Here is a 272,996-nt window from a genome sequence, read left to right as displayed (position 1 = left end):
CAGTCTGGGGCACGGAGGACTCAGAGGTGAATCAGCCCGTTCTCTGCGGGCCAGCTGATAGGAGACTCACATCAACAGGCAGGCAAGGCTGTCATCAGGGCGGGTGCTAGGAATGGGTGACATGGAATGACCCTGAAAGGGCAGCTCTCGGGAGCAGGAGACCTGTACCTGAGCAAAGGCCCCGAGGCCTGGGGGTGGAGAGGTCAGCTCTGAAATGAAGGCTAAGTGTTACCTGCCTGGGTAGGGGGTCTCCGGCTTGAAGGGCCTCTCTCTGAGGGTTTGGTCTTTCCAGGAGGTAAGTTTAGGACACAAGAAGATCAAAGGTTAGGGTCGACGCTCCCGGTGGCACTTATCTGTAATCCCACTGAGGCAGGAGGTCCAGGAGTTCAAGGCCAACCCGTGTAGAATCGTTAAGGTATTAAAAAACAAGACAGAAGGGTAGTGGTGGCCTGAGGCGGGAGGCCCTGTGGAGCAAGGCTCTCCCGGACTGCAGAGTCAAGCCCTGAGGGCCTCCCCCCCCCCCCCCCCCCCCGCGCCTGAGGGACAGATCTGGAGGGCTGTGGGAGGTGAGGGTCTGGAAAAGAGACGCAGGGGCCTGGGTTGGGTCACAAGAAGAAAGGAGGGGTGGGGGAAGCCAGTGTCCTGAACGAGGTTCAGCGCAGCTGGTAGGTCCCTAGGTCATTGCGGATCTCTAAGCCACACCCACGGACACACCGAGGGGTAGGACAGCTGCCCTTTTCCCTTCCCCCTCCGGTGCTTTCTGGGATGGGGGTGTGTGCGCGAGAACCAGCGTCGCTATGGCAACCAGGCCGGGGTGGTCGGGCCCTGGAGCCCTGGGGAGCCAGCGATGGCAAGAGGCGGGGCGGCGGGAGGTGCCAGGGCTGCGCGGCGGGGCGGGGGCCTGGGTCTCCCGGGAGGAGCTGGGGAACACCGGGCGCCTCTCGCGGAGGTGCACGGCAAGTTCTCGGGTGAGTGTGCGCGCGTGTGAGCCGGGGCCCCAGCCGCACGGGCGGGCGTGAGCGCGAGCACACGTGTCGAGTGTGCACTTGCGTGCGCTCCGGGGCCCGGGCTTGGCCCTCTGCGCCCCGCGCCCCTCCCTGCCGCCCGCAGCGGCTCCCGCCGCGCTCGGTCCTCGCCCGCCGCGCCGCAGTCGCCGCCGCCGCCGCCCAGCCCGCCGGCCGCCCGTGCCGGGCACCTGTTGGAGGCCCAGGGACAGGTGCGGGGGCTGGACCGGGCAGGGGACAGGGGCGGGTGCGGGTGAGAGGCGGAGAAAACCGAGCCGGGGGGTCCCCGCCTTGGGAGAGCGGATCGCCCGGGTTGAGGACGAGGCGGGCAGCCAGGCAGAAGCCTGGGCTGAGTGAAGAGACGCTTGGAGGGGTGGGTGACAGCCTGGCCGGCCCCGCGCCTGGTGCAGAAGATGGCCAGAGCCCCAGAGCAGCAGAGGAGTGGAGCGGTGGGGTCCCCGGAGGATTTGAGGGGATGGGGACGGAGGGGGAACCCCGGATGAGGGGATAGCCCCGGAAAGGTGACGGAGGGACAAGGAGCAGGTAGTGGGCAGGGTTCAGGGGGAGTCACGACCCGTCTGCCAGGACTGATCTGGCGGCGCAGCCAGCCCCTGTGAAAGCCAGGCCTCCTGCTTGCCCACCAGCTAGATCATCCTCTGCCTGACACCCAGGAAGGGAGGCAGCGAGGCTCCTGCGGACCCCAGCCAGCCTCTCCAGCGCTACGCCGGTCTCCCAGCCAGAGGTGCTGCATGAGGGGCCGCAGGGGCGATCGCATGGCCATCAACATCCAGGAGCACATGGCCATCAACGTGTGCCCCGGCCCCATCAGGCCCATCCGCCAGATCTCCGACTACTTCCCTCGCAGGGGGCCGGGACCGGAGGGCGGCGGCGGTGGCGGCAGGGGCTGCGGGGAAGCCCCGGCTCATCTGGCCCCTCTGGCTCTGGCCCCCCCCTGCGGCTCTCCTTGGGGCCACCACACCCGACGATGGGGCTGAGGTAGACAGCTACGACTCGGATGATACCAGTGAGTCTGGGGGCTCGGCGAGCGTGTGGGAGGGGCGCGGCCTCCCGAGTGTGCGTGCGCCGAGGGTGGGGAGGAGGGAGGGCAGTCCCGCCGCCACAGCTGCAGTCTGGGTGCAGATTACAGCTTCAGCAAGGCTCAATATTCAATATTTCTGCTGAGACACTCCACCACCCACACAGTCAGTTGCGGCCGAGCCAGGGCCCTAGACGCAGGCATGCACATGGCTGTTCAGCCTCTTGCAACACATACACACGCGCACACACACACACTCACACGCACGCTGGCAGGCCAGCAGAGATGTGGGCACATACATTTAGCCACTAGGTCTCACACAGTTGACTCGGACCGAAGGCTCACGCTGCCTTCTCCCTCTTCTCTCCCCTTTTCGGCAGCCGCCCTGGGCACGCTGGAATTTGACCTTCTCTACGACCAGGCCGCCTGCATGCTGCACTGTCGAATCCTCAGGGCCAAGGTGCGCATCCCTCCTTCCCAGGCCGCCGCCCTGGAGCGGGGGCTCCAGTCTCCCCCCACCAGAGCAGGACCTTGCTCCCCCTGCGTCTCTGGCACTGTGCGCTGGGGATCTAGTCCTGCAGGAGGAGGGAGAGGGGCTTGGGAGTCTCAGGCGCCCTTTGTGCCCTCTCCTCCAGGGCCTCAAGCCCATGGACTTCAATGGCCTGGCTGACCCCTACGTAAAGCTGCACCTCCTGCCGGGAGCCTGCAAGGTATGCCTCCTTCCAGGATTGGCTTGGCTCATGGGTCCCTCCGCGCCCCCACCTTAAGCCTCTGGGGCCCCAGGGTCCATGCATCAGAACCCTTTGTCCCCGTGCTCCAGGCCAATAAGCTAAAAACTAAGACTCAGAGGAACACGCTGAACCCTGTGTGGAACGAGGAGCTGACGTACAGCGGAATCACGGATGACGACATCACCCACAAGGTGCTCAGGTGAGGGCTTCTCCTCCAGCCCAGCACCTCTGGGATGGCTGTCATGGTAACCTTCGGTTGGCCCCGTCTCCTCTGTCCCGCTTAAGACCCTGTCTCGCTGACAGGACAATCGGTGGCTCCTCAGCAGCAGGTCCAAATGTTCCCACTGGTTTCCCAGCAGAGGACGAGGCTTGGCGTCTGAGGGCCTTCAGTTGGGCCACACTATGTTCTTGGCTTCCTCTGGCAACCCTGGCCTTTCATCTGAGACTCGGCCCCAAACCTGCCTCCTCTGAGAGGTTTCTCTGCTCTCCAGGTCCCCTTCTCAGAGCCCTTGGCTTCGGTCAGACCACACACCTCAGGCTCCCTGCTCTGTTCTTTACCCGCCTATAATCTGAAGAGGAAAGTCTTCCTGTTAGAGAACTTGCTGTCACCCCTTGTGGCAAGTAGCCCCCAAGGGAAATGCAGCAGCTGAGTCCAGTCAGGAGAGACCTCTTCTCTTCCTTCACTCTTGGGCAATGAGGAGCCACCTTGTTTCTTAATCACGGAAGAGGCGAGGTCATCAGGGCTATTCTACAGAAAGCTGACCTTAGTGTCAGGGGTGGGAGAGACAAAGGCTGAAGCAGCGAAATTGGCTTCATGGTCTTCGTGGCTGATGACGAAGCTTCAAGGTCACAGAAGGTGATCAGGTCTGCCCAGGCTAACCTTGAATTCAGGTCCTTCTGCCTCAGCCTTCCAAGTGCTAGGATCATAGTGTGCCACCATACCCAGTTACTAGAGAGCAATTTTTTTCTTTTTTCTCTAACCCCCATAACAGCTTAGGGGGTCTTGCTCAAGGTCAAACAGGCAGTAAGCAGGGCTGGGATTCCACACGCCTTCACGGTCAACACCTCTCTGCCCTGTACTGCTGCACCTGGGCCTGGCTGCCTCCCTGCTCAAGCAGGGAAGAGCAGGGCACCCAAGCCAATCAGGAGTCCTTGGCGGGTTACTCCCACGGTGTCTGTGGCCACCTGTGGGGGTCAGCTGGCACATGTCCCCCAGGTGTGGAATGGAGCAGTTCCAGAAGCTGTGAGGGCTTTCTATGCAGCTAGGTAATTCCTGGTGGATACAGGCTAGCCCTGGGCAGAGGCCAGGGTAGATCCCAATGGCCCTTCTGAATCTCCCGCCCATTTTACACATGAGGTGGTGAACTTAGGGCAGAGCTAGGACTGGTCTGAGGACCTTTCTCCTTCCGGAGCGGGGGGCTCAGATACCCAGGGGCCCTGACCATATAGTTCCCTGGCAGGATCTCTGTCTGTGACGAGGACAAGCTGAGCCACAATGAGTTTATTGGGGAGATCCGAGTGCCTCTCCGGAGACTCAAGCCTTCACAGAAGAAGCATTTTAACATCTGCCTCGAGCGCCAGGTCCCGGTCCGTGTGGGGCTAGCAGGTATGGGGGAGGGGATCTGGAGAGGTCAGCTTGCCATAATCTTTTCTTTGCCCCTTCAGCTTCCTTCGCCCTCTTCAATGTCTGCGGCGCTGAGGGGCATTTCCTGTTACCTGAAGGAGGTGAGGCACATTCTGAGAACCTTGGGTGGGAGGTGTGGGGAGGCCGAGGACTGACCCCTGACCCACGCCTCCTTCTCTGGCAGCTAGAGCAGGCAGAGCAGGGACCTGGGCTGCTGGAAGAGCGTGGGCGCATCCTGCTGAGCCTCAGCTACAGCTCTCAGCGGCGTGGGCTGCTGGTGGGCATTGTTCGCTGTGCTCACCTGGCTGCCATGGATGTTAATGGCTACTCCGACCCTTATGTGAAGACGTGAGCCCTTGCCCAAGCCTGACCCCAGCCTAACTGCTCTGGGACTTCGCCTGTCCCTAACTAACTTCTCAGTTCCCCTTCATCCCCTAGGTACTTGAGACCAGATGCGGACAAGAAATCCAAGCATAAAACGTGTGTAAAGAAGAAGACGCTAAACCCAGAATTTAATGAGGTAAAGATGGCAGGGAGCAGAATAAAGATGGGCTGGGGACAGTGATGTGCCCGGAAGGCTTCCCAGAAAGCACAGCCTGCCTTGTCCTCAGGAGTTCTTCTATGAGATGGAACTCTCCACTCTGGCCACCAAGACCCTGGAAGTCACAGTCTGGGACTACGACATTGGCAAATCCAATGACTTCATAGGTGAGCAGAGGTGCCCACCAGGTGCCCAGGTAAGTGGGGCAGGAGGATGGGCACTGACTGGGTCCGCCTGCCTTGGCTGTTCTTCAGGTGGTGTGTCTCTGGGGCCAGGAGCCCGGGGAGAGGCGCAGAAGCACTGGAGCGACTGCCTACACCAGCCGGACACGGCCCTGGAGCGCTGGCACACCCTGACCAGCGAGCTGCCCCCGGCAGCAGGGGCTCTCCCTTCGGCCTGAGCAGACAGCAGCTGCCCAGCACAGGCCCTCCGGGCCGGGTCCAGTACCCAACCTTCGCACGAGTGTGTTGCACGTTTACATGGGGCGGGGTGCCCCTGCCCCACACTACCTGTCTTATTTTTGTGAGTCTCTGTGACCGTGGGTCTGTCTTCTTGTGAGGGGCTGTGGAGAGCTATGTTCACATATGCAAACTTTCTCCTGCCTGACTTGCTGTTACCTGCAAATATGCAACCACCCCATGCACAGGGCTACGTGGGAGTCTCCTGCCAGTGCCCCGACCACACCCTGCTGCTCCTCTCTTGGCCTCTCCAGGCTGCCTGGCCCCCTGCCCCACAGGGAGGAGGTCGGATTAGGGGAGATAAGAGGAGGACATTTCCAAAAGAGGAAAGGACAAGAAAGAGCCAACCCTTTATTACAGAGCCTTCACTCAGAAGTCCCAGCCCTGCTCAGCTGCTCTTCTAAAGGGGTGGCCGCCCCACGGTCTTTGCCTCCCTAAGATGTGGCAGAGCCTCTTGGCCACTCATTTCTATAATGTCCCCTGGATGCCGCTGGGATGTGAGGGCAGGCCCCCTGCCACCTCCCTCGGGGACAATTGTGCATGTTTACGCCTTTTCTGATTGTGTCAGTGGCCGAAGCATGGCAACTGAGCATCAATAAACATCTCTTGAGGAAGTGGGCTGGAGTGTGCTGGCTGGCCTGGGAGGGCTGTGTGGGGCCTGGCAGGCGGCACTGGGCGGCTACTCTGGGATGTCGATTACCAGGTCGTCATCTCCGTCCAGGGCGTCATCCCCGCTGCCCGCATCGCTGAACATCTGCTGAGGGACGGTGCTCAGGATCGTGTGTGGGGGCATCTTGGGAGGAGGCAGGGGGGTCAGGGCTGCCCCAACACTGGCCCCAGAACCCCTGGCAGGGAAAGCCAGCGGCCCGCCCACAGGGCAGTCAGGGGGTCCGACCGCCATCTGCAGCAGGGGGAGAAACACAAGGAGGGCTCGTCAGAGGCACTGGACTAGGAAGCTGCACAGTGCCCACCGAAAGCTCAAGGTGTGGGGGAGCGACCCCACCGCAGCCCCTCAATCTCAAGCCATGAAGTGCCTGGGGTGAGGGGCAGTGATGGAGGCATGATGGGGATAGGGTGAGGGGAGTCTGACAGGTAGCCTGACAGAAAAGCCGGGCTCTTCCCTCTCTAGCAAGGCACCTGGTTGCTCTGTGCCAGCAGTTACAGCCAGATTCAGGACTAGCTCAGAGTGCCTTCCTCCTGCCTCTGGGCACCTTGGGTGCCACCTGCCACCACTGCTCAGCTCTCCCTCCTCCTGTGGGATCTGCTGTTTCATGGCAGGCATCACAGGCCACCTGAGCCAGAAGCCTAAGCAGCAGCTTTGTTCCCCAGCTTCTGTGACATTGGGGATGAGCCCCTCCTTGGGACCCCAGCAGCCACCAGCCTGGGCCAGGCCCTCCTCTCAGCTCACCTGGTCTAGGTACCAGCCTCCTAACTGGACTCCCTGCCTTCAGACTCTCCCAGATCCAGCTCCTCCTCCACACTGCAGCCAGAGTGATCACTCTAGAACACAAACCTGAGCATGTCACTCCTCTGCCTGAGGGCCTTGGCCTTGGTTGCCCTCAGGATGGGCAGTGAAGTATGCCTAACAGGCTGGCCCTGCTCCATTTGGCAAAGTCAAGCTTTGTCCTCTGAGTGTGAGAGGGCTCTGCTTGCCCCACCCTGCCAAGTCCTCGCACATCCTCCCTCAAGAAAGCTCTCTGGGTGTTTGTGACAGGTCATGTGCCGTGGGCACAAACTGAACACCAACTATGGCTCGGTGGCTTCTAGCAATACTTTCTACTTTACAGAACCATCCTGGAAGAGGAAGGTGGTCCTGGAAGAGGATGTTAGTGCTCAGTGCACAGTACCCGAGGTGCCCGAGGGCTGGGGTAGCAGGCAACACACATGTGTGGGTCCCACGAGGGCCTCCTGGCTGTGGCCCTGTGGCCTGCTCTGCTTGTCAAGGAGCCCCACCCTTACCTCTGCTTGTGGGGTGATGTGAGGGTGCTAGTGTAGGCAAGGCCTCAGGAGACATGGATGGCAGACAGGAGGGCCAGCTCTGGAAAGAACCAGGACCCTGAGGGGTCTGAATGAGAATGGCCTGCCCCCCATAGGCTCCTATATTTGAATATTTGGTCCCCAGCTGGTGAAACTGTAGAAATAAGAAGTTGGCCTTGTTGGAGGAGGTGTGTCACTGGCGGTGAGCTTTGACTCTCTGAAAGCCTTCACTCTTCTCAGCTAGCTCAGATGCTCTCCCTCTCTCCCTTCTGCCCTCCACAGAGGGAGGAATTGCAGACTCTAGTCCTCTGAAACCGTAAGCCCCAAACAAACACTACAGGTGCCTTGGTCATGGTGTCATAGGAATAGAAAAGTAACCAAGACAACTCCCAAGTGCACAGAGAAGCAGAAGCACGCACGTGACTGCAGAGGACAGCTTCACTCTGCATCATCCCCCTGCTCCCCGGGACCTCTCCTAACCAGGACTTCCTCAGCATGACCAAGAGCAGCCAGTGTGGCTCTATAAGGCTGGTAGGCCCCAGGCACTGGCTAGGCTAAGTTTCCATCCTTTAGCTTCTCATGCCCTCCATGACTGAAATAGAGTTCAGTGACATGTCCAAGGTTACAAGGTGAGTATGTGAAAGAGCTAGGATTCAAACGCAGCTAAGGCTCAAACTCCAGAATTTTGCATCTCACCTCTGCTTACATTTGCAATGTCCTGTGTCTCCCACCTAGAAACTTCTAGAACACAAGCCTTTTAGTGTCAGGTGTTTTCTGATCTAGAAGTCTAGGCCTTCCTCTGTTCCCTTCCGTCATGCTGCAGCTTACCTCCCAGCAGTCCTCTTTCCCTTCCCACTCCCTCCACTAGAACCGTCCTTGATCTTACCGACCCTGTGCTCCAACATTAGCCCCTCCCTGATCCTCCCCATGCCCTGACCCAAAAGCAGTTGACTCCAGCCTTTCCCTGCCAACACAGTTACCACACCGAAACATATCAAACCTCTCACCTGCCCTAGGGGGCTGTGCCTTGTTTTCTCCCACCTGTCCTGAATGCTACAAGTAAAATCTTTCAGGAAAGGCCAATATTATTGTCCCAACTGTTCCCCCAGTGCCAGAGATCAACCTCAAGGCCTTGAAACTGCCAGGCAAGAACTACTACTGAGCCACATGCCTAGTCCCAAGAATCCATAGGAGCTGGAGGTACAGGCAGTTGTGGGCTGCTTTATATGAGCTTTTGAACTTGGGTCCCTTGGAGGAGCAGCAAATGATCTTAACCACTCAGTCCTTTTTCTAATCCCAAGAATTCATTCTTTCTTTTTTTCTATCTCTCTCTCTCCCTATCCCTTTCCCCTGAGACAGAGATACGTCCTGAGGCCTGGATAGCCACAGGCTCATAGAGCGTCCCCTGCCTCTGCCTTCCAAGTGTTGGGATTAAAGGCGTGTACCACTACTCCACACACGGGATTCACAATCTTAGCCACTAGAAATGTAACCCTGATTCTGCTGCTGTCAGATCTTCGAGGTGGTTAGCTGCTCCCTACTCAACTCTGCTTTTTCCGTCTCCATCCACATAGCCCTATAAAGCCCAGCTCACACAGGCCACTGTCTAGTCAGTATTTCCGGATGCCCTCTCAACAGGTCCAAGGCCAATTTTCATCTCTCTTCTAGAATCAGCTTCTCTCACAATCCTCACCTCAGAAAAACTGCCACTCTACTTCTTCACTGCTTAGGTAAGAGCACGGAAATCCTTCTGGGATTCCTCTCCTGCTCACAGTCAAACTGAGTCTGTTAGGAAACGCCACAGCCTTCTCTGACATGGATCCATGGTGCACTCTGCTAGGTATCTTGCTGTCATTTCCTTTCCACCGTTCTGACTGTACCCGGGCCTGTCTCCATGCAGCCATGTTGCGCATGTATCTAAAACGCAAGGTGAACTAGACCCTTCCCTGCTCACATTGCCCAAGTGACTCTCACTCTATTCCCATATAAGCCCTAGTCTCTAGCACCTTAAGACCCTGTGAGCTTCAGAACCTCGGCACTTATTGTCTCTGATCACCTGCCCAGCTTCTTCCTCCCCACCCCTGCCTGCCCCCTTGTTTGTTTTGAGACACATCCTCACTGTGCAGTCTAGGTTGGCCTGGAACTCACTAGATCAGACTGGCCTTGAGCTCAGAGAAATTCACCTACCTCTGCCTTCCTAGAGCTGGGATTAAGGGCGTGAGCCACCATGCCTGGCGGCCTCCTTGTCTTCCAACAAGCATGTTCAACAGCCTGAAACCCTTTTCCAGACAGCTCATGGCTTGCTTCTTGTATCCAGTCAATAGCACTCTAGATTCTCCGCCTTAAAAGTCCCATCCATTCTGTCCATTACCTCCACTTGGGCCAATCTATCTTATTTATCTTTTGCCAATTTTGCCAGAACAGGAGCTCTGGACAAGGGTTCAGCCCGTTTGTTCTTACAGCTGCAGTACTCCAGATAGGGTCTTCAACATAGGAGGTACTCCATGGACGTTTGTAAATTCTGCCTGGATTGTTCTCTGTGTCACACTGTTCTGAACTGTGGGAGCCTGGCCACTCTTCACACCACAATCCTGCCCCAGCTCCACCGTGGCACGCTGTATTCATGACCTGTGTAACTGCTACGCTCTCCTCTGTCATGCTGCAGGTCCCGGTCAGACAGCCAGACCTCAAGCACCCTAACTTGGGAGTCTTCCAAGACTGACTGTGACACTGCCAGCAATCCAGGACATCTCTGCTCTGCTCTTCAGTGTTGAGCCTTGAGCTAAGACTAAGCATCTCAAAATAACCTTTCAAAATTCCTGGACATTGGGCTAGAGTATAGCCCAGTCAGCAGGGTGCTTGCCTGCCTAGAATTCATGAAGCTCAATCCTCAGCACTACACAACCAGGTGTGGTGGCCTATGCCTATAATCCTAGCACTTGGAAAGCAGAGGCAGGAGACCCAAGAGTTCAAGGTCATCCTACTAGCTAATGCTACAGGAGACCCTCTCTCAAACAAAAGCGAAACACCCGAAGTTTCTGTACATGCCCCCCAGGCTTAAGCCTCCTTTAGATGGATGTCCTGCCTTTGTGGCCCCTCCCTATAGTCCCCACATCAGGGTACCTTGAGTTTCCGGGGTAGGCGGGGCCGTTTCTCCAGCTTGGGCCTCAGGGGGCTGGGCTCAGGCAGCTGCAGGGCCAGGTAGTCAGAAGGGAATGGGGGGTAAGGGGGAGAAGCCAGCTGCAGGTGGGAGTAGGAAGATGGAGATGGGAAATGGAGCAGGTGAAGGGAAGAAATGTACACAGGAGAATGGAAAACAAAAGAGATGCTGATGAGTGTGGCTCCCAGGGCTCCTGAGAACAGAAGGGGAAGGGATAGCGGCAGGACTATGTCCTGGGTCTGCCCCCTAGTCCTACACAAGAGAGAAGTAGACAGCCCTGAATCACACCCTCCAGAGGTTACCTGCTGGCCACATGTGGACACATTCTGAGTTGGTAAGCCTCAAGCTGGAAGGACCTAGCCCCTTTGCCCAACTGATGCCCACTGTATTCCCAGGCATAGTAACACACTACTTCCTAGCCTTGATCCCAACTCACCGAGCTCAGGTATGGGGAGGGGGCCCCAGAGGTCTGCAGGGGAAATCCTGTTGAAGGAGGCAAGGAGAGGCTGGAAGGAGATGGGGCACTCCCCATCGGAGGGCTTCTCTTCCTGGAGAAGAGGGAAAAGGATCAGAGGCAGCTGGAAGGCCCAGGTCCCCAACCCCGCCCTGGAAAATTCTGGGTCCTGCTTACCTCTTAGGGGCTGGTGTGTCAGACAACTTGGGCGTCCCCTCTGTCTCACTGTTATCTGAAGATGCAGTGGCATCTGAATCTGTGGGGGAGGGCTGGTAAGCGGTGTTCTAGAGGGTTTCCCGATCTACCTCAGAGGACCGTATCCTCAAAACTACAGAAAGCATACGATTGTGGGGAGTCCCTCAGCTCTCAGACCTATTTCCTACTTAGGCACCTCTATGGCACACTTGCCAGCACACACAGTGTGCAAGGCTCCTTTCCACTCTCTCGTCTTCCTAAGCACAGAAGCAGAAAGGTGAGCATCTTTCCAGATGAGTTCACTGAGCTCAGAAGGTATGTATGGAGCCCGAACTAAGGTCTGTGGTTCTCTGACCATCCTGAGCCACTCTTTCATGTGCCTCTAAGTAACCTTCGGCTTCTGCTCTATTTTTCTTATCCAGGGATCCATTAAAACACTCCTCAAAACCATTAAAACTTGCTCTGCTCCACACTCCAGCTGCTATCAGCTCTGCCACCAACATGTTAAATCACCTCCCACCTCGGCACTCTGCCACTTACTGTCCAACTCAGGGTCGTGACAGTGTCCACTTGCTTTAGCAGTGCTGATCTTTATCAGTCTGCCTTAGCAGAGTTCCAAGAACTTGACCCAAAGCCTCCTGCACTCTGGTTCATTGTTTTACTTCCGAACTCCAAGCCCGGCCTCCAAGAGCATTCTTCACATTAGCTTCCTTTCTTCCACAGTGACACCTATTTCCTAGCTCGCTGTTCTTAGGAGGCTTGTCATTCACTTGGCAATCACTGCTCATGATGAATGTTACCTTCTCCTCAGATCCCTTGTTTATAATCGCTGGCAGGCTTTGAACTCGGGGAGATCTGCCTGCTATTGCCTCCCTACCGTATTTTTACATTTATGTGTGTCATGTTCATGTGCAAGCCTGCGGGAGTTAGGAGGAGGCATTCAGCCCCTGAAATAAAGTGAGGTGGTTGTGAGCTGCCGCGGAGGTGCTGGAAACTGAACCCAGGTCCTTTCCAAGAGCAGAAGGTGCTCTTAGCGCAGAGCCACCTCTTCAGTTCTTTGGTTGCCATTTAAAGTTAATTGTAAAAACAAAAAACAAAAACAAAAACCACCAAACCAACCAAACAACAAAACTTAGGTTGGAAAAAGAGCAATCCATGTATCTGCTCCTGTTGGACACACCAGCTTGGCATACTCTAGAGAGCTCCAGCCTGTCTTCACAGGTGACCTGCTGCTTCACTTCTTAAAATGGATTTTTTTTTTTCCTCCTTCAAACACAATCCAGATACTAGACGCTTTTGTGTGAGCTACAAGCCCAGGTAACTTTAACATTCGGTTGGGTTTTTTTCTTAGACACGTCTCTGTAACCCTGGTTGGCGTGGTGGAATTCAATGTGTAGACTACGCTGGCTTCCAAAGGGCTGATTCTTTCGTCTCAGCTTCCTAACTGCTAAAATTACAGGCACGTTCCATCATGCCTGACTGCTTTTCATTTATTTATTTTCTGAGAAAGGGTCTTACTTGGTAGCTAAAGCTGACTTGGAACTTAAGAGCTATTCTCCTGCCTCAGCCTCATGGTGCTGGGATTACAGGTATAAGGTATCATGCCCTGGTGGCCTCTGCATTTGTAGCTTCTCACTTTTATTTATTTGAGATATTATGTAGCTGAAGTCGGCCTTGAATTTCTGGTCCTGCTGCCTCTGTCTTTCAGGAGGGCTGGGATTAAAGGCCTGTGCCACCACGTCTTGCTTTACACTCCCTGACCCCTTGTCTTTCAAACAGTCTCGTTTAGCTAGGTTGGAACTCATTTAATTTTAAAAAATCACTTTTACTTAAAAGTAATAAGGGGTACCAGACCTTTATTTATGCGCACATGGGCACGGGCACGCGAGGGTCAGACTACAGCTAAAGGGAGCCACTCTCCCCTACACTGTGTGTCCCGGGGGCTAACCTCAGGCGGTCAGGTTCAGCAGCAAATGTCTCTGTCCATCTAGAAAGGAGCTGGCAAGGGGCTGGAGAGATGGCCAGCTAGTTAAGAGTACTGGCTGCTCCTCCAGAGGACCTCGGTTCAATTCCTAGTAGTCACCTCACTGCTCACAATCATGTACATAATTCATTCTAGGGGAGATCTGATGCTCTCTTCTGGCTTCCATAGAAACTGCGTACACACGGCACACAGACATACATGTAGGCAAAACATCCACACATAAAAATAAATATCTTAAAAAAAACCCAAACAAACAAAACCAATTAGGCAGGTGGGTGGGTGTGGTGGCACAAGCATGAAATCTCAGCACTGGGGAGGCTGAGGCTGGAGGATTATTAGTCTAGGACCAACTAGGGTTTCAAATGAAGAACAAACCTCAATACCTCAAACAACAACAAAACATAAACAACTGTAAAGATTATGAAACTATATAAAATTCAAAATTTAATGTTCACAAATAAAGTTCTAATAAAACACAGCCATTCTGCTTATACATATGCTGGCTATGGCTGCTTTCATATGAGCTACGCAGTTTACTTCAAAGACAGTATTTATAAACCAAACACATTTTCTGATTCTCTGCAAAGGAAACTTATCAACTCCTGTTATACTATAATTACTACCATTTAAGCTGATTTTAATTTTCATCAAGCTCTTACCATCACTTAAAATTCTAGTTTGTTTCTTTTGATTTTTTTTCCCCCCTGAGATAGGTGTGTCTATGTAGCTCTGAAACTTACTCTAAAGACCAGGCTGTCCTGGAACTTACTCTGTAGACCAGGCTGGCCTTGAACTCTAGAGATCCACCTGTTTCTGCCTCTTAAGTACTGGAATTAAAGGTGTGTACCACTACTGCCCAGATCTTTAAAATTTTTATAGTGATTTTATTATGATTGCTATTAGTGTGTTTGTGTAGATGGCGACTTTCAGGAGTTGTTATTCTACTTTGTAGGCTCTAGGAACCAGGCTCCTGTTTGTTTTATAGGCAGGGTCTGCATGCTTCTGCCTCCTGAGTGGTTGGATTACAGGCATGGGGTACCAGACCTTTCTGTTCATTTTTTCATGTATTGCACATAATAGGGATATAAATGACAAGAGGTCAGAGGCTTCATTCATTTTGCCAGCCTGTACCAAGCACAATGCCTGGAACACAGTGGGTAAGTAAGTACTTAAGAACTGCCAGGCTTAGCCGGCATGGAGGCATATGCCCTTGATCCCAGCACTCAGGGAGGCAGAGGCAGGCACATCACCTCGTCTACAAAGTGAATCCAGGACAGCTAAGGCCACACAGGGAAACCCTGTCTGGAAAACAAAACAAAACAAAAAAAGGCTTGCCAGGCATGGTTTGTGAGCCTTTAACCCCAGCACTTGGGAGGGGGAGACAGGTGGACTTCTGAGAGTGAGTTCTACGGAGTGAGTTCCAGGCCAGCCGGGGATAGGGGGAGAAAAGGCAGCAGAAGGCAAACAACTAGGCTTAAGAACTATTGGAGGAGCTGCATCAGCTCCCGCACCCCAGGAGGACGGAAGCAGGAACACTTGTTTAAAGTGTTTAAAGTGCCAGTATCTCATGTCTTCCTGCAAATGTTCATGACTTCGCTCACCCGAAGACTCTTCATCCACGTTTTCATACTGCAGAAGTCGATCTAGAAGGAAACTGGAAGAAGCGGAAAGGAGAATGATTATTCCCATTTTAGCAATGTTCCTGGGCTCTATCCAGCTGCTCCTAAGAAGGCCTACTGACTCCTCCTAAGAGCGCATGCATTTGGGGCCCCATTCCGTAAGGGGGGATTCCCTCGGAGCAACATCGCCCCTGTGCCCAAAACAAGCCTTACCTCTTGTCCCGGGAAACCTTCAGCAATTTCCTTTGCGCTTTTCTGAGCTCCTCCTGGAAGCACTCGTGTTCCTGTATGTGACAGGGCCGGTGCTGAGCCAGAGCATCCGTAAAGGGCCAGAACCCAGAGACTTGTCTCCCTACCTACCCCCTTTACCACATGGGTAAACTGAGGTCCTCTCAGGGCTAGGCCTCACACTCCACAACCTCCTCACCCCGGCACTCACGTAAATGAGAAATTTGAGCTTCCGCTTCAGATTCCTGTATTTCTTTTTGTAGTCCACTTCGCCGTCCGCTGGTCCGTTCATGACCCGCCTGGGAGTAGCGCCCCAGAGTGGAGTCCCGCTACCTGGAGCCAAGTCGGCCCGGCCTCCCACGCCTCCACTTCCGGGGACTTTGCAACGCCGTACGAGGCGGACTACAACTCCCAGCGTACTCCGCGCGCAGGGAGCGTAATCACAGCGCCCGGTCCTCCTGCGGAAGACTTGACAGGAAACGCACTTTCCAGCGGCTTCGCGGTGCGCTGAGGTCACGGAGGAGCCGGACCCTGGAGGGCACAGTGATGGATTCTAAGCTGATGAGAGATTTGAAAGTATGTGGGCGAGGGTATCCTTTCCCTTCTGGCTTTCGAAACAACAGAGACCTAACTTGTTGACCCTGACTACAGAGCAGCGTGGAGAGTTGATTACGCCTCACACTCAAGAGAGTGCCGGCGCCAAACCGGCTTCTAAAGAGAATTTTACTAAGTAATTTTTTAACAACGAGCAGAAACCTCGAGACTCCCCAACTGCTCGGGGAAAGCAAGAGCTGGCAAAGTCTGCGGCCCCGATGCCTCCACGTCCGGAGCCCAACGGCTCCGCCCCTCAGGAAGCCGCCGCACTGCGCGTGCGCAAACTACTGTCAACCGCACTCCAGGCGGCCCGGAAGGAAAAAGGCGGGAGCCGCCAATCCCCGGTGACGCAAAAATGGCGCTGAGAGACGAGATGAGGGAATTCACGCGCAGCTTCTTCCGAGGTTCCCCTGACCTCAGGTGCATAGCGTATTAGCCTAGTTGGGAAAGGGCAGGAGTTGGACTGGGACTCTTATCTGGACTCGTGTCTTTGTAGCACGGTTACGCATTCCATCGTGCGACAGAAATTTTTGACTCACGTGGGTCGGCATCATCTTGAACCTGAGGAGAAGCGAGCGTTGAAGCGGCTGGTGGAGGAGGAGCTGCTAAAGATGCAGGTGTGGGCGTGAGCCTGGGCCAGGAGAGACAGGGTTTGTTGCTGAGGGGTTGGGGCAGGACACAACCTTGGTTCGGTTTGCCCTCATGCTGCACCCACAGGCGGATGCTGGTAGTACCAGGGAAGGAAAGCTAGAATTTATCAAAGTGAAGAGGTCTCCTGCTCCCAGCAGTGACCCAGAGAGTAAAAGGTTCCGCTTCAATTCAGAATCAGGTTAGTACCGTCTCCCTTGCTTATCTGTGTGTGACTCCAGCATCATTGGTTTATTCAAAAAGGCAATGTGCATGGTTAATTGTAAGGCAGTAAATGGGTGTGGGGGGGAGGTAGTGAGTTAGGACCCAGGTGGACCTATAGCTGTGGTGCTTCCTGCTGTCTGTCACGCTTAATTAGAGTAGACCTAGAAGCATCCTTTACTAAATGGAAGGGACAGGAGGAACCCATCCCAGTCCTGTCCTCGTGTTCCAGAATCCAGCTCTCCACCATCCAGTCCAGACTGCTCAGGACCTCCAACAAAGAGCAGCAAAACTAAGAAGGCATGTCCAAGGAGAGCCTTAAAGAAAGCAGTTGAAAGTACAGATGAAGAACAGCAAACAGACCTGGCTGCAAAGATGGGATCAGAAAAGAGCAGTGAAGAGGAAGGGGAGGACTCTGTCAGATCAGGTGAGGTCTGGAAGGAAGAGAACACTAAGGAAGGCGGTGTAAAAAAAGAACAAAAGAGCAGGGCTAAAAAGAAAGCCAAAAACAAGCAAGCGTCCTCAGCAAATAAGAAGCAGGCTAGGGAAGAGAGTGGAAGCAGTGAGGAAGTTGACCTGCGTAGAGCAAAGGTGGAGGGAAACACAGGTGCCAAACCCCACATGGAAAGTGAAGACAGTGAAGAGGAGATCCTAGCCAAGAAGAAAGAACACAGGGAGCCCAGAAGTAGCAACAAAGGAGAGAGAACAGCCCGGGAGAGAATGAGCTCTAATAAGCAGAAAAGCAAGACTGTGAGGCTAACTGGAGGCTTGGGAGACAGTGAGGAAGAGAGGGAAAGGGAGGCAGTAACAAGTGGGGACAGCAGTGGGGAGGAAGAGAACTCAGCAGAGAGAAAGAGCGAGGACAGGACCCAGACTGAGAGTGGGAGAAGGCAGAGTACAAGCAGTGAGGAGGCTGAGAACAGCACACAGGGGCAAGCGGCTGCCCAAGGCACTACAGAGACAGGCACAGTAGGCAGCACGAGCAGTGACAGTGACGAGGAGAGGGGAGTGAGCGACTCCCGGGCAGGAGAGGGCACCAAAGAGAGGAAGCCCCGATCTTCCAAGAAGAGCTCCAACAAAGGCAAAGCACGAAGCTCCTCTTCCTCATCGGATGCAAGTCCAGAACCCACAGGTCAGAAGGTGAGAGGACATACCAGGTGGGTGGCCTCCACTAGGGAGAAGGCCGGCCTTTAGCTGTAAATTCCTTACTAGGCTGGCTCTCATCGCCGTGGAGAGGACCACCCAGCCGTGGCGAGACTGAAGCGTTATATTCGAGCTTGTGGTGCCCATCGAAACTACAAGAAGCTGCTGGGTTCCTGCCGTTCCCATAAGGAGCGCCTAAGTGTCCTCAGGGCTGAGCTGGAAGCACTGGGCATGAAGGGTGAGACAGGATGTGCCTGAGAGCAGCAGGAGGGCCTGGGCACCGGGGAGGAGAGGCTCAAGGCTGCTTCTACTCCAGGCAATCCTTCCTTGGAGAAGTGTCGGGCCCTAAAGGAGCAGCGGGAAGAGGCAGCTGAAGTGGCTTCCTTGGATGTTGCCAACATCATCAGCAGTTCAGGTAAGGAATTTCCTCTTCGGGAAAGGACGAGGCTGGGGTTAGATAACTAATTTCTTCTCCCTGCCTCCCAGGCCGACCACGAAGACGAAATGCCTGGAACCCCTCGGGGGAAGGAATCCCCTCAGGAGAGCTTTATCGCCGAACCTTGGATTCGGAAGAAGAGAGGCCACGCCAGGCACCTCCGGACTGGTCCCATATGCGTGGCATTATCAGCAGTGATGGTGAGAGTAGCTGAACTCCATGCCCCAAGATGGATCTTACCCTGTTATACAAGAGCCTGTACCACTGAAGCCATTTTCAAAGACAGACTGTAGGCACAGGGATCTAAGTTGCTGGCACACTACTCAGTTTCATGTTCTCTAAGGTGTTCTGGGGGCTTGGGGTTGTTGTTTTGTTCTTAAACACCCAATAAAGAAATGTTTGTAATTACTTCATCTGAACTTGTTCCCAATTCTCATTCCCTGTCTGTCCTGTGGGACCAAGAAATTGGGAAGTAGCACTTGCTACTAGGCAGTAGTCTCGTTCTTTCTTACAGACTCCCCAGTTGTTCCAGCGCCTCACCTGTGTCATCCAGGCTGTACTAGAGAATATGGCTCTTCCTCCCCCAGTATGACGAGTTGGTTTCTCTGAGCACATTGGCCTTAACAATGTGAAGTTTCCTGGAAGATTCCATGCCTAGCATGAACAGGGCCCTGGGTCTCAACACCAGCAACACACAATTTCAGGCTCAGTTCATCTCTGCCCACACTGCCAGGGACTCAGCCTCAAAGAGATAGGTAGAGAAGGCCTGACTGGCCAGAGCCTGACAAACCTCTGTAGAAACTCAAGTATCCAGGCAGGCATCTAGTAAGAGACATGGGGCTGCTGAAGAGTTTATACACCAAACAGCTTTCTGAGAATCTTCAAACGCAAAGAGATGTAGAAGGGTTCAGCAAGCTGATGACCTCCCAAGCATATGCGCAGTCACTAAAATCACTAGAATTTCAGTCACACGACCCAACTAAGTACAAGTAATACTATCATTTGCTGCTGAGCCATCCTTCACACACACCTTAGACAGAAAGGGAGAAGTCCTGGGGTCTGTTAGAATAACCAACAGTTTATTAAAAGCTTGCCCTAGGGCTCTGTGCCAGCCCCATAGCTGACAGGGGCTCCCATGGCTGCTCCCAGGCTTGGCAACAGCCCTCTCCAAGGTCCTTCCCTTGTCCCCCGCCCCAGCCCTGACCCCAATTAAAAAAAAAAAAAAAAAAAGACAAGACGGCACAGGACTTCAGACAGCAAAAGGAGAATGGTGAGACCCAGGCACCCTGACCTTAAGACCCCTGCTCCTTCTGGAGGAAGGCCTCCTCCCATTCTCCTTGCCTTGGCACCAGACCTGCTCTGCCATATCCAGGTCTGGGGGTCCTGTTGTCCCCAGTTCATGGCCCCATCACAAGGGTTGTATAATTCTCTGAATATAATATATCTAGACCCACCCTTCCCCTCCCCCAGGGGACCAGATGAATATTTGACACTCACAGTTCCCACCTTTTGTAGGTGGTGATGGAGGGAGACCCTGGCACCATGGTGGGGAGGCAGGGCTCCTGGTCAGCCTTGGGGCACCAATGCCCAAGCTGGACTGGGGTCACTGGCCAGCCCCAAGAGGCTCATGAGATGAGGAGGTCTGATGGGGGAGCTGGAGCCAACACCCGGTCCCCACCACCACTGGGTAGGCTTCAAGCACACTGCCTGTAGGATCAGGCACCGCCCACTCCCACCTTGCCCTGTTCCTCTGCTCACCACCCTGTACTTCAGGAGTAGAAGTGGGAGGAGCCGTTGAGGATGTGGGAAGCAACACTGGTGCTCCGGCTCAGTGGCCCCGGCACGGCAGCAGGCGGGCCCACGTTCTCACCGCTGCTGCCCCCTGACGCTGCCCGCCTCAGGGGTTGAGGGCTGTTTCTTAGCAGCAGCAGAGCCCCTCCACGGGGTGTTCCACTCTGTGTTGGCGGACCTAGCCAGTTTGGAGGCCCTGGGGGAGCCAGCAGAGCTGGCTGACGCCAAGCTGGTGGGGGCATGCCTGGTGGAGGAGGGCCATGGCTCCAATGGGCCCCTGAACGGGGAACTGGACGGGAGGGCCAGGCAGGGGCTGGGGGTGGAGCAGGATAGCCCTGGGCAGCAGCTTCAGCTGGAATACCCCCCAGAGCCATGCTGGAGAAGCCCAGCCTCATGCTCTCAGCATCAAAGGCCTCGATCTCACGGGCCTGCCGCTCAAGCAAACTCCGGATCCGCTCAGAACGCCCTGTTTGCAGGGCCAGCAGCTCTTCTTCCACCTGGGACACCCAAAACAGGCGTGAGAGTCCTGGAATGGAGAGCCTGCCCTCCCTTTCCCATCTTGGGAGACAAGCCTCTTACCCGTTGCTCTAGCAGCGCCCGCCTGAGTGCAACTCTCTGCTCCAGCTCCCTCAGCTCCCGCTCGTGCTGACTCTCTGTGCGGATCTTTATCTTGCTCTGGTAAGCATTGAGGAGCTCCAGCTCCTGCTGGAGCTGTTGGCGCAGGGCCTGGAACTCTGCCTCTTGGGTCTCATCAAGCCGGAGCTGGAGGATAGGGAGCACAGGTGTTAGGAAGCTCCTCCTCTGTCCCCACCATCCTCCCCTGCCCCAGTAGGCCTGGGCCCTAAGGTGGCAAGGAGCGGCAGTCTCAACCTCTATCAGAATGGAAGATGGTCATACCCTGTGGTACAGCAATTACACTTGCAGGAATCTATCCCCCAGGTATACTTGCACATGTGCTCGAAGTGGTCACGGAAGCGTTGTGATAGCAAAATGCTGGAAACAACCTAAATATCCACCAATAAGGGATGGGTTAAATAAATTATGGTACATCCATTCCATGGAAAATTCTACACTGTAAAAAATTAGAAATGTGGTGTGTGTACTGACATGGAATGAGTCCAAGAAATACTGGGTGGAAAAAGAAAGTCCAGAAAACTACGGAAAGTCTGGTTCTGTTGTGTTTGAAAATTTCTATATAATTTTCCAAATATGCACTGGAGACTCTACACAGGTTGATTACTACAAAATCACCTCTGAGAGGTGGGCCTGAGTGAGAATGGGGTCCTCGAGCTCTTTGGACTCAATGTGCATTTGTGCATTGGCCCACTCCAGTGCTGTGTATACTTTTCCTAAGAGATTCTTTTCAGATTCCTGAAGTCTGAGTCAAAGGGCCTGAGAGCCACACTCACTGCAATCTCTGTTCCCCTGCTCCCTGTTCACACACGTAAACTCAGGTCCAGAAAGAAAAAAAATAAAAAAATAAAAAAAAATTACAGGGGTGGTTCCCTTGGTGGTTCTCGACAGAGCTGACAAGGGGGCTTCACGAAGATATTAGGAAAATAGTAAGAGAAATAACAAGAGCACTTAGGAGACTATGAGAGAAAACCACTATGGAAAACGTCAGTAGTGAAGGAGCACCTGAGTTTCCTAAATCCAAAAGTTCTGTCCACACCTCCCACCTTCCTTTGCCACAACCATATTTTAAGGCAAAGGCCCATTTCCACCATCTCCCTCCCAGACCCCAGGCCTCACCGCCTGCGAGCTGAGCATCTCGGAAATGGACTGGTCATACTGTTCAGCCAGGATCGCCAGCTTTCGGGTCTGCTCCTCCTTGAGCCGCTTAAGAAGGCTCTTGTGCTGAGCTTTGGGCGTGGTCTCCAGCAGGTGTGCCCGAAGAGCCTTGTACTGCCGTGTCTGGATCTTACACGTCTCCTGGAACTGCTTCTTGATCTGCAGCTCCTTCGACTGTGCAGTGAGTGGATCAAGGGGAAACGGGGCAGGGGAGAAGGAGAGGAGGAGGAGGAGGAAGAAGAGGAACAACGAGGGGAAAGGAAGAAGAGGAGGAAGGAGACAGAAGCAGAGACAGGGAGAGGGAGAGAAACAGAAAACATGTTAGACAGAGGGGGCGGGGGGAGCTGTACACAGACAGACACGAAGAGATGGAATTGTTGAGATCAAGAAAGTCTCCATGGGCAAGAGCGCCCCAGAGGAACAAGAGGAGTTCTGAGCACATCCAGAGCTGCATGGGATGTCACAAGAAGGAACGGAAGATCTCACAGACAGGGAGCTGAGAAGCTTTAGAGGACTGAGGACACAAAAGAAGCTCTGGTCATGCAAAGAGGGAGGGAGAAAATATCGCCCTGGGATAGAAGCATGTAATCAAATGTTTAGGAACGTAAAGACTGAGTGCAGTGAGAGACCAAGGCACGCAACATCCACGAAAGGGCAATACAACTAAGGACAGGCAGAGGAAGGCCCCGACCAGCACCTCAGCAGGAAGAAGCACTGGGCTGAGGAAGGGGTAAGAGTCACCCCACATCGGGCCACACAAGGGAAAGGGCAGCAGAGGGTGGCCAGAAAACATCTGAGAAGTTCCGATGGGAGCAGCTGGCCCCTGGCCCCCTGACCAGGTCCACACTTTAGCCCAGCCCAACAGACTCAGAACCCACAGCAATCCCAGGCCTCTAGTTTGCACATTCTGTCTGGTCCCAACTCACCACCCTTGCCTGGAGAGGTTCTTCGGTCCCAGCCCTCAACCCTGTAGACTAATGGCTGACCCAGGTGAGAGGCGCATCTCCCAATCATGTAGGCAACAGGTTCACAAAAAGATCAAAAGCCTTTAACCCTAAGAACTAAGGGCCCCTCCCACAAACGGGGATTTGTGAGATTAGGAAGTTCTCTGGAAGCTCTACAGGGGCTCACAGCCTACAGCTGGCTGTGGTCATGGTGCAATGAAGCCATGAAGGCAAAGAGGATGAGGCTGAGGTGTGAAAGGAGTGAAGACAACGGAGATGGCGTGAAAAAGTCATGGAGCTGAGGGCCAAGGGTCCAGACTCAGGGCAAACCAGGGAGGCTAATCGGCAAGACAAAGCAGACAGAGGCAGCCTGGGCCAAAGGTATAGTTCCGCTCAGATATTTTATTTGTGTTTTTCTTTTTCTTTTCTTTTCTTTTTTGGTGAAGGGGGAAGGGGACAGGTTGGAAGGGAGACAGAAAAACAAAATCAAAGAGGGAAAAACCCCCATGACTTCCCTCCCTGCCACCCCTGGCCCCAGGCCTGAGCCGATGAGGTGAGGATGAGCACACACAGCAGGGGAACAGCAATAACTTAGGGGGTTGGGAAAAACACAGAGTGTCATTTCTGGATTCCACAGTAGAGGAGGCTGCCTGTCTAGAGATCTCTGGGGCCAGAATTGGACCTGGGGAAAACATACTGAGGAAGAAAGGTCAGGAGGAGAGGCTGGGGATTGGAGAAACTTCACTGAGTCCTGGGAGATAAAGTGCACGATGCCCTAAATTTGGGTGGAGGGTTAGAATTGGTTACCTCCAGGGAGGCAGGGCCCTGCGGGTCTGAGATCTCCGCCCAGCTACAGTCCCTGGTGGTAGCTGTCGGGAAGCAGAGAGCCCAAGACGACGCTGGCTGCGTGGTAGCAGCCGCGGGATCCGACTTGGCCGTTCACCCTTAAGCAGGCCCCAGCTGGCTAGTGTGTGAATAGCCCAGGGGGGCAAGCAAGAGGCTAATCTGTGGCTAGCCCGTGCCAGGCGCCAGTTCCAGCCCTTGCACAGAGCCCAAACTCTTGCCAACAGAGCCAGTGGATGTTGAGTAGTGCGAGGATTTCCCTGACGGGGCCAAGGGACAGGTAGTCGGCTTCGGAAACCATTCTTATTGGTTTTAGGATACAGCGCAAATAGCCCCCGGTCTCCCACAGCCCCACAGCCCTGTAGGGCCCGAAAGGCCATGGGTGACAGGCGCAGCAGAACCCGCAACCAGAGTCGAGAGATGCCACGACGCAACTGGGGGCCTTGCTGCCGCACCCATTTGCCCCCAGCTGCCATAGCTGCCAGAGGTAGAGCCAGGCTGGGCCAAGCTAGGAGCCAGGCAGCCCCAAGGCCCAGAGGCACACCCAGAAGGCCTCGGCGCCAGCTCAAGCTAAGGACAGCCCCCAGTGCAGTGCCCTGAGCCAGGAGTAGGAACATACTGGGGGGCAGGTGTAGAGCTGTACAAAGGAACAGGTAGGAGGCCCCTAGGCCCACTAGTCCTACCTCAAGGGCCAGCAGTGCTGCCTGCAAGCCACCCCCACCCTGGGCTGCCAGCAGTGGGAGTAGCAGCAGCAGGAGTAAGGGCAGGAGGCCTGAGGAGGACCCCACTGCAAAGGAGAGGCCAGCCAGGAGGCCATGAGACAGGAGCCCAGGGAGCTGGCTAGCAGGGTACTGTCTCAGATGTGATGGAGGTGGCTCTGGGGGGATATCTGGGGAAGGACAGCCATCTCCAGGGTCCCTGGGGGTTCCAACTGGAGCCCCTCCATCCTCTTCCTCCTCCTCCTCCTCAGGGACTGGAGTCAGAACAGGACCCTGGACCCAGCCAAGCTTAAACTCCACATCCACAAGGTTCTCACCCTCCTTCCCCCACAGACTCCATGCCCCAGCCTCTTCCTGGCCAATAATACTTCTCTCCTGGGATGCGGGTGATGGAACTCTACTCTCCTTCATCTCCTCAGACATATCCCAATCTTCCTCATTAACCAGACTCCTATGTTTTTGTAGGCTGGAACTAAAGGTCCCCATTTCTTCCCCCAGAATCCTCTGCTCCTCTGGCTCCAAGGTGGTCCCTTCCTTTCCCAGAATCCTTCTCTCTGGCACTGCTTCCTCCTCCTCTCCCAGCATCCTTTGGTCCAGGATTGTCTCCTGGCCAGATGAGCAGGGCTGCTCTTCACTAGGGGTGCCTGCGCTGAGTGGTCCCAGAGCCCCAGTAGCAGGTAGGCCCATGGGTAGCTGGCCTGCACGTACTTTGAGGCTCTTGGGCTGCTGGCGAACCTGGGCCGCATGCTTCTGCCGCAACTCTTGCTCCCGTCGCTTGTTGTACTCCAGCTGGTTGCCTAGCTCTGTCTGGTGCTGAAGGCGGGTAAGTTCAGCACGTGTGCGCTGCACAGCCTGCAGCTGTCGTAGCTCCAGCTCTCGGGTAGCTTCATGCTGCCGCAACAGCAGAGCACACTCCAAGTCCTTCTGTGTCTGTTTCTTGTTCAAGTCCTAAGACAGAAAAGACACAGCACTCAGGGCCCAGAGACAGAGCCTTCTTGGTACTGAAGAATTTAGGGCACAAGATTCTCAGCAGAGAGGAGATGAAGAATGGGACACCTGAGGACATCCTATCAGGGTCCAGTAGGGATAGAAAGCAAGAAGAATGCGAAAAGGAGCCAAACCAAAACAGTAGGAGGGCAGAGGAGAAAGAAGACATTCAGGAAACAAATAAGAGAAGAGAGACGCCAGGACCCTTGACTGTGTGGAGAGCAAGGGCAGGTGGGCATGTCTACCTCTCGAAGCAGGTCCTGGTCTAGGCTGTGTCGAGCCAGTAGCATCTTGCGCTTGTACTGGCGACACTGCAGCTCGAAGTACTGGCGTTGTCTCCGCAGCAGCCCCGCCTCCTCTTCTGCCTGGCACTGCTGTAACTGCTCCTTCTGCCTCAACAGCCACTCAGCCTTCTCCCGTTTGGGTGTGCTAGGGTTCTCCTGGAGTTCCTGGCAGGGAGGTGAGGGAGTGGGTCAGGGCCTGCTTCTGTCTTGCCTACCTGCTAGCCCTTGGCTCACCCAGGGCAGTTCTGGCCAAACCTCCTTCAACTGCTCCTTCCGAAGCTTATAGGTTCGCTTCTGTGCCTCCAACAGGGCAGCCAGCTCCTTCTTCTGCTGCCCCAGGATGTGCTGTTGGAACTTCCGCTCCTCAGCCTGAGCAGCTCGTGCTTCCTTTTCCCCAATGGCCTGGTGCCTCCGGGCCAGCTTCTCAGCCTCAGTACCAAAGCCAGCCCGCTGTGCCTCAAGCTCCCGCTGCAGGCGCCCGCTGTGCTCCTCACGTTCGCCCCGCAGACGGGACTCTAAAGCCAGCAGCTGCTTCTGGTGCTGACGCCGCATCCGCTTGTAGCCACTTAGCTGCTCCCGCAGGGCCGAGTCCTGCTCATGCTCCTGGATCTGACGGCTGACCTAAGGTAGAAGAAAAGATAAACAGTGGGACTCAGCCCTAGCCCTCTTTTACACACACAGACATGGTAAAGATCAAGGTTCTTAGACTCATGATTTCTTTGTTACTAAGTTTCTTCCTCATACTGAAGCTCTCTGAATCTATTTGCTCAACCGAATAATTAATTATCTATCTCATGGTTGGTGTAGCTGACCAAGATGATAAAAAGCGGTATGCACAGGTCTTGGCATAAAAGTAAGAACAATTCATATTAGTGCAAAAGAATGAAACTGGATCCTCCTAGACTCATATCCCAGCTCTGCTCATTATTATCACTCATCTCAAGCAAGTCAACTTTTCAAACCACCAATTCTCTCATCTGTTACACACATCAGCAACACCTCTGCATAGCCAAGTGAGTGCTGGAGTCAGTGAGTGCTGGCTAGCAGTCCCTCCCCCGCTTCAGCAGACACTACTGAGGGTCCATCATGCTCCAGGTACTGAGCTTGATTCCTTAGATCAAGACTCTGCTGACCTCTAGTCTTATCTCAACGTTACATCAGTGACTCTTAAGCTAGCCTAAATTGCCAAGGCCCAAGAAAATCAGATCTCTCTGCACAGTATGACAAGGCAGCAATAGCAACTCAAGAGTGGTCCCAGCAACCCAACTCCCAGTCACAAGCAAAAGCTTTAAAACCACATCAGACTTGCCCAGCGGCCTCCAAGGGGATTGCTGGTACTCAAATGAAGCCAAAACTGAAATGTCACCTAAAGGCTTATCAAGAGCATGAACAGAAAGCTATGTTTTATGAGAAGCCTGAACTTGCTGGTAGCACACCCTACAAATCCTACAAATCCAGGAGTCTAATACAGAAGGATCACAAGTTCAAGGCTGAGCAACTTAACAAGAACCCATCTCAGTAAGCATATAACCCCTTTCTCCATCAATTGGGAAAAATGAATTTTAGAAGAAGACTAAGATACTATTTATAGGAACAGAACCTCACCCAAGGGTGCCTGGGCAAGGATGTTGGCCAACAGCCTCCTTAAGCCATAGCAGCACCAGCTCTTAAATGGGATCCTATGCTTGCCCTCCCAGGAGAGTTGGAAAGATGAAACATAAGCATGTGTGGGGGTCTGACATCAAGCCACTGACATGAGGAGGAAACCTGAGCCCCACCCCTGGCCTCTGCAGCACCGAATCTAGCAAACCTAGATTCACACTGCCACCAGGAGCACCTTAGCAGGGCAGATGTGCCTGTCCAGGCATGTAAAGCGCCTGGCCAGCCAGAGGAACCCGGGAAGGTCTCCACAAACTGTTATCTCAACAAAAGCCTTGAAAACTAAGCAACAGTTTGCCAGGCTGGGAATACCCAGACTAGGCAATGTGACTAAAACAGTCTCCTGGGAAAAGGGAGCAGGCAAAGACAACAGCAAAATGAAGGTAGAATGGACTTAAATCATGTGTTATAAAGAAAGTAACTTCTTCTGTCTGATGTATCCAGGTAGAAGAAAAAGAAAGAAAAGAAGAAAAGAGCGTAAGGAGGCGCATGAAGATGCCACGCTTACCAGGGAGGCAGTGCGGATGGTGGCAAAGTGGTCCCGGTTGCGGCAGTAAGCTCGGCGGCGAGCGGAAGAGGTGGTGGAGCTGGGAGGGGCTGCAGGTGGTTGGAGTGGACTTGGGGTCATCTCTGGCTGATAGGGATCATCATATAGGTTGTCTGAGCCCTAGAAAAAGGAAAGAGATGCCCAAGGCTCAGATGCCAATGGACCCCAAGGGAGTTATCTAAGGGTCATTCATACTGAAAGGGATTGGAGGAGAGCAGGGACCTAGGCAGGTCCTGAGCAAATCAGCTCAGGCGTGGCCTCCTGTCCACTAAGCTGCTCAAGGTGAGCTGCATACCGGCAGCCGGTGGATGATGGAACTGTGGGAAGTGACTGTATGTTCTCCCTCCTGCATCATGGCCATCTCTCGGGCTTCAGGGCCTTCCTCTTCCTCTTCTTCCTCCTCTTCCTCTTCTTCTTCCTCTTCCTCCTCATTATCTGAGGCATCTGCTAGGCTGTTGACTGAGCTGCTTTGGCTGGAGGCGCTGATGGACATGCTGGGCACTGAATGACTACTTTCTAGACTGGTCAGTGTCCCCGCTCGGTGCATGTAGGGTTCTGCTTCCTGTGAACAGGGTGTGAGCTGTTGGGCAGGGAAAGGGAAGGACAAGAATATGGAACAGCACAAGGAAAGAAAGTGAAGACAGTTGGGAAGGAAGGGCCAAGCCCAGTATGGGTGACAAGGTGTGAGGTTAAGCTAGGTCACCTCCTCTTCCTCTGGGGCCTCAGCACCAGGGCCATTGGGTGCCTCTTGGAACAGTATCTTCTTCATCTTTCGGTATTGCAGGTTATCCAGTTCCCGTACAGCATCCTTGGTCCTCTGGATGAGGTCCATGATAACTGTGGGTGGCCGCTCCCGGAGCACAAAGCGGTGCTAGGGAAAGAGAACACCTGAGCTCTGCTCTCAGTTCTACTTCATCCCCTCTAGATCCCCTGCCTTTCAGTACCTCATAGACTGCGGCCCCTGGCCACCACAGCTGGATGCTCAACTTCATCTTATCCCTTTTCTCACAGCAACTGTCTTTAATACCCAGACAGTATCATTTCTGTAGGCATCACTGATAGCTGAGGTATTCAGGAGAGCTATAAGGCAATCTAGCTCTGCTTACCAAAGGCTAGGTGCCTTTGGATGAATCACAAGACCTCTTCAGGCCTTCAAACGTTACTTTAAAAACCTAGCAGGCCAATCTAGCAGTCTGTTCATCCCAACTAGGGTTTCTTAGGACATGTTGGGTCTGTGAAGGAAAGGAGGCTCCCCCATCTTGGAAAACTTAAAAACATCTAAGGAAGATCATACGTTTATTTATTCATGATCTTTAACTAAGAGAAATGTGAAAACAAATTATTACTTAAACTAAGACAGTTTGGCAGATAAAATCCAGCAAGACACAGGGAAGTAAAACATCAGGGCCTAGGGCAAAGCTTATAAATGAAGCTTCCTTCATATATAAATGAAGAACTAGGAATCACTGATATAAGTTTTCTGTGGCTCTACCAGCTACAGTTCTAGAACACTCAGTGCTCACCTTCAGAAGAACCTCTGAGGTTGGTCTGTCTTGAGGGATTTTCTGAAGACAGGAGTCAACAAAATTCCGGAAGTACTCAGACCTGACATCCCGGGAAGTATGAGACAGGAGAAGAGGGCATGAGCCAGGCAGCCAGACCCCATGATGTAACCCCTTGGCCCAGCAATCCCAGTCCTCACCAGTGTCCTGACTGGAGAGCAGGGGACTCATTCTGTGCAATGTGGTATAAGGCACTCATTGCATTCATGTTAAACAGTGGTGGCTTCCGCTCCGCTATAGGACATAGGAAGGCGAAAAGAGATAGATATAGATGATCATAAACTAGAAGGGAACTCAAAACTTGGGTTCAAATCCCATCTCCCTGACTTCCTTTTTGCTTGACCTTGAGTAATTCCTGATCCTGCTGCATCTTAATTTCCTCTCAGTAAAATGTAATAGTCATTCTATCTGCTGTACATGGGCAGAGCAGGGACTAAAGGAAACAGCACAAAAAGGCATAAAGAAGCTCACTCAATCATCAGCCCAGCTAGTACTTATGAGGGCCAAAAAGAGCAACGCCTGCCGCTGTGGGAAGGAAAACAAGAAACATGTTCTGTGTTCAAGAAACTCCCAATCTAAAATTAACTAAACTAAACAAGTACCATTAGATAGTTTGATGTGAAAAACTTAATTGACAACAACAATTACAAGAATGTAAATTTCCAGTTTTTCTTTAAGACTCTGATATGGTAGAAGTTGGAATTATAGCAACAGAGGCCTCTGGCTTGCCCTGCCTTCTTTCAACGTTGTTCCACTGACAGCACTGGCTGCCATTTCTAATTGGGCTTTCCAATAACGGAGAACTATTTCTGTGTATCTACTTCTCTACAAAATTTAGGAATACAACAGACAGCTCTTGTCTGTGACCTGTTTCATATATTTCACTGTCTGGCCATGGCCTCAAATGGTAAATGCAGCATATGTGGAAACGGGCCAAGAGTACAAACTAACTCTCTGGTGAGGGCAGGCACAGGACACAATACAAAACAAGGCAAAAAGTGGGTGAACTGCTGACATGCTCCACCTGGGTAGCGCCAATGAAGGAAAGAGGAAGCAAGGGCTCTAGCTGCATAAGGAAGCTGGGGATAGCATGGGTGAGGAGGCAACAGGAAGCCACTGAGGGCTCTGAGCAAGGGTACAATGACTGCACTAAGCTTAGGCAGACCTTTCCCACATCAGCATATCAGAGACTACAAAGAAGAGACTGGTTGCCAGGTGGTGTTGGTGGTGCATGCCTTTAATCCCAGTACCCCCGAGGCAGAGGCAGGTGGATCTCTGAGTTCAAGGCCAGCCTGGTCTACAGAGCTCCAGGATAGCCAGAGCTCTCACACAGAGAAACCATGTCGAGGAAGTTGTGGAAAAGACTGGCAGAGGGAAGATCTCTGTATGAAGCACTTAGTAAAAACTTTTTTCCTGGACAATTATTTCATGCCTGGTATGTACTAGAGGTCTTACAAGCATTACCCGATTAGACAACTGCTTCAGTAGTATAGACTGGCAGAGAGAATACCGACATAGTTCCTAGACTTCAGGGACTCACTTGGGCCTAGCTTTTGGGACCTGTCAACTCACTCCTCTGCATTGTACGTATGGCTCCAAAAGCTAGTCTCAGGTCCCTCAGGATTGCTCTCACCTCTAAACTTCTGCAATGCTATTTCTTGTCTAGAATGCTCTAACCTGCATCTTTCTAGCAGTTCTTTGTCTTGCAGGGTTGTTTAAACATTTCTACTACACACAAGGCTTCCTCAGGCCCTAAACTAGATAAAGTTTTGTCTCTGTACACTCCGACCTCAGTGATAGAAAACTTGACTAGCTTCCCCTACTTGAATGCAATTTAAATGAGGGCAGGAATTTTACCACTGTACCACTGGGCACTTAAAACAGATCTAGAACCCAGGCAGTAGACAAAAAGCAAGAGCTCCTATAAAATCTTTAGGTATGGGAATGGGCGGAGGGAGACAGGCAAGGTGGTGCGCGCCTATAATCCCAGCACTCTGGGAGGCAGGGGCAGGCGGATCTCTGTGAGTTCAAGCGAAGTTTGGTCTACAAAGTGAGTCCAGGACAGCCAAGGCTACACAGATAAACCCTGTCCTGAAAAACCAAAAAAGAACTGGCATGTTGGCTGGACATGGTGGCACACACCTTTATTCTCAGAACTCAGAGGCAGAAGCAGCTAGATCTCTGAGTTTGAGGCCAGCCTGGTCTACAGAGCAAGTTCCAGGACAGACAGAGAAACCCTTTCTGGAAAACAAAACTAAAAGCAGGGTTTGACAGTTCCTTGTATAAAAGCTTTAGAGTAGTCAAAATGGACAGGAACCTAGAGGCCCGGGGTCCATGCATGGGATGGGGAAAGGAATAGACAGAGGTAGAGGGTAATCCGAGATGGCAGAGGACATCCTTACCCAGCTCAATACAGGTTATCCCCAAGGACCAGACATCCACTTTGCCATCGTACTGCCCCTCATCCATGGCTAGGATCACCTCTGGAGCCATCCTGGGAGGACAGTAGGAAAGAAAGGCTAACCACCGACCCCAGATCCTACACTTCTTATTTCCAACACTTAGCGGAATATCTCTATCTACCACCTCTGCTCTTCCACTCACCAGTATGGAGTGCCCACAAAGGAGTTGGCAGGTGCCATGATAGATGCGGAGCCAAAGTCCCCCAATTTTACTAAGCCTGGTTCTGATAGCAAGATGTTTCCAGCCTTCACATCCCTAAGAGGCAAATGTAAAAATGAGAAATGAATCTCAGAAAAAATGTGTAGGGGCTTTAGCAGTGCCCAAATCAGAGCTCAGCAAAATGAGGACTGGTATAAAAAGTACCGACGCTCAGCCACAATTGATACCATCATACCTATGGATCATGTTGTGCGAGTGTAGATATGCCAGGCCCTGAAGCGCCCCATGGGTCACGGCTGCAATCTCTACCTCCTGAAGGGGCTTCTTGTGCACTGTAGAAGGAAGCAAAATAACAAACTGAGGGAGCCACAGGAGATGGAGGCAGCTACTTTCTCCTATAGCTTTCTTTCTTTTCTCCCTTACCCCCACTTTCTGATTTACTTACCTTCTAGGAGATCAGAGGCTGAGCCCAGGCAGTACTCCATCACCAGCTAAGGAAGGGTCAAGTGTTAGAGATCAGCAGATTCTGGCCACCCCTGGCCCAGCTCCCTTGAGCAGAAACTCAAAACAACTTTCTTGTTTATCTTCCACTCAGGCAATGCCAAAAGGGTAATGACAGAGAGGAAGGGCAGCTAGAGAAAACAAGAGGTGGTAGGAGAGTCTCTGGATTCAAGGCCTCCCCTAGAAAGATTCCAAAACACCTACCATGGCTCCCACCTGGATACCTTTACAGTCTCCTTCTAACATTACCTTCTAAAGAACACATGTCCCTCTTGTAACCCTGGGTCAGCCTCTCCTGCACCTACACAGGTGCTTACTTATTTATTTGTTTTTCTTTTTGATGTAGGGTCTCATTGTATAGCCCTAGCTGGCCCAGAACTCACTATGTAGACCAGGCTGGCCTTGAACTCACAGAAATCCACCTGTGTCTGCCTCCTCAGTGCTGGGATTAGAGGTGTATGTCACCAGGCCTGGCTCATGTGTTTTTCTGAGAATTAACATGGTCAAGAGAGACTGCCCACTTAGGAGGCTGGACTACGAAGAGATGGACCTGAGTAAAACTGTTGTGGCAGTTGTGGGACAGCTCACCCAAGCTGTGTGCTCCCTCAGGTAACAGCCCCGGTACTGAATGGTATTAGGATGTCGTAGCTTCTGTAAGAATCGCACCTCCTTGATGATATCCTGCCATTTCTAGAAGGTCAAGAGAGAAGGGGGTTACCTAGCCTGCACATTGAGACTTGGGCCCTCTGCCCTCCACAACCTGCTCTCAATGAACCTGACTTACCTCATTTGATTGTTTCCCACTATAGGACATCTTCTTGATGGCCACCACCTCACTGTTCCGGACATCCCGGGCCTAGAGGACCAGATTGGAGGGTGGGAAAGACCACCTTGGGCATGGGTGGAAGAGGACCTGCTGAGCTAGTAGGAGAGGGTGGGAAGGGCTGTTGTGGTGTAGGGGCCTCAATGGAAACCAGCAGGACTAAAGACTCCACCCCCGTTTTACCCTCTTCAAGACCCAACTCACAAAGTACACAGCTCCAAAGCTGCCATGGCCAATTTCCCGGAGGTCAGAGAAAAGCTTCTCAGGGTCATCTTTGAAGAAGAGCTCAGCTACATCAGGGTCCTTCAGGCTCCCGGCCCGGCCCCCAGCTGGCATGATGGCCCCTGGGGGCCCTGAGATTGGGACCTTGCCTAGAAAAAGTAGATAGGACCCTTAGAGTAAGAACAGTGCCCTGAGGGAAAGAAAGGGCCTCCCTCAATTTTCTGCCTTTTCTTCCTTCCCTCATTTACTGATGAGGGGAGAGGTACTGCTGATGAAAAGTAGGGGGGCTGTTAGGAACAACATCAAAGCTCAAAAAAATGTGCTGGCAACCAGACTGAGGTGTGTATGTGTGGGTGGGGGGCTGGGTCTCTAGAGTCCCTAAAATCGCCAGGAAGACAATTCTGGGAAGCCTGGCATCCTCATCAACCCCCTCAGGCCTCAGTAACTCCCTAGTTCTCTATACACAGCCATTCCCCTCAAACATACAAGTCTCTGCCTGGCTTCACCTCCTCACATGTCCTGTCCCAAGTTCTCATAGTCCAGTGATTTCCAGGCACCTTCCTGTCCCCTTTGGTGCTGAGGCTACCTCCTCCTTCAAGCTCTCACACACTGGATGAGAACAGGAAATGGTCAGGCCGGATGTGGTGGAAATCCGGCCATTGTTACAAGTGGGTACTGGCCTGAAGGGACCAGGAGACTCATGTTCAAAAAAATGTAGGACCACCGTGGCAGGGAGGCATCTAGAATAGCAACAGCAGGGACTGGCACTTGACTCTTACAGCTTATGTGTTCTGGGCGGTCTTACTTGTCCAGTTCAACTGCCTGAGCAGCATACATGAGAATGGGATGTTGTGGGCCACAAATAACATTTACTAAGGAGAGTAAGCATCTCCCATGTATCACCTTTCACTGAGCTCCTACAACCTTAAGGATAAATGCTATTGTTAACTTTATTCTTTATAGATAAGTAAACAGACTCTGAAAGGGCAAGTGACTGCCACCACCTGGCATTCGGAACAGTCACATGAAACCAGTAAGGCAGGCTCAGGACCCCCATTTTCCAGATAAACACTAAGGAATGGGAGAAAGAGGGGCTTTTCCAAGGTCACAGAACAGGACCTTTCCCTCTCTGGTTCAGTACAACATTCTGTTAGGGGGGCAACTAAGCCCAGTCTCCCTGTTTTAGAAAAGCCGCCCACATCATTCCAGCCCTTGGGGGGCGGGCGCTCCAAGCCAAACTCAGAGAAAGTTGCCGCAGGATACTAGAACAAGAACACTCAGGGACTCCAGGATAGGCTGTTTTAAGGACTAGTGAGAATTTCGACACAAAAAGCACTCAACAGAGTTGGACTCCTGAGGCAGAGTTCTAGCTATGTAAAAGTACCTAACAATTTCAGCATATAATTATATTCTGTGGAGCATTGTTTCCTGTTCATGTTGTTAATTTTGTCTCCTCAGCTCAACTGGAAGCTGGAGGGTAGGAAGGGAGCCTGAGTCTTTGGTGGGCCCCCAGGGTGTGAAAGGCTCAGAATAGCCTGAGAGACTGATTGATTGCCCTCAGCAGCTCAAGGCAGACCCCTTTCTCCTGGAGCAATAGTGGCAACCACCCCTCACCACATGCCCACACAAAATGCAGGTGCCAAGGGAACCCTCATGATTTCTTAACCAGTAACAAGCCCAAGACTGCCAACCCAGAACCTCAGGCCACATGAAGGGTGCCAGCCATTGGAAAAGCATCATACAGGTCCCCTTCCTTACAATAACATTTGGCAATCACAATGGTCTGGGCTAAATCATAATCACCTTTTAAAATCCATGTTGCAAAAGTGTCCCTAAATTGTCTTACCAGTTTATATCCATCTGCAATGTATAGCAAGAGCTTCAGGTAAGTTCCTTACACTTCTCTTTGGTTAAGTGGATTACAGAATGCGACCATACAATATTTCATACTCAGAACACTTTGTAGACAAATGGCTTTTTCTTCCCTGATTCCAGGGTTGCCACAAGGCTTTAATCCTGGGAGGGAGGGCAGAGAGGGGCTCATTGTAACTCAACAGCTAAGAAAAGCCACTAAAGCTATCATTTGTTAGAGGGGAGAACAGTCTCTGGCGTGCAGGCCAAAGTGTGAGACCAGGGTAAAAATGAAGGTCACATCAGAAAAAAATATCCATGAGGCAGAAGAAGACAAACTAGAGCTTCCTCTCAGGAAAAGTTCCTCAGTACAGACCTTCTGGAAAGGAAGATCGTTACACCCCATTTTAAAACCCTGATATATTCTCCTGTGGGTCCCTGATCAAGCCCAGGCTCACAAGAAAAGGGATGGCAAGAAATGGGTATCAGTCAGGGACAAGACTTGGGTTAAAATCCTGAATCTACCACCAGATGACCTTGAACAACCTCTCTAGGCATCAATGTTCTCAACTGTAAGATGGGAAGACAATAATAAAAGTTCCTACAGGTTGAGTAGGTATGAGTGTGCCATGAGAAAAAATGTATGCAAAAGTACTTTGTAAAGGATACATCTGTCACTTGACAAATGTATAAGATTATTTGCACCATCACAGCAAGAGACAGGTAAATGCAGCTGAAGGAAAATATTACCAAATACACATACATACACACACAGAGAGAGAGAGAGAGAGAGAGAGAGAGAGAGCGCTTTGCAAGGACACAAACTCCAAGAGATGCAGAGAATAATGTCAGGAGCCTGTGGTGCCTTGCACCTGTAGTCAGAACAGTAGACAGGTTAAGGTGGGGCTGCCGCCAGTTTTAGGCCAGATCAACCAGTAGGGGCTACAGAAAGGCTGCCTCAACCAAGGTAAATAAAGAGATAAGCCCACCTACATGGGAATCAACATCCTAGGGCAGTCTGGAAAAAAAAATAAATAAAAGAGTATAATACAATCATGGAGAAGAGGTGGTTGTGAGAATACAATTAAAAAGGGAGAAGACCAGAAAGGTAGAAATCCATTTGATTAGCTAAGCATCATAGGGCGTGACCCTTGGTGACATGACAAGCCCTGTCACCTGAGGTACCCCTTCAACCAGACACAATGAAGGGAAGAGGAAGGGAGAGAGAGAAGGCAACAGAAGGCAAGGCTGGCCAGAGACTGACCATGGGCCCAGCAGGGCTTCCCCATGCTGAGGAGAGGGCCTACCCAGTCCCAGCTTCTCAGAAAGGAGCTGGTCACAGGGATTCATGCCCAGGCACCCGTGTCTCACCTGGTAGGGGTCACTATGGTGCCCCAGCGCCTCCGCTTCCGCCTGGGGTACTCCAGTTGCTCTGACAAGCAGGGAGAGGGGCAAGGAGACCTTCCCCCTCGCCACCTCTTCCTCAGCTTTCGCCCTTCCTGAGGGGCGGGCCCGGGAAGCCTCCCCTTGAGGGGAGGGGGTGACAACCTGATCTGACCTCGCGGTCCAGTCCTCCCCCAACTCGAGGGCGACAGTTGCTGAATCCCGGATTTCCGATTGTGGGGTCTGAGCCCCGTATACTTGCAAGAGCTAAAAATGAATCCGATATTTGGACGCCTGGAGAATGAACCCCGGATACTGGTGCACGCAGGGTCCTGAGTCCCAGGTATTTTAAATTCTATAAAACAGAGCCCCAGGTTTGTAAAGGTTGGGACTCGAGTCCCAGATAGCTGCTAGATGAGGGCTTGGTACCTGGGTATCTGGGAAACGAGGGACCAAGCCCCAAAATTTGGGACCCAGGGGCCTGAGCCCCAGGTCTTCGGCCACGACAAGGGGCCCACACCGAGGACGCCCTGCTGCACAGCCCCTCTAACGCTGGGGTCTGAGAGTGACAGCCCCACTCCAGCCCTAGCCTCCTCCCTTTCCCGTCCTCTCTCTCCGGAACAGCTGAAGGACTGTAGCTGAGGCGCTGCTGATCCTCCCTGCGCTCTCGCTCCCTTTCCTCTTCGTCTCAGCCTCTCACCGCACCACAGCCCTGCTCTCGTCCCGGCCTCCCTCTCTCTCTCTCTCTCCCTCTCTCTCGCTCTCTCTCTCTCTCTCAATCCCTGTCCCTCTCTCTCTCTCTCTTCCTCCCAATTCCAAGATGGCGACCGGGCGGGAGCGCGCAGGCGCGGTACGGACGCCGGGCCAAAGTGGGTGGGGCCCCAGAGGAAGTAGCCCCGCCCCCCGCCTCCTCCAGCTGAAGAGGCCGAGACCAGAAGCTGGCCTCGCGCTCCAGTGCGCGCGCGCCCCGCCACGCGGATCCTGGGTGGGAAGAGGAGAGGAGAAAGGCTTGGCTTGCTTGGGGAGGAGCCCAAGCGAGCTGTCGGTGGAGGGGACTGCCGGTGGAGAGAGCTGCGGCGCATGCGTCCGCCCCGCTTTCGTGCTGCGACTGAGCTTGTTGCTAGGGGAAGCTCCAAGGGGGCGCGCGAGAAGGGAAAGCTGTGGTTTGCGCGTGCGTGCAGAGTAAAGGCTGAAAGGAGTAAAGCAAGGGTGCTAACAGCTGGGCGCAGAAAAGGCGGGAAACCGGACCATTCTGATGTTCCTAAGTATCTAAACTAGATGAGCTCCCAAGTGCGAGGATGAAAGTGTCAACGTTGGAGAAACCCAACGGGTCAAATCCCTACAAGGAAACCCGAGATCCAATAGGGTTGTATAACTTGCCCAAAGTCATGAACCGTTTATGTCAAAGCATTTCCACTATCTGAAAGTCCCTACCTAAACAGAACCATCATGGAAGAAAACAAGTGACCAGATGGCACAGTTGGGGGTCACAGTTTGTCTAAAAGGTATAGTGGTGGCTTAATTTTCTCTATCCCAGCACTCAGCAAGTCCAGTCTGAGGCAGGAGGATATAAGTTCCACTGTAAGGTCAACAAGGATAATAGGCGCTAGTCATCTGGATACTCGTGGGGGTCACATCCAAAGGTTTTGAGTTCCAGGCCATGGACTACATATATGAGCTTATCTCAAAAAAGAGAAAATAAAGGGGGAGCAGGGCGTGACTCAGGCCTTTCATCTCAGCACTTGAGAGGTAGAGGCAGGCAGATCTGAGTCTGCGGCCAGCCTGGTCTACAGAGTGAGTTCCAGGCCAGTCAGCAATGCATAGTGAGACCCCGTCACAAAAAAACAAAACAAAAAACCAACCAACCAACCAAGGCTGGGGATATTGTATTGTTCAGTGGTAGTGCTTGCTTAGCATGTGTGAGGCCTGATGTTCAGTTCAATCCATGGCTTCACAAAAGGGAGCGGACCAAAACAGCTAAGGAGGTTTTGCCATGAAACTCTGGCAACCTGAGTTCAATGCCCTGAACCCACGTAAAGGCTGGAGAACAGTTGTTCTGTGACACACACCCCCACCCCGTACATACAGCATGAGCATGTGTGCAAACAGTAAGAAAAGAAAAATCACCAGGAGGTGGTAGCACATGCTTTTCACCCTGGCAGAGGCAGGCAGATCTCTGAGTTCGAGGCCAGCCTGGTCTACAGAGTAAGCTCCAGGACAGCCAGGGCTAGACAGAGAAACCCTATCTGAAAAAATAAAATAAAAAAAAAAAGAAAAAGAAAGAAAATCCTTTAAATCAACAAGGAAAAGTACCCCCAATGCTTACTTTAAGCCAATTCCCAATAAGTACCTTACACAATAGTAGTCAAAAAGCCATTTATTTTCCCACATTCCACTTCTTCATTTTTTGTAATAGGTCTTCTAAACTCAGAAGTAGGCCCAAGAATTTGATCTGCACCTGGAAAAAACAAAGGAAACAGAACAAGTAAGAAAGCCCTTGGAGGAAGCTCCGCATGAATGCAGAAATCACAGAGGAAGGGACAGCTAGAGACAGGTTCTGGCACTAAATCCCAGCCTCACAATCCCCTAGGATCAACCAGGGACCAAAAAGCTAGAAGCCTTTTCCCGGTCCTGACTGGATGGGCTCCACTGTTTCCCAATGTAGGAAGATGGGTGGTGAGGCCTAGCAATGAGGAAAACTAACAAAGCTATCCCGAGCTTCCAGCTCCTCTGGGCTGGAGCCGGTCCACAGTCGAGACTGTCTGCTCTTCTCCCAGAGAGACGTCCTAGCATACAGCTAGGACAGCGGGACCTGGGGAGAGCTTACGAGCCTTCAGCTTTCAGCATGCAGCTTTCAAACAGGTGAAACCCTCCCATCCCAGCCTGGTAAGATCTTTTTTGGGTTGATTTTTTTTTTTTTTTTTAACTCCATGAGAGGGCGTGAATTGGTAGATGTCTGTGAGGACATCTTTGCTACATTTGTCAAGCTCATTCCCTCCAAAGATCTAGTTATCAGAGAAAAATACTTTCTAAGTGCAATCACGATTAAACGAAGAAAACGTGTATAAAGTGCTTGGCTGGAGTCTAGGCCCCCAGTAACAGGGGCCACCATTCATTAGATTCTTCTGAGCTGTTTGCCTGGAATTCCAGGAGGGCCAACAAGACCGCTCTGTCACCAGGCTGACAACCTGTATCTGAGTCCCAAGACTCACAAGATGAGAACCAAGACCCGTGACCCCTGACCGCCACATGCACACTGCTGCATGCACACATATCCGTGGATCCCTCTCAAGTAAAATAAGTGAAATAATTTTAAAAGTCATAATTGTGCCGGGGTGGTGGTGCATGCCTTTAATCCTAGCACTCAGGAGGCAGACGCAGGCATGGCTTTGGGGCCGGGCTGGCTTTCATAGCAAGCTTCAGGCCAGCCAGGGCTACCCAGTGAGATCCTGTCTCAAAATGAATAAACAAATATTAAATAAGTTTCAGGAAAAAAAAAAGATCAAGGCTACGTATTTCAGGCAGATCGTCAAACCTGAACCCCCTTAACTCATCGTTGCTGACATGAGGCTATGTGTGAAGGGCAGGCCAGTGCATCTCACAACAGAAGACTATCCGGAAGACTTCAGTCACACAGGATATGTATGAGGGCATCTCAGGTTAGAAAATAAGGCTCGGGGTGTTGGTAAGTGTCTTTAATCTCCCTCTGGGAGACAGAGGCAGGTGGATCTCTGTGAATTTGTGGCCAGCCTGGTCTACCTATTATGTGTCGGGTCACTGGGGCTACAAATGAGACCCTATCTCAAAAACAAACAAACAAACAAAAAAAGGTAAAATAAGGCGCTGGTGGTTTGGTGGCTAAGAGCAGTTACTGTCCGGCTTAGGGGAGGCATCTGAATTGCTGATAACAAACAAGTCTTTTTCTCCCTGGGTGGTATCTACATGTGTCCACTTTGCAAGGTAAAGGTTCCTGGCATGAAAGCAATTGTGGTGACCTGAGTGCAGGTCTCCTGACCCTACACAAACGTGGAGGAAGAGAATCAACTCCATCAAGTGGTTCTCTGACCTCCATATACAAACCATGGCACACGTGTGGCCATACACACAGAGACAAAGGAAAAAGAAAAAAAAAATCATAAAAATACTCCATGTCTATGGAGAAAGCTAGTCCCAGTTCCCGTGAGGAGATAGCTGAATACAGAGGGCTCTCAGGGACATAGGGGAAGCAGTATTTGAGGATGGATTCTAAGGAGCTGCTTTACCAGTCACAACTGCCATCCCTTCCCAACCCTAATGCCCACAGAACCTCACCTGAGAACAAAGCATGGAGCAGGCCGGCACCCTCAGAGCCGCGTTGTTCTAGACCAGTAGAACTCTGGGCGTGGATGGAAGCACAAAGCAGAGACACAGCAGAGAAGGCCACACAACAGAAGCAGGAAAAAGCCCAGGGCCAGCAGTCTGGTGCCGCACAGAGCTAGCTCCTCCTAGTGGTAGGGGACATGATAGAGGGTTGGGGAATCTTCCAGTAGGAAGATATCTTGCCCCACACCATGAAAAACAGAGACAAGCCTCCAGGAGGCAGGGTCCTCCTGACACCTAGGAGCAGCTGTGGGGCAGGCGAAAGATAACCTTTGTCCCAATGGTTTCCAAACGGCTCGTGGACTGAACTCCCTGAATGATTCCCCAGGAGTCACTCTTCTCCACATTCCACCTGTCTTCCTTCCTTCCCTTCTCTATTAAACAAGGTCTTGTTATGTAGCTCATGCTGGTCTCAAATCCTCATGTTCCTCCTGCCTTGGCCCTTTGGGGTGTTGGGTTAACAGACGTTTACCATGACACCCAAGCATAGTCCTTTTCAAAATATTTTTTAAATCTGTATTTGTATTCAGCTGTTTTGTCTGCGCATATACCTGTGCGTCACCTGCATGCAGTGCCTGCAGAGTCCAGACGTGGCCATCAGATCTCCTAGGAGCTGAGGTCACAAGTTGCTATGGGGTTGCTGGGAATGTGAACCCAGGTCCTCTGGTGGGCCAGCTTGTGTTCTTAACCACTGAGCCATCTCTCCAACCATAAAACTCTGGTTGCCAACAAAGGCCTTTACATGCCTATGCCATCTTGCCAGGCCTTCCCATGTTAAAAACTGCAATTGGAGCCAAATTCTGCCTCCCCAATTTTTGTTTTACTGTTTTGTTTTTTGAGACAGGGTTTCTCCGTAGCCCTGGTTGTCCTGGAACTTAAGTCTGTAGATCAGGCTGGCCTCAGACTCAGAGATCTACCTGCCCCTGCCTCCTGAACACTGAGATTAAAGGCGTCCACCGCTGCCACGCTTGGCCCAAATGACCTCTTTTGACACGGGGAGAAGCATGGATCCCCCGCTCGGTCCAGCTCCCCTGCCCTGCTGAGTGAGAGCTTCTTTCTCTTCCGTAAGCTATAGACGGCTCCTACTGCAGTGTCAAACTGTACCATCTAGCCTAACACTCAAAGAAGTTCTGAAATGGCTCTGAGATTCAGACTTCTCCAGCTTCCTTCCATGTCGTGCCGTGCCAAACAACCTTTTTGAATCCCAAAAGGCTGAATTGCACTTACTTCCTCCTTGAAGGATCATCTTACCAGGGAAAAGAGGCTGGACTTGCTGCCTTAGCTTTGCCATTTAACCAGCTGTGTGCCTTTAGGCAATTCACTCCCTCTCTAAACACGTTTCCTCATCTGCAAAACTGGAAAATAGCACCTGTCTCAAGATTACCTTAAGATTGAATGAGATAAAGAACACACGTGCCTCGTTTACTATAAACTACTGTATACAACTCTTTCTTCCTAGCCCCCTTCCAGGAAGGCTCTCTACAAAAGTTCAGCTTAGGGTTAACTGCTCCTTGCTTTATGTCTGTGTAACACTCTGCTCATATCTCTATGACAACAACCAGCTCATTCTGCCCCCTGTTACACTTCTGTTTTGTCTGTTGTCGTTTCGATTTTTAGACATGAGCATATAGCCCTGGCTGTCCTGGAACTCCGTGCATACAGCAGGCTGGTCTCCAAGTCAGCAAACAGCAACTGGCTGTCTCTGATCAAACCTGTTTTGCATCAGGTACTGTGCTGAGTGCCTTACGGTTACTGGAATTTGTAGATTAGATCATGTTTGTCCTTTGCAGATGAGGAAGCCAAGAGTCTTAGAGATGTTTCACTGCTTGCTCTAGACCACACTGCCTCTAACCTACGGCAGGGTTATGTTCTTTTTTTAATACACTCTCATAAAGCCCAGGCTGGCCTAGAACTTTCAATCCTCCAGCCTCAGACTCTGTGGAGTAGCAGAATTGTAAGGGAGCCCAGCAGTACATCAGACCCAGCCCATCCTTTCTCCACTGAATGACTCTGCCTCCTCAACCCTTTCCGACAGTGCTCCACATGAAACCATGAGGATCAGCCTGGCGCACTTACCGAAGTAAGCAGCTTGGTGAGCACAAGGCGTTCATGGCTCCAGACCCTGACACACTCCTCACCCACCACTGGGCTAAGGGTGGCATTTCCAGCTCCCTCTTCTGAGCAGGATATAGGTGGCTGGCTAGAGGGCAGGATTCCTGGAACAGCACTGAAATAGAGGCAGGTCCCTGGAGTCCTTCCTGAGGCCACCCTGGCTGTGACCAGGACAGACTCTCCTGCAAAAGACCCTGCAAGAGGCATAAAACACAAGATTAAAAAACGGAGTAGGAAGCCACAGAGATGGCCAGCAACAAGGAGCACTGACTGTTCTTCCAGAGGACCTGACTTCGGTTCCCAGCACCCACATCTGGAGGTTTTTAACTGCCTGAAACTTCAAGGGATCTGATCCCCTCTTCAGGCCTCTTCTGGTAAACACACACACACAGCATTCATAGACGTATGCATATCCACAAAGGCATGTGGTGGCACACACCTTTAATCCCAGCACTAAGGAAGAAGAGGCAGGTTGATCTCTGAGTTTGAGGCCAGCCTGGTCTACAGAGTGAGTTCCAGGACAGCCAGGACTATATCCAGAAACCCTGTCTCAGATAAACAAAACAAAACAAGACAAAGAAAGAAAGGAAAAAGGAAGGAAGGAAGGAAAAAAGAAAGAATGAAATTAACTTGTCCTTTTGAAAATAGACTGTCATATCACTTTATAAGTAACCCAGATGTATTAAGAACATACAAACCAAGGAAAGCTTTCTGAAAAGATTAAATAAAGTACAGGTTTTATTGCAACTTTAAAGTGTTAAGGGCATTTCTATGAAAGACACAAGCCAAATTTTTTGTTTGTTTGTTTGGAGCCTAGGGTAGCCTAGAAACCAGTATGCCAACGCTGACCTAGAACTCATGGTAATCCTCCTACCTCAACCTCCCATCTGTTGGGGTTATAGACATGAACCAGCATATCCAACTTCTACCATCAGTTTAAATGAGCAAACAGGATGCTCACCAAACTGTAGGTGAACCTACTCTGGCTTTGCTCACTGCTGAATGGTCTGAATTTCTACATGGCCGGGGATGCAGCTCAGTTGACAGAATGCCTGTGGACCACCAACCAGCATAAATTAGGAGTGAGTGGTACCACACACCTGTAATCCCAACACAGGGAAGGGGGAGGCAGGCAGGTAGACAGCTCAGAAGTCAGCATCATTTTCGGTAACACAGTGAGTCTAAGGCCAACTATGGCTAAATGAGACCCTTTCACAAACTAAGAAACACCAAAGCAAAAGTGCAGCTTTGTTTTGTTTTTTTTCCAAGACAGGGCTTCTCTGTGTAGCCTTGTCTGTCCTGGACTTGCTCTGTAGGCCACGCTGGCCTTGAACTCACAGAGATCCGCCTGCCTCTGCCTCTCGAGCACTGGGATTAAAGGTGTGCACCACCACTGTCCAGGGAAAATGTACAGTATGAAAAACAGAAGAAACGGAACAAGGAAGATGGGTCATCCAGGAAAAGTCCTTGCCACACAAGCCTGAGGACTGACATTGGTACCCAGAAGCCAGGTAAGAGCAGAAGGAGAGAACTAACGACACAAAGTTGTCCTCTCCCCCCTATACCAATAATAAAGATTTAAAACTGCAGGTGTTAAGAGCTAGGCGTGTGGCTCAATGGCAGAGTACTAGCCTAGCATATATGAGGCCCTTGGGCTCATTCTTAAGTACCAGCAAGAGAAAAAAACAAAACAAAACAACATACACTAAGATGTTTGCTCTCATTTTATCAACTGCAAAAATAAATAAATAAATAAATAAATAAAAAATCAGGAAACAACAGTGTTATTTACCGCAGAAAACATTAAAAAAAAAAAAAAAGATGGCCTAACCACTTAAGGGATCCATTAAAATAATAGATCAGGTAGTGCTATGGAAAGCTATATATGTCTAAATGAAAAAGAAAGAAATACAACTTGGCATATACATTATAACCACATCTGAAGAATGCGCATGTACAATTTCATAGATAATTTCCCCCCCCACTCCACTGCCCAGGGATTGTATTGTTAATCTCAGACAGTGAATGCCCCTCTTAGTTCATAAAGTTTTATCGACCTTTTTTCATCATTTCTTTCTATTTGTTTTCTTTCTTTTTGTTTTTGTTTTGAGGCAGGGTCTCACACGTAGCCCTGGCTACCCTGGAACTCACTCTGTTGACCAGGCTGGCCTCAGACTCTGAGAGCCACCTGCCTCTGACTCCTCGGATCCACGCCTGTGTGAGTGCTGCTGGGATTAAAAGCACAAGCACAAAAAAAAAAAAAAAAAAAAAAAAGCACAAGCAGGTGCCACCACTGCCCAGCTGACACCAAATCTCTTTATAGGACGCCAGCAGCAGCAGCTCCTACGTGGGAGTAAACCAACGCCTGCAAGTTATCCTCAGACCTCCACAAGCATGCTATGGCACATACATATGCTTGCTCACACACACATGAACAGAGACAAGCAGCTAAATAATTGCAATTAATTAATTAGAAGACTGTCCGTGAATTTCTCCTTCCTGCTTTGGATCTATTTCCCGTCTCGGCATTCCTTCCCTGCGCCATCCAAACTGACCCTGGGAGGCTCCTAACCATGCCCTCGTGGTTCCTTCCCATCTACATGCCTGTGTCTGCTGCTCCCTTTGCCTGGAACTGCACATGGCTAAGCATTCTAAGAGCTTACGCTTAGACGCTGTAACTTTGGGAGGTCTTCCTTCACCCACCCACTGTATCCTCACACACTGACAGGTCTGTTATGTCTGCGTTCTCAGTAGGCACACTAAGCAACTTAAGAAGAAGGCCGAGAAACCTGAAAAATCACTACCAGACCGCAGGGAAACAGGGCTTCGCCGTGATTACGGTGGGTACTGTGAAGAGGAGAGAGAAAGTGCCGGTGAGCGGAGAGCGGTGCTTCACACCTTTAATCTCAGCGCACGGGAGGTAGAGGCAGATCTCTGTGAGTTCAGGGCCAGCCTGATCTACACAGTGAGTTCTAGAATAATCAGAATTATACAGAGAGACCCTGTTTCAAAACAGAAACGAGCCAGGTGCAGTGGCGCATGCCTTGTAATCCAGTACTCTGGGAGGCAGAAGCAGACGGATCTCTGGGAGTTCGAGGCCAGCCTGGTCTATAGAGTGAGTCTAGGACAGCCAGGACTACACAGAGAAACCGTGTCTCAAAAAACCAAAACCAAAAGCAAGCAAACAAAACAAAGTGTGGAAGGAAACACACAGCTCCAGCTGTAAGACTATAGAATGGTACATCAGCTCGGAGGTTTAATTGATGGAATTAAAGATATGCAGCACCAGGCCACGCTGAAACGGCATCATTTCTTATGATGTTATGGAAACAAGCTAAATGTCAATCAAATCATAAACAGATACCTAAAAACATGGAATATTCATACAAGAATATCATTCAACAATAAAAAGAAATGAAGTAACGCTGCAACATGATGAACCTTAAACATCTTATTTCAAGTCAAAGAAGCTGGCCACAAAGGAATGCATATTGTAGCAGTGTCCGGAAAAGGCAGAGTGCCAGAGACAGAAAGCAGACTTGTGGAGGAGGCCTGGGGACCTGGGGTATAGAGGTGCAGAAAAGCTACAGTGCAGATGTACTCAGATGATCGAAAGAAATATCCATTTTAAAATAGACTTCAGGCGTGGCTCCACAGTTACATAAACAGACTGAAAGTAACTTAATTGTATACTTTGTTTTTTGTTTGTTTGTTTGTTTTTTTCCTGAGACAGGGTTTCTCTGAATAGTCTTGGCTGTCCTGGCACTCAGTTTATAGACCAGGCTGTCCTGGAACTCAAGAGATCTGTCTGCCTCTACCTCCTAAGTCTTGGGATTAAAGTTGTGCACCACCACTGCCTGGTTTAACTGTATACTTATACCTAAAATGGGTGAAAAATACAGTGACATGTGACTCATACGTTAATGTTGTCATATGCACTTCAGAGGGGGTTTCAGACCTTGCTATGTAATCCTAGATGACCTGGAACTCACTTATAGCCCAGGCAGTACTGGCATGCCTGAAATCTCTCTCCATATCTATTTCTCTACACATAGTGGGGCAGGCCATTTGGTTTTAAACTTAAGGCCTCTGGGTGCATGCAAGAAACTTGGAACTGGAACAGCAAAGGCAAAACACAGAACCATTACTGTGGAAACATTCCCTGCAAGCATCCTATCTAATCTGTGTTATAGCAGAAGTGACTGGTATATGGATGTACCTTATACAGACTGGTATAAGGTCACCATTCTGGTGAAGCCAGAGGAAGGGCCCAACCCTAAGTGTTCTGAAGCTGGACTCCCATGGTCCCCAGATCTCACCTTTCAATCCTATCTGACTACCATGGATCTTGGCTTGGAATGTTTGGGTTTTGTTCCTGTCTGGACCATCTCCGAAGTTCAAAGTAGTCAGCAGGCCTACGGCTTGAGGCCCTCGCCACTTCCCTGTGACTGTCCCATTCATGGGGCAGAGACTTAGCTGGCCAAAAGATCTCAAGAAGGAAACCCAATCCTGTGTGAAAAAGATCCGAAAGAGAAGTGAGATTAGCAGCAGGGGCAGGTTATACCAGAAGGGTGAGCACCCCACCCCCATACTTACCTGGGGAATATCAGGGCTACGTAGGCCAGTTGTGTGAGTGAGGAGGAAGCCACCAAGGCCCAGGCCGGAGAGGCCAAGGAGCAGCAGGATCAAAGTGGCACAGACCAAAGGTGGGTGGTGAGCCAGACAGAGATGCAAGTTGTGCCCTGCCTGGCAGCTGCCCATGAGGAGCAGAGGGGTCTGGGCTTCCGTGCAGTGCCTGCTGGAGGACAGCGAGGGAGAACTGGACAAGAGCCTGCTGGTCAGAAGGCACTCACCCATGTTAAGCAAAGACAAGCTAAAGCGAGAAGACAGTGAATCTGCTCAAGGACACAGGTACGTGGCAGAGCCAGGATCAAAATCCAAGGTTCTGTACTCCAAAAGTTCACCTCCTTACAGCGCTTAAGGAATGCCTGCTTCTGAAATAACCAGAGAAGCAGGGAAGCGCAGTCTGCACTAGTGAAAGGGACATGAAAAGAATCCTCAGCTGGAGAAAGAGGAAGCAGTTGGCCTAGGGTTAGGGTTTGGCAGTGGTACAGTTCAGCCAGAGCCCAGCAGACAGGAAGTGTCTGGGTTCAGAGTTCCTACTTTGGACTTGAAAGCTAACCAGCTAGGGAGGAAAGAACGGTGCTCGCTAAATGCCACCAAGCCAGCTAATGTCTGTGAGGTTAAGATGTTGTGAAACGAGTTCTAAGAACAAGTAATGAGGATTCGATGGGGCAGCAGTTTGCTCGGTACTCGGCCATGCAGGAATTCGACAGACGTCCATCTCCTTCCTTTTTATTGGTGTCACAGTGATCCTTAAGACCAGAACAAACAGTATGGCTCAAGGGGCTCTAACACAGGGGTGGTCTAAAATCGGTCTCCAACATCCGAGTACCCTACTCCAGGCAAGAAGCGACAGACTGACGAAAACAAACATCTGGAAGGCAGGAGATCAGCGTGAGGCGTGGGAGGAGAGCGTGGGAGAGTGTGGAGGCCACCGGGAACCGCAGGTGTCACATAGGCTCGGCCCCGGTGCGGCCCCACGACATGGCATTTCTGCAAGGGGGAGGGCAGGAGGAGGGAGGGCAGAGGCTGAGGGGCAGCAGCGGTCGGTGCATCTGGGCCTCCCGTCCTCCCCCAACCCCCCTCCAGAAGGATCTCGACCACCGCATCCCTCTCCCCGACCAAGCGGCTTCAGCTCCGTCCGCCGCCAGCTCTCACCGCTCGCAGCCGGGCGGAGGCCGGCGCCCCGTGACGTCACGGGAGGAGAGGCGGGGCCCGTGCTCGCGCCCGTCCACTCCCGCCCCGCCCCGCCCCGAGGCGCATGCGCGGTTGCCAGGGCGCGCGCGGGGGTTGGGGAGCGTCCGCTGCTAGCTACTCCCCGGCCTAGGTCAGACCGAACCAAGAGGAGATTCACGCCGGGGGCCGCGTGGACGGAGGGACTCGCCGGGAGGTGAGGAGCCCGCGCCAGCCGCTGCGAAGACCCCGGTCTCCCTCCGGACAGAGCGCAGGAGGGTCTCGGCGGAACCTCACCCAAGTCACTCTTCGGTGGCTCGCCCCGCGGCCTGTGCCATTCGCACCGCCCAGCCGCGCCCAGCGGGAAGGCCTCGGGGTCCTCTGGGGAGGACGGAGCTCCACTGCTCCGCTCCGAGCGCGGTGCGTGGGTTCTGCTCTGCTCCGCTCTGTCGGAGGCGTCAGGTCTACACAGCCTGCGCTCGACGGTCGGCTCGCTCTTCGTGGCTCCCAGGTTCCCAGGACCCTAGGATCGCAAGGCTTTCAGGCGGGAGCGTCTCCCCTCCTCCCGGTCGCCTTTGAGAGGGGAGATCATCTTACCTGCCACAGCCTCAGACGCGGAGCCAGTTCATATGTTCACTCTGGCCCAGCGTGGCATTGCAGTCCTGGAACCCCAGCGTTCACGAGGTGGAGGCCTGAGCATCAGGAGTTCCAGGCCAGCCTAGGACACCCCCCCCCCCCAAAACCAACAACAACCAAGTGGATAAATCTAAGTCTGCATAGTCCGTATTTAACTATGTTGTCTTTGGGATAAGATTGCCCCTTTTAAAGGAGAACGTTTTGTTTTGTCTTTTTGAGACAGGGTCTCACTGTGTAAGACCAAAGTGTCTTTGAACTCAGAGATCCACCGGCCTCTGCCTCCTGTGTGCTGGGGTTAAAGGTGCGGAATAGTTCTCTAAAGGAGAACATTTGTACTGACCACTTTAGTTCAGAACAGTTCTCCAAAGACATAATACGTGTCGACATGTTTGAACAAAAAAATGTTCAAACTCACTGTACATCATAGAAAAGTGAATTAAAACCACATTGAGATTTTTTCCTTGCCGGGCATAGTGGCACATATCTATAAACCCTGTACTTGGGGAGGCAGGCACATTTCTGTGAGTTGGAGGCCAGGCTGCTCTACAGATCGAATTCCAGGACAGCTAAAACCACACAGAAACCCTGTCTCGGGGACAAAAAAGGAGATTCTGTCTTAACCTCAATCGGAATAATAATAATAATAATAAAAATTCTGGTGAGGATGTGGACAAAAAAGAATGGAATCCTTATATACATAGAGCTAGTGGGAGTATAAACTAGTACAGCTACTATGGCTGTCAATAAATATGTTCCACAAAAAGCTAAACACAAACCTGTCTTGGCCTGGCTACATCAGTCCTGAGTATTTATCAAAACTGCTACAGGAAAACATCAGAAATGCACACACATCGGTGTTTATGACAGCACTGTTCATAACCCAGAAGCCCATCCCAGAGAAGTGGATAAAATATGCATATGATATATACACGGTGGAATTTTTTCCAGCCATAAAGAACAGTTACTCCAGTCGACTATGTTGGCACAGACCTTTAACCCCAACAATTGGGAGGCAGAGGCAGGCAAATCTCTGTGTTCAAAACCAGCCTAGTCCACATAGTGGGCGCCAAGCCAGTCAGAGCTCCACGGAGAGACTCTCCCTTTCCTTTTTCTTTCCTTTTTTATTTTATTTTGAGACAGGGTTTGTCAGTGTAGCCTTGGCTGTCCTGGAACTCCTTTAGTAGATCAGGCTGGCCTTGAACTCACATAGATCAGCCTGCCTCTGCCTCCTGAGTGCTGGGACGAGAGGCGTGTGCCACCACATTCCAGCTCATAACTATCTACAATTTCAACTCCAGGGTCTCTGATGTCCTCTTTTGACCTCTGCAGGCACCGAGCATGCATGTGGTACACATATACATGCAGCCAAAATACTGACATACAAAATTAAAAAATAAATAAATCTGCGGCTGGAGAGATGTGGTTAACAGCAGTGGCTGCTCTTCCAGAAGACCCGAGTTCAATTCCCAGCACCCACATGGCAGCTCACAACTGTCTGTAACTCCAGCTCCAGCAGATATGACACCCTCATACAGATATACATGCAGACAAAACACGGATGCTCCTAAAATAAAAATATTTACAAATAATAAATAAACCTTTAAAAATAGTTATCCCTTCGTAGCACATACCTGTAATCCCAGCACTCAGGGGGCAGGGGCAGGGAGATCGGGAGCCCAAGGCCAGCCTCCCAAGTAATTTGAAGTCAACCTGGACTACACAAGACCTTGTCTCAATGCCCATAAAAACAGAACAAAAATTGCTGATTAGATGACTCAGCAGAAAAAAAGCACCGGCTTGATGACCTGAGTGCTATCCCCAGAACTCATGCTGGAAGGAGAGAACAGGCTTCGGAAAGTTGTCCTGTGACCACTTCTCTCTCTCCTCCCTTTCTCTCTCTCACACACACACTAAAGATTTAAAAATAAATAAAGTTACGAAATTTGCAGGAAAATAAGTATGGCTAGTGATAATCATCTTTAGTGAATTAAATCATCCTTAGAAACAGAAATATGTGTTTTCTCCCATTTGTGGTTCCAGGACTTTATACAGATACAGGACCAGGATTTTATATAGATACAGGAAGTGTGTGTGTGTGTGGTATGTAATGGGTGTATGTGTGGTATGTGTATAGGTGTGTCGTTGTGGTTGTGTGTGTATGTTTGTGTGATTGTGTGTTTTATATATATATATAAAACAAAAGTAGAAGTAGAACTGACCCACCCAACATAGTGAAATTCAGGTCCTGGCGGGAAGGGTGAGAGGAAGGAAGGAAGGAGAGGAGAGCCGGCATGGTGGCCTGTAATCCCAGCATTCCGGGGCAGAGGCGGGGGGACCTCTCAGTTCAAGGCCAGCCTGGTCTACAGAGTGAGCTCCAGGACAGCCAGAGCTACAAAGAGAACCCCTGTCTCCACAAACAAACAAACAAAAAAGGTGGGGAGGGGGGAAAGGAGGTCAGGAGGGAATGATTATTTAGACATTTGCTAACAGGACCGTCTACATTGACTACAATGAAAACAATTAAAATGCGGAAGGACCTGGAAGACAGTCATAGAGGAGAAATGGCTGTGACCCTCAGACGTGTGAAAAAGCTGTTCAGCATCACTAATCATTACAGAAATAACTCAGCAAAAGCCAGACGAGCCAGGAAGATGCCCTGGTGGGTAAAAGTGCCTTTTCCATACCTCACAAGATGAGTTTAATCCCTAGAACCAGTTCATGAAAGTTGTCCCCAATCTCAACACATTTACACACACACACACACACCACACATACAAATAGTTAAATAAAAAAATCATCAAAATGAGGTATCGTTTCATATCCCTTAGTATGGCTACCAACAAGAAATCAGAACATAGTGGGCAGGAGAGGTGGCTCAGAGGTTAGGAACACTGGCTATTCTTCCAAAGGTTCTGAGTTCAATACCCAGCAACCACATGGTGGCTCACAACCATTTAGAATGAGATCTGGCGCCCTCTTCTGGCATGCAGGCACACATGCAAGCAGGACATTGTATAAATAATACATTCTTTAAAAAAAAAAAAAAAAAAGGAAATCAGAAAATAGCAAGTGCCGGTAAATAATTGTAATACTTCAGCTGAACATTGCTGGTGGGAATAGAAAGTGGTGTGACTTTTCTAAGAAGGGAAAAAAAGCATTATCATACGGCTATAATTCCACTTCTGGACACAAAATTATTCCCCAAATTTGAAACGATGTCTCCACCAGAGTTTGTATACCCATAATTATAGGAAGATTACTCACGAGAGTCGAAAGTGGAAACATCCCAAGAATGGATGAATGGCTAATCAAAACGTAGGCCACACAACACATGAGGAAACATTCAACTTTAAAGAGGAAGGGAAGCTGTGGAGGACGCTGCATGCACTTGTGAGGTGGAGGTGGCGGGACAAGGAATTTAGAGGACACCTTTGGCTACATAGTGAATGGGAATTCCTTAAACATTTATAGTGAATTCCTTAAACATATTTATGTTTAAGGAACACAAAGACGTGCCAAAAACTTTAAAAAAGGAAAAAAAAAGAAGGAAATCCCTACTCACACCGCAATGAAGATACACCTTGGGCACTTTATGCGAAGTGAAATACATGAGTCACACAAAGACAACAGCAATGGTTCCGGGTATACGCGATGAACAAGGCAATAGTGAGATTCCACGTGTAGGAGATGGGCATATGCTTCCTCCAGCATGACATGGACAGGGACAAGAGCAATGACGCTGCCCGTGTGAGATGCATAAAGTAAACGGCAGAATGCTTCTACCTACATAATTCGAAAGACAAGACGAGAGTGTTCGAGTCCAGCTGCGGGCGCCGCGTGACACGACGCTGTGTGATGCCAACAGCCTGAGGCACAGAAGGCAATGGCGTGTGTTTCCTCGTGCAGGAGATGCTCAGGACAGTAGCAAGTGGTTCTGACCAGATGATATGGACAAGGCAATAGCAAATACCTAGATGAGAAGCTTAGGATGATAGCATATGATTCCAACTATACGGGACGCACAAGACAACAGCATGCAATTCCGCCACGATGTTCCGGAATCTGGGCATGTAATTCCACCTATACGTGATAAATAACAGGATAATAAAAGGTTCCACCCAAGGAGCTGGCCCAGATAATAGCATATGATTCCACCAATATGTGATGTGCAGGAAAATTGCTTGTGGTTACACCAACCCGAGAAACACATGGGACAAATGACAAACGGTTTCATATATATATTATACATGAAATTATAGCATATGCTTCCAAATCTGTGAGCTGCACACGACAATGGTATAGAGTCTTCTGTGATGCCTGGGACAGTGGCATATGAATGCACCTATACGAGATGAATAAGATACTCACAAATGATCCCAACAGGATATGTGTGATGCAAAAGCCAAAATCAAAAGCTATACGAGGCACACAAGACAATTGTGAACGATTCTACTGATGTGTGATGCACAGGACAATATCTTACGGTTCCCCTGCACGAGAGGAACCAAAAATAGCAAATTATTCTACCTATAGGCGATGCGGAAGACAGCACCGTGCGATTCTACCTACTTGAGTTACACAAGACGATAGTGTGGGATTCTCCCAACACGGGATGCACAGGACCACAAGCGAATGACTCCACCCGTACCTACAAGATATACAAGACAGTAAGAGGATTCCACCAGATAGCGTGCACGAGGAAACAGACAAGGATTCCAGCTACATGAGGTGTACACGGTGACTGTGGACCACCACGGGGCAGAGGAGAGTCGAGAGCATATGATTCTAGCAACATGAGATGCACAAGACAATAATAAACGATTTCTTCTGCATTGGAGACACAAGACGGTAATATACGATGCTGTGTGCATGAGGCGCATAAGACGTGAATGATCCCACATATACGAGATGCGCAAGAAACTAGTGTCTGAGTCCCCTGACAGGAGACGCACAAGACAGTGTGTGACCCCGCCTGTAGCAATGACCAGCCCTGCGGTGAACGACTCTTGCTTTTTGAGTTGCACAAAATAGCAGTTGATGTTAGATGCCCAAGACAAGAGCGTAAGATGCCATCTACGTAAAATCCCAAAACCAGGCCTGGTGGTGTTGATGCACGCCTTTAATCCCAGCACTCAGGAGGCAGAGGTCGGCAGACCTCTCAGTGTGAGGCCAGCCTGGTCTACAGAGTGAGTTCCGGGACTGCAAAGAGGAACCCTGCCTTGAAAAACAAACCAAATAAACAAACCAACCAAAAGACAATAGCAGATGATTCCAACTCTACAAGATTCATAAGACTACAGCAAATGATTCAATTTATTTTATATACACAGGACAGAGATGTATAATTTCATTGACTGAGCTGCACGAGACCGTGGTGCGTCATTTCGCCTGTGTGAGATAAAGAAGACTAAATGGAACACGATTCCGCCTGTGTGAGATGCACTGGACCGCAGGAGTAGAACCCCCTGTATGAGACCGGAAGACGATAGCAGTTGATGCCACCTCTATGAGATGAAGAACACAATAGCATTCGAATCTACAGGACTGCCTTAAACAAACTGTCAGGGATGACTCAGGACATGAACGACGCAACGTCCTATGACTTGACCTATGACAGGGCAACAGCACAGGATTTAAACTTTGTGAGATGCACAAAACAACAGAGATGCATGTGATTCCACCGAGGTGAGGGCACAGGACAGTGCATCTTAGATGAGATTAAAACAACAACAACAACACAAAATCAAATGATTCTACCTATCTGTGGTGCACAGGAGAATAGTATATAATTCTACAGTATAAGATGCACAAGACAACAGCAAATGATTCTATATTAGATGCAATAGATAATCAGGCACAATTCCACTAAAACGATATGCATAAGAAAAGTGTTCGGGGCCAGATGTCCTACAGTTCTTTTTTTGGGCCACAAACCCTAACCCATATGCAACCCTGTGACTGAGGAAAACTTCAGTCATGAGACAGAGCCTAAGAGGAATGTCCTCTGGGTCAAAACAAGGCAAAAAAAAAAAAAAAAAAAAAAAAAAAAAAAAAGGACAGGGAAGTACAGGGAAGTATAGAAGGAAGAACTCAGATAAGGGTTCAAAGACACTGTCTGATCAGGCTCTGCTTGCAATGCTCTGTCCAGTAGCTAGCTACACAATGTGTGAACAGCAATCTGAAAAACAAATTGTTAATTCCTTTTAATGTGTCTGAGGCTTGTATCTCTGTCTACCATCACCCTCTTTTCTAAGTACCTGTGATGCCCACAGCTGCACTGGCTCTGGCAGAAAATAGTTAATGATTCCATATTTTTGAGATGTACAAGATGATAGCACCTGAGCCCAAGGACATGAAATGCGGAAAACGATAGCATGGGACCCCAGCGACATTAGATGCACAAGACAACAGCAAACGGTTCAACGCTTGCGAGATGAACAAAGCATTAGCGAATGATTACCAGAGGATGAAATGCACAAGACTTAGGCATACGGACTTCACCAACTCTAGATGCGCCAGGAAATAGTGTCAGACGCCTCCAACGTGCAATGGGCCAGATAAGAGCGTGTACTTCCATCTATGTGAGATGAACAGGACAGCAGCAAATGACCCCATCTGCATGAGCTGCACAAGACAGGAGCCTATGGTTCCGCCAACACGTGGCGCACAAAACCAGAGGGAATGATTTCACCCAGAGGAGACACGCAGGAGGAGAGTGAGTGATTTCCACTACACTAGATTCACAACACGCTAGTATGATCCCGCTGACACGAGATGCACAGAGCAACATTCTATGATACCATCTCTATAAAGTGTACAAGAGAATAAGGCCTGGGCCCAGTGACATAAGATGTAGAAGACAATACTTTACTATTTTCCATCTATTAGATGGACAAAACAATCGTATCTGATTCTACCTCTATGAGAGCCGATGGATGATCCTGCCTGTACCCGATGCACAGAACAGGATCCTCTGAGTCCACCTATAAGCAACGGAGAAGACACTAGCAGATGGTTCCAGTGACCTACAGTGCACAGAACAACAGTGAGTGGTTCCTACCATACGGGACACAGAGGAAAAGTGACTGCACCAAATGAGGTGCACTAGACAACAGCATATAACTCCACAGACATGACACGCACAATACAGAAGCGTATTCGTTCACGACTGCGAGACGCACGCTCGGCTCAGAGACGGGAAGTGATCGCTGCCAGGCTGGAGAGAGCTGATGACTGGGAGTTAGGGTTTAATGGATGCAAAGTTGTATGTTTGCTGGGCAGAGGCGGGTGAAGTTCTGTGTTTAATTTGTTTTTTTGTTTTTTTTTTTTTTTTTTGAGGCCAAGTTGGCCTAAATGGCAAGTTCCGGGCCAGCCAAAGCAATCTGTCAAAGCCTTGTGTCAAAATAAAGAACGAAAGTTTTAGTTTTGTACAGCGAAACATCTTAGACATGGATGGTGGGAAATGACTGTCTGTGATCACCAGCGAGTGACTATCCTTGATGCCACCGAGTGGTATAGTTAAAATGGTGAAAACAATGCTGGGTGAGTTGTTGTACGCCTTTAGTTTACAGAGTGGGTTGCTGTGTGCCGTTAGTCTTGATGTGCTGGTTGAGGCAGGAGAGTTGCTCGAGTTCAGAGCCAAGCCTGACCTGCAGAGCAAGCTCCTGGTCTTTCCACTGCGGGGACCACCAGTCTTGGCAGCAGCTCCTATACTCACCAAGCCATCTTGCAGTCCCTTGAGCTGGCTTTTAGAGACAAGGTCTCACTGTGTAGCATGCCTGAAATCCCAGCACTCAGGGAGGCAGAGGCAGGTGGATCTCTATGAGTTTGAGGCCAGCCTGGCCTACAGAGCAAGTCCAGGACAGCCAAGGCTAAGGCTACACTGTCTCATCTCAAAAAAAAATTAAAACAAACAAACAAGCGAGCACAGTTAGGAGGCAGTGGTGGGTACACTTGGGAAGCAGAGGCAGGCAGTTTCCGTGAGCATGAGGCTAGCCTGGTCTATGGTACAGACCCTGCCTCAAACAAGGGGCTGGGGAGTTGGGTTAGTGGGTAAAGTGCTTGCTGTGAGAACTTGTGCAGAATCCCTGGAACCCACACACACACTGGGAGAGGCAGCCCCTGCCTCTAAGCCCAGCGCTTTCATGTCAAGGGAGAGACAGGGACACAAATCCTTGGAAGCTCACGGCCCAGCTACCTGGCAGCTGCCACAGAGAACAGAGAGGCCCTGAAGGCATGGGCTGCTTGGACTGCTTTGTGACTTCCACAAGTATGTCCGGATGTGGCTGCATATATACACATCAGACGTGCACACACATGTACACACACACACAATTTTGTGTGGTTTTTGCTGTTATTGCTTATTTGGAGTTTTCCTTGTTTGTTTGTTTTTTTCAGTCAGGGTTTCATTCTGTAGAGCAGGCTAGCATGGAACTCACTATGACATTTTTTTAATTAATTTATTTATACTTTATACAGTGTTCTGCCTGCATCTATGCCTGCATGCCAGAGAGGGCACCAGACTCATTATAGATGGTTATGGGGCACCATGTGGTTGCTGGGAATTGAACTCAGGACCTTTTGGAAGAACAGCCAGTGCTCTTTGGCCTCTGAGCAGTCTCTCCAGCCCCTGAACTATTTTTTTAAAGGAAGGTAAGTGTTGACAGGTTTGTGGAGAATTGAAAGCTCTTGCCCGCAGTTGCACGTGCTGCGGAAAAGAGCATGGCGGCTCCTTGATAAATTAGCCATAGAATCACCAGATGATCCAGTAATTCCGTTGCTAAACATACAACGTCAAATTTGAAAACAGGTGGTCAAAAGAGCGTGCTAGCACAGGAGTTCTGCTTGCGACGGTGAAAAGGAGGAAGCAACCTGGCACCTGGCGGTAGATGAAGGACAAATAAGGTGCGAGATAAGCCTGTGGGGATGGGGAGTTAAGAGCCGGGGCTGCTCTTCCAAAGGACCCCAGCACCTATATGGGGTGTTAAAGCCTCCTGTAACTCCAGCTCCAGGAGATGAGGCATCTTCTGGACTCGGAAGGCACCCCCTCCTGCCCACACACATGTGGTGTAAATTTACACAGACACACACATAAATACATAACAAACACATTTTTTTTTTTTTTTTAAATAAAGGGAGCTGAGCAGCAGGCCGGAGCCTGAAGGGGCTTTGTGGACGTGATTTTAAGTGAATACCTGTTTCCCTCATCCTGAATTTGTTCTTCGTCTCAGAGATGACATATATCACAGCCACTTGACACCTCCATCTGGGTATCAGACAGAACTCTGAAGCTTAACGGATCATGAGGTGTTTTTTTTTTTTAATGATTTATTTGGTTTTATTTTATATGCATTAGTGTGAAGGAGTCAGAGCGCTTGGAATCAGCATTAACAAACAGTTGTGAGCTGCCATGTGGGTGCTGGGAATTGAACCTGGGTCCTCTGGAAGAGCAGCCAGTGCTCTTAGTCTCCCAGCCATCTCACAGCGCTACACTGATATTTCTTACCCTCTGTCTGATACATAATAAATCTGGGGTGGGACCATGTAGCCCCTGGCTGGCCCGGAACTCACGGAGATCCACCTGCCTCTGCTGGGATTAAAGGTGGTCACTACCATTCTTAGCTGATACATTACAGATGTATGACTATTTTGATGGAAAAAAAAAATACAGGCTGGAGAGAGGTTAGGAGGTTAGGAGCACTGTCTGCTCTTCCGGAGGTCCTGAGATCTGGTGCCCTCTTCTGGCAGGCAGAACAATGTACGAAAGAAAGAAAAGAAAGGAAGGAAGGAGGGAGGGAGGGAGGGAGGGAAAAGAAAGAAAGAAAGAAAGAAAGAAAGAAAGAAAGAAAGAAAGAAAGAAAGGAAGGAAGGAAGGAAGGAAGGAAGGAAGGAAGGAAGGAAGGAAAGAAGGAAGGAAGGAAGGAAGAGAAAGAAGAGGAGGAAGAAAACGAGGAAGAGGAGGAGGAGGAAGAAGATTGAGACCAAAACCCTGGAAATTTCTGTTGGTGAGGACAGGGTGTGGATGTGGATGTGGACAAGCCTACCCATGGTGTGGACTCGGGTGGGACAGTCCCGCTCACGACCTTGACATGAGCTTAAGATGACTCATGCTTTCTTAAGAACAGGTTGAGGGTCACCGGAGCTAAATGCGACCTTTAATTCAGCAGCTCCACTTTTAGGAGTTTATGTTTCCTTTTTAGCTGGGGATGGACGTCGTCGAGGCCTGGGCAAAAAGACAAGTGTCGTACCCACCCCTCCTGAGGCATCCCCCACAGTTAGGAGTTTCTTTGGCAAACCCGCTCCTGTGTTCTGAGAAGTCTGACAGAGATGCTTATCGCATTGGTGTCCTTGCTCCTGACTGGGACCTGATACACAAGGTCTCTCTCCTCGGGAAAAGCAAGCCCTAAAGCACTCTCCCTACATGCCTGGCCCAAATCCCAGGCCCTCTCACCCCACACCGTAAGAAGCCCATACCTGAGATAGCTCCACTTTCTCCTCCTCCAGAGGCAGTTTAAAGCCAGGGAGCAGCATAATTCTGCCAGGCCTGGAGAGCCCCCCAGATTCCTCTGTGGTCAGGCCAGCTATATTAAAATGAACTTTGTTCCCTGAGGATTTGTTCATGGAGGTGTTATTGTGTACTTGACTGCAGTTCCCATGGCTACAGGCTCACAGTGAGAAGGGACTGGGTATACACCAGCGGTTTCTGTAAAATAAGAATTTGGCCTCATTTGTAGTCAAACACGCAGCAGGAACTCTAGCTTGACTAGAGTTCAGAGGGTTCTGAGTGAGAGAAAGGACATTAAATAAGATACACATGTTTGGAAGGATGGATTCATCCCTGGATCACTGTGGTGCATGATAGCTTTGAATTGGTCATCAAGAAATTAGCCTCCAAATATAGATGGTGGACCATTGAACTGAAAGTCCCTGGATTGACAGCCCACAGGCCAGATCTAACTCATTTTGGTCATAGCGATTAAAATTCTGTTTTGGAAGCCAGGTATGGTGGCCCACATCTTCAATCCCAGCACTTGGGAGGCAGGTGAATAATTATGAGTTCTTGGTCTACATCATGTTTTCCAAGCTTGCCAGGGCTATACAGTGAGACCCTGACTAAAAACAAACAAACAAAAAAAGTTGTTTTGGACTAAATTAAAAAAAAAATCTGAAGCCAGGTGGTAGTGGTACACACCTTTAATCCCAGCACTCAGGAGGCAGAGGCAGGCGATCATTGTGAGTTCAAGGCCAGCCTGGTTTACAGAATGAGTTCCAGGACAGCGAAGGCTACACAGAGAAACCCTGTCTTGAACAACCAAATTAAATAAATATATATCTTTTTAAATCTGTATTTTGGATCAGTGAGATGCATCAGTAGAGAAAGGCCCTTGCTGTCAAGCTGATGCTTCCATCCCTGTAACTCTTGTGGTGACAGGAAAGAACTCACACCCAAAAGTTGTTCTTGCAATCCTCAGACAGACAGACAGACAGACAGACAGACAGACAGAGATTAGAAGTTCAAGGTCATCCTCAGTACATGGTGAGTTTGAGGCTAGCCTAGGCTATATGAGACTTGTCAATAAACAACAAAACAAACAAACAAAATTCAGTGTCATTCACAAAAAACCCAAAGTTGTCTTGTAGAGGGTCACCAGGAATGCACTAAACATTGGATAAAGGAGGTAGGGGTTTTAACTCCTAGACAATAGGGGGCTGGAGGGTTGGTTCAGAGGTTAAGAGCCCTGGCTGCTCTTCCAGAGGTCCTGAGTTCAGTTCCCACATGGTGGCTCACAACCATCTGTGATGAGATCTGGTGCCCTCTTCTGGCCTGCAGGTGTACACGCAGGCAGAACACTGCATACATAATAAATAAATCTTAAAAAACAAACAAGCAGAAACGGACAACACAGCATGTCAGGGGCTGTGAGGCGGCAGTGGAGACATAGAAACGACTCACGATGGGACTTACTTGCACTGGTGTTTTGGACAGGGGCTTTGTTCTGCCTAGGGTACTGTCAGGGAGCAGGAAGCACTGTGTGCTCAGGTAGCTGAACACTCTCTTCCTGAAAGAACAGCGAGTAACCGGCCATGTCAGGCTCCAGGTCAGGCAGACGGAGCCAGGACGTCCTCACTCAGCCCGCCTCTTCTCCAGGATTTTGCTACTCAGAAGACTGTGGAGCAAACATTTGCAGCTGGACTAAGATTAATGCCTCATCCTTTTGTTGCAGGGTGCTCTCTGGCATGACAGAGGATGTTCTGTAGCATGAGGCACTGGCCAGAGAACACCGAGCAATGACGGCATCATGCACAGTCTCAAGAAACAAAGATAGTTGCGAATCCTAAAGACAGAGTCCCAAAGAGAGTTCTGTCTGTTTGTTGCTTTTTTGTTTGTTTGTTTGTTTTGTTTCTCTAGACAGGGTTTCTCTGGCTGGCCTGGAATGCTCTCTGTAGATCAGGCTGGCCTTGAACTCACAGAGATCCAACTGCCTTTGCTTCCCAAGTGCTGAGTTTGAAGGCATGTGCAACCATGCCCAGCCTTTCCTTCCTTTCTTTTCTTTCTCTCTCTCTCTCTCTTTCTGCCTTCCTTCCTTCCTTCCTTCCTTTCTTTCATTTATTATTTTTGCATATGTACTTGCATATGTATTATTTTTGCATATGTATTTGGATGCCCTTGGAAGTCAGAGGGGGATTTTGGAACCTCTGGAGTCAGGTGGTTGAGAGCCATTGGACTTGGGTCCCAGGCACTGAGCTGGAGTCCTCTGCAACCGCAGTGAGTGCCCTTATCCGCTGAGCCAGCTCCCCGGCCCCGTGTTCTCTGTCAGCACAGCACAGCACAGCAGGTGCTGCCTGAGCCGCACCATGGATGCGGGCACAGTGGGGAGCTTCTCCTCTGCTGAAGGGATGGAAGTGGAGCCTGGGTTTGGGCCTCTGAATAAAAAGCGTAAAAAGTGTGTTCTTTGTGTTGCCTGCTGGGCTGGGGATCACCTTTTCCAGTAGCGTCATCCCTAGTCAGAGACGTTTAGTCCACATGGTGTGTCTGAGAAATTACCCCCTCTGGAAGCCAGCATAAGAAGCCTCTTGCCTCATTTTAGAGATTTCTGGGTATCATTTTCATGAAAACGTGACCCACTGGAGAAGAGGTCACTTAAAATGCCTGACGACTCTAAAAACCTCCTGAGGCATCTGTGTCCATATGTAGCAGGAAAGAAAAAAGCCAACAAGTAGGACTAGGCAGGCACATGCCACAATGGGTGGCATCACACATCACCAAAGGCACTGGAAATTGTTCATCTCTTGCAGGGGACCTTAGAAGGTCAAGCTTGGTGTCACATCCCAGGAATCCTAGCTTTGAAGAGGCTTAAAGGAGGCATGGAGGCACCTGCTTTCAGTCCCTGTGCTTGGGAGGCAGAGGCAAGCAGATCTCTGTGAGTGCCAGGCCAGGCTGGTCTACACAGTAAGACCCTGGCTTAAACAGCGTGTGCGCGCGCGCGCGCGTGTGTGTGTGTGTGTGTGTGTGTGTGTGTGTGTGTGTATGTGTGTTCTGGAGAAGGGGACTGGAAAACAGACTCCTGTACCAAGAACAGCTCAGGTATTACATGAGTTTCCATTACTGACAGGCTGGGTCTTATTTGTTTGCTTGCTTGCTTACTTATTTATTTTTCTGAGACAGGGTCCCTTGGTGTAGTCCTGGCTGTCCTGAAAGTTGCTCTGGCCTTGGACTCAGAGATCCCAAGCGCTGGTTTTAAAAGTGTGTGCACCACAACAAGCTCAGGAGAGATATTATAAGTAGGGTTGCAACTATCTCAGAGGAAATATTTTTGCTCAGGACCAATTTTTACAAGAGCAAAGCTTGGAATTAATTGTATAAAAGAGAGAGAGAAACACTTAAGAATGAACCTATGGGTCAAGCATGATGACACACACCTGTAATCCCAACACTCAGGAGGCAGAGGCAGGTGGATCTTTAAGTTTGAGGCCAGCCTCGTCTACAAAGTGAGTCCCAGGACAGCCAGGGCTACACAGAGAAACCCTGTCTCAAAATATAAAAAGCCTACAGAAAGGCTCGACCTTCTGAAGTGTTTAAAGCTATTAAATTGCTGTCAGCAGGATTAGGTGCTAGGGGAAGGGCAAGATAGGCAGCATTTTATTAAATTCAGAGAAGCAGCTGAGTTCTAGAAAATTCTACACCAGTGTATTTTTTTTTTTTTGTCTTGAGCTGCTAAAGAGTGCAAGAAGTGAAAAGCAGAGACTAGAAAAATAGCTCAGAGATTAAGAGCACTGGCTGCTTCTTCAAAGTATTGGGGTTCGATTCCCAGCACCCATATGGCAGCTCACACCTGTCTGTAACTCCTGTTCTAGGAAATCTGACACCTTCACACAGACATATATGCACGCAAAACACCAATATACATAAACTAAAAATAAATTATTAAGAAAAAAAAAAAAAGCAGGACAGAGGCAGACATATTTCTGTGAGTTCCAGGCCAGCCTGGTCTACAGATCGAGATGCAGGACAGCCATGGCTATGCAGAGAAACCCTGTCTTGGAAAAACAAAAACAAACCAAAGAAAGCAAGAAAAGAAGAAGAAGAAGAAGAAGAAGAAGAAGAAGAAGAAGAAGAAGAAGAAGAACTGAAAAGCAGCCAGGTGGTGATAGCACACTCCTTTAATCCCAGCACATGGAAGGCAGATCCAGGCAGCTCTCTGAGTTCTAGGCCATCCTGGTCTCCAGAACAGGGCTACACAAAGAAACCTGAAGAAAAGAAAGAAAGAAAGAAAGAAAGAAAGAAAGAAAGAAAGAAAGAAAGAAAGGAAGGAAGGAAGGAAGGAAGGAAGGAAGGAAGAAAGGAAGAAAGAAAGGAAGAAAGAAAGGAAGAAAGAAAGGAAGGAAGGAAGAAAGAAAGAAAGGAAGGAAGGAAGAAAGAAAGGAAGAAAGAAAGGAAGAAAGAAAGGAAGAAAGAAAGGAAGAAAGAAAGGAAGAAAGAAAGGAAGAAAGAAAGGAAGGAAAAGAAAGGAAAAGAAAGGAAAAGAAAGGAAAAGAAAGGAAAAGAAAAGAAAAGAAAAGAAAAGAAAAGAAAAGAAAAGAAAAGAAAAGAAAAGAAAGGGGGTTGCTGGAAGGATGGCTCAGTTAATAGCACTGGCTGTTCTTCTAGAAGTTTCTGAGTTCAATTCCCAGCACCCACATGGTGGCTCATGACCATCTGTAACTGTAGTCTCATGGGATCTGATGTCCTCTTCTGGTGTACAAACAAAACACCCACATACATAAAAAATCAAATCTTTTTATTTTTTAAGTACAAGGCAACACAAATGCAGGTTGGGGCACAGCTCTGTTGGTAGAGTGTTGCCTCTCATGAACCCTGGATAAGATCCCCATAGTCAGCTAGGATGTGGTAACACACGTGTAACCCCTGCACCTGTTAGGTGAAATGGAGGCAGAAGGATCAGATCATTTTTAACTACACGGAAGCTGGCCTGGCATACAGAAGACCCTATCTTGAGAGCTGGAGTGATGGTGCAGCAGTTAAGAACTCTGACTGCTCTTCCTGAGGACCCAGGATCTAGGTCTAGTATCTACATGGCAGCGAACAATGGGCTGTAATGTCCCAGAGAACCAAACATCCTCCTCTGGCCTCTCTTGGCACCAGGAATGCATTTGGTACACAGACATGCATGTGTGCCACAAAAACTCATACACATATAATTTTTTGTTTTGTTTGTTTGTTTGTTTGTTTTGAGACAGGGTTTCTCTGTGTAGCCTTGGCTGTCTCAGACTAACTTTTGTAGACCAGGCTTGCCTTGATCTCACAGAGATCTGCCTGCCTCTGCCTCCAAGAGCGCTGGGATCATAGGGGGGCGCCACCATGCCCCAGCTACATAATTTTTTAAAATAAAAATTAAAATGAAAATACTGGGCAACAGAAGGAAGAAGGGTGTGAAAAGGTATACTGAAGAACAATGCTGTTTTTTTGTCCTCAGGAGGACAGAGTTACGTGTCTTCTTTATTTGGGAAACACAAACTCATAGATCAGCTTGAAGTTTTTACAGTGCTAGGAATTGAAGCCAGGGCCTTCCATGAAACAAGCCCTTTGCAACTGAGCTACAGCCCCGACTGCTGTTTTTTTAAGTTTTACTTATTGTGTGTGGGTGTTTTGCCTTCATGTAAGTCTGTGCACCCTGTTCGTGCAATGCCCTAGAGGCCGGAGGAGGGCATGAGATCTCCCGGGGTGGGAGTGTCAGGCTAAGTTAGTTGTGAGCTACCTGACTTAGGTGCTTGGAACCAAACAGGTCCCGGAGCTGAGCACAGGGGTCTCAACAGCTGAGCAACCTCTTCAGCCCCAGCCTTTTTCTTTTTAATTTTATTTTATGTACGTTGGCCTTCTGCCTGCTTGTATGTGTGTGACAGTATAAGATCCCCTGGAATTGGAGTTAGAGAGATTTGTGAGCCACTGTGTGGGTGCTGGGAATTGAACTCAGGACCTCTGAAGGAGCAGCCAGTGCTACTTAACTGCTGAGCCATCTCTCCAAGTCCTCAGTTTCCCCTCAAGCTCTCCCACCACAGTCATTTTCTTTCTTTATAATTTGGATGCCTCTTAGCTCCTTTTTTTTCTCTTGCATAATTGCTCTCATTAGAATTTTCGGTTCTGTTTCGAACAGCAGAGATGAGCGTAAGAATTCTGGTCTTAATTTTAATTCTAAAGGAAAACCTCCTAATCTTTCACCAGGGGTGTTTATGTTTACTGTGGGGTTCTCATCCCGGGCTTTTAAACTGAAATGGTTTTGCTAGTTTGTTTAGTGTCCTTATGAAGCAAAGATTCTAAATTTTGCCAAGTGCTTTTCTCTATCAACTGGGGTAGTCGTGAATTTTTTCCTTCTTCGTTATAATCACGCACTGTGCTACTATGATTGCTCTCTGAATGTGGAAACATCCTTGCATTCCAGTAGTTCACTCTGCTTAGTCCTGGCTATAAACCTTCTAATATGTGCTGTTGAATTTGGTTTGCTAATACACCTTGGATGCCATAAGAGATATTGGCCTGTGTTTTTCTTTATTTGCAGTATATTTTGACTATGCTATCAGAGTGATGCTGGACTTGCAGAATGAATTAAAAAGTTCATATTACAAATTTTTGCTATCTTTTTTGGGGGGTGTAGTTTTTCAAGATAGGCTTTCTCCGTATAGTTTTGGTTGTCCTGGAACTCACTCTGCAGAACAGGCTGGCCTAGAACTCAAGAGATCCTTTTGCCTCTGCCTCCTGAGTGCTAGGATTAAAAGCGTCCACCACCTTTGCCTGTCAGTCTTTTTACTCTTGGCTGGCATATAACTCATTAGGTATGGCTGGCTTCAGACTCACAGTGACCCTCCTCAGCATGGAGAATACAATCACATGCCACCATGGCTGCCCAAGGCTTTTGTTTTGTTTTGTTTTGTGTGGTGCTGAAGAGTAAACCCTGGATCTCATGAACATTTGACAAGGCTGCCACTAAATCCCCCCACCTCCTTACACGGTGGTTGTGGTGGTCAGAGCCTTTAATCCCAGCAGGCAGAAGAGAGTTTTAAAGTAACACTCCCCCACTCCTCTCTCTCACCCACATAGAGTGTCTGTCACCTCTCACCTCTATTGCTTTGGAGATTTACCTTTGTTTGTTTTAACGTTTGAGTGCTCTGTCTGCATGTTCACCTGCACACCAGAAGAGGGCATCAGACCCCATTATAAATGCTTGCGAGCCACCAGGTGGTGGCTGGGAAGTGAACTCAGGACCTCGGGAAGAGCGAGGCCCCGGGAACTAAGTTTCTTACACATGAACTCTGAGGGATACACTGATAGTTTACTTAACAAATAAGGTAAATACAAAAATTGAGAAGGTTTGAAGGATGAAGAATTCATTTGATATTATATAAATAAAGCTATTATATTGACATTATTTTTGTATGCTACTTAAAATTTAAAAAAAAATCAGGCTGGAAAGATGGCTCAGTGGTTAAGAGCACTGTTTGCTCTTCCTAAGAAACCGAGTTCAAACCCCAGCACCCACATGACAGCTCACAACTGTCTGTAACTCCAGGCCTGACACCAATGCACATAAAATAAAATAAAAAATTAAAAATCTATTCCCAGGCATAGCAGTATACATTTTCAATCCCCAGCACATGATAAACAAAGACAGAGGACTGCTTCAAGTTTAAGGCCAGCCTGGTCTACAGAACAAGTTCCAGGCCAGCTGGCCTCAAAAACTAAAAAAAAAAAAAACCTGAAAGAACTAGATATTGTCAAGAACTATTTTTCCTCCTCAAAACAGGCTAGGCCTTTCTTACCTTGTAGCTAGACTAACAAAAGCTCTGACAGAACCCACAAAGAACACATCTACATTTTATTTTCTGTAGACATTTTTGACTGTCTAATTGGACTAGATTTCCCTAGAATAGTCACATACCATTGAACTATTTTTTTCATTAGTTTATTTTGAAAGCTTTCAAAAAGAGGACGGGAGAATGCAGGGCAGCAGGACAGAGCGAGAGAGAGATACCTCAGAAATGATGAGGTTGTCACCCCCGGAGCCTAGAACCATCTTCCTTCTTCAAGGAGAAGAAACCAACCTGAATACCAAGAAAGAAACTTTAGTACATGGAGTCACACTGTATTATTATTACAATATATAATAATATGATGATGACTTGTTTACTTGCTCTTGTGAGGCAGGGGCTGGAACCTAGGGCCTTGCCCATACTGAGCAAGGACCTGCCCACTGAGGGAGCTCAGGGTTAGGGCAGCTGCTTAGCACGTGCAAGACCCTGGCTTCCATCCCCAGCACCACAAAACCAAACTGAGCAGTAACTCAGATGCTTGAAGTTTAATGAAGGCACAGAATAAAAAGGCATAGTCAAGCCAGGCACAGTGCCGCAGGCCTGCAACCCCAGCCGTTGCCAAGCAGAAGCAGATGTATCCGGAAACGAAAGCTAGTGTTGGCTGCACGCTGGGTTCGAAGCCAGCCTGGCTTACATGAAACCCTGTCTCAAAAACCAAAATGCACAAGAGAAAAAAAACAAAAACAAAAACCCAGCATTTACTAATATTCAAATGAAGAACTGAGCGTGTTAAACAAAGTGTCTCTGCTTTTGACAATCAAAATAATCTCCTTTCAATTATCTCCTTCTTATCAAAAGTTCCCCCAAGCGGCCACTGAAATTCAAAATCATCTCTGGTGAAAATTTGCAGTTAGGGGCTGAAGAGATGGCTCAGCAGTTAAGAGCACTGTCTGCTCTTCCAGAGGTACCGAGTTCAGTTCCCGGCAACCACATGTTGGCTCCCAACCATCTATAGTGAGATCCGGCGCCCTCTTCTGGGTGCAGGTGTACATGCAGATAGAGCTTTCATACATTAAATAAAATTTGCAGTTAGAGAGATTAGGATACAAGTTAATATAATCATGAGAATCATGTAGGAAATTTGGGCTTGGTGCACAGGCCTGAAATCCCAGCTACTTTAGAGGATAAGGTAGGAGGATCAAATATTCAAGGCCTGTGTAGAGTGAATTCAAGAACAAGCTGAGCAGTTTAGTGAGAGCCTGTCTCAACATGAAAAGAAGAGGTTATGTGGATTTAACCCAAAGATAGAGCACTTGGCTAACATACATGAAGCATTAGAATGAAGAAGAGCATGAGAGATCAGGTCTTGGCCCACTGTTACGTGAGATAAAGACTCATAAATATGGTGTACCTGCAATCTTAAATTTCCAGGCTAAAGACTCGGTGTCACTCATCAGGGAAAAACAAAACAGAATAAAATAAAAAGCCAAAAACCAAACCAAACCAAACCAAAACCTGATTCTGAAGAGATAAAATGACTAGTGGCCTGAGGAAAGTTAGCAAAAACGAAACAGAACAACAATAACAAATTTGGCCCAAGAATATATTCTCAATTATACAGCCTCTGGAGAAGATTATAGGGCTTACCAACCCTTGCGTGATGGAGAGATGTGTTTGAGAAAAGACAAAATGAAATAAGGGGCAGGAGAGATGGCTCAGTGGTGCCTCAAAGAAAAACTCAAAAGGTTTCAGCTGTGTCCACCATGACTGGAACGGAGGCTCCCCATCGGAGGGAGGGCGGGCCTCGGCCAGATCTCTGCGGAGCCTTCACTTCAGGCAAGACCCTGTAACCAAGACCATTAAGAACAAACCATGGGCTTTATGAATATGTAGTAAGAGATTTCAAAACAAGAAAGAAAGAAAGATAGTAGCACGGGCACTGGTATCTTGGTTTCTCACAGGCTCTGGAGAACGTATTACAAAATGTGGGGCTTGTTATTTTATCTCATAGTTTTCAAGAAAGTATTTACTCCAGTTGTACTGTCAGAAAGTGGTTTTGTTGTTTGCTTTTTTGTTTGTTTGTTTTTTCCCGAGACAGGGTTTTTCTGTGAAGCCCTAGCTGTCCTAGAATGAAACTGCTTTTTCTTGTTCACTGTCACACTTGAGGGGGAAAGGACAGGACTAATGGGTCCACTTTGCGCCTTCACACCGCTACTGTCCTCAGCGAACACTTAGGTTTGCGTCCCCCCACCCCCCCACACTAAGCAGTAAGAGAACCACCCAGCCCCGGAAAGAGTAGCTGGTTTTTAAATGTTTATTTATTTTATGTGCATCGGTGTGAGCGTGTCGTATCCCCTGGAACTGAAGTTACAGTTGTAAGCTGCCACGGCGCTGGGAATTGAACCTGGCTCACTCTGGAAGAGCAGCCCGTGCTCTCAACCTCTGAGCCATCTCTCCAGCCACCAGCACGCGTAGCTTTGCCCAGATCATCCAGTTAGCTGATGACAGGGTTGAAACTAGAATGCTGATTTTGGTTCTTCCTTTTTTCCTTCCTTCCTTCTTTTCGAATAGGGTTTCTCTGTGTAGCCCTGGCTGTCCTGGAACTCCCAATGTAGACCAGGCTGGCCTCAACCTCCGCGTCCTGAGTGCCGGGATGAAAAGTGTGCCCGACCACGACCCGGCTTCACTTTGGTTTTCAACCACGCGAAACCTCTTGTTAACATCTGAGGTATCAGCCTCTAAACTGACTGTAAAACCAAAGACCTCTCGTGCACAGTAGCTCTATCTTCGTTCTCCGCACAGCTCCTCCTTCACCATCGTCTCCTCCGTAGGGTCTTCCAACTTGGGCGTCCTAGTTGCACTGCCTCTTCCCCTGGGAGGCCTAAGGCATCACTGGAGAACTTGCTTTGTTTTTTGTTGACTGTTCTTCCCACAGTCGGCCAAATGCACTGGGCTAGGGTAGGAAACCCACGCCCAACTGCCCTCTGCGCCTGTTTCCTCTCACGCCAACGACGAGCTCCGCGAACTGATACCGTCTCGGTCCACACGAACAAGGGGCAAAGGGACACTGGGCGCTTCCTCCGCCTGGGATCCAGACTCCCGCAGAAGCCACGGCGGCCGCCGCCCGCCGGCAGGCCAAACCGCAAGGGCACCCGCCGACCGCGCATGCTCCAGCGCTGGGCCCCGCCCCCCCGCCCCCCAGACCCCGCCCCGGCCTCGCCGCGCCTGCGCAGCTGCCGGCGCCGGCTTCCGGGTAGAGAGAGCTCGCAATGGGGCGGAGGGTGGACGTCGCGGAGTAGCGGCGGCGAGTGGGCGTGTGCGCCTAGCGGTCGGGCCCCCGCGCTGGAGTCGCGGGGTCTCCGGGAGCCGGGCCGGGGCGCGGAGAGAGCCTTCCACTGCCACCGGCGTCGCTCCCTGGCATGTCGGCCGAGGCCTCTGGCCCGGCGGCGGCCGCGGCCGAGTGCCTGGAGTCCCCTAAGCCCTCGGGTGTGGAGCCCGGCTCCCCCTCGTACACTCTGAAGCCCCTGACCCCGAACAGCAAGTATGTGAAGCTGAACGTGGGCGGCTCGCTGCACTACACCACGCTGCGCACCCTCACGGGCCAGGACACCATGCTCAAGGCCATGTTCAGCGGCCGCGTGGAGGTGCTCACGGACGCCGGAGGTATGCGTGCCGCCGGCACTCGTGCTGCCCTCCAGCCCCCGGTTCATCCCCGTTCCCCCGTCCCATCTTTGCTATCGCTCGTCCAAAGTCTCCCTCCTTCCCCAATCCCGTGCTTCCAGCGCTAACCTCTCTTCTCCCCTTAGTTCAGAAAGCCTAGGAACCAGCCTTGCTCCAGGTAGCTAGCTAGCACCTCTCAGACAGCCTTTAGCACTTAACTTCCCACTGCCCAGCCTTTTGTTTGCCCCTCTGCCTTAGAGCCGCCAACCGTCTGGGGAACTGAAAGGTCTGTGTGTCTGTCTCTAACCCAAGTTCCTGCAGATCCATAGGAGAAGGCTGCTTTGGGTTTACCAGGGACCTGAGTGAAGGGTGCAGCTCTCTTTAGCAGGTGAACCTTGCTGAACCTTCTCGGAGTGCTGCCTTTAAATTTGGGACCCACCTGCTGTAGTATAGCCTTAAAGGGAAAGGAGTAACAAAGCTTATGAAAGCAAACACTTAGGAGGTGAAGTTCAGCTTTCAAAAACGGAAGATGAGAAAGTCTCGGATTTGACAGTATTTGTGAAGCCCCAATTAGTACTAGAGAATGTTTGGTAAAGGGAACTGATGAGATAATTCCCTTCCCACGGGCGTGGGGATGTGAGGGCATTGTCACAGAGAGCCAGTTCTTTGAATAATGTTATTACTCTAGTGTGGTGAACTGGAGGGTTGAAGTGGGCATTTTCATCAAATGAGAGGCTTAATACAAGGGGTTAAATTTACTGCTAAGATTCACCTGCCAAGGAGAGCTTACCATAGGGAAAGTTCTCCATAATAAGCTGGGCTTGGTGGCACGTGCCTGTAATGCTAGCATGTAGCGTGGGCTACATGGTGAGATCCTGCCTTACAAACAACTTTCTCTTGGTGAGAGCCTTCTGACTGACCAGTAGATTTGGGAGGAAGTGATTCTATGACAGCTGTGTGTATGACTCACTGGAGATGTTTGAAAGTTTTTGGACCTCAGGCAGAGGTTTGAAACAGATAAGTATTTAGGCTTTCTTTTCTTTTTTCTTTTTCCTTTTTTTCCCCCCTCAAGACAGGGTTTCTCTGTGTAGCTGTGGCTCTCCTAGAACTCACTCTGTAGACCAGGCTGGCCTTGAACTCACAGAGATCCACCTGCCTCTGCCTCCCCGGCACCACCCCCCCCCAGCATATTTCGGTTTTCTTATGGCTTTGGAATCTGTTCCCTAAAAATGTATTAGCTTCATTCCCTGCCCCCACCAAGCCATTTCCCTTTTTCCTTTTCCCACTCCACCAGGTTGGGTACTGATTGACCGGAGTGGCCGGCATTTTGGCACAATCCTCAACTACCTGCGGGATGGGTCGGTGCCACTGCCCGAGAGTACCAGAGAACTCGGGGAGCTGCTAGGCGAAGCCCGGTACTACCTGGTACAGGGCCTGATTGAAGACTGTCAGCTGGCCCTGCAGGTGAGACCCTTCCCCCATCTTCTGAGTCCCTGTGCTTCTGTTCTGTCCAGGAGTACAACAGAAGAGAGATACAGCCTAGAGAACCTGGCTTAGACCAGACGTAACCCTCACAGCATCCCTGCCGCTTGAGTCAGGACCCCCCTAGCAACTGGCGTCAGGATTGTTGTTATTAGAAATACCTGCTCTGAGCGACCGTGGTGGTGCGCACCTTTAACCCCAGCAGTCAGGGAGGCGGAGGCAGGCACATCTCTGTGAGTTCAAGGCCAGCCTGGTCTGCAGGGTGAGTTCAGGACAGCTGAGGCTACACAGAGAAACCCTGTCTCAAAAAACAAAACAGTAGCAACAACAACAGAAGCAAGCAAGAAAGAAAAATACCTGCTCTCTGCTTGCAGCTGTTCCTACTTGACTTGTACACAACCCCAGTCCATTCTGTCCTTTGCTCAGAGTCTTGAGTAGCTCTCTGGGCCAGTAGGAGGGTGTCAATTTATATAAACTAAAATTTTTTATTTCCTCTTACGTGCGCGTGTGTGCGCGTGTGCACGCGTGCCACAGTGGAGCACTAGTGGTGGGCAGCCACAGGACAGCTTTCTACCAGCTTGCTCCATGTGCCTTCTTGGATGGAGTACCGGCCATCAGTTCCGGCCACTGAGTCACCTAAGCAACCTGCTCTCAATGCGTCACAGTGAGGTTGGACTGTCATAACCTCTGGAATCTTTTCTCTTTCAGTTTTGTGTCCCCTCCTCCCTTGTCAGTTTCCCCGGACTCCTTCCCTTGTCTGCTCCTAATGTGCTGATGGGTATGCTTGGATTATCTCTCTCCCTCGATAACCTAAAGCATTCTCTGTGTATGCATGTGGTGTGTGTTTCGATCAGCTGGGGCTCTTAGCGGTAGTTTTCGCTCACGGCTTCTTGCAGGATCTAGTTACACCGTGTGGGCTGCTGGGCTGGATTACGAGCTAGTTTCTCACCACACTTTATTGGTACATTCTCCTGAGTTTGGAGTTTGCTTTTTCCTTCCTGCTCCCACAAACAGTGCTACTGTGGGCATTGTGATTGTGTCCCCTTCTGGTCCTGTGCAAATTTCCTACAATTATAGCTTGAGAATTACTAGGCTGTGGGATCCATGCAAGCCAGATTTCAGCAAATATGGTCAGATTGTTTTCTCAAGTGGTTTCATTGCTTGTCCTCCTGGAGCGTGTAAGAAACCGCATTAATCTTTGCCCTCCTCCATGTTTCTAATTTTACCATGTGGATAGGTGTGGAGTGATCTCATTTGACTTCATGTACTTGTCATTACTAATGAGACTGAGCATCTTTCTCATACCTACTCATTCTTCAGGAGCCCATTCTGCGACAACTTTATGTATTTGCCAGATGTTCTCCTGAGTTTCTTGTGTTCTTGTTGCTTGAAATCCTTGTTTAGTTCCTAGGAGAATTAAGCCATGTTACATAAGAGCACATGTATTAATATTAAAAAAAAATGGCTTTTCTCTTAAGCATCAGTGATACTGTGTACCTACCATGCTTGGGAGTTCAGAAGATACTTAGCCAGTCATGCAGCACACATGAAATCTCAGCAGTCAGTGGACAGAGGCAGCAGAATTGTAAATTCAAAGCCAGCAAGAGTTACGTAGAAACTGGGCATAGTGGTGCACACCTTTAATCTCAACAGTGGGGAATCAGAAGCAGGCAGATCTCTGAATTTCAGGACATCTGGTCTGCAGTGTGAATTCCAGGATAGCCAGAGCTATACAGAGAAAGCCTTCATCCTTCCTTCCTTCCTGTTACATAGGGAAATCTTATGTCAAAAAATTGAGGTGTGTGTGTGCATATACATTTATGTATATACACACACGTACTTTTTTTTAGGCATATGGGTGCATGTACAACATAAGTGCTCTGACTGCATGTACGCCTGCATGCCAGAAGAGGGCATCAGATCCCAGTATAGATGGTTGTGAGCTGCCATGTGGTTGCTGGGAATAGAACTCATGACCTCTGGAAGAGCAGACAGTGCTCTTAACCGCTGAGCCATCTCTGCAGCCTCCTCAGGTTTATACATCATCAGTATTTTCTCTTAGGATGTCAGCCGTCTGTGGAATAGAGATGTATGTTTGATGTTTAGGTATGCTACAGTGGAAGGTCAGAGTATAACTGGTGGGTGTCAGTTCTCTCCTTCAAAATCTGTGCCCTTGGGACCAGACTCAGCTTGTCAGGTTTGGTGACATGCATCTTCATGTGCTGGCCCCAGATCTTTGAATTTTTAAATTACAAATAGCCATTTAATTGTGTGTGTGTGTGTGTGTGTGTGTATTTTATGTGCACATGTGTGCATATGTGTATGGAGGCCAGAAGTTAGCGGCAAGCATCTACCTCAGTCACTCTCCACACTATTGTTTTTGTTTTTATTTATCCTTTTTTTTTTTTTCAATTTGAGATAGGGTCTTTCTTTATTGCTCTACCTGCCCTGGAACTTGCTGTGTAGGCCAGACTGACCTCAAACCCACAGAGACCTGCCTCTGCCTTCCGAGTGCCAGGATTAAAGACTATGCCCAGCTTCCAGCTTACTTTTGAGACAGGGTCTCACTGAGACTGACTCGGCTCAGCTTTTTGGCCAGTGAGGAGGCCTTGCCTGCCTCCCACTTCCTCAGCGATGGATTACGGTACATGTCATGGGCTTTGTACGTGGATGCTGGGAGTCTGAACTCAGGTCCTCATGACTGTATGACGGGTACTTTACTGACAGAACCATCTCTCCAGCCCCACCGTTTATTATCTTTATAGCAGTATTGTCAACTGTGGAAATTTAGGAATTGGATCAACAAAAACAAATAAATAAAGCACCAATTTTTCCAGGTTTTCATGTGTATGTGTGCATGTGCATGTCTATTCACTGAACTGCATGTCATATGTACTGTTTTGTATACTGATTTTATTTCTTGACATGTTAATAACTGATGTCTCTCTACGTCAATAAACTTTACTCTAACATCGAGGGCACATGCTCCAGTGTCTCCAGTTCTGCCTGAGCTGTGCTGAGCAAGCTCGTTGATAGTTTCGCATTGTGTCTGGCTGTGTGCTGTAAGTCTCTTCCAAGCTGGAACAGCTTGGTTTTTTTGTTTCTTGTTTTTCTTATAAAGCTGAGTTGTTAAAGATACTGCCTGTACAGTGGTCTGCTTCGCAAACCTGCCTAATTGCTCAGTCCTGCTCTCATTTGGCACAAACCCTGATACCTCCCAAATTTCCTGTAAATTAGGCCATACATTTAAAGATTTGAGGTTAGCCAGTTACAGTGGCGCACGCCTGTGATCCCAGAACTCCGGAAGGCAGAGGCAGCTGGATCTCTATGAGTTCGAGGCCAGCCTGGTCTACAAAGTGGGTCTAGGACAGCCAAGGCTACACAAAAAAACCCCGTCTTGGAAAAAAAAAAAAGTAAATAAATAAATAAAGATTTGATGTTGAGCATTTTCTAGGAGGTGTAGTATATCATACCATATTATATACAGCTGATTCTGAATTCCTGATCCTTCTACCTCTACCTCCTGAATTCGAAGATTTCAGGTGTGCACCACCACGCTCAGCTCTCGTGTGATTTTTGAAGCTAGGTCATAAAAGGTATAGCTTCTGCTCTTGGACCATTCACTCTGGTAAGCAAACCAGTATATGAGGAACTCACAGCCTTTTTGCAGACATCCCTGGTGTTGCTAATATGACTAGTGAGCTCAGAATTGGTCCCTGACTTCAGATGGTAGACTGAGTCCTTCAGTGTGGTTACATTTCCTTGTTGCCAACTATAAATTCACGTGTGGTATTAACTGGGCATTGTGCAAACAGCAGTTGCCTGTCAACAACACAGCAATTGATATTCCTTGCCTGAATCAGTAATTTCGTTAGGGTTATGGGATAATTATAGGTTTAGCATCTCTTCAGTGTTGTTCCATGGGGTCATTTGTAAAGTCATGCTTTGCACTGTCAACTGAGTAATTCTCGTAATTAATATAGTCAAGCGGTGTTGGAGGAATGGTGGGGGGAGGAGGGTTACTTAGGTTTTTTTTCCTGTACTGCTTTTTTATTAGCTTTATAATTTTACATACAGAGCTTCTTATATATGGACTGTTTAAAGGATTTTCTGTGTGTGTGTTTCGCCTGCATTGTGTGTTTGTGGACCACATGCATGCCTGGTATATCAGATCCCATGGAACTGGAGTTATGGATGGTTCTAATTGCCATGTGCGTGATGGAAACTGAACCTAGATCCTCTTTAAGAGCAGCAAGTGCTCTTAACCCTGAGCCATCTCCCCAGCTCCTCATATATGGACATTTTAATCTTTTTTTTTTTGACATTTTAATCTTAATGAAACTCACTTTTGTAAATGTAAATTATGAAGGGGTTTAATTCTTTTTTTGTTCTACATAGAGTAAGCCATTTTTTTAGGTACCATCTGTTAAGTTTTGATAGCTAGTATCCAAAATCGCCATCAATGATTCTTGCCTCCCTGGAATTCAGGCTCTTTTTAATCTCCTCCCACACTGAACAGGACTGACATGCAGCCATGTTGTAGAGATACACTGTGTAACTGGAAAGACAGGGTCTCGAGTATTTACAGCTGATTCTGAATTCCTGATCCTTCTACCTCTACCTCCTGAATTCGAAGATTTCAGGTGTGCACCACCACGCTCAGCTCTCGTGTGATTTTTGAAGCTAGGTCATAAAAGGTATAGCTTCTGCTCTTGGACCATTCACTCTGGTAAGCAAGCCAGTATATGAGGAACTCACAGCCTTTTTGCAGTCTCCCTGGTGAGGAACTGGAGCCTTCTGTCAACAGACTCCCAACTGCGTGGGCCAACTTTATGGGACACAGATCCTCTGAGCCTGGCTAAGTATTCAGATGGTGCGCTCCTGGCCATCGTCTTGTTCTGTATTGTTTGTAGTTTTGAGACGAGGTCCCCTTCTGTATCCCAGGCTAGCCTTGAACTCAAGATCTTTTTTCCCCGTCTCTCATAGGCTGGGATTAGAGCATGCGCCACTGTGGTTAACTGTGGCCATCATCTAGACTAGTTCATGAGAGATCACGGGCCAGGCTGAAGTTCAGACCCTCAGAAATCTGAGAAGGCAGTAACAAATGGTTATTATTGTGTAGGCTGCTATGTCTGTAGCAATTTGTTAACAAGAGGTAACAGACTATGTCAAGTACAGGTCCAAACCAGCAAAATCCAGGCACTGAGAAGGGGAAGTGGACACAGATGTACCCCTAACCGAGAACCTGTTGTAATGGATACTTTCTGGGAATGGGAAAAATACGGAGGGTCACTCGCTATAACCACACTCCAGGGTAACCACACTCCAGGGCCGTGTTCAGGGAGAGAAGACCAACACAAAACAGACTCCATGCTTTTTGCTTTGTTTTGTTATTTGCTGTCCTACTGGCTTTCTCTTTTCTCTTTTTTCTTTTTTGTTTTGTTTTTGTTTCAACACGGGATCTGACTGTGTAGCCCTGGCTATCCTGGAATGCCCTCTGTAAATCTCAAACTCACAGATCCACCTGCCTCTGTCTCCCAAAGTAATTAAAGGGATGTGGCAACACCACCCAGCTTTTTTTTTTTTTTTACCATGCTTTATAAATTTTATTTACCCTTATTTTATGTACTTGGGAGTTTTGCCTGCTTGTATGTCTGTGTGAGAGTGTCAGACAGTTGTGAGTTACCATATTGGTGCTGGGATTTGTGGTCCTCTGGAAGAGCAGTCAGTGCCTCTTCACGGCTGAGCCATCTCTTCACATATACATTCTTTATTTTTGAGAGGGGGGAAAAACATGAAGTTGGGTAGGTAGGGAGGTGGAGAGGATCTGGGAGGAGTTTAGGGAGGAAAAAGAATATGGTTTAAAAAAAAAAAAAGATTTAATAAGGCAGGCAGTGGTGGCGCATGCCTTCAGAGGCAGAGGTGGATATCTGTGAGTTTGAGGCTAGCCTGGTCTAAAGGGTGAGGTCCAGGACAGCCAGGGCTTTCCAAAGAAACTGTCTCTTGGAAAACCAAAAAATTAAAAAATTTAAATAAATTGAAAAGAAATAGATAACAGATTATGCATTCTGGTGTGTGGACTTTTCTGTGCGAATGGTATGCCTTTAATCCCTTCAAGGACTCCAGATAGATGTCTCTGTGCTCCATGCTAGCCGGATCTACAGAGGAAGTTCCAAGACAGCCAGAGCCACACCATTTCTTATTGCTCATGCTAGTAGAGGAGTATGTAAGCCAAATAATCGAACAGTGGAATAAAAAAGCCAGGAACTGTTTGCACATTCTCAAGCTTTCCAGATAACACATGCAATTAACAAATGGCTTCCATGCAAAGATTAAATACAGGACATTCCCGGGAAAATGCAGTCGAAAGATAAATTCAAGCATGTGATGGTAAAGTTCTTTGTCCGGACCCCAGAAGTCCCCAGAGAGATGCCCGGAGGATCATTGAGTCACACACTAGCTTTTTTGTTTTTTAGGCAGGACCTTCCTTTGTAGCACAAGCTGAACTCAGGGTCCTCCTGCCTCAGCCTCTTATATACTTGATAAAAGAACGTGCTATCACGCTCACCCAGATAATAGCTCTTCTAAGAAGCCTGAGATTGCTAGGTGAGGTTACCCACACCTGTCATCCCAATACTGTGAGTTCAAGGCCTGATCTACGAAGTGAGTCCAGGACAGCCAAACTACACAGAGAAACCCTGTCTTGAAAAACAAAAAGCCAAACCAAAAGCAAAAATAAGCCTACGATTACACTTTCCTGATGGGCACACTTTTAATCCCAGCACTCAACGGCAGAGGCCTCACAGTGAAATCCAGTCTAAAATAAATTTAAAGGCAACTTAAAATGTGGCTTCTCAGCAGCATTTGCAAGCCCAAAGTAGTCAAAAGCTCTCTTCAAAGAGCCTGTCGGTGTGTGTGTTTTCTCTGATGACATGAATCCTAAGCTTAGAAGACAATAAGCGTCTAAGGCCTTGGCAACATCACCCACCTGGTCTTAAAGGGGCAGCCACAGCTGAAGCAGAAGAGGGCTTTGGACAGGGAGCCTTATGCATGTGGGAAGCAGGCTGAGGAAACAGGGCTATGAACATCTCTTGGGAGAAGGGTGGTGGCCTGGGCACTGGAACCATGTGAATCGTGACTGGCCAGGCGTGAGCAAAAAGGGTTCCCTAGGTACCAGCGAGATGCTATTGCATGTGAATAGATGGAGGTGGCAGTGGAGCCAATCTTGAGACAGCGCCCAGTAACTGAAGGCACATAAAGCTAGTTATAAAAGAGTGGGCCGTCCATCTACTCTTTTGCCTTATTTTCTTCAGAGAAATCAGCCGTTAGGCTATAAAGACATTCGAACAGTCCTACAGAGAGGTCTAGGTGGCAAAGGTTAGATCCTTCGTGCAACAGCCATGTACATATAAGTAGCAGCTATATTTCTCAGAAAGTGACCTCAAGAGGCAGTCATGCCCTCAGATGCCTGCAGCTCCTGCTGTGTATGCCCCCATGGGAAAACCTGTGCCAGAGGCCAGGAGCCACACCCAGGTTAATTCCTGAGCCGAGGGAAAGGGAAATCAGAGATCCGTTTTGTGAATGTAAGCTGTGGAGTCTAGGGCCAGTCATCACGCAGCCACAGATTGCGTGTGTGCACTGTGCCCCCGGCACTTTCAGTCCTCAGATGTACACACCCATCTGTTTCCGGGTCTGTTGTGCTTTCTTGTGTTTCGTCTTGCACCAAAGCTACAGTTTTCATCCTTTTGCTGTCAGAGCGTATCTTTATGTCTTACACAATCAGTCCTTCTAAATTGCTGTAGTAACTGCAGACTCTGATGCAGCCACTGCTTGTTTTTGTGTTTGGAGGTAGTCTTATTAAGTAGCTCAAGGTTTCAAATCTGATAACCACCTGCCTCCCAAATGCTGTCAGTACAGGTGTACGCATTCCTGGCTTTTTGTTGTGTTGTTTTGGGACAATCTTGATGCGAAGTCCTGGCTAGCCTCAAATTCTGTGTAGTTCAAGCTACCCTTGCATTTGTGGCTGTCCTCTACATCTGCCTCCTGGGATTATGGATAGATTTGTACTTTCCCAAATTTTAAGTGGCCCTCCCACCTCACCCTCTAGTAGCTGGGCCGTAGGTACCTGCTGCTGTGCCTGGCTTCCAGGTTAACTTTAGAAACACACACAGACACACACACCCTCTTAGCTGTGCATTGTGGCACATGCCTTTAATCCCAGCTCTTGGGAGGCAGAAGCCAGAGCTGGTCTACAGAGTGAGTTCCAGGACAGCCAGGGCTACATAGTAAAACCCTGTCTGGAAAACAAAAACAAGGCTGAGTACAGTGATGCACCCCTATAATCCCAGCACTCAGAGAGGCAGAGGCAGAGGCAGGTAGATCTCTGTGAGTTTGAGAACAGCCTGGTCTACAAAGTGAGTCTAGAACAGCCAAGGCTACACAGAGAAACCCTGTCTCGAAAAAACAAAACAAAAAAATAATCTCTCAAAAAACAGTTTCTGGAATTTGTCTCAGTACCTTTGGAGACAGGCATGGTTTTGGCACATTCCAACATTTGGGAAGCTGAGGCAGGAGGATTTTTTTATTTTTTATTTTTGGCAGACTGAGATAAGAGATTGTAAATTCAACGCCAGCCTGAGCAATTAAGCAAGGCTGTCTCAATGTTTAAAAATTACATTTTAATTTTTTAAAAGGGTAAAGAGTATAAATCAGTACAGAGTACTTGCTTGGTGTACTCTGCCAGGCTCTCCATTCGGCACGTGTGTCCTGGTCTTCACCCGTGCAGACTCAGGAAGACCATAAATATCAGAAGCACACACAGACTTAGGTGCTTGAAGAAAAGAGGAAGCTATGGTAGCAAGGCTCTGAGCGGGGCTGGCTCTGTGGGGTCAGCGTGCTGCGCTGAGCACTGAAAGGTCCAGGCAGTTTTGCAGGTGGCCTGGTGAAGCACACCCCAGGCAGGCGACCCGGGCAGAGTCAGGGAGGGCCCAGCTGGGCGTCTCAGGTTGGCAGGGTAAGGGTGGAGCTGTGCGGAGGGTCCTGAAGCCCAGCCAGGGTTTGTGGAGCTAAAGGTGTCACATTCTACTGAGCCTCTACTGAGACACTGGAGTGCTTTTCAAGCCCGAGCAGCTTCCTGAGGCCTTCATTTAAGCGAGGTGAGGGAGCACTGGTTGTGCTGCTAATCAGCCTCCACTTCCTCCGCAGCAAAAAAGGGAGAACCTGCCCCCGCTGTGCCTCATCCCCACAGTGACGTCACCCCGGGAGGAGCAGCAGCTCCTGGCCAGCACCTCCAAGGTAAGGCCTGGAGCCCTGTGGGCAGGAGGGGGGCTCAGCAGTGCTTGCTCTCCTGACTCCATTCTTGCCTCCCCTCCAGCCCGTGGTGAAGCTCCTGCACAACCGCAGTAACAACAAGTACTCCTATACCAGGTGAGCGCTGCGGGGCGAGGGCGCGTCTGTGTCCACACGGCAGAGGCCTAGCGCACAGCTCTGCTGCCCAGGCGGGACTGTGGCCAGATGGAGAGACCACAGAATGCCTGCCTGGTGAATGCCCTGTCCTACCTGTACCTCCTGTCATCACTAAGTAAGGTTTAAGTCAAGACTCGATAGTGGCTAGCATCAGCTAGTTCCTCATTTCCCAACAGGACTGGTCTCAGCGTTAGCTTCCCCTCACTCCCAGTGGTGTGGGAAGTGTTAGTCTCCATCTAGAGATAGGGTGGCACAGGAGCTAAAGTAGGCACTAAGCCTAATGTTGCTCAGTTAAAATGTGGCAGAGCTGGGGTGCCTGGTGATAGCCTGAGGGCCTGCAGCAGGTGCCTCTGCTGTGCAGGGGTTTGCCCAGCAGAGGCTTCCCCGCTGAGGCCTACACAGTTGGAAATGCCCTGCCGGGCAGGGCTGGAGTGCTGGGAACCTGGGCCCTGCTGAGGGATCACCTAAGGCCTGCTGGCCCCCGGTCCTCAGCACTTCAGATGACAACTTACTGAAGAACATCGAGCTGTTTGACAAACTAGCCCTGCGCTTCCATGGGCGGCTGCTCTTCCTCAAGGATGTCCTGGGTGACGAGATTTGCTGCTGGTCTTTCTACGGGCAGGGCCGAAAAATCGCCGAAGTGTGCTGCACCTCCATAGTCTATGCTACAGAGAAGAAGCAGACCAAGGTCAGAGGGGGTCAGGGAGGCCTGGGAGGTGGGGCTGGGGCCCTGGACAGAGGCGGGTCAGCAGGTCGCGCGAGGGAAAGATCTTTTTGGTGGGCATCAGGGACTAGAGTTCTAGGTCACGGCTTTGTAGCTTGGGAAGGTCACCTCACTCGAGTGATCTCAATTTCTCTATGAAAGGAAGCTATTAGATTAGCGCCAGGTTCTGTTTTGCATGACCATGGTTTTGGGGCTGGGGATTGAACTCGAGGCTTTTTTTTAGAGCACGGTTTATTTTTTTGCTTGGCTTTGCCGTCCCCCCGTTTTTTAAGGATTTATTTATGTGCCTGAATGTTTTACCTGCATGTATATAAGTTCACCATATATGTGCCTGGAACTTGTGGAGGGCAGAAGAGAGCATTAAGTTAATGGAATTAAAGTTACGTATGGTTGTGAGCAACCATGTGGTGCTGGGAAATGAACCTGAATCCCCTGCGAGAGCAGCAAGTGCTGTTAACCACAGAACCATCTGGCCAGCTTTGTAAAGCAGGACTCAATGTGAACAGTGGAGTGGGTTCAAAGTTATATAGCATGCAGGTTTGGAAGCATGTATGCTTTTTCTGTATGGAAAATTCACAGAGCTGGGTCCATTATGCATGTAATCCCAGCATGCAAGAGATTGAGGAAGGAGGAGTATGACTTAAAGGCTATCTTGGGCTGCATAGTAAGACCCTATCTCAAAACCTGTCCCCCTCAAAAAAAAAAAAATCCATGCTTCTCTTTGGAATCTCAGAAGGTCCATTACAAAGAGCAGGTATTTGTTTTTACAGTATTTCAGGACCTCACGCAACCAAGCTAGTGCTGTACCACTGAGCCACTTCCCCAAACCTTTTGTTTTTTCACTTTGTTTTAAGACAGTCCTGCTAAGCTGCACAGGCTGGCCTTGAACTTGCAATCCTTCTGCCTCAGCTTTGTCAGTAACTAGAATTATAAAGTTAGGTTCTTAAACATCTCAGGATAGGACAGGCATGGTAGTGCACACCTTCAGCTCAACACCCTGACGCAGAGACAGACAGAGCTCTGTAATTTCAAGGCGCTGCACGGTAAAATCTTGTCATTAAAGAAAAAACTAAACCAGAACCCTCAAGCTCATGCTTCTGAGCTTGTGCTGTGGTATGTGAATGTGGTAGCCACTGGGGGCTATTTCCAGTGCCCAGAGCTGGAGAGATGGCTCTGGTTAAGAGCACTGGCTGCTCTTCCGGGGGGCTCAGGTTTGCTTCCCAGCACACACCCAGAGGCTCACAATCCAGTCCCAGGGGATCCAGCACCCTCTTCTGGCCTCCAGTGGCACACAAACACCCATACATATAAAAATTAATTAGTTCAAATTTCAAACGTCTCAGTCCCTATCTGTGTTAGGCACTGCCACAGACTCCAAGCCACAGACACAGCGCATTGAGCAGAGTAAAGTCCCTCCTCAGTATCGTGGGATGAGGAATCTTGCCCTTTTCCCTGTCAGCTAATGAACTTATGCTTTCGGATCCAAACCACATGCCTTTTCTCTTTGGATACCTTTGCTCACGAAATTGCAATGTAACTGCCCTAGACAAAATTGGTCAGACTCCCTTTTTAGCTGCACAAAGGCAGCTCATAGAACACTGGATGCAGAGCAATGCTGTACCCCTCCCCCAACGTCCCCTAGCTGATATTAGCCTGGTGCTTGTCCCTTAGTGGAGGTACTGAGAAACATTGATCAAAGGCACGGGATATACCTCAGCTTCCAGGAGTGTTTTCCCCCTGCAATTAGGAAGCTAGGACGACAGAAATGATTAGGATGCAGCTTCAAGAAGAGGGTGTGGTAGTGTATGCCTGTAATCCCTCCTGACTAGGAGGCCATCTAACTTAGTTGTACTGGCTGGCCTTGTGCAGGATTATTGCAAGCTTAAGGCCATCTTGGGCAACCCATTGAGACTTGTCTAAAAGTGGTTAATTCAGTAATAAACATAAAAGGGTCTGGGTGTTGCCCAGCAGAACTAGTCCAGGGTACGTGAGACTCCAGGTTCAGTCCGCAGCACTGCAGGAAAGCCCTACCGTTCCCCTCCGTTTTTTGTTGTTGTTTTTTTTTTTAAGATTTATTTATTTAGTGTTCTGCCTGCATGTACACCTGTACACCAGAAGAGGGCACCAGATCTCATTACAGATGGTTGTGAGCCACCATGTGGTTGCTGGGAATTGAACTCAGGACCTTTGGAAGAGCAGCCAGTGCCCTTATCCTCTGAGCCATCTCTCCAGCCCCTCCCTCTGTGTTTCTTCATCACTGTCTTGGTATTTGAGACAGTCTTGTCTTTCTGCTGCTCTTCACTCTGCTTTCTCTAGCTATCTGCCTCCCTCTCTCAAGCTGGTAAAATACCGTATTCCCAGCAAGGCCTCGCCTGAACTCCCTCCTGGAAGATGAGCGCTCCAGGAAAGGCCATTCTTGTCCCCCTTTCCTTCCGACTTTCTGCATAAAATGTCAACATCTGGTTTAGTGTCTGTTTAGGAAGAGGGAACCTGGGCCCTGCTCTAGACGTCCAGCACGCTGAGGGCAAGCTTTAGTTACTGCTGCTATATTCCGCATGCGTAGAACCTGCCCGGGAGAGTGGCAGGCTCTCGGGGCTTATTAAACGAAAGAGCATCCCGAGAGACTGGGCACTGGGGAAGAAAAGCAGCCTAACTGCCTCCAGGGCCTGGAGGGGAGCCCACAGGAGCCCTGGGAAAGCGCTGTGGGTTGCTGGCCTTTTGCAGGTGGAATTTCCTGAGGCTCGGATCTTCGAGGAGACACTGAACATCTTGATCTATGAAACTCCCCGTGGCCCAGATCTGGCTCTCCTGGAGGCCACAGGGGGTGCCGCTGGAGGTGGCGGGGCAGGCCGAGGGGACGATGAAGAGAACCGAGAGCACCGTGTCCGGAGGATCCATGTCCGCCGCCACATCACCCACGATGAGCGTCCTCATGGCCAACAGATTGTCTTCAAGGACTGACCTTTGATCGCTCGCCGGCCTTCCTCTTGCTTCTGGGACCCAGTCCCTCTCTTTGCCCCGGCTCTGCTGGCCAAGTCGTGGGTCTGTTCTCTGTCCCTTCGTTGCATGCTGTGTTCGGTGAGGCCCTTTCCAGTCATTGCTACTCACTGCTAACAACATGGTACATTCCAGCATTCCACTGCTGGGCTCTTCAGAAGCCGGTGCCCGCCCTCTCCCACACCCGTGCTCTGGCACCTTTCTCTCACCCTCTGGTTTAGGATGGTGCAGAACCCCCTTTCCCTTCTGTTAACACATTGACCACACATGTAGAGAAACCTCAGTACACCAACCACATTCCAAGCTGCCTTTGCCGTCGCTCCCCGCCTGCCTCACCCGCCTGCCTCACCCTACCTCCTTAACTTTGTACTAGGCTGGCCTGGACCTGGACCAGCTCGGCTGTGTTGATCTGTTTCATATTATTTATTATTTTGATTTTCTATTAAATTATTGGAATAAAGTTGAGCTGAGGGTCTACTGCTGTCGGGTGAGGGGTGCGAAGATGGCTTGTGTGACGGGAATGCCTGGCTGTTAGCATGGGAGGAACATGAGCCCCTGCCCCAAGCCCTAGCCTGGGACTGGGAAGGAAGGAGTCGGGTTAGGAGAGGGTTCAGAAGTTGTATTTCAGTGCTGGCTGAGCGAGCCACACCCTCCTGCCCCTCCCGTTGGAGAGGAGGTCCTGACCATCACTCAAACTGTCCTTGAGTGCAGCGTCACTCCAGCCTGGACCTGGAAGGGGACAACTTCTTTCAGGGGTCCGGTGCGAAGACGAAGTCAAGAGCTTGGCGTTCTGCCCCGGCCACATTGGGGTGCCAGAGGTCCACAATGAAGACCACTCGAGGTCCATCTTCAGGGGATCCTAGGACACACAGGGGTGGAGACAGCAGCTGGTACAAGCGCTTCTGTGCCAGGGCATTCACATCAGGTACAGAAGAGAGCAAACAGTGGCAGGCCCTAGCCGGTGTTGTTCTTGTGAGGCAGGGTGTCATCATGCAGCCCAGCTCTTGATGCACTCCCCAGCCTCCTGCGCACAGGTGCTGAGTTCACAGGTGAGTGGCACCACATCTGGCATTGTTCTAACCCTTTATTTTGATAACCACTAGGGAGCGCAGACAGTCTAGCTCATAGGCCTGTGCTGACAGCCACATCTCATGCAGTCACCTGGCAAGGAAGGCAAGTGCCCCTTAGGTGATGGGAAGAGCTGTGATTGGCCCAAGGCCGTGCAGCCCCAGAATGGTGCCTCTGAGACAACATGGCTGGAGCTCCTCAGCTCTGTGGTTCCCGGCCCAGCAGAATGGGGGAGCCCTCTTACCGTTATGAGCCACCGTGTGCAGGAAGGAGTCGTCCACCAGGAGGCAGTGCCCTTCAGCCCAGCACTGGGGCTCACCACCAACCACCAGCTCGCAGCCAGGGGGGATCTTCAGGCCTGTGAGGAGAGGATGGACATTGGGCCTCACGGGCCAAACTGTGTGGTCTTCTCAAAGGTGAGGGAGTATATTCACAATCGTCCTGTCTGAAGGACACGGACAGGCTGGAGAGTGCCACTAAGGGAAGTACATCTGTCGTTTGGAGAAAAGCTCCCCTGGGCAGTCTCCTTCCGGACTTTCTGTCAGTTCAGCCCGAGAGCCTTCTATGTTCTGGGCACTTCCAGCCTGACCCCAAAACCTCGGTCCAATGTGCTGAGAAAACTGTTGGCTCAGTTTTCTCAACATGACTAAGGCTGAAAGGCCAGCATGTGCATGCTGTCTGCAGGGAACAGCCAGAGAGTTCTAATGAGTCAGCGCGGGGGTTTGGACTTGATTCTGAGGCCCGTGGGCCCCAAAGCACAAGTCGCACCCAGCTGACAGCACACAGATTTGGGGTGAGCCAAAGTCATGGCATAGAAAAACAACCACGGCATTTGCTTCTTTCCCAATTTTCTTTCGATATTTAAAACATTAGAAAGAAAATGTCAATCCGGGTGCAGAGGTGCACGGCTGTAATCCTAGCACTTAGGGAGGCAGAGGCAGGCTGATCTCTCTGGTCCGAGGTCAGCCTGGTCTCCAAGGCAGGTCCAGGACAGCCAAGGATACACAGAGAAACCCCGTCTCCATAAACCAGTTACTTTCGGTGAGGGAGCCTAAATAAAGCAGGCCAAATGGGATGGCCCACACCTTCAATCCCAGCACTCAGGAGGCAGGAGGAGGCAGGTCTCTGAGTTTGAGGCCAGCCTGGTCTATATTTAGAGTTCCAGGCCAGGACTGTATAGTGAGACACCCTGTCTCAATAAACGGGGGGGTGGGGGGTGGGCACAGAGGGGCTAGAGTATTTCACTATACTTCCTGAGACTAAATTAAAAATAATAATAATATCAAGACCCAGGCTTCTCTCAAACTTGGGGGTCCTTGCCTCAGCCTCCCAGGTGTCGATTTTACACAGGCAAAGCACGCTGTGCCTTCCTCAAGGGGAAGATTCTGAGAAGAGAGGCATGATGGGAACCATAGTGCAGAAAGACCCAATGGCAGAGAAGAGGTGGGGCAGGAGGAAATGTGAAGGCAAAGGTTTGTGGACAGGTTGTACTCACCCAGATGGCATCTAACCCGAGCATTGGTGGGTCCACAGCGGCCCTCCAGCCGGGCCCCAGGCAGGAGAACCGAAAAGCCAGCATTGCCGAAGGTGTTGGCGCTCATGAAGCTGCGCAGGCCCCTCAGAGCCCGATAGGCCCCTGGGCACCGCCGGCAGTTGCTGGGTTGGCACTTGCCCGCTTGGTAGAGCAGGAGCTGGTAGCACCCAGGGGCCAGGGGTGGGGACCAGCCCCGAGGCAGAGGAGTCGTCCCTGAGAAGTCCCAGCTCACAGCCCCGAAGTCCCGCAAAATGGCCGGGAAGCTGCTCTGTAGGAGCTCCACGTCATGCCTCTGGGCGTCACGTGGCACAAAGGGGGACGAAGGCAGGTCTGGCAGGAAAAGTAGGCCTGGGCGCTGAATGCCTAGGACCCCTGTCCCTCCTGCGAGGCCGGAGCCCCCCTGAGCTGCCCGCCTCACTCTGCCCATCCCAGCCCAGGAGTAGCGCCTGGCGTAGGCCCGAAGCCGCCGGCTCACTAGACCTTCTGCCCTGGGTCCTTCTCCAGGGTCCCCAGAGCCCCTCGGGCCGGCCTGGGAACACACATCAGGCATCCCGCCAACGCCCCCAGGTCGGCTCCCAGACCCCAGGGCCTGCAGGTCCTGGGATCCCAGGCGGTAGCAGTACCAAAGGAACAGAGAAGTGAGAGCTCCGAGGAGCACAGTGAGCGCTGAGGAGCCTAGGGGCAGCGGCCATGGCAACATGATGGGTAGAGAGGCCCTGGCCAGGAGGCCTCCTGCGTCTTCCAGACCCCAGCTCCCGGGGCCCCCCAGGTCTCCACCTGTCCCCTCCATGGCTGCTTCCTGGTTCCCCCCCTTCCACATGCCCACTCCTGTTCCCTCTCTTCTCCTGCAGGCTCCCCAGCAGACCTTTCCCCCTTCCCCCCAGCCCTCTCTCCTCTCCCTTTTCCTTCTCTGTTTTGACTGTCTCCACTCTCAGATCAGCTCTAGTTCTCTCTCTTCCTTCTTCTCGCAGTCTCCTCTCCCTCTCCTCCCTCTCCACTCTCTCTCCACCTTCAGGCTCCCACTGTCCCCTCGTCTCTCCTCCCTCCACTCCGCTCCTGCCTCCCTTTCCCTATCTGCCCGGTCTTTGGGTCTCTTTCTTCCAGCTCCCCCTGACAGCAGGGGTCCCTCCTCCACCTGGCCCTCCTTTCTCCTTCCTCTTCCCTCTCTCCTTGTCCTGTCTTCTCCCTCGACCGGGTCGGATCCGTCCTCTCTGGTTCCCGGATCTCCCACACACCCCTTCCTGGGCTCCCACTCACCCTGACGTCACTCCTTCCCGCAGCCCTCTCTGCTTAGCTACCCGCGACCCTTCCCCGAGACAGCCGCAGCCCAGCCCCGGGGGTAGGGGGGCGCTGGGGGAGGGGAGACCTCTCCCTAGAGTCGCCTCCCTGGACTCCCACCCCCAACCGAGCGCCACGTGGGGTACAGGGGCACGGGGCCAACCTCCAGCCGCCCCGCAATGCGAAAAGAAGGGCGGGGCGGACCCGGGGGCGGGGCGATGAGGCCGGTGCTCTCGGGACTGCGAGTCGGGCCGTGGGCCTGCGGGTCCCTGGAGGGGTCGGCCTGGGACTCTCCGCTCCCCCGAAGCCAGCCCCGGGCTGGACGCGGGATGGCGAACGCGGCCCCAGCCAATCACGGGCCCCGAGGCCCGCCCGCGCGGGCGGAGCCGGGGAGCTGTCCGCGCGCCGTGGTGCTGAAAGGGCGCCCGCTCTCGGCGCGGCGCCGGCCCAGCTGGGAGGTCGCCGGTGGCCGCCGCGGGGCCGCAGGCCGCCCGCAGACCGTGTGCAGGAACGGGGGGCGGGGGGGTCCCAGCTCGCACCCCTCAGCCTCCTTACAAACGTGGACACGCCCCTTCCTCCTGGGGGAGGGTCGAGCCCATCCCACCTGAGCGTCGGTAAAGGGCACAGGGAAGGCCCTCGGGGAGGTCCGGGTGTGAACAGAGGACATACTGGACAGGCCAGGAGGGCTCGAACCAGGCTGTGCCACCCCCCACACACACCCGGCACCCTGGGAAGACCAGGTGCAGATTCCAGATGTGCTGGAATGGCGCCGGGAGGGAGCCTAATGACTGCTGGGACCAGAGTTTCCTCTCGCTCCCCTAGGGGCCTCGGAGTGCAGACTACGGTCCTGGCTCGGGATCCCTCCTTCCTCCGTCCGCACTTCCTCCTCCTCCTCCTCCTCCCGCAGCGGAGAATAAATCCCAGGCCCCTCCCTTCGCCCGTCCCCAGGATCTGACGTGGGCTTGACACCTTTCTCAGCTTCTCCCTCCCGCAGCTCCAGTGGTCCAGCTTCGGCCTCCCTGGTTCCGCAACCCTTTCCCTCTTCCTCTCCGCGATAAGCCCCGGTAGAACGCCGTTAGGGCCGTCTGGATCCTCAAGCCCACCCTGCGCCCCCGGAAGCTGCCTTCTTCCTCCCACTTCCCCCGGAGGGCTGTCCATCCATCCCGATGGACCCAAGCACCCGAACAAGGGGCTAACCTTCGGCCCTCTCGGCCCCACCCCCCCGCAGCGGGAGCCGCGCCCCCCTTTGCCGTAGATCGGAGAGCAAAGGATAAAGATTGAGCAAAAGGGGGCGGACTCCAAGCAACCCCTAGGCCAATTCCGCTCCTCCATCCCAAAGGGAGAAAAATTGTCTTCCTTTGCTGACCCTTAGCAGGAAAACAAAATTAGAGGAAAAGATAAAAGGACGCGGAGGGAAAAGTGACAACTAGATTCTTGAGAAGAGCCACAGAGGAGAGAAATTAGGGTGAGTCGCCATGGGGACTCCCAAGGCCCAGCACCCGCCGCCTTCCCAGCTGCTGCTCCTAATTCTGCTGAGCTGTGCCTGGATTGAGGGTAAGGACACGTGAGGGTGGGCCCTGGGAAGGCCCTCGGGCTCTTTCACCTTCTTTCTCTGAGCAGATTGAGTCTTCCGAGCTTGTGGGGGAGGGGAGGGGCACAGTTGACTGCGAAGGGGCAAGCCAGGGCTTCTGCCTGGTACACCGGAGCCCTTGAACTCCTAATATTAAGGAGATGGGGAAATGAAGAAGGGGAGCTTTCCGTTGTGTCTTGGGGGTTAAATCCAGGAAGAGGAGCTGGAGGAAGTTGGGTGGGTGTCTGCAGAGGCGGTAGAAGCAGTCAGGGTACCTGGGTGGGAGACGGAGGTGCTGGGAGAGACGCCAGGCGCTGCACACACAAATGTTCTCGGACATATGGACAAAGACAGATGAACACAAGTGGGGATATTCAATCCCTGACTCTACTGATCCCCAACCCGGCTCTAGAGTAGACAGCAGAGACTGCAAAGACTGCAGAGAGAGAGAGAGAGAGAGAGAGAGAGAGAGAGAGAGAGAGTCTGCAGAGGCAGAAGCCCCAGAGAAAGCTGGCACTGCGGAAGCAAGGTCTGGGGTGCTGTTAGACTCTTCTCAGAGTCCTGGGATTGGGGGAGCACTTCAGTGGGGAGGAAGGGAAAGCAGTCCCAAAGCTCCGGTTCTGCACATCCTGCTAGAGCTGTCCAGGGTTAGTACCAGCTGAGGCTCTCACCGGAGGCCCAGAGACCGGGAGCAGGGACTGATGAGTGAGAGGGCATTCCTCTAGTCTTGGCTCTCAGCCCAGCCTGGGACCCTCTGAGTGTCTGCTAGGAAGTGCTCTGGGAAAGATCTCTCCAGATAAGGAGGGCATGGAAGGAAATGATTCACAGGCCTTCCCCCCCTAGGTCTGCCCCTGAAGGAAGATGAGATGATGCCAGAGCCTGGAAGTGAGACTCCTACAGTATCCTCTGAGGACCTGGCTGAGCTGCTCCATGGGGCTTTGCTGCGGAAGGGCCCAGAGATTGGCTTCTTGCCGGGTGAGGCTCCCAAAGTGGCATAAAAGTAGAAGGAGAAGCCAGGTCTCTGTGACATGGAGTGAGTGTCTGGCCCTGGGGAAGGCAGGTTGAGAGAGTTCAGGCAAATCAAGACCCGCAGGAAGCCAATGAAATTCAGAGGGGACAAGTGAAAAGAGTCAAAGCTGGCTATAGACAGAGCTAGAGATAAGAACAGGATGAACAGTCAAGAGAAGGTCATATGTATATGTATATATACATGTAGAGAGAGACGTGAATTCAGAGAACCAGAGTCACAAAAATGGTGGAGAAAAAAAAAAGATATACAACTAGCAGCCGATGCAGGATCATAAAACCAGACAGCAATAAGAATACTGAGCAGAGAAAAGCTCCGGAGAGAGCTAGACAGAGAAGAGAGAGGGGTAGGCAGGAGTGAGTGCCAGATTTGGGGGTGGGGAGAGGCTCAAGAGGGCTGTCAAGGCTGTGGTGGAAAAACAAAGGGAGCTTTGGCTGCAGAATCTTGAGAGAATGTGGGGGGCCTGTGTGAGTAAGGGGGAAATGGGAGCCGTGCCCTGTGAGGATGCTTGCGGTCTTGTTTCATTCTAAGCTGTTCCCTGCCCCTATGGGCCAATTTGTTGCTCCTGTGCCCTGACTCCCCTCAAACTATCTCAGGATCTGACCCAGACCCCACACTAGCCACCCCTCCAGCCGGCCAGACTCTTGCAGCGCCCTCCCTGCCACGTGCCACTGAGCCAGGGACAGGGCCTCTGACAACAGCTGTCACCCCTAAGGGGGTCAGGGGGGCAGGCCCCACCGCACCAGAGCTGCTGACCCCGCCCCCTGGAACTACAGCCCCACCCCCACCTGGCCCCGCCTCCCCGGTCCCACCCCTCAGGCCCGAGGGAGGAGAGGAGGAAACCACCACCACCATCATCACCACAACAACCGTCACCACTACTGTCACCAGCCCAGGTGAGGTGGTAGTTAAGGGGATGGACGAGCCCACGTGGGGGTGGATGGGCGGGGGGAGCCGCTTGGCTCGCGTGGAAGCAGGAGCTTTGGGTACAGGTCACAGAGGGGCTTCTGCGGACTCCCATCCATACTGCAGTTGGGGAAGGAAAGCCTCAGGAGAGGCAGAAAGGGGGCACTGGCTAAGGAGCGTGAGAGGTGCCGGGGAATCTAGGTGATCCCAGAAGGTGCTTGGCTGGTTGGGCAAGCACACAGGACCTCTCGGTCCCAGGCACTTCTGTCTCTTTAGTTCTGTGCAATAACAACATCTCGGAGGGGGAGGGGTTCGTGGAGTCTCCGGATTTGGGGAGTGCCGCCAGCCACTCTGTGGAGCTCCTAGATTGCACCTACAGCATCCACGTCTACCCTGGCTATGGCATCGAGATTCAGGTAACTTTCTCTGGTACTCGTCGAGGGCGCCCAAGACTGGCCTGGGAATCGGTGAACCCGTTTTCTGACTGGGATGGTCCCGAGACTTCTAGAGTTCTGCAGTGTGGGTGGTTTCCCGGAGGCTGTCTCCCTGCTGACTTGGCCTGGCCTGCCTGTATCTGGCTTCCCTAGGTGCAGACACTCAACCTGTCTCAGGAGGAGGAGCTCCTGGTGCTGGCCGGTGGGGGGTCCCCAGGCCTGGCCCCCAGACTCCTGGCCAATTCCTCCATGCTGGGAGAAGGACAGGTCCTTCGGAGTCCGACAAACCGGCTGCTCCTGCACTTCCAGAGTCCTCGAGTCCCGAGGGGCAACGGCTTCAGGATTCACTATCAGGGTGAGGAGTCTGGAAGGCCACTGGAGGGACAAGAGCCACGCGGGCTAGAGAAGACATCTCCAGAGCCCTTCTAACTCTGGGCACTGAGAGGATATTCCTCCTGCGTGGGACCCCATGAGGGCAGGACCCTCAAAAGGCACACATGTATATTTTTCTCTCATATTCTTGGATCTGCAAATGGGGATGAGTGAACCCAAGTAGAGATCCATTTATTCGGCTCGGTGAATTTTTACTGAGTGCGTACTTCATACCAGGCTCTGTGTTTGCCTTGGGGCGGGGGATGAATAAGCTTGCTGCAAGTCTGTCTTTAAGGAGCTGAGGATCTGATTAGAAACAGATAGGTAATCAGAATGGTGATGTCCGTGCGGTAAGGACGCCGATGGAGGGTGTTCAGGCGAGGGGAGCAAGCATCAAAAGGGACCAAATGTTTTCTAAGGAATCTAGGAACAGCTTCTTGGAGGAGGTGATGACTAAGGGGAGACCTACAGGGGGAGGGGAGAGGAAGAAAGGGAAATAAGCAACTGTCTGATGGGTTGATGCCGAGTTCTGGAGAGGAGAGAAAATGTGACCCTCAGAAAGGTGAAGCGCCTCAGCAGGGAAGGCAGAATGGTCCGCGCTGTGTCACCTGGGGTAGCATATTTTACCTTTCTGTGCCTCGTGGCTCCATCTGAAAACCGGAAGTTAGAATACTTTGCGGGGAGTGTTGCTAGGACGATCTGGTGAGGTGGTGCCTGAGGACGGGGTCTGGGACACAGGGAGGCCTCAGAAATGTCAGTCAGCACCACCACAGCCAAGGCAGAGAAGGAAAGGCTACCGGGAAGCCTCCTGTGGGGAATTTGGGGGACTTTAATCTGTAGGTGAGAGGCAGACAGTCGAAACAGCACCAGCGGGAAAGTGACACTCTTGGGTTTGCCCTTTTGGCAATTCTTTCTGACTTCTAGGGCAGGACTGGGGGGAGGGTTTCATGCACCCACACATGGACAGGCCACACATGTAAGCACCCGTGCTTTCCTGCGTGTGTTGGGGGAACCTTCTCACACTGCACACACATTCTCTGGCACACGTACATGTATGTAAGCTAAGGGGCTCAGCCAGTGTCCCCAGTCCAGACATGGCTGTCCTCTCCGAGGTCTCTCCATGTGCCCTTAGAGACGGGAGATACCATCTCCTGGCTCCATGTATTCCCCTTCTTCCTGGAGACCTTGCGCACCTTATTGAGGGCCCTCATCCCCTGAGGGTCAGTTGTGCGAGGCAGATGCTGCCCCCACCAGGCCTGTTGCAGAGACCTGGGGCTTGTATTTGATGCCAGGGACCTGAGTGTTGGAGACAAAGCGTGCATGCCTTGGGAGCCAAGGGCTATGCCTCATTTGGGAAAAAAAAGTAAAAAACTAGCCACTGGCTCCTTTAAGCAGCCATTTCCCTGGGGCATCGAAACTGGGGCTCCCGGGCTAAGTGGCACTGAGGGGAGCGGGGCTGCTGTACAAAGGGGACTTGCTTACCCGCCTTGGTCCTTCCTTATTTGCAGCTCCTGCAGGTATCTTTAGGACAGAGGCGCCGCCTCAGCCCCTGTTAACCTGCTCTAACTGTGGCCTCGTGTCCAAAGCGCCAGCCCAAGTCCAGCAAATGTGCCCACGGGCACAGTCCTTCCCCTCACAAAGAGAGGACCCAGTCAGCTCCATCTCTCAGAGGAGGGAAGAGGTTTGAGACACCAGTTCCCAGTGTGAGATCAACTTGCTCAGGCGCTGTTTCAGTCTCATAGTGATAACAGATAACGGGCAACGTGATGAGAGGAAATTACATAGGTAGAATCGAACGCAGACAAGACCTCATGGGAGCAGGGAAAGTCAGGGAGGCTTCCTGGAAGAAGTGGTACTTAAGTTACTCTCTGAAGCGTCAGAAAGAGACCAGAAAGCCTTGCATGCAGGGACCCAGGCGTGAGCAGAAATACGGAGGTGGTCTGTCTGTGGTGGTGCATGCCATATCACTCAAGCTCGCTGGACGCTGAGGCAGGAGGTCCAAGAATTCAATGCTGGCCTGGGCTGCGCCGTGAGATCTTGTCTCGAAAACTCAAAGGTTAGCCGCGTGTCAGTGGTGCACACCTTTAATCTTTGCCCTCGGGAGACAGAGGCAGCTGAGTCTCTGTGAGTTCAAGATCAGTCTGGTCTACAGAGAGAGTTCCAGGCTAGCTGAGGCTACATATTCAGCCCCTGTCTCAAAAACAAGACAGAAACCCCAAGGGCTGGGGGTTTAGTTTATGGTGAAGCATGTGCCTAACATGCACAATGTCCTGGATTTAATCCCATCACCAGAAAAAAGGTGGGGGACAAAACAGCAAAGGGTCACAGGATGTGTTGTGTAGGACATCTGGGCCTTGGGAGCTGAGTATTAACTCAAGGACTGGGCTGGACCTGGCTGGGGAAGGGGCCAGAACATCAAGCTAAAGCGTTCAGACTTGGCTCTGTTGGCCGCAGGCATTTACCAAACCGGCTGGTTTTAGAGGACTGTTTTTATGTCTGCTTGCCTTAGTAGTCTGGAGACTCTGGAAAGGCAAGGTATGGTTTGTTTTGTTTTCTTCCTGTCTGCTCCCATAGGCCAGCTAGGTAAATGCTTGATGAGTTTTGAGATGTGAAAGGGATAGGCCTCTGACAGAATCGCGGAAGGCCCCAGAGTCAGCAAAGACAGAGCCTTCTGCTGACTAGAGCCGGCCTGGGCCTCCTACAAGGCACAGCCTTGGAAACTGAGCTTGGTGGTGAGGTTTTCTAGAGGCTGGGGCAGGAGGATTGAGAGATCGAGGCCAGCCTGGGATACATAACAAGACCTTGATTCAAAACCAACCCGGCCCCACCTCCCTCCCTCCCAGATAATTTCAAGAGGCTTTGGGAAAGAATGCAAGCAACACAGCTGTTCAGAATGCATGCAGGGACACCCACAGCCAACAGCAGGCAGTGATCACTACAGGACAAAATGGCTTGAATGTGGACTAGCAGGTCACTGTTGCTGGGGGAAAGCCCAAATCTGAGGTCCAAGGAAGTTGGTGCAAAAAAACGAGGTTACACAGTTCTCAGTGCGAGAGAATTCAGTGCAAACCAACTTAAGGAAAACAGAGTTCCTACGGAGCCCTCCATTTCCACTAGGGGATTTGCTCAGTGGCGCTGGATATCAAGATTTTAAGTCAAACATTACTAAAGCTGTTTCTTGTGGCTAGCCTGGCTGAAAGCCCCGTGCCCCTCCATACAAGAAAGTCCATGAAAGAAAACACCACGAAACATTTCACATGCGGGAGCCTCAGCGTCTCCCTCTAGACAGGGGCGCACGCACTCTTTCTCTGCCTACCCCTAAAACTGCGCAAACCGAGCGGGAAGCTGAGCCATCAGTGCTGAGGCTATTTGTTCTTAGTGCTGGCGAGAGCTCAGGGCGGTCCATCGATTTGCCTGACGGTCTCACGACCGATAAGGCTGGGCTCTAAAATAACTCTTACCTATAAACGAGGACCAAAGCGGGTAAACAACAAAAGACCAGAGAAATGCGCTTGTTGATGTTGCTCTTCAACTGAGCAGCGAATAAGCGAAAGGAGTTTGCTTTCCTGCAGCATATACTACAGAGCGGAGTTCCCTGGGAGTAGGGGATGGGGAGGGGGTGGGGCTTGCGTGAGAATTTGCTGTGGGTCAGCAGCCCCTCTCCCTCTTCCTTGACCTGTCCAGCATACCTCCTGAGCTGTGGCTTCCCACCCCGGCCAGCTCACGGGGATGTGAGCGTGACAGACCTGCATCCCGGAGGCACTGCCACCTTCCACTGTGACTCGGGGGTACCAGCTGCAGGGCGAGGAGACCCTCATCTGCCTCAATGGCACCCGGCCAGCCTGGACTGGTGAGCCCCCCAGCTGCACAGGTGAGGCTCTCATTGAAGGACTTCTGTCTCGGGGGGGGGGGGGCGGCTGGGCTGGGAAGTCGCCATCTTTGGGGAGAATCCGTCTTGAAGAAGTTTGTAGCTGCAGGGTCTCCCCGGAGCTCTCTCCAGGGAGGGTCTCCATTCTCGGGGAATCTCCATCCTTGTCTGGGTACCTTGGGATGCCCCGGTTGGTGCTTGCTGTCTGGTTACTGCTCTAGGCGCCCTTTCTTTGGAGAGCCCTCCATTTCAGTGAACCATGTTTGGGGTCCCAGGCCGGTAGATCTTGGTCCTAAGAGCTTCATCCTGCAATCCTTCCACCAAGCTTTAAATGCTTAAAGCTCGGGCTTCTAGCCTCCCGGCTTCTCGTCTGAGAGTTTCGATTTTGAGGCTCCTTGCCTCAAGGTGCCCGCCTCTCCAGAGGCTTCATTTTAGCAGTAGCTCTGTGCGGACGGTTCTATTTCAGACTAGGCAGCAGTCTGGAGAAGGTCCTGTCCCTCTGCTAAATGTGTGGGGCGGAGGCCATGCTGGCTGGTACCCACCAAGCTCTAGAGTTGGGCCTGAGAAAGAGCTGAAGCCTTCCTGGCCTTTCTCTGCCCACAGCATCTTGTGGTGGCACCATCCATAATGCTACACTGGGCCGCATCGTGTCCCCTGAGCCCGGGGGAGCTGCGGGCCCCAACCTTACCTGCCGCTGGGTCATTGAAGCAGCTGAGGGGCGCCGGCTACACCTGCACTTTGAGAGAGTCTCGCTGGATGAGGACAATGACCGGTGAGGGTCTGGGCTTTGGGTCAGAGGTCCCTACCCTGGGAAAGCTGGGAGGCCGCATCAGAGAGTTAAATGACACTAGATGTGGATCCTTGTGTCAAACCAAGTTTTGTCCTAACCTCCTGAGAGAGTGCAGCTATGCAAGCTTAGATGCAGCAATCTAAGGTCTCGCTGCCCCTCCGTCCTCTCTCACAGAGAGATAACAGCACCCTTCCACACACTTAATTAATAAGTGCATTAAGATATATAAAGCCGTTGAAGTGGTGTCTCGGACATGATCTGCATGATAAGAGTGTGTGCTGTTGCTTCCCCCCCCCCCCCCGTTCTCTGCAGTGAGTGCTCGGGCCGAGCCCCCAGTCTTCCTGTGTCTCTACAGCCTCCTCTCTAAAATGAGGGATAGTCGTAGCGTCTACCTCTATAGTGACGCAAGAGTCCTTGTAGAGATCAAACAAGATCAAGTGTGTCGGGGCTTAAAAGAGTGCATGATTGGGTTAGTGTCGGGTAATAGCAGCTGTAAAGACAAGCCGGGAGAGCAGGCAGAAAGGCAGCTTCCAAGGGGAAAATGCATCTGCCGCCCTTCTGTCCACCCCAGGCTGATGGTGCGCTCAGGGGGAAGCCCCCTGTCGCCTGTGATTTATGACTCCGACATGGATGATGTCCCTGAACGAGGTCTCATCAGCGACGCCCAATCCCTCTACGTAGAGCTGCTTTCAGAGACACCAGCCAACCCCCTGCTGCTCAGCCTCCGATTTGAAGGTAGCGGTCTCACTTCCTGACCATGCCCAACCCCCACCCCATTTCCTCTTCCTCACGCTAGGAACCGCTGCAAGCTCGTCCCCCCTCCGTGCTCATCTCTGTGGTTGGTCCCTGACCCCTGACAGCTATCCCTTCACAGAGACACCTTTTCCTTCCAAGTAGTCTCTTACGATTAAATTTCAGATACGGCTGGGTCCAGTATACAGCCAGGCTGACACGTATCTGTCTTGGCTCTTGACTGTGCCGTGGCTTCGTACACACACGGGCTTATGGACTGTCAACCTCCCTAACGACATCAGGGAAGAAAACAAAACGGCAGCAAGAAAGGAAAGGTTCAGGAGAGCTGTGGGCCACCATTTCAGAAAAGGTCCCCATCGACTTGATTAAGTTCAGTTCGGCCAGGCCATATTAAGACTGGCAGGTTTGTTTCTGATTGGTCCCAAACAAGCCTCGTGGACTAAAAGTAGGGAAGGCACTAAAAATAGAGAATAGGGGGGCAATTACCAGGAGGAGGAGGAATGGATGTTAGAAGGTCAGGAGGAATCAGCGGTCGTGGGAGAAGAGGCAGTTAGGTGTGGCCTTCCAGGATGGAGGGCAATTAGGTCAAAGGTGGGGGCAGCGCAGGGGAAGGGGCAATGGCACATTTGGGAAACAGCATGGCTGAGCATTTGTAGGAACAGAAGCAAAAGGCCGTGGAAAAGTTGAGTGGCGGCAGCAGCAGCACACGCCTTTAGTCCCAGGGGAGGCAGAGGCAGGCGGATCTCTTGAGTTCAAGGTCAGCGTGGTCTACAGTCAGGACAGCCAGGGCTACACAGAGAAACCCTGTCTCGAAAACAAAAACAAACAAACAAACAAATAAAAGAGGCAAGGGAAGGGACCTGCTCAGAGATTAGAAGGTTTTGGATGGGTCACAGATAAGTGGATTTGGCGCTGGGTCCTGAGAGATGCACAGGATTTGCACTTGATACCTTGCCGGGTCAAGTAATACAAAAGACAACAGAAGCCCAGCTTTTCGGTGAGAACCCCAGTCTGCCCGTTCGGGGGGCCACTGCTGGCTGTGCTGTTGGCTTCAGAGTCCTCGGCTGCATGAGAGGTGGTTTTGTAGATAAGATACAATCAGATGAACAGAAGGAAAAAAAAATGCTCTAGAGATGTTCATTTTGGCTGACTTGTCCTCAGTGCGAGCTGAGCAGCCTCTTCGCTCGCTGCAGTTTTGGATTCCAGTGACAGTGTGGATGATCAGAATCCAACTGTTATTTCTGAGGCTAGAACACACCCACGGAAGCCAGCTCTCCAGAGGCGCCCCTCCCCGGGCCCCTTGCTGTTTCCAAAGCCGAATGTCTGTGGATGAGAACTAACCCTTCAGGACTGTAGCTCCGGCTCTGTCCTTGCCACCTGGATAACCTCGGGCAGGTGGCTTTTTGTTTGAAGGTGCCCTTGTCCGTAGAATGGCGGTTAGTGCTATTGGCACAGGTACATGGTCCCGGCTGCTTGGAAGGCTGAGAGGAAGGAAGATCTCAAGTTCAAGGTCAGCCTGAGCTAAATAGTGAGACGTCCATCTCAACATGCCACAGCAAACGAACAACCCATGAGGGGCCAAGCAACACCCCAAATCAGCCTAAGTGCCCAAAATGATATCCCCGAGGCCTGTCCTAACGCTTACTGTCTGTGACCAACTCCTCTCTAGCCTTTGAAGAGGACCGCTGCTTCCCCCCTTTCCTGGCACACGGCAACGTGACCACCACAGACCCTGAGTACCGCCCAGGGGCACTGGCCACCTTCTCGTGCCTCCCGGGGTATGCCCTGGAGCCCCCAGGGCCCCCCAATGCCATCGAATGCGTGGACCCCACAGAACCCCACTGGAATGACACAGAGCCAGCTTGCAAGGGTGAGCCCTCTCCATTCCACAGAGTCCTTCCAGCCTACAGAGTAAGCCCCAAAGCCGGGACCCCAGGAAGGCAACTGGGCAAGAGAGCTGGATGAATACTGAAACATACTAACCCAAAGCCTGGGGAAAGCCCTGCCTCTTCGGAGGCTGCTTTCTTAAGGGAGTAACTGCTGGGCTGGTTATGAATTCAGGCTCAGACCTGAAAGGCTTCTAAAGCTAGACAGAACTGGAGCTGGGCAGAATGTGGATCCGGTGAGGAAGCTGGGAAGCAGGCGTGGGCGGGGTTAACTAAGGGCAAGGCCGGGGAAACAATTGTAGTAGAACGAAGATGTGGCAAGATTGGGATGGCTGGTGCACACCACCAAGAGCAATGGGGGCTGGAAAAGGGGGAACCCAGGCCCACGTGGGTCCTGACCCTCCCACCTTTCCCCAGCCATGTGTGGAGGAGAGCTGTCTGAGCCGGCTGGCGTGGTCCTCTCTCCCGACTGGCCCCAGAGCTATAGCCCTGGCCAGGACTGCGTGTGGGGCCTGCACGTCCAGGAAGAGAAGCGCATCTTGCTCCAAGTCGAAATGTATGTTTGGCTCGTGGAGCGTGTGTAACGGGTAACGGGTTCGGGTTCTATCCGGTGTGTGTGTGTGAGAGTGCATTCTGAGCCCAGCTGGCCCTTCTGAGCTCACACAGAAGTCTGTGGGTATGTGGCGTTCCAAAAGAAGCCATCAAGAGGGTGCAGGACAGAGGTGGGAGACCTGGGTTCAAGTCACTTGGAGAATAAGGCCAAGCGAAAGGGTAGCACAAACCTCTTCAAGGGCCACTGCAGGTCTGGAGGGGTTCTGCTGTCAAATGCTCTACCGTTGAACTATACCCCCTCAGTGTGTGTGTGTGTGTGTGTGTGAGAGAGAGAGAGAGAGAGAGAGAGAGAGAGAGAGAGAGAGAGAGACTGCTTCTGGAGCAAGGGGACCCAGGCCCCAAAATGGGGCCTCAATTGCTAGTACCAAGTCAGCGGGTGCAAGTCGGTGAGCTGATTTGGCGCGAGGTGGTCACGGGAGTGGAGAAATGGAGAGTGGGCATGGACCCAAAGCAGACACTCACGAAGAGCCCAGGATCAGAGAGTAGAGGGACTATGGTGTTTGATTGAGCAAAGCTATTTTGGGGGGCATACTGTGGGGAATGGAAGACAGGCTGGAGAGTGGACGGAGCTTGTCGTGTGCGGGGTTGAAGATTAGGATGCGGGAGGGGGGAGGGGACCTACCCATCTCCAGGACCCGAAAGAACCCTAGACGGGTCAAAACTGAGAGTGAAGATTCCGGCGGGGAGGGGCTGGTTACGAAAGAGCAGAACGGGTTGAGACTGGGCTAGACTGGGCTAGACTGGGCTAGTCGTAGTTCGCCTAACCTTCCGTCGCCTTCCCCGCAGCCTGAATGTTCGCGAAGGGGACATGCTGACCCTGTTCGACGGTGACGGGCCGAGCGCTCGGGTCCTGGCCCAGCTGCGGGGACCTCAGCCACGCCGCCGCCTCCTCTCCTCTGGACCCGATCTCACTCTGCAGTTTCAGGCACCCCCCGGGCCCCCCAATCCCGGCCTAGGCCAGGGCTTCGTATTACATTTCAAAGGTAACGGAAGGCAGGCGAGGGGTCTGGAAGGCCCAGGGGCCGGGCAGGGAGCGGGTCCCAGCGCGAGGCCCTCTGAAGCTGGAAGGGCGCCCCGTCTCCACTGCAGAGGTCCCGAGGAACGATACGTGCCCGGAGCTGCCACCTCCTGAGTGGGGCTGGAGGACAGCGTCCCACGGGGACCTGATCCGGGGCACGGTGCTCACCTACCAGTGCGAGCCTGGCTACGAACTGCTCGGATCGGACATCCTCACTTGCCAATGGGACCTGTCCTGGAGCGCGGCGCCACCTGCCTGCCAGAAGAGTGAGTAGGGCCCCACCCCTAAACTCGGGCTTGGGTTTGGGTTCCGCCTTTGCCTGTCCCTCCCGGATTGTCTAATTTCGCCCTGAGTCCAGCCTGGGTCTTCAGACCCAACTCTTACGTGGCCTTTAGGTCCCACCCCATGCAGTGCCTTGAAATTCACGCACACGCGCAGGTCCTGCTGCCTTTAGTTCAGGCTGCTTTCTTCCCCTTCACCTGCGCTCTACCGGCTTTTCATCAAGGTCCAGCCCCTTTCCCTCCCGACTCCGCCCCTGCCAGGGTTTGAGTCCCACCCCTTCCGGGTTTGGGTTTTGCCAAATTAACTGCACCTGGACTGCGCCCCATCAGCTCTCTTCGAAGCACCCCTAAACTCTCAGTTCTCCGAGAGCTGACAGTGTGAGACATCGCCCTGTTAGAGCCAATGCTGGTCCGAAGGCTCGATTTGTTTTGATGCAGTAACTGAAGCCCGGCACAGGGTTGTCGGTTATAGGACAGGTTTCGTGGATGAAATGGGAGCAGGGCGTTAGACTTCAGGGGGCACCAGAGGGCCAACCCGTCAGGTGCCCTAGCCAAGGCTGGCCTCAGAAAACTGCCCAGGCTATCTCCTGAGTCTGATGCTGAGCTGAGACTCAAGTCTCAGGATCTATCCGGTGCTCCAGAGCCACGGTGCTGGCAGGTTCCAGCTTGGCTAAGCGCCGAGCCCTGGGCCACGAGAGAGATGGCAGTGACACGCTGATCTCTCAGGATAACCAGGATCAAGTATCTCTCAGGGTGTCTGTAGCACGGGTTTATATGAATCAAAGGCCTTGGGGTGGCGGGGTAGCTCAGATGTCACGGAAGCGCCAGAGGTCCCCTGACTGGAGCTTGCCAGTTCAGCTGGATAGGTGAGCCCCCCGATTCAGTAAGGGGCCGTTTCAGGACTCAGGGTGCTCAACATCAACTTCAGGCCTCTGCGCGCACATTCATGACACATGCAGACGCACACTCACAAAGGCCGTGAAGATGGCCTTCTGCGGTAGCACTGGGAGTCAAAGTGCAGGAGGTATATGCGAGCTAAATGGGCTAGGCACCATGCAGATGGGGGCGACACAAGCGCCAGCCTGTCTTGAGACACTAGCTTCTGTCCATAAGGATGTTCTGCCATGCCAGGGACAGTTATTGTGCTCCGACATATTGATTGAATATTTTGGATTTTACCAGAAGCCAAGGGCTAAGTTTGTCCCACTTATCCCATTTTCAAAAGAAATGTAAAATACGTTGATTTTTCCCCCCCAGCCACAGGGTCTTACTGTGTGGTCCAGGGTGTCCTGTTCTGGAACTTGCCATGCAGCCCAGGCTGGCTGGGGCCTCTTATTCCTTCCTTTAGTCTCTAAGTGGAGGGACTGACTATAAGCATTGCAGCATCGCATTCTGCAAACCCACTGACCCTGAAGTGTCTGACTCGCAGTCGGTGTCCTTCTAAGGAACTGGTGAGAGGAGGACAGAGCTGTTCTTGGCAGAAGCTCAGGCCTCCGGGAGCCCCGCTTCCAGGCGATCTACTGAGACCCTCTCTCTCCCTAACCTTTCCCTCCTATCACCAGTCATGACCTGTGCTGACCCGGGAGAGATCACCAATGGCCACCGGACCGCCTCCGACGCTGGTTTTCCCGTCGGCTCCCATGTCCAGTATCGCTGTCTGCCAGGGTACAGCCTGGAGGGGGCGGCTGTGCTCACCTGCTACAGCCGGGACACGGGTACACCCAAGTGGAGTGATCGGGTCCCCAAATGCGCCTGTAAGTCTGGGGAGCAGCCCACGGAGGGAAGACCGGGGAATCGGACGGGCCTGCTCGGCTCTAAGCAGGCCTGCGGCCCTCCCTGCTTCCTGCAGTAAAGTACGAGCCGTGCCTGAACCCTGGCGTGCCCGAAAACGGCTACCAGACACTGTATAAGCACCACTACCAAGCGGGAGAGTCGCTACGCTTCTTCTGCTATGAGGGCTTTGAGCTCATCGGCGAGGTCACCATCACCTGTGTGCCCGGCCACCCGTCCCAGTGGACCAGCCAGCCCCCACTCTGCAAAGGTGCCAGGGCAGGAGGGCGCGTAGCAATATATGGGGAGCGACGGGGCTAGAAGAGCTGGGTAGAAAAATGCAAGAGCAGTGGCTGGCCCTACCCAGTGCCATCTCCTGTGGGTTCTCATCCTGACAGGCACAAAAAACCTGGGGAGATTTGAGGTTCCAGAACTGTCAAGGGCTATAGCGAGGGCCTTGGCTTAGAGGCCCCCTGTCCTCTCTGCAAAGGCCTCCATTTTGTTATCAGAGAGATATTCTGAAGCTGGTTGGCTCAGACGGTCCAGGAACCTTGAACCTGTAGTGGTCTGAAGGAGGACAGGCCCTGGTCCGTCAGTTCCCGACAGCCTCCACACACAGGAGAAAAGACCCGTTTAGATTGAACAGAGGGCAGAGAAGCAGGCTGTGCAGCCCAGCCCCACAGGGCTCCGGCCCTCTCCCCAGGCTCCTTCCCTCCCTGGCTCAGACCCCGCCCCTCCCCCTCCTCTCCCTGCAGTGGCCTATGAGGAGCTCCTGGACAACCGAAAACTGGAAGGTCAGTGAGGGTCCAGGTGGAGACCAGGCCTGGCCATGCTGGGGGGGCAAGGTCAAGGCTGGGGGCAGGAGGCCAGGCCCCGGAGGGGTGAGGACAAGGGTTCAGGGCCCAGGGCAGGAGGCTGGGAGAGCCCAGGAGTGGGTACAGCCTTGGCTCATTTTCTGTTCTTCCTCCCTCTCTAGTGACCCAGACCACAGACCCATCAAGGCAGCTGGAGGGTGGGAACCTTGCTCTGGCCATTCTGTTGCCCCTGGGCTTGGTCATTGTCCTGGGCAGTGGCGTTTACATATACTACGCTAAGTAAGTACCCTGCTCTGCGCCGCTGGCCAGGGCAGGGGTCAGAGCTGGCACGGGAGCCCGGCGAGGGAGTTCAAGGACTCACAGGTGATAAGCCCGGTGTCCCCTCCCTTTCCCAGGCTGCAAGGAAAGTCCCTCTTTGGCTTCTCGGGTTCCCACTCCTACAGTCCCATCACGGTGGAGTCAGACTTCAGCAACCCACTGTATGAAGCTGGCGTGAGTCTCTCCCTCCCCTTGCAACGCCACCTCCCTCAGCCTCCCCAAGGACTTCCTGATCTTCCCAAGTCCCTGCCTCGTCTTTTGGTTGGGCGGGGAGATTTCAGACTCAGTTGCTTACGTAGGAAAGCCATGACGATGGCCAAAGCAAGCTATGTGTGGACAGACACTGCAGATGACTGGAGAGCCAGAGCCTGTCTGCAGGGTACAGCTCTAATCCATGGCGTGTACTTAGGCCCAGTCTCCAGACCTTCTAATTGTTCAAGACATCTCAGAAATTCATCTTTGCCGTCTTAACATATAGGATAAATCCGCAAGATTCAAGTATATATATATTAGCAATATTCAACCCAGGAAGGTTTTTTTTGTTTTTGTTTTTGTTTTTGAGACAAAGTCTCACTATGTATCACTGTCTGTCCTGGAGCTCACTATGTAAATCAGGCTAGCCTGGGAATCTCAAGAGATCTGCCTGCATTTGGCTCCTGAGTGCTGGTGTTTAAAGTGTGCACCACCACACCTGACTGGGAATCTTTTTTTTTTTTTTTTTTTTTTTTTTTTTTTTTTTTTCTGACTGGGAATCTTTACTAAAAACTTTTTTGTAGAAATTTTTCATTTTTTTTTTTTTTTAATATGTATGGGTGTTTCCCTGATTGTTTGTCGGTTCAAGTGCATGAAATATCCTCAGAGGCCAGGGAGGGCATCAGATCCCCTGGGACAGGCATTACAGATGATTGTAGGGCCATCTTGTGAGTGCTGGGAATCGAACCTAGCTCCTCTGGAAGAGCAGCCAGGACTCTTAGCTGCTGAGCCATCTCTCCAGCTCCTCCGTATTAATTTAAATATGAACATCTTGCTGGACGGATTGGCTCACAGTTTTAATCCCAGCACTCCAGAGGCAGAGGCATACAGATCTCTGAGTTTGAGGCCAGCCTGGTCTACCTAAGGAGTTCCAGGACAGCCGGGGCTACACAGAGAGACCTTGTCTCAAAATATGACGGTCTCCTTGAGAGTGCGTGGTACTGGACATTGAACTTACCCACGGTCAGCTCCTGACATGGAACAGCACCTGCAGTGTCTCATTCTCTTCTGTACTTTGACACGGCTCTCTCTATAGCCCTGGCTGGTGAATGTAGAGGAGGGTGGCCTCAAATTCACAGAGCCACCTGCCTCCGCCTCCAAGGGTTGGGGTTAAAGGTGTTCATCGTCATGCCCGGCTCCCCAGTCCTTTTTTAATTTTGAGACAGGGTTTCAATGGTCCAGTCTGGCCTTGAACTACTTCCGTAGCCCAGGCCAGTCTTGAGTTGGGCTCTTCCTGCCTCCACCTCCCTAGTGGCTGGGATTATAGGTCAGCACCACCACCAGACTCAGCTCAAATGACATCCTCCCCGTCCTTGTGGATGCCTCTTCACCTCCAACTCACTCCAGTTTATCTGCCCTTTCTGTCCTCAGGATACACGGGAGTACGAAGTTTCCATCTGAGCCCTCAGTCTAAGTCTGCAGGACCCAGGACCCCCATTCTCCCATCGTTCTAGGCAGTGAGGTGGATAGGGCCTGGTCTGGGCTCCCCTCTCCCCTGCTGTGTAAATAGTCTCCCTGTCCCACGAGGGGGCTCTGATGGCCCTGGAGACCCTACCGTAAATAAACCAGCACCCTGCCGCCCAAAGCCGCCTCTTCTTAGTTGCCAAACAAGGGGCCTTCCACCCCCTATCCTACTGACTTCTGGACCCCGGAAGGGAACTCAGCCCCTTGCGACTCCTGGGTCCCTCCAGCCCAGGGCCCCACTCAAGAACTGTCCCCCAATTCTACTATCCCCATGGCCATGAAGGCTCCCTACCCCCAGATGCCTGACTGCTGCTGGGCCTTGGAGGGTGAGAAGGATGAAGGGAGGGATGAGGCCGAGCCCCGTCCCTTCCCCGTGTCTCCCTGCCCACACTCTCTCCACCTTTATTTGCTTCTGAGTTCTTGTTTTTGAGCAATAAACAGAAAGTCACCACTTGTAACTGAGCTGGTGAGTCTGGGAAAGTGGGTCTCAAGGTGGTGGGGCCGGTGTGGGGAGCCCTCTGGGAGAGTAGGTTTGGGGAAATGGAAGCTCTCTGGAGGAAAATGCAGATCCAGATTTGGGCAGTACCCCAGGGGCTGGCCTGGAGTCCAAAGCCTTGCTTGTACTGGGTACAATGGAGCCTACAGTAATCCCAGCTCTTGGGAGGCAGAGGCTGACAGAATTTGAGCTCAGTTCCAGACCAGCAAGGACAGCATAGAGTGACCCTGTCTCGAAACAAGCTTGGCTTAAGGTTCAGGCCCTATAGAGGAGCGACCGGGACAACTGAGCTCTTCACTAGTTCTTGCTAGGTTCCTGTAGCTAGAAGAGCTACACTGCCTACAGCCTTTCACAGACCCAGGGAGCAATGAGCCTTCCATTCTTTTCACTTTTTTAAAATGTTTGCATATTTATGCATTCTGTGTTGTTCTTTCTCCTGCTGATCTTTTGTGGCTTATTTATTGCTTCTGTCTCATTATTTTATTTAAATCGTCTTGCTACAGCTCAGGCTGGGCTGTCTGCCTTTTTTGTTGTTGTTGTTGTTTTGTTTTTTGGTATTTTTGAGACAGGCTGTTCTAGAGTCACTGTGTAGACCAGGCTGGCCTCAAAGTCACAGAAATCCATCTGCCTGGTCTTTCTCTTTTCTTTCTTTCTTTCTTTCTTTCTTTCTTTCTTTCTTTCTTTCTTTCTTTCTTTCTCTCTCTCTCTTTCCTTTCCTTTCCTTTCCTTTCCTTTCCTTTCCTTTCCTTTCCTTTCCTTTCCTTTCCTTTCCTTTCTTCTTCTTGAAAAAGGGTTTCACTATCTAGCTCTGCCTGTCCTGAAACTCACTCTGTAGACCAGGCTGGCCTTTAACTCACAGAGATCCACCCACCTCTACCTCCCTGAGTGCTGGAATTACAGGCGTGCTCCACTGCCCCCTGCCCCCTGCCCCCTGCTTCTTTCTGTTTTTGAGACCAGACATTGCTGTGAAGTTCACACTGGCTTGATACCTTGAACGGGAAGCAATCTTCCTGCCTCTGCCTACTGAGTGCTGGGATTATTGGGGATTAAGAGAGATCAACCTATTTTACATTGTTTTTTTGTTTGTTTTTTATCCTCGTAAAGAACTTGTGGGTAATTTACTACTCACGGTTGGTTGGTTGGTTGGTTGGTTGGTTGGTTGGTTGGTTGGTTGATTTTTTGAAACAGGGTTTCTCCACGTAGCCCTGGCTGTCCTGGAACTCACTCCATAGACCAGGCTGGCCTTGATCTCCCACAGATCCGCCTGCTTCTGCCTCCTGAGTGCTAGGATTAAGGACTGCTCACAGTTTTCAATTAAAAGAGGTGAATAGACGTCCTCAGAGGGACAAATAAGTAGCCAAACTGGGCCTGAGACAGAAACTCATCAGAGAGAGCCGTCCATGTCACCTTCTGTCTGGTTACAAATCAGCACATTCTCTTAAACATGAGAGCTCACAAGCTCAGAGGGACAAGTAGAGGCCCAGGGTCCTCAGAACCTGAAGTGACAGCAAAGGCTCTCCTTAGTGGCAAGAGTGGCCCATTAGAAGCCAAGGCTAGCCCCGAGCTACTGGAGAATGGGTTTGGGTCCAGCAGGTGGCAGACAACCAGATTCCAGGAATATGCTGGCATGCACCATCCCCCCTCTGGAAGAAAGGCATGCCCCCTCGGAAAGCCACTCCAGAACGCTGCCAACCTTTGGGGAAGGGCGGATCCCTGGCTTTTTATTAAAAAAACTTTTTCCCCCAGTGGTGTGTTTGCCCGTGGTGGTTTCCACCTGTGACAGCTCCAGAAGATCTCGAGGATTTCAAAAGTGGCTTTGCTTATGACCAGGAGTTCCTCTCAAGATGAGGTCTTTAGTCAGTTGCAAAAGAGGAGCTTTGAGGCTTTTACTGAGGGGCAAAGTGGAAGGGAGGGCGAGAGGCCGAGAGAACAGCGGCCAGGGAAGACTGGGTTCATCCTCCAGTTGTCAGGCTGGTGGGGAGTGCTCCCTGGAAGAAAATGAGAGCTGCTGGCTCTTCCGTTTAAGGATCCTGTCTTATCCTTCCATCCTTCACCCAGCCGTCCAAGCCATATACCGCCCTTGAACGTAGCCGCCATGCTCCATTTACTCCGTAACCTGCTCCTCCCCGCATCCTCCTTCAACTCCATCCGCCCGCTCATCCATTCATCCATCTTCCCACCCTTTCACCTCTCCTCTCCCACATAAACTTCTTGAGAGCAGGGGCTTTATTTCGCTCAGGGCTGCACTTCAGGACAGTGCTGGCATACAGCAAGCGCTTAGCACATGTTCAGTTAATATATCCAGGTGTCTGTTGAACCATCTGCCTGCTATGCCTTCCTATGTTTGCTGCTTTTTATTTTAAAAATTTATTTATTATTTATTTTGTTTTATTTTTGACACAGGGTCTAAGTAGCTATGGCTGACCTGGATCTCCCTCTGTAGTCCAGGCTGGGCTGGAGCTCATACGGATTCACTTGCTTCTGCCTCCTGAGTGAAGGACTGTGTGATGGTGTTTTGCCTGAATGTAGGTTTGTGTATCACTTGTATGCCTGGTCCCTGTGGAGACCAGAAGAGGGTGTCAGACAGTTAGGGTTAGCCACCATAGGGGTGCTGGCAATCAAACCTAGGTCCTCTGGAAAATCAACAAACGCTCTTAACTGCTGAGCCATAACCTCACCAGCTTTTTTTTTTTTTTTGTCTGATTTTAAGTATTTAAACTCTTGTCTCCCCAGATATATAATTTCCATCACATATTGTATATTATTACATATGTTTGATTTCTAAATTCCTGTTTGATTGTTTATTTTAAGACAAGGTCTCTCTGTATAGCCTTAGCTGTCCTGGAACTCACTATGTAGACCAAGTTGACCTTGAACTTGCAGGCATCACCCTCCAGAGATCTGCCTCCAGAGTGCTGAGACTAAAGGCATACGCTACCATGCCTGGCAGGCCCTAGAGCATACACGCTATCACAACCTCACTTTACTAAGAGACCTCTCTGAACCTTGGATCCTACAGTCTGTACTGCTTAAAATATTTAGAGCTGTTTTCCTAGAAAAGTCTTTCTTCAGGTGTTTCCTTCCTCAGGAAGTTCCATGATGCCTTTCCTTCCCAGCCTAGCCGAGGATGGGTTAAAAATAGTCTTATTGTTTTCTCTTCTTAAGTAGGCACTGTTCCACATTATGTGGTCATCAGCCATTAACTTGTCTTGGCCTCCTTCTTAAACTGAATTCTGCTGGGCATGGTGGTGCATGCTTTTAATCCTGGCGCTGGGGAGGCAGAGGCAGGTGGATCTTTGTGATGTCAAGGCTAGCCTGGTCTACATAGCAAGTTCTAGGGCAACTGTGCTACATAGTGAGAGCCAATCACAAACAAACAAAACAAACAAACAGAAACAAACCCGTCAATTCTTCAAGGGCTGAGTCTATATCATGCATTCTGTGTCCCAAATGCCTAACACAAGGCGTGGCACACCCTGGAAACTGGAAATATTGAAAGCGAACGACCTCCTACAAACCTTTTCACGAGGAGACGGCAGAAGGTGTGCCTTGGTCCGGGTGCGATTTCTGTCAGAGCTGAAGATGGCAGAAGACAAGAGAAGGCTGAGAGTCATAAACTGCGGCTCAGGGGGGAAACGAATAGAATACGTGGGTCTGGTCCCCCTACCCTGCTAGGATGTTGTCAACCCTAGCTCTCTCTCCATAGACTCCTCTTCCTTTCCCCAGAACAAAGCCTCACTCACCGGGTGTCTGTGCCTCGGGTCTTGGTGAAGAACACTGAAATTAGAGGCCCCAGTTAGAGAAGCGACTTTCCCACTTTCTAGTATGGCTAGAGCAGATGGGTACAAGGAAGCTCTTGGCTAGCAACAATGAGTGAGTTAAAGGGTAAGGCTCACAGACAGTGCTGAGGACTGACACTGAGGAGGGAAAAAAATGGGCAGATTCCTGGGGAGGTGAGCTAAGGGCTAGAAGGGAGTCGGGGACCAGTCTCTAGATAAAGAGGGAAAGTTCACCATGTCTGGATATCTGAGTCCCTTGGTCTTTTGTCTGCTTTTCCTTGACGGGCACAGAATTCATGTGGGAGTGAGCGATAAACAGTGCTTCGTCTGCAAGTTCCGAGCTGATCTGGGTCAGGAATTCTTCAGATCGGGATAATGAGGTTTTCTGGAAAGGAAGTTAGAACTCAGCCTGCAGATTCCCATCAGTCTGGCGTCTCCAGGCAGCAGGCTGTGTGGCAGGGGAATCTGGGATTCGAAGGCTGAGATGCGTGACTTGACTAGGAGGCCCTAGACCCAGAAAGCAGTCTAAGGGGCCTCGGGGCTCATGGCTCCGACCCGGACGTGCATGGTTCTTCCCTTCCCTTTCTTCACATTCCCACTGCTGTTTACCTGCCCTCCGCCTAAGGAGGCCGCAGCTTGAGATAGCCAGCTGTCCTTTTTCTCCCCACTCCTGGCAGATGTGGATGCCATCACCTTGGAAAGAAGGTTTGTATTAGACTGAGAAACCAGCCCTCTTCCCCCGGACCCCATCTCACTCCATTCCCTGGGCCCCAGAGTTTTCGTCCACGCCTACAGCTCAAAAGCCCTACTTCTGTCCTTGAAAAAGTTTGTTGTTTTGTCTACGGTTTTGGGGGTGGGGGCTCTCAGAACAACTCCCTCCCTCGTTCCCTGCAGAGCCCGTCTCCCTTTTTTCTTCCAAGGCACTTCCTAAGGCTAGGAAGCCAACACGCAGCCCCCGACCTGGCTGATGGGTTCAAATCTTGGGCTACTCGGCAGGAGGGGAGGCGGAGGGGCCTAAGGGTGCACTATGGTGATGGGTCTCGGGGGACAGGGAGTTGGAGATGGGGAAGAAGGATGGAAAGAGGGGGAGCCAGGGAAGCGCTGTTATGGGTTGCTATAAAGACCTAAATGCTTGCAGAGGTTCTATGGTTCCGTTGCTAGGAGACTAGAGGTTCTAGAACTAAAGACATTTTCCTGGTGGGCCAAGGTTTTGCTCTCCCGGTTCCTTCTCGGAGGTGGTGGCCCCAGGGTTTCAGCAGGCCATTTGGGAGATGACGTAGGGTCTCCAATCCTCCCACCAGCAGGGCGGCGCCAGAAGCAAGGAGCAGCGCGCCCCGAGCCTCTCTAGCCACCTCTCCCCAGCCTGGATCCGGGAGAGCGACCGCGGCCACAGACGTAGCGGGCGGGGAAGCGATGTGGGCTGTACTAAGTCGCCCCGTCCCTCGGGGAAGTACACACTGGGGACGGCGGACTCCCGGCGCCTCCTCTGGGCCTCCAGGGGGTTACGACTCCTGTGAAATACAAAATGCAGATTCTCTTTCAGGGCTCCTGCTTCTCCCATTCCAGTTCCTTTCTTTGCGGATGGCCCTCCGCTCCCTACTCCCCCCCGGCGCATTGGTACGAGCCAAAGCCAAGGGGCCCTGGCAGGAAAAGGAAGCAGGCCGGCCTTAAAGGGGCATCAGCCAATATTTATTTAATTCATTTATTTATATTTAAAAGCCGCTCTCTTCCCCCTCCGATGTTGTTAACGTCCCCAACAGAAGAGTAGGCTCGGGGAGGCCGGGCGCAACCGGAGCAGCGGGGCTCGCTGCTGGAGACGGCAGCTCCTACCCATCGGAAGGCCAGGTGTGCGTGAGCTGCGCCCAGGGGTGTCCCGCGCCCCGGTGCCCTGCGGGGTCGCGCGGGGGAACTGGGCCCAGGGCTCAGGTGGAGCGGCCGATGCCCCGGGCTGAAAGGTGAGACTGGGACAAGCTCTTGCACCTCCAGAGCTGGGCCGGGCCGACCAGGGGAGCCGCCAAGATGCCCGAGGAAAATATTTTCCTGTTCGTGCCTAACCTTATCGGTGAGTGCTGCCTGCGGCCCCAAGACCAGCGGAGGGCGAGGAACCCCGAGCTGGCTCCCGATCACACCCCTGTGCCTCTCCCGTCCCATCCCAAGGTTATGCCCGGATTGTCTTCGCCATCATTTCCTTCTACTTCATGCCCTGCTGCCCCTTCACGGCCTCCTCCTTCTATCTACTCAGCGGACTTCTAGATGCTTTTGATGGACACGCAGCCCGAGCCCTTAATCAAGGTGACAGAACTCTGCCAGACCACTGCTACCACTTGGGGGCCCAACGTCCCCCTGAGGGATGCCATATGCCATTTACCTGCTTTCTCAGAACCTCAGAGGTAGAGGGTTCTTTCATTCCCATCTTTAAGAAAACAGAACAAAGCAGCTTGGGATATAAGCTTGCTCTTGAGGCTTGGTCACTGCTTGTGAGGGGACCTAGACCGGAATGAGGTCTCTCTAGGTATGCATGTATGTGCGCCACATGTATGCCTGGTGACCACAGACGCCCAAAGAGGGTATTGGATCCCTTGGAACTGTAGCTATATAGGTGGTTGTAAGCCATGTGGCTTGTAGTCCATTCAGGTTGGGCGTGGTGGCTCATGCCTGTAATTCCAGCACTGGAGAGGCAGATAAAAAGATTGCTCCACGCCAGAAGTCGTCTTAGGCTGCCTAATGAGTATCAGGTGAGCTACACAGCAAAATCCTGCAAAAATCAAAACGACTGGGGCAGGAGAGATGGCTCAGAGATTTAAGTTAAGAATGTTTAGGCGGGGTGTGGTGGCACACGCTTTTAATCCCAGCACTTGGGACTCGGAGGCATGCCTATTCTACAAATTGAGCTCCAGGACAGCCAGAGCTACACAAAGAGAAGCCTCGCCTCAAAAAAAAAAAAAAAAAAAGTTACTGGTCTTGTAGAAGTGAAGTGGCATATGTGTGGTGCTATACATATATGCAGACAGGCATACCACAAAATAAAAAATAGATAAGCTGGAAAAAATGTAAGTAAATAAGACATTTCCACTTAATAGCTGTTTGCTATGTGCTAGGCACAGACGATAGGCATTCCAAAAGAGAGGTTGGCCTTTGCGGGGAGGAAAGCAGGTGGTGTCTGAAGCTCTGACCAGTTCTTCAGTGACCTCTGCAGACCTGCCCCTGAAATTTTGGGTCTACTTGCTTTTCTTTGTAGCCTGGTCCTGGGGTAGGGGAGTTGAAGATAGAGCTTCCCCACTCCTCCAGCACCTCTCCTGCCGTAGCCTCCACGCCTTCTTATTTCTTGTCTTCATAATCCTTGTCCTCCTGGCCTTACTATTGACAGCAGCCTGCTTTCTTCTTCGAGCAGTAGATGGTAGATGCTTTCAAACTCCTTTCATACTGGCCTGGAGGGATAGGAGAGGTGTAGGCACCTGTCATGGATCCACTGTACCGAACAGTCCCTTTCAACTTATTAGTCATTATTTTTCAGGAACCCGGTTTGGGGCCATGCTCGACATGCTGACGGACCGTTGCTCCACCATGTGTCTCTTGGTCAACCTGGCCCTGCTGTACCCACGAGCTACCCTTCTCTTCCAGCTCAGCATGAGCTTGGACGTGGCCAGTCACTGGCTGCATCTGCACAGGTCTGCTTTGATGTTGGGTGTTGACGATAGTAGGAGGGGGGCTGGGATGGATGGCTGCAGGCTCCCTAGAAGGTGTCTTCCTCTTTCTTTCCCCCTTGAGACACAGCTCGAGGCTTGCTTAGGATTTACTGTGTGCCCAGGTAGGCCTCAGATCCTTGGCAGTCTTCCTACCTCAGCCTCCTGGGTGCTGAAATTACAGGCCTATGCCAGGATGCCCCTGCCCTTAACTCCTTAGGTGAGCCCTGTGTCTCTGAATGGGCTTGTCATTTTTACAGGCGTCTTAAGCAATTTCTAAGCATGGGTCTGGCTGGACATTTTAGGGTTCCAAATGGGGGGAAGAAGCCTGGGTGCCTTGTGGTGGGTATTTAATGCTGACTCTGCCCCGCCTAGGCAACTGTATGGTTTTGAGCAAGAGGCAGCGCCAGTTGGTGGGGTGATTGGGTGAACGTAGTGGCGGTAAGAGCTCACGACGTCCCGTGATTTTCTTCCCCAAGTTCTGTGGTGCGAGGCAGTGAGAGCCACAAGATGATTGACCTGTCTGGGAACCCTGTGCTTCGGATCTACTATACCTCTAGGGTGAGTACTCCCTGCCCCTCCCCTACTTCACCCGAAAAGAGGAAGTCTTAGGGTGAACACACACACACACACACACACACACACACACACACACACAGCCGCCGGTCGAAGCAGGAGTGTGTGGTCCTTGGGCTGAGGCATGCCGAAGGAGACTTGGTGAAAGGTCTGTGCGCCTCCTCCCGGCAGCAGTGAGAGTGAAGCCGGGGGTGGAGGCCGGAGGCTAAGGAAGAATGCAGTAGAGTGCAGTGTGCACCTGGCCGAGAGGCCTGTCCTGTCGGCGGCAGAAGCCCCTGTAGGTTACGGTAGGGACATGGCCCTTCGTCTTAGGCAGTCTTCTGTTGTACGCAGCCTGCTCTGTTCACCCTGTGTGCTGGAAATGAACTCTTCTACTGCCTCCTGTACCTGTTCAATTTCTCCGAGGGACCACTAGGTAGGGAAAGGGGGCGGGGTGGGGGTGGGGTTCCACCCTGCCTTGCCTGGGGAGAGAGAGCGGCCTCAGTCCCACTCCCTTTCATCCTGGGCTTTCATTCTCTCTGCCTCCCCATAGTTGGCTCTGTGGGGCTTTTCCGAATGGGCCTCTGGATCACAGCTCCCATCGCCCTGCTCAAGTCCATCATTAGTGTCATCCACCTCATCACGGCTGCAAGAAACATGGCTGCCCTGGATGCGGCAGACCGTGCCAAGAAGAAATGACCCTCTCCCGTCCCCAGCTGCCTACCTGCCTGCCCTTGGTATCTGCCGTGCCACGTGGCTCCTCTCCTCCTCCTAAGGGTCCCAGTGTCATGTCTTTCTCATGTGTTCTCTAACCTGCTGGGGTTGGGGGTCACCCTCTGTTTGCTGTTGTTACTAGCTCTTTAATCCTGAGGACTGGACCCAACCTGTGACCCCAAGGACCCGGCACTGCAAAGCAGGAAGGGTGCTCGGAGGCCCCACCCATCCAGCTGGTGCTCCAGGAAGCCTGTCTGAGAGTTAGATGTTGTCACACATCCTGCTGGCTCAGCCCTGGGGTCTGGCCTGATGAGATTTTGGGGAGACGTGAGGGAGGGAGATGTATGGGTCCCAGGTTTCCTGGGAGGCAGAGGAGTCAGACTGATGTTATTGGGCCAAGGAACCCTGGGATACCAGGCCGTGGAGAGAAGAGGCCAGGGGCCAGCTAGATCCTTCCCTGAGGCAAACTCCTCTGTCCTTTCCTCTGGCTCTGGAAGCCTCCATAATAAAGGAGGGACCTTCACTATTTTTGGACTTGCTTACTTTAAGATATTCTTTTTTGGTTTCTCAAGACAGGGTTTCTCTGTGTAGCCCCTAGCTGTCCTGGAACTCGCTTAGATCCACCTGCCTCTGCTTCCCCCCGAGTACTGGGATTAAAGGTGTGTGCCACCAAGCCATGCCCGAAACATTCTTAGATGAGGAACTGGGTAATGAAGGTCCACCTGGGATGCTGTTCCCAAAGGTGGCTGCCTCCTCCCTGTCAACCCAGTGACCTTAGAGAGGCCCTGCGGCTCTTAAGGGTCGCAGGCTCTGACTCTGTTCACCTGCTTTATGTCCTTGTCAGCCACTTTCATTATAGCCTTGATATTTTCTACGCTCAGGAGGATGAAAGCAGACCTATGTCTTTGTCTCTGCCTAGAGTGAAAATTAGCTTGGTATGTGGTAGATACTTAATAAATATTCATGGAAAGATGGATGGTTTCCTCAGAGCATGGGCTACCCATAGTCAGTTTCTCTCTCTCTCTCTCTCTCTCACACACACACAGACACACACACACAGTCTTGCTTCCTGGAACTCTTGGTCCTCCTGCCTTGGCCTCCACCACATCAACTTAGGGGTCTGGTTTGGGTTTGGACTTACGTTTATCTTTCATTTATGTACATTAATGTTTTGCCTGCATGTCCATGTAAAGGCGTTAGATGCCCTGAAGAGCAGCTAGTGCTCTTTTTTCTTTTCTTTTCTCCCCCGCACCCCCCGGTTTTTTCTGTATAGCCTTGGCTATTCTGGAACTAGCTCTGTAGACCAGGCTGGCCTACAGAGATCTGCCTGCCTCTGCCTCTGCCTCTGCCTCCTGAGTGCTGGGTTAAAGGTGTACACCACCATACCTGGCTTCAGCTAGTGCTAAGAGCCAACTGAGCCATCTCTCCAGCCCCAAGGCTTTCGATTTTTTTTTTTTTTTTAATATGGTCTCATAGCCTACACAGGCCTTGAGTTCCTAATGTTTTTTGCTCTTCTCCTGAGTACTGGGTGTGTCATTCTTTGAGACAGTATTCCGTATAATTTTGACAAAGCTATATTTGGCTTTGTCAAAATTCCTAGGCTCAAATGACCCTTCCGCCCAGTCTCCCAAGGCCCTGGGACTGTGGGTGCATGCTGCTACCTGGTACCAGCTTTGCTTTGGCACTTTGAGACCGGGTTTCATGGAGGCTAGGCTGGTCTCAGCTTCCTTAAGAAGCTGAGGATGACTGAACTCCTGAGCTCTCTGCCTTGGCCTCCCATGTGCTAAGATTACAAGCAGGAGGCAGCGCTCTTTGGTTTTGGTAAGCGTAGTGGACTGCAGTGTTAGACCCCATGTTGGGGTTGTTGGCAGACATTACTTGGTCCGTCCTCATAAGAGCTTGTGTTTGGGAACGCTGACATTCGGGTGCAGTTTTGGGTTCTTTGAAGACAGTATCTCACTGTGTAGCCCAGGCCGGCCTCCAACCTTCCTGCCTCGGGTCTTGGAATCTCGGTGAGTGCCATTCCACCCAGTAGGATGGGTGTTGATATTTTAAGTGGGTAACTGGTGACAGGCAGTTACTGCTCTTGGTAGAACAGCCCACAGAGGCAGGGGTCCAGAGAGTGCCCAGGCAATTAAGAGAGATTGAAACAGATCTCCATCCACGTGTCTGGAATACTGAGTGCTGGGGTGTAGGGGAGCTGGTGACTGAGGCACCTGCAGCCAGCTGGGCAGCCTCAGGAGTTCAGGAGGACATTAGACCTTTTTATTGCCCTGTGGTAAAATTCACTGAGCATATGGGCTACCACTTCGAAGTGCTGTTGCCTTCTGTGATCTCATCTTTCAGCCAAGCTCCTCTGTGTGTGAGATGGCTGTCTGTTGATGTGCTCATCCTGGGGGGGGGGGGGGCGGAAGGATGAGAGAACGCCAGTTCGGTTCCAAAGTCTGCCCTCTTTGCTGTTTCATGTGAGCAGGCTTCTAAAACTTGGGGTACCCTCTGCTCCTGATGTAACCAGATCCTGCCATGACCAAATGACACTACTGCTGACTCTTCTTGCCTCTCTGGCATGGGCAGGAGAGATGAGGAAGGTCTGAGATGTTGGTGCTTGAGGAAGATGCTGATTCACAGAAAGTTACCAGGCCTGCCCCAGTGGCAGTTGGAGGTTGGGCAAGGTGGTCCTAAGCACTCTCCTGACAGAGCCATCACTCCTACCAAATGGATCTTCTGAGTATTCAAACAGAGGAATCTTCTGCTCCCCTTGCTCCCACAGCCCCGACTGACTCTAGGCCCCTGGCTGTAACCGTTGAGGATGACACCAGCAGCCTCGCTGTATACAGAGTCCGGCTACCTATGATCTTCACAGGGAGAATGGGGAAGGAGAGTGGCTCCTTTGTACAGAATGTTGCGCCTGAAGGGCTAAAGCTGGCTGGGGCTGCATGAAAGTCATGTGCACAGAAGGCCCTCTGTGTCCCTGAGCTTGAGTCCCAAGTCAGTGTGGGACCTTTGGACTCCCATTCAGTGGTTGGACTGGACTCTGGAAGAACCTGTAGGTCTGTATCTACAGCTTAGGATCTTTTGGTCTGGAGGTGGGGAGCGGGGAGTCTGGAATTTGGTCCTTGATCTAAAGGTCTGCCTCCCTGGTGCTGCTGTTAGAAATTCCAAGATGCAGTGGTAGGACGTTTCCAAGACTGCTGGGGCATGGCTGTAAGCCCAACACTGAGGAAGCTGAGGCAGGTGGATTGCTGAGTTCAGGAGGCCAGTCTGTATGGTATAGTGAGACTGTCCTCCATCACCACCACCCCAAGTTTTTTCGAACAAAAGGCTCCTTAAACCTGTTATCTTTCTGGTGTCTAGCCACAGGTAAGTCGTCTGTTCTAGAGAGAATGGCTTGTGTTGAACTTCAGCAGTGGCCACATCTCCTTTCTCTTCTGGGCAGTTCATGGGTAAATTTACTAACTGACGGGGATTTGCTTCCTGTGTGAGCAGGGACCCTGCTGCATTTTCAGTGAGGTGTCTTCCTTGGCCTCTCCACTGCCTGCAGTTGAGAGTGATTTCTCTACTGCCTGGGGCTGTGAACCCTACGGAGTACAAACGGTAGTCCGGCCAGGCTAGTGAGGCTGTGGTAACAACCCCACCCAGCCTCTCAGCTGGCGTACACATTTCCTTCCAGCCCTCGCCCGGGTGGTTTCTCATGGTTTACCTCAATGCCGTTTTCCATCTAGGATGCAGGCTGATGGAAGAGCATGTACGTGGGATATTACTGGTCTTTTATGTGGAAAAGAGAAAAGGGTAGAGCGATGGTGTTCTGTCCCCACCATTTCATTGTCTAGATCAGATCACATGAGCAATGTGACTGGCACACTATGCATCCATGTGGAGACATGAGGTCATCAAGTAGAAGTGAACCCAGAGGTCAGGGGTGACAGTAAGGCTGGGGAAGTGGATTCTGAAGCCAGTGGTGCTGACTGGGAATGTAGGTAGGAGAAAAGATTTGGGGGTGGCGGGGGGGGGGGGAGGACTTGCCTTGAGGGTTGTGTAGAAAAGATAGCTCCGGCCAATGGTGAGGCAGAAAGAAAGCTAGACTGTGGTCACAGGAGCCCAGTGCCTGTCACGTGACAGGTGGGCAGGTCAGGAGCAGACGGAACCGAGTAGATCACCTGTGATGCCTCTGAAGGACGAACTGGAGACAGTGAATACTCCAACAGCCTGAAAAGCAATGAGGTGTGGGGAATGGGAGCCGAGAGCCTGGAGCACCGGGGAATCTGCCGGGAAGAAACAAGAGCAGAGGTAAAGGCAGGAAGACTCGGGCACTTAGGCCAGAGGAAGGTTTGGCGTCCTGCCCTCCTCCTTTCCACCTAGTCCCCTGAGACGGTCGCAGTGAGTCTGCAGCCCGCAGTTCTCTGGTAGGCCAGCTGGCCAGCAAGCCCCAGCAATCCTGTCTCCACCCTTCACGGGGCGGGAGTTAGTCCTGAAGCACAGCCATAGCTGCCTTTTTTCAAAAGTTTTATTTTTGTATGTTGCATTGCTATTTTGCCTGCATTTTGTCTGTGTGAAGGTGCCAGATCTGGAATTACAGACGGTTGTAAGCTACCATGTGGGTGCTGGGAATTGATCCTGGATCACTCTCAGAAGAGGAGTCTGTGCTCTTAACCACTGAGCCATCTCTCCATCCCTTTAATAGCTGTCGTTTATGTGGGTGCTCTGAATCCAAACAGATCCATGTGCTCCTAACAAGGAATGATTTTTTTTCCCGAGATAGGGTTTCTCTGTAGCTCTGGTTTTCCTAGAACTCTCTGTAGCTGGCCTCGAATTCACAAAGATGCCTCTGCCTCCCAAATGCTGGGATTAAAGGTATGCACCATCACCCCCCAGCACCTGTTTGTTTTATGTGCCATAGAGTTGAAGGAATTCATAGACTGGTAACTGGGGCCCAAAAGAGGAAGAGGTTAGTTGTTGCAGAGGTAGGAGAGCTCGGGAGTCAGCTCTCACAAGATGGGCAGGATCGGGGCCCTTGGTGGGCACAGTGCTGAGCACACAGGGTTCAGCTGCTTTTGTGGTATCTGCTTCGGGAAGCAGAAAGCCTTCCTGCCCGATTTGCTTCTATTTTTTTTCAAAGAGGTGAGAAAAAGTGGGCAGGGGAGGAGGAGGGTGAGAAGAGGAGTATGAATAGTTGTTCTGAAGGGAGGGCTAGTCAGGGGAAGCTGGGCTCCCTGGAGATTGTGGCTGGAGTCTAAAATGAGACTGGCCACATGCCGGGGTCTTCTCCAGCAACAGCAGCTGGTTTGGAGTTACAGAGGGGAGGAGGGAGCGGGTGGACAACAGGTGTCACATGCCAGTGATCCTAACACTAGTGAGGCAAGGAGACTGAGTTCATGGTCAGACCCTGTCTCAAAGGAGGGGAGGGAGGGGGGAGGAGGGAGCAAGATGGAGGAAGGGAAAAGAGGCAAAAAAAAAAAAAAAAAAAACCAAAAACAAAAACTAAATGCCAGGGGTATGATTCAGTGATGGGGCATTTGCAGGGTCCTGGGTTCTATGCCTAACACAGGATGGTGGGGGAGGGGAGCACTTTTCCCACCTAGCATCACAAGGCTTAGGAAGATGGAGGAGTTGAGTCAGGCTCTGACTGAATTGTAGGGACAGAGCCCAAGATCCAAGGTTGGCAGTGAACAAATGAAGTTTTCCAGGGTGCTGTGGTTCTTGACAATCAAAGAACAGTCAAAGGACAGCCATGGGAACCCATTGCTGAGACCTGAAGAAACAGCCTTTCTTGTACAGTCTTTCTTGTCCTCAGAGGCCCTTGGTAATAGGCAGCAGGTACCAGCTGGGCTTTAAATGAATCGGTTCTCATGAGGAACTCCGGAAGGTCGGGGTAGGGGAAGGGTCTCCCACAGCAAGCCAGGCTGAGTTAATGAGTGCTATGAGTTAATCCAGGCAGAGCCCTGGCCTCAAATCCAGGCTTTTGCAGCAACACTGAGCACAAATGCACCTCAGAAGAAAGATGAGGCTCTAGTGAAGAAAGAGGAACAAAAACTTATCACCACCCTTGCTTAGCTGGGATCCATGGGCCCATTTCACAAACGGAAGGCCATCGGAGAAGCTAAGTCCGTCACCTGCACAGACACACGGGACCGGGCCAATTTTTTCTCCCGCCTCAGGATCATTTTACTTCCACGGTGGTGATGGGCCAGGCCTAAAGCTCCACCTGGCCTTTTTCAGTAGGAAACAAGTACACAGGTGCCCGGTGCAGGCCTGTCACACCTGCTGGTACTGCAGGCTGCCTGTGAGGCCGGCAGGGGGTGCCAAATGGTAGGCTGCAGTGGCAGGCCGAGCGAGCGGGCTCTGCAGCCTGAGGCTGGCTCCTCAACTAGGTGGCCAGGATTCCTGGAGAAGCCAGCTGGGAGCTGTGGCAAGTGCGGAGGGGTCCCAGATGTGAACCCTCCCACCGGGTCTAAAAGCTGCCGACTGAAGGACCACAGGCTTGAAAGGCCACGGTCTCGTGCTTATCCCTGTGGCTTCAGGTGAGTTTTCTCCCTGTTTCCGTAGAAACCAGAATAGTCTCTGGTAATTTCCTCAAGAGTTGAGGAGCATCTTCTCTTCAAGACCCCTTGCCACCTGGCCTACAGGAAAGAGAAGAACACCTTGAATGCCTAGAGTTGTCATTTTTTTTATTGTACCCGCTGTCAGCACAGTCCGTGTCGACCTAAGGCATGGCTGCCTCAGAGAGCCTGGGAAAGCAGGCCTTCCTGAGCTGCCGTGGCAATCACTTTTGTACGGGTGGCTGACCATCAGGCCCCAGTCCCAGCAGCCCAAAGGCTGTGTTGAAGAGGTTGATGGGAGAAGAGCCATCTGTGATGAGAGTGGATTTCAGGCCCAGGGACTGAAGAAGCTTCACCTGCATGGTGGGAGAAAAAGTCATTTATCACAGCTGCCTCTCCAGGGTGCCGACCTTCTGAGCAGCCCCCCTAAACCAAGCGGTTTTTGTGTTTGTGTGGTTTTTCATTTATTTATTTTATTCACTTTATATCCCTATAGCCCCTTCACTCCTCTCCTCTCAGTCCCGCCCTCCCCTTCCTCTTTTCCTCAGAAAAAGGGAGCTCCCTTTCCCATCCACCCCAGCTCATCCAATTGCTTCCAGACTGAACCTGTCCTCTTCCCCTGTGGCCTGTCAAGGCGGTCCTGCCATGGGGAAGTGATCTAAAAGGTGCCAAGTGAGTCCGTGTCTGACGCAGTCCCCACTTCCCTTACTAGAGGACCCACTTGAAGCCTAAGCTGCCCATCTGCTACATCTTTGTAGGGGCCTAGGTCCAGTTCATGCATGGCCCTTGGTTGATGCTTCAGTCTCAGCAAGCCCTCTGGGCCCTGGTTAGTTGGCTCTGTTGGTCTTCTTGTGGAGCTCCTGTCACTTCTGGGTCCTTTTCCCTTTCCTCCCACTATTCCCTAAGACTCCCTATGGGTCGACCAGTGTTTGGCTGTGAGTCTCATCGTCTGTTTTGAGGGGCTGCTGGGTAAAGCCTCTCAGAGGACAACTCTGAAAGGCTCCTGTCTGACTCCCTATGGGTCGACCAGTGTTTGGCTGTGAGTCTCATCGTCTGTTTTGAGGGGCTGCTGGGTAAAGCCTCTCAGAGGACAACTCTGAAAGGCTCCTGTCTGCAAGCTTAGCAGAATATTGTTCATAGTGTCAGGGGCTGGCAGTCTCCCATGGGGTGGGTCTTTGGTTGGATGGGAGAGGAGGTGCAGAGAGTTAAGAGGGTGGAGATCAGACCTGGGGGGGGGGGGAGCCAAGAGGACAGAAAGGTGAAACTGAGGGTGGGGACATCTCTGTGACAAGCTGGAGACCTAAGTCAGGGTAGGCTCCTGGGGGATCTGAGGGCCACTCAAGGCCAGACTTCTAGTAGCAGAGGCCGCAGAGACTAAGAGGGCACCCTCTAACTAGATTAGTCTTCTAGTAAAGGGTGGGGAACACCAACCCACCCACAAAACTTCCCCCCCAAATTTACCCGGCCTACAAGATGTGCAGAGACACGGATAGAGCAGGGATTGAGGGGGTGCCCAACCAAGTGGTTTCTGAAGTGCCTCCATCACCTTCATTCCATCGCCTTTCTTGGCTTTCTCTGAGGCACTCGTCTGTCACTGTGTCCCTAGCAGGGTCTAGGGTGGTGTCTGGTGCTCCAGGGCACGGGGACCGTTCACTCTCAGCCCTTTCCATCCTCCAATGTCTCCCCAAGCGTGGTTGCCTCCTACCTTCTTGATTCCAAGGCAAACACCCACTCCCCTCCTGCATTTTTCTGTTCTCACCTGCATCTCGGGCCCAGCCACAGCCAGGTCCCTGATGGTGCCGGGCCCCAGAGCCTCTGTCATCTCCTTGAATTTCTTTGCCTCCACGTCGGCAAGCTGCTGGGCCTTGCTCACCTCCAGCTGCAGCTGGGCCTTGGCATAGAGCAGTTCCAGCTCTCTTACTTTCTTCACTCGCTCCAGCTCAGCCTCCTGGAAGGGGAAGATGAGGCTGGCCTTAGGTCACATGGCCCAGGAACTGTCCAGCAAGTCACCCAGGCCAGCAACCCTGAGGGAACTGAGGCAGCCACTGTTTAGCTAGTGACTCTTGAGAAGGGGTCCCCTGATTCAAGCCTTGGCGTAAAACGGAGGTGACACATACCTCCCATGAAATGGGGTCACAGATGTAGAAGACACAACAAAGCGCTCAGTGGTGGAATGGCCTTAATGATCCCTGTCTTCGGGGACTATACTAAGTGCATTGCTGCAGGGCATTGCAGGCCTCGGGGAGTTCGGGCAGTGCTCTCAGGCCACTCCGGTGCCGCCCCGTGTGGTTTCAGTGCCTTTAATGAGCAGGCCTCTTCCAGGCCCCGCCCTTCCAGCAGCAGCCCCTCAACCTACCGTCTCAATGGCTAATGCCTGTGCCTTCAGCTTGGCCTGCAGCACAGAGCCCTCTCCCTCGATCCGCGCTGCCTCTGCGCGCGACTCAGCCTCTGCCTTGGCATTCCCGGTGCTCTCCACAGCCATGCTGCAGGGGAAACAGAGTTGGGGAAGGCCCAGAAGAGAAGGCCACCCACCCAGGGGCTTGAGGATGGGGGGAGGGGGACAGGAGACACGACACCATGGCACAAGCATGTCAGTTAGAGGACAGCCTGTGAGAATCGGTTCTCTGATTCCACCATGTGGGGCCCGGGGAACTCGGGCATCAGGCTTGGCAGCCAGCGCCTTCACCCACTGTCATTTTGCTGGGCCACCCGTGTTCACTTTCCCCCAATAATGGGATGGAGGCCAGGGCCTTGTGCGTGCCAGGCAAGTGCTCTGCCACTAAGCCACCTCCTAGCCCTTCTGGCACCCCCATTTATGCCTCAAAGCATGCCCTGCTTGCCTCTCACCCCCACCCCTACCTGAGCCAGCAGCTGCAAGACCCTCCCCCCACCCAAGACTGGCCATTATCTTTCCACCTCCATTTCTTGACCCACCTCATGGCCTCAAGCTCCAAAAGTTCCTTCCGGGCTTTTTCAGCTTCTGACTGGTCCAAGATCTTCTGCCTCTCAAGCCGGCCACGGGCTTCCTGCTCTAGTCTCTGAGCCTCATGCCTGGGTAAAAGCAGGGCCAGGTGAGATGCAGGTGTGGGAGAAAGCAGCACCTGGAGTAGAGGCTGAGCCTGTCCCCATCCCCACGCGCTCAGCATGCGCCTGGACCCAGAACAGTGAGCAAGCTGCAGGCAGCCATGATGTGGGGCTCTAGGCTTGGTGTCTCTGCTGTCGCTGGAAGCACTCTCCCAGGGGGAGAAAATAAGCTAGGGTGCTTTTGGACACTGAGGAGTACCTGGCAGCAAGTGGGTGAGCAGGGAAAGAGGGCACTCCAACAGTTGCGAGAGAAAGGAAAGGGCTCTCCAAGGAGGTGACCTTGAGGCTGAGAAAGTACAGTGGGCGAAGAAGTTGCAAAGGCCCAAGGTGGGCCCAAGCTGAAAGTAGGGGCCAGGAAGGCCAGACTCTCCTGGGGAGCCTGGAAGGCCCTGGAAAGGGTGGGAAGCCTTAGGAGCAGAGAGGCCCTCCTGCTTGCCGTTCTAACAGTCATGCTGGGCAGAGCATTGATGGATGCCACGTCATTAAGGTCCTGGCACCTTAATGCTGCCCCCAGCCCCCCCAGCCCACTCACTTGGCTGCTGCCTCCTGGGAGTTAGTGGTGATTTCAATGGCTAGCTGGACACTGCGCTGCAGGGCATCCCGGGTCCTCTGGTCCACAGGCTCCACGGACTGTACATCCACACTGCTGACCACGAGCCCATTTTGGGGAAAGATCGCCCGGTCTCGTGCCCTGGGCAGGAGTGTGCCATCGGGATCTGCGTCTTCGGGCATCTCGAAGCCGAAAACAGCCATGCGGATGATACGAGCCGAGTTCTTATGGAAGTCATCAAAGGTGACAGCGGCCACGGCCCCCCGGACTCGGGACGCAATGGCCTTGCAAGCGTCACCCACGAAGTCAGGCACGGAGAAAAGCTTGGCCGTCTCTTCGGGGTCATTTCGGTTCTTCAGCTCAAAGTGCCTGTGGACAAAGAGGCCCAGAGTGGGGAAACTATTTCTCACAGGAAGTAATACCCTTCCCGAGCAGGATTTCAGCGCCCTCCTCTGGGACTGAATGGCAGATCCTACAATGGAGATGTTAACTTGTGCCCAGCAAGCACCTAGGTTTCCATTAAATCCTCCCAGAGGCCCTAGGGTGGAGATTCCTATTCTCCCATTTTACAGAAGAGGAAATAGAGGGTTTGGGGTGTTAAGTCCAAGGTCACCATATGTGGCAAGTCAAAACTTGGAATCCAGGCAAGATGGCCCTAGGCCTGTGTGCTTAACTGTCACTGGGCTATCACCCTGTCTACCCTGGTCACAGTGCTAGCTAGCTTTTCTCCACCACAAGGTGAGGACCAGGGACAGTGCTCAGGGTCTGGTGAACAGTTCTCCTTCACATGACTCTCTGAAAGAGGGCCTCACACAGGAGACGCAGGCTGGCTTTGAGCTCTTTCAGCTGCCACTGGCCTTGAACACCTGATCCTCCTGTGTCTTCCCCCGGAGAACAGGATTACAGCCATGTGCTCTCCCCCACTCCCCCCCAGACAGGGTTTCTCTGTGTAGCTCTGGCTATTCTGGAACTCTCTCTGTAGACCAGGCTGGCCTTGAACTCACAGGCCTGCCTGCCTCTGCCTCCCTAGTACTAAGATTAAAGGTGAGTATCACTGCCACCACCTGGCTTCTAGCCATTTAAAATAAAAATCTTACTGTGTGTGTTTGTGAGCACAGCATAGAGGGGCATTGCCATGGCCCTCCTGTGGAGGTCAGAGGGCAACTTTGTGGAATCACTTATCTCAATCCACCTTGCTGTGGGCTCTGGGGATGGAACACAGGGTGCCAGGTTCTGTGCAGCAAGTACCTTTACCCACTGAGCCGTCATGGCCGTTTGCTGGCTCTTATGAAAAATAGGTTTTTTTTAAATTTATTATTTCACAATTTCATAGACGTATATAATGCATTTTGATCACACCCCATTACCTTCTTGAATTCTCTTCTCACTCCCCCTGAAACTCTTGTTCCCAACCTTGCTCCTAGTTCCATGACTTTTTCTTTCTTTCTTTCTTTTTTTTTTTTTTTTTTTTTTGCTTTTGTTTTGTTTTTCTGAGACAGGGTTTCTCTGTGTAGCCTTGGCTGTCCTAGACTCGCTTTGTAGACCAGGCTGGCCTCGAACTCACAGAGATCTGCCTGCCCCTGCCTCCCTGAGCGCTGAGATTACAGGTGTGCCCCACCACACCTGTCTCTATGCCTTTTTAAAAATGACCCACTGAGTTTAATTAGGGCTGTTTGCATGAGCACTGGTATGGGGTTATTTCCTGGAGTATGGGCAAGTTACAGATGGCTACATCACTGAAGAAAAGTTACTCTCCTGCCCCAGCACCCCAGCCCTTAACTTTGTCATTAAAGCCTTTCAGCACCCTATGAAGCAGGCAACCTTCATTTTCCAGGGAGGGAAAAGGAGGAAAACACAACATTCCCTGTCCGAGCCCAGACAGCAAACAGCACAGCGCGAACAGGACCCAGCCGGGCATTCTGGGGCAGGCGCTCCGCCTTGTGTTCATGCTCACTGGTTGTGAAAAACTGTCCTTTTCAAAAACCTTGCAGGAAGGTGTTCTTTTTGTATGCCCCTCTGACTCCGGTTTTGATCAAAGGGATATCAAGGTCACCAAGAAGATGAGGAGATCGCCAAGGACTTGTTCAAAAGAGTTTTCAAGTCTGACTGAGAACTCTGACACTTATGCATGGATAAGAAATGGAGATATTTAAAATCATGTTTTTCTTTTCAGAAAAACAGCAACGACGACAACAAAAGAAAAAAACCCGAAGGCAGCCAGGGTGTGGTGGCGTACGCTTGTGACCCCAGCACTTGGGGAGGCAGAAGCAGGCGGGTCTCTGTGCCTGGTCTACAAAGTCAGTCCAGGACAGCCAGGGCTACACAGAGAAGCCCTGTCTGGAAAAAAAAACCGAAAGGTTACGAGCACTGACTGCTCTTCTAGAGGTCCTGAGTTCAATTTCCAACAATCACATGGTGGCTTACAACCACCTGTAATGGGATCTGATTTTGTCTTCTGGTATGTGCAAATACAGACTATATAGAGAGACTATAGAGAGTGAGTCTGTGAGTCTGAAGCAGCCTGGTCGCTCAGTCTACATAGTGAGTTCCAGGACAGCCAGAGCTGCAGAGAGACTGTGTCTCAAAAATACCAAGACCAAACCAAATCAAAAACCTTGCGATGATAAATCACCAGAGGCGTGGCTAGGCAGTCTCCTGACACTGGGGCCCCTGAAGCCCTCATCCTCGAAGGCTCGGTCTCGCCCCCTCCCCTTCCTTTCTAAACTCCTAGCTTCCCTCGGGTGGGCCTTCGGTCTGGGTTGGCAGGCATGTGCCCTCCTCGTCTCTAAAGCTGACCCCTGGGAGCCCAGCCTCACCAGTTGTAGGCGAGCTGCAGCTGCAGCCTAGCATGGTCTGCGGTTTCTATGGTGATGACGTCAGTGAAGAAATCCGGCCCCAGAAGCAGACAGAGGGCCCGGCGGGCGTGGGGACGCTTGGGCCGGCCGGCAGAGAGGGACAACACTGTGAACTGCTCCTCAGGATCCAGTGACACTAGCTCGGGCCCGAAGACCACGCTGTGGAAAGAGACGGGAGTCAGACGCCCCGAGAGGGTCACTCAGGACCCGGCGGAGGCCTTCCACCGGCTCGCCCCAGCTCGCCCTGGCTCACCCCGGCTCACCGTGCTCTCTTGGCTCTGTAGTCATACACCTGCACCGCCGCGTTGTGTGGGACGCGGTAGCTCACCACCCGGGTCTTGTTCCTTGGAGCTGAGGGCTGAAGGGCCTTGGCTTTGCCCGACTGACCCCTATCTGCCAGAGGGTCATGCCCCAAGTTCAGCAGCTCCTCCACGCCTGGAGGCAGCTCCTTTTCCCACAGGACTTCATCCTGAGTCAGCATGTAGGTGCTCCCGATCACAGCCCGCACCTAGGGAAGTGTTTTCCGAGAGGGAGGCCTGAGCCGACCCTGCCCGGGGGTCCCACGGAGTCCTGGTTAAAGGTGATCTCTGCAGGAAGACTGCACCCAAGATCGGCTGCCACCTGCTAGGTGTCTTCTCGAGCTAAGCTTCCCTTTCCTCGTCTGTACGATGGGCCCTCTGGGGTCAGGGAATGAGGAAGGGTTCACGGGCCTAATGCGAAGAACAGCACTTGATGTGAAGTAAGGTGCTTGCTATTTTTCCTAGGGTTTCCTTGCCGGGGCAGCATGGATGGAGATCACAGGCACAGGTGTGGTCCCGGGAAGCCCCTCACATACACTAACCCTGCCCAGGGCTCTGAACTGTTTCTGTGTTAAGATTCTCAGGGAAACGGTTGGCAACGTAATCCTCGGTAAAAACCAAGGTCAAGGTTTTAGGTGAGGCAGCAAGAGTCTACCGAGATGTGGGCCATATTCCCATAGGACCTTTATGACAGGACCACATCTGCAGTAGGGCAGAACCCCTGTCCCGAAGCAGAGCTCATTATCTCGGCTGGAGTCTCTAAGTCGTAAAATTAGGTAGCAAATGAAGTATGAAATGGCCTCACATCTGCCAGCCGGCCGCCCGGCCGCTGCTGTGTATGCTGCTGGAGCCTTCTCCCCACCTGCCTCTTCCCGTTAGCATCACCTGCTTGCCCAGAGGAAGTCACCCCTGATGCCACCCGTCTCCCAGCTGGTACCTTCCCAGTCTTGACATCCTGCACATAGATGCCCTCATTTTGGTCCAGAGGGATGGCCTGGCGCTCCTCCACCACCTCCACTTTCACAGATGGCACGTACTCCAGGGGCCCACGGATGAGCCAGCGGTCTCCAGCCTGGTGGGAGACTCTCTCATCGCCCTCCCCCTCCTCCAGGGGCTGCAGGGCCCTCAGCAGCAGCCCCTGCTGCTCTGACAGCACGTACACATCCTGGATGCCTCGCTCCAGCCTCTCCCCGGGCTGGAGGAAGAAGGACTTCTCTCCCTGGTGGGGAAAAGGGGAGGTTAGGTCATGGTGCTCAGGCCTACAGGACAGCCACACTGCCTAGACACAGCCTTCTGGCTTGTCACTGACGGCATGACCCTGAGCCAGGTCTTCCCTTCCCCAGGCTATACCGGGCTTGTGTTGAAGACAGAAGCCCAAAGGACTCTCCAAACACAGTATCTCTGTGTGTGGTCAAATTTGTAAATGATAAGGACCTAGGACCTCAAGCTAAACAGTTAAGAATTACCCTGAGCGGCTGGGCAGTGGCGGCGCACATCTTTGATCCCAGCTCGGGAGACAGGGGCAGGCAGATATCTAAGTTCAAGGCCAGCCTGGTCTGCAAGGTGAGTTCCAGGACAGCCAGGGGCTACCGCCAGGGCTGCACAGAGAAACCCTGTCTCAAAAAACCAAAGAAGGGAAGAAAAAAAAATAAAGAAAGAAATAACATTACCCTAAGCTGGCTGTACATGTCTGTACTCTCAGCACTTGGGAGGCTAAAGGAGGAGAGTCTCCAAAGGGTCTCCAAAGAAAACAAAATGGTCACAAAGAAATTATATATGCTTTTCATTTCTCCCACGGTTTGTTTTCTTGACATGACGGAGTTTCAGGATGGGCAAACTCTGGTCTTGAGAGTCAAATCTGACCTGCTAGCTATGATGGATATGGGACCAGACTGGCTTTGAACTTCCGGACTCCTGTCTCAGGCTCCCAAGTAGCTAGGACTACAGCTACATGCTTCACTGGCTTTCCCTCCCCCCCCGCCCCCAGAAGGGGTCTTGCTGTGTAGCCTAAGTTGGCCTCAAATTCACAGCTACATTTTTTTTTCTAAATGCACCCATCAGATGATCGACATTTCAGTTCTTTGTTTTTGCAACAGTAAGTAGCCCTGGCTGGGCTGCAGCTCACAGATTTGCAAGGGTTCTACAGGGGTTGTTTTGACTTTTGCTACCTCACCCTTCTCTTGTGTTTCTTTTTCTTTTTTTAAAGATTTATTATGTACATAAACAGTGTTCTGACTGCATGTGTGCCCGCAGGCCAGAAGAGGGCACCAGATCCCATTATAGATGGTTGTGAGCCACCATGTGGCTCAGGACCTTTGGAAGAGCAGCTGGTGCTCTTAACCTCTGAGCCATCTCTCCAGCTCCCTTGTTTTTCTTTTTAAGAGACCATCTCAGCCAGGTGCAGTGGTGCATGCCTATAATCCCAGTGCTCAGGGAGGCAGAGGCAGGTGGATCTCTGTGAGTTTGAGACCAGCCTGGCCTACAAAGTCCAGGACAGCCAAAGATACACACAGAAACCCTGTCTCAGGGTTTAAAAAAAGAGAGAGACAGAGAGAGACAGAGAGAGAGAGAGAGAGAGAGAGAGAGAGAGAGAGAGAGAGAGAGAGAGAGAGAGAGAGATGATCTCATGTATGGCTTGAAACTCACTCCGGGCCTTGAACTCCTGATCCAACTGCCTTAACCTCCCTTGGTGCACCATCACACCCCTAGTTTCTGGCTTTGCTTGCACGTTGTCTCCAAGATGCTGTGACGATAGACTAGCTGGGTTAGCCTCAGCAGACATCTCATCCACACAAGCCCTATGCCATCTAGTCCCTGCCTTTGCAGAGGTAGCTTGATGAGCCCTGATGGTAGGGGAGGGGCGGGGCAATGGCACCCGCAGAGGATGGGAGTGTGGTCATGTCTCACACAGCGGGACAAATGTTCCAGAACACGGGGGAGCCAGTCCCAGGAACTTCAGGGGGGAGTCCAGGGCCCCTGGGGGAACTGGACAGGACAGTACCCAGGAATATAGAGCTAAGTGTACAAAAACGCTGAAGGTGTTTCTGGGACGCGTCGCTGTGTGGAAGAGGTGAAGGGAGAGCGATCCGAAGGCCTCCCGTCGCTCACAGGCTCCGGGGAGGGGAGCGGCTCACCTTGACAACACGCTTCTGTCCCAGCTGGTTCTTGCCATCCGGTCCCATTGGGTCAAGGATGACGCAGTAGTGTCTCGGTCCCAGCGTGGTGATGGGTACCACCCCCAGCACCTCCTCGTAGACATCTGGCACGTGGGCTTCTGTGTCCTGCACGGTCACCAGCCATTCCTCCCCAGTGCGGTGGGCCGCTCCCCGAAAGTCCCTGAAGTTCTGCCGAGCCCGGAGGTGCAGGGCTGTCTGCAGGAGAAGAAAGACACGGGTGCTTGCGAGGCCTTCCTCCACCTCCCCTCTGCTGGCGGACGCCTTGGCTCTGGCAACGCCTACCTGCCCTGGAGGATGCCCCAGGACCCTCCTCTGGACACGGGACCAGATTTCCCTAGTGACAAGATGCCTGTCCTTTGCTTGAGCATCCTCAGCCTCTCTGAGCACCGCCAGCTTCCCTCCCCACACCGAGCACAAACCTTTTCTGTCAGGATCACGGCGTCCACCAGATCCAGCACCTCTTCAAACACAGCTGGGAGGTAGGCACCCACGGACCGGACCAGCCACTCCTCACCTGCGGCGTGAGCGGAAAGGAAGAGTCAAGCACAGCCAGGCGGCCACCATCATGTCTCCACAACCCAGATAACAGACCATCTGGCGTTTGAAGGCAAAGAAACGCCCCCGCCCCCAGGAGATGAGCGCTTGACAAGGTCCTGCTTTCAGTGAGGCCAGGGGAAAACTGACCTCCATCCCTGAAGAATTAACAAACAAACAAACAGACTTTTAGAGGCTGGGCCTGGTGGCACAGCCCTGCCATCCCAGCACTCAGGAGGTTGAGGTGGGAGGAGTGGGAGTTTTGGGCTAACCTGGGCTTCACAGGGAGACCCGTCTCAAAAGACAAAACCCAAAAACCCACTAGGGCCCTTCTAGAATGCCAAGTCACTGCTACCGCTACCCCTGTGGTACCATCTCTGAGCACCAAACGCTGATTTTTCATGCTCCTGCCATGGGCAGAAGGGCCTCCATTAGGCCCAGGAATGACATTTTGTTTATCAGAGCAGCACGCATGCCCAGCAGCAAGTCCTAGTCTCTCCCTGCCTGGCCACACACCTGGGCAAGTGCTTCAGTCTTGGATGGAGAAAACTGCCGACTCTCACTCTTATCAGGGGACTAAATAAAATGCTATCCACCATTTTGAACCAACATCCGGTCAATGTATTGGAACATCCCACTTGGCGGTCTTGAACCACTGGCCACAGCTGATGTTGAAGATGGGGAAGGTAAGACTGTGTTAGCATGGTGTGAGCGCAGGCTCTGGGCCGGCATGGAAGTGGGTTTTCAAGAGGCAGCAGGCAGACCTCAACAGCTCCAGAGATACCAGGAGAAGCCACACATGGGGATGCGTTTATACTCCCAGCACTCAGGAGCCCGAGGCAGAAGGATTGCCATGAGTTTGAGGTCACCATGGACTACGTGATGAATACCAGTTCGTCAGGGCTACTTGAGACACTGTCTGAAAAACCTGGGGAAATTGCTCAGTGGTTAAGTGTGCCAGCTCTTCTTCCAGAGGACCTAGGTTCAATTCCCAGCACCCACATGATGGCTCACAACTGTCTGTAACTCCAGTTCTAGGGGATCTGACAACCTTTTCTGGCCTCCATGGTACACAGACATACCATGAAAATAAGTGATATATAAATCTTAAAAATAACAACAATGAAAGACAGATTCAGGCTGGGCAGTGGTGGCCTACACCTTTAATCCCAGCTGAGGCAGAAGCAGGTGATCTCTCAGTTCCAGGCCAGCCTGGTCTACACAGAGAAACCCTGTCTCCAAAGCCCATTTAAAAAAAAAAAAAAACAAAAAGACACGGAGGCTGGAGAGATGGCCCAATAGTTAAGAGCACTGTCTGCTCTTCCAGAGGTCCTGAGTTCAATGCCTGGCAACCACATCTTGGCTCATAACCATCTATAATGTGATCTGGTGCCCTCTTCTGGCACGCAGGTGTACATGCAGATAGAGCACTCGTACACATAAAATAAATAAATCTTTACACACACACACACACACACACACACATACACACACACCAGGGAAGAACCCTGCCCTGGCATCACCTGAGTCCTTCTGCTTGCCCTGCAGGGAGGGCCCTTCCTGCCCACCCGGCAGCTGTAACCCTTGTTGAACCCACCTGTCACCCTGTCCTTGCCGTCCCGGTCAAAGCATTCCTTGCGGGCCCGCAGCCGCAGCGCCTGGTTCTGCTTGATGACTGTGGCCTGAATGATCTCCACAACTTCCACCTCCTTCTGGGGGATGTAGGTGCCTGGGAGAGGAGGAGGAAGCCAATGCTGCCGGTCAAAGGCGTCAGGGTTAGGGTAGAGAGGCAGGAAGCCCTGGCCCAGACAAAGCCCAGGAGGTGGAGACGTAACTCACCAGGTCCCTCAAACAGCCACTCGTCTCCCGCCATGACCTTATCTCCATTCTTATCCTGAAAGTCCAGCAAGGCCTTCAGATGCAGGGCAGTGTTGGGCAGAACCACCTGGAGCGGGGTAATGTCCTACAGGGGAAGAAGGGCCATGCGGCGTTCATGCTGGGGTCCCAGGCTTCAAAGCTGGTGCTCTGCACACCAGAGCCCACAGCACCCCTCTCTGGGAGGCCCATACTGCTGTGGATCAAGTCAGGGCCTTGGGCTGGAGAGATGGCAGGAGTTCACGGGGAAGGGTGGTGTACGCCCTTAATCCCAGCACTCGGGAGGCAGAGGCAGGCAGATCGCTGTGAGTTCAAGGTCAGCCTGGTGTATGGAGCGAGTTCTAGAACAGCCATGGCTACACAGAGAAACCCTGTCGTGAAAAAAACGGAAACTAAACCAAACCAACCAAACAAAACACACACGCGTACACCAAGTACAACGAAACAAATAAATAAAAGGAAGGCCAAGCTGTTGCCGTGGCTGGGGAGAGGCCGCCTCTGAAAATGTCTCCCATGCCTTTAGAAAATGCTTCGAGCCTCAAAGAAGGTGCCACCATGGAGGCGTGTGAATCCTGATTCAAGATGGAGAGGTCCCTCTCTGTGGATGAACCGTCTCTGAGTGTGCGTAGGGGAGTCGAGGTTAAAGTGAGGTGGGTGGGAAAGCTTTACCCCTTGGGCCCCAGGGTTTCTAAAGATCTGCCCTCATGACCTCAGCCCTCCTCACCCAGACGGGACTCAGCCAGCTGAGGTAAGACAAGGGTAGAGATATATTTTTACGACTGTTTCACTTGGCTTTTTTTTTTTGTGGGAGTGTTTCTTGACAGGGTCTCACTGCATAGCCCTGGCTGTCCTGGAAATTACTCTGTAGACCAGGCTGGCCTTAAACTCAGAGATCCACCTGCCTCTGCTTCCCAAGCGCTGGGATCAGAGGTGTGTGCCACCACGCCCAGGCTCCACTCAGATTCTTTTAAGGATTGCTCCAAATCCTTAACCATTCCTCATTAGCTATGGTTTCATTAAAGTTTCTCTTTTATTTATAACTGTGTGTATGGGTAGGTGTGCGTGGCTTCCCGCGCACGTTTGGAAGTTTTTGAGGACAGCTTTCAGGAGCTGGTTCTCTCTTCCTCCCAGGGGTTTGGGGGACCGAAAATTGGTCCTCAGGCTTTATACGGCAAACGCTTTTACCTGCCTCGCCGTCTCACTGAGCCCTCGCTATTATCACTGTCCTTCCCGGCCGCGCGCATCTCTGTGCACTCCGGGAGCCATGCTATTAGGCACTCAAGAGCAAGAAGCACTGATTAGGGCTTGCGGATATCGGGCACTTGTCTGGCACACACAATGCCCTGAGTTCTATCCTTAGCACTGAAAAAAAAAATTAAATAAATAAATAAACAAACAAAGACCTTAAAAGTGAGCCGGCAAGATAGCTCAGTGGGGAAGGTCCTGCCAGGCCTAATGACCTGAGTTCAACTCCAGGACCCACACGCCATCTGTGGCGTGCACGCATGCCCTCGACCCCAATAAATAAGTAAAGAAACGGTAGTGAGAACAGAAATGGTGCTGGTCAGCACAGACAGTCAGTTTAAAAGCATTCAATACCAAGCAGGTAAAGGCGGGACTATTAAGAAACTTTCGGTAGATTCCCTCGCTTGGGAACCCAAGCCTGACGGCTATAAGGGAGAGGGTTTGGCTGTGGTGGTGGCCCACGCCCCCACTGCCATAGTCACAGGCATCTAGGCATGACTCTGGGGTCTGTATGGAGATCGGGGTAGTTGGAATAAAGAGGCGGCGGGTCAGCCTGGCCCCTGGTGAAAATCCACAACCATCCCTCCTCCTCAACCCTCTCCACAGGTCCTCTGTTGGCCCGTTGTTGGGCAGTGGGGTGAAACAGGCTGAGTTTGGCTCGAGGGAGGAAAGGCAGGTACCTTTTCCAGCACCTCCCCTGGGTACAGGGGGAAAGGGTCCTGGGCCAGCCGGATCTCCTGGTCAGCGTGCCGAAGCCTGACTTGTCCTGTGGCATCAAGTAAGATCAAGTTCTGGGCGTCCCGGAACACGGGGTTGGCCACTATGCAGTAGTGGCGTGGGGGAACCGTCACCATGCGCACCGGGGCGAAGAGCACCCTGTTGTGAGGGTAAGAAGGGATGTGAGGAGTCAGGACGAGCAGGAGAAACCTCCCAGCCACCCAGAGGAGGGTCACTCCTGCCAGCCGGGCTCTCCCCAGCCGGGACAGAGAGCACCAACCTCTCATTGTCCTGCCGGATGTAGGTCTGTGGTCCAACCTCCACACGGGACACGTTGCTGTTTTGGTCCAGTACATGGATGTAGTGGTATGGAGGTATGCGGATGATGGCCTCTTCAGTTGCCATGGTGAATCCTAAGTTCCGGCCGAACCTGATTGCAGCACGGAAAAAAAGGACCGGTAGAGAAGATGAGAGATAAACACAGGGCATTTGGGACGAGGCAGGGTAGTCCAAAGACGGCCTCTTCTTTCTAGCTACCCTGATCAGCACCTTCCTGGTCTCACTCCCACCCCAACTTCCTCCTCCTCTCATGCTTTTTAAAAAGTAAAATATTGGGGCTGGAGAGAAGGCTCAGCGGTGAAGAGCACTGTTTGCTCCTCCAGAGGTTCTGAGTTCAATTCCCAGCAACCACATGGGTAGCTCCCAACCATCTGTACCCTCTAATGCAGGCGTACACGCAGATAGGGCACTCATATACATACATATATATACATATATATATATATATATATATATAATCTTTTAAAAAGTTAAACATTTTATTTCATGACATGTGCATTTGCTTGCACGAATTTATTTGTATTGCACGTGCTTGCATGCAGGAGCCCTCAGAGGCCAGATCCCCTGGAACTGGAGCCAGCAGCGGTTGTGAGCCACCACATGGGTGCTGGCAACTGAGTCCTCTGCAAGAGCAGTAAGTCCTCAACTAATGAGCCATTGTTCCGGCCCCCTGTATTCACGTATGATCTATGTATGTACGTATGATGGATGTATGCATATAATTTATTTTATGTGTATGAATGTTCTGCCTGCATGAATGTATGTATATTTTGTGTGTAGCTGGGGCCATGAAGGAGTCAGAAGAGGGTGTCAGAAGCCCTGGAGTTGGAGTTAGAGGTGACTATGAGCCGCCCAGTATGGATGCTGGGACTCAGACTTGGGTCCTCTGCAAGGACTCTTAACCTCTACGCCATGTCTCGGAGCTCTTCCTCCTCCTCCCTTCTCTCACACCCTCTTCCTGTCCCATCCCCACTTCTGACACAGAGTTTGGCTCTACAGCCCTGGCTGACTCTGAGCTTGCAGTCTTCCTACCTTAGTTCTCTTGGAATGAAAAAGCGGGCTCTGCCATACCCGCTTCTCCTCTTCTTCTCCCCACCTCAGACAGCACCTCTGCCAAAGACTGTCTGATTCAGTTACCCACAGAAGCCCAGAGGTTCTGCTACCTTTCCCTCCCTCCGGTCCACTCCCTCAGCACACTACCTGTAGATCAAAGGTTCCCAGGTCCTAAGGCGCACCCAGCTGTATTCAGATGTCTGTCTGCACCCCTGCCCACTCCTGTTCTAAACAGTCCTGAGGTAAATAAACCTTTCAGAGGGGAGCCCCACCAAGAAGAGACCCAAGTGATGCTCCCATCAGGGCAGCTAGATTCATAACACAGCCAAGCACCCTGACCTTACCTTTCTCAGCTTGCTGGCTGAACACCCTCAGCTCCCCTGTCACAAGAGGTAGGAAAAGAAGTATGCGCAGAGAGGAAAGGGGGAATAAATGGATTCGTATCTACCCACGCCATTGTCTTTACCTCTGACTCTGGGCTGCTTTCATTCAGTGCTTGGCTTGTGAATGTCACACACCCTTAGCATTGCCCATCCTTATACCCAGCGTCCCTTGGACTTTGGACATGTCTCTTCCGGGTCAGAAAAAGGCAATTAAGTTTGCTAGGCAATGCAGAGCCTTGACCCAGAGACTATGCCTGAATAGGAGAATAGCAGACCTCCTCTCTCTTCCCGTGTGTGTGTGTGTGTGTGTGTGTGTGTGTGCGTGCGTGCGTGCGCACATGTGCACAATGGCTGTGCCTACTTTGGATTTCCTGGAGCTAGAGAAGCAGGCAGTTGTGGACTGCCTACTATTGGGTGCTGGGAACAAACTCTGGTCCCCTGCCTGAGCAGCAAGTGCTCTTAACTGCTGAGCCATCTCTCCAGCACCTGGGAATATTCTGTTGCTTCTGTCTCTGGACTGGCCACCCGTCATTCTGCTGAACAGCTGGAATGCAGTTGGGCGTCTGGGAAAATAAATTGTTACTTTCTTGTTTCTTTGTTTTGCACAGGATCTTGTCCTGTAGCCCAGGCTGATCTTACACTCCATCTTCCGGCTTCAGCCTCCTGAGAGCTGGAGTTCTAAGCATCGCTACCATGCTTGGGCAAAGCATTTTTGTCCTCGCAGCGTTGAGCATGTAACCCGGGCTTTCCTTGCACGTGCTGGGCAAGCTCTACCACTGAGGAACACCACATCCTGTCCTGGTTAGATTCCTGTCAGCTTGACACAAGCTGGATTCAGATGGGGAGACTGCAACTGAGAAAAAGGCCTCCGTCTGACTGCTTGCAGGCAAGCCCGTGGGGCTTTTTCTTGATTGCTAATTGGTGGAGAAGGGCCCAGAGACCACTGGGGAGAGGACCGCCTCTCAACAGGTGCTCCTGGGTGGCTAAGGAAGTGGGCTCAGCAGTTAAGAGCACTGGACGTTCTTCCTAGAGGACCCGGGTTCAATCCCCAGCACCACGTGGCAACTCACGAGTGTCTGTCGCTCCAGTCAGAGTGACACCGTCCAGATAGATAAATAAATGATTTTGATAAAGTGGGTTAAGCAAGCGACCAGGAGCAAGCCAGGAAGCAGCACCCCTTCGTGGGCCCTGCTTCATTCCGTTCCTGCCTCCGGGTTCCTGCCCGGACTTCCCCAGAGGATGGAATGTAACCCGTAAGATGAAATAAGTCCTTCCCTCCCCAAGTTATTTCCTCATCGTCTTCATCACAGCAACAGGAAGCAAACCAAGACACATCCCCAGGAACAGTTACTGTAAGTATAGTTGGAGGGGCTGGCAGTGGGGCTCCCAGGAGAGCACTAGGTCCTGGGCTCAGTCCCCAACATGGGGGAAAAAAACACTTAAAACTTAATTTAAATGGGCCCTTGTGGCTGGTCGATCCCCTTTTGCCATTCTGGATTCCACAGCTCTTAAGTAGTTGAGACTCAGATAAAGACTGAGGGTCATTCAGGGTCACAGGATGTGATGCTGTCGGGACTTCTCGTTTTTATTATTGTTGTCACCATTATTAATTGTTCTGACAGGACTGTGGACCGAACCTCACAAGCGCTAGACAAACTCTCTTTCTAGCACGGAGCTACGCCTCCAGTTGGTCTTTTCTTTCTCTGAAGGGAGTCAGAAACATGGGCAACATCGGTTAGGTGCAACATCGGATTCGGATTCGGAAGGCTCGTGTCCTACCAGGGATGGGGCTCAGTTGGTGGGGCGCTTGCCTATCACGGTCAGGTTCCGGCACAATATAAACTGACACAGTGGCTCCCGTCTGCAATCTCAGGAGTCTAACGTTATCCTTAGTTACACAGCAAGCTTGAGACCAGCCTGGGTTACACCAGCACTAGACAAAAACAAAACCAGCCAACCAACTCCAGAACAAAAGGTTTTTGTTTGTTCTTTGGGGGTTGTGTACAGGTCCACCATGGGGCTTCAGGTCAAGCCTGGGCGTGATATCTACCTTTGTTTGTGTGTGTATGTGTGTGTGTGTGTGTAACCTTGGTTGTGTTGTCCTGGACTGGCTATGTAGACCAAGCGGGCCTTGAACTCATAGCAATCTGCCTGCCTCTGGCTCTCTGAATGTTGGGATCAAGGACGTGCTTCACCAGGCCCGGCTTTTTTTTTTTTTTAATTTGTGAAATTAAATTTTATTTACTGTGAGTGTCGTAGCGTGCCTGTGGAGGTCATAAGACAAGTATAGAGGTGGTCAGTTCTCGCCTTCCAGCACGTGGACGCTGGGGGTCAAGCCCAGGCCTAGCAGCAAGCACCTTTACCAGAGTTTCCTGTTCCACTTGTTTGTGTTTGGTTTTTGAGACAAAGAAAAAAACCAAACCAACCAACGAACCAACCAAAACCCTCCTAGTAGGACCCACAGCTTGCCGAGTCCGGCAGGCTGGCCACCAGCAGAATCCACGGATCTGCACGTTTTCACATTCCCCAGTAGGGCCAGAATCACAGCGTTTGGCTCTTTTCTTAAATAAGATTTATCTATTTGTGTTTAATGTGCGTTTGCGCTCTGCTTGTATGTACGTCTGTGTGAAGGTGCCAGAGCCCCTGGAGCTAAAGCTACAGACAGCTGTGAGCTGCCATGTGGGTGCTGGGAATTGAACCCGGGTCCTCTGGAAGAACTCTTAACCACCCAGCCATCTCTCCAGCACCCCCTACCTTTTTAAAACTCAGGTGCTGGGGCCTGAACTCAGGTCCTCTCACATAAATGACAAGCACTCTACCAACTGAGCTATGCCCTGGCCCAAGGCTCTTCTGGTAGGCTTCCCACGAGAGAGGGAATTAATTTTGCTTGTGATGGTAAAATACTGACAGCTTCTAGAATCACCCGGGAGACGATCCTCAGGGCATGTCTCTAAGGGAATTTTCCAGACCGGGTTAGTTGGGGAGGGAGGGCACGGACTAAGCAGCACACACTCTGTGGGCTTGGGGCTCACGCTGACTCAAAAGGAGAAAGCAAGCTGAGCACCAGCATCCAGCTGGTTCCTGACGGCCCAGTGGGCAGTGTGACCCGAGACTTCAGGGTCCTGTTGCTGTGCCATTTGGCATGATCACTGCAACCTCAAAAGGTAAAAAAAAATCACGTCCTTTCCCAAAGTTGCTTTTTTGGGGCACTTTGTTCTTGAAACACATAATGTAACTGACACGCACACTGCCTCTTCCTTGCAGCCGTGTTGGGATCTAACCCGGATGTTTTCCTGGGCTCTGTGCTAGGAGAGCAATATTCAAGACTCTGTAGGATGGGACCAACTAAACTGCGGCCCTAACTCTCAGTCTGTGTAGCTCTGGCTGTCCTGGAACTCACTCTGTAGACCAGGCTGGCCTTGAACTCAGAGCTCAAGCCTGCCTCTGCAGACTCCTAACTCTCTTTGGATGGGTGATCTTAGACAAGCCCTTTGTTCTTCTATCTGCCTCCTCAATTACGAAGTTGGAATGACTAAGTCTTTTCCCAGCACTGTGATGACATGTTTCTACAGAAAGCACCCCGAGCCAAGCCTGGCACTTTACCAGTACTGTGTTTACTCCTGAGAATAGACAAGGCCCAAGGTTGAGGGGTATAGTCAGGGCCTCCTTCCCCACCTGGCATCAGAGCTTAACCCTCACTTGGCTGCCGGTCAGGAAGGAGGTGAACCGCGCATCAACCAGCCGTTGTGCTGGAGCACGGCAATGCAGAGGCTTCCCACAGTTGGACACAGCACCTCTCCGGGGGCGCCTGGCCAGGAAACCAGATGGGACAGGCAGAAGGGCCTGGGAGGCCAGCAGGGTCTCGGGGCCCCACCCGGAAGAAGGGAACCGTCGACGGCTCTCTGAGGTGGGAGTCCACTTCAGGCACAGCCTCGATTGGCTCCTCGTTGCACAATGCTCCACTCCCCAAGACTGAGGCCTCCCCACCATCTGTCACCCCAGCTGGGAATAGTCAGGGGGCCGGAGAGCCTCTCCCAGCTCCGTGACTCAGCAAGAGCCTTCCTCAAAGCTAATCCGCCTGGGTTCCGGCCTTGCTCTAAGGCCAAGCCCCTGCTCAGGTAACCCAATTTAACTTCCAGTCCACTCCCCTTCCATGCCCCACGGCTCCCCTTCCTAAGATCACCAATCAAATTCCCTTGGAGCAGATCCTGCCCTTATGCCCCGACACTGTATTTGTGACAAGTCTCACAGCCCAGTGGCTTCTAGATGACATGTACAGTCCTGCCTCTTATTTCTGTTATGTCAAGGACCTCACAGGACATGTGGTACGCTGGGCGTGGTGGCACTTACCTTTAATCTCGGCATTTGGGAGACAGAGCTGGGAGGTCTCCGTGACAAGGAGGTCAGCCTGGACTACATAGGGAGTTGCAGGCTAACCAGGGCTACAAAATGAGACCTTGTCTCAAAACAAGTAAGCAAGCCTATGGTTCTGCCTCGGGCTTGGCACCTCTCCTGGCACTCCCGGCTGAGCTGTGCTCCCTGCCAGCTCTTGGGTACACTCCTAGTCTGCAAGTGCCGGGAGCCACAGCTAGTCCTCAGCCAGGAGCAGAGGCTGGGTTCAGCCTGCTGTTCACTGAGGGGTGCGTGGACCGGTCTCCCATGCACAGCACAAAGCCAGGACAGGCTCTGAATCCCAGTCTTTTTTAAAGACAAGGTTTCGCTCTGTAGCCCAGGCTGGCCCTGAGGGCATGGCAATCTTTCTGTCTCAGTCTCCCGAATGCTGGGATTATAAAGTGCACTATGTCTGTTTTTTGGAGACAGGGTCTTGCTATATAACTCTGGATAATGATTATGAAGTCCATGATGGCCTTTGAACTTAAAGTAAGCCTCCTGCCTCAGCTTCCTGAGTGCTGGAAATACTGACATGGTCCATGATACTTGGCTTCGTTCCTTGTCTGGGAACTCAAAGGCAACGTTGATATATCAGCCAAAATTAATGAGTCATAAGTCAGCACATTTCAGCCATTTTTCAGGATAACCTTCCAATGGCTGGCACAGTGAATTTAAACAGTCAATGCCTGTTTCAAAGTGACCACACTGTGCTCCTGGTCTGCTTTTAGTTGTTTGTAAAGATTCCTTTATTATTGTTTTGAGACAGGGTCTCTCTAGATAGCGCTGGCTATCCTAGCACTCAACATGTAGACCAGGCTGGCTTTGAACTTATAGAGGTCCACCTGCTTTTGCCTCCCAAGTGCTGGATTTCTTTTATTTTTTTCCCAAGACAGGGTTTCAATGTTCCCAGCTGTCCTGGAACTTCCTCTGTAGCCCAGGCTGTCCTCAAACTCACAGAGATCTGCCTGTCTCTGCCTCCGGAGTGCTGGGATGAAGAGAATGAGCCACCACTCATTCTCTTATAAAGCCAACCACTACTTGGTTTATTTTATCATTATTTCTGTGTCTGTGTGTGGGAAGGTGTGTTTGAGGCTGGGAGTTGAACTCAGGTCTGTAATGAAAGGTGTTTTGTTTGTTTATAAACTCAGTTATGGGAATTTGGATTTTTTGGTAGAGGGTAGGGTCTGCGCACCGATATTTTTTTGTTTGTTGTTTTTTGAGACAGGGTTTCCATGTATAGCCCTGGCTGTTCTGGGCTCATCTTGTAAACCAGACTGGCCTCAAACTCATTAAGAGATCCTCCTGCCTCTGCCTCCCAAGTGCTGGGATTAAAGGCGTGTGCCACCACAGCCCAGCTGGGCACCAGTATTTTTAAAAGTTCTCACAGTGACTCGAAGACTGAGAGGCACTCTGGAGATGAAGGTGATACCACTAGTTCAGGCTAGCGTGTGTTACACAGAGGTATATTGGGATGGCTGGGGAAGCTGGGTCTGACCGTTGACACCTGTAACCCCAGCACTCAGGAGGCAGGAACTGCAGCCCAAAGGACTGTAGCTAAAACTACAGTCCGAGACTGAGCCAGCTATATCTCCAAGTTCAAGGCCAGCCTGGTCTATATAGAATTTTAGGACAGCCAGGGCTACACAGGGAAACCCTGTCCCGAAAACAAAACAAAACCTCAACAGCAGGAAATGCCAGTCTTGTTAGGGTTCTGTCATTGCAACCTCAGCTCTGAACCACTCCTAACATCTTCCTCTGCTGGACTGAAAAAAGTTGCAAGGTGACCATCTTACTACAGGATTACAGTGGGGAGAGCTAAGCTCAGCACAGCAGACTGCATCTGGAGCACAGAGACCCTTCTTTCTCTGGTGGCTGTCTAGCCCAGGCTAGCTCTGAACCCACGTGAAGCTGAGTGACAATGGCCTAATCTACTTTCAGGAGAACAAGCCCATCCCAGCCTCACCCCGGCCGTGACTGCACCCTGCTTTGAATAACCCCCTCCTGTGGCTAACAGTTTCAACTGCCCCGTGTTAGTCATCACTGACAGTATTCTTGCACTTCCTAATTTAAGATTAACCACAACCAGCACCACAGAGCTCACTGGCCTGCCTTCTCTGACAAGAACGCTTCTCAGGTTTATTCCACAAACAAACCTGTCCTCACCAGCCTGCAGCCTCTCCATTCACCCCGTTAACACACTTCCAAGTGCACACAGAAATTTTACTCATTCTCCAATCCCTCCCCTGCCTAGCTTCGGGTTGTTCCCTTTGTCCCCAACTCTGCTTTCTTGACAGTGAAGGTGGTGAGCAAGCCCAGACACCTTGGGCTTAAGAAAATAAGGGAGGGCCTGTCCCTCATGGAGCTCTTCGCTGATTGGGCCTACCACCATGCTGCTTCCGGGGCCTGACCTCTGAGAGCAGCACTGGGGACTGGAGGCCATCTCACCAGCCCCTCTTAGGAAAAACCTTCACCAAGCCTGGCGTGGTGACGCATACCTATAATCCCACTCGGGGAGGTAAAGGCAGGCAGATCGCTGAGTTTGAGGCCAGCCTGATCTACAAAGTGAGTCCAGGACAGTCAAGGCTACACAGAGAAACCCTGTCTCAACAAAGAAAACTCTTAACCAACCCATGCTGGAGTGGTGGCCCAGGCTGTAATGCTAAAAACACAGGCGTGGCAGGCTAGGGAAGGCTAGAATGAGAGCCTGGAGAAAAAGAAAATCTTAATCTGAACTGTGGCCCAACTAGGCTACTCTGTGGTAGGGGACAGCTTGGTGACCTCACCATGTGCCAGTGGCTGTGCCCCAGATGTTACAAATGAACGCGAATCCCCAAAGGTCAATGCGGTGCGGACTAGAAGCAGGCTCAGGAGCCGATTCAGAACCCCTGATCTAGATCAAGGGTTTCTCTCAACAAGCCTGGGATTTCAAGACAAAACTCTTCCTCAGTTGTGTCTGTGTGTGTTCACGTGTGCAGGTGCCCATGGAAGGGAGAAGGCATCAGATCCCGTAGAGCTGGTCTTCAAACAGTTGTGAGACCACCAGTGTGGATACTGGGAACCCAACCCAGGACCTCTGAGCAGTAAGCTCTTGAGTTACCCAGACATCTCTCCAAGCCCCGCTTTGGGTTTTAAAAGGAGTCTTACTGTGTTATCTAGGCTGGGCTGGAACTCTGGAGACAAAAGCCTTTGTCTCCCAAGTAGAGGGGACCAGAGGCTCATGTTCCCACACCTAGCTTCTGGCTAATGTTTACTGCTCTTCAAACCCAAGCCTTACGAAGGATCCACAGAACCAAGGCTTCCAGAAAAGTTCTGGAACTTGTATCAGAGGCATAACCCTCACCGCCAACCCACCTCAGCACATGTTAAATGCCTTTAGCCTAAAAGGTAAGGGTCTAACCCAGTCATCCGGCTCTGTGCGGTTGGCCAGGCTTACCCTGGGTTGCCATTACTGAAGGCAGCATGGCCTGTTAGGCAGAGGTGCCAGGTTGTTTCATGGGGGGTGGGGTGAGGGGTGGGGGGGTGTCATAGAAGATCTGGGTGGGGTTGCTGTTATCAGGAAAATGGCACCAGTGGCTTTTCAAGGGTGGGCCTTTTCCATAACCTGAGCCAGTGAACAGCCTCTGCTACAAGAGTATGACATGCCATAGGACGCCTGGGCACCCAGGCACTCAGAGTGGTAGTAGTCCTACCCAACTGCCCCACCTCAGGGCAGGGTGGGTGCCCTGTGTGCCAAAGGTCTCAGTAGGTAGCTTCCGGGAGAGCCATCTGGCTCGCCTGTGGCAGCCAGCCTCTCTTCCAGGTCCCAGGGGCTCACAGGCAGGAGGCAGAGGACATAAGGAACAGCTGCCCCAGGAACCATCTCCTATCACAGTTGGGCCCCAGTCACAGACTCCCAGTCACCAGCATCTCAGGCAGGTTGTCCCACTGAGCTTCCTATTTACTTACTTCCCCTTCCCCCAAAAGACTCTCGATCTCACTAAACTCTGCGCCTCCTGGAAATCAAGCTACCCTTACGATCATCCTGCTGGCCACTGCCTGAGTGACTGGCCAACGCCCACAGTTGGCACAGCCTTTCCCAGGGCGGCAGCAAAGCCTCCACAAGTGGTACTGAAGGGAATCTAGGAGGTTAAGCCATATATGCCAGTCATTCAAGAGAAGGCAGGGAAGTAGAGGCAGAGACGGAATTTGAATGGGTGCTGCAACTCTCCCTAACCGGCTTTTGTTATCTGCAACGGGGCTTACAGGGTAGCCCAGGCTGTGGTGGGATCATGTGTCTCAGGCGGGCCTCAAACTTCTGAAGACCCTCCTTCCTCAGCTGCCCAAGGGCTGAGATTAGAGAACTGGATCTGGCAAGGCAACCCTCTAACTGCTTAAAAAAAAAGTGTGCTAGGAACCAAAATACAGTCTTAGAGGTGCAGGTATGTTGTGTTGCTGGGTTACACCCCATCCATCCATCCATGTGCCTGAAACGCATAAAACTGATAGGGATGGCAGACATCTATGATGTTAGCCTTCATTCAGAAGGTGGAGGCAAGAGGATCAGATGTTCAGGGTCATCCTGGGCTACTTAAGAGTTCAAGACCACTTAGAAGACACTAGACCTTCCTCAAAAACGAAACAAAAACCAAAAGCCAACCAAGCAAACAACAGAAACAAAAAGGCCGGGTCTCACTACGCTCCTATGTTGGCAAGGGACTCCCAGGCTCAAGGCATCCTTCTGCTTCAGCCTCCTGAGTAGGGAGTAGCACATGTTTACTTCTGGGCCTGACTAAAGTTTCCCCTCCTCTCCCTCTTCTGTGAGACCTTGATGTCAGGGAGGCGCGATGTTCTGGGGGATGAGGATATTGACAACCTCAAACCATGGCTTGCAAACCATGAAAACACACAGAAAGTGAAACCTCCCGAGCCAACGCCCTCCTTCTTGTCCTTTGGGAGGGAAGAAGTCAGGAAAGCAGAAAGTCTCGGGAAAGCAGGAGGACAGCCCGTGGGACACCCACTCCTGGGTTGGTGTCCAGGGATCTGGCCAGTCTAGATCTTGTACTCACATTTAGCAGGGTAGCTGGCTGCTGCCGGCTGCTGCAGGCCACAGGTCAGGAACTTCCCTCACCAACACTGGGGATGACTTCCCCTAAGGGGCTGGGTAGGCAGGGGCGGAGCTTGGATTTTTAAAGGGCCCTGTAACTGGATCTTTTTCTCCTCCAGGCTGCAGCTGAAGACACTGCAGCTCGGTCCAGTCGCAGCAATTTCTGCCAGTGCTACCAGGTGGGTTAAGACTAGGAAATCAGAGGAGCCGGTAGGGGCGTGTCAGATGATGGCTGGCTGCACCTCTGCCTTATCTGGCTTCAATATTCCAGGGTGGAGGAATACAGTTCTGCCTCTGCCCAAGTGAGACCGAGTGCTTGGGTTCACCTGCAGTTTCTAAGCTCATCCCGCATCCTTTATTAGACTCAGCAAATCCAGCTCAGAGCTGCAAGCAGACACTCAACAGAACACACACTCGCTCTCCCGCAAGGCACTGCACTGGGAGCTTGAGGCTTTTTTCTCTGGTACAAGTTTCCCAGAGCCTGGGCTGGGGAAGGCCAGCCATGCCCAGCACGAACAGTCTGCACCTGTGGGCCGGGAGCAGCACCGGCGGTCAGTACTTCCGCTGCCTGGGAAAGAGACTGTTTCCTGAGGATCGCAGTGGAGGGCTGCCGGGGCTGGGGCCCTCGGAGTCTAGGCTGAAGAGGTCTCTCCCAGTCCGAAGGATCTGCTCCTCTAGTTTCTTATGTCTCTTCATGTCTGAGAGAACCTTATCCAGGCGTGCCTCCCGTTTCTGGCTCCGGGCTGAGCTTCCTAGAAAGGTAGAAAATGTGTCTGGATTGAGGTAGTGAGCACCCCCACACACACTCGGAGCCCTCCACCCTTGTTTAACACACCCATTTTAGGTCTCTACACAGAGGAGCTAATGTAGGGCTGGGCCACATGGGAGGATGGATAATAGGCGAAGATAACCATAATGGCTAGTGGGGAGAACAAGTGCAAAGGTCCTGGGCAGACTCATTCAGAGGACAGAGTACTGGGGTGGAGGACAGAAAACTCAGATTCTCCCTAGGCATGCTCGTTCTCTCTGGAATGGAATCCTCTGGAGGACTACAAGCAGAGAAATGACAGGACTTCCCTCAAAAGGACTCTGGCTGCTGAAACCAGAAGCGGGGAGCTAGTTAGAACTGTGGAAACTGTCAAGCAAGAGAGAGAGAGCGGGAGGTGATCTTAAAGGTAGATTTGTACTGTCAGCTTGACCAGCTGGGGGGAAAAAACTCAAGAATGGTTCTGAGGGTAAATTCTAGGAAGGGATGTGGGCTGGGATATCGGGTCATTTCCGGTGATGTGCGCAGTAGTAGAGAGATGCATTCTGGAGAATAATGACCAGGAGGACTTTGGCCGAAAGGAATGGGAGACTTGAGAGGAAGGCCTGAGGGTCTCTTACAGGGAAGTACGCTGGAAACACGCTGCCACTGCATGCTCCTTCCTGCACACAGTTTTACAGCCCTGTGGCACCCGGCCCACGTCTCTTAGAAGAGCCCACTCCTGGGGTGACCAGGAGAAGAGGCCCCTTCACTTCCCTTCAGTTCTTTCCTCTTTCTCGTACCTGGTGTACGTCTTCTGTCAATCAGCGAGTCCTTTGGTGTCATTGGCTCATCATCGAAGTCAAATTCTGTGGGCATGTGCGGCCTGAAACAGGGTGGGCAGAGAGTGAAGGAGTGAGAGGCCCTTCCACACACCTACTGGTGTGACCTGGCGGGCTGGCTCAGCGTTTCCTGCTCTTCCCTCCCTCCAGTTTCTGTGCTCAGGGACAACGTGTAAAGCTATGGCCTCACTTTTCCTCCTCCTCCTCTTTGGTCTCGGGCTCCTCATCTGATCTCTCCTCTTCACTCTGGGCCTCAGGAGTGGGCGGCCGGCGGGGTAGGATCTCCGCTTGAAGCTCCAGAGTCCCTTGGGCAGCCAGCAGTTCATAGAGACGCTGGATCTCGGAGGGGGGAGGCATCCAGGGCTGCCCATTGGCCGGCAGCTCCACCTCCTCGTCGCTGCAGGCTACGCACCAGTCTTCCGATTCCCCCTCGGCACTCTCGTCGCCCGCAGCGCCGGGAGCCTCTAGTGCCTCCTCAGCCCTGGATCCCTCACGCCCAGCCTCCTCCTGACGGCCTTCCCCCTCTCCCTCGGCCTTACTAGCCGAGACGGAGGGACCTCCGGTGTCCTCCACCGCCAGAGCCTGGAGGCCGGAAGTCACTTCCCCTTCTTCAGAGAGAGGCGCGGCTGTGCTCCCTGCAATGGTTCCATGGCCCAGGGCAAGGGACATAGAGCACTCAAGAAGGAGCCCAGCTAATACCGGAGACTCGAGAGTACCGAACCAGGGCGCCTCCCCCACGAGGCTTGAGATCCACTGCGGTTTAGGAACTCTCCCAACTAGCCAACAGCTGACCGCGGCCGGAGCACCGTCCCCAGGAGGGGGCGCTCGGATCCCTGCGAGGACAGACCCCACCCCACGGTTCCCCGGGACCCGCGGAAACCACGCTGGGAGCTGGGAAGGGAAGGGCCTGCTTTCTCGCTTTCACATCGCCCTCTTCAACACCTGGCCAGGAGCCATCTCCTCGGGCCTCGCAAACCTAGCTCGCGTCTGCTCAGCAGCCGTACAAACCTGGAGCTAAAACCCGCCGCCTAGGCTGGGCAGGATCGCAGTACGCAGGCGCAGAGAAATGGCGCGCGGAGACTCCACGGTAGTCAAAGCTACTTGGAAGAGGAAAGAGAAGGCTTGCGCATGCGCGGTTAGGCCCTTTAGACATCACCCGCTTCGGCCCACAGTAAAGATGGCCGCTGCGGCAGCGCATGCGTATTTCGTTCACTAGGGCCTGCCAGAAAGCAGTACCTGGACTGTGCAAACGGAACACAGGGACCAATCGAGGCTAGTCTCATGCATTCTCTGTTTATTGGTGTTTAAGACTCATGCAGCATTCAGCATACAAAATGGGAGAGTCAATTTAAATTTTTTAAAAGGAATTTTAGTTTTCCCCCAAGTTTTTTAAGAAATAAAACAAACAAACAAACAAAAAAACCCGCCAACTCCGAAATCAATCGCAGCTGGCTCCCTGCCTCAAGAGAGCTGTCTCGTGCAACAAACCTCCGTCATCCTCTTAGAGAATAATTAGAGCTCCCTGTCCCTCCCTCGCTCCCTGCAGCTGGGAACTTTGGTCCTTTTATTTATTATTATTTTTTAATTCTACTGTTTACAAAGCACGTGAATGGCCCGAACCCCTCAGACCTTCAAACAAGAACTCTGAGGTTAAAAAGCCCGAATGGGCAGGTCAACTCAGGCTGAGCCTACAGCCACTGAGGCACTCCTTCCTCCCCCGGGATGTCAAGAATGAGGACTCCCACTCTTGCACAAGTCCCCAGGTGAGGCCTGGTTTGCCAGCTTTGCGACCCAATAGGCACCTTAGGGGTTGGGGTGGGAGTGCAGTCTGGGTCTAGATAGTCCCCAGCAGAGAACAGTCAGAGGCCCCAGCTAGGCAATCCTCTTCCCACACCATCCTTCCTCCCTCGGCCTGACCCAAGTACTGCAGTTTTTACAGAGTAAGTGTTGGTAGGAGGGTGAAGATGCTGAGGAGAAGATGAAAAGGCAGAAGGGGTCGTGTCGGGACACGTGGCAAGGAGGGGGCGGGGAGATGTTAAGGAAGGGAAGAAAGGAATGAGTTAGGTGCCAAGACAAAGTTGAGAGGTCAGGGTTCATTAAGGTTCAGAGGATTCCAGAGGCAGGAAGAAGTGCAGGGAGGCTGGGATAGATGCAGAATACAATTTAGATGTTCAGAAGGCTTCCAGAAGTGCAGAGAGGTTTTCAGAGTGCAGGGTTGGGGAGGTCAAGAGGCAGGAGGGGAGATCCGCAGGCAAAAGTGCAGGGAGAAAGGAAGCCAACGGCTGGCAGAGGAGCCTGGCAGGGTGCAGGAGCAGGAAAGAAGCTGTAAACAAGGCTGCTCAGGCTCCCTTGGTCCCTTGGGGTGGGGGCCAGGGCCATGAACTGGGCTTCCCCCAGGACAGGGATGGACCCAAGACAGCTCCCAACAGGAAGAAAAGTCTTGGAATGCAGGGCAGAGCCCCTCACTTATACACTGTGGGAAGGAGAGGCAAAGACAGACAGGGAAGGAGACAGCAAGAGACAAAGGAATAGGGAGGACAGACAGGAGAAAGCAGGGTCAGGGGTTAGTCAAGCTGCCCTTGTCAACCCTTCCGCTCCTCCCCTTCCTGTCCCCGACCCCGACTCACCGCCTAAGTTGATGACACAGGAGGCGATGATGATGAGGACCCCACCCACCAGCGCCACGATGCTTAAGAGCTTGGCTACTCGGCCCAGACGTTGAGCCCCATCCACGTCCCCCTGTTGCAGGCTGTTCCGGGACTGGGGTGAGGGTGAGGGGTTTAGAGGTATCATGGCCCAGGTCAGCAGGAGCCAGCCCAGCAGGGATCAGATGAGAGTCCAGAGCGGGGAGGTCAGCCCCCCACGTAGGGTTAAGAAAGGAAGGAGGATTGGGGATGCAGGAGGAAGAGGACACAGGTCAGCAAGGTTATATGAACCATCTTTCTATTTCCCTCCCACCTGAAGGGATAGGTAGGGCAGAAGTGGCTTGGAGGGTTAGGTCCCAGGGAGAAGGAAGTAGAGGCCCAGAAACTGGAAAAGTAGGATCCATGCAGAGAGGTGAGGGAAGGTATCATTCCCAGGGCTCTGTTCTGACACTGGCGGGAAGCTGGGAGCCACAGTGTGCCCCGGGGCCAGGGTCCCTTGGGGCTCACCATAACAGCATAAGCGAAGGCCACAATGTTGACAGGCCACATGGGGCAGAAGCAGGACAGGATGGCAAGGATGATGTAGTCCCGAGGTTTCTGGGTGCCATCACCCCCTTCAACCCCGGGCCCTGCCAGCTGGGAGCTGGGATGGCGGCTGAGGCTACCTCGGGGAGATCCTGGATGTCCACTGTGCGCCTTTCCTATTCTGTCCTCCTCAACCAGCTTCTGCAGCACCCGGGGGGGAGCCCCATTGGCTGGGGGTGTTTTAGTTGAGGGTGGCGAGTGAGGCTGGGGAGCTGGACCCTCTTCCCCATCACCAGCCTGGAGGGGAACCACTGCTCCATTTTCTTGCTTTTCCTCTATACTTTCTGTCAGGACCTCAGTGGGAGGGTCCTCTTGGGTGGGGGGCTCTGGCTGAGGGGATAGTTTAGGAGCAGGCTGGGAAGTTGGCTGAGGGTCTGAGTGGCTATTTTGTTGGAAAGCAGGCTCCGAGGTTGGCTCAGGAGGGGCTGGCGACTGCTGCTCAGATCCCTGCGCTGCTGCCGCTGCTTCTGCAGCTCCTTTGCTCACATCTGGTTTGGGTGCTGGTTCTTGGCATGCCTCTTTGGAGCTGGGGCTGGAGCTGGCCTTGGACCCTCCTGGCTTTAAGCTGGGGTCTGTGGCCTGGACTGTTTCTGGGGTCTCCACTGGGTTCTCTGTGGTTTCTGGAGCCTGCTCAGCCTTAGGCCCTGAGTCCACAGGTGCTGCAGTGGTGCCTGGGTCTGGCTGAAGGGCCTCTGGCTGGTCGGGGTTCTCCGCTACAACCTGGACAGGACCTGGTCCAGCTTCTGAATGACCAGGTCCTTCTCCCTGGGTGTTGGAACTGTCTTCCACCCCCTTCATCTCAGAGACCTCAGAGCTGCTGGCTGCCATCTTAGAGAAGGGAGATGGGAGCGGGCCCGTGGGGAAGAGGAAACAGCAGTGACAGTGGCAAATCCTGGAAGAGGAGGAGACAGGGTTGGTGAGGAGGAGAGAATGGCTCTCCTCACCACAGGACTAAGGGGGCTAGGCTCCTGTTTCAAGGCTAGCCTGTACTGTCCCCTGGGGAGAGGAGGGAAAGTTGGGGTTTCCTTTGCTTTGGGGTGGTACACCCTTGGCGGAGAGGTGCTCCACTTAAAGTCTGTTTGGAGAGCCAGGGGAAGCTAAACCCTTGTCTAAACAGAAGCGTTCTGGGTCTGTTTCTGGATCCATCCAACACATCCCACAAGACCCATACTCTCAGATACCCCCCTCGAAGGTACCTACCAGCACATCGAAATTGTGCATACACTAGACATTCCAACAGGCAGACTGAGGGAGAACCCTCACATTCTGCTTCTTTCCTACCCTTCCCTCCTCCCTGAGCAGTGCGGCTTTTCCTGCTGCGCATTTGGGCTCAGATGCCCCTCCACCTCCTCCCCGCCCCTTCCTGGAGAGACCTAGCATCGCTGGCATCCCTTCTCAGCCCCTTTTCAGGGGTTCCCTTGTTGCCTTCAGCAGAGGCGGAGGGGGAGGGGATCGTCTCCCGATGGCACGGCGCACCCAGAACCACCCTCCAGTTCTCCTGACACCTGCATTCCCATGCCACCCTGCTGTCTGCCGTCCACTCCTACCAGCGGCCTCAGTTCGTCCCAGTGTCATCCGCCGCCAGCCTCGGGACTGCTCCTGCGTCCCGCTGCCGCCACTGCTGCCGCCGCAGCCGCAGACCGGGAGGGAACAAGTCTGCGAGCGAGGAAGGGAGGTGGCGGGTCTCCCCTCCTCTCTCCTCCGGGTTTGCTCGGCCCTTCTCTGGTCCCCTCCCCTAAGCTCCACTGCTGCCGCGCCGCCCCCGCCCCTAGCACGCCTCCTGCCCCTCCCGGACAGCCCAAGGGAACCTCGTGCCAAGCCCCGTGTTACCTGGGTAACCGGCCCGGGGACCACTCGTGCCCCCTCCCTGCCCTTTCTCACGCGCACCTCCTGGTGGGGCACCCCCTTCCCAAGTCCTCGGCCCCTCCCACCAACGGTCACCGGGGGATCCTGGCAGAGACCTGGGTTTGCGAAGAGACGGGCCACTGAGGACTGGGTGGAGGCGTCCTGAGCAGCAGAGGAGGAGACAGGTCTGAGTTTGGGGCGGCTGCAGGAGAACCGCGTAGGGTTTCAAGAGAGCCTGCAGAGCTGAAGCCGCCCTGCCCCAGGAGAGCAGCAGCAATGCGTGATGAAAGCCTGAGGGAGGGATCTCTGTAAAGGTCCGAGCAAAGAAAGCCCTGAGGAGGAAATTTCAGCCGACTAGGATGAGCTGGGGCGAGCAGCCTGTCATCGCTGCGGTGGGAAGCGAATGCAGCTCCCTCCACGTTTCTGCATCAGCCATGGACTCTGGGATCCACACGCGCAGGCCTCTGGAGGCCGTGCAGCATAACATCAATGACTAGTCTGGAGACCCCAGCCCTCCAGTGGGTATGCTGGGCCTGTCCAGACTGGGTATTCCCTAGAGACCTGGAGTTTGCTCCCATCAGCCTCTGGATTATTGGGTCCACCCGAATTTGTGTTGTGTTGCAGCTAGAGGCTGTATCTCAGGACAGAGAAGCCAGTACTTTGCAGGGCAAGAAAGGTTGGGACTGAGATCAAGGCCAACGAAGAACCCCTCCCGCGGGAGGCGCGGTCGCGCACGCGCACACACACGACAGGGGGCTCAGTGAAGATAACTTAGGAAACCAGAGACAAATTTTTATTTAAAATTTATTGTAATGGGGTCTGCGCAAAAGGAGGGAGGGGAGGGGTGGGGAACATGCAAGGGACACAGGAACACGATGACATGGCCAGGGCCCACAGCTTCTGTTGTGGGAAAGAGGAAAAGACCAGGGCTGGAGCTGGGGTGAAGAGGGAAGGGAGACACTGTGGCTGCATTTCCCCACCCCCAGGAAGCACCTCTTGTCCCTGGCTCCCCTCCTTTACCCTGGATCCTAAGATTCCATCTCTGTCTGTCGTTCTGCTGCTGGCCCTAGTGGCTCCTTCGGATGCTCCCCTTGGCTTTTCCCTGGACAGACACGCCAGCAGGATGTGCAGGGTGTGACTACCCTTCCTTATTGAGTATCCCTTTCTGCCTTCCCTGATCCTGTCCCTCAAGTCCGCCTATCCCTCCTCTGGGACAGAATCCGAACTCCCCTCCTCTCTCTCCTCCCTCCCCCTGGGAAAAAAACAACAACAACAAAAAGAAAGCACCAACTCCCCAGGAAGGAGCAGCAGACAGTAGGGGAGGGGGACTGGAGGAGAGCACAGGACCTTCTCGGGAAAGGCTTACGGATCCCTGGAAGGAAAGGCAAGGGGTTAAGGGTTGAGGGCAGTGGCTGCTGCTGTCCTCCGCCACCCCTGCTCACTGTCCAGGGGACTTCAACACGACTCAGGGGACAGGTGTTTGTAGGGTCAGCTCTGATAGGGACAAGAAAGGAGCAGGAGAACCATTGTTAAAACCTAGTGGATTCCTTCTTCCTCCTCTGTCTGGAGGTTCCTTGGTTGATGGAGTAGTGAGTAGTGAGGAGTTGGTGGGAAGGAGGAGACTGTACCGAGAAGAGCTTTCCTCCATGCTCCCCTCTCCCCCATCAACTTGGAGCTCACCAGGGCTGGGAGGGAAGTGGCTGGGAGCTCACTGGAACCCCCTCTGCCCCAGAGAGGGAGCCCACAGCTGTGGGGGGGGCTGCCACCACTGCCGCTGCCGCCGCCGCCGCTGCTGCTGCTGCCGCCGCCATTGGACAAACTTCACCAGTACCTACAGTGAGAAACACCAAGGATCACAGCACAACCTGAATGGCAAGAAACACTCTTCATACCCCAAACTTTCCAGCTATTTGCCTACTTCCCCCGGGACACAGCCGTTACTCACTTCCTATCTGGTCCCCAGAGGCTTGGCCTGTCTACCCAGATGGAGCACGTCTGTACTGCCCTCTATGGACCCCAAGTCTCCCTAATCTGAGTGACAGACTGGCATCCCTGGCCTTCCTGAGATCCCCTACTGGGCCCTTTGAGCTCCCTTGTCCCACACATCCCATCCTGCCCCCCCAGCCATGTCCCACGCCTTGCCTGGTGGGTGCAGGGGTCCCCCTCAGCAGGTAGGCTGTGGCTGGGGGGCATCTCCCGGGATAGGAGGGGCGGCCCCCCCCAGATGGGTCTGCATGTGGCCGGCCAGCTGGGCAGGGGTCTTGCAGTGCACGCTGCACAGCTTGCACAGGATGCGGTCAGCCCGCGGGGCCTGGAGCCCATGGTCCTTCACCGCGTGGATGCGCAGGTATGCTGCCGTGGTGAAGCCTATGGGGGGGGTTGGGATGGGGGTTGGGGTCAGCCTGGTGGAGACCCCAGAGACAGGGCTGTTCTCCTAGGCTGGGGACACCCTCCTCACGTGGCACTGTCCTCCTCCCTCCACATCCTTGGTAGGCTGGGGCCAACTACTCCGCTGGGACATAGCCCTTCCCTGAGCTTGGGGCTGGTTTGAGTGGTGCCCATTTCTTAATCCTTAAAATATCTAGAGACCTTCCCCCGTAACTGGCGCATGCCCCCCATGACAGGACACTGTTGCCTAGCTTTTTTAAGAGTTGACTCTCAGTAGAGACGGCTGTGTCCCCCCCTCTCCAATGCCCCAGTCCCAGCTCCTTTGGTGAACACCCCACATTGAAAACAGCTTTCTCTGTTACTGGGCAGGGTGTGTGCTTGTCACACCCCTGCTGATGTGCTCCACCTGCCCCAGGAGCTGAAGACAAGAACTTGTGGCTGTAAAATGAAAACCTGGGATTTGGCTTTCTCGAGCACTCCTTTCTCAAAGCAATCATGTCCCACTTGAGTCTCCCCAAGCACACCCAGGAGGTTGAGCCTCTGGTAGACGGTCTCCTGAGTCACGGCATACAATTTAGTGACGTTCAGCTGCTTCCAATACTGTTGTGTTTGCTTCTTAAAGGGGCTCCCTACACGCCACGAGCTCTCGGCTACAGCACCCTTAACCCACATCCGTGGAAAAAAACCAAACAGCCTCGTGCCCCCCTTACCCCTGCCCTCCCAGCACCCCTGAGCATGTACCTTTGTTGCAGAGCTCACAGACATGGTGAGGGCCCTGGCTGTGCACCTTCATGTGGTCCGAAATATAAGCCGAGCTCAGCATCTTGCCACACACATGACATGGCACCTTCTCCTCGTGTCGGACTGTGTGCGCTCGGAGTCGATCCTTCGTAGCAAAAGCTGCCTCACATTTCTGGGGGGGAGGGCGTGGGGGGGTCACAGGAGAGTTAAAGCTCCGGGGAGTAGAGAGAAGGGGTCAAGGTAAAGGGATCAGAGCCTTGGGGGGGGTCTTTGATCTGTAGGAAATGGGCGTGAGATGACCAGGCCTTGAAGGAGAAATGCGAAAAATGGAGTGAAAAGGCAAAAAGAGAGAAAAAGGGGGTCTGAGAGGCCGAACTCGGACAGCTACAGTGAGGATCAAAATCATGAAATCCAGGACAGGAGGCAGCGGACTTCCTACCTCACATTTGAAGGGCCGCTCTGTTGAGTGCACTTGTCTGACGTGACTGTTGAGGTGATCCGGCCTAGGGACATGTCGAGGTGGGGAGGGGGTATTAGGGCTACAACTCCGAGGTGAGGTGTGCCTCAAAAGCTACCTAGGCTCCTCCAAAACGCCCTTCCAAAAGTGCCCGCATTTCCCCCACAGCTTCAGTCCTTAGGCAGGAACTCCCTCAAACCAAGGCTCCACCTCTGCCCAGAGGCAGCTTTCCTTCAGCCCAAAGACCCACCTCCTCTCCAAGTACCACCCCCGGGCTCCCAGGAACCATGAGGCTCCCTTCCCTCCTCCCTGGGAGTGGTTCCTGTCCCCAGGAACTGGGAGCCACCTCCCCACCAGCCAGACAGGCCACCTGGCTGCCCTCCCTCCCTCCCCCACCCCCCACCCCCGCCTGGCGGGCAGCCGAGGCCCCTGCACACCGGGAGAAGCTCTTGCCACAGTGGGAGCAGTTGTAGGGCTTGTGCACAGCGCCGTCATGCGAGCGCACGTGGTAACTCATGCGGTCCTTGCGCTTGAAGCGCTGCTGGCACACAGGGCACTGGTAGGGCTTCTCGTCCGAGTGCGACAGCTTGTGCCGGTTCAGGTGGTAGACGTCGCGGAAGGCCTTGCCGCACATCTCGCAGGCGTGATTCTTCCGGATGCGCTTTCCAGAGGCAGTCGTGGTCACCACGCCACCGGGCGCCACGGCGGCCGTGCCGCCGCCAGCCCCGGCTTCTCCCCCTCCCCCGCTGGCCCCGCTCAGCTGGGGCACGCTCAGGAGGCTGAGGGGCACCATGGTGGGCATCTTCATAGCACCCGAAGGGACCCGGCCAGCCTTGGCTCCTGTGTGGATGGCTTCGTGCCTCCGGAGGTTGTAGCCGTTCTTGAACTCCTTGGCGCACAGGGCGCAAATGTAGGGCCCCTTGCTCTTTGTTTTCTTCTCCAAGACAGATGCAACCGGGGCCACGGCGACCGTCGAGGTCGGGGCGACGACAGCGGTGGCCGCGGCCGCGGCGATGGTGGCGGCCGCGGCGGGGGGCGCGGCCTCGGCGGCCGGCGCGGAGACGGCAGGGGGTGGCGGAGGAGGCGCCGGAGGCTGCTTCAGGGCCGCTGTGTCCACAGTGGAGGCGGCGGCGGGGGCCGGGGGCGCAGTCACCACGGCGGCGGCCGCCGCGGCCGCGGCCGCAGCCGCCGCGGCGGACTCCTGCGCGGCGGCGAGGACCGGGAGCAAGTCCACTTGGAGGGGCTCGGCCGCCGGGGCCTGGGGCGTGGGCGGGGGCGCCGGCGCGGCCTGCGGAGACAAGGCGCCGTGTGGGCCGCGCTCGGCGCTCGGCGCCCGCCCGGCCCGGCCCGGCCCCTACTCACCTGGAACGGACTCTGGGCGCAGCCCTGGGAGGCAAAGAAGCGGGACTGGAGCTCAGCCCCGACCTGCAGGGGGTTCTGGGCGTGACCCTGAGGTGGCGGGAAGGAGTTCATGAGGCCGCCCACCCCCCGGGAGTCCAGGCCCAGCACGGGGAAGGGGGGGGGCCAGCAGCGTGCAAGGGAACACGGGGAACATGGCCTCGGCCACAGTGGGGCCCCCGGAGCTCAGCGGGAGCCGGGGGCACGGGCCGCGCGGGGCCCGGGCTCGGGGCGCCGCCCCCGGCCGGCCGGGTTGGGCCGAGCCGAACGCATGGCCCGAGGGCCGCCCCGCCGCCCGCGCACCCCGGCCGGCGGGAGGGAGGGAAGGAGGGCGTCTTGTGGGGCGCGGAGCGCGGCGGCGGCGGCGACGCCCCCTGGGTGGGGGCGAGAGGCCCCGCGGGGCCGAGGGCCGGGGCCGGGGGCGGGGGCCCGGGCGGCGGCGGCGGCGGCGGTGGCGGCGGTTGGAGCCTGGCGGGGCGGGGTGGGGGGGAGCGAGGGAGCAGCTCCGGCCCCCGCCGCGCGCGCGCGCCCAGCCGGCGCCTCGGGGAGGGCGGGGGAGGGCGCGAGGGAGGGAGGGGGACAGCTGCGCGCGCACCGGGCGCGCGGAGGGGGGGGTGGGACGGGCGGGAGGGCGGGCGGGAGGGGGGTGGAGGGGGGGCAGGGGCGGGGGGGCGGGGGTTGTTACCTGGAAGATGAAGCTGCTCCAGTTGCTGGGATCCATGGCGGAGGGAGGAGGGAGGCGGCTCGCGCTCACCCCGGGGCGGGAGGAGGCGGCGGTGGGGGAGGGGGGGGCCCGGGGAGGAGGCGCGCGGGGAGGGAGGGGGGAGGAGGGTGGGGGAGCGGAGCACACTGCGCGCCGGAGGGCGGGCGGGGGGCGCGAGGACACACAGGAGGCTGGGGCGGGCGCGAGCGCGAGTGCGCGCCGGGCCAGCGGGAGGGGGAGGCGTCGGAGGGACTCTGGGGGGAGGAGGGACGGGGGAGCCACCCAGCCGCCCGAGTCGCCCCGAGCGCGAGACCCCCGAGCCGGTCGCTGATTGGCTGGCGCTGGCGCAGGTGGTGGGCGCGCGGGAGACTAGGCGGCTTCTCTTCCCCAACTTGAACGATTCCACCCCCCACTTCCCTCCGCCAGCGGCCGTTATTTCGCGCGCACGCGCACACAACGCGGACGTCGTCGCGGAGCGGGAGACCGGGGAGCGCGCCCAGGGACTTGCATCGGGGCGGGGCCAAGCTGGAAGCGCGTGCCCGCCTAACGGTCGCAGGGCCTGAGCGCTCGCTTCAGCTTTTTGATTCTTCCAGGCCACCGTTCCCTCCCCATTCCAGTGGTTTATTTACAATCTTGGACTAGTTTAGGGGTTTCCCCAAGATGGCGCCCTGATAAGTGTCCCGAGGAGCTTGATCTTGATCCCCAGGGTAGCTGTGGCTCCCGCTCTTAGCCCCGCATTCCCAGAAACCAGGCTCAAACATGGAATAAAAACTATATTTAAACAACACGTCATTATACAAGGGTTTTGAAAGAAAAAGGCAGTGTTTTAAGAGCTGGTGGTCAGGAGGGATCAGTGCTGGGCTGCAGCCAAACTCAAGAGGTTCGCCTGTAAGGAAGAGGAAAGTGCGTTAACTTGGTAGCCTAAGGGGGGCTGGGGTAGGGGGGCCGCATGCAGGGAAAGGGCAGCGGTGGTCTTACCTTCAGTAAGGACTCCACCTGCTTCCCAGAGATGCCTTCCACCAGTTCCAAGTCCTCCACCTGGGGGGACAGCGGCAATAGGAAGGAAGTGGGCCAAGACCCGGGACACCCCACTCCCACCTGTCCTCCTAGGCCGTTACCTCACGATAGGGGCCATGAAGCTTCCTCCAGCCCACGATGAGTTGGGCCTTCTTCTGGCCAATGTGATGCAGGCTGCGCAGATCCTGAAGCGAACCCTCATTTAGCAAATCCAGTAATTTTTTTCGGCCGTGTGCCAGTAACTCTGGGCTGATCTGTAGCTCCCAGCAGTCCTCAGCCTTTTCCACAGCCTCTGACGCATTTGATGGCTCCAGCTATGAGGTAACAGAAATGGCAGCAGAGGCCAGTGGATGATTGTGCCAAGACCAGGCGCGTAACCCACCTTCTCCAGCCTCTTTCCTCTGGCCACTAATTTTGTTGGGCTTTCTCAGTTACTGCGAAGATGCAATGAATGAATGAATGTACATATCAAGTCTGACTAGTATGAGTACAGCTCAGTGGTGGAGCACCTGCCTACCATGCTTGAGGACTGGGGTTCAATCTTGAGTACAAGAGGAAAGAAAAAACAGTAACCAAAGGGGGGAGGGCAACTTGGCTATTCATGCTCCTTTTGTGTGATTAGAACTTTGTCACTTTCCCTAAATGGGCTCTACAGTTCACAAAGGGCAGGAGCCAGGCTACACACTAGATCCAGCCAGCAGCCAATCCAAGCGCTGGGGGATCAAGAAGAAAGGACACTGGATACACCCACATTCCATGCAAAATGTTAAGGGACCACCATATGCAAAGGGTTTCCAGCTAGAAAACTGGGGGTGGGGCAGCACAGGGCTCACCTTCCTTTTGTGCCCTCTCTTCAGAATGTGGATATCCGTGCTTGAAGATGCTGCCTGCTTCTGAACTGAAAGTAGGAATTAAGAACTGGTCAGGGGCACAAGCGACCTCCTTCCTTCCCTCTCTTTCTGGTAACCATCTGCTTCTCCCTTGTCCAATTTCCTCAGTTTCCCTCCACCCTTGAGCTTTTGTCTGTTTCCACACGACTATGCCTCGCTCTCCTGTGCACCACCATATCCAGCCACACCCCACTGTCTTGACCGCCTAGGACAAGAATCCAGGGCTCCTTCGCATCCAGTGAGAGGATGCGTGCCACAAGGATGCATGTAGTTCACATCTGCTTTTCAGCTGGTTCTTCCTGGACCCTGAAACTAAACTTACTGAGTTGTAGGGGCATCACCACAGCCTTTTTCAAGGGTTTCGTGCTGGTCCTGGGAAGAGGCTGGCGAACCATCAGAGCATTCTCTTTCCCCTTTGAATCCAGTGCCTCCTGGGCCAGCACTTTGGCCTCCAGTTCTTTTTGCTTCATCTTAAGCCTCTGGTGGAAGGAATCATGGAGAGATGAGACTCTCTCTAGCCCCAAACCAGTGGATTAGGAAAAGTGAGTGGTAGAGTTCTGAGGTCCAAAAGGACAGAGGTAGGACCAGTAGGAGACTGGTCTTCAATGTTTTTTTCTTCCCCTCTCCCCCCTTTTCTTTTTCCTTTTTTTGTTTTGTTTTTCAAGACAAGCTGTGAAACCCTGGCTGTCCTGGAACTCACTCTGTAGAGCAGGCTGGCCTCAAACTCACAGAGAGATCTTCACTCACAGAACCACCTGCCTCTAGGCAGGTTATATATTTTTATTTATGTGTGTGGGTGTTTTCCCTGCACGTACATCTGAGTACCATGTGTGTGCCTGATGACATGGTTGGGTCCTCTGGAACTGGAGTTACAGGCAGTAGTGAGCTGCCATGTAGTTGCTAGGAACTGAGCCAGTATTCCTAACTGCTGAGTCATGTCTCTAGCCCTGCGTAATATTTTTAATATTTACTTATATGTATGCTGCATGTCTTTGTATGTGCCCAAAGACTTCAGAGGTGTCAGCTCCCAGAAGCTCTAAGTTCCAGGCAGTTATGAGCTGCCTGATGTGGTGCTGGAAACTGAATTAGTGTCCTCGGTAAGAACAATATGTGCTCTTAACTACTGAGCCATTTTTCTAGCTTTGGTATTTTTTTTTATTTTTTTATATTAATTACAGTTTATTCACTTGGCATCCCAGCCGTAGCCCCCTCCCTCAGGTAATGTATTTTTAATCTGAATGTCTTTCCCCTCTTATCTCTATTGTTTCTTAGGCTTCTGTCATATTAAGCAGGCTAGAAAGATGGCTCAGTAGTTGAGGGCACTGCTGCTCTTCCAGAGAACCCAGGCTCGACTTCCGCACCACCATGGCAGCTCACAGCTACCTCTTAACTCCAGACCCAAGGTGTCCAACACCCTATTCTGGTCTCTGAGGACATGTGCGTAGTTATACATGTCAGCATAAAGCCCATATACATCAAAATAAATACATCTTTTAAAAAATATTCAAGCAGGGGCTGGAGAAATGGCTCAACAGGTAAGGGCACTGAACACTCTCCAGAGGACCCAGGTTCAAATCTCAGCACCCTCATGGCAGCTCACAACTGTCTGACTCCAAGAACTGACACTCACACATACATACATACAAACATACATACATTCAGTTAAAACACATATAATATACATAATAAAGGTAAATAAATTTTTGAATTAAAAAATTATTCAAGCAGAAGTAACTTCCAGAATTAGATGAAAATTGGATTCTAGATCAGCTTCTAAGTGCCCCTCCCTGTCTGAAGATACTAGGCATGCTTCTCAAAGCTGATGGGAATTCTTGGCCACTTTCCCCAACATTTACCTCAATCTCCAAGTTCTTTTCCTCTACTGTCTTAATGAGTACCATTCGCTCTCGCTTTGGGGTATTCAGTAGAGGTGTTCCTTGGCTCCCCTGGGAGGCCAGCAAACGATCCAAGCTCAGGAGGTTCTCCAACATGGCCGGATCCATATTGCTTAGCTTCTGCAAGAGGCTGAATTGGAAAAAGGTTACTCCCATTTGTCTTCTCTCTCATCGCCTCCAGCAGCAGGACTACCCTTATAGTCCTTAACTTGGTTTATCTGTTTCAGGATCCTGAGGGGAATTCAGTTATCTAGTCTGGTATGGTATAGTGTCTCTGTCAGGTGAAGTAACTGTCAGGGATGCCAGACTATCAGATGAGAAGCTGATAGTGTTAATAAGCACCAGATGGCACACATCAGAGACCAACAACACTGCCCTGTCTAAGAGTCACTTGTGAAAAGAGGGTTAAGGGGGGGAGGCTGGGGAGATCACTCAGCAGTTCAAGTACTTGCCATGTGATCAAGGGGCTTGGAAGTTGGATCCTTAGAGTCCACAGGAAATGCAATGGGTATGGCAGCCTGACTATAATCCCAGCCTCAGAGGGCAGACATAGGCCACCCGAGCAAGCAAGAGCTCTAGGTCTGACGTAAGACCTAACCTCAGCAAATAAGGTGCAAGAGTGACTGAGGAAGATTCTCAGCTTCAACCTCAGGCTTCCATATATACATGTAGACATTCCCATGTACACCACACACAAAAAGAACAGGAGCTGAGGGCTTGGACATTTGGAAAGCTGCACGGAAGAGGTACTCCCTAGCAGCAAAGCTACCGGAGACAAGATGAGAAGCCTCTATCCAGTGGGCTGTTTACACAAGCCTTACTCCAGTGGAGTCCTGGCTATCTGAGCCCAGTAATTTCTATCAATCATACAGCATTCTCCCTGGAATCTTTACCCTCACCTTTGGTGGAAATTGTCTTTCAAAGAGAAGAAGCCACATTTCTGATAATGCCCATTTATACTGAGCTAGCCTCTCAAAGATCCCAAACATGTCCTGTTCTTCATGCTCAAGCCTTAGAAGAGCAGGGTCAGACAGAAAGCATAAGGCAAACAGTAGAAATCCCAAGTGCTGGGATCAAAGTCACACCAATGCTCAGCACTTTTCCTTTTTTTTTTTAAAATATGCATTAATGTTTTGCCTACATGTGAGGGTGTCTGCTCTTGGAGTTATATGCAGTTGTGACTGCCATGTGCGTACTGGGATTTGAACCTGGGTCCTTTGGAAGAGTAGTTAGTGCTCTTAACCACTGAGCCATCTCTCCAGCCCCCACTTTTCTTTTCTGTATTATCTACTTGGCTTTAAAAACCTAGGCTCCCCATCTCCTAAAAATGAATCCCCAAGGTCAAGGTTTGATATGCCCCATTTCTGAGCTTGCCTTTATCCAGAATGCCAGTTTGGCCCTTCAATGACCCTAGAATAGGTCTTAGAGTGAATTCATTGGGAAAGCTATTGTTACCTACAGCTAGTCCTGAGTCTGCAGGGAAGGCCTGACTCTCACCTTAGTTTCTGGGAGGCGGAGGCTGGAGCTGCTACAGACTCAGGGCTCCTAGCCGATTCTTCTTCAGAGCCTTTGGCTTTCTTTGCCTCTGATGGGCCCAGCAGTTGTTTCTGAGACGCCTTACCAGGGGCCAAAGCTGAGACAATTGGAGGGATAGAAGGGAGAATCACCTTGGTTAGCCTTGATGCTAGTGCTTGGTGGTTTTGGCAAACTCCCAAATTGCCCTGGCCATTCTATCTCTGTCTTCCCTAGTTCTTACCATGAGGCTGTAGACTCTCATTGGTGAAAGGCCGGTTAATCACCTCCTTGGACTTAGTAGTGAAGTTCAATGCTGAGATTGTATCCAGGTAAAAACATTTTTCAGGAGCAATGTTGGTAATGAGGATGCTATGAGCTGAGCCACCCAGAGAGTCCTGAGGGGTGAGGATTAAAGTATGGGTCAGTCTCCCAACCTTCCTACTTCTTAACAACAATGCCCCCTACCCTAACCATAGGCCCAAGGAGCCGCCTTCTCCTGTCCCTTTTGAGCCAACAAGGGTGGACATGACCTGCAATAGGCGAGTGAGCTTGCTGTCCCGGTAAGGAATGCGAGGAAGCCCCTGGTTCAGTGCATCCACCACTTTGCCCAGGACAAAGAGGGACGTGTTGATGGCTCCACTCTCTTTGAGCCGAATGCCCTGGTTGCCGGTGCGACGGTTGTCCTCTGAACCAGCCAAATCAATAAGGTACAGTTTTCCTTCCCGCTGGAGAAACGGAGCCAAACGTTCACGCTGCTCCACCTGAGGAAGAGCAAGGGGCCCAGACTCAGGCAGGCTTCGGGGCTTACCAGGCCCTTTTGTCAGCGGGCCTTACCTTGACCAGGAGCACGGCGTGGCTGCGGGAGGAGCGCTGGTTGAGCCGGGTGGCCCCTACAACTCGGTTTCTACTGGCTGGCAGGAAGTGCTGCTCGAAGTCAGAGAAGGTGCTGATGGGCTTCTGCGTGAGGCCTGGGATCAGGATGTTCCCTCGACAGTCTTCTCGGATCGCCAGGTCTCCTGACGTAGGATCCAAGAGGTCTAACACCTAGTTAAGCAGGGACGATAAGCCCATTTCTCCATGAGCAGGTTCTTGGTTTATGGGATCAGGGTCCTTTCTTTTCTCTACTGGACTGTCAAGAGTTCTTCGCCTGCTACCCCACCCTGTCTGTGTCTCACTACAGCTCATTAGAGGAGAGCGTCATGTTCCAGGTCCTCTTACTTTGACACCTCACCTTTTCCTGGTAGATCTCTAAATAGGACATAGTGACAGAAAGGTCCCATGGCCGGCCCTCCGCACTTTCTTCCCTGGTAAGCTGCAGAAGGTCCATGAGTGCCCTAGGAATCACTCCAGGTTGTTCTGGGCTGCCCAGCATGGTGTGTGTTTTTCCTGGGAAAAGAGCGGAGAGAGATGTGAAGTTTTCCCCTCACTTTTCCTAGCTCTCTCATGAATGCTTCTCTGCCAGCTTTCTCACCTGCCCCAGTAGGCCCATAGGCAAGTACACTGGCATTCTGCCCTTCCAGCAAGTGCTTTAGGATGGGCTGTACTGAACCTAGATAGATGTCCTGCTGAGTGCTCTTCTCTCCATAGAAGGCATCAAACCTGTAGGCAGAATAAGAGGGCATTAGCAGGATGTTCTGTTGATACCTAACCTAGATGATGCTGTTTTGTTTTGTTTTGTTTTAGTTTTTAAAGATAGGGTTTCTCTGTGTAGCCTTGGCTATCCTGGGTGGCCTCGAACTCAGAACAATCTTCCTGCCTCTGCCTCCAAGTACTGGGATTAAAGGCATGCCTGGCTCCAATGATGCTGGCTTTAAAGGCTCTATCCCATTTCTTGAACAAAGACCTTGAAAGTGTCCCTGGAAAGCCTTCTGTATTCTAGTCACTGTACTGATGTTAGAAAAACAAAATTAATCTCACATTGCAATCTGGTAGGCCATATACCCTTATTTTGTAATGACTCAGGAGACAAGAATATACTAAAGAATAAATGGTTCTGCTGGCAGAAGGGAGCATTGCTAAGCAGAAGAACACAGAAACAAGACACGGTTTTCATCCTGGAGGGGAGCCTAAGTCAGTAAGTCCCTGAAAGTGACCAGGTAAATGAGGTGCCTCCCCCACAAGCATAGAAGGCAATAGAGGGTACTGAGAGACACTCTCAGACCAGCAGAGCAGCCTGGAGATACAGAGGCTGGCTGAGCTGCTTGGAAGAGGCTCACTGCCTACAGGGTGTGCAGTGTGTGCCAGGATTCCAGCTTTGTGAGCTGTCAGCCATGCTGATGTGAGCTTAGGTGATGCAGTTGTCTGAGTCATTTCTGTGCCTAAACCTATATTCCTGCAAGTAGCCCCAATAAAATGTGTTTGTTCACCAAGCTGGATGCTACTGGCCTCCTTAGGTCTGTGGCTGTCTCCACTCTGGGGTAAGCAGACATTTGTATGTATCTCCCCAGTAAGGTGGCACACAGCCTGGTGTGAAAGAACTTCCCAATATTTTTTTGCGGTAGCGCTGAAACAGGGTAGATAACAGGTCGGTCCAGACTGAAACACAGCTCATCCACTACACCTTGACTCAGAACTTAGTTTATGCTGACAAGAGAAGGCTAGAGAGGTACAGAAGCCACATTACTAACGGCTCAGAACTAGAGCCTGATACTGTAAAGTATCAGACAGTAAATATATTAGGTTCTCTGACCTCTAGTCTTTCTCCACAGTATTCCTCTACCATTTATATCTAAATAAACAAATGAAGGTTTGGGGACCAAGGTTTTGCCCAGCAAGGATCCTAAGGGACATGTCTCAGAAACTCTTAGGAAGTGACAGAATGAGCAGGCCGAGATCAAGGAGGAGTCTGAACCTTACTGATATTTGAGCGTCTCCTGGTAATTCCTCCAGTTGGCTACCTCAAGAGAGCAGCTGTCTATGCCTCGCACACAGGGGGGTTCGTTCGTTTCTGTTTTTTCATCCATAAATGGCCGAAGTCGTACAGCCACCTTTACTCGAGCTGGAGGTGGGCGCCGGCCAGACCCTCCCTTGCTTGGACAGCGACCAGCTCCTGGAAGAGACCGGTTTTGGGTGTTAAAATTTGGTGAAAGCATAGAGAGACTGGAACCAACTTTGCTGGTTGGTTATGTGAGCATGCCTCTCACTTAAGGGGAAGCTCTTTTTCACAATGGTTGTGCTATGGGCTTCTCCCATGTTCTGCCAACCCCTCCTCTGCTCTACAAGTGGGTTAAGTCGGGTAGAAAGCGGAATTGTCCAACTGTGATACATACATAAACAGGGAAGATTTTGTTCAAATCTGTAAACGGCTCAAAGGATTCTGGATGAAAATGTGAGCTGGTCTTTCCAACATGGTCTCGGACAGTGCTGGACTGGAGAAGGTGAACTGCCAAAGCAGTGTTATCAGCACACCCCTAAGGAGCACCCTAAGGCTAAGACCTCAGGTGTGACCTTGACAAAGCCAAAAGAGGGCTGGAGAGATGGCTCAGGGATTAAGAGTGCTTTTCGCTTTTACAGAGGACTCAGGCTAGGTTCACGGCACCCACGTGGGAGGCCAGGCCAGGAGGATCATCATGAGTTTGTGGCTAATATCCTCTCCTGGCGTCCATGGGCACCAATGTACACATGTACACACACAGACACACACCAATTAAAAACAAAATCACAGGTTTTACTGAAATGACTTGCTGATTATTTAGTAAATACTGAAAACAACAAAAACAAGCAAAGCAAGTAAAACAAAAGTTTTCAGTTATGTGTTTCCAATGATTCAGTCTTGAAAAAAAATCCTAAATTATTTTTTACTGTCAAAAAAACACAAAATATTTTCAAGATTTCTTTTTATCTACGAAATGTGTCTGCTTGGATGAATGCACGCCCCATCCGTTTGAGGTCTGCCAAGGCCAGAACAGAGTCGGGTCCTCTGGAGCTTGTGAGCAGCCTAGCAGGGGTGCTGAGAACCTAACTCAAGTCCTTTGGAAAAGCAGCAAGAGCTCTTAATAAACGGGCGTCCTCTCCAGCTACAAGCCTAATTATGTTAGGTTAAACAAACAAACAAACAAACCAGATCTTCCAAGGACAGGAATGCTCTGTCTTATCTTGGAAAGTAGCATTAACAAAGCTCAGTTAACAGCAAAATCCAAGTATCTCTTTATTCTAAGACGATGTTTTGTTGAGACAGGACTTCAGGAGCTACATACAAACAGCCTTAAACTAGCTACACAACAGGGTGATCTTGGTGTTTTCTTTTTTTCTTTTTTTTTTTCAAAGATTTCTCTGTCCTGGAACTCACTCTGTAGACCAGGCTAGCCTTAAACTCAAGACACACACACACACCTGCCTCAGCCTCAGAGTACTGGGGAACTGAGGTTAAAGGCCTTCAATGCTGCCACCTTGAACTTCTGGTCCTCCTGCCTCCACATTCCAAATGTTGAGATTATGTGTCCATAGCTGGCCCCCAAATCCTTTTAACAAAGGTGATGTACTGTCTCCCTTTTGGGTATCAGATAAAAAAGCTCTTAGCAGACTTTCTCCTCCTTTGATGGGAGTAGCAGCTGGCTACCAAGAGCTACAGATCTCTACGGAAAAGAATAGTTGCTGTGTATGTCCAACATAGAAATTTCAAGAAAAAAAGGCAGCAATTAATCTTGGAAGAATCCTACACATAAGACAGATATAAACAGGTGGGCTGTTTGAAATTCATCTGACAAACGCTACAGCCCAAACTTACAAAGCATTTCAACATCCCGTTCTCATGCTGCTTATGACAGTGTAAAAGTCAGGAGAAAGCAGGTAAAAATGTAGAGTAGAAAATTATGATACAGACAGGTGGTGGGTGGTGCACGCCTTTAATCCTAGCACTTGAAGGCAGAGGCAGGCGGATCTCTGCTGAGTTCTAGGCCAGCCTGGTCTACAGAGTTCTGGGGCAGCCAGGGCTACACACAGAAACCCTGTCTCCAAAACAACACTAAACGGAACTAAACTAACAATGAGCAACAAGCGGGGCTGCAGACTCAGCAGTTAACAACACTTACTCCCACTTCTAATCCCAGCACCTATGTGACAGTTCACAACCGTCTATAACTCCAGTCCTGGGGTAACCGGATGACCCCAAAAGATACCAGGCACCCTCATGCTGCACATACACACATGTAGGCAAACACACTCATACTCATAAAATAACAAAATAAGTATCTAAAAACAACAACAACAACAACAACAAGAGTAAGACTAGCAAACGCCCTTAACCCGAAAGTCATCGCTCCAGCCTTTTGTTTTTCGTGGTACGGTCTCACTATGTAGCCCAGGACATTAGTACTTCAGATCCCTGTACAAACATTAAATGGTTCGTCACGAAATGCTTGGAGCTGTGCCTGGGACGAGGCGTTCTCTTTAAAGTCTGTTTCCCCAAAGGCCAAAATTCGGTCTAGAGAAAGAGGAAGGACACGCTTATGCAAAGCCTCTTGGGGAAAGATTCTAAATCTCCTGATTTAGCCTCTTCAAGGTGAAAACAGCATCCAATCCCCCGGCTAGAGGGAGGGGAGACTGTCTCCGCTTTCCCTTCGCCGTGGGATCTCAGGCACGCCGGCGAGGAGCCTTCAAGCCGACCCGGGATCTCTGGACACCCGGACACCTCGTCCCTCGAGGAGCCCGGGGAAGGGCTCTCAACCCCCGGAGACGCCGTTAGAGAGAGGACAGGGCCCCGCGGCGCCCACCCCGCGCCCTCCGGCCGCGCCCCACGCCCTCCCGCCCCGCACCATCAGGACCCTCCGGGCCAACCGCTACTCCACAAGCCTCACACGGACATGCCCGGCCCTCCGGGGCCGCGTACCTGAGCTGGCCGCCGCCGTGTCCCGCCGCCGCGGCCTCGCCTTCGTCCCGACATCCATATTTCTCCCGTCTTCGGGCCCGTTTCTCTTTTGAATTGCCGGGGCCCCGCCTCCCTCTCAGGTTCGACCAATCACGGCTCCGCACCGCCGGAAGCCCGCCGTCATAACGCACCATAGTCCCGCCCTCTTGGGCTCGCTTCCGGTCTCGAAGGCTAATGTTCCCAGGGATTGGCCCCGGACGCTGTCGCTAGGTGGTGAGGGCGTCGGGGCGCTGCGTCTTTCGGCTTTTGAATTTCCAGGCTGGGTGGGCAGACGCGGACCTTTCGCCCTGCTCTTCCTCGTCAGCTCCGAATCTGAAAGCACTCGATTAGTTCTTTTTTTAGGTCCCCAGCGCTTAATACATCTTTTTTTTGCCTTTGGGGGCGGACAGGATCTCTCTTTGTAGGCCTAGGGTTCCTCTTAACCTGAACTTGATAAACACACACACACACACACACACACACACCAAACACACACTCCCCAAACCCGCCGCCGCCTTTTTTCTACAGTGGGAAACTTGGGATGAAATGTCCTCAGCTAATTCCATGTTTTTGGCTTCTGTTGAACTGCTTGCTTTACTTTCCCCTGCAGCTGCCAACCAGGATGCAGTTGTGTGTGTGTGTGTGCTTTGCCTGTAAAATGCAGTTGCGGCCGCTGCCCCTGCAGCTGCCAACCAGGATGCAGTTGTGTGTGTGTGTGTGTGTGTGTGTGCTTTGCCTGTAAAATGCAGTTTCGGCCGCTCTGTGAGGAGTGTTTTTCCAGGCATTCGCCCGCAGATTCTCAATTCGGATTTTGGCCTTGCTGGGTGGTCTTCGGGTCTCTACCCAGCAACACTGAACTCACTCTAGACCAGGCTGGCCTTGAGCTCTCTAAGATCTGCCCATCTCTGCTTCCCCAGTGCTTGATTTCTGTTTTTGTTTTCAAGAAAGGGTTTCTCGGCTGGGCTGTGGTGGTGCACGTGCTTATGGAAGTTTAGCCTGAGTTAATCATCTCTCTCTCTCTCTCTTTTTTTTTTTCTTCTGATAAAGCTAGGCTTTAGAAGCCAGGCAGTGGTAGCTCATGTCCTTAATCCCAGCACTGGGGAGACAGAGGCAGGCGAATTTCTTTGAGTTAGAGGCCAGCATGGTTCACAGGACAGCAAGGCTACAAGAGGAAACACTGTCTTGGAAAAACAACAAAAATGCGGGGGGAAGGGGACTGGAGATTATGTTCCCGTTGCCAAAGGGATATTACAATGTAAGGTTTTGGTTTTGTGAGACAGAGTGTCTTTATGTAGCCCTAGATGGGCCTCCAACTCACAGCACTTCTGCCTCTGTCTCCCTGACCGCTGGGTGTGCGTCACCACGCCCATTACGTTTTTTTGCTTTTGAAACAGGGTCTCTCTGTGTAGCCCTGGCTGTCCCGGAACTCACTGTGTAGACCAGGCTGGCCTCGAACCCACAGAGATCTCCCTGCTTCTGCGTCTCTAGTGCTGGGATTAAAGGCAGGAACCACCACACCCAGCTATCATACATGTTATTTTAAAAATTAAAAATATTTCTTCTATCTTTCTGCTTCATCATGCTCATGTTTTTATTGTCCCATCACCGACTTTTTCTTTTTCAGCACTCAGCCAGATTTTTTCCCTCAGATTTATTTTATGTATATGAGTACCCTATCTGCATGCCATAAAGAGAGTATCAGATCCCATTATAGATGGTTGTGAGCCACCCTGTGGTTGCTGGGAATTGAACTCCCTGCCTTTGGAAGAGCAGCCAGTGCTCTTAACCTCTGAGCCTTCTCTCCAGCTCTCCATTATCTTCTTATTGGAGCCAAACAGCAAGTATTGATACTCTCAGATTCTACTACAGCTTTCTTTTCACTTTACATAGTTTTTCCATCCCTGAAACTTCATTATTTTTACACTAATAATTCATTAATCTATCATCGCTTTAATTCTAAACCCAGTCATTAGTAACAACATACATGAACCTGGAGACTGTGCTAAGTGAAATAAGCCAGAGCCCCCGTCCACTCAAAAAAAAAAAAAAAAGGACAAAGTACATCATTTCACTTACATATGGAATCTAAAAATGTTGAACTCATGGGAGTAGAAAATAGGATGATGATTCTCAGAGGCTAAAGGAGGGGTTGGCTGAGGAACGGACAGATGAGGAACCACGTATACAAAACTTCCTTCTGAAGGGAGGGAAACGAGAGCCCTGTAACACAGAATAGTGTTGGTGATAACAGTAACAACACACTCTGGACTCCTAAAGGAGCACTTGGGTTTCTGTTTGAGATACAGCCTTGCCAGATACACTGGCGCTTTCTGTGTGGAACAGGCTGGCATCAAAAGTGAAGCATCCCACTAACCCTCCCCCACTTCCCAGGCTCAGCTTTTTGTTTCTGTTTTTCAAGATAGGGTTTCTCTGTGTAGCCCTGGTTGTCCTGGGCTTTGTGGACCAAGATGGCCTCGAATCAGAGATCCACCTGCCTCTTGGAACTCACTATGAAGATCAGGCTGGCCTCAAACTCACAGAGCTATCTTCCTGCCTCTGCCTCCTGAGTGCTGGGATTAAAGATAAGCACTGACACTCAACTCCTCCTCCCGCCCCCCTGCTTCGAGACAGGGTCTCACTATGTAGCTTTGGCTCTCTTGGAACTCACTATGAAGGTCAGGCTGGCCTCAAACTCACAGAGCTATCTTCCTGCCTCTGCCTCCTGCGTGCTGGGATTAAAGGCATGTGATGTGCCCACTGTACTTGGCACTTAAATTCAAAAATAAGAGGCTCAGTGAACACTGGTGCACTGAACTGAAACACTAAACCTAATCTTTATAATTCAACAGTTCCATCTGGTTTTGCTGATTTTTTTGTTATATGGTTGCCTAAGCCCTCAAATTGTTCTGCAGAACCTTTTTTTCCAGTATCAACACCCAATAGAATTCACGCAAAATGCAGCGAAGTTATGGCCCTTAAGCACACTGGCCACAGCTCCCCCAGAACCAATGTCTTAGTCACTCTTCTGTTGCCGTGAAGAAACACCATGACCAAGGCAACTATAATAAGAGAAAGCATTTGACTGGGGCCTTGCTTACAGTTTCAGAGGTTCAGTCTGTTATCACCATGGCAGGAAGCATGGGGGCCTGCAGGCAGACACTGGGGCAGTAGCTGAAAACTACATCCTGATCCGTAGACAGAGAGAGAGGGGGGCGTTGGCAGAGGCTTTGGAAACCTCAAAGCCCACCCCCATTGACTGACACACTTCCTCCAACAAGGCCACACCTCTTAATCCTTCTAAACCTTTCAAATAGTGCCATTCCCTTGCAACCCAGCATTCAAATACATGAGCTTACAGGGGGCCTCCAGAGCTGTCTCATTACCTCTATACAGAGATGGTTGTACCTGTTAAAGGGAACATTTCCAGCTTGTCTTAGAAAATATCAACATTCGGCAAATTTCCACAGCGGTAACTGAGAACACGCGGACGTGATGGTCCCGGTCCACCATGACTTTGTAGCTTACCTTGGGGCCAGTCAGCGTGGGTGGTGCTTGCCCTTTTGCAATGGCTCAACCACAGCACAACCACTGCCATCTTGGGTACAGCAGCTTCAACTCTGCTAGCCAGCAGGTCTTTTCTGAAGTACGTATCATCTACCAGCCCATTTACCTTGTTCACAGGCTACTTTTTCTCAGAATTAAGGTGTAAGTTTGGGGCTAGAGAGATGGCTCAAAGGTTAAGAGCACTGGCTGCTGTTCCAGAGGTCCTAAATTCAATTCCCAGCAACCATATGGCGGCTCATAACCACCTGTAATGAGATCTGGTGCCCTCTTCTGGCGTGCAGGTGTACATGTTAGACAGAAGATTGTATATATGATAAATAATAATTTTTAAAAAAAGATGTAAGTTTGATGGAGAAGACTGCAGAAAGCCTAGCTGGAGATCAAGAATAAAGTGATGAGGGGCTACACCCTGCTTTCTGTAGTGCTGGGAATCAAAAACAAAGCTACCCCCCTCCTCAAAAAAAAATTCTCTCTCTCTCAAGGCAGGGTTTCTCTATGTAGCTCTGGCTGTCCTGGAACTCACTATGGAGACCAGCCTGGCCTCAAACTTACAGAGGTTTGCCTGAGTCTGTCTCTCCAGTGCTGGGGTTAAAGGCTTGCTCCATCATGCTAAGTATTACTTACTTTATGTGTATGAATGTTTTGCCAGCATGTCTATATGGATATTACATGTGTGCCAGAAGAGAGTATCAGATCTCGTGAAGCAGGAATTAGGAAAATTGTGAACTCCCATTTGGGCTCAGGGACTTGAACCCAGGTCCTCTTCAATTTGGCCTGCCGAATCATCTCCCCAGCGCCCAAAACTTTTTATTTAGTAAATGAAAAATGTCCTCAAATACATGGTGTTTTGTGTTTGTTTGGTTTTGGTTTTTTTGTTTTGTTGTTGTTGTTTTGCAAAAATCTAACAATGGGGGCTAAAGAGATGGTGAGTAGGAACACTGGCCGTGAAAGCAAGGGGATTGCAGTCAAATCCCCAGCACCCCATCAGAGCCAGTCACGGCTATTCAAATGCCTATAATCCAGCACTGGGGAGCAGACAGGTGGACCCTGGGAGGTCTCTGGGCAGCCGGCCTAGCCAAAACAGTGAGCTTGAGGGGAAGGTGGCCGGTGATGGAGGCTACAACAGTGACTCTGATCTTTCCATGCACACAAGGGCACAGCTGTGTGTACCTGTACATACAGAATACACACACACACACACACACACACACGAAGAAAGGAGCAAAGAAAAAGAAAGAAAAGAAAAGAAAAACATTCAAAAAGGTAGAGCGCAACAGCAGATCCCTGACATGGACATCTGGCCTCCGCACAGGTGAGCACGCACACTCATCGCTCTCTCTCTCTCTCTCTCTCTCTCTCTCTCTCACACACACACACACACACATACACTCATTACACGTGCACACATGCATACACCATAGACTATAGCCCTACCCCAACTGTGTATTTTGAAGGAGTGAATATTATGCTATGTGACTTACATATAAATAAAAAATGGCGCAGTCTCTTTCATGTAAGGGTTGGAGAGAAAGGACACAGGGATGCAGCTCAGTTGATACAGTGTTCCCGTAGCGTCATATAGATGCGGTGTGGTCTCACACCTCTGTAACCCTAGGTGTCAGTAGCCCCCTACCTCTACCCACTAAAACTGTTGGTATTCTAGGACTTGGAACTGAGAGCCCAATAATGATTTACAAAGTGACTTTGTATCTTTGCTAAGTCTATCTAGAGACCCTTGGTCTCACCAACCTCTTTTTTTTTTTTTAAGATTTATTTATTTATCATGTATACAATGTTCTGTCTAAAATGTACACCTGAACACCAGAAGAGGGCACCAGATCTCATTATAGATGGTTGTGAGCCACCATGTGGTTGCTGGGAATTGAACTCAGGACCTCTGGAAGAGCAAGCAGTGCTCTTAACCTCAGCCATCTCTCCAGCCCCCGTCTCACCAACTTCTTATATTCATAACTACCCACAAAGAAAATCTCCCCTCTTTGGAGTTACCCATCTACCTATTTATCCACGTATTTAGGTGTCTGGGTCAGGGTCTCACTGTATCCAAGACTACTCTGGAATTCACCATGCTCCCCAGGCTGGCCTTCAACTCGTGGCAATCTTTCTGCCTCCTTAAGCCTTTTACTTAGGGTCTCACTTTGTAGACCAGGTTGGCCTCAAACTCACAGTGATCTGCCTGCCTCTGCCTCCCTGAGTGCTGGGATCAGCGCTGTGTGCCACCGTGCCAGCCCAAGCTCACACTACTGGGAATGTGTTAGCTTCCTGAGGAAAGAGCCCCAGTTCTGAGACAGCTAAGTTAAGGACACCTGGGCCTGTGAGTAACCTCAGGAGGAACTGGGCTAGGTGACAGAGTCAAGCCCTTAGGCTAAACTTTAGAGTTAAGTGGATTCTGGAAAGAAGAGAGGATAATGGCCTCACCATGAACAGCAAGTGGCTTAATGTCAGTAGAGTAAGGTGACATTTTAGGGCAGGAAATCAGAGTCCCAAGGTGAGGCATAGAGGAGCGCTAGAGAGTGTGTTTTGACAAGTTGGTACAACTGAGCCTTACCCTAACCTATGAACTCTTAGGAAAAATTATCTGGGGCAGTCCTGGGAATGAGATGGTGCAGGCACATTATTGTCTCTTTTCGATAACATATGACAAAAAGCCCTGGCACCTTTAATCCCAGCACCCCAGAGGCAGAGACAGGCTGATCTCTGTGAGTTTGAGGCCAGCCTGGTCTACATAGTGAGTTTCAGGACAGCCAGGGCTACACAGAAAAACCCCGTCTCTCCCCCACCCCAACCCAATTTTTTTATATATATTTTAAAACTTTAAAAAACGATGTATTTATTTACTATGTATATTGGGTTCTGACCACATGCACACCAGGAAAGGGCACCAGATCTCATTATAGACGGTTATGAGTTTGCTGGGAACCGAACTCCGGAGCCAGTTAGGAGCAGCCAGTGCTCCTAACTTCTGGGCTATCTCTCCAGCTCCCTCCCCGCCCCAAAGATTGTTTTAAACTTAAAAATTTAAAAAGCCAGAGTCAAGATTCACACATTTCTACTAGAGTTAGGCTGTGGACAAACACCATCTTTAGTCACATCCTTTTATTAAGCTCTGTGCGGGTTTGCATGGGGCCCGGTGCTAAGGGAGTTTCTCGCGCCCACCATGGCCTCCCTGTCAGAGAGGAAGGTGTGTTTCAGCAAGTGTTGCAGTGGCTCGGGTAGGTATCCCAGTGCAGGCTAATGGCATCGATGACAGAGCCAGACCGGCCGCTAATGAAACGGAGGACGGTGTTGGGGTGCAAGGGGACGGCGTTGAAACTTGTGCCCGAGTCTTTTCCAAAAGGCAGGTAGCGGCCCTTGTCTGTCACGAAGATCAGCTGCTTCACGTAGCGGTTGTACTTGCCGGACACCTGGATCACGGACTCCCCGGGGTGCAGGAAGATCTCCTCCAGGTCTCCCTGTTTGCCTCCCGCATAGTCGCTCCACACTTTGCCATAGCGCACCTGGAGGCTGGGGCCAGCGGCGAGAAGGGCAGAAGGGCGCAGTGAACACGGGTGCCGCGGTTCGAGACCGGGCTACAGGATGGCGCAGCCGGCAGAGATGCCCGCCGCTTGAGCGCCCACACACGCACACACCAACACAAGATAAATAAACGCTTAAAAAGAACTTTTAAAATCAAGGCTTCTTAGTCTACATGCTGAGGCCATCAAACTGGTGACAAATTCCACCAGACACGAGGGCTGCCTGAACCCTAGGAGACCGTGTGGAGATTCTCAACCCCTCATTTCGCTGGCAAATAGGCTTGCGGAGAGCAAGCGGCTGAGCTCACCCACACCCCACTTCAAAGAGGCCCGAGGATTTTCGAACACCGGAAAGCATCCAGGCGAGACAGGGAAGAGACGAGCCAGCGCTGTGTCAGGGTCCGGAACTCGGACCAGAAGGAAACGCATTTGGCTCTGCATCTCATGGAAGTTTCCAGCTGGAGGTAGGGATGGGACTATCCCGGGACAGATGGCAAGCAAAGATAAGGATTGCCGGACAGAAGCATGGAAAGAGGGTTAGGTGAGATCCAGTCCAGGGAGTGTGAGGTTTCCTGGGAGTTGTGGTTAGGACTCGCCAAGGTCATGTGCGTCGAGGGAGCTGGGCTAGCACACCTAGACTCCAGCTCCCCCAGTCCTTCTCTGTGGCTTATTGACTTAAATGGCTGTGATCCAAAGTGAACGAGAGCTTCCCAACTTAGCGAGGACCTAGACAGACTCAAACACGAAGGCCCTTACCCTACTATGTAATATCTGTTGACTCGGACACGGAAGGCAGTGATGGGGCCGTCCAGCTGGTTGCCAGAATGGGAGAATCGCTTTCCTCCTTTCCCTCCGTACTCCCCGCTGTAAGAGGAGGACCTGGACTGAACTAGAGGGGAAAGAAAGGCTCGGAGGGAGCACGGCTGTTCTCCACTATCCTCCTTCCTCCCACCACCCCAAGCCAGGCTCAGACGATGCTGACCAGCGGGCAGCTCACGGGGTGCCTCCCCACGATCCCATTACAAGGTCCAGGGCAGTTCACTTACTGGAATTGGCGGAGGCGGAGGCACAGAGAAGGACGAGGAGAGCGATGGTCAACATCCTGACGCTGCGGTGGGAAAAAGCAGAAAAAAGGAGGCTCATTCTTTTCTTTCTGGACTTCATTTGCCCAGGTGTCTCTGGCCTGGAATACAGACTGACGCCTTTTGATCCTTCGATTCAGATCCGGGAGACCTAGCCCCTGAGCCTAGAGAAAACTGCCCACTGTACTGTTCCTTCCAAATATTGTTTTCTGAACCCCTAACCCCTCTTGTTCTCTCTGAGATCTGACTGTAGCTACTCTTCTCTCCCAATCCAAAAGATAACCCTAACTTTCCATCTGTGTTCTGCTAGGCCTCCCTCCACCCAGGCACAAAGCATGAGAGAGCTTTCTGAAGAGGAAGTAAAGGCTACCTCTAAAGTACTGAGGCAGCTGAGTTAACCAACCCAAGAGTCTGGGCAAAGCCTGCCTGAAATTAGCTTTGTGAGGTTCATGAGGTATCTGAGTTAATTCTCGAGCATCATTCTACTCTTAAATCAAGGCAAAGAAGATTTTAGAGGTGTCTCTCTGTCATCTCAGGAACGAAGGAGGCAGTAGAGGACACTGTACCAATGCCAATGTCCCAGCAGCCCTGGTGGAACCGAGAGAGGCTAAGCAGCTTTAGGGGGGCCTGTGTGAGCTCAAGACATCAGACCCCAGCAACCCGTCTGTGTATCGTAACCCTGCCTCCACCGGCCAAGCCTGTCCGTATCCATCCTGGCTGAGTATCCCTTAGCTGAAACCAGACCTCTTTGCAACCCCAAAATTGCCCTCATTCGAGAGCTGCTGCTCCCCGGGTCTTCCTCGATACAGCCTAGGCATTGTCTTCTCTAGCTCATGTTTGAATATCCCTCAACTCACCTTTTCCCCTAGCAGCTTCAGATGCAAAGCTTCTAGAAATTCCCAGACCTTTTATAGCAGGTGCCAGCCCTCCCACTGTTCTTTCCTGTGTGAACCTCACCTGCTGAGCAAACATGACTAACTTCTTAGGGTCAAGTGTCAAGCCGTGTTTGGAACATCTTATCCTGTCTTTCCCACAGGGGTCACGGGTAGCAAGGTGGGCCCTGCTCTGGACTGTGCCAGATCTGTGAAGAGACGGAATAAATTTGCTGAAAGTCCAGCTGAAGGGTGGGGAAAGCAGTTGGTGTCTAAGGAGAATAGTTAATCCAGACATGGTGGCTCATGTCTGTAATGTCAACATTTGGGCAGGGGGAAGGGGACTGAGGAGGGGTATCATGAGTTCACGGCCAGTCTGGGCTGTAGTATGAGACCCTGTCTGAAAACACAAATGAGCAAATGAGGATGCAACCTGAGAGGCCTAGAGGACGGTGATCCCTACCATAAATGATCTGTGAGTACTCTGGCCTGAGACCTGCCTTCTGCCGGGTGACTGTTGTCCTCTGCAGTCATTTGTAATATACCTTCTTCTAGAATGCAAAATCACTTTCAGCACTGAGCAGAACCAAATATTTGCCTGACAAATTTTCTGTATTTGTTGACATTTTATTATGAAAAAAAAAATCTAATCATAAAGTATTTTAAAAGTTAGGTTGGGCTGTGGTGGTGCAGGCCTTTAACCCCAGTACTTAATGGCAGAGGCAGGCAGAGCTCTTGAGTTTGAGGCCAGCCTAGTCTACAGAGCAAGTTCCAGGACAGCCAGAGCTACGAAGAAAAACCCTGTCTCCAAAAACCAAAAATAGATAAATAAATAAACAAAGAAGAAAACAAACAAATAAAAATTATAGAGTGAACACCTGTCAGTCACAGAGTCTGCTGTGATTGATATTTTGCTGTGCCTGGGTTGTCTGTCCTTGCTCCCTACATCTATCCATCCTCAGTCCAGACCCTTCTCAAGCCTTTTCTTTCTGAGAAGGGTAACTTGGGGCTACAGGTGGACACTAAATCTGTGGGTTCCTCATCTCTGCTTCCAGAAACAGTCAGTCCAATGGGCATGAGAGAAGCCAAAGGACAGACTTTACACACATTCTCCTCTGTGAGTAGTTCTGGGCTCTGGGCCCTCAGAACCTCTAGGAACCGTGGTTACAGACCAGAGTGAACTGGCCCCTCTCCTGGGGTCTGAAACACTCCAGTAAGCGATGCTCCAACATCGATTTCCTCTTCATCTGAAGTCCCTAAAGCTGACCCCTGAGCCCTCGTCCTTGAGTCCCTGTTAGACCAGCCTGATGATACTCCTGAGTCATGCATCCCAGCAGGGAGGATGGAGCCCAGGGAGGGGCTCCAATAAGCAGTATCAGCCCTGAATGACCCGCAGTCAGGCATCCAGAGCATCCGCCCCTGTCCTTCCAGGCTCACCATCTGGGATTGAAAACTCATCCCAGATAGCAAGGGAGTCCTGCCTCGATGAGCCGGAAATAGGGCAGGGTTCCTGGCGATAATAGATCCCAGGAATAGAGCCAGATGGCAGCCAGCATTTCACCCCTCCCTCCTCTCCTTTTCTCCAAGCTCAAGATAAGCCCTGGTGACAGAATGTTGGCTCCATTGCCATTGTTTTATATCATTGCACTGTCTGCTTCTCCTCGGTTCCGCTTAGGTCTTCATGTTCCCCCGTATTTCCTGCTCTAAGGTTCTTTCTTTATATTCTTTCCCTTTCCCTAGACACACCCCTTTTGACTCTTCTCCCCCTTGCCCCTGCGTCTCTCTCTCCCAAGCTCTCCCTCTAGCCTCTTTCCTTGCGCTGTCATCTAGCTCTCTTTTCTGTTATTAGGGACGCATTACACAGTCCGATACCAAACCCCGGAAGAATGCCCTTGTATTTCTCATACGACTTATCCAGAACCTTTGGGACAGAAGTGTACCTAACGTGTCACAGTTTCATTCTACCGCTGTGTAGAGTCATGAGCACACACACCCCCAACCTGGTCCTCGGGCCCCTTACAGCGAGTCCTTCTTTTCTAAGTATAAGAGATCCCTCTGGTGGGACAGATCTCAAAGTCCCTCCCCGGTCCGCTCAGACGTCGCACAGCGATGGTAGGTAGCTCGAGGATTCCATCTGACGCAGTGACTGAGGCATCAAAAGTCAGTGAAAGAAAAGGCGGTAAAGTAGCATTCCAGGCTGCTATCCCAGCATCCCCCACGGATCTGCTTCACCTGTAAACCATGGTCCAGCCAGAGCCCACCTGGCCACTAATTCTAGACGCTGTAAACCTCACCCTGTCCCTGGTTCTACAGGCAATGAGTAGCCAACGCCATCCAAAGCTTCATGCTCCTATGGGGAAACTGCTGTTTCTCCTTTTCCTCCGTCCGCCTAGGAAAGAGACCCACTAAGCCTGTGTGGATGACTACCGTGGAGGCCCCATTTGCCAGCGAGGTAGCGGGAGAGCCAACAGCCTAGCTCAAAGGCCTTCTCTTCCAGAGAGAGGAACTGGATGTTACTGATGTTACTATAAAATATGGCAACACTCTGCAGCTATGAAATAAGGGGAGGATGAGAGAATGGAGGGAGGGAGGGAGGGAGGGAGGGGGTAAAGGAAAGCGGGTTGGAGAGCAGGAAGGCGCCTCTGCTTAGATTCCAACTGGGAAGACAACAGACTGATGTGCCGAGGAGAAAGGCAGATGTCTGGGTGGACACTGATCACAAGAGAAGCATCAGAGCCCTGGGTGGTAGGTGTGTGAATCTGGAAGAGCAAGGAGGGTAGGATGACGGCAGTGTGCAGGGGGAGCCAGCAGGAGGCAGCGTCTCAGCCGCAGCTGGCGGCAGCTGGCGGCCTGCGCAGGCATGGGACATCCTCCTGTCTAGAATCGCCCTGGAGACTAGAGCCTCTGTATGAGAAACAGCCCAGGCCTCATGGTGCAAACTCAAGCCCACAGTAGGGGTCTGCCTCCCACCCTATCAGAAGTAAGGAGAGATGGCTCAGAGGTTATGCTCTTCCAGAGGTCCTGAGTTCAATTCCCGGCAACCACATGGTGGCTCACAACCATCTATAACGGGATCTGGTGCCCTCTTCTGACATGTAGGTACACATGCAGGCAGAATACTGTATGAATAATAAATAAATAAATGTTTAAAAAATATATAAGAAGCAAAAATAACGATTGTAGTTTAAAGATGTTAATTGGCTTTTGTTTGCATTCCTAGGATCAGGCAACACTTTATTTCACCAAACATTGTATATGTTACAATTACCTGAGCATGAGGTGAGATAGGAAGGCGAGAAATTAGGGGGACAAGAGCCCCTCACCCTCTTGCATCTAGGTTACATTTCTCATTGGCCAAGAGCCAAGAATTTTGACACACTTGATCAAAGGATCACAAACAGGGTTAGTAAAGCAGAAAAAAATAAAACAGCCATGCTTAAGAGTAAAACAGGCCTTATCCTTCCGTGTCCTGTGTACACTAGGAATTCTTTAATCTTTAAACATCTAGATTACAATCCTTGATGAATATAAACTAAATGCCACTACCGTTTTTTTTTACATTTTAATTGTATATGTGTGTGTGTGTGTGTGTGGCACATGCAGAGGCCAAAGCAGGACCTTGCATGTCTTCCTTATCTCTCTCTGCTTTAGTCTTCCGAGAGAGGATCTGTCACTGAACTAAAGCTTACCATTTTGGCGAGGCCAGAGCTTTCAAGATCTGTCTGTCACTTTCCACCATTTCTGGACTTATAGGCACATGTGGGCATGCCAATGCCAGAGCCTGGCTCATGCCGTCACTGCTAAGGAATCCACACGTACCCTTCTCTTTGGGCCTGCACTCTGCTCTGTGGATCTGCACTCTCTGCCTAATAAACCCCAACCTTGCTTCCTGCAGCCTCAGCTTGAACCGATTCTCTGCCGAGTAAGTCAAGGCCTGGATTACACCTGGAGGACCACCTCGGGCTTCACACGGGGCCGGCACTGCTGAATTGCCTCTTTCCCTGACAGCTAGTTCTCTTTTATTTTAAAATTTATTAGTATTAGTATTAGTATTTTGAGACGAGGCCTCGTGGAGACCAGGCTAGTCTCAAACTCAATGTGACGAAGACCGTGAAGCCTCTGGTATCATCTCTAACTCCCAAGCATGGGGACTTTTTTAAGTGTGCACCACCATACCCAGATTCTTTGGGATAGCATCTGGGATCCTTCTGAGTATGTTGGTGGGCTTTTCTTGACTGTGCATTTGGGATCTAAAACACGTTTGGACAACCAACTCTTTGATGTTAACAGAAAAGTCACAACATGGCTTGAAATAATAATAATAATAATAATAATAATAATAATAATAAAAGAATCTCCAGAGAATTCTCTTGTAAACAACAGAGCCCAAGGCCAGAATGGACAAATGTAGAGGCCACAGTTTTCCTCATTTCATGAGATGTAGGGGGCTCAGCCTTTACCTTATGTAGTAATGTCTTTTTCTCTTTCTTTCTTTCTGAGATGGAGTCTTTCGACAAAGTCCTGGGTGTCCTGGAACGTGCTATGTAGACCAGGCTAGGCTCAAACTCAGAGGTCCACCTGCCTCTGCCTCTTGAATGCTGGGTTAAAAGTGTGTGCCACCATGCCAGCCTAGCAATGTCTCTTAAAAGGCTATGGTCCATTTGCTTAGAGACCCCCATAGACACCTGGAAGAAAATTAGACGCTGGAGCCTCGGGGACTCCCAAACCCTCAACATGGTAGAAGAGAGCACGCAGGGCAGCTATGTAGCTGTCCTGGCACGAATGAAAAACTATTGAAGAAAGCCTGTGACCTGCCTTCTGGTTATCAAAACCATTGAAAGAGAAGCCCTAGGAACTGGAATTTCCCCCGGAAGCTTGTGCTGAGAGAGAGAGAAAAGAAATTAAAAAAGCTAAAGCCTCACCTCAGCTGAAGGAGAAGCTTGAATCCAGAAAGGGATCTCATACATCTTGTCAGAAAGCCCTACCAGAGAGAGTGAAACCCACACAGTGATGACAATGAGGGGGGAGGGACCACCCCTTGGCCAGGACTGCACGTCTCTTGCCTTTTATTTAAACCTAAATTTTATGTGCGCATCCAGAAGATGGACTTGGGAAGTTGTCTCCGTATGCCTCTGTTTGCTGTGTCCACTTGGAGTAAAGATCCTCTTTCTGATGTTCAATAGTGTGGTTTACTTTTTATTAATTTTTACAGAAGTCATGGTTTACTTCCGTATTCATTTTTTTGTTGTTGTTTATTTGCATGTAAGTTTTTTGCATGTATGACCGGGAGTGAGTGCCCCATGCTTGAGGAGGTCAGAAGAGGGGCTCGGATTCCTTAGAACTGGAGTTACGCATGGTTGTGAGCTCCTGTGTGGGAATTGAACCTGGCTCCGCTGGAAAAGCCATCTCTATAGCCCTCATTAGTTGGTTGAGGATGAAGGGCCAAGCCTTGCTTGACAGGCTGCCAGGGCCCAGGCTTGGACCCCGACGAGTCTGGCCACAGTGATGCCTGGAACAGAGGATGGAAGGGGCCATGACTTGGGTATCCCGAGTTTCTTCTGAGCTTTCCCTTCTCCTTTCCCTTTTTTTCTTAGGAGCACAGGTTAATAATCCCAGAGAACTCACCTTTGGACTGCATCTTATGCAATCAGGTCCACTTCAAACAGACAGCATAAGAGAAAGGAACCACTCTATTTTTCTATAATGTGGATTGCCTTAAAAAAAATAGAAAGTAGAAAATTTGGGCCTCAAGTTGATATTTTATTGATTACTAAGAGAGAACCATCCTGGTACTCTCTATATAGACCAGACTGGTCTTGGATTCAAGAGATACATCTGCCTCTACCGTCTGAGTCCTAGGGTTAAAGGGCATGAGTCACCATACCCTAGCATTTTAATCCATTTTGCGTGTATGGATGTTTCACTGACATTTACATATGTGTACCACAGGCCTGCTTAATCTCGCGTGCTTGAAGGTCCTGCTGCTTGCGGAGCTCCTAAGAGAGAGCAGAGAACCTCACAGGATATGTCGCTGGGCTGTTTCAGGAACCCATTGAATAAGCTCACCCTAGGGCGATGCCTCCATTCAGAAGCTGCAGAACCTCCATTCCCAACTCCCCCGCCAACTCCACCCCCTTGTCCTTCATCTCCACCACTTAAAAAACCCGACGAATTATTTGGTGCGTGTAATCATACAAGTGCACATACCTGCCCACATGTATGGCCCTGCCGTGGGGTGCTTGTGGGGGCCGGAGGCCAACTTGTGGGAGTTGGTTCTCGCCTGCTCTGGGTTCCGGGACTGAACCAGGCTTGGCGGGCTTGGCAGCAGCTGCCCTCACCCTCTGAGCCATCCTGCCAGCTTACAGCCCTTGTTTTAGCCTTATCTTTATCCACCCCTCATCTCATCGATGTGTAGATGAGACTCAGCCTGGAACTCACAGACATCCACCTGCCTCTGCCTCCTGAGCGCTGAGATTCAAGGTGCACGTCGCTACGCCCATCGTAAGGACCGGATGTTGCTACATATTTTGTCCGTCAGTTTACTCCAGGCATCAAGAAGATGCTTCGAAAGCAAACAGCGGATGCCGACAGTTCTGGATCAGCTCTTACGCACACTCTGAGAGGCTGGCGAGATGGCTCAGCAGCTGAAACCATTTCGCTGTGCACTCCTAATGATCTGAGTTCCAGCACCTATTCGGAAAATTGTCTCCTGACTTTCACGTGCCAGCACATGTGTGAACAGACAGATGGATGGACAGGCAGGGGGAGATTGACTTTTGGAGTTTTCAACAACAGGAATAAAATAGAGAGAGTCCAAAAGGCTCAAAGAAATAATCATGGGGGGGAAATGTAGAACCAGTGTCTAGGGAATACTACGTTATTTTCCCCAGACAAATAAAAACCCAGACTCTTAGAGAAACCGAGAAGCCAGGTTTGCTCGTGGTACCAGACATACGTGCAGACAAAATACTCATACATCTAAACTAAACTAAACTAAACCAAACTAAACTAAACCAAACTAGTTTGCCAGATGCTGAGCAGCTTTGCTTGAGCTTCCAGAAACAAATGAGGATGCAGAGATCTGCTGTGCAGGAGTCACTCAAGTGCAGTCTAGCATTGCGTATTCAAGCCTGTTGGAAAAGCTGTTTGGAGCCCAGCCTGGCGTACACAGCGGGCTCCAGACCAGCAGGCCTAGAGAGCCAGGCCACGTGTCAAGACAAATAAAACCAACCTTGAGTGAAAAATCCTGTTGTGGAGCACAGCTGGGCTAGGGTGAGGTGGGGATAAATGAACTGTGGGGTGGTTGACAGACGGACGCTTTTACCTGAGTGAAGGGGGTGTGCAGTGGTTAGCTCAAATGTCAAGGGACAGTTGAGGCTAAGGTTCTTTCAACATTTCAGCTCAAAAGGCTCAACTAAAGCTGTAGAGATGGCTCAGTGCGTATAAAGGTATTTGCTGGCAAGCCTAATGACTTCAGTTACACTTGCTCATGCACACACAAGCACACGCACACACACACACACACACACAAATAAATAAGTAAACAAATAAATAGGGGCTGGAGTGATGGCTCAGTGGTTAAGAGCACCTGTTGAAGCCGGGTGCTGGCTCACGCCTGTAATCCCAGCACTTGGGGAGGCAGAGACAGGTGGATCTCTGTGAGTTTGAGACCAGCCTGGTCTACAAAGTGAGTCCAGGACAGCCAAGGCCACACAGAAACAAACAAACACAAAAAAAATCTTCCAAAAGACCCAGCGCCCACATGGTTGCTCAGGACTATGCTTCAGGGGATCTGATGCCCTTTTCTGGCTTCTTCGGGTACCAGGCATGTAGATAGTACACTTATGCGGGCAGAACACCCAGACACAGAAATCCAAATAGATAAATATAAAATTCAATAGATAAATATAAATTAATTTTTTTTTTAGTCCTTAACGAATTTCTACACGGAAAAAAAGAGATTTCATGATTTTGTTTGTTTATTTATTTATTTATTTATTCACTTATTTATTTATTTATTTTCAGGAAGGGTCTTATGTAGGCCAGGCTGGCCTCGGACAGGCCGTGCACCCAGCGTGGGCGCTGAGTTCCTGATGTTCTTGCTTTGACCTCCGGAGCGCACCACATGGGCTAAGAAGACTTTTATCAGGGAAAACTTCTCCGATTGAATATGGCCTTGTAGTTTTATCCTTTTCAGAGGCTGTCTGGCTGTCCACGCAGGTAGCAATAGTGCATTCTAAGTGACACCAGAACTGCAATTCCCTCCTTACACGGGAGAACGGGCAGCACCCCAGGAAGTCACCACGGTGTGGTCACTTTTGCCTCACGTTTTAGGGACCCATGCTATGCAGAAGCAGGGGACACAGACTGGCTGAAAATGGCTCCAGGGGAACATAAGGTTCTGGTGCCCTGAGCAAATCAGAGGAAAAGGATGAAAGCACTTCGTGACCCATGATGCCTGGAAAGAGAGGCATCAACTTCTGTAGCCACTCCTTTAGGGGGGAAAGAACAGAAGTTCACAACCAGAGGATAGAAAGACCTGCGTGCGGGGTTGACCCAGAGCCGCCACGTTAACTGTTTGCCCCTCTGCCTCCCAAATCTTAGTGTTCCACAAGCAAACCCTAAGGTGCCCAAAATTATCCTGTGTAACCTTCCCTCCAAATTATCCCTGATTGGCTGACTCAGTGCTTACACCAGGCAGGGCAGACGTGAGGGAAGCGGGCCCCAGGTTTATGGGCTTGGAGGGGAGAAGAAGGACCACAGGAAAGAGAGATGGGAGAAGGCAGAGAGAGAAAGGAGAGGAGGAGGCAGAGCCGGCATGGTTAGTGTGAACAAACCGAGAGGGACCCGCTCTGAGCATCAGGGGTGGATGGAGGAAAACCCGGAAACACGTGCCTCTATCTGACAGCTTCTCCCTAAATAGAAAGGCCTCCCTTGCCAGGTCTTTTTGACTTTTTTCTTTCTCTCCTCCCCCTATCCCACTATAGGTTTTTGAACATGGTCCCTAAACAATCCACTTTACGCTTTTTATTTACTAGATCACCTGCAGTCAAATGGTGGAAGGAGAGAACTGATTTCCCACGTATCCCTCTGGAATCCGGGCAGGCCTTGAATTTTTAATCCTCCTGCCTCAGCCTCCCAAGTAGCTTGAGTGGCCATCTTGCACTACCAGCCCTGGCTTTTAGGGATATTCTTCATGGGGTCTGTGTTTGTAGAACCAAATCTAACCTTCCTGGGTAACCTCAGGCTCAGGAGCATCCTGAGGCCAAGAGTGCACAGGTTCAAAGCCAAATTAGGGAGTCCTCTCCGGCCAAGAGCAAAGGCCGCCTTGAAGGCTTAGATGCAAAGACAGGTGTCACTTATCTGATGGTGGTTAGAGCCTTACATCGTGCTTTAAAGAGTTTTACGTGTGCAAGCGTTTTGCTTGCATGTATGTCTATGCGCCGTGCGGATGCAGTACCCTCAGAGGCCAGAAGAGAGCGTCATGTAACTGACGTTAAAGATGGTCGTGAGCCCCCATGTGGAAACTGGGATTTGAACCTGGTTCCTCTGGAAGAGCAGCCAGAGAGCTCAACCACTCAACCGCCTCCCCAGCTCCTTTGTGTTTTGATCTAATTATCTTTATTTTTGTTTTACTTCGACACAGAATCTCATGTGGCTCAGCCTAGCTTCAAAATTTCTAGGTAGCTGAGAATGGTCTTGAACTCCTGATCCTCTGGGACGCTGGAATTACAGGCCTAGGCCACCGCACTCGATTTACAGCTTTGTTGTAGGGTGTGGGGACCAAACCCAGGTTGTCAGGTATAGCAGTAAGAGCCTTCCGCTGCTGAGGCGTCTTGCCGTCCCTCTCTCTGTTGTCCTTTGGGGCACTGTTAATGCAATCATGTATGTTCAGCCACTACAAATGTGTGTTGTTTCCCTCTTACCTATTTCACCACCAGATTTCTTCTTGGGATTCTTCTTTTGGATTTTGCCACAATCTCAGCATACACGTCAACAGGTTTTTAAGCTTTTAAAATTCCTTACCCTCATTCCACCAAATCTTTTTTACCCTGAGACAAATTCCTTTTACACTGGGCTCAGAAATGCGCTGGAGACACTGGCAAAGATGCCTGTTGGCTTTGTGCTTCTAATGTTTCTGGTTTGCCATGACTGGCTATAGCTCTTAATGACTTATTGATGGACAATGAGAGCCAACCATACTTCAAACAGCCGAAAACCTTGAGTGCTTCCCTGTGGATTATAAATATTACTGTTTACCAATCCAGCCATAGGAGAAGATGTTAGCCTATTCTGTGGCTAAACTCCAATTACATGGCTGTGCTCCATGGATCTGAGAGTTTTAGAGGCTAACCATAAAGATATTTGAAGGCCTGGGATGGTTACACACGGAGAACCCTTACCGAAGTCTCATGAATCAGCTGGCTCCACTTTATCGGGGAAACAAAAGCATTGGCTTTGCTGAGGTGGGAGTCTGGGGGGGGAATTTCTCAGCAGTTAGAGCGAAGGTTTGCTGCTAGATGTTCTTAGGCAGTATTTGCAAAAATAAACCCGTTTTGGATTACTGTTAGTCAGACCTGGAGAGTTGGAGTCAGGCGGCTTGATGTTACTGGCATCAAATGCTTTATGGTAGCAACTTCCAGATGAACGTGGGCCGGGATGGGTGGGGGGGGTGAGTTAGGATGCCGTTGAATGGCAGGAATGCTGAAAACTGTAAGCCCCTGGGAGCCTCTTGGATCACAACACAGGTCTGTCTTCACTGCCATGACCATTTAGCTTCTATTTTTATTTCTCAAATAAGCAGACAATATGCAATTTTCCATACAGAGCCTTCAAGCATGCACAAAAGATCCTTACTCAGAAACTCCGAAGTCAAGTTAGGCACGGTCGATGACCTTACAAAACCGAATTGCCTTTGATGTTTTGGTAGCCTCACCGGACTGTCTGCCTTAGGTGTGCTTTGAGTTAATTTTTTTACATTTATTTATGATCACAGCACACACGTTGAGGTCAGAGGGCATCTTGCAGTGAGTCCGTTTTGTCCTTCTACCTCCTGGGTCCCACGGACTGAACTCAGGTTGCCAGGCTTGGTGGCAAGGGCCTTACCTGCTGAGCCGTCTCAGCCCCAACCCCACCTCCTACAACACACCTTAAGTTTTAGTTCTTTACTGGAATCATGGTTTGTTGTGACCAGATCTTAGGGTCCCCAAAGACCACGAGGAGCCGGACCACATATGCAAAAGCAAAGAGTTTTATTCAGGCTTAGGCTTGGTCTCTCCATCGTCAGCAATGCAGTGGATCAGAGAGGAGAGCCCTGAGCAGCTAGCTGCACGGCAGGGTTTTTACTGGGGTTTGAGGAAGAACTGGGAATTCCCAGTTTAACAGTTACAGGATTGGGTGACATTCAGCAAGGGCAAGCTTGTTACAAAGTGACTGGCTAACTAACATAACTAACAGCGAGGGAGCTATCTATAGACCTCGGGAGTGTTAGGTATTTTCTGTGCCAGGAAAGTTCTGCTACCAGGTCGGTGGGCTGCCCAGCACAGATGCCCCACCCTGAGATAAGATACCTTCCCATTCTTGTGGTTTTCTCCAGGCTATTCCCTGGGTCGGGGACACCCTTGTCTTCTGGAATTGGTGACCTATGGCCTAATTTCTGGGACTGGTGACTTTTGGGGTGGCGGATCAGGCCTGGTCCTCTCAGGTTCTCAGTGGAAAGTAGTATATCTTGTGTGTGTGTGTGTGTGTGTGTGTGTGTGTGTGTTAGCCTTAGGATTACATTTAACAATCTGCTGCGTGCTTCATTGTCTGACTAGTCTCAAGAATGGCATCTTTCCCTCCCCATCTACTGAATAGTGAACCTCTAGTTTCCAAGCTTGGACCTTCTCATGTCCGTTTAGATCAGGGATCTCTGGATAGGCAGGGTCCATATTTTCTGTTCAGCTTAAAGAAGCCTCAGAAGCCTGTAATCCCAGCACTCGGGAGACAGAGGCAAGAAGATATCTGTGTTCAAGGCCAGCCTTGTCTACAGAAAGAGTTCCAGGACAGCCAGGGCTGAACAGAGAAACCCAGTCTCAATAAACAAAAACAAAATAAAACCAGCCCCAGAAGACCGGCTTCCAACCATTGCCAAACCCTGATATTAGAAAAACTGGATCCACTCTGGATCTAGTTTCAATGTCTCCCTGGATGAGAGTCAAGAATTAGTATTAGTATCAATGTCTGGTCTGTATATATGTCTGTGCACCACGTGCAAGCCTGGCACCCGTGAACTCCAAATGAGGGCATCGGCTCCCCTAGAACTGGAGTTACAAATGGTTGTGCCAGTGTTCTTAACCGCTGAGCCATCCCTCCAGGCCCCGAGAGTCAAGAATTTCGACTTTCAAGTCCACTTGTAAAGGCTATACCACCTTCTCTAGGAATGTTCAGAAACAAGGTTAAAACAGCTAATGACCCATGCCCCAAGTCAAAACATAACCTCGGGGCGGGAGGTGGTGGCGTATGCCTTCAATCCCAGCACTCAGGAGGCAGAGGCAGGCGGATCTCTGTGAGTTCGAGGCCAACCAGGGCTACTGAGTGAGTTCCAGGACAGCCAAAGATACACAAGGAAACCCTGTCTCGAAAAACCAGAAACCAAACCAAGCAAGCAAGCAAACAAACAAACAAAACCCCAAAACATGACCCTGTGTCCTATAAGATACTGTATGACCAGGACAACTATCCTACAAAATGGAGTGGCCCTTGGCAATCCCTTTCTAGACCCAGTTGATAGAGTGCTTGCCTAGCATGGAGACCTAGGAGGCATAAAGCCATTCCCTACTGCCACGCAAGCTGACTTTGGGGCCCCTATCTGTAATTCCACCGCTGCTTTGGAGGTAGAGGCAAGAGTACCCAAAGTTAAAGGTCAATCCTCTGCTACCTAGCTGAGTTGAGGCCAGCCTGAGCTGCATGAAACCCGCCTTAAAACAAACAAACAAACAAACAAACAACAAGGGGCTGGAGAGACACATTAGCAGGTAGGAGTAAATACTGCTCTGCCAAAGGACCCCGAGTTTGTTTCCCACGTCAGGTAGCTCCCAGCTGCAGCTCCAGGTCCAGGGGATCTGACGCCCTCTTCCGGCCTCCTCCCACACATGTATCATACATACGCTCACACCCATCAAGGAACATGGATCTTTTAAAAAAGAGGAAGGCTCTTTCCAGCCAGTGACAATCTATAGCCACCTCTTAAGACAACTGACCCAGGTACCACAAGACAGGGGCAAGAGAAACTCCCCCACAGGAAACGGAAGTGTAAGCTAGGACAGCCTGCTGCCAACGCTAAGATTGCCCTCACAGCATATACCCAGTCAGAGTCCCAGGAGGCATAAGAAGTACCTTGAGCCTCGAGACTGCATGTAAATACTTCTGGGACTCTTAAGGATTGAACTAGCAAATAAAGGATGGCATCTAATAACGACCCTGATGGAGAACTGCGTGGCGCTCTTTAACACCACACAGGAACAGCGGCGGTACAGTCCCATTATGCATTGGCCCCTGAGCCACAGGAAAGGAACCAGGCTGACGCCTGAGGAGGAAGAGATTTAAAAAAAAAAAAAAACCAATCAAAGAAAACTCCAAAGAAATACATGATATGATATATGATTACACCATGAAACATAGCTGGTTATAAGAAAGTTTGTTTGGGGAGAGGGGGAAGGGAGAGGAGTGAGTGCCTCCGGGAGGTGGAGGTGTAGACAGGCAGACAGACAGACGGGGACAGAGCCTTGAGGGCAGAAAAAGGCATAGAGACCAAACATGGAGACAGAGGGAGAACAGAAAGATGGAGGGAGCTGGGGTGGCAGGCTGGTCCTTTTGTCCTCCCACACACCTGGCCCACCTGGTAGTGGAGGCAGGTGATGACGTAAGAGGTTGCTAGGACCCAAGCAGGCCAGCAGAGTCGCCTGTAGACTAACAATGTCGTGAGAGGAAAAAGAATGCCCCCAGCAGCAGGCTTCCAGAGGAGCGGTTGCCACAGGACACGAGGCTTGGCCTGCGAGGCAGAGCAAAGGATGTGTGCCGGAAGGCGAAGAGAGAGTGCTACGCGAGCAAGATCAAACCCCAGAAAGGCAAGATCACCCTCAGCTCATGTGACAGCAGGGTTTCTCTTTCTATGTAATAAAGGCGGGGAGGCACCAGCACTCGGGAGGCAGAGGCAGGCGGCTCTCTCTGAGTTAGAGGCCAGCCTGGTCTACATAGGGAGTTCCAGGCCAGAGCAAGACCCTATCTCAAAAACAAAACCCCGAACATACCGTACCAAAATAAATGTGCTGCCCAACAGTGAGAGACCTGTTTCCTGTTTGGGGAAAGCTCTTTCTACTTCCTTTTCTACACAACAGGCTGACAGATAGAGAGCAGCAGGGAGTCTAGTCTCGCCAAGGCCAAAGAGGACACTGCTTTTTCTGTTCCCCCTCCGCTGCTCCAGCAAACACACAATTCTAGCAAGCAAAGGCGGCTTGGCCGAGTTGAAGAGGGACCTGCTCTGTCCCATGTCTGATTTCCTGAGCTCAGGGATGTGGCAGCCTGCAGTTTCCCAGCTTGTACTCTGCTTACTAGAAAGCCAGCTACCTCAGACGCCCTGGTTTCGGCTCTCCCGGTCGCTCCAGAGTGTTCACCACCCTGCCCCCACCTTGCCTGAGAAAGGCCTCTTGGCCCCTGCCCTTCAAATACATTCCTTGGACACCAACATTTCTTTACCACTGTTAGTATTTTGGAACACAACCTGCTCCTGGGTTACTCAGCGACCTATGATGTCATCATGTGTCGCCGGCCAGGTGGCCACACCTGGAAGGCATGGTTACCTTGCCCCTTAATACTTTTACACTCTCTTACTCTCCTCTCTCTCTCTCTCTCTCTCTCTCTCTCTCTCTCTCTCTCTCTCTCGGCACCCCTTCCCTTTTCTCTCTCTCTCTTCATGTCCTGCTCCTCCCTCCCTCCATACCCTCCTAATAAACCTCTTGCAGAGAAGATCGGTTGACCGGCCTCATGCTTTTTTTAACAACTAACAACCAAGGTTCTAATTACCCGGCACCGTAATTTATCTGTTTACATGGAGGCCTCCTCCACTAAGCCAAGCTCACGGGAGGTAGGGGCCGTGCTGAGTCACCTCGGCATTGCCAACATAACCTAAGGCATCACACCTGGCAGGGCAGGCAGGCCATAAGCGATCGTTGAGTAAACAGGCGAGGCAGAGCTTTTGAGCTATCAAGTGCTACTGAGACTTCTGTCCAGTCATTGTCCTCGGTCTCTTCCCCATGTCTGGGTCTCTCTAAGGTTCTCTGTATGATGAGTTCTCTGTGGAACAAGGCCCTGGTCAAAATGTTAAGCTCTAAGTGGATGGGAACATCTCATGGCCAATTACCCACTACAAGATGTAGTGAGCTCTATTTCTGCACACTGGCAATAACAAGACCAACTGCGTATGTGCGTGTGTGCGTGTGTGTGTATGTGTGTGTGTGTGTGTGTGTGTGTGTGTGTGTGTGCGCGCGCGCGCACGCGAGCGTGTGTGCATGCATACGGGTGCCCGATGGGTGGGTCAGTGGGGCTCAAGTGGTTGGCATCTTCAGATGAAGTGGGTTGGGATAGCCGTCAGGAATGTCAGGAATGTGGAACTGGGCCTCAGAGGCTTTCCCAGCAGCCAGGGTTGGAGATGGAGAGAGGAACGGGGTTTCATAGGCTGGTGTCCAGGAGTCTCCAGCTGAACAGAGTCCATCGAATAGGCTCTGCCAGTACCTGGATAGGAAAATGTCCCTCTACCTCATTCCCCCAAGTCTGGATCTGAATAAGCCCCCACACAATCTCTGCCCTCCCTGGTGGCTTTGGCTGAGGTCGTGGGCCCTCCCAGCCCCCTCACTCCGCCTGGTGTTTTCCCTCTGCAGTGACCTTTTGTCCTCCCCATCTCTTGAAGGTGCCTCACCTCACCCTGTAATAACTTCAGCCCTCCGCCGTGTCCACTTAACTGCTGAGCGTCTCTCAGCTCGCGTATGTCCACTCATTAAAAAAAAAAAAAAAAAAAAAAAAAAAAAAAGAATGATGACCCAAAGCTCAAGAAACCACAGAGCCGAGCGCATAGGCCAAGGCAGCCTGGACTCTGAGAACCCTGGAAGACAATGGTGTGAGGCCTGCCGTGGAGGGAGGGCTCACGGGTTCCCAAAGGGCAGACACGAGATAACTCTTCACGGTACAGGGATCTGCTCAGGCACAGCCACACACAGCATGGGGCCGACCCTGCCCGTGGCCGGGAAGGGTGCTTCCAGATGCCAGACCACAGGGTAAAAGGGTTTCAGCCTCACGTCAGAAAACCTGGACGTCCTATGATCTTACGTGTCTCAGCATCCATTTTGAACATGCTTAACTTCCTCTTTGCAGAAGTAGGGCCTAGATGCCCTGGCACTGCCCTGTTCTCCTCCTCCTCCCAGATCCTCAGTGTGATTGATGGAGATGCTTGCCTCTTGGTGACCATCTCCCGTTTGACTCCCGCCACAGACCCGCACAGACTCTGCATGCTCTATGCAGATATGCTGCAGTGACCACCTCAGGTACTGTGGTACCTCTTAGAACCTGCTTGCACTAAACACAATAGCTAGCATTCCCCAGAAAATCTGGATAACAACAGAGACTTCTATAAAGGCTGTGGCACTGGGTCTCTGTCATCGGCTGGTCACCGCACGGTCCCTTCCCATTGGCCCTCTCTTCTCTGGGATCTATATGGATTTTGAAAATTGCTTCTAAAACTCACCGGCCTTGTTCTGCTGTCCCCTCTACGCCTTGCCTACTGCCAAGGGTCCCTGGAGAGTCGGCACTTAGGGTCAGATTGTCAGAGTAATGATGAATATGCCACACAACCTATTTGGTACAAGGAGGTTTATTGTGGGAAAGGGGAAGATGGGAGAGAGAGGAGGGCGCCTGTGACACAGAGAGAGAGAGAGAGAGAGAGACTGAGAGGAACAGAGAGAGAAAGAGAGTAAGAGAGTGAGGGGTGGAGGGTGGGTCCTTTTTATCTGGCACACACCTTGCGAAGGTGGCAGGTGATGACGTCGGAGGTGCCAGGGCCCTAAGAGGCAGGCTAGTGGGGCTGCCTGCACAGGGCTGATGGGAACATCCATACACTAACCCAGATGAGGGTAAACCAAGACATAGAAAAACGCAGGCTGAAGTCCACTTCGGTCGCCTGGAGCCGGTTCTTGAAAATGTCCACCTGTTTTTGTGTCAGTAGAAGAAGGACAAAGAAAGGCAGGGGAATTTGCTCAGTGGGGCTTGTCCTCTGTGCACAAGGCCCAGATTAAAGGAAGAGAGAGGTTTGCTTTACAGGACTGAAGGAAATACACAGGTGAGCCTAGAAGACTGTTAGGGACATAGACTCACTCTGGGTTCCAGCTGTGAGTGGTAGTGTGGGAGGTTCTGGACAGGAAAGGTCAGCGGTGGGGACAAAGTGGGACATGTCCTCCTGCTGGGGATCATCCAGAGATGGTGTCCTCACCTGGCATCAAGACAAAAGGAAGCTAGTGCAATGCTTTATGGCAGAGCGTGTGTTGAGGACAAGGCTGTCCTTTGTAGAGGAGGCAGGCTGGAGTCAGAGAAGATGGAGTATCTGTGCATGGCAACTCCATCTAGTACATGAATGGGCTCCAGGGGAGAGAGGTACATCAGGCCAGCAGGTGGAGCAGAACAGGCTTGGAGCCGGGGGAGTTTGATGACCGATTCGGGACAACCCTGGAAGGTAACCAGGAAGACATGGGGCGACAGAACTCTCCGGAGCCCCGCCTTGGCTTCGTTCCCACTGGCTGCAAGAAGACCCAGCACGGGGCTGGAGCTATTTGCTGGGCTAGGCTCTACTACAGACAAGGGCTGAGAAAATACAAGAAGTACCTGGACTCTCCTCGCCGAAGACCCAAACATGTCACGTGATTGGCAGGTTCGAAAGGAATTCACTCAGCAAAGGGGCTTTTGAAGCTATCAGATCTGGGTTCCGTTTCTGCTGATTTTCACCATCGGGTTGTGCCTTTCAGAGAAGGCCAGGGCAGGGCCTGTGCCGACTTCCGTAAGCACAGAAAGTACTCAGGGTTGGCCACAGTTGCTTGCGTCTGCTGAAGCTAAGCTTTTGAAATGCAGAGCACTTTCCGCAAAGGTTGTGTTTGAAGAAGGTCTTAGCTTTTGCTCAGGTTGTTGTCTGAACCGCAACCCCTCTCTCTTATGTTTTGTTTTTGTGTCCCATCACCAGAGATGTACAGTGAGGCCCAGGGACATCAGACCCAGCCCGGAAGTGAGCTAGATGGGAGCTGGGTGTTCACAGTAGAATTGTAAGACAGAGCCAAGCACGGCACTGCACACCTGTAATCACAGCACTTGGGAGGCGGAGGCAGGAGGATCAGGGGTTCAAAAAAAAAATCATTTTTAGCTGAATAGAGTGAGTTCAAGGTCAGCCTGGGCTACATTAGGTGATGTCTCCAAATACACACAGAACCAAAACAAAAACAGAACAAACAAAAGGATCAAACAGACAGAAAAGAAAGAGAAAAAATGAGAAAGAAAAATAGTCAAGATTCAGCCATAACAGGAGGCATGGACAAATAGAGAGCCAGTCTCCAGGAAGGATTGTCTTGTCCCCACACTTGCACGAGTCTGTTGGCCTCCACACTCTGGGGCTGGGGACATGCGGGAAGTGTCATTGATGGGAAGGATGAGTTCTGGGTAAAAAGTTGGAACTGGATGAGCCTGAATGTTATAAACGTGCTCACTCACAGCTTTTCACGGTCGCCACAGAACCAAGCACTCCCGGACATGCGCCCAAGCTTTTAGTTACTGTTCTATTGCTGTGAAGAGACACCACGCCCAGGGCGACTTACAGAAGGAAGAGTTCACCGAGGACTTACAGTTTCAGAGGGTGAGACCCATGGCAACAGGCAGGCAGGGAGGCAAGGCGCTGCAGCAGGGAACTGAGAGGTTACACCTGACTCACAAGCAGGAGGCAGAAACAGAGAAGCCAGCTAGGAATGGCAGCAAGGGTTGGCTTTTGAAGCCTCAAAGTCCACCCCCAATGACGCCCCTCCCCCCCAAGGCCACACTCCCTAAACCTACCCAAACAGTTCCACCACCTGAGAGCTGTAGTCAGAATTCTGAAACTCTGGTTCCTTTAAAAAGCATAGAAGTATTATAAGAACATGTTTTCGTTTTAATCCTAAGTGTGGGAACAAGGGGCTGCTTTGCAGCAGCTATGATTTGCCTTGTGCTCTAGCAGAGGTGTGGCTTTTACCAGCTGCAGCTAGTTTCTGTGGTTGTGTGATGTTTGGAATTCTGGGAACTTTTTAGAGGGTACATAAATGCTAGAGCCCCAGGAGGTGGGGTTGGTAGTCATTTGTGTGTGTAGGGAGGGGGGTTGACTGTGGTTTGTTAGCAGCCCTCAAAGAAGAAACAAGAAGAAAGAAATTAGATTCAAGGATCTTTCTCTCCTCTCCTTTCACTCACATCTACTGATGGGAAGGATAAAGGGTGGGAAAAGAAGAACCCACAAAGTAGCAAAATCCAGACACAGAGGTCCAAGCATTCAAATATATGAGCCTATGAGGACTGTTACCATACTATCACACCAAGACAAAACATGTCCACACAAAGACACGCACGTGGGTTTTCACTGTCATGCTCACGATGGCCGGGAAGGGCAATAGCTCACATGCCCATCAAACAGTGAGCAGAGAAACAAAGCGACAGGGATGGATCAGTGGTAAGAACACTTCCTGCTCTTCCAGAGGACCTGAGTGTGGTTCCCAGAACCAGCCCAAGCAGCTCACAACCAGCTTTGCAATTTGAGATGCAGAGGATCTGACTCTCTCTTCTGGCCTCTGTGGGTACCTGTGCTTACATGTGTCCTAACAGGCACACACACACACAAACGCACACACAGTGAGACAGAGAGACACATACAGAATTAAAAACAAATCACAGTCTTACTGTATATCTCTGCAGCTATACTCCAGGCTGTCCTGGAGCTGGTTATGTGGGCCAGGCTGGTCTTGAACTCCTAGAGATCAGCCTGCTCTGCCTCCCAAGTGCTGGGAATAGAGGAGTGGGCCACCACCATGCATGCATGACCCGTTACTGTTCCATATCTCCTTCTGCCACGGAACACAGAGCCCACAAAGTTTGCAACACCGTTGCACCAGCGTGTTTTGAAGGCAGTTCACTGTTGCGGGTCTCAGGGCTTGTAGCTAGATTAACGATTACCTTTCAGCTCCGGTGGTGTGCAAAGCGCCTTTAGAACCATGAAGGCTAGCGAGTGTGGGTAGAGCTTCTACGCAGGCAGCAGCTCAACTTCTCAGTGTTTAAGGAGATATGTAAGTGTCATCTTCAGCAACCGGGCCTGACCACTAGCTTATGGGAAACAGCCAACAGCCTCTGCAAGCAGCCTGAGGTGTTTGCGGTTTCCGTGGGACCCCTTCGGCCAACCATTTTTGACCCCAATTCCAGGGAATTTAACATGCTCTTCTGACCTCTGCAGGCACCTGGCCACCCACACGATGCATGACATGCGGGTAGGCAAAACATTTATACACGTAAAAGAACAAATAAATAAGTAAGCTTAAAAAGATTAGCAGGGAGCTTAGCAAGATCTGTCCTTTAGTGGGGAAGGTTTGAGGATGGAGAGGGAGATAAATGGTGAGGGAACTTGAGCAGTACACCTCATGGGGTGAGGGGAGGCATGCTGAACTCCACTCATGTATGTAATTGACACACGTCAGTGGGGCTGGGCTGCCCAGTGGTAGAGTACTTGCCTAGTGTGCAGGGGCTTGTGGACTTGAACCCCAAGACCACAAAACAACAGCCAAAAACCCAAAACAAAACAATGTTTCCAGTCAGAGTAGTACACACTCTTAATCCCAGTTACTGGGGTGGTGGAGGCCGGAGATCCTGAGTTCAAGGCCAGCCTGGCTACATACTGAGATCCTGTCTTAGAACGCCAGCAAGACAAAACAAGTCAATTTAAAAAACAAAGCGTAAGAAAGTACTACCCACAGCCGTGTGTGCATGTGCGTGTGCGTGCACACGTGACACACAGAGATGAGAGAGGAACCTCAGGTTTTCCTGCCTTGAGTGCCGAAACAGAGGTTCTCACTGGCCTGAGTCTCACTGGGTAGACTGGCTGGCCGGCCAGAGACCCCATGCCGGCCTCCGCCCCCCACGCTGGGATTCCAAATGGGCGCCACCACTCCTGAACCACGGTCTTCAGGTTGGCACGGCCCAGATCACCGGTCCTCTGACACAGCAGCCTGACTTTAGAAGTCCCTGGCCAGCGGTTGCCAAGGAAACGAGGTAGCGTGGGCTACACAAAGTGTACCCTCCTCCACTTACTCCCTGGAATCAGACAGTGATGGCACCCCCGTCTCAGCGGTTCTCACTCAGGGTGCTCTCATGAGGACCCTAAGTTCACCCAGACTTCCCAAGCCCAGACAGTGACTTCCCTGAAAGCCGCTCAGTGTGAACCAAGACGAAGAGCCCTGGGCTCATGCCAGGCACAGCGCTTCCCGGGGCCCCGGTGGCAGCAAGCCTGGCTGCCTGCCCAGTTTCTAGATCCTTTCTGCATAACCAGCAAGGAGTAAGCATGCTCTTTTCTTAAAAAAAAAAAAAAGCATTTTGTTTACTTATCTTGTATGTTGTGTGTGTGTTTCATGTATACATGTGGAGGTCAGGGGATGGCTTGCAGGACTGAGTTTTCTTCTTCAACCATGTGGGCCCCCCGAGTGAAACTCAGATGGCAGGCTTGGTGCGAGGTGGCTTTACCCACTGAGCCATCTTACCAGCCCAAACACGACTCTCCTTTCTTTCCTTCCTTCTTTCTTTTCTTCCTCCCTTCCTCCGTCCCTCCCTTTCTCTCTTCCTCTCCTTTCCTGTCTCTCTCTTCTTTCTTTCTTTCTCTCTCTCTCTCTCTCTCTCTCTCTGACAGTCTCACTGTTTAGCTCTCATTGGCCTAGAACTTTCTATGTACACCAGACTGGCCTTGAACTCAAAACCTCTACCTACCTCTGCCTCCCAAGTGCTAAGGATTTAAGGTGTGAGCCGCCACACCCGGCCTGTATTTTTATTTCATTTCATTTTATTTTATGTGAGCAGGTGTTTGGCCTGCATGTTTGTCCGTGCACCATTTGTGTGTTCCGTGCCCAAGGAGGCCAGAAGAGGGCATCAGATCCCTTGGAACTGGAGCTACAGGCAGTTGTGAGCTGCCTTAACCTCTTAACCACTGAGCCGTCTCTCCAGCCCAGTCTATGGTTTCTCTAAGATTTAGTCTTTTTTTTTTTTTTTCTAATGATGTATGTGTGTGAGTTTGTGTGTGCAGGTGCCTGACACGCCAGAGATGCTGGGTCCTCTGGGAGAGACGGTACAGGCATTTGTGAGCCGCTCAACACAGGTAGGTCTTCTGCAAGTACTCCTAACTGCTGAGCCACCTCTCCAGGCCCCACGCAGGAGATGATCACTGAAGCATCCAGATCATCACCTGAACTTCTAGCACAGCAGAGACCAGCAGGAGCTTGGGCTGCACTGGTTGCTAGGAGCCAAGAGTCTGGCCTGCCCTTGCTCTGTTGCTGCCTCCCCCTGAGCACAGAGCCTGTGTATGCTTGTTCGCTGGGATCTGGTGTCTGACGCATAGTAGGTGTGCAATAAATACTGTTTGAATTTATAGTTCTACCGGAGGCTATTGTGGCCAAAGTTTAGGTTAGAGTCGACAACCTATGCTCTCTCCTAAATGACGGGGACCCCAGAGAGCAGTGCGAAAGTTAATCGTGATTGTGAGCCTGGCTGAATTAAGAATTCCCCAGGAGATTAAGAAGGAACAGCCCTGGACATGCCTGTCGGGGTGCTCCCAAAGTCATTAGACCAGGAGTAGGCTGTGACCTACTCAGCGCCTTGATGGATGGTAACATTAATGAGAAGCAGTGAAAGGTCAGTGCTTGGAGGAAGTGGCCTTGGGGGCTATGTTTAACTTTGGCCCCCTCCTGTGTTCTCCCCCACTCCATGCCTTGATATCAACTGTTTTTACCAGCTCCACCCCTAAACACACACACACACACACACACACACACACACACACAGACGTGATGACAATAAAGTCCTTTCAAACCATGAGCCAAAATAACTGTTTTCAGTCTGGAGAGATGGCTCAGAGGTTAAGAGCACCGGCTGCTCTTCCAGAGGTCCTGAGTTCAATTCCCAGCAACCACATGGCAGCTCCAAACCAGTCTATACTGGGATCTGATGCTCTCTTCTGGCCTGTAGACATGCATGCAGATAGAGCACTCATATATGTAAAATAAACAAATATCTTAAAAAAAAAAAAAAACTGTTTCCTCTTTTAAATTGCTTTTCTTGGGTATCTGGTCGTAAACACCAGGAAAGCCTAACTGGAGCAGCTGGGCTCTAACTGGAAGGAGGGCAGCCACGCCTCCTCTGCACAGCCACGGCTGCCCTTCCTCTGCAGCCCCGTCAGCAGGCATCAGCGGGGATCCTGGCATCCTGGGTACGTGAAAGCACAAATGCATGAACACACAGTGAGGTGGGAGACTCTCGTACACATACGGAGATGGGAGCACACTTGTCCACACACAGTGAGGTGGTAGCACACTTGTGTACGTCCACAGAGGAGCACACACATGCACACACGCACACATGCACACACACCCTTGACTTCTCATCTGAAGTCCCCTGACGGCATCAGCCCTTCTTGCGCCATCATGTTTTTGCTGGTGAACTTGGCTGCATTTTTTTTTTTTTTTTTTTTTTTTTTTTTTGGAAACCCAGGACAATTTCTTGAAATCAAGCCCAGATGCGGAGTCATTTGGTAGGAGGCCCCGGATGAGCAGAGAAGCATCGCTTAACTCCTGAGAGCCTTCCTTGCATGCCCTTTCTGCCCAACACTGAGGGAACCCTGTCTCTTACCAGTCTTTGGAAAAAGAATGATGCTTTGGTTGAGTCTTGATTGGCACTTAAACGCAGGCCAGGCGTTCCAACCTCAGGCCGGTGGGCGTGGTGGTCAACGCCCCTAATCCCAGCAACGAGGGAGCAGGGGGAACAGGGTCTGGAGTTCTCGTTTTAGAGTAAGAGAATGGGCTCAGATCTATCTATCTATCTATCTATCTATCTATCTATGTTTTAAACTTGTTAAAGGTGTAGCATGTCCCACAGCGCATCCTTTTGTCCTCACATCTTTACCTGCAAATGTTCATCGCAGTGAGTCATTGGTCTGGCTGCAGGCCTCTGGCTTCTGCTACACGGGCAATACTGGATCCCCACTGGGACTCCTTTTCGGATACCCTTGTTGTCCCGTGTCATGGAGATCCTGCAGTTCTGGATCTGTGGGGCAGGCCCTTCACATGCTCCAGCAGGTCATAGACGGGGTAGATTCTGGGGTGGGTCAGCTCAAAGCCCTGGGTGGTAGCTGAGGTGGTCAGCGCTCCCTCGCCCACACCACCAGAGCGAGCTCTCTAGCCCTGCCTCGCCTAGCTCACCCAGCGCTGCAGCTGGCAGGGGGCAGAGCCAGCTCTCCTGCTGTCATACCTTCAGGGACAACTCTCCCACCTGCCGAAGGTGGCGGTGGGTGTGGGGATCATCTATCCCTTACCCACACCGCCAAAGCTTGCAGCCGCTGCCAGGGCCAGCTCTACTGTGCTGCCCAGGCCAGGTGTGGGTTTTGTTTTTGTTTTAAGTTTTGGGGTATGCATGTAGTTATTTGTGTGCAGGGGTGCACATGTGCCATGTCATAGGTGTAGAAGCCAGAGGACAACTTGGGAGAGTTAATTTTCTCCTTCCACCACGTGGGTGGGGGGGTGAAACCTGGGTAATCATGCTTGTTGGCAAACGCCTTCACCTGCTGATTCATCTCTCTGGCTCCAGATCCGTCCTTTTAAAAAGACTGTCCTGGAAAAGACCAGGATGAAAAAGAAAGGAGAGGAAAGGGGGCCACGCGGTGAGGCTATGGGCACACACCTCTCGGGGACACGTTTACAAATGTCACCATCCAGACCAGGAGGCTGCTGAGGAAGAGGGGTGCTTGGACATCTTACCCATTTCCATCTCTGCAAGCTGCCCCGGTCACAATGCTGCTGATTCCAGTAAACAGCGAGAGCGGGCTCAGAGGGAGAAAATGGTGGGCGTTTCCAAAACCTGTTCTGATGAAACCTTACCCAAATATAGAAAAGCACAAAAATGAAGTGAGCTGTGTGACAAATAATAACGCTACCCTAAAATCTTTATTTACTCTATATGTGTGTGGGGGCCGCGTCACAGTGAACTCGTGGAGATAGGAGAACAGCTTCTGGGAACTGAGTTTCTTCCATCATGTGATTTCTGGGGGTTGAGCTCAGGCTGCCAGGCCTGGCAGCAGGGGCCTCTATCTGGCTACCATCTCACTGTCCCACTTCCTATCCTTCCCTTTGGGTGGCCTGTGGGATCTAACTGCAAACTCTGGACTGGAGCCTAGGAAGGAGTCCTGGGATTTACATATATTTGCACTCACTGGCTTAAATTCAGAGCAAGGGGTGCTGGTTAGAGAGAGAACCCGGGACTGAAAGCACTTGCTCCTCTTGCAGAAGACCCATTTCGGTTCCTAGTGTGCACGAGGTGGGTCATAACCACTCACATCTCCGCTGCCAGCACAGTGGGGAGGGGCGTGTCTTAGTTAAGATCTCTGCTGTGATAGAACAATGTGACCAAAAGGAAGTCGAGGAGGAAAGTGTTATCTATCTTACAGCTTGTAGCACATCCTCTAGGGAAGTCAGGGCAGGAACTCAGGATAGGAACCTGGAGGTGAGAACTGACTCAGAGGCTGCAGGCTGGCTTGGCTTGCTCAGCCTGCCTTTTTATAGCACCTATGACCGGCAGCCCAGGTTGGCACCGCCCACAGTAAGCTGGGCCCTCCCACCTCAGTCATCGACGAGGAAAACACAGCACAAGCTTTCCCACAGCCAGTCTAGTAATGACACGCTCACCTTTTGGACGGTCCCTCTTCCAAAATGACTCCAACTTGGATCTTCTGAGCTCAGTCCCCAGGAGCTAGAAGGAAAGAACCAACTCCCAGAAATTATCATTTGATATCTACACACACACACACACACACACTCTCCATGGCATATGTGCTCACATACATACATAAAAATAAAAGGACAGGGTCTAACTGTGTAGTTCAGTTATACCCAGAACTCAGATTCCTCCTGCTTCAGCCTCCCAAGTGCTGGGATAGCAGGCTTGTCACCATGACTACCTCTGAACCACATTTTGAAAATACATCTCCTTCTCCTCCTCCTTCTCCTATTTTGTTTGTTTTTTAAGACAGGGGTTCTCTACAGTGTATCCCTGGCTGTCCTGGAACTCAGGCTGGCCTTGAACTCAGAGATCAGTCTGCCTCTGCCTCCCGAGTGCCAGGATTAAAGGCATGCGCCACCACAGTCCATCTTCTTCATTTTTATGTGTGCGAGTGTTTTGCCTGCATATATATCAGTATACCGTGTGTGTGTGGGGGGGGGTTGTTGCTTGTGGAGGTCAGAAAAGGACGCCAGAGCCTCTGGAACTGGGGTGAGAGACAGTTGTGAGCCGCCAGGAGGGTGCTGGGAATCGAACCTGGACCCTCTGAAGGCGCCATCGTTTTAGCCGCTGAGCCGTCTCCAGTCGCCCAGAGTTGAGGCTGAAGAGCACCAGAATGCTAGGGTCCACAGCCTTGCTTAGCTCAGCAAATGGCAAGCACACAGCTCCGATGTGCCGGTCCCTTAATCGACAGGGAAATAAGGGTTTAAAGCCTAGACCAGCTGGTTCCCAAACATCTACCACAGGAGCCGCCTTCTGCCCAGACTTCTGCCAGAAGCCACTATTGCAGATGCTCATTGAGTAACTTCCTGTTTCCTCTCAGGGACACTTTCACGACTGGGTGGACGTCTGTGAGTGAAGACACCTAAGTTCCGGTCCCCATGCCACAGAAGCTAGGCGTGGCCGCACACACCTGAAATCACATCGCTGAAGAGGCTGAAGTAAGAATATAGTGAATTCAAGGCTAGCCTGGGCTATATAGCAACATCTGGTCTCAAAATCTACTAGTTCTAGTTGTTTGTTTGTTTGTTTGTTTGTTTGTTTTGTGTGTATGTGTGTACATATATGCATACATGGAGCCCCTACATCATATGATATGTTCTTTTTTTTTTTTTTTTAAGAATTAGTAAAAACTGTCAAACTTTTTTAACTTAAGCAATGGAAGGTAAGAATGGAAATAGACAGCTTGATACCTTAGCAACAGGAAAATCATGTCCGATTTTCCTCTTCCGGAAGTTTGTCTTCCTTTCATGATTAAATAGTAATTAAAGGAGAGTTGGGCTGTAGCTAACCGAGTACCCAACTTCCTAGCCTGCACCACGCCATGAGTCCCAGCATCACAATGACAAGACGTGGCGTGCACAACTGTTAACTCCAGCGTTTAGAAGGTGGAGGCAGGAGGATCAGAGGTTCAAGCTTCAGAGTGAGCTGGAGGCCAGCTCTCTCCACGGAGACCCAGTGTCGACACTTCAGGTTTCTCTTGTTTATTTATTTGGGATTGTTCACTTGCTTCCTAGCCCAGGCCGGCAATCCTCCTTTTTGCCTCCCGAGGACTGCGCTCCACTCTGCTTTTTTTTTTTCCTATTTCCATTTTTTTTTTAATTAAAACATCTTTTGTTCATATTAAAATACAGAGCTTGCCATCTTGACCTCTCTGTTTTCTGACAGACTCTTGCTGATGGATCTTTAGCTGCTGCCCTTGAACTCGCTGGACGGACGAGGCTGGTCTCAAACCCTTGGTGATCTTCTTGCCTCTGCTCCCTAGTGTGTGCGGCCACACTAGGCTCCATCTTGTCCATTTTCTCCTCCTCCTCCTTTTTCTTTTCGTTTGTTTGAGACAGGGTTCTCTGGATGTTCTGGAACTTACCCTGTAGACCAGGCTGGCCTCAAACTCAGAGATCTGCCTGCCTCTGTCTCCTGAGTGCTGGGATTAAAGTTGCTCAGACTACCACCTGGCTTAATAAATAACTTTGTTGTTGTTTTTTTTTTTTTTTAATTTGTTTTTGGGGGGGACAAAGTTTTCCTGTGTAGCCTTGGCTGTCCTGGACTCAATCTGTAAACCAGGCTGGTTTGAATCCCAGCACTCTGGGAGGCAGAGGCAGGCAGATCTCTGAGTTCAAGGTCAGCCTGGTCTACAGAGTGAGGCCAGGACAGCCAAGGCTACACAGGGACACCCTGTCTCAAAAAAACAAAACCAAACAAGCAAACAATACAACAAACAAACAAACACCCTCCTCCTCCCTGCCAGAGAGAGAAAGAGAAAAGAAGAAGGAGGAGGAGGAAGAGGAGAACAAAGGCTGGGGGATGGCTCATTTGAAAAGTGCTATGTGACCAGTGTGAGGACCTGAGTTTAGACCCTAAGACCGACTTTTACCAGCAGGGTACTGCTTTTTAAAGCACCGGAAAAGAAGACAGGCTCTTTGGGCCTCACTAGACAACTGGTTTTGAAGAATCGGGGAGCTCCTCGTGCAGAGAGATAGATAGATAAGGTTGGAGCAGAAAGCTAGCCCAGCGGTGATGCTCTTGCGGAGGAACTGGGCTTTATTAAACCACAAGCATTGCAAAGTGGCTCACAGCTGCCCCATCACCCAACTTCCAAGAGGTCTGAGGTCCTCCTCCGTCTTCCTTGAACAGGGGCATGTTTGTGGTAACACACGTGCAGGCGAGTGAAAGCACCCAAACACAGAAAAACAAAAGGGTGGGGTTGGGTGGGTATCAATTAAGTAGACATGACACAGACCACTGGTCTCCACACAAACACCGTATACACCAAATGACGTAAACGGTGCCAGGTGACAGTTATTCTCCTAGTATTTTCACTGTGTTGGGTGTCAGGAGTAACAGAGACATGAGGGGCCGTGGTGGCACAGGACGGCCAGCCCAGCGCTCAGAGGGCTAAAGGGACAGGATTCAAGGCCAACTTGGGCTACATCTTGAGTCCTTGTCCCAAACAAAACAAAACAAGAAACAGCTGGGTGAAGTAAGAGGACTGCAGGGGGCCAGCCCAGCGGGCAGGCGGGAGAGGTTTGCTGAAGTCCTGCGCAAAACAGACTGGGCACCTTCCTGGGAGCAGGCAGGAGGAGGCGGCCACAGGCAGCCGCTGAGCTGCTCTTTGCAGTGCTCGTGACCTCTGGGTGAACGTGCTGGGGTCTGGGGCTTGCCTAAGGGGCGAGGCTGACTGACAGCTGCTCGTTGGGGCTCCACCTTCCTCAGGAAGTGCTCCTTCACCGCACTGACCACATCCCCAGGTTGCCTTGGAAACACTCTGTGGGGGCAGGAAGAGTTGAGGCACAGTCGCCCAGCAACAGGTGGTAGCCTCCCTTCCGCCTTCTTCTGAGGCCAGCCCCCCCAGGGCCTTTGAGAGGGCTGCGCACACCCTCCCGGCATGCCCTGGGAAGAGCAGCTCCGAAGACAGATCCAAGGTTGGCCCGAGGTGAGGTGAGGTGAGGGGTGCAGACGCAGCTGCAAATGGGGGGCTTGTGGCAGAGACGCGGGCAGGTACCAACAAGGGAGGCAGACAGGCCAGTGACTGGGGCAGAGCTGGACAGGTTGGCTAGTTGCCCAGGGCCACGGACCTGTTGTAACCAAAAGCACAACAGGGACAACCGTTGAACTACCTACAAGAGCCGTAAGGAGGCTGAAAGAGAGGGTACATCTAGAAGTCAGGGGCGAGCAAGGAAGGTTCTCTCGCATTCCCTGTCTCCTCCTCCTCCTCTTGTTGCTGTTGTTTTTGTTTTTCAAGACAGGGTTTCTCTGTGTAGCCCTGGCTGTCCTGGAACTCGCTCTGTAGACCAGGCTGGCCTCACACTCAAGAGATCTGCCTGCCTCTGACTTCCAGGCGCCGGGATTAAAAGCGTGCGCCACTACACCCGGCTCCACGCTTTTTCTTGAGGCTGAAACAAAACCCTAGGCCTGGGAGGGGAAGTGAGGCCCGCGAGGGTGCTGGGGAGCCTCGGCCGACTCGTTCTCCGGCCTGCCCTGCCGTGGCTCGCTCTTGTCCTCTGCGGCCCGCTTTGCTGCTCTCCGGTTTTGCCCTCCGTCTCCAACAGGCCGATCGGGTGAGCCAAACCGGCAGCAGGAAGCAGGGAAGTCAGATTTGTTGAGTGTGGCCAGGCCCTGGAGACAGGGGTAAAGAGGTCCTGCCATCCCCCACCTCCAGTCTGTGTCTGAGGTCCCGAGGTGAAACTACAGCTGAAGGAGAACGCTGAGGGTTTGCAGTCCTAGCCATGATGCGGCCCACCCACCCTCTGGCTCATGTTGAGAGGTGGTCCAGTGGTTAGAGCAGGATCCCGGCTCCCCTCTGACCGGTGCCCTTTCTTTCTCCCAGCAGAGACAGTCCCTGCTTCCACCTGTGGTCTCTCCTGGCCACTGAGTCTCTCCGATGCCTACGACTTCCCAGCAGCCCTCGGGGCACACGGAGGGCCCCCCAGAGCCCACGGCGGAGGCGGCCATGTGGGCGGTGCTCCCGTGCGGGCCTTGCGTTCCCATCATGCTGGGCCTGGCCTCCCTCGCCGCCTTCTTCATCGTGACCACCGCCGTACTGGCCGAACGCCTGTTCCGCCGCGCGCACCCGGACCCCAGCCAGCATGCGCCCACCCTCGTCTGGCGCCCTGGAGGGGAGCTGTGGATCGAGCCCAGAGGCAGCGCCCGGGAGCGCTCGGAGGACTGGTACGGCTCCTCCGTGCCCCTGCTGATGGACAGGCCTCCAGACACCCCGACTCCCGGGGGCACCCTGGAGGGCAGAGCAACCGCTCCACCGGCCCCTTCAATCCCACCCTCTTCGCCCGGTTCTTTGGTTCCCCAGATTCCCCCAGAAGTCCCAGCCCAGAGCACCTTCTGGAGCCCTCAGACACAGGAGGAGAGGCCCCAGGCATCAGGCCTGGTGGGCAGGGTTGGGCCTGAGCCGACGCTGGAGCCTGGCACGCAGGTCGGGAGCCCCAGGGCTTGGAGGCTGAGGCAAGGGAGCTCCGAGCCTGACTGGGGCCTCCAGCCTCGGGTCACCCTGGAGCAGATCTCAGCGTTTTGGAGGAGGGAAGGCCGGACCAGTGTGGGTTTCTGAATCTTCGGGACCTGTAAGGTTGGCCTCCCCCCTCAGCTCCAGCCTCAGGCCTGGCCCTCGCTCCGGCCTTTTGTGCGGGAATTTCTGACTTGGTCGCCTGACTGGTGGGCAGGCTGAGTGTCAGTCGGGACAGCCTGTGCTCTAGGGCTGGCACTGACCTTCACCTTTGATTAAAATGCCCAGGTTGTGACTCTGAGAACTGGAGGCAAGGCTAGTTGACAATGGGACCGAAGGCTTCAAGATGGCCTTCTGTCATCTTCAAGGTACAAACTTACCTAGGATTCAGTGTCTGAATGGGGAGGTCCTGTACGGGCTGCCGACACCCCAACAGCCTGGAGCTGGTGATTGCGAGTGTTTGGGAGTGTCAGGCACGTGGGCAGGCGATGGCCGCAATCTTCTTCTCCAGAGCCTCGAACCCCATCCGTGCCCACCCTCTCTCACCCACCACTGTGAGGCAGAGGACCAGTCCAGGAGGAGTCTGTGACTGCATAGTAAATGGCGACATGGAATTTGCTGAGCCCACCCGAAGAGGCTGCCCCTTGCCTTAAATTTAGGAAGTAGACCCAAAAAGGATCAACAGGCTCCTCTGCTCATCGGTTTGTGACTGCACGCATCCTACGACACAGTTTTGTAGTATTCCACGCTAAGGAAGAGCGCGGACTGAAGAGAACAGAGTTTGTGTCAGTGTGGACGTGAAGACTGTCCTAGAGAAGGGAAGCGCCCCCAAACACGGCCTCTGCCACCTTTTCCTCCGCCTTGGTGGAGTGGTCCAGAGAGGCAGGCTTGCTATAGAAGAGAGTTACTTATAATGATCCATCCCATAGAAAGGGACATCTGTGTGCCCATCGTCTGGTTTCCCTAATTGAGGAGAGGAGCAGTGGAGAAAGCGATAGAGTTCCCAAACCAGTCAAGAATATGAAGGTTTTACCGTATCAGTTTACCTCTTGTTACACTCTTTACTTTATATTTTTACTTACATCGGATCGCCGTTTGCTTAATAAATTTGTTTTTAGGTGAGTCTTGTTTTGTATGGCCTCTATAACTGGAAAGTCAGTATTACTTGCCACAAGGAAAAATAAATACAGTGTAGACAATGGAGGCCCAGTGTTCCCTGCTGGAGACTTTGACCTCAAACTCTGCTCCTGGTTAAAATTAAAGAGGATGAGCCAGGGGCCATGAGCCATGCCTGAAATCCCAGCACTCTGGAGGCTGAGGCAGGAGGATCCCAAGTGCAAGACCAGCCTGGGCTACTTAGTAAGACACCCCACCCCCTACCCCGTCTCAGAGGAAAGAAGGGAAGGAAAAGAGGGAGGGACAGAGGACGGAAGGGAGGGGTTCCTGTGCCCTTTGACTCAAGAGCTGGAAGAACAGTCATTTCTCACTAGTCACCAGCTGAAGAGACTGAGGTTTGGGTTCTGCCTGTGAGGGGTGAACAGTTCACAGGGGCAAGGGAGGTGTGGGGTTTTAGAGCTTGTCCATCTACACCTACTCAGGTGAGGTGTCAGGGTGTAGGAGGTAAACCCAGGAAAGGCTCCTGGATCTTGATCTGACTGTTACCGTTCACCTGGAGACTTCAGAAAGGTGATTTCTGTCTGTTTTGGTCCCATACTCCACGTCTGGACAATAAGAGCCCCGAGTTGAACAAATGTCCTATTGGGAATTTCCTGTGGTGAAACCAGAGGGGTATGCTATAAATGATGGATGGATAGATGGAAGAACGGAAGGATGGATGGATGGATGGATGGATGCAAGGAGGAACAGATTCATGGAACTCATGAGCTGGAGAACAGTCATTTCTCACTCATGGTCAGCAAGACACCGAGTTTTGGGTTCTGCTCGGGAGGGTGAACAGTTCACTGGGGACACAGAAGGCATGGGGTGTCGAGCTTAGACGGGTGGGCGGATAGAAGGAAGGACGGATGGATGAACAGAGGGAAGAATGAGTGTTAGCTGGGTTTTCTGTTGCTGTGAGAAAACACCATGGCTGAACAGCAGCTTGGGGAGGAGAGGGCTTGTTTAGCTACACTTCCACACACAGTTCATGGTCAAAGGAACCCAGCGAAGGAACTCCAACAGGGCAGGAATCTGGAGGCAGGAGCTGATGCAGAGGCCATGGAGGGATGCTGCTCCCCGTGGCTTGGACCACTTGTCTTTTTGCAGCACCAAGGACCTCCTCCCTAGGGGCGGCCCCACCCACAATGGACTGGGCCCTGCCTACACCAATCACTTATTAAGAAAATGCAGCACAGGCTTGCTCACAGGCCAGTCTGGTGGGGGCATTTTCTGAGGTTTCTTCTTTCAAAATGGCTCTAGGCTGTGTCCTGTCGACATAAAACAAGCCAGCACGAATGAACGGGGGAGGGAGGGCTGTGTGGATATATTTAAAGATTTATTTTGTTTTTGATTATATGTATATCTGTGTGTCTGTGTGTTTGTGCATTCACGTGGAAAAGAGAAAATCTTAACCTGAGCTGTAGCCCAGTAGATGGGGGGAGAGCTGTGTGGACGGCCAGCTAAATGGGTGCACGAATAAAAGGATGAAAGTATATGATCTTCCTGAGGCAAAGTCCAGTTACGATCCTCAGAACCCTCTTTATATTCTGAAATCGAGACCCTGAGCCACAGCGTACAAAGAGCTCAGTGAGGGAGGAATGAATCAGGGCATGGGTTAATAGACACCTTAGCTGGGGTGGAGGGCAGCGGTGATGAGCATGTGTTGTGAAAATATAAGAATATGGTTAATAATGTTCAGGATTAAAACCTGTCATTATTTACAGTGGTATTATCCAATCTGTTACGGATAAAGACATAGACATCTGCATTTTAGAAGAGTTTTATTTTACCTGGGCTGGGCAGATATTACCAGTTCTCTCGTCTCCCAACCCCCATCTCAAGCCATCGGCATTAATCCTTTCTACCCGGCCTGCTTCCCGTCCATAATCCCATAAATACCTGCTGCTTCTTCTCCTCCACCCATGCCAGTCCGGCCCTGTGCGTCTCTCCATGCTACCCCAGTGTGGTTCTGCCTTCTTCCTCCGCACTCCTTCTGTCCTCAGAGCCCACAAGCCATAGCCACACCCACCTTATTTCTGCCCTGCCTGGGTGTAGGCCTTTTCTTGGTCAGACAGGGAGGCGAGGTGATATATACAGCATTACTTGGGATACGTGATAGTTTGCTCACAAGAGACAAGCTAGCAGGCCTCAGGGAGTCAAACAATTAACAATCCAGTGCAAAGCCCTGGACCAGGATGTCGCAAACTTCAACTGCCTTTTGCCCGAATGATCCTAGAGTTTCTACCTCCGGCTGCGGCAGACACGGTCCCTGTAAATCTACTCTCCCATCATTCTGCAGGAACAACAGTACAGTTTGTAACGGGCTTCCGAAAGGAAGGTGCCACATTTCCCAGAATCCCTTGCAGCTAAGAAGGGCCATGTAACTGTGTTAGAATCCAGACGTGGTATGAAACATCACAGAGGAGGGCTATATATCTTAGCAGCAGCTAAACAGTTAGAAGGAACTGGGCGGTCTATGAACACCACACCAGCCCTGAATTGCCTACTTAGTGCTACTTCCTGTTAAAAACTAACGTTTTGTTGTATATGAATCACTGCCACTGTGGGTTTCTGTAGCCTCAAGTCAAACCTTGGCCTTCACTAAAATGCTTCCTGTTCCTGCAGCCGCATCTTTCCCTTCCGTGAGGGACCAGACCCTCAGGTGTCTCTTGAACTCAAGAACCTCCTAGATACACCTAACCACTCCCTCACAATTATCTCAGGTGCATGACTCTTCCTAGGCACACTCAGGGAGGCTTCCTCCGTGCCCCACCCTGACCATCCCAAATGGTCCATATTCTGCCCACTTCCCCCCCCCCCCCCGCCTCCTGGTTCTGTGTCAACTATGCTTTCTGAGGTCACTCCGTTCGCTAAACTGTGGTTACCTGGTTACCTTCTTGTCTCCAGTTTGCACATTGCATCTTGTGTTACTCACTTGTCTTATTGCTGTGAGGAAATACCAGACCACAAAACACTTAAAGGAGGAAGGCTTTGTTTTGGCTTCCAGTTTGAGAGTATGGTCCCTCGTGGAAGGGCAAGCATGGTTCAGGGAACACAAAGCAGCTGCTCCCCTTCACCCCAGAGTCGGCATGATGGCTTGAGTGAGACACCCGTATGTTGGCATACGTTTTTAAAAACTCCTTTATTTACATTTCTTATCTTTTTCTCCCTACGCCACCCCAATCCCTTCCAACACCCCAACACCAGGTAGGAGAAAGAAAGTGTTAGTGGGAGAGAGGGCGCCGTTCTTTCTTAGCTGCTTCCTGCGGTTAGAGGCATCGGTTTCCTTGGAGCCAATCCCCATTTCAGGAGATCTCCAACTTCTTGTCTCACAACAGCAATCAGGAGCAGCAAGGCGGAAGCAGGAGCAGCGTTGTTCTTTTATCTCCATTCTCTGGGCTCTGGCATCTATTTTTTCTCCAGAGTCCTCAGATCTGAACTAGCTGCAGCTGGCAAAGAGCTCCCCTCGGCGCCCACACAAGGCCAACAGTCTGCTGCTGTGGACCATCTGAATCAGTCCCACATCCCACACTTGGGACCAAAATCAAAACGTGTTTATATCCCACACCTGTAAGCTCATCTGTTGGAATGTTTGGTTCCCAGTAGGTGGACTGCAGAGGAAGGATTAGGAGATATGACCGTTTGGAGAAAGTGTGTCACTGGGACTGGGTGATAGGATTTCAAAAGCCGAGGCCATTGCCGGCTGTCTCTCTGCCTTGAGCCTGAGTAAGCTCGGATGTAAGCTCTTGGCGACTGCTCCAGCACCCTGCCTGTCTCCATGCTCCCTGCCGTCAGGGTCGTGGGCTAACCCTCTGAACCTGTAATCCAGCCCCCGATTAGATGCTTCCTTTTATAAGCCTCGGTCGTGGTGCCTCCTCACAGCAACAGAAGAGTGACTGAGCCGGTCAGGAAACAGAGAGCAATGAAAGCTGGTTTCCAGTTTACTTTTTCCTCTTTATTCAGCCCAGCTGCTGTCCCCAGCTAGGGCGTGTCTTCCTCCCTCCCTCAAGCCAATTAAAAACCCCATTATAGACGTGTTTGTGTTCAAGATGGTCCTAGATCCTGTCACGTGAGCAGTGTCAACCACCCCATGTGTAAACTGAGCCTGCTGAAACTGTTCACCCCCTCAGTCTCAACAAACACGCCTCCCTCTCCCTGTCTTTTGATCTCTGTCCATGTTTGTGTGACTGTATGCACATATGTGTGTAGAGGCGTGTGTGTGTATGTGTGTGTGTGTGTGTGTGTAGGCTAGAGGTGGTGTTATGTCTTTCTCAAGCACTTTCCACATTATTTTTTGAGGCAGGGTGTTTCCCTGAGCCTGGAACTGTCTGGTTTGGCTGGGCTAGCTGGACAGTGAGCTCCTGGAACTCCCCAGGCTCCCTCCTCAAGGGTTATAGATGAACGCTTTCATACCCACTTTCAGGTGGATGTTAGGGATCTGAACTCGGGTCCCCATGTTTGTGCAGAAAGTACCGTATTAACTGAGCTTCTCCCAACCCTTCTCCAGCGTCTCACAACGTGTCCCAGTCTGGCCTCTAACTCTTGACCCTCCTGCCTCCATCATAGACAGGTACCAGCTCATCCTCCTGATTTTTCTAGGAGAGGATAGACATAGATTTTTAGGTAAAGTAAGATAGAACAATAATTTCTTAAATGTTTATAAATCTTTACCTCTAAGATCCAGAGGGGACAAATGTTGGCCATAGGGATCCTGTCAACCATCAATCACAGGTCTGTCTGTTCTGCACAAAACTGAACAGTTTGTCTGGAGAGTAGGTGTCCATCCTTCCCTCCCTGTCTTGACCTGTGGTGGTAAGAATGGGGACAGCTGCTCTGAGATCACTGCACCCCACTTCTGCACTACCGACATGTTGAAACGGATACTTCTTCCTTGTGACAAGCCTTCCTGGCATTTCAAAGCTCCTCTACCAGTTAGGAGCCAGTAGCCTCCTCCTAGCTGTGACAGTGTGACACCGCCAAATGTCCCCCTGGTATAGGAGGAAGCAAGAGCCACTGACCGAAGTGGAACATTTTAACCAGTTCACCCAACTTCCTGAGCGGCATGCAACCTACTCAGATACCAAGATAAGGAAGGTTCCGAAAATGACAGTGACTGCAGTAATTTTAGTAGTACTGGAGATTGAATCCAAACAGGAATATTTTCCAACACTCTTTATGATATAAGAGAAAATGGTTTTTAAAGATGGGGAATAGCCAGGCATGGTACCACATACCTTTAATCCCAGCACACAGGAGGCGAAGGCAGGCAGATCTCTGTGTGTTCCAGACCTGGCTGGTCAAATAGTGAGCTCCAGGCCAGCCAAAGCGACATAGTGAGACCCTGCCTCCCCCCTCCCAAAAAAAAAAGCGCTGATAGATCAATTCGTTCAATATATATCATTGGCAGAATTTCCAAGAAGCAAAACCAGAGGAAAACCAAACGGGCCTCTATTCAATGGAGAAAAAGTTTTGGTGTCCTCCAGACAACCCCCTGAAAGAGGGTTTCACTGTGCAGCTCTGGCTGTCCTGGAACTCACTCTGTAGACCAGGCTGGCCTCAAACTCAGAGATCCACTGCCTCCGCCTCCCAAGTGGTGAGATCAATGGTGTGTACCACCACTGCTGGCTCTGATGAGGAAAAACAAACAAACAAACAAACAAACAAACAAAACAAAACAAAACTATTGAGGCAGAAAAGACAGAACGTTTTTGTGGTGTTCACCTCAAGAGCACACTGGAATTGTCCGAAGTTTTACTCCTGGATCCTGGATGCTGGATTTTTGCAGCCACCCCAGTGAAGACCCAAAAATTCAGGAAGCAACCAACCATCGGCAGTGATCAGAGCAACAAAATTCCAGAAAGAAAGTGAGCCAAAAGGTTGCCTCAGCCGTGGGGATAAGCGCCCCATGAGCGAACACTCCTGTCAGAAGGCTGTTCACAGTCAGAAGGATGGTGCGCAGGCCTGGTGTTTATCTGACAAGCAGGATGAGGAGGCAGCTGCCCAGAGGACTTTCTGAGCTGGGGGGTTCAGGGCTGAGAGTGGAGGGAGAGGCTTTGAGGTGCTTCCCCAGAGAGAGCTGAGCAGCCTAGAGGCCCAATCTTTAGAGGGTTCCTCTCAGATGCCTAGCAAGGAATCGATAAGTGTGTATGTGTGTGTGTGTGTGTGTGTGTGTGTGTGTGTGTGTGCGAGTGCGCGTGCGTGTGCATGAGAACAAGTTACCCAAGGCCAGGGAAAGAGCCACCTGCAGGGTTAACCAGACCAGTGCCAGGACTGACACAAAGCCCAGGGCAGCTCCAGCCAGAACAGACAGGCCATTCACGAGAGACTCTGGGTAGACTATTCAGGGAGGCCTCGCCTCAGGGATGACTAACCCACGATCGGGCACTCCTCATCATAAAGATGTTCATAATCAGAAGGATTGTGCATACATAGATCTGGTGTTTATCTGATGAGCAATAGAAGATCAGCAGGATAAGGAGGCAGACTGAAGGGACAATACAGGGCCTCGAGAAAATATTTGCAAGCAGCCTTCGATACGGGGTCAATATTTACAAAGCATAAGGAACCTAGGCAGAGGAGCTGAAGGCACACTCTCCTTTACACGGAGTCCTGTTCCTGCCTGAAACAGCAGTCTAGCTCACAGAAGTGCAAGGTAGAAGGGAGGACTCCTAGGCTGGGGGTTAGGAGGTGGGAGGTGTGGCTAGAGGATTGGAGTCAGGCAGAAGAAATCGGCAAGTCTTTAAGAGGACGCGCCCTTAGCTTAATTCAGCCATTGCATTGTATACACTGGGGGCAAAATAGAAAGGTGGAAATTACAAAGACGCAGGAAGGGATGGAGGCCCCTGAGACTGGGGTAAGATTAGCCACAGAGATAACGTTTGCTTTCCTCCAGAGGTCTCCAGTGAGGTTGTTAAAAGCAGCAAGCTAGCAGAGTGAGCCTGGTCTCGCTAGCTTTTGGTCCCAGCACTCCAGAGGCAGAGGCAGGTCAATCGGTTTGAGGCCAGCTTGTTCTGCATCGCCCGGTTTCAGGGCAGCCAGGGCTACCCAGTGAGGCTTTGTTTCAAACAAAACAACACAACACAACCAGCTAGAGACAGTGAAATCACTCAGCTGCTAAGAGTGCTTGCCACCGGGCTTAACCCTCGGAACCCAGGTGGTGGAACAGTCTAATTCTTGTTTGAAATGACAACCTTTGAATAATTGTAACCTGGAAAATGGCAAGACCCTCTCTAGCCACCGTAAAGACACCAAAGCGGAACTGTTGCCGGTCTCCTGAGTTCAGTGCACACTGCCCTGTCTCAAGTCTCCCAGGCTCTTTGTCCCTTCGTGGATGTCTCTCTGCTCTCTCCTTCTCATTCTCAGTGTTCATGCTTAAACACGAAAGGCCTATTATTCCTTATCCTGTTGTTTTGAGACAGGATCGTACCATGTAGCCCTGGCTAACAAGAGATGCCCCTGCCTCTGCCTCCCAAGTACTGGCTTCAAAGGTGTGTGCCATCTTAGCCAAGCTTCTCTCTCGTCTTTTTGGACTCACTTCATAGACCAGGGCTGGCCTCAAACACACAAAGACCCACCTGCCTCCGCCTCCGGAGTGCTGGGATTAAAGGAGTACACCACCACACCCTTATCTTAAAAAATGTGATAATGTGACTTCATTCTGATTTTTCATGAAATCCGTTTCTCTGTTAAGAGTCAAGCCCTCTTTAGGGACTGGAGAGACGGCTCCGAGGTTAAAGAACACTGAGTGCTCTCCCAGAGGACCTGGGTTCAGTTCCCGGCACACACAAGATTCTTTGCAACTTTCTGTAACTCCAGAGAATCTGATGCCTTCTGGCCTCCACAGGCACCAGGCACGCATGTGTGTGAATTTGTATACACATACACACAGGCAAAACACTGGTTTTTGTTTGTTTTTACTGTTTGTTTTATTTTTGATTATTTTATTTTATGTGTGTGGATGTTTTATCTGCATGTATGTATATGCACCACCTGTGTGCATGTCACTCTGGATGTACTCTGCCACTGAGCTACATCCCAGCCATTATTATTATCATTATCATTATTATTATTTTGGAGAGGGACTGGCTCTCTCTGTACTCCGGGCTGGCCTTGATTTTACCATGCTGGGCCTGGGGCCAGTCTGTAGGCCTCCTGAATCTTTTAGCTGCTCTGGGGAAGGGGCCGCCCAGGGCCCCTTCACCTGCCGGCTCCTGCAGGGCCGTGTCCACCGGCTGGAACAGCAGCTCGTCAAAGGCGGCGCACACCACCTGAGCAACCTCGCACGGGGAGAGGTGCGCGTTTACCACGCGCAATGAGATGTTCTGTAGGTCGGAGGAGTCTGGCATCACGGTGCTGAGCTGGCCGAGGCCTCAGAAAAGCGGAGCTGAAATGTGAGGAACTGCCAAACGGATCCACCACTGGGGACACCACAGGGAGCCGCTGAAACATTTGCAGGCCTTTACCTCTCCTGAGAGAGAGCTAGGGATGGATACTGTGTGTCTGCACCATCACAGGACAGTGAGATCTTTTTCGAACGCAGAGCTGTTTCCAGAAACATTCTGGCTGGCTAAAAGGTCTTGATGGCTTTTAACGCCTCCCCCCTTCATTGGCCTTGGCGCATTAAAACTCTTGTGCCAACTTACAGGCGCAAAGGCAATCCCTCTCCACTAAGTTTGACCTCTTGCTGTCCTGGACGGAAGGCCTCCCGCTCTGGCCTGTAGGTGAGTGGATTGAGTGATAGGAGTTGAGGAGGTGAAAGTGTAAGTGTGTAGGGGGGGGTGGCGGGGGGGGAGTTAGGATAGTTGGGGGGTTTAGATGGCAAATGTGTGCAGGAGACTGAATGGGAGGGCTGCTGGGCCTGGGAGGGAATGCGTTGCAGCTGAACGTGGGCTTTGAACCTGGGCTACCGCTGACAGCGGCCTGGAGATCTGGTAGGTGCCGGGTAGGTGGAGGAATTCCCCTGGCTTTCTCTTCCCCTGCCCAAAGCCTTTCTATTTGGTTCTCAGTTCTTTGAGACGAGGTCCGTGCAGCCCATTTTGGCCTCCAAAATGTGATTCTCCTGCCTCAGTTTCTCAGGTTATGGGATGACGGGCTTCAGACACTAGGCCTGGCTTTCTTTTCCTCTGAAAGAGGGTCCCAGTCTCCAGTCCACGCTGGGCTAGAACTGGCCACATAGACCTGACTGGCCTCGAACTGGCAATCCTCCGGCTCTGCCAGGTGAATGCTGGGAACACAGGCAAAGCCCCCCCCCTCCCCCCCCCCCCCCCCCCCCCCCCGTCTGTCTTCAGGAACAGACGCTGTTCTCGGAAGCCCCAGCCAACCCGCCTATTGTCTGTTTGGAGCCCCAAGGCGGCGGAGATCAAGCCACGTGCTTGCATTGCCCTCTGGTGGACATAAGGGCATTGGCATGAATTTTCCTGAAGTGCTTTTTCATTGTTCTCCCCGGCTCCACCCCAACCCCACGCTCAGACCCAGTCTGCGTAAGGACAGATGCGTCAGCCTGTTTGCTCATCGTCTTCCCCACGGCGCCCAGAACAGTGCCGCGCGTCCACGGGAGGAGTGGAGAGCGCCTTCAGATCCTGCTCCGCCACCGTGTTGACACGGGACGTACCTTTGGGGCCGGAGAACTCACTCAGTCCCCGATTCTTCCTCTCTGATCCACCAGTCTGCACACCGATGGCCGTAGTCACTTAGCATGTCAGTCTGGCCGTTTGTCAAACGGCTGTCACGCCGGGCAGATCCGAAAGGCTCCAGCCCCGATCCCAGGCTGGACGAGAAACCAACCACCGGGTGGGAAGGCAGCCTCCCCTCCTGCCAGCTCTTCCACCCAGCTCCCTAAACTACCCCCGCCCCGCCCCCTGAGATCTCCAAGAGGCGCCATCCTCTGTCCCCAGGGGCTCTCAACATGTGCGTCCCGACCCCTTTGGGGTTTGAATGACCCTTTCACGGGGGTCAGAGATCAGTAAATATCGTATCATGTATTTACAGCATGATTCATAACACTACCAAAATCACAGTTATAAAGCAGCAACAAAAATGACTTTGTGGGGGGGGGGGTCACCACGCCATGAGGAACTGCATTAAAGGTGGAAAATTAGGAAGGTTGAGGACCACCGGTCCACCCACACTGGCGCCCGCTTTGCCGTCCAGACCCAGGCGGCTTTCCCTCCATCCCCCGCAGCCACCTTGCCTCGCTCCAAACATCTTCAGGAGCCTGAGTCTGCGCTGAAAATAGGCTTATCTTATTTTCTAGCTGGAATCTGATCGTTCTTGGGACAGACTCCAAATCCTCTGACCTGCCATTTTGTGGTCTGGAGCCAGTCCATCCCCTAGTCATCTTGTTTTCCAGGGCCCAGCTTCAACTACTTCAGCACACGAAGCAAGCCATTCCTTACCTCTGGGCCTCTGCCCGGAAGCTGACGTCCAGCTGCCCTCATGCGAGGAGAGTTTGTGCTGCCTTGGCTTGGCATCTATTTGCTTTTCTTTTGTAACGGAATCCCTTCCCGGTTGGAAGATTTCAGAGCGTCCTGGAAGTGCCTTTCCGTTTCTGAGTTCAAAACTGAGCTTAAAACTCAGCCTGACAAGCCAGGCCCATGCCCGTAATCCCAGCACTCAGGAGGCAGAGGCAGACAGGTCTCTGTGAGATTAAGGCCAGGATGGTCTACAAATCGAGTCCGGGATAACCAAGGCTACACAGAGAAACCCTGTCTCAGAAAAACAGAAGCAAACAAAATAACAATAATAATTGCAACACTAGCCAGGCATGGTGGCTCATTGTATCCCGACACTTGGGAGATGAAGGGTTAGAGATCAGTAGCTCAGGGATAGCCTTGGCTACCTAGTGAGTTCCAGGCCAGCCTTGCATCTAAAAGCAGTGACAAACGGCAATGCTGTGGAAGGGTCTCTGGAGGATGCAAGGTGCAGGCTCTGGCTGCAGCCTCCTGCCCTGTCTGCTCCTCGCTCACTGGTGAGATTATGGAGCGCCGTCAGGGTCCCCCGATACACACTCCTTCCTCACTGCTGCCCCTCTCAGGCTGATGGCACCCAGGCCTTCAGTTTGGGGCTTTCTGGTTACCAGAGGTCCCCGGGCCCACAGTTCCATACTGGGACCCAGCATTGCCCAGTTTGGTGAAGACTCATTTTCCCCTCTTCAGAAGCCAGGAGCTGGGGCTCTCAAAGACCTAAGGTCTCCGGAGCTGGAGTATTCTGAGAGCGTTCACGCTGTCCCTAGAGGAAGGACGGGATAAGGAGGGGTCAGAGAGGGTGGCTGCACTCCCCTGTGGCACCCCCAGGCGGCATCCATGGGAACGGCCCCTCCGGTTCCGAACAGCGGTCAGCTCTGCCCAGTGTCCCCACCAAGTGAACTCCAGCCTCCTGACACACAGCCCTCCAGGGGACTTCAGACTGTGAACCACTGTGCCTAGTGTTTGCGTTTCCGTCAGTCCCCTAAGGGACACCGGGCAGGAAATACCCTCAGGCAACCCAGTACCCTTGAGGACAGGGCCTTTGGGAGCAAGAGCTGAATTTCTCCCGTCCTCGGGCAAAGGGAGAGAAGTGTGGGCTCTGAGAGGCAGAGGAAGCTCCCGAAGGAGCCCCTGGAGAAGTCTGTCAGGGACCACAGGCACTAGGCCCTCTCACAGCCACCTTCCCTCCTGGACCTGCCTCAGAAAGCGGGAGGCTTAGGTGAGGTCAGGGTAGCACCTCAGCCATCAGCCAGGCGGAGTGTCCCAGGGGGGCAGCCAGCCTGACGCCACACACCTTCACGTACACGGTATTTTAAAAAAGAACAATGCCCTGCACTCTAACCAGCGCCTTCTGCTCTCCCTGTGTGCAAAGAGCTGCTTTAGGTGAGGGGCAGAGCGTAGTCAGAGCAGCTGAGACGGGAGTGCCTGTAAAGCCAGGGCTACAAGGGCAGCCTGGGCTACAGGATGAGGTTGAGTGGGGGTGGGGGAGGGGAGGAAGCAGGGAAGAAGAAGGGAAGGGGAAGGCCAGGGCTGTGTTTAGAACACTTGCCCGATGACCCCGGCTCCATCCTCGACACCACGGAAAGAGAAAAGGGCACTCTAGGCTGCACCAAGGGTTTATTTCCTGTCCTGCGCCCCCAGGCGCACAAACAGGCCACAGGGTGCCAGCTGCCGACTGCCCGGGTGTCACTGGGAAACACCACCTGTCAAAGGGGGCAACCTGTCCAGGAGGCCGGGTTCAGAAACGAGCGTGTGTCTGAGAACAGATGCACGGTGCTCAAGGTCAAACCTTCGCCAGCCAGTTTGCTGTGTGGTAGCTGTGGCCGACAGCCCAGTGAGGCGGAACATTTATTAGACCTATTTTACAGAGGAGAAAACCGAGGCCAGCAAAACCAGTGTCAGCCCCGGCGGGTCACGCGAGCTGGAGGCGGTGGGGCTGCTGGGAAGCCCAGGTAAATTCTAGGTGTACCCTGTTGACCTCTGAACCTAAAGATGTGTGGCCCAGCCAGCCACAGTCATGCCTTCCGGTGGCATCGTCTTCGGCTTTAGGGCCGGCGGGCATGAGGCACTGGAGTATCCCCTTCAGCGAACAGTTTGAGGGAGAAATCCAGGGCGGGGGCAGCCTGGGTCAGCATCCCCAAGGAGATGACGTCAACGTGGCTCCCACAGAACTGGGGGAGGTTGCCCAGCGTGACTCCCCCACTGGCTTCCACAACCACCCGGGGGAACTTGGCTTTCAGCGCAGCCGCCGTGGGGTGCAGCTCCTGGAGGATGCAGGCCAAGGGGAGGTGAGCCCCCAACCCAGCCCCTCCACCCTCACCCTCCAGGCCCCACCCGGGAGTCGGCTCCCAACTCACCTCGGGCTTGAAGTTGTCCAGCATCACCACATCTGCCCCGGCCTCGGCTGCCTGCAAGGCCTCCTTCAGGCTGCTGCACTCCACCTCCACCTTCAGGGAGAAGCCGGCCGCCTGCCGAGCCCTCAGCACCGCCTGCCGGGCCGATCAGAGGGAGGGGGAGGTTGGGTAGCCAGGCCCTGGAGCCTGGGGGGTGGGGTGGGGGCGGGGGTGGGGCACACTGGGCTTTCAACCCCCCATCTACAGACCCGTCACCAGGCACAGGCTGGGAGTCTCCGGTGGAGGTGGAGCGCCTGAGCCGGAGGTCAGGGGCGGACCAGAGTGAGGACAGAGGCCCAGCCAGCCAGCCTGGCACTCACCTGCTCCACGCCGCCGGCTGCCACCACGTGGTTGTCCTTCACCATCACCAGCCCTCCCAGGTCGTAGCGGTGGCACGCGGCCCCGCCCACCAGGAGCCCGTACTTCTCCACCAGCCGGAAGCCCGGCGTGGTCTTCCTCGTGCCCGCCACGTGTCCGGTCCAGCCCGTACCCTTGGCCACCTCCACGGCCGCTGCCGCCGCGCTGGCAACCCCACTGCAGCGGGCCAGGGCGTTCAGGGCCACCCGCTCCCCCAGCAGCAGGTGGTGGGCGGGTCCCCTGACCTCGGCCACCTTGACCACGGGCACCAGCTTTGACCCTTCCGGGAGGAGCCAGGTCACCCGGCAGTCGAGTTGAGTGAAGATGGCGTCAAAGAAAGGTCGCCCTGCCAGAACCCCGGGAGATTTGGCCCACAGCGCAGCCTGCGAGGGGCCAGACCCCGTGACCAAGGATGCAAAATTGAGGCCAGGGCAGTCTTCCTGTAGCCAGTTGTTGACCAGGGCTGCCAGGGTTGTAGGGGGCAGCAGGAGCTGGAGGCCTGGGGAGCAACGGAGAAACCTCTGTCGGTTTTGTGCATTCTTCCCTCGTAGCCAGAGGTGACGCCAAAATACTTAACAGTGTGGTCAGCACGGCCACAGCCAGTCAGAGTGGACCAGGACCCCCAGGGGCCTGGCTCGGGTAGAGCCTGGTACCTGACCAGGCTGTCAGAGGGAATAGAAATACCCACCCCCCCAGAACAGCCAAGGCTACACAGAGAAACCCTGTTTCAAAAAAAAAGGGGGGGTAGGGGAGGAACTGAAGAGATAGCTCAGAGGTTCAGAGGCTGGCTGCTCTTCCAGAGGTCGTGAGTTCAATTCCCAGCAACCACATGGTGGCTCCCAACCATCTGTAATGAGATCTGGTGCCCTCTTCTGGCATGCAGGCACAAACGCAGGCAGAACACTGTATACGTAATAAAGAAATCTTAAAAAAGAAAGACAGAAAAGAAACAACGGATGGACAGCAAACCGCCTTAACACATTTGAGCTCAGATTAAAGCTCTGTGCCGCCAACAGCAGCTGCCCCTCCCCCTCCCGCCCTTCTGCCATCTGCTATGAATCCTGAGTGTGCAGGTACTCGATCACTTTCCTGTATAGTGTGTCCCAGGTGAACAGCTTGTAAGTAGACGCGGCCCAGGTATTAGAATTCAAATGTAACTGGGCGTCTTGTATTTTATGTATTGAACCCACCGCTGGGTTAAATTCACCAACCATATCCCGTTGCTCTTTGGAGACATGGCTTGCTTATGTAGCCCAGGATACCCTAGACGCCCAGGCACCTCCCCTCCTGAATGCCGGGGCTGCAGACACGCAGCACGGAGGTCCCCGAAACCTAACAGCAGGGGCACCCGACTTGGGCACACCTGAAGGTCGCCTCTGCGGTCCAAGAAGGATTAGCTGGGTTTGCTCTGAAGCCCTCCAGCAGGCGATGAGCTCCTGGGAGCTGCCCTGCCACCGAGCCTCACTCACAGCAAGCGTTATAAAGCCGGAAGCTCGGGTGTTTGCAGCAACAGAGGACAACAGAGGCCCCGGGCAGCCGTGTGGACGCAGACTCTGAACTAGGAGCCTTAGTTCGGCTGCAAACTAGGCTCGGTCATGGACTGTTCCAGAGACGCGAGTAAGGGGCAGAGGCATGGTTTCTCTAAGGTCTCAGCATGAGGCACCAACTTGAAGCGCTTTCCAGCCTTTGGCCACCGCAGAGGCGGTGCAACGCTGCCACCTGCCGGCCTGGAGAAGAGCCGCAGCCTTCACCCAATTCGTCTGGTTTTCTCCTCCGGGGATTTCGCCCTTGCTGTCCTGCAATTCACTATGGAACCCAAGCTGGCCCTGAATTCCAACCAGTCATGCCTCAGTTTCCCAAATACTTTTGGATCTCCATGTTGGTCTCTGAATTGCCGTTCTGACGAGAATCCTGTTGGTTCCGTTTAACCAGAACGCCTCCTTACACCCCCTCCCCCGCCCCCAGGATTTCCTGTTAGTAATTTTGACACCTTTGACCCCTTCTGTGCTCCTGGGCTGTAGATTCCTACTTGACCACACAGTTTTTACAGGTCTGTTTTGAGTTCTCGCCTTACACTGAGAGTTCCAGACGACTGTTTTGTCACTCGCCTCCTGCCTTCTTCCGCTTTGTTTTTTTTTTTTTTCCAAGACAAGATTTACGTGTAGCCATGGCTGTCCTGGAACTTGCTCTGTAGACCAGGCTGGCCTCGAACCCAAAAGATTCACCCCCTTCTGCCCCTCCAGAGTGCTGGGATTAAAGGTGTGCCCCACCACCGGCCAGCCACTTCTGCTGTGCTTGACGACTCTGCCGCTGTGTGCCTCAGTGGGTGTCCTCTACCCCTGCCACGATCTTCATGTTACCCCGCTGCCCACGCACTGTTTTGAAACTCCTGACTGAGGGCTGCCAGGGAGATGGGTACACTCCCGATCAGGCTCATCCCTGTGTCTGGGCTTCATAGTCCCTTTCCTCTCTCCCGTCACAGCTTCCTCTCTGACCTTTCTACAGACCCAGGCTGGGTGAGAAGGTTCCAGCAATGTGCACCACCGTCCTGCCCAGCCTTCTGCGGAATTCCAGTTCCTGTCCCGGCAGGAGGCTCAGGCCGGTAATCCCAGCATGTGTGATGGTGAGGTGGGAGGATTTCCAGTTAAGGCCAGCCTGGGCTACATACACAGTGCGTTCCAGAATAGCCTGGGTGACTGTGTAAAATTCTGCCTCAAGAACAAACAAACAAACAAACAAACAGGGGCCAGAGAGATGGCTCAGTGGCTAAGAGCATTGTCTGCTCTCCAAAGGACTCAGGTTCGATTCCCAGCACCCACACGGCAGTTCACAACTGTCTGTAACTTCAGTTCCAGGGGATCTGATACCCTCACACCAACCCACCAACCGATGGACATACAATAAAATTAAATAAACTAAAAACAAACAAATATAAAATAAAGCAACCAAAGTCCAGTGTGCTGAGCTATCCAGATTTGCACAAATGGTCAGGTGTGATGGCACACACCTTTGACCCCAGCACTCAGGAGGCAGAGCAAGCAGATCTCTGTGAGGTGGAGGCCAGTCTGGTCTAGAGTTCCAGGACAGTCAAGCACACACAGAATCCTGTGTCTAAAAACAAACAAACAAAAGAAAAAAAAAATGAAAGAAATGGACAAACACTGACCAGTTCATACTGCTGTGGCAAATACACAATAGAAGTTGTGCCATCAGAGAGTCCACGCGGTGGAGCAACTCAGCACACAACTCCAGGCCAGGACCTGAGTGCCTCAGCCTCTCATTGCCTGTGACAGGAATCACCGAGGCGCTGGGTTCCTAAGCTCGGAGGGATGCTGTCTGGCAAACAGCAGCAGTGTTGGCTAACGAAACGGCTGATGCATTCCCCGAGCTTGCTGGGTGCGGAGGAGATAACCGTCTGCGCCCCCGAGAGGGATGAGTCATGTTTGCCAGGCAGAGGTGGCTGGGGTGGTGGGGATTTGAAGCTGAGAAGCAGGAAGAGGGCTGCGGGTGAGACTGGAGAAATGGGAGGCAAGCCAGAGTCTAAGAGGGTTGAAGCACTTAGCTTGGGAGTCTGGGCCCATCCCAGGAGCCACCACAAAGCCTGGAAGTGAAGTGTGGTGGTTAGGGTTTTTCTAGAAGGGTCACCTGAGCCACCAACTGAGGATGGAGTCAAAGGGAGGCCCAGGCAGCCAGCAACAAGGCTCTGAACTTATCCAGCAGTGTAGGGAGGGAGGGAAGGGTAGATGGGAGAGCTTGCCTCTGACGTGGGATACTCTTGAATTGGCGGCCATGAGGTATCAAAACATTGATTTCATGTTCCAGACACAGATGGCAGGAGCCATCCCAGGAGAGAAGTTTGGGGCAAGAGGAACATCCGGGGAAGGTGGGTGAACACAGGGAGCCCCTGGTGTGTGGGTACCACATCCTGCCTCCCCACAGGGGTCATTCCCATTTCAAAAGCACAGAAGCCAAATGTCAGTGTTTCCTGTGGCGAGGCTTCGAAGCACAGCCGGGGAGGGAAGCAGGCGGCTCCCTGAGGATGTTGACATAGATGCCCACGAGACACATGAATGGTGCCTAGAGACACAGCAGGAAGATGGGTCCACTCGCAGGAGATGCTGGGGTGAGGGTATGGAGAGACTGTGGGCATGGTGTCAGCACAGCGGGGGGGGGGGGTTGGGAGAGAGTGCAGGCAGAGGTGTGGCTGACGCACAGAGAGGAGTCAATAGCGGATGTTTGGGGGTTGTGGCGAGAAGAGTCAATAAATAGTGCATGGGCAAAGCAAGTGAAAGACAGAAAATAGGTCACTGGACTTAGCAAGTTAGCGACCAAGGGGCCTTGGCTGAAGTAGTCTGGGGTGATGTGTGATGGAAACAGAGTCCCAAGGTCAGAGTCAAAAATGACACGGCGAGGAAGTGGAGGCGGTGGGTGTGGGCCGCTGGCTCCAGGTGCTGAGCAAAGGCCCTTGCTCACCCAGAGAGGCGGCGGGGCTGGAGTCCTGCGGAAAGGCTGTGTGAACTCCCAGCTGCCCAGGCTCGCTGTCGACCAGCTGTGTCAGAACCTGGGGTGGGAGATCCCAGCCATGTAGGTGTCCCAAGTCCCCCTCGCATTCCAACGAAGACTGATGGATACGAAGGTTGAGAGCAGAGCTCTGGCACACCAGACGGCTGATGGGCTAAAGGTGCCTGCTGCCTAGCCTGCAGGTGACCCGAGTCTGCTGATCCCTGGGACCCACGTGGAGGAAGGAGAGCAGTGACTCTCACAAGTTGTCCTCTGGACCTCCATGTGCACATGACAGAGAGAGACGAACACACACACACACACACACACACACACACACACACACACACACAGAATGAATGTTAAAATGCAGCAGCAGCAGCGGTATCAAGAACCCGGATGAAGCTGGGTGGTACAGCGCCGAAGCCTGCTGCAGATCCTGGCTGGGCTCAGTTCTCAGACTCACATCATGGAGTCAGCCCCAGCGCCCATCAGTAGAAGGCAGATGAGGAAAACACGCTGAATATGGCCAGGGAAGCCTTCGCCTCAATGGAAACAGATTACAGTACTTGAAGGAGAACGGTTAGAACCTGAAATCAGGTTGAGGCAAGCATCACGTGTTTCCTCTCAGATGTGGAGTCTAGATGTTTAGAAATAAATAAATAACCATGAAAGTAGAAGGGAGCTCTCTGGGGGAAGATGGGGACTAGAGGAAGGCCTGAGATGGACAAGAAGGTGATGGGGTGGAAAAGATCAAAGTACACTCTAGCATGTAGGAAACTCTATTTTGTACATATAACATACACTAATAAACGTGAATGAAAAGGAAGGAGAAATAAAGAGAAGAAGAAGACAAAGAAGAAGAGGAGGAAGGCAGCAGCCCGGCACCTTGGCTTATGCCGTTAAGCAACTCAGGAGGAAGAGGCAGACAGATCTCTGAGTGTGAGGCCAGCCTGGTCTACACAGTGATTTCAAGGACAGCCGGAGCAAACAGAGAGAGGCTGTCTCAAACGGAGGAGGGGGAGGAAGAGGAGGAGGAGGAGGAGGAGGAGGATGGAGAGGCAGGTCAATGACAGAGCACAAGTGTAGAATGCAGTCTGACTGCAACCGAAGAGCCCATGCTTAAAACCAAGGCTTAAAGTGGCGGTCTAACCCACAAATCTGGAAAACCAAGGGAGGAGGCTAAAAAATGTGAGGCCAGCTGGGCGTGAAGGCACACACGACTAAACCCCAGCGCTTAGGAGGCAGTGGCAATGAGCCCCAGGCCACCGGAGCTACATAGCAAGACTTTGACTCAACAAAACAACAATAAACAAACAAAAAAACAAACAAAAAGTTTAGATGGCTCATCAGGCAGACGCTTGCAATCAAGCTAACCCACCTGAGTTCCGACCCTAGCCCCTACATGACGGAAGGGGAAAACCCCCTTCCATCCTCTGAGCTACACACCCAATGAAACAAACAAATGCATTTTTAAAATTAAAAAATTAGCGGGGCATAGTGGCACAGGCCTTTAATCCAAGCACTCTGGAGGCAGAGGCAGGTAGTGTTATATGATACAGGCAATTCAGCTGGCCTATCCTCAGGGACCTTCATGGTCCTGACAACATCCTATGTCAGTATTTGTGTCCTGTGACATCATCTGGGCCAGGTACATAGCAGCCAGTCTGCGCCTCTCTCTCTCTCTCTCTCTCTCTCTCTCTCTCTCTCCTCTGCTTTCTCCCTTCTCTGCGTCCCCTTCCCCCACCATCTCTCGCTTTTTTCCCCTCTCTCTCTCCATCTCCATCTTTCATACCAGATCTGTTGTATGTGTGTCGCGCGCGCGCGCGCGTGTGTGTGTGTGTGTGTGTGTGTATATCCAATATATATATAGCATATATACAATATATCTCAACAGGTAGATCTCTGTGAGTTCAAGGCCAGCCAGGTCTATGATTGAGGTCCAGGACAGCCAGGGTCATGTAGAGAGACACTGTCTCAAAAATAAAATAGTATAAAAAACATTAGAACCCTTGTGCTTGTGGGATATGGCACCATCTGACCCCACTGATACAAAATTCCGGGAAAGGCAAATTGGGAAAGTCGAGGTAGTGGCTGCTATAAGCTGGGGCTGAGCAAAACGTGGCTGGGACCTTATTAGGGTGAAGATGCTGGACTCGGTGAAGCTACTAAAACTCATTGCCACATGTGTTATGTTGTGCAGGCAACTCAATTGGCCTTCCCTTAGGGACCTTCAGGGTCCTAACAATGTCCTAAGTCATTACCTACATCCTATGACATCATCTGGGCCAGCTACATAGTGACCTCTCGGCCACTGCCCCCTCCTCTTGCTCTCTTGCCCTTTTGCTCTTCCCTTCTCTTGCTTTCTCTCCCCTCTTTGTCTCTGTCTCTCCCTCTCCATCCAATAAACCTCGTAGGATTTAAGATTGCTTGTGTGCAGGGCATTTTTATCTAAATACTAACAATATGTACATAAGTAAACAGGAACCAGTTTCTGACCAATGTCACAGCCGTTCTCCAGCCACGCTCCAACCATGCCCCTAACGGTGACAGCACTCAGAAGACAGGAAACCTTCAGGAGAGGTGGTGCTCATCAGTGATCCCAGCGTTTTCTAGGCTGGGGCATGATGGGAGCTTGAGGCCAGCCTGGGAGAGGCAGGGAAAGGAGGAGGATGTGGAGGAGTAGGCTCAGAGCAAAGATGCAAACCCTTCCCAAGGCCTTCCACTTGCAGGTAAGCCCCCCACTGTGAAGTGCACCCCAGTCCTAATCCAGGGATTCTCTAGGGAAGGTCCAGACAAGGTCTGTCTGTATAGTCCTAGTTGTCCTAGAACCGGCTCTGTAGCCCAGCTGGCCTCGAACTCAAGAAATGTGCCTGCCTCTGCCTCCACAGTGCCCCAGGGATTAAAGGCGGCTGCCACCTGGCAACTGTAGAGATTGTTAAAGCGGTTTCCTCACTCAGGTTATTGGTAACTCAGGCTTCAGGCTCCTCCCTCTCCAGAGCACAGCTGAGAACGGTGAAAGTTCCCAGCCTCTTTCTGGCGACCCCTCCCAAGAGGCTCTCCCGGTGACAGGAAATGACCGAAGGTTAGAGCAAACAGTCGTGTCCCCCCCCCCTCCCCCCCCCCCCCCCCGCTGCTTGGGGCTGCAAGAATATGATGGCTAGGACCCAAAACACCTCTTTCTTTTTCTATTCTTTTTTCAGGTTTATTTATTTTGTGTGTCTGTTTTGCTTTGATACATGTGAGTTCACTGCATGTGTACCCTAGGAGAGCAGAAGTTGCTGGAGCCCCCGGAACTGGAGTCACAGATGGTTGTGAGCATGCTGGGAAACGAACCCCAAGCCTTTGCAAGAGCAGCCAGTGCCCTAACTGTTGAGCTGTGTCTAGGGTCTCTGTGTCTCTTGCACAACAGGCTTAGCGGAGAGCTGTGCAAAATGTTCATCTTTGGGTCCCATGGAAGGGATTAGGGGACCATGTGGAACGCACCGCATGGATCTCATGGCTAGCAGAGCTTCTGAGGCTGGGAAGACCCATCGCTACCACGCACTGGTGTGTGGCTACTCCAGGGCACTGGCTGTGTGCTCTCATAGATCCTACCCACAGTCCCCCAGCCGTCGTGTTTACAGACGGAAAATCGAGGCTGGAAAATGCAAAGAGAAGCTTCCTAAAGAGCAGAGCTGGAGAGCGACTGGAGCGCGTCCAGCTCGCTCTAAGGACGGCCCAGCTCCTCAGCCCCCGCACCTCCCCCACACAGCCACCTTGGAGCAGCCCCGCCTACAAACGGACACATCTGGAGTTCCTGAAGCCCGTTCGGTGAACATTTCCAACCAAAGAGATCCCTGAGAGACGTTCTGAATACCCAGGCTCCCCTAATTAGCAGCTGTCCCCAGAAGGCACTGACTTCAGAGGGAAGCTTCAGGGGGAAGAGGAGGGGTAGGGCGGGGGCTGCCAGCTGTCAGCCCGACTGATTGCAGTTCTCTCCCCGTTCTCCATGGAGACGGTCCCCCCAGGAACCCGGACTGCCAGAGGATAATCTCGCCCAGCTTTTTAATTGATTATCTGTGAACTCTCCCCTGGGATAGCTTTTAAATTGATTATCTGTGGTGAATAAAACTTGGATAAAAAGCCGCGTGGTGGCAAGGAGGCAGAGGCAGACGGATCAATGTGAGTTCGAGGCCAGCCCTGGTCTACAAAACAAGTCCAGGACAGCCAAGGCTACACAGTAACCCTGTCTGAGGGGTGGGGTGGAGACAAAAATAACAAAAGTAACAACAACAAAAACTCGGATAAAATTGACAGGGCAGGGATGGGATGTAGCTAATTTGGGGGAGTGCTTGCCCGGCTTGCAGGAAGCCCTGGGTCCCATAATCACCTGCAATTCCAGCATTTGGAGCCGGAGGCAGGAGGATCAGGAGTTCAAGGTCACCCTCAGCAAGGTAAAGGGTTTGAAGCCTTTGCTATGATAACTTTTTTTTTTTAATGAATAAAATAAAAAGGTGTTTCAGGTGTGGTGGTGTGGGCCACACTCTAGTCCTAATGATACTGAGGCAGGAGAAGTGCACATTCACCGCCAGCCTGAACCATTAGACCTGGCAGAGGCATGCTAAACTGAGCAGTCCTGACCGAGGCTGCCTCCAGCCATCATTGCTGCTCCTCCTGCAAGGTAGTCTGAGCAGTAGGTTGTGTGCAGCCCCCTTCCTGGAGACACGCTCCTCCTCCCGCTGCTCCTGAGCTTCAGCATGAAGTTTGCAGAAAATCAAAACAAACTTTTTGGAGATTATTATTTCAGTAACGTCACAGCCAAAGAGAAGGCACAAGTATCTCCTCAAGGTGTCTTCATTTTGACCCTGACAGATGGCCTGGAGGCAAAGCACTTTGCAGGGAGAGCATGAAGATCCTCTGCACTCACACATAATACACACAGAAAACCCAAGTAAGGTGAAAAAGAAAAACCAAGTAAGGTGCTCCTGAGGAAGAACCTGAGATTAACTTCTGACCTCAGTCTGTAAGCACAAACATCCCTCTGCACGAACCACCCCCTCCCTCCCAACACACATATAAAGCAGACAGATGCAAAAGGATTCTCCCTGGGGTGTTTACGATTTAATCTTCACAACTGGGCAGTGTGGGTTTGAGGTCATAAAGCCAGGCTACATCTCGCATGCCCTGCCGCTGAGAAGAGGGGGGGATAGGCGGTGATCTAACCTGCAGTCACCTCGGATCCCAGGAAGGACAGGGCTGAAGACAAAGGACCCAAATCTCCTCCCATGGGGCCGCTGTCTGTGGTGGTGAGGCTGTACCAGAACTGGAGCAGTCCCCTTAGGGAACCAGAGTGTTCTGGCAAGAACCCCTTCCAGGTCAGAAAGAGAGAAGATGGTGGGCCAGGCCACGCCATATCAACACAGAGTTCTGCAAGACTCCAGCCCTCTGCACCTGGCCTTCTGAGAATGGCCCGGAGCATGAGTCAGAAACATCTGGACTGCAATCCTGACTCCAGGTGAGGGTCTCAGGGCTGCCTGTTGTGAGACCAGGCCTGGGGGCCAGCGCCACTGTCAGAACTCTCAGAACTCCGTCTCACAGCTTTGCTCTCCCCTCTGCTTCTTTGTTGATTCATTTGGAAAATACCAGGTTGAGAAAGAGGCTGGTCCAATAACCTCACTTCCCTGGGAACAGAAAAGATTGGCCTCTCACCCAGTGCTGGTGCAGTGAACACGCTTTGAGGGTGAGGAAGATGATCAGAGTGTGAGGGGCAAAGGTGAGGAGGCTGCAAAGGGCTGGCTCTGGAAACAGGTCAGACTTTGACCAGAGACAATGCTCCACCGCAGAGAGAGGCCACAGACGCCCTGGAGAGGTGGTAGGCAGTGGGGTACATGTGGTTCAGGTACTGAGAAAGGAAAAGGGAGAAAAGGTTGAGTCTTGAAATGAGCCAGGCAGAGCTGGGCTTGACGGAGAGAGCTCAGAGCTGGGTCCCTCTCGCAACAGGAAGTCCTGGCAGAATTCTGATCAGAAGTCAGAGGCTAACAAAATGAAAGTTGAAGTCAGAGGCTAACAAAATGAAGGCTGAAGTCAGAGGCTAACAAAATGAAGGTTGAAGTTGCAATATTTAAGGGCCGGGGAGACGGCTCAGTGGGCAAAAGTGTTTGCCTTTCAGTCTGATGCCTTAATTTAATCTGGGAACCCAGGTGGTGGAGGGAGAGAGCTGACTCCCGGAAGCTGCCCTCCGACTTCCTCTCCATGGCGCAGGCTTGCCCCCACACGCGTACACATTAAACTGCCTCTAGGGTTCTTGGTTAGGAAGCTCTTGAAAGGGCTTTGGCAAGAGGCAGACAACCAGAACTGTGACGGCAGGGCGTGCTTCTCAGGGTCCCAGGGACAGGGCTCAGTACTCTATCTCCCTGGCTCAGGATAACCACTTGGCCTTGGTCTACCATCTCCCAGCCACCTCTGCCACACTCTGGACTGGCCCCTTGGTTTCCCTGACTCCCCAACCTTGGCGTTACACTCTTTCCTTGTCTACGTTCTCCTGGCTTATTTTATGCAGATTCTGGCTGAGCCAGAGTCACACATCAGATGTCACACGTGTGAGGCAGCAATCGGACCAGAACCAGACAGGATGCTCTGAAGAGGGAAACGAAAAAGAAAGGACCGGAATGCTGTGGAGGTAAGTGCAAGGGATGGAATCGCCGGATACTAGAGGGCATCGGAGAGAGTGGTACCCTCCAACTCCAGCTTGAGACGACGAAGCAGAAGAGGAGACATCGCAATAGCTGCTAGACGGGAGAGCCTTGAGTCTGACACGCCAAACATGGCGATGGAGAGTCCAGGGTTCCAAAAGCAGAATCCAATCTCTCAGGAGGCAGAGGCAGAGGCAGGCAGATCTCTGAGTTTGAGGCCAGCCTGGTCTACAGAGTGAGCTCCAGGACAGCCAAGGGTACACAGGGAAACCCTCTCTCAAACAACAACAATTAGCCGGGAGGTGGTGGCGTACGCCTTTAGTCCCAGCACCCGGGAGGCAGACGCAGGCAGATCTCTGTGAGTTCAAGGCCAGCCTGGTCTACAAAGAGAGTGCAGGCCAGCCACGGCTACACAGAGAAACCCTGACTCAAACAACAATGACAAGGCAGAGGCAGAGCTGAGGGACCCCTCACTTCCCGTTTCTGGGTACCTGGCCCTTTGCGATGGCCTTTAATTCCAGTCCTCTGGGAAGATACTATTTTCAGCTTACCGACAAGGAAAAAGCACAGGGGAGTTGAGCATAGAGTCTAGGTGGCATAGCAGGTGGCAGGACCGAGATTTTACGTAGGTGACTCTGAGGTCACCCTATCTGAGCTCTGCGCTGGGGAGGCCATAGTGTGTGTACACGTGTGTACAGAGTCTGTCCAGAGGCCACAGACCGATGACTAGTGTCTCGCTATATAGCCCCGAAAGTCGCTTTGTGGACAAGCCCTGAACTCACGGAGCTGCACCCGCCTGTGCCTCCTGGGTGCTGGGGTGAGTGGGAGCCACTGCACCTGGCTCACGAGTGGTGCATTTTTCCATTGTTCTCTCTTAGACAGGATCTCTTGGTTAATGAACCTGGAACTCACAAAAATGGCTCAACTGGCTGACTGCTGAGCTCAGAGGATCTGTCTAACAGCCCACCCAGCCCATACACGCTTAGCGTGAGGATTGCTGTAAAATGACCTTTTATTTCTCTGTTCCAGTTGTCACCTCTGGGGATTATTACCTCTGTCTGCTCACCTGGGCCTAATCCTAGAAACGTCTAGCCTCTCTACCGTCTAACCTGGGCCTACAAGGGTCTCAGCTTCTGAGACTTTCTGCTTAATAAGCCCACCCCTGCTTGTTCTTTCCGAGCTCTGGGCTGCCCGGTTCAACTCAGCCGTTCTGGCTCACGCTCCTCTCCCAGCTGACTAACTCAATCTGGCTTTTCTCCCGGCCTCTAGATTGCTCTGCTTGGCCTCAAACTAACTCCAGCAGTCTTCTCTAATCTCCTGGCTCCTCCTCATTCTCCAGCAGAGTCAGGAGGGCTTCAGGGTACTCCACCCCACGTAGGTGGTTGAGATTTCCTGCCACTCTGCAGCACCTGCCAGATGCAGAAACCCGGGGTCCTGCCGGGTAGGTAGCTCCCCAGGGTTCCCACAGCTGCGAATACCCCTGGACTCAAATCCAGTCCAGCGAGACTTGAGGAGGAAAAGGCAGACCAGGAAGGGCGACATGAGTGTTTGATCCCAGCACTTGGGAAGCAGAGGTAGGCAAATTCTAGGAGTTGGAGGCCAGCCTGGTCTACACAGGAAGCTCCCGGGGTCGGGGACGCTGATGAGAGACACAAATCCAGAGCAAGCCCCACAGTCAAAAGCCAACAGGAAAGGGCAGGGGATGGGGAAAGAGGACCCAGGGAGGGAAAGGAAACACAGAGGATTTAAATAAGAGTGACACACCTGCCAGGAACACAGGGCCGTAAGAAAGTGCTGGACCACTGAGCTGCACCACAGCCCCAATGCAAAAAAATAAAATTAAATTAAAATAAAGGCTGTAGAGGTCTCCTCATTCCTCATTGTACTGCAGCCTGCTCTGGCTGCACTCTGGACTCAAACCACGTGCTGTGACTTCCAAGCCAGACTCCCGGACCGAGCACAGGCTCAGGACTTGATCCCCTCCCCCGGCCCCGCAGGGATGAGGCAGGACTTTGCTGCGCTTCCCCTGGCGGCTAACAGGGGGCAGAGTCCGGGGCTGCTCCCTTTTCCAACCCCCCACTCCCGGTCCATCCGCCCCCAGCACCTCGACCTCCTCCATCCCGTTCCCCAGCCTCTGCCCTTTCTTTAGGGCACAACACAGAAGGAACAGTGAAGCAAGAGGAGGGCTTTGGGGGTTCAGGCAAGTGAGAGAAGTGGGGTTGGGAAGGAGGTCCAAAGAGAGGCCAGACAGGGAAGGGTGTCTTCAGAGGAGAGAGAGGGACAGCAGGAGGGAACGCGGGAAACACGGACGCAAAGCAGAGACTTAGGTCACCTTCAGGGTCCATGGTGACGCGGAGCAGCCAGTCAGTGTGTCCACCACTGTTGAGATCGGATCTTCCCTGAGGCTGGGGGTGGGGCTGCCAGAGAGGGGAGGGAGGGGCCGAGCTGGGTTAGTTCTCCTGGGTTAGTCCCTCCTGGGGGACGGGGCTCCTGCTGGACCCTCCTGAGCCAGCCCGTCGGGAGCCTCAGAGTGACAAGGGCTCAACCGTGAGCTATGGAAATTCTGCCTCTTCTGGCACCAAACAGGTCCTGTTTTCTCCCACTTCTGGCCCTCTTGGAGCGCCCTCGGAGTTCAGGGCTACAAATACTGGGCCGCACTCTCCTATGAGGGTCAGAAAGCCTTTACACTGGACAAATCATGGATCTTAGGCCCGAGGTCAAGTCCATTTCCATCCCCCACCACCACCACGGCAACCCCAGAGAGAGGGTCTCACCGTGTAAATCCACCTGCCTGTGCCCCCAACCCGGGGCCAGGACCCAAGTGTGCACAGTCACACCCAGGCCATTCTCTTTTTTCATCCCCAATGCCTTTTCTTGTGTCTCAGTTTTCTTAGCTGGAAAGTGGAACAGTACCCACCGATAGTCAAGGAAGAGGAGCGTGTGAGAGAGAATCCACCTCCTCTTCCTGAGAGCTACAGCTTGAGTGTGTCTCTCCAAAGTCAGTGGATTAAAAACTTACCTCCCACCCCAAAACGTACAGGTATTTAGAGGTGGGGCCTTTAGATGAGGCCTCAGGGTGACAATAGTGGAGTCTGGCATCAGTGGCTCTATGAGATAGAGCAATGTTACATGTTCCCCGTAATTCCGTGGCTCCCGGCTGTAACTCTTTGGTTTCACCCGGAGTACATGCAGGAGCCAGAAAACTAGAGATGGACCACAAGGGTGGACGCCTAGGGCCTGGGTCAGCAAAATACAGGTAAACTGAAAGTAGAATGATGCGGGGGTGGGGGTGGGGTGTTGGAAAGGGTCAAGCCTGGGGGTCGAGGGTGGGGATGAGCTGTTGACAGAAGGTTTAGCCAAAATGAAAGGTATACAAAAAGCTACAGAGAAACCTGTCATCTTCCAGCCCACAAAAAAAAAAAAAAAAAAAAAAAAAAAAAAACTATTGGTGAAGATAATAGTAGAACTCTAATGACATGAAACGAGAGAGGAGATAAGCTCAGGGTTAAGGTGGGGATAGGAGATAACAGGAAAGGAAAGGGATCGAGTAGGAATGTGGGTTAGCCAAAACTAAGGCTATGAAGAAGCATTGCAGAGATCCACTGGTTTAAAAGCTATTTTTAAATACACAATATCCTTTAAATAGGGAGTTTGAACAGAAGTATTCTGCATGGGTAGACAGTGCTTTCCCAGAAGACATGGGCTACTAAAAGAAAACGTCTGTCAGGGATGGGACACCTCCCTATGAGCTACTGGTCCAGGAGGCTCCAGATGCTCCCAATATGGCACAGATCATTGCCATTGCTCCTGGCTGCCCGCCGTAACTATGGGGTAAGACAGCATTGCTGAAAATGCCACTCTGAATGCAGAACATAAAGAAATTGACCTTGAACCGACCAGGAAACCCGCTCCCTGTTGACTAGCCTCCGTAATGTCTGATGGTGTCATGCAGACTTCTGGGAGAGAGAAGACATCGGTGTCTTACTCTACATGCTATAACAGTGCCCAGTGGTTAGGAGTGTCCTCTGATGTTATAGTGGCACGGCAGTTATGGGGGTAGCCAGTCACTTGTTATGTAAAGCTTGCTCCAAAGGAAGGATTTCCTGCCTGGTACTATAAACCTGGTCCAAAGTCCATGACTAGGAAGATCATAGGCCCTGTGGTGGAATCTACTGTTGTCATTCTGTTAAATGGCCATGCTGCCAAACCACTTTTTAAATATTTACGGTAATATCCATGGACTTGTGCTATTCTCAACTCGTGCTGGGTATGCATAACTCCAGGTATAAATATGCCGTTAGATTTGTGCTCAGCTCCGGATGGGTCGTTTGCATCAACCCCCACCACCCACAGCTCATGACGTATCGTGGACTAGGGGGCAGAAAGACTTTAAGGGCCAGAGAGGGAAGAGAGCTGTGAAATGCCAGCTTCTGGGCATGATGTGGCCGCTGCAAGTACCCTCTCACAAAAGCTTCGGTTGTCTGCACAAGAGCGAGCCCGCCGGAATGTCATCACTGAGGCGCGCCGCCCCGTCAGAGGCAGCTGATAGATGCTGAAGGACAGATAGAAGGTCACTCTGCTCTGGGGACGTGGCGGCTGACAGGGGCATGTGGTCATTCCCCAGCGGATGACCACACACCCACATGAGTATGACACCGTCCCCCAAAACAAAGCAACAAGCCAAACCCCCCAAAAACATGCAGCCTTGTCATTCACAGCACCCCGGAAGGTGCTCTAGGAGGCGGAGCAGTCAGGGGGCCTGTTTGCAGGGCCAGAGGACAGTTTCACTAAGACACTGACATTTGAGTCAGATCTCCCAGGCTGAGGGGGAGTGTGATGAGAAGCTGTGGTGTGTGTACTGTTGGGACAGCCGGTGGTGGGCTGGCTTCAGGCAGAGCCTGTCCAAACACGAAGGCAGGCAGGTGGCTGTCTTGGCCAAGGGTTCTGTTCTCGCTGGGACCTTGGCCAAGGTGCAGCCGGGCTGTCTTGGCGTCACACCCCATAGGGAGGAAGACACAGGGTCTACTTGTAACTCACTGTTGAGAACGAGGTGGCCACCCCAAGTGTCTACCCCTGTACGGGTCCTTCACCCTAAATTACCCATTAAGGGTTGGACTTTTTTTTTCATAATTTTGCTTCCGCTTTGCTGTTTCAGAACCTTGTGGTATATTCGTCTCTTGTTTGTTAACAGTGAGAGATCTGCCTCCTTCCACACACAGTCTAAGCACAGTCTGGGCTGTTTTTCAGAGCTGACAGAGAGCCTCCATCTCTGCCCCAGGGAGACCTATCCTTCCTTCCAAGGCTTTGCCCACCCCCACTGGATAAATACAGTCTGGGTCAGAAATGGCAGTGCAAAGAGAAGTAGCAACGGATTTGGAAGATAGAGCCTCTTCTCAGGGGAGATTTATTTTTTTTAAGATTTATTTATTTATTATTTATACAGTGTTCTGTCTGCATTTGTGCCTGCAAGCCAGAAGAGGGCGCCAGATCTCATTATAGATGGTTCTGAGTCAGCCTGTGGTTGCTGGGAATTGAACTCAATTCCTTTGGAAGAGCAAGCAGCCAGTGCTCTTAACCTCTGAGCCATCTCTCCAGCCCCCTCATGAGGGATTTCATAAAATCCTCTCCTATCCAGATCTTCTCTCTCTCTGGAATCTCCACTTAGGAGAAGAAAGCTCATTTGAAATCCTGATTCCTTCCCCCTCCCTCTCTTTCTTTTGTTCTCCAGGGCTTTGCAGACACTAGGCAAGTGCTCGACCACAGAGCTCTGTTCCAAGTCCCACAGCCATGATCTTGTTTGTTTGTTTGAGACAGGGTTTCTCTGTATAGCCCTGGCTGTCTTGGAACTTGCTCTGTATAGACCAGACTGGCCATGTGGAGGTCAGAGGACAACTTGAAAAAATTGAGTCTGTCTTCTGGGGTATGGTGGCACGTGGTTTTAATCCCAGGACTCAGGGTGGATCTGAGTGAGTTTAAGGCCAGCCTGGTTTACAATGCACGTTCCAGAACAGCCAAAGCTGCACAGTGAGATACTATCTCAAAAACTGTTTCAAGTATGATTGGTTCCTCCCACCATCGTGTCTGAAGGAATGAATTTGGCAGTGCAGGCTTTACGGCAAGCGCCTTTGCCCACTGAGTCAGCTCGTCAGCCCAGAGCCGGCTTTTGGGGTGTTCTATACCATGCTCAGGAAGGAGAGCTCTACCCTGCTGGCCCGTAATTCAGGAGAACCCCTCCTCCTCCTCCCCCAGGCAGAGAGGCCTTTCCAGAAGCTCCTTCGTGGCCTTCAGATCTTGGCTGTTATGAAGACTGCCACAGATGTCCCTTCAAAATTGCCGTTTCATTTCCTCCTCTGGATTTATACCCGTGGTGCGGCTGCTGGGTCGGATGGCAGCAATTAAACTTTTTGAGGAGGCTTCATTCTGTCTTCCTGCCAGCTCACAGGAGGTGAGCCTGGGGCCTTTCTCATCCTGCCAGGACTTGTCTCCTAACCCCGGTTTTTGTTTTCTAATGTGTAGATACTTGGCCTATGTCGGCGCATCCACGCTTGCAGTGTCTGCTACGGCCAGAAGAGGGCGTTGCATCCCTTGGCATTGGAGTTACAGAGATTTGCGAGCCACCAACCATGTGAGTGCTGGGAATAAACCTGGGTCCCCTGGAAGAATGGCCAAGGCTTCTTTTTTTTTTTTTAAAGACAGAGTTTCTCTGTGTAGCCCTGACTGTCCTGGAACTCGATTTGTGAACCAGGCTGGCCTTGAACTCAGAAATTCGTCTGCTTCTGCCTCCCCTGGTGCTGGGATTAAAGGCAAGTGGCAACCCCCTGGCCAGCTGCAGCCAGAGCTCTTAGTGGCTGAGCCATCTCTCTAGCTCTGCGATTATTTAACTTTTGAACTATTTGCGTTTTGGGTACTCATCGTAGAAGAATAAATATGGAAATTCAGTTGTGTATGCAAGAGAATACTATTCAGTAATTAGAGCACTATTTTAGTGAGCGAAATCTTGTCATTGGAGACAACATGGAGGGAATCTGAAGACATTGCATTAAACAGAGTTAGCTCAGATGTGTGACCTTGAGCTATGAACGGTGGCAGCGCTTGGGGGCGGTTTGAATGAGAATGGTCCCCATGGCCTACGGTGGTGGCGCACATCTTTAACCCCAGCCCTGGGGACGCTGAGGCAGGTGGATCTCTCCAAGTTCGAGGTCAGCCTGGTCTACAGAGAGTTCCAGGACAGCCAAGGCTACACAGAGAAACCCTGCCTCAAAAAACAAAACAAATGAAACAGTCTCCATAGTTTAATACTTGATCCCAGTTGGTAAAACTGTTTGGGAAGGGCTAGGAGGCGTGGCCCTGTTGGAGGAGGTGTCACGGGGAGGGGGTTCTGAGGCATGCATCTATCTATTTATCTATCTATCTATCTATGTGCATTAGCGTGAGGGTGTCAGATCCCCTGAAATTGGAGTTACAGACAGTTGTGAGCTGCCATGTGGGGAGTGGGAATTGAACCTGGGTCCTCTGGAGAAGCAGCCAATGTTCTTAACCACTGAGACATCTCTCTCCAGCCTCAGGGATTTGAGGTGGTTTTTTTTGCTGTTGTTGTTGTTTTGTTTTGTTTTTAAGATTAATTTATTATTTATACAACATTCTGCCTGCATAACAGATCTTACTATAGATGGTTGTGAGCAACCATGTGGTTGCTGGGAATTGTACTCAGGACCTTTGGAAGAACAACCATTGCTCTTAACCTCAGAGCCATCTCTCCAGCTTCAAGGATTTGAGATTTTAAAAGCCCATGCATGCCACTCCGGGTTGGTACACTCTCTCTCTTTCTCTTTCTGTGTGTATGTCTGTCTGTCTGTCTCTCTCTGCTTTATGGTTGTGTCTCAAGATGTAAACCCTCAGCTGCTGCTCTAGCACACACCTGCCTGCCTGCCCCCATGCTCCCTGCCATGATGGCCATGGACTAACCCTCTGAAACTATAATTGAGCCTCCAATTCAATACCTCCTTTCATAAACTGCCTTGGTCACAGCGTCTCTTCCCAGCAATAGAACAGCAACTAAGGCAATCTATGATCCTAGGACTTGGAAGGCTGAGGCAGGAGGATCAAGAGTTTGAGGCCAGCTGAGCCAACTAAATTGAGACTGTGTCAGTAGTGTGTGTGTGTGTGTGTGTGTGTGTGTGTGTGTGTAGAACAGTCTCAATTTTATGTGGAATGTAAAAAGTAAATCTCATTGAGGTCTAGAGTAGAATTTCTCAGATGCTGGGAGGGGAGTGATGCTCAAGGCACAGAACCACGGCCAGGAGGGAGGAGTCCTACCCTCCCAATGAGCATGACTATGGCTCAGTTTGTCTGTTTCAGACAGGGTCTCATGTAGCTCAGGATGGCCTCAACTCCTGACCCTTCTGTACTATTCCCCAAGGTCCAGGAGCGACAGGCGTGTGCTAGCAGGGCCTGCTCACGGTTCATGTCTCAAAATGACCAGAAGAAAGGCTTCTGACTGTTTTGCCACAAGTAAATGTCTGAGTTGATGGCAGGTTAATTCCTCCGATTTAACTAATATGCATTGTGCACCCCCATAAAACTGCGTAATTATTGCACCCCAGTTCAAAATAAAATAAAAAATTTAGCCAGGCATGGCTGAACACTCCCCTACTCCCGACATATGGAAGGCTGACATAGGAGAAGTTCTGAGACAGCTGAAACCCATCATCCAAAAGAAACCTTTTCTTCCTGAAACAAAGGAAACAGCATACTCACACAGCGGCGCACACCTGGAATCTCAGCCCTTGAGAGGTAGAGGCAGAAAGGTCAGGGGTTCCAGGCCAGTCCGACATGCCAGCAACATGTCTTAAAATCCAAAAAACAGAAAAGGAAGAGGAGGAGGACAACGACCAGTAAAAACAAAATAAAAGCTGGGCGCAGTGGTGCACACCTTTAATCCCAGCACTCTGGGAGGCAGAAGCAGGCAGATCACTGAATTAGGGGCCAGCCTGGTTGACACAGGGAGTTCAGGACAGCCAAGGCTACACACAGAGAAACCCTGTCTCGAAAGCAAACAAACAAAAACAAAAAAACCCCAGAACTTTGGCGGGATGGGGCCTGTAAGAGAATCTCGGTGGAACACAGGCAAAATGTGATGGGACCTGGAGAGAAAGAAGGAAGCCAAGGGGAGGGGGGACAGTCCAGACAGTCAGCTGGACTCAGGACCAGAGAAGCAAGCACAGGGGCGTGGTTTGCGGATGCCTCCAGACTCGTTGCCTGGTAGCTTGGAGAATGGCACTCACTCTCTGCAGAGGCCCCTCCTCCATCCCAACACTTCCAGAGGACACCTCGGAGCCAGCTCTGACCAGCTCCACAGCTCTTCTCGGGACACCTCCGCCCACCCCCGGCTCCCTAAGAATCATGTTTCACCAGTGTACATTTTTAAAGGTTTATCTATTTTTATGTGTATGTGAGTGCCACACGCATACCCTGGTGCCCCTGGAGGTCAGAAGAGGGCACTGGATCTCCTAGAACTAGAGTTACAGACAGTTGTGAGCTGCCATCCTAGGTGGTGGGACTTGAACCCGGGTCCCCTGAAAGAGCAGCCAGTGCTCTTAACCGCTGAGCCACTTCCCAGCCCCCTCACCAAGATTTTCCATAACTGTAAGAGTAAAGACATTTATTGTGTAAAACAAGAAAAACACAGAAAAGGAAGATGAAAATCACACTTAGGGTCCTCTCCCCCCCCCCGCCCCTTTTGGAAGACGATACACTGAGCATTTGGACTATTACAAATTAAATAATACACACGTACACTCGCACCCTGGGTCAGGCACAGATGTCGCTGAGGACATTACAGTCTCTGAAGACATGGCAAGGCTGTCCCCAACACGAGCCGCTCACAACTGTTTCATCACTGACGGAGTTGAAACCGCCTCTGCGTTCGACATTTCCCTGTTTCCGTTTGCCCTCTTGACTTGTTTATTTATCTGACTTTGTTCTGTTTTTGCTTTTGCCCTATCCATTGTTTCCTCGGCTTTCCCTCTGCTGAGCTGAAGGCCACCTGCTCTGCTCAAGGGCCACCATGATCCCCTGCTCCACTTACATGCTTTTGCGCCCTCTAGCTCTCATGCTAGAGATATCTTTCCCCTTTCCTCATTTCTTCATTCATTCACTCATTCGTTCATTCATTCACTCCTGTGAATATGCATTGAGCACCTGCTGCCTGCCAGGCGCAAGAGCCACGAGGAAGAGAGATCGTGCCGGGACCCTGGGATAAGCGTCAACCTTCCTCATCTTCCTTCTTTTGGTGACATTTTTGTCTGTCCCTCAACTGAACATTCAGAACATTTTGACCCTATCCAGGCTGGAATCCTGTTGGGTGCTATCCACCATCTCTACCCCATTTCTTTGCTTCCCCCCCCCGCACGTGAAACCCCCAGATGGCTCCGGAAGTGGCTGTGGAACAAGAGGAAGTCAGAGCCCCTGGCCGCTCAGTTGGGTGACATTATCCTCTACACTGAAACTGGGGCACGCAGCTTGACAAAATATACCACAACAGTTGCTGTGTCCCTCAAGGGACGATGACAACTCCCTTCTGCCATCTGTTGCTACAGCCGGCCCACACGGCACCCAAGAAGCAGTGGGGCTGGGTTCTGTGTGGCCCTTGGGCGCCCATCTCAGACGAGGGGAGGGGGTGTGACAGCAGCTGTCCCTGTGCATTCCCAGTCTCCCCTCCCCCGCTCCCACCTGGGCCTGTCTCCCTCCCACCCTCCCCTCTCCCACCCAGGCCACACACAGCCGAATTCACACATCTCCTTTTGTAGGTCAGTCTGTTCTCAAGGACCACAGGTCTGTGACTCAACAACTTCCTCTTGCAAATCTCCTCCAGCAACCACCTTTGGATCATGTGCCCTCTAGTGCCCTCTAGGGCTGCAGTCCCGGCTGGGATCTAGGAGAGGCTGCCAGGTCAGAAGCAACACAATTATGGCCTGTCCTCGGCCCCCATGGCTCATCCTGGGGCCCCGTATTCTCACTGAACGCTCTCTTATTCCCTTTAGTAAAGGGAAGGAACAGAAGGAGAAACAGACAAACAAAGCCCATCGGGGAAAGCATCAAAAGCAGTGGTTTTGCGCCACCCAGTTCCTGCGTTGGGCTGACCGCTGCTTCTTGCATGTGTGCATGGTGTGTGTGTGTGTGTGTGTGTTGGTGTGTGTGTGTTGGTGTGAGGGAGCCTTTGAGGAAAGGATATGGCCGCTTAGCCGAAGAACCCACACGTGGTTATGGCATACTTGGTCCCCATCAAGTGTGCTATCTTTGAGGGAGCTACTGACACACTTAGGGTTTCAGCTGCGCCTACCCTGTCTGAGCAAGAGGAAGGGGCCCGTGTGCCCAGCAGTTCCTGTGTCCCTCCCTTTGGGGCTCAGCGGCCCCTGCCCTGCTCTCACCCACTGTCTGTACTCACCAGGACCACTCACAACCATCACTAAATCGTCACACTTGCACACTAACCACACCGAGGGGACAGCACAGGTTCTGGGGCTGCTCGGAGCCAGAAAGTCTCCTCACCCCTGCCCCAGAGGAAGTTACAAATCTCGGGCAAGCTCCCCTCGGCAGCTACCAGCCAGCGCAGAGTCAGGGCGCTTTGGGGACCCCTCAGGCCACAGTTCGGAGGGCAAGCTGGACGGCCCCAGCCCAGCTCTCCAGGCCTGCCCCGAAGCAAATGGAGGTTGGGGGGCAGTCCCGAAGAGGGGCTCCCACTGGGCTAGAGGGTGCGAGTGCCTCCTGAAGTTTCACCCCAGGGAGCTGGCTGGTTTGTCATTTCATTCCTCTTGACAGATCCCAGCATCCCGAGGAGGGGTCCTTGGAAGAACTGAGGGTCAACCATGCTTTTCCTCGTGGAGATTCGGGAACTGGTTCCAAAAGGGAGCGTGGAGGAAGAGGAGGTGGGAGAGAGTTCGGGAGAGGATGGATGGATGGATGGATGGATGGATGGATGGATGGATGGATGGATGGACGGATGGATGAATGCAAATGTTCACAAATGCAGAACGTGAGGATGCGGACAGCAGGACCCAGGGTTAAGGAGCGGGGGAAGACCTGTTGCTCATAAGCATTGAGGTGCGGCCCCGGCTTTGTCATCGGAAGTGGGGGTTTCCACAGCCTCATCCTCACTGCCCACCAGCGGCTCTTCCTCCCCCTTTAGGTTGGGACCTGGCGCAGGCTTCAGCTCTTCCATTACCACAGAGCCCTGGCGAGACTTCCGTCTGCCGAAGAAAGTGGTGAGTGTGGGCCGTTGCCCGGACCCGTCCGTCTCCACGGCCCCGGAGCCCTTGCTGCCCCTTGGCCCTGACGCAGCTGCTGCCGCCGCCGCGGCCTCTTCATCAGACACCTGAGCTGGCCCGGCCCAGGCATCCACCGCCCCGTTTCGCTTGCCATCTCTGTTCAGGGTCAGGGCCCCGGTCCTCCGCTTCTGCCGCCGGCGCCACAGCAGCAGCAGCAGCACGAGGAACGAAACCACCAGCAAGGCCACCAGCATGGGTACCAGCAACATGCCGCTTGCTCCCTGGTCAGGTGTCCCGGTGGGCTTTGGCGTAGGCACTATGGATATTTTCCTCTTGGAAACCGGGGTGCTACCGGCCACACTGGAACTCTCCACAGAACTGGTGGCTCTGGTGGCTGGGAGTCCGTGAGTCTCAGCGGAGGGCCCCTGAGACCCAGTAGCCATGGTGACGGGGGGACCAGTGATCTTGGAGCTTACTGTTGTAGCCACAGAGGGTCCACTGGTGGCCTTGGGGCTTGTCGTCATGGTGACGGGGGCTGCAGTGGTCCCTTTCGTGGTTTCTAGAGAGGTAAACGTCTCAGTGGTGTCTGTCACAGGATGGGCTTTGGTGACAGGTGAGTCACTGGCTATGGCTGACGGTTCTGGAAGCGACACCGATGTCTTGGCGGAAACTTCCTGAGAGGTTGTAGGCTCGGGTGTGGGAGTATTCACGTTGGCACCCAACGGAATCCCAAAAGAAGCAAATTCAGTAGTTCCCAAGGGGGTTGAGGAAGCTGGGATTGGGGTCTGCCCCGGGGTGCTGATCGTCTCCGTAGGGTCCACCGTCACTGGCCTAACAGAGACTGTTGCATTGACAGTCGAGGCCTCGGAGGTACTTGGGACCCTGGTATGAGTCCCAGGTATGTTTGGCATCGTCGTCGTGGGCATTGTCACGGGCATCGTCGTCGTGGGAATCATCGTGTTCTCTGGAACCTGTGGGCTCACCGTCTGAGTCTGAACCCAGATGCCCCCAAGGAGGAGGAGAAGCAGGACCATCTCCAGAGTGACGGGCGGGCAGGCGGGCAGGGGAGAAGGAGTTGGGACCCTGAATGTAGGAAGTTGCAGAAGGAACACAAGTTGGGGAGGGAAACCTGGCCGGCCCCCTCCTCCTGCCCACTTCCCTGCCAACTGCCGAGCCCGACTTGTGGTTTAACGGTTTTTTCCATTCTTGCCTCCACTATTATCAGAGGCGATGAGGGAGCAGATGGTGATTCCCCGCCCTGGCCTTGGCAGCTCAGCCTGCAGCAGCAGCCCCGGCCTGCCCTCCTCTCATTCTGTTCCAGCCCGGGGCTCCTCTCATTCTGTTCCAGCCCTTTGCCCATCGCCCTGTTCATCCTTTCAAACTCCAGGCACATTCCTTCATCCTCCGAGCACCCCCACCCGCCCGCCCACCCAGCTCACACTGTCTTACCAGCTTAATGGATTCGGCACAGGGCCAGGGCGCACACCTCTTGCTCCTCCTGAGGCTTGGTCAGGACTGGGGCAGGGCGAGCCCCAGGGGGAAAGGAAGTGGGTCCTGGCCCCACCTACTCCACCCTGCATCCTGCCCCACCCATTCCTACTCCCACAGCTGCCTTGGGGGACCCAGGGGTTCGGTGGAGGCATGCGGAATGCGGATGTTCGGGGTCCAGAATGGGAATTCTCAGGTTTTCACCCGAGTGTGGAAAGGCAAAGGGTCAGAGCTGGGTGATGACAGACTGGGAGACCAGGCCAGGACCAGAGGCGGTGCATTTCCTGTCGAAGCGCTCCCAGGAAATAACAGGGTCAGGGGAAGCACCCGTTCCTTCCCCGTCGGGGTCCTGGACGCTTTTTTAGGCTGCTGAGTAATGCCAGAACCACAGGGAGCTGAGGGTGCCCCGGTATCCCACCGTTTAGGCTAGTGCTAACACTGCAGATGTGGTCTTAGAGAGCTGTGAGGGCTGGGGAGATGGACGTCAGAGCACGGGCTTCCCTCGCAGAAGCCTGGGTTCAGCCCCGGCGCGGTGGCTCACATCCAGTCCTAAGCCAGGGGATCAGACGCCCCCTTCTGGCCTCCACCGGCACCAGTACCCACAGGCGCAGACAGGCATGGTGGCGCCCGCAGGGCCTTACTAGCAGTACCCTGGAGGCGGAGGCAGGTGGGCCTCAGTGAGTTTGAGGCAGCCTGGTTTACAGAGTGAGTTCCGGGACAGCCCAAGGCAATACGGGGAAATCCTGTCTCGGAAGAAAGAAAGGAAGAAAAAAGAAAGATGATTTTCGTTTTTTTGTTTTGTTCCATGCGCCACCGGGTCCTGCGTTAAAGAGAGAGAGAGATCAGACACCCTCCCACAGACACACACGAAGGCAGAACACCAATGTAATAAAATTAGTAAATTTAAAAAAGGGAAAGAAAACTTCTAGAAAGCCCTCTATCAAGAAATTAATCAAAAGTATTCAACTGCGTGAGAACTGGGTGTAGGGGGGTGAGACCCTTTTTTTTTTTTTATTTTGCAATGCTGCAGCTTGAGCTCAGGGTCTTGGTGCCAAAGTCCTCCCCGCGGAGCTGCTAGCCCCAGCCTTGAATAAGGGGTCCTTTGCATTCTTTCTTTGGATAATCTCTGTTACCTGACTTGAGTTGGGAAATGCATTATTCTGGTGTGTGTTTGTTTGGGAGCCTTTCTTAAAAAAAATAAATTAAAAAAAAATCATAACTGATTTTTATATTGAAAAAACAGTTCTATGCACAATAAAAAAGTAAAAATTAAAAAATCTAAAACAGGGCGACTTTCCTTTGAGGAACCCCCCAGCCAGCCACACTCTCAGGCGCGTCTTTCTTTCCGAATGCCTTTCTTTCTCTTAGCCCTACTGCTTAGAGATCTATAATTTAAAAATAAAAAAAAAAATAAAAAAAAACAAGAGAAATTAAAAATCTATCTTTTAAAATCTCTCAATAAACCCAAATTCTATAATAACAGCAAGAAGACTGGACTAGGTCCCTGGCAGAGCCTGGCTTGGACTGTAGCTACTCACTGATGAGCTAATCTGACATGAGACTCCAGGTCAGAGGCAGGAGAGTATTGCTCACAGGACGGCAGGCGGCTCGGGTGTTCGTTTGCATGGAACGCTTTACTGGAGAGCACCGGCAGACACAAATGGCCCAGCTTCCATCTTGCACACAGTGGGTCCACCCGGCTTGGGGTGGGGTGCCCCATCTATAGCACGGCTAATCAAACTCTGGGTTCCTTTATCCTTTATTCTTTACGCCTTTCTCGCTTTGAAGCCCTACTAGAAATGGCTCTGGGGACAGAGATAGGGGTCTTGCATCCTTGACATCCCCAGCAAGCAAGCTCAGGGCTACTCCCAGCCGTGAGCAGAGGCTCAAATAAGAGTGGAGTTCACAGACAGGGATCAGGCATAGTGGCACATGCTGTGATCTCCGTCCTATGGAGGCCAAGACTTTAAAAACGAAACTGAAAAAGCCAGGCCTGGCAGCACACACCTTTAATCCCAGCACTGGGGAGGCAGAGGCAAGTGGATCTCTGTGAGGGCAAGGCCAGCCTGGTCTACAGAGTGAGTTCCAGGGCAGCCAGGGCTACAGAGAGACCCTGTCTCAATAAAACAACAGCAAAAACAGCTTCACATTCACCGGCAGATAAAACGCCTTCCATCGCGGCTGTGTGTGCAGATCGTATGGTCCATTGCACGCTGTTACCGAGTGTCATTTCAGAGAACATGCATACAGGATACGGGATATGTTTCATATCTGCCTGCATAGCGGTCTGACAGTTCACAGCATCGCTCTGGATGAACATTCGCATCATTTACATCATTTCCAAAGTTTCCTGATTAAAACAAAACTCAGCAAATGGTCTTGATTTTTTCCCCCTCTTCTTTCGTATTTTTATTTTTGTATTTTGGGTCGGTTGTTCGTTTAGGTTTGTGTAATGCTCAGTACGTGCCCGAAGATGACCTGGTTCTACTGCCTTTGCCTCTGGCATTTTGGGAGGTGTGTCAGCTACCCCAGTTTCTGTGGTGCTGGGGGTGTTACTCTGGACTTCTTGCTCGCTAGACAAGAACTCAGCCAGCTCAGCTGCATCTCCAGCCACCACACACTGATTATTTTCCTGTGATTATTAGGTTTTATGTTGTTTTATTCTTTGAGTAAGTATGGGTGTCTTGCTGGCGTGTGTGTGTGTGTGCGCGCGCACGCGTGTGCACTGTGTGCTCGAGGAGGCCAGAAGGGGGCATCAGACGCCTCTGCAACTATAAATGTTGGGAACCTACCATCTGGGGATTAAACCTAGGTCCTCCAGAAGAATGGCCTCCAGCCATGTACGGTTGTTTTAATTAGGAGGACCCAGGATGATGGAGTGCTAAAATCCTCCCCCTGGGAGGGAGAGGCTAGCGAATCAAGAGTTCAAGTCTCTTTTGACTACACAGTAACTTCAGGCCAGTCTGTGATTACATGAGACTCTGTATGGGGGGAGGGAGGGAGTGTTCTGACAGTGGCAGGTCGGGGTGGAGGGAGGGGCAGAGAGAGCAAACAAGAAAGAGATGGAGAGAGGGGGAAGAAGAAAGGAGGGAGAGAATGAAGGAAGCGAAGGAGGGGGTAAGGGAAGGTGGGAGGGAAAAGGCTGTGTGTTTCCTTTGTCACTGCAAACAGAAAAGCAACCAACCTTGGAGTTGGCGGTCGTTAACGAGAGATGGAAAAGTGTTTTAAAATTGTAGAATATAGGGCTTGAGAGGGCTTAGAGGAGAAGAGCACTCACAGCTCTTGAGTATGACCATGTTTCAGTTGCCTGCTCACGCATGGCATCATGCCTGCCCTTTTCTAACGTCTGCCAGCTCTGTACACACATACACACCAGCACACATGTGTGCACGCACGCACGCACGCACACACACACACACACACACACACACAGGACAAATCTGTAGGCATAAGATTATTGTGTAATTTTTTTTTTATTGTGTAATTCTAATGCTGATTTCTCTACCCCGCCTTATCTGGTTGATGGTCCCCTGATAGGCCAATAAAGCAGCTTACAGCCACTTGCTGAGCAAGGGAGAGAATAGGGCTGGACTTCCTGCCAGCCAGGGAGGAGGAGTTAAAGGAAGAAATAGGGGAGGTCCAGGAGAGATCAAAGAGAGGAGCTGGAGCAGAGAAGCCATACAGTGCAAGTACTTCTGGGAGTTATGGTGGGAGGAAGCCAGGATAGCTTAGAGGGCTAAGAATAGAGCGATAACTGCTTAGTTCTTGTGCTGTGAAGCTTCTTAAAATAATATAACAGAGCCTCAGTTATCTTAATGACAGCCATGGTAAGAGAGAAATTGAGAAACACACACAATTTTATAAAAATAACTTTAACATAATTTTTTTTTTACAATGTTGTATTTTATAAAAGAGTGAAATACAGGGCTGGTGAGAAAGTTCAGAGACTAAGAACACTGGCTGCTCTTGCAGAGGGCCCAGGTTCCATTCCCAGCGCTCACATGGTGGCTGACAACCACCTGTAACTCCAGTTCTATGATCCGAACTTCTGACCTCTGGCACCAGGCAGCACATGGTACATATACATACATACAGGCAAAACATTCATACGCATACAGTAAAATATTTTTAAATAAAAAGTGTAGAATAGAGGGGGAAAATGTTCAAAGGTAACAAAGGTTCCTCTAACTCGAGAGAGAGAGAAAAAAAAAAATCATCGAGGCAAAAAATCATGTTTGGCAAAATGGTCATTTCAAACAAACGGATGCTGCTAGAGCCGAGGCGTAGTTGGACGTTCCCAGCGCGGGGTGAGTGTCAATCGCCCTTGACTCAGGAGACTGCGGGGAGGCAAGGGTGGCCCCAGGCCCCAGCACTAAACAGACAGCACCTGGTGAAACAGCTGGAGACCCAGGCCCCAGCACTCAACAGTCAGCACCTGGCTGAAACAGCAGGAGACGCTGAGAACAGGAGCCAGGGGCTCACAGGAGGGAGACGCTGCCGAACTGGCTTGTGGAGGTGGGAGCCGCAGTCGCCGTCAGCCAGGCACAGGGCAGATGGTTCTCTGCCTCCTCTCGCCAGCTCCTTGCAGGAAGCCGATCTCCAGCGAACAAGGCGCAACCAAAAGAATTATCTAGCTGCAGCGGCGTTTGCGGCAGGCCAGGCTCGGTGGCACACATGGGCCACTCGCGTGGCATTTACTCCCCTAAAGAGCTCTGGGATATACATGTCTTTGCCCTAATTTTACAGGCGAATAAGACAAGAGACGAATCTGGGAAACAAAACAGCCAAGAGATTTGCCCAGGCTCCTCTAACCACTAGAGGCCAGAGGTGAGATTCAAAGCTGGGATGACTTAAGGTTGGAGACCAAGAGCAAAAGGCCTGAACTTTACCGGTCCAGGATGGCTGGGGTTTGAAAATTACATAATACTTATTAAAATGGAGGCTAAAGTTGGTCTTAGAGAGTGTGGAGAAAGATCTTATAAACATAGGGGTTTTTTTTTTTTTGAGCCAGGTACTCCAAGACTCCAAGTTCTGTGGTCATAAGCATGTGTTGCCCATTCCCAACCTCAGAAGAGCAAGATGTTTCAGACTGATCTTGAGAAATCTGAAGAAAACAGGAATTCCTCTCCTCTGATACTCACATCCGAACTATCTGTGGATTCTGCCATTTCTGACTTCAAAAATGGATGTGGTACTCACCATCAAGCTCTTGCTACCTTACTGCCGTGCTCCTTGAGGGACCCAGGCTCCTTGGAAAGAGCTGAGGGCTGAAAAGCATGGGGAGCTAAGCCTGGAGAATACTTTAAAATCATTTTTTATTGCATGTATTTGTGGTGTGTTGGGGGAGCATTGCGTAGGGGAGGGCCAGAGGACAGTGTGCAGGTGATGACCCTCTCCATCCATTGGGTGGGTGAAACTTGTTAGACTTGGCAGCAAGCACCTTTACTCCCTGAGACATTTAACAGACCCCGAGAAAGCCTCTTTAGCATTAATCAAGTCCTCAGAGAATGATGAGGATACGTCGAAAGGCCAAGGGACAAGTTTGAAGGAATTACCAAAGGCCAAAGGCAGGGGTGTGGGATGGAGTGGGTGTGTCTGAGTGTCACAGTGAGGAATGTCAGGTTTGGGATGTGGCTCAGTGAAAGAACTCTTCTCTAGCAGGAACGAGGCCCTAAGTTCCATCCCAGCACCGAAAGGAGCAGGAGGAGGAGGCCCAGCCACACACACACACACACGTGTGGGAACTGCAGTCCTCTGGGTTTGACCTGATCATTGTCATTTGAGGACAGGAGCTGCCACCAGCCTGAATGGGGGGAAGACTTGATTGAGCCATTGCCCAGGGTCACTTGCCGCTAACTGTATAGCAAGCTGCGTTTGTGTATGTCACTCTCAGGGCTGTCTAGGCCGTCCCAGTTTGGGAAAGGACACTACAAGCTTCTGAAAAATTCACAGGCAAAGAGCAGCGTCTTAAGGTATCTCCTCACAGCTACATTTTCTATTATCTGTGAGCTGGAGCAAGGCGGCATTGCACGCTTTTAATCCCAGCACTCCAGAAGTGTGCTAGCCGATCTCTGAGTTCAGGCCAGCCTGGTCTACAGAGTGAGTTCCAGGACAGCCAGGGATACACAGGGAAACCATGTCTCAACAAAACAGAACAAACAAAGATTGTGTGTATGATGAGTGTGTGTCTCTATGCAGGTGTGTGTACATGAGGACAGGTGCCCAAAAAGACATTACAGGGAGTTGGGAGCGACCAGGCGTGGGTGCCGGGACCTGAACAGGTGTCCTGTGTAAGAACAGCAGGCACGCTTAATCTTTCAGCCATCTCTACAGGCCTTAAACAGACTGATGGCAAGCCAAGCTGGTAACTTGTGGAAAAACCTAGCAGATGTCATCTTAACCAAGTGGCCGAATTTAACAACGGTAAGACAAAGCTGCGTCAACGGCCTCTGATAAAGATGCGATAAGGATTTGAAGGTGCACATTCGCTTATCCACTAAGAAACAGCAAGTGGGGTTGGAAAGACGCCTCAGCAGTTAGGACTCTGTGCCGGAGTCTGGTTCCCAGCACTCACAGCTACCTGCTGCCTGTAACTCCAGCTCTAGGAGGCCTGCTGCCTCCGTGGGCACCTGTGTTCACATGCACATGGACACACAGACACACAGACACATGAGTGAAAACGAAGTGAGCCCAGGCATGGTGGTGCCTGCCTTTAATCCCAGTGTTTGCGAGGCTGGCCGGGGCAGGCAGATCTCTGTGAGTTTCAGGCCAGTTTAGCTGACATAGTGAGCTCCAGCCAGGCCAGCCAAGGCTACAGTAGTGAGACCCTGCCTCAAAAATAAATAAATAAAAATTGTTCTAAAAAGCCAGGTGTGGTGGTGCACACCTATAATCAGAGCACTCTGTGAGGCAGAGGCAGGCGGATCTCTGTGAGTTCAAGGCCAGCCTGGTCTACAAAGAGAGTCCAGGACAGTCAAGGCTACGCAGAGAAACCTTGTCTCATTACAAACAAACAAACAAAAGCAAAAAAAAAAAAAAAGAAAAGAAAAAGAAAAAGAAAAGGAAAGAGAAAACAAATGAAACGCCAGAAGTGGGTTCAGAGGACAGCTCAGTTGTGATGTGCTTGCTGTGGAAGACCTGAGCAAAAGGAAAACAAAACCCAAGCAAAGCAGGAGGGGCGTGCCTAGAACCCCTGCACTTTGAGCCAAGCCTGGGCCACGCAATGAGAGCTTAAGAAAAAGGGGAGAGACAGAGACAGGGGGCTGAGTCGGGGTTAGCAGAAGCAGCTCAGGCCCAGTGAGTGTCTTGGTTACTTTTCTTGTTGTGACACCCAACAAAAGCGCCATCCCAAGGGAGGAAAGGCTGTCCTCCACCCGCAGCTGGAGGACCTTGGTCCACTGTGGTGGGGATCTTAACAGCTGGAGCCTGAGACGGCTGCCCACATTACCTCCACAGCCAGGAAGCAGTGTTCCTGCTTACCTCTTCCTCCCGGCAGGCCCCTAGGCCGCAGAACTGCTGAAGCCTGCTTCCAGGCGGGGTCTTTCTGCCTCAGCCTAATCGAGATAAACCCCTTGCAGACATGTCCCAGAGGTTGGGTCCAGGGGACTCTAGATCCTGACAGGCCGATAGACAACACTAACCATTACAGTAAGAGACTTTGTCTCAAGGCGATGGGGCAGAGAGTGAGCGAGCAGGATGTCTGATTCCTTCTAGCTGTCTGGAAATGTGTGCACATCCACGCATACCACCCATTGCCACCCACTGCGCACACACACACACACACACACACACACAGGAAAAGTAAAAAAGGAAAATATCAGGTAGACTACACAAAGGACATTTCATCAGACAACCAGTCCGTGCTCTTCAAGCCAGAAAGGAAGAGAAGGGGGAACGGAGATATTCTTCTAGATCTTAAGACAGAGACAACTAACTGTCACATAGAATCTTAGATGAAGTGAAAACGTTATTGCGCACGCCTGTGATCCTAGCGCCAGGGAGGCAGAGGCAGGCGGAAATGCATACTCAAAGAATAAAGGAGTGAATGATCACAGTGTTGGCAAATTCCCTCCTACATTGTTCCGGTAGATAGACAGACAGACAGACAGATAGAGAAAGCTGGCTGCAGAAGACGGCTCAGCGTGCCTCCTATGCAAGCATGAAGACCTGAGCTCAGCTCCCCAGCACACACAAACAATGACAGGTGTGGCTGCACAAGCCTGCCCTCGCAGGGCTGGGGGTGGGGCAGGGCAGAAGGGTTGATGGGGTTTTCTGGCTGGTCGACCTAGCTGAGAAACAGCAGAATGTTCCCTGAAAGACCCTGTCTCAAGGAAATAAGGGGGAGAGAGACAGACAGACAAGGAGCATCCTTTTCTGTCCTGCACATACACACAGCAGGCACACGTAGGCACACACAGCACAGGCACGCGCGTTTGGAAAAGTCCTTTAAATGAAAAGAATTAACGACACCAAAAATACTACTGTGAGAGCTAAAAGTGAAGACAATGGGCAAAATATTTGTGTTAGGTCCCAAAGGAACTCGGGACAACTGGCTGAGCTGCATATTAATATCAAAGTGGACCCTGGCAGCCGGGTTCTCCCAGCATGGGAGTCCCTGTTAGAGTCCTGGCTCCTCTCAGCTCACCCCACTCCAACCCTAAACCTCTCCAGGCCTGAGCGTCCTTCCTCCTCCCCCAGCTCAGTTTTCTCCTATATAACTCAACCGTTTTGGCAGCGTGCTCTCTTGATCCTTTCTCCTTGCCCCAAGTCTCTCCTCTTCCTCCCTAGCTCTCCCCGCCTCTCCCCTCACGGCCCTGTTCAGGGCAGACCGTGCAAGGATGTCTCTGGCTGGCTCTCTCCTTCCTGTCCACCTCATTTTCGTTCACTTGGGAGATGGGTGAAGGGCCTCTGGGAATCTGCTGTGGTGTTCTTAAAGCCGCTCTGTGAAATCTTGAGTTTTTCAAAATAAAATAGCATGGTTTTTAAAACGCGAAGATTATAATCTGACCACTTACCCCCTTTCAGGGCTACCTCTTGGCCCCAGCTTCCGTCTGTGATGTGGACCTGCACAGCTGCCTCCGATCTGGCCTTCCCAGGTTTGTCATCTCCCCTCAAGCCATTAGACAGATGCAGTCAGTCACCTGATCACCACACCTAGCTTCATACCTCTTTTCTTTTTTCTTTTCTCTCCCTGAGACAGGGTTTCTCTGTGTAGCCTTGGCTGTCCTGGACTCTCTTAGGTGGATCCGCCTGCCTCTGCCTCCCGGAGTGCTGGGATTATCCCTCTTTTTCTCTAAGCCCTGACACAACTCCCACCCACCTGATGGGACTCATCTCAACCTCTGCAATCCTGGCCTCTTCTCCTGCCACCGGGGTCTCATGGTACAGCCCTGGCTGTCCTGGAACTCGCTCTGTCAACCAGGGGGCTCTTGAAATCAGAGATGCACCTGCCTCTGCCTCCCGAGTCCCGGGATTGAAGGTGTGTGTTATCATGCCCAGTTTTATTGTCATTGCTTTAAAAAGGGCCTGGCGGAAGCTACGGGAGGGAGAAGGCGTTACTTTGGCTCACAGGTCCACCGTGGCGGGGCAGGTCACGCTGTCCCTGCAGTCAGGAGGCGGGGGGGATGACTGCGGGATGCCTAGCTCCCCCGGGAACCGTGTGCCACTCCCTTCGTGTTCTGGTCCTGCAAGCTCCCACGCCCTCCTTAGAGCAGCAAGCACAGCTGGATGACCCGAGCAACCCTCGCATGAGCCCAGGGCCTTGTCTCCAGATCCAGGCAAGCTGACAAGGAACGCTGACAACCTCACACAAAGCAGAATCTAGCTGAAGCAGCGATGCCTCTGATACGTGTGGAGATCAGCCCTAAACAGATCAAGCTTTTCAGAAACGGTGGGGATGAAAAATTTGTCCCATAACTAAAGTTTAGGGTTGCTTAAAAAAAAATAAAAAGTTGAGCTAAAGTTTGTTCACCAAGGTTTATCTCCAGTTAGGCTAGATTCCCTCCTGTGACAAAAGGAGACATCCTGACATAAAGCCAGAACAAGCCTCTAGAGGGCACAGGTGTACTAAATCCTGGAGTCAGGCCTTGGGGGTGCACACCTGCAATCCCAGCACTGGAAGCAGAGGCAGGTGGGTCTCTGTGTTCCAGCTCACCATGGACCAAAAATCTAGTTCCAGGACAGCCCGGGCTACACAGAGAAACCCTGTAGGGAAGAAAAAAATAACAATTAATCCTAGCAGTATTTTTGCTGCGTGAATCTCCCATCTGCCCAAGTGGTCAGAACTGCAGTCTCCTGTCTCTGTTTAAATTGTTTAATGTCAGCCTGTGGAGGAGGTACACGCTTTTAATCCCAGCACTCAGGAGGCAGGGGCAGGCAGATCTTTGAATTCGAGACCAGCCTGGTCTACAGAGTGAGTTCCAGGGGAGCAGGGACTACACAGAGAAATCCTGTCTCAAAATAAATTGATAAACATAGATAATTAAATACCTCAAAGTATAACCCAGGGCAGGACCTGAGAGAGGTTTAAGGATGACAGTGTGTAGAATGCAGAAGCCCGAGGTGGACATCGGTGACTGAAGCTGTTCCTCACTGGGCCTCAAACAGGGCTGGACATTCACCGTAATCACAGCGGCTTTGTCTGCTTGCTTGTTTGTTTTCCCCTGAGTGCATTGAGTAGATTCTCTGATGGAGGGGGTGGCGTATTTCTGTATCTCACACACACATTTGAAGACGTGTATACACACACTGTTATAGAGTTCCTCTGCCTTCCCTCATGAACAAAAGGGAGGCCTTGGAGAGTCCCCCTATCCTTGGAGCAGCTGTTGGAATTGCAAAGCTTGGCTGACAGGCCTTTTCTTCTCACCGTCCTAGGCTGACGGTTCAAAAATGCACATTCCAAAATGTTTTCACTCAGTTAGTTTCCTCTCAGATAGAGGACGTTAAACTACAAATGGTCTGACCTCAGAGGCAGCTTAACAAATTGCTAAAACAAGAGTATCCTGAATGCTCACTTCCCTATGACACCATTTTCTCATTTTTTATTCTTTTTGGGTTTTTTGTTTTGTTTTGTTTTTTGAGGTCTTGTTGTTGTTTGTTTGTTTGTTTGTTTGTTTTTAGTCTAGGTCTCCCTATGTACTCCTGGCCGTCCTGACATTCACTATGTAGAGCAGGCTGTCTACACAGATCCTCCTGCCTCTGGCTCCTGAGTGGTGGAACAAAAGAAATGGGACCCCTGATTTTTTTTAAAATGGTCTCACTGACCCCGAGAAACTTTAATGCACAACAAGAACTTTAGAGGAAGCAATGGCTTTGAGTGAGAGAGCATGGTTCACAGGACAACATGGTTAAACAAGAACAGGCAGGGTAGGGGGCAGCTGGTGTGTGAACTAATGACATGACCGACCTCCATGGTCTGGTTAAGGGGAAGCGATGAGAGAGAACAGCCAGAGGCATCTGGAAAAGTCCAGACAGAGAAAAAGTAGACTGAACATGGCCAGCAGAGTGGACCTGACCGTGAGAAAAGCAGAGAGATAGAGAGATAAACATAGAGGTAGGGGGAGGAGGAGAGAGACACAGAGACAGAGAGAGACAGAGCCAGAGCCAAAAGTAGCAGGGTTATAAGGAGAGTAAGCCTGTGTGAGGAAGGAAGCCTGAGAGCTGGAGAGAGGTTAGGGAAGGGGAGGAGGTGAGAATGGCCTGTGACCCTGAGGGAGGCTGGAGGCCAGCATGGGCTTTGATATGTGAGAGGCACCACAGGTAGCCATATGTCCCTCTGCCAGAGCTAAGAGAAATGAGCCCTTTGGGTAGAGGAAAGTGGGCTTCACTATGTCCAGGAGGGAGGCCTGGATGAAGGGAAAGAAAGTGAGTGAGAGACAGAGAGAGAAGAGAGAGGAGAGAAGTGAGAAAGTCTAGTGGGTCCTTTATATCTAGTGCACGCCCAGCAAGCACCTGGCAGGTGATGACATCAGAGCTTGCTAGGCAACCTAGAAGGCAGGCTCCTGTGTGCTGTAACACTTACAGAGGCAAACCCTTAAGGCTATGCATTTCCCTCAGGCCCAGTCAGGGCCAAGCACACATCCTGATGGATTTTTCTGCCTGCACGCGCTCAAGCAGTTCCTGTGAGTTGGCGCAAACAAACTTGTTTAGGGGAGAATCACGTGGCTTATTCTCTCCCACCAACAGTGGCCTCCGGCATTTCAGGAAGTGTCTCTCCTTGAGCAAGGGGTTCACAGGTTAGAGGCATTTTTGTTTCATGGGTCTCTTAGGCACAGATATGAAAACTGAAAACATAACTCCAGCTCTCACAATAAGTGCCTGTAACCTAGAGACCAATAAACGGAAAATTATTAAAAGAGGCCGGCCCCCGGGCAGTGGAGGCTCACACCTTTAATCCCAGCGTGTGGGAGGCAGAGGCAAGTGGAACTCTGATTTCTAGGCCAGCCTGGCCTACAGAGTGCATTCCAGGATAGGCAGGGGCTATCCAGAGAAAGCCTGTCTCAGAAAAACGAAACAAAACTCATGGCTCCTTTGGGAACTCAGAAAATAGTGGCACAGGTCCCCCACCTACCCCCACCCCATTTGTCTATGTTTTACTGAGAAGTAGAAACAAAAGCAGAGCATCAGGCTTGGTGGTGCAGGCTTAAGGCTAAGGATTGCTCTGCGTCAGTTGGAGGGAGCAGGCTTGGAGAACTCATAGAAAGAGCATCATTGAACCGGAATAGGGTCTATCTCCATAAGAAATAGAGACACTAAGGATGAATTTAGGCTTCTCGGCAGCAGGGGGAACAGCCCCTCGAGGACTGGACCCTGAACCCTTTATGCAAAGCCTCTTTATTGTTACACAAAGGGCACCTCTCCCAAGTCAGTTTCCACCTACCAAGACTTCTGCTCTGACCTAGGTTTTTTAGGCAAAGGACTGTCATCTAAGCTATTTTCAGCCATAGGAGACTTCCAGGTTTGCCACTTACAGTATTAAATTAAGCAAAGGTTCTGAGAATCCTTCCAAAGAACAACCCCATAGAAATCTCAGATAACAATCACTGAAAAGAGGCTACTTTAAAGCCTGGGTGCCAACACTCCAGACTCGTGCCAAGATTCACGTCAGATACAAGGTTCTGCTAACATTCTGCTATAGCAGACAGGCTCAGTGGCTCACGCCTGGAATCCCAGCACGCTGGGAGGCAGGGGCAGGCGGATCTACAAAGTGAGTCCAAGGCAACCAAGGCGACACAGAGAAACCCTGTCTCAAAAAACAAACAAAAACAAAACCCCCAAAGATCTGCTGTAGTTAAGGAATTCTTCTGCATAGAAAAACTGGCCATTGACCGTGTGGCCCCTGGGGTGGGGCTCCTGGCCTCCCTGGCTGGCAAGGCTGCTGAGATGCTTGGGTCTCCTTGGGGATAAGGAAGGGGAGAGGTAGGGGTGCTCTGTTCCTCTAGCACCCGAGGCTCCCGTAGTCACCATAGCTGTACTGCTCAGACTGGGCCTTTACCATGCAGGGCTCAGTGGACAAGGCTCTAAGTCCCAATCATTCTTTAGAGCTACCAGAACTATTTCTCATTGTGAGCAAGATTCAAAAGCCTTTCATCTTCCTAAATACTCTGGACAGAGGAGTTCCTGTGACGGAGAGTTTTCCCGTGAGATACACAAGCAGCACCTGCATTTACAAATTCCTTCAGAGGTTTCAACATTTCCTAACCAGACAGCCATCTCAGGAAGGCTCCTGGATGAGCAGACAACCCTACCCCAACCCATTAGCTTTACTCGGAAGCTCCCTGAGGGCTGGATCAGAGCTCTCTTAACACCCCACAGGGTGGGACCTGGGTGAGAGCTGGGGTCTGGTCTTGATGACCTACCTTATCACGAAGGTTTTCCGTTGAGTTTTTCCTTACCCCAGAGCCTGGATCATCCATCAGTCCAGAGAGCCAACCAAAAGAGGCACCCAGAGGACACCCGGGCACTCTTACTTTGTCTTCCTGGGGCTCCTTCTCTCTGGCTGGCTGAGCAAGGGGGCTCCCAAATGACACAGGGAAATGTACCTCCTCACCCAGTGGGAGTTTTGTACCTGTTTCTTTTGTTTGTTCAGCTTTTGCTTGTTTGTTTGTTTGTAGGCAGGTTCTTACTGTGTAGCCCAGGCTGTCCCAGAACTCCTGTATGGACCAGCCTGGCCTTAAACTCAGAGATCCACCTGCCTTTGCTTCTAAATGCTGGGTCACCACACCCAGTTTCTAACAAGCTTGGTCAGTGTCCTGCTTATCTCGGGTTGTGTTGGTGACAGCGCTCCTTCAGCTAAACAACTTTGTGTTGTCACGGGTTCAGGAATAGCCGCACACTGACCACTTGGACACCAGGCTCAGACTGATGGAGGTTTATTGAATGCTGAACAAAAACTGACCTGTCAGGGCCATAACTAGTCTCAGGAGCCAGACTATGACACTGCTCTGTTTCTAAGGCAGGTTGTTTTTTTTCTTCCCTACAAAACAAAACAATAACAACAACAACAAAATAAACCAGATAATGACCAAGTAACCAGGTGTAGGAAGTGGGGGGGGGCAGCATTACATTATTTTGACTAGCTAAACATAATTTTGTTTTAAGTGTAGTGTGACAAAAAGTAGCTAGACAGAGTGCTTTAAGCTGATTGGCTGGGATTTAGGGTAGGAGAGTTCTTGGGGGCTTTCCAGCTTTCTGGGAGAAAGGAACATTGCAGGATGCAGCGATCTTACCTCTAACAGAACATACACTTATCTTTAACTCAAGCAAAGCATGCATTTATTATCTATTGTTTTATTCTAAGCAGCAAGCATTGAACTATTGAATTGTATCCTGTTCTCAGGCACATGCAGCCTGGTAACTTGAACTTAATTTCATCTTATGCTCAAAATAGAGCCTTAAAGGCAAAAATGGCTTCTGATACGCTAAAGGCAAGAGCAGGTGTTAGCAGAGGAGCCACAGTCATGCTAAGAACTAAAGCAGGGCTCAATGGAGGGACTGCAGAGTTTAAGCAGGTTATAGCAGTGTAAATGAACATTTCCTAAACGAGCTTATTAGTAATCCTCTAGAGCAACACTTTCATTACTTCAGTTTCTCCTGTCTCACAGGTCATACCAAACCCAGTCAAACCCCATTCATCCCGATACCTCACTTTTGTCTGCTGTAATGCTCAGGTGGGTGAGCATGAGTGTCCATCCTCACCATGTCCCATCTCCTAAGCCGGGTAAATATCTTTTTCCGGGTCATTATTGCTGTACGTAAGTTGTCTATAACTTTATTCAATTTTTTCCATATGGCAAGCATGTGGGCGGGGCTAGAGCGTCTTAGGCGTGTGCTTTCACCCCCACCGGTTCTTCTGACACGGTGTCTCCCATTCTGGGGTTCAACTTCGGTGGGGGACTTAGGGTCAGCCACCTACCGTGACCTTGGGCAGCAAATGTAACGTTCCTTCCTCTGTGAGGGAGCGTGGTAAGTCTGGCAGAGGAGATAGTCTAAAGAGACACTTGCTTTACAATCCGACGGTCAGGTTGTTGAAACAAGAAACTCCAAAGAAATGGGAATTTGGGGAGAAGGAAGGGGCACCGGCCATGGGGAGATCTAGTCTTCCTGTCTTTCACACAGTTCTAAGAGCGCATCTGACCACCTTCCAGGATGAGATTGAGTCCTAACAGCGACGGCGGTGGGTGGAACCACACGCCTTGTTAGGTCTGGGAATCGCCGGAGAAGGCCTCAGACTCAGGTAGTAGGTAGAAGCAAAGAGCGTTTCTGCAGAGAAAAGCAGCATGCTGGGGTCGACCACTCATGAAATGGCGATGGGCTCACGGGCTCCTTTTAAAGCCAGAAAGGGGAGTCCCTACTGTGGCTACGTGACCTTGGTTAGGATTGGCTAGTGCCCATGGAGGCTCCGTGACTCCAGCTGGGACCGGCTGGCTCCTTGGAATTAAGTCCTCTCAGCCTTGGCCCGACTGCTTAGATATGCACATCCTTGGACCACTATTTAAACTTGGATCTTACTTCAGGGCCTCAAAGACATGCTTGAGGGGTTCACTGGATCTCTTTGTCTTCCTTCCCAATGTAGCCATGTTATGCCCAAGTCTCTCAGACCCCAAAGGAGCCGATTCCGATGAAAAACACAGTAAGGTCTTTATCACAAGCTGGAGCTTAAGCCCACTGATAGAAATCGTGCGGGATGAGAGTTACACGGCAGGTTCACAAATCATGCCACATGACCGGTTCCTCTTGGGAGGGTTATTAGGGGAAGGGGAAGGAAGAGGAGGGAAGGGGGAAGGGGTCACAGAGACCGTCTCTGGACAAGGCAGGAGAGAAAGAGAGAGAGAGGAGGAGCTCCGAGTTCTCTTATAAGGTGACCCACACCATGCGCAGGTGGTTTCCGGTGGCCAGTGGGTGGTCCTCTAGGTGGCCTCCCAGATGCCAGATAACCAGTTCGTCAGGTCCCTTGGGGCTGGCCGTAGAGATGCCTGCTTACGGATCCCAACACCCACACCATCACCAACCATTGGTTCTCAAACGTAGAGCCCCGAGCTCAGGGAGAGAGGGGTTTTTATTTAGGGTTATAGCAAGGTTCAGGAAACTCCAGCTTGGCAGTTCTAAGACTGACTGTTTGCCCTGAGGGCCAAAGCCATAATTGTTTTACTCAGCCTATTGTGAAGAACATCTGGGTAAGCTCCAGGTGTTCACTGATTAAGGGTTGCTAGGGGTGATGGTTAAATATTGCCAGAGGTGAGTGGCACATTTTTGTGGGGTTTCTCCGTGTTATTTCTTGGGTAAGGGACTTTATTGTCATGTTCCCGAATTGGTGACCTATGGTCTAGTTCTTGCGATTGGTAACTTGAGGGCGGGGGTGAGGTGAGGGCTGGTCCTCTCAGCCACACTGAATAAATTTCCTTTTTCTGTGTTCTATTTGTGAATGAGAGTTGCTGAAAAGAAACTATGTCTGCAGAGCCTGATGGATCAAACTTCAGTTCCTGGAGGGTTTGGAATGTTGCAGGTCCAGAGGCTAACTTACCTCATCTTGGGCTACCTCAGGCTCTCAGAACAGCCATGCCTTTGCCCACCTCTGTGTTGGAACTAACATCCTGTGACTAATAGACAGAAACCTCTGGAATCTTTTAACTTTGCAGAACACTAGCTCCCACCAAACCAAAAGCTGAGAACGTTATCAGATAGCATCTTGAGCCTATAGAGAACCCTCCCCCACCTCGCTGTACCCGTCTCTCTGAGGTGCCCACCCAGATATTTTAAACTTGCCTTGACTGGTGACTTCCTTTACTCTGCCACACTATGAAGCTTCATGGAACTGCTTCCATTGTTATGCCAGTTTCACGGGACCCTCAGAGACCACCAGGAGATGACTCGATGAAATTGCAAGAGAGCTTTATTACGAGAGCGATGGAACTCGGGACCCAAGTCTCACTGGTGCAGCAGTAGAGAAGTGGGATCCCGAGCTCTGAGTGAACAGGATTTTTAAAGGGAAAGTCTGTGAGCAGGGGGTTTCCATGGCAGCAAGCAGGGGGGCACAAGCCTTGGTGTTACAGAATTGGGTGAAGTTTAGCAGGGCGGGGTGACCTTTTTTGAGGCACATAATCACAATGGCTAAGGCTTATAATCACAATGGCTATTTTTCTAAACCATATCTGAAACATTGGGGAGAATTTTCCCACCCAATTTTCAACCGATTCTCATTGATTATTGCCAGGGAGTTTGTCTCTGTTTTCTATGAAGCATTTATTCTGTTATATTTCCTGGAGGCTGTTGTTAGGAGAGTTAACTTTGTTTTCTGCCAGGTGTACATTCTGTGATATTTCCTGGTACCTGAATTCAGTTCCCAGTCAAGATCTTTATTTTAAAATGGAGTTATATTCAGGCTATCTTAAGCTCTTTACCATGTTAGGACACAGAACTTGGGGTAGTCTAAATGTGTGTTCTGGGGTCAAGGTAACACAAAACGGGTCTAGAGTAGACTCTCATTTCCTTTACAGTGAGCGCTGTGGCCCTTGTATCAACAGACTATAAATTCAATCCTTTCGTTGGCTTATTGAGGGTGGGTGGCCAGGCCTGGCTTGGGCCTCAGGTTTAATCACAGAAAGGAGAAGGACCATCCCTGCCTGCTGCAACTGTGGGGATTAATGAGTTCAGGCATGGTGAAGATCACAGTCACCCTTGGTTACAGAGTGAGTGTGAGGCCAGCCTGGGGTTCGTGAGACCCCATCTAAAACTAGCAAAACCACAGAGGGGAAGAAAAGCAGTGGGTCTAAGTGCTGTCTGTGCCCCGCACATGGGCATCCCTGTGTGGACAGCAGCAGACCCTCTTGGTCCACTCAAACAGACTCACGCAGAAGCTTGAGGGCAATTTTACTAGAGTTTAAAAGAGGGAGGAGCCGGTCATGGTGAGGTATACCTTTAATCCCAGCCACTCAGGGAGCCAGAGGTAGGCAGATGACTGTGAGTTCAAGGCCAGCCTGCTCTACACAAAGCAAGTTCCAGGACAGCCAGGGCTCTTTTACACAGAGAAACAAACAAACAAAAAACTAAAAAAAGGAGGAAAACAAACAAACAAGCAAACAAAAAAAACCCCAAAAATCCAGTACCCCAGGGCAGATCTCAGCCGCTGCCTGGAGGAGAAAAGAGAGAGGTCTTTAGAGAAAGGGAGGGGCCTTTAGAGAAAGAGTAAGGAGGACAAAACGTTGCCAGGGAAGCCCAAGTTGCTAAGGAGGGCGGGCTTAGAAAGAAGTAAAGGGAGTTATGTTCTTCTGTTATTCAGAAAAGTGGGCAGACTTAGCCCGTGTAAGCTTCTGTGCTAGGGCTGGGGATTCTGGGAAGGGAAAGTATAGCATCTCATTAAAGAACTAATCATCCTACCCATCTCTTCATCATGGCTTAGGGTGAGCCCACCTTCCTGGTCCCCCAGCCACACTGGTTGAACCAGCCCAAGGGGATGCTAGACTCCACCCACCGTGACCGGCAGCTTTTCCCATGATACTATTAAGTTCTACCAGGCTGGCATCAGACTTTTAGCCTCAACTGCTGGATGTACTGGCACGTGCCACCACGCTTAGCCATTCACCAAACTTTCATTTTTCTTAATTTTGGGGAGGTTGAGACAGGGTCTCTCTATGTCGTCTTGACTGTCCCGGAGCTTCCAGAGATCTAACTAACAGAGATCCACCTGCCTCTGCACCCCGAGTGCGGGCATTTAAAGGGGTGAGCCGCCACAGCCAGCTCATTCTTCATTTAACCGTGCGCACACACACGCATGCTGGTTTGGAGGTGGCCCGGTGCTGTGTGCAGGGCACCCGACAGCGCTGTGGGGTGAGCTGGCTCCTCCTTGAGGTCCTCGGGCTTAGCAAGGGTTTTTTGTTTGTTTGTTTCCTCCGGAGCTTTCCTATCAAGCCCTTAAGAAACAAGTGCCAAGTCTTCTAACATTATTCTAAAAAAAAAAAAAAAAAAATCTAAGAGGAAGTCTTCTAATATCCTAAAAAAATAAAAATATAGGGGAAGGGATTCGAAACCCATTCTGTGAGGTCAGTGTTATGCTGACACCCAAACCAGACAACAACACAAAGGAGAGTTCAGGCCTCGACAAAAGAAGGGCCAAAGGGAACCGTCAGCAGCTGAAAAGCGCCTCCGCACTTCAGACTGGGTGGGATTTACCCCAAAGATATGAGTTGGTTCCACAAGGATATGAGTTGGTTCCAAAAAAGCACAGTAACCACTTGAAGGACAGACTCATATGGTCACTTCAAAAGACACTACCCTGATAAGAGCAAATCGGGGGGCTAGAGAGTTGGCTCAGCGGTTAGGGGCACTCGCTGTTCTTCCAAGGACCTGGGTTCAAATCCTACCCCGTGATAGCTCACAACTGTCTGTGCCTTCAAGATGTGACACTCTCACACAAGGCGCACACATGCAGGCAAAACATTAATACACATAAAATAAACACAAATAAATTAAAAAACAAAAACAACAAATTGAATAGAGAAGGCATGCGCTTTGACACAGCATGTCACACAGTTCAAACCCACAGCCAGCAGACAAAATGGGGGCATGAGGAGAGAAAATCTCTGAGATCAAGCTGTCTACTTCCACTGCTTCAATTCAGCACAGTACAGGGTGTTCTAGACAGACCAGTCAGGCAAGAGAAAAAGAAGGGGGGTGCCCGAATGGGGAAAGAGGAAGTATATTTTGCTTGCAAATGACATGATGTCTCTAGAAAACTTAAAGGTGCCACAAAAAAAAAAAAAATGTAATGGTTGGCAAACGAGTATCGTAATGTGGAAAGCAGTAAGCCGGCATGAACGAGTGGGTGACATTTCTACACCCCAACAGCAAGTTGCAAAAGGACGTGAGAAACACACCCAGGGGCCGTGTCCCTGGGCCTACAGGCAGGCAGGCAAACCCGAACTTTTCGAAGAGAAACACCAAATCTACAACTGTTTAATTAAAGTAAGCTTTATTTAGTACTGGCCAGGAGGGTGGACACAGGCCAGGTCCATACTCAAGATTCCCAAAGAATGGCCAGTGACCTGATTAGGTCAGTCTGGTGCCTCTAAAGGTCAAACTGACACGGCTACATGCTTTCTGCCCTTTGTCCATTGGGGCAAGCA

The 272,996-nt window shown here is 51.6% G+C and overlaps 19 protein-coding genes and 2 long non-coding RNA genes across 47 annotated transcripts; 6 read left to right on the top strand and 15 right to left on the bottom strand.

Moving 5' to 3' along the window:
- Positions 1–850: 850 nt before the first annotated feature.
- Doc2a (double C2 domain alpha) lies at positions 851–6,008 on the top strand. Its single transcript, XM_060366833.1, is given in 12 exon segments — positions 851–968; positions 1,649–1,951; positions 1,953–2,028; positions 2,421–2,500; positions 2,676–2,750; positions 2,861–2,970; positions 4,232–4,358; positions 4,437–4,496; positions 4,580–4,743; positions 4,834–4,915; positions 5,007–5,103; positions 5,191–6,008. Coding segments are annotated over 11 exon segments (1,215 nt in total). The 5' UTR covers positions 851–968; positions 1,649–1,753; the 3' UTR covers positions 5,337–6,008.
- Positions 4,881–15,453, bottom strand: Ino80e (INO80 complex subunit E). Of its 3 annotated transcripts, none has more exons than XM_021635860.2 (7): positions 15,223–15,453; positions 14,997–15,067; positions 14,766–14,818; positions 11,163–11,241; positions 10,968–11,079; positions 10,495–10,611; positions 4,881–6,295 (listed from the first exon to the last, which is right to left on the bottom strand). In XM_021635860.2, the coding sequence occupies exons 1-7, from the start codon at positions 15,301–15,303 to the stop codon at positions 6,074–6,076; spliced, it is 735 nt and encodes a 244-aa protein (XP_021491535.1). In that variant the 5' UTR covers positions 15,304–15,453; the 3' UTR covers positions 4,881–6,073. The 3 variants fall into 3 exon arrangements, with proteins under 3 accessions (XP_021491535.1, XP_060222819.1, XP_021491536.1); XM_060366836.1 differs by having other exon boundaries at positions 10,495–10,560; positions 15,223–15,447; XM_021635861.2 differs by lacking the exon at positions 10,495–10,611 and having other exon boundaries at positions 15,223–15,447.
- Positions 15,454–15,603: 150 nt separating this feature from the next.
- Hirip3 (HIRA interacting protein 3) lies at positions 15,604–18,446 on the top strand. Of its 2 annotated transcripts, XM_021635856.2 has the most exons (7): positions 15,604–16,025; positions 16,102–16,222; positions 16,323–16,434; positions 16,687–17,594; positions 17,667–17,835; positions 17,914–18,012; positions 18,084–18,446. In XM_021635856.2, exons 1-7 carry the CDS (start codon positions 15,961–15,963, stop codon positions 18,245–18,247), a joined length of 1,638 nt encoding a protein of 545 aa, XP_021491531.1. In that variant the 5' UTR covers positions 15,604–15,960; the 3' UTR covers positions 18,248–18,446. The 2 variants fall into 2 exon arrangements, 1 of the variants encoding a protein (XP_021491531.1); XR_009585444.1 differs by lacking the exon at positions 18,084–18,446 and having other exon boundaries at positions 16,687–17,586; positions 17,914–17,939.
- A 645-nt stretch (positions 18,447–19,091) lies between these two features.
- Taok2 (TAO kinase 2) lies at positions 19,092–37,407 on the bottom strand. 5 transcript variants are annotated; one of them, XR_009585443.1, is made up of 20 exons: positions 36,551–37,400; positions 33,311–33,477; positions 33,068–33,139; positions 32,872–32,973; positions 32,228–32,273; positions 32,018–32,114; positions 31,765–31,878; positions 31,563–31,654; positions 29,301–29,394; positions 29,122–29,203; positions 28,302–28,469; positions 27,894–28,178; positions 27,560–27,718; positions 25,648–26,013; positions 25,354–25,557; positions 24,830–25,069; positions 21,577–21,789; positions 20,722–20,828; positions 20,404–20,586; positions 20,182–20,321 (listed from the first exon to the last, which is right to left on the bottom strand). XR_009585443.1 is itself a non-coding variant. In XM_021635960.2 (19 exons), the coding sequence occupies exons 2-19, from the start codon at positions 33,440–33,442 to the stop codon at positions 19,803–19,805; spliced, it is 3,150 nt and encodes a 1,049-aa protein (XP_021491635.1). In that variant the 5' UTR covers positions 33,443–33,477; positions 36,551–37,400; the 3' UTR covers positions 19,092–19,802. The 5 variants fall into 5 exon arrangements, 4 of the variants coding, with proteins under 4 accessions (XP_021491635.1, XP_021491634.1, XP_021491633.1 ...); XM_021635960.2 differs by lacking the exon at positions 20,722–20,828 and having other exon boundaries at positions 19,092–20,321; positions 27,894–28,160; XM_021635959.2 differs by lacking the exon at positions 20,722–20,828 and having other exon boundaries at positions 19,092–20,321; positions 36,551–37,399.
- A 1,517-nt stretch (positions 37,408–38,924) lies between these two features.
- Tmem219 (transmembrane protein 219) lies at positions 38,925–49,336 on the bottom strand. Of its 6 annotated transcripts, none has more exons than XM_060366835.1 (6): positions 49,127–49,336; positions 47,630–47,831; positions 47,353–47,542; positions 42,998–43,227; positions 40,874–41,046; positions 38,925–39,020 (listed from the first exon to the last, which is right to left on the bottom strand). In XM_060366835.1, exons 2-5 carry the CDS (start codon positions 47,792–47,794, stop codon positions 40,906–40,908), a joined length of 726 nt encoding a protein of 241 aa, XP_060222818.1. In that variant the 5' UTR covers positions 47,795–47,831; positions 49,127–49,336; the 3' UTR covers positions 38,925–39,020; positions 40,874–40,905. The 6 variants fall into 6 exon arrangements, with proteins under 6 accessions (XP_060222818.1, XP_060222817.1, XP_021491481.1 ...); XM_060366834.1 differs by having other exon boundaries at positions 47,630–47,828; XM_021635806.2 differs by lacking the exon at positions 49,127–49,336 and adding an exon at positions 48,815–48,934.
- An 18,568-nt stretch (positions 49,337–67,904) lies between these two features.
- On the bottom strand, positions 67,905–70,952 carry LOC132647149 (uncharacterized). The gene is made up of 2 exons (XR_009585442.1): positions 69,416–70,952; positions 67,905–68,059 (listed from the first exon to the last, which is right to left on the bottom strand). It is a non-coding gene; the product is annotated as an uncharacterized LOC132647149 (long non-coding RNA).
- Positions 70,953–70,997: 45 nt separating this feature from the next.
- On the top strand, positions 70,998–86,556 carry Kctd13 (potassium channel tetramerization domain containing 13). The gene is made up of 6 exons (XM_021635921.2): positions 70,998–71,431; positions 72,723–72,892; positions 82,115–82,204; positions 82,284–82,336; positions 82,868–83,063; positions 85,824–86,556. Exons 1-6 carry the CDS (start codon positions 71,188–71,190, stop codon positions 86,058–86,060), a joined length of 990 nt encoding a protein of 329 aa, XP_021491596.1. The 5' UTR covers positions 70,998–71,187; the 3' UTR covers positions 86,061–86,556.
- Positions 86,557–86,694: 138 nt separating this feature from the next.
- Positions 86,695–90,143, bottom strand: Asphd1 (aspartate beta-hydroxylase domain containing 1). The gene is made up of 3 exons (XM_021635919.2): positions 88,660–90,143; positions 87,409–87,522; positions 86,695–86,955 (listed from the first exon to the last, which is right to left on the bottom strand). The coding sequence occupies exons 1-3, from the start codon at positions 89,516–89,518 to the stop codon at positions 86,846–86,848; spliced, it is 1,083 nt and encodes a 360-aa protein (XP_021491594.1). The 5' UTR covers positions 89,519–90,143; the 3' UTR covers positions 86,695–86,845.
- Positions 90,144–90,865: 722 nt separating this feature from the next.
- On the top strand, positions 90,866–108,570 carry Sez6l2 (seizure related 6 homolog like 2). Its single transcript, XM_021635910.2, is given in 19 exon segments — positions 90,866–91,530; positions 92,390–92,521; positions 93,170–93,469; positions 93,756–93,895; positions 94,067–94,268; positions 97,970–98,070; positions 98,072–98,156; positions 98,757–98,925; positions 99,515–99,678; positions 101,366–101,566; positions 102,000–102,138; positions 102,981–103,177; positions 103,284–103,478; positions 105,056–105,247; positions 105,343–105,534; positions 106,019–106,057; positions 106,240–106,357; positions 106,474–106,570; positions 108,020–108,570. Coding segments are annotated over 19 exon segments (2,772 nt in total). The 5' UTR covers positions 90,866–91,451; the 3' UTR covers positions 108,050–108,570.
- A 1,523-nt stretch (positions 108,571–110,093) lies between these two features.
- On the bottom strand, positions 110,094–114,877 carry LOC110547999 (putative protein T-ENOL). Of its 3 annotated transcripts, XM_060366830.1 has the most exons (8): positions 114,756–114,877; positions 113,846–113,898; positions 112,997–113,080; positions 112,622–112,772; positions 112,352–112,385; positions 112,127–112,184; positions 111,034–111,165; positions 110,094–110,596 (listed from the first exon to the last, which is right to left on the bottom strand). In XM_060366830.1, exons 3-7 carry the CDS (start codon positions 113,075–113,077, stop codon positions 111,070–111,072), a joined length of 420 nt encoding a protein of 139 aa, XP_060222813.1. In that variant the 5' UTR covers positions 113,078–113,080; positions 113,846–113,898; positions 114,756–114,877; the 3' UTR covers positions 110,094–110,596; positions 111,034–111,069. The 3 variants fall into 3 exon arrangements, with proteins under 3 accessions (XP_060222813.1, XP_021491600.1, XP_060222814.1); XM_021635925.2 differs by lacking the exons at positions 113,846–113,898; positions 114,756–114,877 and adding an exon at positions 113,512–113,648; XM_060366831.1 differs by lacking the exons at positions 111,034–111,165; positions 113,846–113,898; positions 114,756–114,877 and adding an exon at positions 113,512–113,648.
- Cdipt (CDP-diacylglycerol--inositol 3-phosphatidyltransferase) lies at positions 113,891–117,865 on the top strand. Of its 3 annotated transcripts, XM_021635963.2 has the most exons (6): positions 113,891–114,449; positions 114,545–114,679; positions 115,902–116,055; positions 116,550–116,631; positions 116,980–117,061; positions 117,179–117,865. In XM_021635963.2, the coding sequence occupies exons 1-6, from the start codon at positions 114,407–114,409 to the stop codon at positions 117,322–117,324; spliced, it is 642 nt and encodes a 213-aa protein (XP_021491638.1). In that variant the 5' UTR covers positions 113,891–114,406; the 3' UTR covers positions 117,325–117,865. The 3 variants fall into 3 exon arrangements, with proteins under 3 accessions (XP_021491638.1, XP_021491639.1, XP_060222812.1); XM_021635964.2 differs by lacking the exon at positions 117,179–117,865 and having other exon boundaries at positions 114,002–114,449; positions 116,963–117,061; XM_060366829.1 differs by lacking the exons at positions 113,891–114,449; positions 114,545–114,679 and adding an exon at positions 114,758–114,777.
- A 6,118-nt stretch (positions 117,866–123,983) lies between these two features.
- Positions 123,984–149,644, bottom strand: Mvp (major vault protein). Its single transcript, XM_021635848.2, has 15 exons — positions 149,423–149,644; positions 138,491–138,640; positions 138,174–138,369; positions 136,213–136,336; positions 135,971–136,102; positions 134,259–134,353; positions 133,798–134,034; positions 131,601–131,882; positions 130,628–130,872; positions 130,326–130,523; positions 127,492–127,878; positions 126,810–126,926; positions 126,232–126,358; positions 125,635–125,823; positions 123,984–124,231 (listed from the first exon to the last, which is right to left on the bottom strand). Coding segments are annotated over exons 1-15 (2,613 nt in total). The 5' UTR covers positions 149,425–149,644; the 3' UTR covers positions 123,984–124,099.
- Positions 149,645–149,792: 148 nt separating this feature from the next.
- On the bottom strand, positions 149,793–151,894 carry Pagr1 (PAXIP1 associated glutamate rich protein 1). The gene is made up of 3 exons (XM_021635855.2): positions 151,238–151,894; positions 151,009–151,091; positions 149,793–150,212 (listed from the first exon to the last, which is right to left on the bottom strand). Exons 1-3 carry the CDS (start codon positions 151,714–151,716, stop codon positions 150,013–150,015), a joined length of 762 nt encoding a protein of 253 aa, XP_021491530.1. The 5' UTR covers positions 151,717–151,894; the 3' UTR covers positions 149,793–150,012.
- On the bottom strand, positions 150,173–156,469 carry Prrt2 (proline rich transmembrane protein 2). Of its 7 annotated transcripts, XR_009585441.1 has the most exons (6): positions 155,825–156,034; positions 154,200–155,169; positions 153,675–153,807; positions 152,056–152,144; positions 151,009–151,091; positions 150,173–150,212 (listed from the first exon to the last, which is right to left on the bottom strand). XR_009585441.1 is itself a non-coding variant. In XM_060366825.1 (5 exons), exons 2-4 carry the CDS (start codon positions 155,103–155,105, stop codon positions 152,062–152,064), a joined length of 1,122 nt encoding a protein of 373 aa, XP_060222808.1. In that variant the 5' UTR covers positions 155,106–155,169; positions 155,825–156,034; the 3' UTR covers positions 151,547–151,682; positions 152,056–152,061. The 7 variants fall into 7 exon arrangements, 6 of the variants coding, with proteins under 6 accessions (XP_060222808.1, XP_021491526.1, XP_060222809.1 ...); XM_060366825.1 differs by lacking the exons at positions 150,173–150,212; positions 151,009–151,091 and adding an exon at positions 151,547–151,682; XM_021635851.2 differs by lacking the exons at positions 150,173–150,212; positions 151,009–151,091 and adding an exon at positions 156,108–156,126 and having other exon boundaries at positions 152,036–152,144; positions 155,825–155,933.
- Positions 156,470–157,814: 1,345 nt separating this feature from the next.
- On the bottom strand, positions 157,815–161,402 carry Maz (MYC associated zinc finger protein). Its single transcript, XM_021635943.2, is given in 7 exon segments — positions 157,815–157,953; positions 158,265–158,489; positions 159,252–159,423; positions 159,691–159,754; positions 160,146–160,996; positions 161,071–161,229; positions 161,231–161,402. Coding segments are annotated over 6 exon segments (1,482 nt in total). The 5' UTR covers positions 161,264–161,402; the 3' UTR covers positions 157,815–157,953; positions 158,265–158,286.
- A 1,167-nt stretch (positions 161,403–162,569) lies between these two features.
- Kif22 (kinesin family member 22) lies at positions 162,570–173,041 on the bottom strand. The gene is made up of 14 exons (XM_021635826.2): positions 172,954–173,041; positions 169,983–170,175; positions 168,598–168,725; positions 168,358–168,512; positions 167,961–168,170; positions 167,657–167,887; positions 167,368–167,521; positions 167,109–167,244; positions 165,573–165,741; positions 164,039–164,195; positions 163,660–163,724; positions 162,928–163,140; positions 162,788–162,847; positions 162,570–162,695 (listed from the first exon to the last, which is right to left on the bottom strand). The coding sequence occupies exons 1-14, from the start codon at positions 173,009–173,011 to the stop codon at positions 162,660–162,662; spliced, it is 1,965 nt and encodes a 654-aa protein (XP_021491501.1). The 5' UTR covers positions 173,012–173,041; the 3' UTR covers positions 162,570–162,659.
- A 6,593-nt stretch (positions 173,042–179,634) lies between these two features.
- On the bottom strand, positions 179,635–182,065 carry Zg16 (zymogen granule protein 16). The gene is made up of 4 exons (XM_021635834.2): positions 182,008–182,065; positions 181,115–181,176; positions 180,825–180,957; positions 179,635–180,057 (listed from the first exon to the last, which is right to left on the bottom strand). The coding sequence occupies exons 2-4, from the start codon at positions 181,167–181,169 to the stop codon at positions 179,742–179,744; spliced, it is 504 nt and encodes a 167-aa protein (XP_021491509.1). The 5' UTR covers positions 181,170–181,176; positions 182,008–182,065; the 3' UTR covers positions 179,635–179,741.
- Positions 182,066–198,922: 16,857 nt separating this feature from the next.
- Positions 198,923–200,055, bottom strand: LOC132647020 (uncharacterized). The gene is made up of 3 exons (XR_009585307.1): positions 199,930–200,055; positions 199,426–199,540; positions 198,923–199,258 (listed from the first exon to the last, which is right to left on the bottom strand). It is a non-coding gene; the product is annotated as an uncharacterized LOC132647020 (long non-coding RNA).
- An 11,350-nt stretch (positions 200,056–211,405) lies between these two features.
- C14H16orf54 (chromosome 14 C16orf54 homolog) lies at positions 211,406–214,201 on the top strand. 4 transcript variants are annotated; one of them, XM_021635937.2, is made up of 2 exons: positions 211,406–211,558; positions 212,453–214,201. In XM_021635937.2, exon 2 carries the CDS (start codon positions 212,507–212,509, stop codon positions 213,182–213,184), a length of 678 nt encoding a protein of 225 aa, XP_021491612.1. In that variant the 5' UTR covers positions 211,406–211,558; positions 212,453–212,506; the 3' UTR covers positions 213,185–214,201. The 4 variants fall into 4 exon arrangements, with proteins under 4 accessions (XP_021491612.1, XP_021491613.1, XP_021491614.1 ...); XM_021635938.2 differs by having other exon boundaries at positions 211,411–211,563; XM_021635939.2 differs by having other exon boundaries at positions 211,416–211,558; positions 212,456–214,201.
- A 12,276-nt stretch (positions 214,202–226,477) lies between these two features.
- On the bottom strand, positions 226,478–241,105 carry Qprt (quinolinate phosphoribosyltransferase). 2 transcript variants are annotated; one of them, XM_021635906.2, is made up of 4 exons: positions 240,957–241,105; positions 227,414–227,949; positions 227,058–227,189; positions 226,478–226,964 (listed from the first exon to the last, which is right to left on the bottom strand). In XM_021635906.2, exons 1-4 carry the CDS (start codon positions 240,967–240,969, stop codon positions 226,746–226,748), a joined length of 900 nt encoding a protein of 299 aa, XP_021491581.1. In that variant the 5' UTR covers positions 240,970–241,105; the 3' UTR covers positions 226,478–226,745. The 2 variants fall into 2 exon arrangements, with proteins under 2 accessions (XP_021491581.1, XP_060222807.1); XM_060366824.1 differs by lacking the exon at positions 240,957–241,105 and adding an exon at positions 237,156–237,411.
- Positions 241,106–248,969: 7,864 nt separating this feature from the next.
- Spn (sialophorin) lies at positions 248,970–252,446 on the bottom strand. Its single transcript, XM_021635905.2, has 2 exons — positions 252,340–252,446; positions 248,970–251,973 (listed from the first exon to the last, which is right to left on the bottom strand). Exon 2 carries the CDS (start codon positions 251,922–251,924, stop codon positions 250,713–250,715), a length of 1,212 nt encoding a protein of 403 aa, XP_021491580.2. The 5' UTR covers positions 251,925–251,973; positions 252,340–252,446; the 3' UTR covers positions 248,970–250,712.
- Positions 252,447–272,996: the final 20,550 nt, after the last annotated feature.

The sequence above is a fragment of the Meriones unguiculatus genome, chromosome 14 (genome assembly GCF_030254825.1).
Source record: "Meriones unguiculatus strain TT.TT164.6M chromosome 14, Bangor_MerUng_6.1, whole genome shotgun sequence".
Taxonomy (NCBI): Eukaryota; Metazoa; Chordata; class Mammalia; order Rodentia; family Muridae; genus Meriones; species Meriones unguiculatus.
This window is presented reverse-complemented; position numbering and strand designations above follow the sequence as displayed.

Excerpts from the sequence above, each read along its gene's own strand:
- Ino80e (XM_021635860.2), bottom strand. The coding sequence starts at position 15,303 with ATGAACGGACCAGCGGACGGCGAAGTGGACTACAAAAAGAAATACAGG. Across the intron at positions 14,819-14,996 it reads AAGGTTTCCCGGGACAAGAG|TTTCCTTCTAGATCGACTTC; the intron begins GTAAGGCTTGTT and ends CGCTTCTTCCAG. Across the intron at positions 10,612-10,967 it reads CCTCCCCATACCTGAGCTCG|CTGGCTTCTCCCCCTTACCC; the intron begins GTGAGTTGGGAT and ends TCCCACCTGCAG.
- Kif22 (XM_021635826.2), bottom strand. The coding sequence starts at position 173,011 with ATGGATGTCGGGACGAAGGCGAGGCCGCGGCGGCGGGACACGGCGGCG. Across the intron at positions 165,742-167,108 it reads TCCGCCTCCCAGAAACTAAG|CCTCTTGCAGAAGCTAAGCA; the intron begins GTGAGAGTCAGG and ends TTTCCAATTCAG. Across the intron at positions 162,696-162,787 it reads AGGTGGAGTCCTTACTGAAG|GCGAACCTCTTGAGTTTGGC; the intron begins GTAAGACCACCG and ends TCTTCCTTACAG.
- Kctd13 (XM_021635921.2), top strand. The coding sequence starts at position 71,188 with ATGTCGGCCGAGGCCTCTGGCCCGGCGGCGGCCGCGGCCGAGTGCCTG. Across the intron at positions 71,432-72,722 it reads GGTGCTCACGGACGCCGGAG|GTTGGGTACTGATTGACCGG; the intron begins GTATGCGTGCCG and ends CCACTCCACCAG. Across the intron at positions 83,064-85,823 it reads CAGAGAAGAAGCAGACCAAG|GTGGAATTTCCTGAGGCTCG; the intron begins GTCAGAGGGGGT and ends GGCCTTTTGCAG.
- Zg16 (XM_021635834.2), bottom strand. The coding sequence starts at position 181,169 with ATGTTGACCATCGCTCTCCTCGTCCTTCTCTGTGCCTCCGCCTCCGCC. Across the intron at positions 180,958-181,114 it reads CTCCGCCTCCGCCAATTCCA|TTCAGTCCAGGTCCTCCTCT; the intron begins GTAAGTGAACTG and ends TTTCCCCTCTAG. Across the intron at positions 180,058-180,824 it reads AACAGATATTACATAGTAGG|CCTCCAGGTGCGCTATGGCA; the intron begins GTAAGGGCCTTC and ends CGCTGGCCCCAG.
- Asphd1 (XM_021635919.2), bottom strand. The coding sequence starts at position 89,518 with ATGTGGAAGGGGGGGAACCAGGAAGCAGCCATGGAGGGGACAGGTGGA. Across the intron at positions 87,523-88,659 it reads TCGGGTTAGATGCCATCTGG|GCCTGAAGATCCCCCCTGGC; the intron begins GTGAGTACAACC and ends CTCTCCTCACAG. Across the intron at positions 86,956-87,408 it reads GCACACGGTGGCTCATAACG|GATCCCCTGAAGATGGACCT; the intron begins GTAAGAGGGCTC and ends TGTGTGTCCTAG.
- Cdipt (XM_021635963.2), top strand. The coding sequence starts at position 114,407 with ATGCCCGAGGAAAATATTTTCCTGTTCGTGCCTAACCTTATCG. Across the intron at positions 116,056-116,549 it reads CACTGGCTGCATCTGCACAG|TTCTGTGGTGCGAGGCAGTG; the intron begins GTCTGCTTTGAT and ends TTCTTCCCCAAG. Across the intron at positions 117,062-117,178 it reads TTTCTCCGAGGGACCACTAG|TTGGCTCTGTGGGGCTTTTC; the intron begins GTAGGGAAAGGG and ends GCCTCCCCATAG.
- Mvp (XM_021635848.2), bottom strand. Across the intron at positions 134,354-135,970 it reads CGGCAAGGACAGGGTGACAG|GTGAGGAGTGGCTGGTCCGG; the intron begins GTGGGTTCAACA and ends CTCACGCCGCAG. Across the intron at positions 125,824-126,231 it reads AGGCATTAGCCATTGAGACG|GAGGCTGAGCTGGAGCGAGT; the intron begins GTAGGTTGAGGG and ends TTCCCCTTCCAG.
- Hirip3 (XM_021635856.2), top strand. The coding sequence starts at position 15,961 with ATGGCGCTGAGAGACGAGATGAGGGAATTCACGCGCAGCTTCTTCCGA. Across the intron at positions 16,223-16,322 it reads AGGAGCTGCTAAAGATGCAG|GCGGATGCTGGTAGTACCAG; the intron begins GTGTGGGCGTGA and ends CTGCACCCACAG. Across the intron at positions 17,595-17,666 it reads CAGAACCCACAGGTCAGAAG|GCTGGCTCTCATCGCCGTGG; the intron begins GTGAGAGGACAT and ends ATTCCTTACTAG.
- Prrt2 (XM_060366826.1), bottom strand. The coding sequence starts at position 155,105 with ATGGCAGCCAGCAGCTCTGAGGTCTCTGAGATGAAGGGGGTGGAAGAC. Across the intron at positions 153,808-154,199 it reads CCTTCGCTTATGCTGTTATG|TCCCGGAACAGCCTGCAACA; the intron begins GTGAGCCCCAAG and ends CCCTCACCCCAG. Across the intron at positions 152,145-153,674 it reads CTGTGTCATCAACTTAGGCG|CTTTGACTACCGTGGAGTCT; the intron begins GTGAGTCGGGGT and ends TCTTCCAAGTAG.
- Pagr1 (XM_021635855.2), bottom strand. The coding sequence starts at position 151,716 with ATGTCCCTTGCCCTGGGCCATGGAACCATTGCAGGGAGCACAGCCGCG. Across the intron at positions 151,092-151,237 it reads AAAGAGGAGGAGGAGGAAAA|GCCGCACATGCCCACAGAAT; the intron begins GTGAGGCCATAG and ends ACCCTGTTTCAG. Across the intron at positions 150,213-151,008 it reads TGACAGAAGACGTACACCAG|GAAGCTCAGCCCGGAGCCAG; the intron begins GTACGAGAAAGA and ends CTACCTTTCTAG.
- Spn (XM_021635905.2), bottom strand. The coding sequence starts at position 251,924 with ATGGTCCTGCTTCTCCTCCTCCTTGGGGGCATCTGGGTTCAGACTCAG.
- C14H16orf54 (XM_021635937.2), top strand. The coding sequence starts at position 212,507 with ATGCCTACGACTTCCCAGCAGCCCTCGGGGCACACGGAGGGCCCCCCA.
- LOC110547999 (XM_060366830.1), bottom strand. The coding sequence starts at position 113,077 with ATGGCATCCACATCTGCCAGGAGTGGGGAGAAAAAGGACAGCTGGCTA. Across the intron at positions 112,386-112,621 it reads GACTCAGATATCCAGACATG|TGTTCTTCACCAAGACCCGA; the intron begins GTGAACTTTCCC and ends CTCTAATTTCAG. Across the intron at positions 112,185-112,351 it reads ACCCGAGGCACAGACACCCG|CTCTGACAGAAATCGCACCC; the intron begins GTGAGTGAGGCT and ends TGCCATCTTCAG.
- Taok2 (XM_021635957.2), bottom strand. The coding sequence starts at position 33,442 with ATGCCAGCTGGGGGCCGGGCCGGGAGCCTGAAGGACCCTGATGTAGCT. Across the intron at positions 29,204-29,300 it reads GCTCTCCAGTCAGGACACTG|GTCTGAGTACTTCCGGAATT; the intron begins GTGAGGACTGGG and ends CCGGGATGTCAG. Across the intron at positions 25,070-25,353 it reads ACCAGGACCTGCTTCGAGAG|GACTTGAACAAGAAACAGAC; the intron begins GTAGACATGCCC and ends TTTCTGTCTTAG.
- Tmem219 (XM_021635804.2), bottom strand. The coding sequence starts at position 47,890 with ATGGGTGAGTGCCTTCTGACCAGCAGGCTCTTGTCCAGTTCTCCCTCG. Across the intron at positions 47,543-47,629 it reads GTAGCCCTGATATTCCCCAG|GATTGGGTTTCCTTCTTGAG; the intron begins GTAAGTATGGGG and ends TTTTTCACACAG. Across the intron at positions 41,047-42,997 it reads TCACCAAGCTGCTTACTTCG|GAGGAGCTAGCTCTGTGCGG; the intron begins GTAAGTGCGCCA and ends CCCTACCACTAG.
- Qprt (XM_060366824.1), bottom strand. The coding sequence starts at position 237,411 with ATGCTCCGGGCCATTCTCAGAAGGCCAGGTGCAGAGGGCTGGAGTCTT. Across the intron at positions 227,950-237,155 it reads GGGATCCGAGGTGACTGCAG|GCCTCCAGCTCCTGCTGCCC; the intron begins GTTAGATCACCG and ends GTTGCTCCCCAG. Across the intron at positions 226,965-227,057 it reads TGGACAACTTCAAGCCCGAG|GAGCTGCACCCCACGGCGGC; the intron begins GTGAGTTGGGAG and ends TGCATCCTCCAG.